This window comes from Nerophis lumbriciformis, linkage group LG13 (assembly GCF_033978685.3).
Source record: "Nerophis lumbriciformis linkage group LG13, RoL_Nlum_v2.1, whole genome shotgun sequence".
Lineage (NCBI taxonomy): Eukaryota > Metazoa > Chordata > Actinopteri > Syngnathiformes > Syngnathidae > Nerophis > Nerophis lumbriciformis.
Genome location: NC_084560.2, coordinates 44,459,124 through 44,747,481, shown reverse-complemented (window position 1 = coordinate 44,747,481; position 288,358 = coordinate 44,459,124). Strand labels below are relative to the sequence as shown.

Sequence of the window (288,358 nt, the reverse complement as noted above, 5' to 3'; positions counted from 1 at the left end):
GTTCTTTGAACGCAGATTTCTTGCCGGGACATATGGTACAATACAATCAGCAAGATAGGATGGAGCTAGACCGTGTAGTATTTTATACGTAAGTAGTAAAACCTTAAAGTCACATCTTAAGTGCACAGGAAGCCAGTGCAGGTGAGCCAGTATAGGCGTAATATGATCAAACTTTCTTATTCTTGTCATGAAAGAGTTTTAATTACTGCTCCGGTTTGGATTTTATGAGCCCTCAAAGTCGGTCCCGTCCATCGCTGCTTGCAGCTTCAATTTTAAATTGCCTTTCAAATGTCTATTCTTGGTGTTGGGTTTTATCAAATACATTTCCCCCAAAAATGCGACTTATACATGTTTTTTTCCTTCTTTATTATGCATTTTCGGCCGGTGCGACTTATACTCCAAAAAATACGGTAGTTCGAACTTAATCTGTCAGTATATCTGGAAGCGCTAAAAACTACAACAAAGATGACGGGGAGAAGACGCTGTCGAAGTGGAGCCACGTAAATAAGACCGCCCACTAAACGGCGCATCCTGAAGAGACGGCCGGAAATCATTTTCCAAACAGTCTGTAAAACATAATCTATTCAAAATTTTGACCAAAGAAGGAATATTACATGTCATGTAGACCACAAGAAAGTGTTTTAAATGTAAAATAGCACATAAGAGTCTTAATTCATGCCATCGTTCCTCCTACCCGTTGTTGATAACCGCCTTCTTGCCTCAGAGAAACAGTACAACTCTAAATAATCCACAAAATCACTTGGACACAAGCTACGTACAGTAAGTGCTATAAAATTAATAGGATGGTTTTTACATACGCATGTGTGATCTCCTTGTCATATTATTAATATAATCACTTTTATTAATATAATCACTTTTTCTTATTAACTGTTACCTTTCAGGTCAGTTCAGTTACAGTTTATTTGGAACATGCATACAATACAATGTAATTCATCACATATTTCCAGTTGTTTCATTTAGGGCTGCAGCTAACGATTATTTTTCTATCGATTAATCTATAGATTATTTTTTCGATTAATCGGTTAATCTATAGATTATTTTTTCGATTAATCTATAGATTATTTTTCCTTTTACCGATTATTTTTTTTATTTAAAATGAAGAGGAAAAAATAAATGTAGGCCAGTTTTTTCAAAAGGCATGGCTTTTATTTACAAAAAAAAAAGTATGGCCACTCAGTCAACATTGACAACAACATGACAAAATATTCTGTAACAATGTAAACATTTAAAACTTTTAACATTTAACAAAATTAAAAGTAGCTTATTTGCTTTTTAATGTGCAAATATAAAAGTAAACATCCAGTGCAAATCTTAATATTCTGGAATAGTATAAGCATTTCAAAAGTAAAAGTATTGCTTATTTTGCTTTAAAATGTGCAAAAATAAAGATAAACATCCAATACAAAAAAGTGCAAAACGGAAATATTCTGTAACAAGTGTAAACATTTCAACAAAAGTAAAAGTATTGCTTATTTGCTAAAATGTGCAAAAATAAAGCTAAACATCCAATACAAAAAAGTGTACAGTGTAAACATTTCAACAAAAGTAAAAGTATTGCTTATTTTGCTTAATAACACAACAATGATAGTATGATTAAAGTGAAAGTTAATTGTTGGTTTGTACATAGTATATGTAACTGTTAATGTTGTAAAAGGTATTTGCACAACTAATTAACGTTAGCGTTTGTGACACGTCTTGTGCCGTGGGGTTCTTTCAGGACCGACAGACTGAACGCCAGACGGCTTTGCCAGGTTTACAATCTTTTAATTTTACACAAAGTCTTTTCTCTTTCTTTCCTCGCTTTTCAGCTCCTCTTCCTCGCTCGCTCGTCGTCCCCTGTCTCTTGCGGCGTCGCTCCCGGCGCGCCCCGCCTCGCCGCTCGCTCGCCGCCGCCGCCTCTCCACAGCGTTAAAGAGGAGCGCGTCTTTGTAAACACTGAACAGGCACGCCAAACGCGCCTCTCAGAGCAAACGGTGCTTTAGTTTATGAATTTACAACGCAGATACAAATGACACATTCATGTTTTTGTGTAATAATGACAACGTATACGCACGCGGACGATTGACTTGTTGATGGTGATGGCAAGAACGCTGTCGGGGGTTTTCTTTTCAAATGTTCGTTCATAGCCGTTGTGCTGCTATGATAGGCCATTTCCGCTCGACACAGTGTGCATACAACAACATTATTAGGCCGTTTATTGAAATACTCCCACACTTTTGACGACTTTTGGCGTGCTTTTTTCCCCTCGCTCGCATCGTCTGCTTTGCGCTCCGCCATGACAGTAGTGTGACGTAAATATGCGACGCGCCGACGCACAAAAACGGCGTCGACGTATTTACGTAACCGATGACGTCGACTACGTCGACGCGTCGTTTCAGCCTTAGTTTCATTACAGCACGTCCGAAAAGGAGTAGGAATAAACTGAGTTTATTTAATCCTACCCATTTTCATACCATAGCAATTTTATCCAATTTCCTTGTCCTCTGTAACATAACAGTAAACTAATAAATAATATACCATAGGAAGTAAACAAGTATTAAATACATAAATAATCTTTGTCCCAATAATAATAATAATAATAATAAAAAACAAAAAAAAGGTTCAAGATCACAATTCTTGTTCTGTGCACTTTGTGAACACTTGAACACTTGAAAGAGTTTTAATTACTGCTCCGGTTTGGATTTTATGAGCCCTCAAAGTCAGTCCCGTCCATCGCTGCTTGCAGCTTTAATTTTAAATTGCCTTTCAAATGTCTATTCTTGATGTTGGGTTTTATCAAATACATTTTCCCCAAAAATGCGACTTATACATGTTTTTTTCCTTCTTTATTATGCATTTTTGGCCGGTGCGACTTATACTCCAAAAAATACGGTGAGCCCAGTCTCAAAGACAGTCTCTTAAACTGAATCATATTGCTGCTATGTTCCATTTCTTTGGTTAATCCATTCCATAATTTAATTCCTTGCTTTCTTGACAAACAGAAATTAATAGAAATGATCTTTATAAAGGTTCACAGTATTCTCACTAATGCATCGGCACGAGCTGCATATGTATCATATAATTAATGCAGGAGCTCCTCCCGCTATTACCAGCAGCTTGAAATTCTACAAAGTAATACATCAAGTATACAGTACGCTCGCTTACTCGTGGGCACAGGCTACGTATGCTTCATTTAGAATAATTGACGCAATCGCTCCATCCACCAGTTATTCTTGAAAACAGTCACCTTTTATTACAGAAATAAATACAAATTACTCAAAACAATCCACACACTGCAAAAAGTCAGTGTTCAAAAACAAGGGAAAAAAATACAAAAATTAGGGGTATTTTACTTGAACTAAGCAAAATCATCTGCCGATAGAACAAGAAAATTTGGCTTGTCAAGACTTTCCAAAACAAGCAAAATTAGCTAACCTAAATGAACCCAAAAATAGCTTAAAATAAGTATATTCTCACTAATAACAAGTGCACTTTTCTTGGTAGAAAAAAAGGGACCTTTTTGCTCAATATGTTGAAAAATATTCTTAAATGAAGTAAATGCTAGTGCCATTATCTTGACATAATGATATTACATTTCTTGAAACCAGCAAACTTATACTAAAAACTCATTTATTGTTCTTAATGGAAAGGCAACAAGGCAAGCGCTTGTTACTCTCGGGGTCTCCTAGCCGCTCAGGCAAATCATATTGTCTAAAAATGCATTTTTCCATGGATAACATGACATCATCGCGCCAAGTGCGTGCTCTTTCAGTCATTAGTGTGCAAGGAATATATATATATATATATATATGTATATATATATGTATATGTATATGTATCTTAGAGATGCGCGGATAGGCAATTATTTCATCCACAACCGCATCACAAAAGTCGTCAACCATCCGCCATCCACCCGAATTAACATTTAATCAAAACCGCACCCGCCCGCCATCCGCCACCCGCACGTTGTTATATATCTAATATAGACGATGCAAGGCATTAGTGAGGTTATAAAACTTTTGCCTGTTAAAGAAAGGAGACTGATCCAATGTAGCAGAGACATTCAATGCGTGCCACGCTGTCACGGCCCAGACGCACACCAGTGCGCAATCATCTGCAGGCAGCTGCGTTCTATCTTGTTTTAACATCCCGTGGCACTCTTCTGGGATCACGGCGGACGAAACTGCTCATGCTCAGGGTGTTTGTGGAGGTTCGGGGTTTTGCACAAATGTGATGCACCATGTTAGATGTCCCGGTTTTGTGACTGTCGTAGACATAAACAGCGTCGCAGCTCTTGCAAATCACGTAGCCAGCATTACTATCATCCTGATTTACAACCTCATAAAAACGAGTCCACGCTGAACTTTTCTGGCCTTTTTTTCCCCTGGTCTTTAGTATTCCCTTTTTTAGTTTGTACCACGTTTGCTGCCGGCGTTGCCATCTCTTTTTTTTTTCTTCTTCTGTTGTGGCATATGCTGCAGGTGCCTGCTCGTTTTTCGTATGTGGGTAACAACATTTAACTATGTATATCTATTTCCGAATTGGTTTAACTGCCACCCGCCTGAATCTATTTAAAATCTAATTTTTTTAAAATTTCAACCGCCCGACCCGACCCGCGGATAAAATCTAATTTTTTTTTATTTCAACCGCCCGACCCGCGGATAATCCGTGGACTCCGCGGTTGTGTCCGCAAACCGCGCATCTCTAATGTGTATATATATATACATATATAGATATATATTTACAGCCTGGCCCCCGGCCAAAAAATTTTTAATTGTAATTTTGAAGAATTTATCTGAATGTGCATGAACTATTTCTGTTCAAAATTGTTAGAAATGTCACCTGTTAAATGTTTAAATATTACAGTTTGCTGTACTGTGCCAACTGTACTACTATATGAGTACATATTTTCTATTGTTTCATTGAAAATAAAACAGCAAAGTCCATTTGGCTGTCACATTCGGTCTCCCCTAGAGGGGGGGGGGTTACCCACATATGCGGTCCTCTCCAAGGTTTCTCATAGTCATTCACATCGACGTCCCACTGGGGTGAGTTTTTCCTTGCCCTTATGTGGGCTCTGTACCGAGGATGTCGTTGTGGCTTGTGCAGCCCTTTGAGACACTTGTGATTTAGGGCTATATAAACAAACATTGATTGATTGATTGATTGATCTGTTTTAATTATGAGACACAATTGTGTCAAAATCATAATTTTTTTTTTCATGCTTGAAATAAGAAGTTATTACTTTAAAAAAGTAGTTTTATACTTGTGAGTGTTGATGACACAGCTTTGCAACACTTGATATTCTAGTTTCAAGCATGTTTTACTCAATATAGGTCATCAAATCTCAGCAAAAAGCTGTAATATCTTACTGAGATCATTTAGGACACTTAAAACAAGTAAAACACTCTGACATAAAATCTGCTTAGTGAGAAGAATTATCTTATCAGACAGAAAATAAGCAAATATCACCCTTATTTGACATATTTCATCTTACTTAGATTTCACTTTTTGCAGTGCAAAGACCACTGTACTCTGGCAAATGTGGGAACAATCTACATTTGTCATTTGATTGATGCAACCAATCCTCACGTCGGTTATTATTGAAAACCACCACCTTGCATAATAGAGATACATTTACCGTATTTTCCGCACCATAAGCCGCCCTGGGTTATAAGCCGCGCCTTCAATGAACGGCATATTTCAAAACTTTGTCCACCTATAAGCCGCCCCGTGTTATAAGCCGCATCTAACTGCGCTAAAGGAATGTCAAAAAAACAGTCAGATAGGTCAGTCAAACTTTAATAATATATTAAAAACCAGCGTGATGTGGGCGCGCATGGAGTCGTATATCAACATGGACGGAGCTGCGTGAAAAAAGCCACCCGGCCTCTTCGCGTAAACTTCCCTTAACCACTCGCTCATCTTTTCTTCATCCATCCATCCCTTCGAGTTAGCTTTTATGATGACGCCGGCTGGAAAGGTCTCTTTTGGCAAGGTCTTCCTTTTGAATATCACCATGGGTGGAAGTTTCTGGCCATTAGCATGGCAAGCTAGAACCACAGTGAAGGATGACTTCTCATTCCCTGTGGTGCGAATATTCACCGTACGTGCTCCCGTTGTATCCACAGTGCGGTTCACAGGAATATCAAAAGTCAGTGGAACCTCGTCCATGTTGATAATGTTCTCTGGCCGGATCTTTTTTTCAGCTATCTTGTTTTTACAATATGCACGGAAAGTAGCCAGCTTTTCTTGAAAGTCTTTAGGCAGTTGCTGTGAAATAGTAGTCCGTGTGCGGATGGAGAGATTGCGTCCTTTCATGAACCGGAAACCTGTCGCTTAGTAGGAGCCATTTTGTGGTCTTTACAGATGTAAACACACAAAGGAAATTAAACGTAATATCCGCGCGCTTCTTCTTCTTCTACGGGGGAGGGTGGTTGCTTACAGTAGAAGAAGAAGCGCTTCCTCTTCTATGGGGGCGGGTGCTTCCTCTTCTACGGGGAAAAAAGATGGCGGCTGTTTACCGTAGTTGCGAGACCGAAACTTTATGAAAATGAATCTTAATATTAATCCATATATAAAGCGCACCGGGTTATAAGCCGCACTGTCAGCTTTTGAGTAAATTTGTGGTTTTTAGGTGCGGCTAATAGTGCGGAAAATACGGTACATGACTCAAGATAATCCACAAAAGTCCACAGGACATGTGCTCGTGCAACGTAGTTGAGTCATATAATTAATGCGATCACTCCTCCCGCCAGTTGTTATTGATTGATAGCCTATCACATTGCACAATAGAAGCTGGAAAAGTTATATTTGACAATAAAAATGTTTTCAGCCGCCCGTTTTGTCACCACTCTGTTCCAACCTCCTCCCAGGGTCCTGAGTGCCCTCTGCCCCACTTATACACTCCATATTGATCCAAATGAAAACAAGTTGCCAATCCTAATAAACACCATGTCAAGGAGTCATCCGAGCACACCGGAATATCAGCTCAGCGGGATCTCCCGGGGCAGGAAACCGCTGGGGGTATTGGTGCTGACGCCGCCCGGCGGGGGGTTCCGCACAGGGTCCAGTGAGGTGTGTTCGCGTGCGCACGGACACATGAGTGCGTGCGCTGGTACGTGCATGGGCGCACATATGAGCGGCTAATCACGGTGTGCGGCTTCGCAACTCGATTCCAGACATTTATCTAGTCAATAACAGCTATCAGCGTTATTGCACAGGACGGCGCTGAAATAACAATTCACGTATTATATAGATTTGCTCACATAGGAGACAACACTGATCAACTTCTGCCTGGAGGAATATTGGATGGAAAGTGCACGGCGGTTGTCCTGTTGGTCAAAAATATCATATTTTTCTTTGTTTGTTTTATTGCCCCGAGGCTCCCTTTTACTGGTTATTAACAATTAAGATAATTTATATTCTATTGATAAGGGCTAAAGACATAGATAACAAGGTTAAAAAGCCATGCATTTGGTGCTAAATTACATTATCACATCCTGCTTTTGCCCTTCACAAAACTCCTAGAATAGTAATGTTAACTCAGGGGTCCCCAAATTTTTTTTGTGTGTGTGTGTACATGTATAAGTGTACATATGCTTGCATGTATGTGTATATATGCATGCATGCATGTATGTATGTATGTATTAGAGATGCGCGGATAGGCAATTATTTCATCCGCAACCGCATCAGAAAGTCGTCAACCATCCGCCATCCACCCGATGTAACATTTGATCAGAACCGCACCCGCCCGCCATCCGCCCGTTGTTATATATCTAATATAGACGATGCAAGGCATTAGTGAGGTTATAAAGCTTTTGCCTGTTAAAGAAAGGAGACTGATCCAATGCAGCACAGACATTTGCGTGCCACGCTGTCACGACCCAGACGCACACCAGTGCGCAATCATATGGGAGCCGCGCAGAGCGCACCTCCAAGCGCGTCTCGCTGCCGGCGACGGCCGGGTATATGGGCCCGACGCTCCAGCGCCATCCATTTTCAGGGCTAGTTGATTCGGCAGGTGGGTTGTTACACACTCCTTAGCGGGTTCCGACGTCCATGGCCACCGTCCTAGCTGCTGTCTATATCAACCAGGGTGAGCCCCACCCCTTTCGTGAGCGCACTGCGCGCGGAGTGACCCCTGTTACGCGCCCCCCGGCAACAGGGGTGGCGGGCAGGTAAGCTGCGCGGGCGGAGCGCGCGGCGTGACCCCTGTTACGAGCCCCCGGCCACGGGGGTGGCGGGCAGGTAAGCTGCTTACCTGCTGCGCGTGACGCCGGCCGCGGCGAAGGCGGACGAGGCGGGGTGTCGGTGCGGTGGGCGCGGTGGTGACCCTGGACGTGCGTCGGGCCCTTCTCGCGGATCGCCTCAGCTACGGCTCCCGGTGGGGCCCTCTCGGGGGAAGGGGCCTCGGTCCCGGACCCCGGCGAGGCGTCGGGGGCCTTCTCCGCTCCGTAAAAGTGTCCATCTCTTTTTTTTTTTCTTCTTCTGTTTTGGCATATGCTGCAGGTGCCTGCTCGTTTTTCGTATGTGGGTAACAACATTTAACTATGTATATATATTTCCCAATTGGTTTAACTGCCACCCGCCTGAATCTATTTAAAATCTAATTTTTTTTTATTTCAACCGCCCGACCCGACCCGCGGATAAAATCTAATTTTTTTAAATTTCATCCGCCCGATCCGCGGATAATCCGCGGACTCCGCGGTTGTGCCCGCAAACCGCGCATCTCTAGTATGTATGTATATATATATATATATATATATATATATATATATATATATATATATATGCATGCATACATGTATGTATGTGTATATACAAACCCCGTTTCCATATGAGTTGGGAAATTTTGTTAGATGTAAATATAAACGGAATACAATGATTTGCAAATCCTTTTCAACCCATATTCAGTTGAATGCACTACAAAGACAACATATTTGATGTTCAAACTCAAACTTTTTTTTTTTTTTTTGCAAATAATCATTAACTTAGAATTTCATGGCTGCAACACGTGCCAAAGTAGTTGGGAAAGGGCATGTTCACCACTGTGTTACATGGCCTTTCCTTTTAACAACACTCAGTAAACGTTTGGGAACTGAGGAGACACATTTTTGAAGCTTCTCAGGTGGAATTCTTTCCCATTCTTGCTTGATGTACAGCTTAAGTTGTTCAACAGTCCGGGGGTCTCCGCTGTCGTATTTTAGGCTTCACATTTTCAATGGGAGACAGGTCTGGACTACAGGCAGGCCAGTCTAGTACCCGCACTCTTTTACTATGAAGCCACGTTGATGTAACACGTGGCTTGGCATTGTCTTGCTGAAATAAGCAGGGGCGTCCATGCTTTGATGGCAACATATGTTGCTCCAAAACCTGTATGTACCTTTCAGCATTAATGGCGCCTTCACAGATGTGTAAGTTACCCATGTCTTGGGCACTAATACACCCCCATACCATCACACATGCTGCCTTTTACACTTTGCGCCTATAATAATCCGGATGGTTCTTTTCCTCTTTGGTCCGGAGGACACGACGTCCACAGTTTCCAAAAACAATTTGAAATGTGGACTCGTCAGACCACAGAACACTTTTCCACTTTGCATCAGTCCATCTTAGATGAGCTCAGGCCCAGCGAAGCCGACGGCGTTTCTGGGGTGTTGTTGATAAACGGTTTTCGCCTTGCATAGGAGAGTTTTAACTTGCACTTACAGATGTAGCGACCAACTGTAGTTACTGACAGTGGGTTTCTGAAGTGTTCCTGAGCCCATGTGGTGATATCCTTTACACACTGATGTCGCTTGTTGATGCAGTACAGCCTGAGGGATCGAAGGTGCTTACGTGCAGTGATTTCTCCAGATTCTCTGAACCCTTTGATGATATTACGGAGCGTAGATGGTGAAATCCCTAAATTCCTTGCAAAAGCTGGTTGAGAAAGGTTTTTCTTAAACTGTTCAACAATTTGCATTTGTTGACAAAGTGGTGACCCTCGCCCCATCCTTGTTTGTGAATGACTGAGCATTTCATGGAATCTACTTTTATACCCAATCATGGCACCCACCTGTTCCCAATTAGCCTGCACACCTGTGGGATGTTCCAAATAAGTGTTTGATGAGCATTCCTCAACTTTATCAGTATTTATTGCCACCTTTCCCAACTTCTTTGTCACGTGTTGCTGCCATCAAATTCTAAAGTTAATGATTATTTGCAAAAAAAAAAAAAAAGTTTATGAGTTTGAACATCAAATATGTTGTCTTTGTAGCATATTCAACTGAATATGGGTTGAAAATGATTTGCAAATCATAGTACCGTATTTTCCGCACTATTAGCCGCACCTAAAAACCACAAATTTACTCAAAAGCTGACAGTGCGGCTTATAACCCGGTGCGCTTTATATATGGATTAATATTAAGATTCGTTTTCATAAAGTTTCGGTCTCGCAACTACGGTAAACAGCCGCCATCTTTTTTCCCCGTAGAAGCGGAAGTGCTTCTTCTTCTACGCAAGCAACCGCCAAGGTAAGCACCCGCCCCCATAGAACAGGAAGCGCTTCTTCTTCTACTGTAAGCAACCACCCGCCCCCGTAGAAGAAGAAGAAGCGCGCGGATATTACGTTTCATTTCCTTTGTGTGTTTACATCTGTAAAGACCACAAAATGGCTCCTACTAAGCGACAGGTTTCCGGTTCATGAAAAGACGCAATCTCTCCATCCGCACACGGACTACTATTTCACAGCAACTGCCTAAAGACTTTCAAGAAAAGCTGGCTACTTTCCGTGCATATTGTAAAAACAAGATAGCTGAAAAAAAGATCCGGCCAGAGAACATTATCAACATGGACGAGGTTCCACTGACTTTTGATATTCCTGTGAACCGCACTGTGGATACAACGGGAGCACGTACGGTGAATATTCGCACCACAGGGAATGAGAAGTCATCCTTCACTGTGGTTCTAGCTTGCCATGCTAATGGCCAGAAACTTCCACCCATGGTGATATTCAAAAGGAAGACCTTGCCAAAAGAGACCTTTCCAGCCGGCGTCATCATAAAAGCTAACTCGAAGGGATGGATGGATGAAGAAAAGATGAGCGAGTGGTTAAGGGAAGTTTACGCGAAGAGGCCGGGTGGCTTTTTTCACGCAGCTCCGTCCATGTTGATATACGACTCCATGCGCGCCCACATCACGCTGGTTTTTAATATATTATTAAAGTTTGACTGACCTATCTGACTGTTTTTTTGACATTCCTTTAGCGCAGTTAGATGCGGCTTACAACACGGGGCGGCTTATAGGTGGACAAAGTTTTGAAATATGCCGTTCATTGAAGGCGCGGCTTATAACCCAGGGCGGCTTATGGTGCGGAAAATACGGTATTCCGTTTATATTTACATCTAACACAATTTCCCAACTCATATGGAAACGGGGTTTGTAAAAGGACTACAGAGTTCCTTTTGGAACAGTCGGATCTGAGCTGAGTTGAACCCACGAAAATGCTGTGATGATCAAGGTTCGGACATTAGGAGCCAACTTCGAGGAACCTCGGACACCCGCGACCTCTACTTATGTCCCGAAGTGGTCCCTCGGGTGCCCCGTGGAGTGATAATCATCATTTGGTCCCCACTGAGTGAGCGAAGGGGCGTGCATGGCCACCCGGAGGGGTCAGAGAGGAGGAGTAGAAGGAAGCGTCATGTCCACAGGGCAAAGGGGAGAGCGATGGCGTCTTTAAGGTCATACTAATTGTCACGGACATACGCCGTGTCTCGTTAGCTATAGTTAGACTTGGCTGTGCTGAAGAGAATAGGAGAGGTCCGGGGGGGGGGGCCGGGTGGTACAGGTGTGGACCTTTTTAATTAAATACCACTGCAAAGGTTAATGCACACAACCAGGAAACATCAGCTGCCGTTCAAACACGGCTCAGAACGCATTGCCAGGGTGAGCACACAATTAAAACTACCGCTAGGTTAAAAAAAAAAAAGAAGAAAATAATGGCTGACTACTGTCAAATTATCAGATTAGACAACCTTTTAGCACATCTTTTTGATTTATAAATATTATTTTGCATTTCTTATTATTTATCCATTTGTTAAATGTCTTAAAAGTAAGCATTTTATTTAGATTTTTACCCTCATACTTAAAAAAATAAAATGTATTACTCTGCTTTAATTTTTTTTTTTTCATGTATTTATTTATTTCAGGCATCCATCCATTTTCTACCGCTTATTCCCTTTGGGGTCGCGGGGGGGCGCTGCAGCCTATCTCAGCTACAATCGGGCGGAAGGCGGGGTACACCCTGGACAAGTCGCCACCTCATCGCAGGGCCAACACAGATAGACAGACAACATTCACACTAGGGACCATTTAGTGTTGCCAATCAACCTACAATTCCCATATATTCCCATTAATTTCCATTCATTCCCATATATTCCCATAAATTCCCATCAATTCCCATATATTCCCATTAATTCCCATATATTCCCATTAATTCCCATATATTCCCATTATTTCCCATATATTCCCATTAATTCCCATATATTCCCATTAATTCCCATATATTCCCATAAATTCCCATATATCTCCATTAATTCCCATATAATTCCATTAGTTCCCATATATTCCCATTAATTCCCATATATTCCCATATATCCCCATCAATTCCCATATATTCCCATTAATTTCCATTCATTCCCATATATTCCCATAAATTCCCATCAATTCCCATCAATTCCCATATATTCCCATTAATTCCCATATATTCCCATTATTTCCTATATATTCCCATTAATTCCCATATATTCCCATATATTCCCATTATTTCCTATATATTCCCATTAATTCCCATATATTCCCATTAATTCCCATATATTCCCATAAATTCCCATATATCTCCATTAATTCCCATATAATTCCATTAGTTCCCATATATTCCCATTAATTCCCATATATTCCCATATATCCCCATCAATTCCCATATATTCCCATTAATTTCCATTCATTCCCATATATTCCCATAAATTCCCATCAATTCCCATCAATTCCCATATATTTCTATTAATTCCCATTAATTCCCATATATTCCCATTAATTCCCATTATTTCCCATATATTCCCATTAATTCCCATATATTCCCATTAATTCCCATATATTCCCATAAATTCCCATATATCTCCATTAATTCCCATATAATTCCATTAGTTCCCATATATTCCCATTAATTCCCATATATTCCCATATATCCCCATCAATTCCCATATATTCCCATTAATTTCCATTCATTCCCATATATTCCCATAAATTCCCATCAATTCCCATATATTCCCATTAATTCCCATTAATTCCCATATATTCCCATATATTCCCATTATTTCCCATATATTCCCATTAATTCCCATATATTCCCATATATTCCCATTATTTCCCATATATTCCCATTAATTCCCATATATTCCCATATATTCCCATTATTTCCCATATGTGAATGAATGATGGGTTCTACATGTAAAGCGACTTTGGGTACTTAGAAAAGCGCTATATAAATCCCAGTTATTATTATTATATTCCCATTAATTCCCATATATTCCCATTAATTCCCATATATTCCCATAAATTCCCATATATCCCCATTAATTCCCATATAATTCCATTAGTTCCCATATATTCCCATTAATTTCTATTCATTCCCATATATTCCCATAAATTCCCATCAATTCCCATATCCATCCATCCATTTTCTACCGCTTATTCCCTTTGGGGGCGCGGGGGGCGCTGGAGCATATATTCCCATTAATTCCCATATATTCCCATTAATTCCCATATATTCCCATAAATTCCCATAAATTCCCATATATTCCCATTAATTCCCATTAATTCCCATATATTCCCATATATCCCCATATATTCCAATTAATTCCCATATATTCCCATTAATTCCCATTCATTTACATATATTCCCAATAATTCCCATATATTCCCATTAATTCCCATGGACGATGTGCAACTTTGAATAGTCTAAAAATGGTCAATATTTCCAAACTTCCCGAATGACATAAAAAATAATAACAAAAAAAAGTACAAAGTTGACAACACAAAAGAATATAAATTAATATACCGTATTTTTCGGACTATAAGTGGCAGTTTTTTTCATAGTTTGGCCGGGGGTGCGACTTATACTCAGGAGCAACTTATGTGTGAAATGATGAACACATTATAATATTATTGATCTCATTCACGTAAGAGACTAGACGTATAAGATTTCATGGGATTTAGCGATTAGGAGTGACAGATTGTTTGGTAAACGTATAGCATGTTCTATATGTTATAGTTATTTGAATGACTCTTACCATAATATGTTACGTTAACATACCAGTTGGTTATTTATGCCTCATATAACGTACACTTATTCAGCCTGTTGTTCACTATTCTTCATTTATTTTAAATTGCCTTTCAAATGTCTATTCTTGCTGTTGGCTTTTATCAAATACATTTCCCCCAAAATTGCGACTTATATGTTTTTTTTCCTTCTTTATTATGCATTTTTGGCCTGTGCGACTTATACTCCGGAAAATACGGTAGTGCAAAAGGTAATGTATAGTATGTAATGCATGATTGTCCAGTTTTGCCTGAAAGGGAGTGGGAAGAAGATAATTTATGTAATCCCACCCTCGGAGAATAGAACAAGGATGGACAATTCAACCCTTAACTCAACAATGAGTAGATGAGTGTTATGTGTGTGTGTATATGTGTAAATAAATGAACACTGAAATTCAAGTATTTCTTTTATTTATATATATATATATATATATGTATATATATGTATATATATGTATATATATATGTATATATATATATATATAGCTAGAATTCACTGAAAGTCAGGTATTTTTTATATATATATATATCTTAACCACGCCCCTAATCACGCGTGGTTAAGTGTTGTCACTTTGTGTTTATTATTATTATATCAACATCTCATCTCATCTTTTGCTTCGCAGACGTTAGGTAAGGTTTGGTCTTAATCGTCTTAGTCAACACAAGCTGGTCCCAGCTCTGTTTTGCTGCCATGTACCGCCCACAGAGGTTTTGTTGTCACACCCCCACAGCATCCCCGCTTTTTTTCTTCTTCTTCTTTTAAACATATATCAGCGTTAACAGCAATCATGCTATAGTCATCACCAACACATTTCACCGAATGTACCCACTTTTACACCTTCTGGCTTGCGGTGAAAACACTTCCGAATACCCACCGAATCGCCGTTCAACGCTTCTCCTTCTTCCCCGCCGCCATCTTCTTCGACCGTTTCCAAGGTTTCCAGTGCGGCGGTATGCCTAAGCCCGCCCCGGCTGTGAGCGCGGATTCGGGCCTCTCTTTCAGACGCACAGCTTGGGCTCGGCTCAAGCTTAGCGCACGGCTCCTTTCTCCAGACGTTTCCATGTTATGGACGCGTTGGAGCCAGGCCAAAGCGGGTAACCAATGCCACCATTTTCATCGTGGAAGTGGTCGTGATGTTTTAAAATGGTTGCACCAAATACGCCCCCCCACCCTTATTCCAAGCAGTCGGAAATCCTTAATACCTGAAAATTACACTGCAAAAAGTCAGTGTTCAAAAACAAGACAAAAAAATACAAAAATGAGGGGTATTTTATTTGAACTAATCAAAATTATCTGCCAATAGAAAAATAAAATTTGGCTTGTCAAGACTTTCCAAAACAAGTAAAATTAGCTAACCTCAATGAACCCAAAAATAGCTTAAAATAAATATATTCTCACTAATAACAAGTGCACTTTTCTTGGTAAAAATAAATAAAAATTCGACCTTTTTGCTCAATATATTGAAAAATATTCTTAAATGCTAGTGTCATTATCTTGACATAATGATATTACATTTCTTGAAAGCAGCAAACTTATACTAAAAACTAATTGATTGTTCTTAATGGAAAGGCAACAAGGCAAGCGCTTGTTACTCTCGGGGTCTCCTAGCCGCTCAGGCAAATCATATTGTCTAAAAAATGCATTTTTCCATGGATAACATGACATCATCGCGTCAAGTGCGTGCTCTTTCAGTCAATTAGTGCGCATATATACAGCCCGGCCCCCGGCCACATTTTTTTAAATTGTAATTTTGAAGAATTTACCTGAATGTGCATGAACTATTTCTGTACAAACGCATAAGGATAGTGGATATATTTCAAATTGTTTCAATTGCACTAACAACTGTACCCCGAAAAATTAATTGAGCTATCGAAATATTTAAATAAATAAAAAAACATTTATAACCACGTTTGAATTATTTATGCGTTTTAAAGTGCAGACATTTTTAAATAGTTTGAATAGGTTCCATCATCCGCTGGATCCCAAAAAGCTAACTCACAACTAGGAATGTCCGATAATGACTTTTTGCCGATATCCGATATTCCGATATTGTCCAACTTTTTAATTACCGTTTCCGATATCAACCGATATATACAGTTGTGGAATTAACACATTATTATGCCTAATTTGGACAACCAGGTATGGTGAAGATAAGGTAATTTAAAAAAAAATTAATAAAATAAAACAAGATAAATAAATTAAAAACATTTTCTTGAATAAAAAAGAAAGTAAAACAATATAAAAACAGTTACATAGAAACTAGTACTTGAATTTAAAAAATGTTCACAGGGGGTACATCACTGAAAAAGGTTAAGAACCACTGTTTTACTAAATATAGGTCAACAAATCTCAGCAACAAGCTGTAATATCTTACTGAGATCATTTAGGAGCAAAACACTTAAAACAAGTAAAACACTCTAACATAAAATCTGCTTAGTGAGAAGAATTATCTTAGACCAGGGGTGCTCATTACGTCGATCGCGAGCTACCGGTCGATCGCGGAGGATGTGTCAGTCGATCACCAGCCAGGCATTAAAAAAATAGTCCTAAAAATGAGCGATCATAAATCTTCACTATGACGTCACTTTCGTCACTTGATTGACATTCACGGCACCCGAGGGTCTTCTGAGATGACGCTGGCTGCTGCCGGCTCATTAAAATTACCGACTGGAAGGCGAGAAACACTTTATTTCAACAGACTCTGGCGCCGTACCTGTCGTCAAAACTCCAAAGACCGACTGCACAGTTGCACAGTTGCGCTAACAAAATAAGAGTCTCAGAAAGCTGGCGTGCACAAGCTAGCAAGCTACAGAGTTTGCCGACAATGTATTTCTTGTAAAGTGTATACAAAGGAGTATGGAAGTTGGACAAATAAGATGCCAAAAACCAACCAATTTCATGTGGTATTGGACAGAAAGGAGGATTTTTTTCTCCTCCATTCGAAAATGCGGACGTTTTTAGCACCACTGTCTGATTCCAATCAATGCAAGTCATCAGAATCAGGTAATACACCAACTTATATTCTTGTCTTCATGAAAGAAAGGAATCTATATGTGTTAAACATGCTTGTATTATCTTTAAACACCTTTAATTTATTGACAATATTAACTATATGTGGTAAACATGCTTGTATTATCTTTAAACACCTTTAACTTATTAATAATATTAACTATATGTATTAAACATGCTTGTATTATCATTAAACACCTTTAACTTGTTAACAATATTAACTATATATATTAAACATACTTGTATTATCATTAAACACCTTTAATTTATTAACAATATTAACTATATGTGTTAAACATGCTTGTATTATCATTAAACACCTTTAACTTGTTAACAATATTAACTATATGTGTTAAACATGCTTGCATTATCTTTAAACACCTTTAATTTATTAACAATATTAACTATATGTGGTAAACATGCTTGTATTATCTTTAAACACCTTTAACTTATTAATAATATTAACTATATGTATTAAAAATGCTTGTATTATCATTAAACACCTTTAATTTATTAACAATATTAACTATATGTGTTAAACATGCTTGCATTATCTTTAAACACCTTTAACTTATTAATAATATTAACATGCTTGTATTATCATTAAACACCTTTAAGTTGTTAACAATATTAACTATATGTATTAAACATGCTTGCATTATCTTTAAACACCTTAACTTGTTAACAATATTAACTATATGTGTTAAACATGCTTGCATTATCTTTAAACACCGTTAACTTATTAACAATATTAACTATATGTGTTAAACATGCTTGTATTATCATTAAACACCTTTAATTTTGTTAACAATATTAACTATATGTGTTAAACATGCTTGCATTATCTTTAAACACCTTTAACTTATTAATAATATTAACTATATGTATTAAACATGCTTGTATTATCTTTAAACACCTTTAACTTATTAATAATATTAACTATATGTGTTAAACATGCTTGTATTATCATTAAACACCTTTAACTTGTTAACAATATTAACTATATGTATTAAACATGCTTGCATTATCTTTAAACACCTTTAACTTGTTAACAATATTAACTATATGTATTAAACATACTTGTATTATCATTAAACACCTTTAATTTATTAACAATATTAACTATATGTGGTAAACATGCTTGTATTATCATTAAACACCTTTAACTTGTTAACAATATTAACTATATGTGTTAAACATGCTTGCATTATCTTTAAACACCTTTAACTTATTAATAATATTAACTATATGTATTAAACATACTTGTATTATCATTAAACACCTTTAATTTATTAACAATATTAACTATATGTGTTAAACATGCTTGCATTATCTTTAAACACCTTTAACTTATTAATAATAACTATTTGTATTAAACATGCTTGTATTATCTTTAAACACCTTTAACTTATTAATAATATTAACTATATGTATTAAACATGCTTGTATTATCATTAAACACCTTTAACTTGTTAACAATATTAACTATATGTATTAAACATGCTTGCATTATCTTTAAACACCTTTAACTTGTTAACAATATTAACTATATGTATTAAACATACTTGTATTATCATTAAACACCTTTAATTTATTAACAATATTAACTATATGTGTTAAACATGCTTGCATTATCATTAAACACCTTTAACTTATTAACAAAAAACATTTATTTCATAAATAAGTAAATATAAATGATATATATGAATGAGGTAGATCCCCACGACTTGATCAATTGAAAAGTAGCTCGCCTGCAGAAAAAGTGTGAGCACCTCTGTCTTAGACAGAAAATAAGCAAATATCACCCTTATTTGACATATTTCATCTTACTTAGATTTCACTTTTTGCAATGTAGTCTCTTACGTAAATGAGATAAATAATATTATAATGTGTTAATCATTTCACACATAAGTCGCTCCTGAGTATAAGTCGCACCCCCCGGCCAAACTATGAAAAAAAACTGCCACTTATAGTCCGAAAAATACGGTAAGCGGGTTCCACCTCGGTGCATTTTTACCTTATTAGATGTAAAAAATCAGTAGCTTTTTTTCTAACAAAGACTGTTGATTTAGTAATTTGGTGACAGCCCCACCTCCACCCCCCAGGCCTAACACACGCACACACACTTCTACTCCCTAGAGAGGCCCTTCACTTCCCAATTCGCACCTACTTCTCCCCTCTGTCATGTGTGTCTCATTTGTCATAACATTCACATGTGACACTTGCAATATGATGTGTGAGAGGCAGCCCCCCCCCCCCGCCTCACAAACACCCCAAAAAGAGCCCAAATCCTCACAAACATGCACCCTCGCCCGACGCATGTCACCTCCCCTTCAGCTCTCATCACACAAGTTTCCTACCGGCAGAGTAATGATCACCTTTATAGAATAAGACCCACTCTTTATTTGTGTGCCGTTTATCCCCCCCCCCCCCCTTTATTTTCCTTCCTAAAGGCCGTTCATCTCACAGGAGCGCGTTTCCTGCAGCTTTACAAAAGCGTGGAGGTGAGCATGCAGTGAGGAACAATAGCTCCTCCTCCGTGGTTTTTTCTGTCTCCCATGAAGGGGCCTTATCTTTAGGATTGTAATGTAATGAGTGGGCCCTTGAAACAAAGGCCCTGACAGCTCTCGCACCTCCGTGGCTCCCTGGGACCCCAGCATTGTTATTAGAATCCCCAGGAGTGTTGATGCAGGGGCATAATCTTCCTTTCCCCCGGCTCTTTAATATCAACAACAACGAGTCCCCTCCAAAAAAAAACGCATGCAGCTAATGGCCCCCCGTTGGTGAAATGGCCGAAATCTCTAAATAACCCTTAAGTTTGAAAAGCACGCGTAGGTATAATGCAACTATAGACCCTCTATTGACAAAGCTGCACACTGCAAAAAGTCAGTGTTCAAAAACAAGAAGAGAGGGGGTATTTTATTTGAACTAAGCAAAATGATCTGCCAATAGAACAAGAAAATTTGGCTTGTCAAGACTTTCCAAAACAAGTAAAATTAAAGCTGCAAGCAGCGTTGGTCGGGCCCGCGTATTTGGCAGGTGCTAGTCCTAAGTGTCCCAATACTTTTGTCCAGTTTTAGTAGTACGTGTCCCAATACTTTTGTCAAGTTGTAGTCCTAAGTGTCCCAATACATTTGTCCAGTGTAGGTGTCCCAATACTTTTTTCCAGTGGTAGTCCTAAGTGTCCCAATACTTTTGTCCAGTTTTAGTCCTAAGTGTCCCAATACTTTTGTTAAGTGGTAGTCCGAAGTGTCCCAATACTTTTGTCCAGTTTTAGTCCTAAGAGTCCCAATACTTTTGTCAAGTTTAGGCATAAGTGTCACAATACTTTTGTCCAGTGTAAGTGTCCAAAGTGTCCCAATACTTTTGTCAAGTTGTAGTCCTAAGTGTCCCAATACTTTTGTCCAGTGTAAGTGTCCCAAAACTTTTGTCCAGTGGTAGTCCTAAGTGTCCCAATACTTTTGCCTACTTTTAGTCCAAAGTGTCCCAATACTTTTGTTCAGTGGTAGTCTTAAGTGTCCCAATACTTTTGTCAAGTTGTAGTCCTAAGTGTCCCAATACATTTGTCCAGTGTAGGTGTCCCAATACTTTTTTCCAGTGGTAGTCCTAAGTGTCCCAATACTTTTGTCCAGTTTTAGTCCTAAGTGTCCCAATACTTTTGTTAAGTGGTAGTCCAAAGTGTCCCAATACTTTTGTCCAATTGTAGTCCTAAGAGTCCCAATACTTTTGTCAAGTTTAGGCGTAAGTGTCCCAATACTTTTGTCCAGTGTAAGTGTCCCAAGACTTTTGTCCAGTGGTAGTCCTAAGTGTCCCAATACATTTGTCCAGTGTAGGTGTCCCAATACTTTTTTCCAGTGGTAGTCCTAAGTGTCCCAATACTTTTGTCCAGTTTTAGTCCTAAGTGTCCCAATACTTTTGTTAAGTGGTAGTCCGAAGTGTCCCAATACTTTTGTCCAGTTTTAGTCCTAAGAGTCCCAATACTTTTGTCAAGTTTAGGCATAAGTGTCACAATACTTTTGTCCAGTGTAAGTGTCCAAAGTGTCCCAATACTTTTGTCAAGTTGTAGTCCTAAGTGTCCCAATACTTTTGTCCAGTGTAAGTGTCCCAAAACTTTTGTCCAGTGGTAGTCCTAAGTGTCCCAATACTTTTGCCTACTTTTAGTCCAAAGTGTCCCAATACTTTTGTTCAGTGGTAGTCTTAAGTGTCCCAATACTTTTGTCAAGTTGTAGTCCTAAGTGTCCCAATACATTTGTCCAGTGTAGGTGTCCCAATACTTTTTTCCAGTGGTAGTCCTAAGTGTCCCAATACTTTTGTCCAGTTTTAGTCCTAAGTGTCCCAATACTTTTGTTAAGTGGTAGTCCAAAGTGTCCCAATACTTTTGTACAATTGTAGTCCTAAGAGTCCCAATACTTTTGTCAAGTTTAGGCGTAAGTGTCCCAATACTTTTGTCCAGTGTAAGTGTCCCAAGACTTTTGTCCAGTGGTAGTCCTAAGTGTCCCAATACATTTGTCCAGTGTAGGTGTCCCAATACTTTTTTCCAGTGGTAGTCCTAAGTGTCCCAATACTTTTGTCCAGTTTTAGTCCTAAGTGTCCCAATACTTTTGTTAAGTGGTAGTCCGAAGTGTCCCAATACTTTTGTCCAGTTGTAGTCCTAAGAGTCCCAATACTTTTGTCAAGTTTAGGCGTAAGTGTCCCAATACTTTTGTCCAGTGTAAGTGTCCAAAGTGTCCCAATACTTTTGTCAAGTTGTAGTCCTAAGTGTCCCAATACTTTTGTCCAGTGTAAGTGTCCCAAAACTTTTGTCCAGTGGTAGTCCTAAGTGTCCCAATACTTTTGCCTACTTTTAGTCCTAAGTGTCCCAATACTTTTGTTCAGTGGTAGTCTTAAGTGTCCCAATACTTTTGTCAAGTTGTAGTCCTAAGTGTCCCAATACTTTAATCCAGTTTTCGTCCTAAGCGTCCCAATACTTTTGTCCAGTGGTAGTCCTAAGTTTCCCAATACTTTTGTGAAGTTGTAGTCCTAAGTGTCCCAATACTTTTGTCAAGTTGTAGTCCTAAGTGTCCCAATACTTTTGTCCAGTGTAAGTGTCCCAATACTTTAATCCAGTTTTCGTCCTAAGCGTCCCAATACTTTTGTCCAGTGGCAGTCCTAAGTTTCCCAATACTTTTGTGAAGTTGTAGTCCTAAGTGTCCCAATACTTTTGTCCAGTGGTAGTCCTAAGTGTCCCAATACTTTTGTCCAGTGTAAGTGTCCCAATACTTTAATCCAGTTTTTATCCTAAGCGTCCCAATACTTTTGTCCAGTGGTAGTCCTAAGTTTCCCAATACTTTTGTGAAGTTGTAGTCCTAAGTGTCCCAATACTTTTGTCAAGTTTTAGTCTCAAGTGGCCCAATACTTTTGTCAAGTTTTAGTCCCAAGTGGCCCAATACTTTTGTCAAGTTCTGTCCTAAGTGTCCCAATACTTTTGTGCAGTTATAGTCCAAAGTGTATCAAAACTTTTGCCCAGTTTTAGTCCTAAGTGTCCCAATACTTTTGTCAAGTTGTAGTCCTAAGTGTCCCAATACTTTTGTCAAGTTGTAGTCCTAAGTGTCCCAATACTTTTGTCCAGTGTAAGTGTCCCAATACTTTAATCCAGTTTTCGTCCTAAGCGTCCCAATACTTTTGTCCAGTGGTAGTCCCAAGTTTCCCAATACTTTTGTGAAGTTGTAGTCCTAAGTGTCCCAATACTTTTGTCAAGTTGTAGTCCTAAGTGTCCCAATACTTTTGTCCAGTGTAAGTGTCCCAATACTTTAATCCAGTTTTCGTCCTAAGCGTCCCAATACTTTTGTCCAGTGGTAGTCCCAAGTTTCCCAATACTTTTGTGAAGTTGTAGTCCTAAGTGTCCCAATACTTTTGTCCAGTGTAAGTGTCCCAATACTTTAATCCAGTTTTCGTCCTAAGCGTCCCAATACTTTTGTCCAGTGGTAGTCCCAAGTTTCCCAATACTTTTGTGAAGTTGTAGTCCTAAGTGTCCCAATACTTTTGTCAAGTTGTAGTCCTAAGTGTCCCAATACTTTTGTCCAGTGTAAGTGTCCCAATACTTTAATCCAGTTTTCGTCCTAAGCGTCCCAATACTTTTGTCCAGTGGTAGTCCTAAGTTTCCCAATACTTTTGTGAAGTTGTAGTCCTAAGTGTCCCAATACTTTTGTCAAGTTGTAGTCCTAAGTGTCCCAATACTTTTGTCCAGTGTAAGTGTCCCAATACTTTAATCCAGTTTTCGTCCTAAGCGTCCCAATACTTTTGTCCAGTGGTAGTCCTAAATTTCCCAATACTTTTGTGAAGTTGTAGTCCTAAGTGTCCCAATACTTTTGTCAAGTTGTAGTCCTAAGTGTCCCAATACTTTTGTCCAGTGTAAGTGTCCCAATACTTTAATCCAGTTTTCGTCCTAAGCGTCCCAATACTTTTGTCCAGTGGTAGTCCCAAGTTTCCCAATACTTTTGTGAAGTTGTAGTCCTAAGTGTCCCAATACTTTTGTCAAGTTGTAGTCCTAAGTGTCCCAATACTTTTGTCCAGTGTAAGTGTCCCAATACTTTAATCCAGTTTTCGTCCTAAGCGTCCCAATACTTTTGTCCAGTGGTAGTCCCAAGTTTCCCAATACTTTTGTGAAGTTGTAGTCCTAAGTGTCCCAATACTTTTGTCAAGTTGTAGTCCTAAGTGTCCCAATACTTTTGTCCAGTGTAAGTGTCCCAATACTTTAATCCAGTTTTCGTCCTAAGCGTCCCAATACTTTTGTCCAGTGGTAGTCCTAAGTTTCCCAATACTTTTGTGAAGTTGTAGTCCTAAGTGTCCCAATACTTTTGTCCAGACTACCAATACTTTTGTCAAGTTTTAAAAGTTAAAGTTAAAGTACCAATGATTGAAATTATTCTCTGCATTTGACCCATCACCCTTGATCACCCCCTGGGAGGTGAGGGGAGCAGTGAGCAGCAGCGGTGGCCGCGCCCGGGAATCATTTTTGGTGATTTAACCCCCAATTCCAACCCTTGATGCTGAGTGCCAAGCAGGGAGGTAATGGGTCCCATTTTTATAGTCTTTGATATGACCCGGCCGGGATTTGAACTCACAACCTACCGATCTCAGGGCGGACACTCTAACCACTAGGCCACTAGTCTCAAGTGGCCCAATACTTTTGTCAAGTTTTAGTCCCAAGTGGCCCAATACTTTTGTCAAGTTCTGTCCTAAGTGTCCCAATATTTTTGTGCAGTTATAGTCCAAAGTGTATCAAAACTTTTGTCCAGTTTTAGTCCTAAGTGTCCCAATACTTTTGTCAAGTTGTAGTCCTAAGTGTCCCAATACTTTTGTCCAGACTACCAATACATTTGTCAAGGTTTAGTCCCAAGTGGCTCAATACTTTTGTCAAGTTTTAATCCCAAGTGGCCCAATACTTGTGTCCAGTGTAGTGTCCCAATAATTTTGTCCAGTTGTAGTCCTAAGTGTCCCAATACTTTTGTCTAGTGTTAGTCCGAAGTGTCCCAAAACTTTTGTCCAATTTTAGTCCTAAGTGTCCCAATACTTTTGTCCAGTTTTCGTCCTAAGTGTCCCAATACTTTTGTCAAGTATTAGTCCCAAGTGTCCCAATACTTTTGTCCAGTTTTAGTCCTAAGTGTCCCAAAACTTTTGTCAAGTAGTTGCCATAAGTGTCCCAATACTTTTGTCCAGCGTAAGTGTCCCAATACTTTTGTCCAGTTTTCGTCCTAAGTGTGATTTTTGCCCGAGGATATACAATTATGAGAACTAGGTCTAAGTCAGACCTACATAGAGGTTTTTGTTTCATGTCTCTCCGACCTTCCTAGTGGGAGTTACAGGCAGTCTAGTTTTCTTTTTCCTAGGGGGCGCTAGAGCGCAATTTTGAGTTTTGGGGTTCGTTTTTTTTTTTATTAAAAGACAATTTTCGCAGGTCCTGATGTGTGGGTCAAATATGGTGAGTTTTGAAGCATGTTAAGTGGGTCAAATTAGTGCTCAAAGAGGTGGCGGAAGAAAAATAAAGAATAATAAAACCTTACAAATTCAATAGGTCCTTGTGTCCCATTGCATAAGGACTCCCTTTGGGAGTCCTTATGCAATGGCCCATGCGGGCCCTAATTAGCTAACCTCAATGAAACCAAAAATAGCTTAAAATAAGTATATTCTCACTAATAACAAGTGCACTTTTCTTGGTAGAAAAAAGAGACCTTTTTTGCTCAATATGTTGAAAAATATTCTTAAATGAAGTAAATGCTAGTGCCATTATCTTGACATAATGATATTACATTTCTTGAAACCAGCAAACTTACACTAAAAACTAATTTATTGTTCTTAATGGAAAGGCAACAAGGCAAGCGCTTGTTACTCTCGGGGTCTCCTAGCCACTCAGGCAAATCATATTGTCTAAAAATGCATTTTTCCATGGATAACATGACATCATCGCGTCAAGTGCGTGCTCTTTCAGTCAATTAGTGCGCATATATACAATATAAAAACATTTTTTATTGTAATTTTGAAATGTAAAATGTTTAAATATTAACTGTCAGTTTACTGTACTGTGCCAACTGTACTACTATATGAGTACCTATTTTCTATTGTTTCATTGAAAATAAAACAGCAAAGTCCATTTGGCTGTCATCTGTTTTAATTATGAGACACAATTGTGTCAAAATCATGTTTTTTTTCATGCTTAAAATAAGAAATGATTACTTTAAAAAAGTAGTTTTGTTGCATTTTTCCATGGATAACATGACATCATCGCGTCAAGTGTGTGCTCTTTCAGTCAATTAGTGCACATATATACAGCCTGGCCCCCGGACACATTTTTTTTAATTGTAATTTTGAAGAATTTATATGAATATGCATGAACTATTTCTGTACACACTTGTTTGAAATGTCACATGTTAAATGTTTTTTTTTTTCATGCTTGAAATAAGAAATGACTTTAAAAAAGTAGTTTTATACTTGTGAGTGTTGATGACACAGCTTTGCAACACTTGATATTCTAGTTTCAAGCATGTTTTACTCAATATAGGTCATCAAATCTCAGCAACAAGCTGTAATATCTTACTGAGATCGTTTAGGAGCAAAACACTTAAAACAAGTAAAACACTCTAACATAAAATCTGCTTAGTGAGAAGAATTATCTTATCAGAAAATAAGCAAATATCACCCTTATTTGACATATTCCATCTTACTTAGATTTCACTTTTTGCAGTGCAGAAATGTATAATATAAATAAGTTTTCTGCATATAAGAGCAAGTTTTAATGCATGACAAAGCGCTTATAAGAAATATGCAACCAAATCCTATTGACAAAAGGGGTATAATTTCAGTGACGTGAGGTTGATGGCTGGTGAGGCACTGACTTCATCACAGTCAGATTTACAAACATATGAACCCTAAAGAGTATCTTATTCACCATTTGATTGGCAGCAGTTAACGGGTTATGTTTAAAAGCTCATACCAGCATTCTTCCCTGCTTGGCACTCAGCATCAAGGCTTGGAAGTCACTGCTGTTGCCCACTGCTCCCCTCACATCCCAGGGGGTGAGCAAGGGATGGGTCAAATGCAGAGGACAAATTTCACCACACCTAGTGTGTGTGTGACAATCATTGGTACTTTAACTTAACTTTAACTTTACACATACAAACTGTAGCACACAAAAAAGCACATTTAATTAAAAAAAAGGTTATTATGGTCTTACCTTTATTTATAAGTCAAGAACAGTGGTGTTCGTGTTGGAGGAGTTGTGAATGAATGAAATATGAAATCCGTGCTGCAGTCTGCAGGTGTACCTAATGTTGTGTCCCTGCAGTCGTTCACGGCTCCTCCGGCGCGAGCATTGTTGTTTTTGCACTTTTTGGCTTCTTGTTAAGTGACTTTATTTGGGTGGATTTGGTCTTGCACGTGGAGGGTTTGGGTGTGGGCTTTGGTTGGTGTGGCGCTCTTGTTGGGGGGTACAGTCTGCGGCGGAGGTGCCTTAACCGGCACCAGGAGGCGAGGTTACGCGAGCCTCAGCCAGTGCGTCTTCGCAGCAGTTTTATGATCGCTCAGCACAAGAAATACTTTACACACATACAGTTGTTGACAAAATACACTGTACATTATATACCTCAGCTAACTAAACTATGGAAATGTATAATATAGTTCATATAGCAATACGGTCTCACTGCACAGCAGGCCAGCAGTTAGCCCAGTCATTGCGCAATCCATGTTGAGGCACTAAGTGACGTGCCTCAACTGGCTGCTGTTCACCGCACCGTCTCTTCTCAGTATTTGAACGGCAAATGTGAAAATTCAGCGATTTTGAATAAAAATAATCGAAAACTGGTGAAGTTAAATGGAAAATAACTTCATAGTATAATCACTGGATACATATAACAATTAAAATTGTTTTTTTCTTTTTACATTTTTTTTCTTTCCATGATGGCAGGTGAGGCTCTGCCTCACCTGCCTCTAGTGACCGCACGTCACTGCCGTACCGAAACGGTTCAATACAAATAAACGTACCGTTACACCCCTAGTAAATAATATTAAGTACAAAATGATGTAGGCGGTAACTCAAAATTGCGTAAAAATTCACTTTATATTGACACATTTTGAAGTGTGTTTTTCAAAATGTAGATGTTTTCTTCCATTTGGTAGTGAGTAATCTTTATGACAAAATTAGGCAGGTGGAAACTCAAAATTGGAATGTCTTGCAACTCTCCAAGTTTCAGCTTGTATGTGTGTGTGTGTGTGTGTGTGTGTGTGTGTGTGTGTGTGTGTGTGTGTGTGTGTGTGTGTGTGTGTGTTGTTTTTGCTGTATATGTGTGTTGGGGGGGGGCTGCTTTGTTTTGCTAGCTGACAGCTCCCCCCTTCCCATGTTGGGCCTGCCAGATGCAGAGGTGTCACCATGTTGATTAATTGTTTACGGTCACCTGTCTGTGTCGTTGCCTGTCTGCCATGTCGCCGCGTGCTTGGGGGATTTTAGGGTGGCGGGGTTGAAGTGAAAAAAGGATGATGATTTTGGGGGTTTGCGGGGTGTGACAGGAGGACAGCGTTGTGTACAGGAAGGCACTCGTTTAAATGATGCCGGCAGTGCGGTCATGTTGAACATGGAGCCCAGCTAGTAATGACGTACTGCAGTTTTTACCCAGCATCCCCACGTCCATCGTGATATCCCTTATCCTGAGGGAAAACGCAACCTCCAAACCCGTTAAAACTGTTCCGAAATTTGTCCTTAAAAGGCCTTCCCCCTTGATGTTTTAGTTCATGAGCAAATTTTCCACACTTAACACCTGCGTGACAGTTGGTGTCAGAAGTGGAATACTTGTTTGGCGCTCCCTTGTGACAAGTGGTCCCAGTCTGATAAGACACCAGAAATGTGTTTTCCAACCCAATAGACTTTGGCTCAAGGGTACATCAATGGTCGGAAGTCTTCAGGACCCTTGGGAAAGACATTGGAGATCAATCAAATCACAGATTATTTTTATAGCCCTCAATCACAAATGCATCAAAGGGCTTCTCAAAGCACGACATCCCCTGATCTGAACCCACATCCAGGAAAGGGAAAAGCCCTAAAGGGAAAACGAAGAAACCTTGGGAAAGGCCTGCAGATGTGGGGACCCCCCTCCTGGGTGACCGTCTGCAATGGATGCCGAGTGGGTACAGATATTAAATTGATACATTCATGATAATGTTAGAGTCCAGTCCATAGGGAAGCCGGCAGAGGTTCGGAGTTTATTTACAGAGAGCGATCTGGTATCCGGGCAGCACGGTGGAAGAGGGGTTAGTGCATCTGCCTCACAATACGAAGGTCCTGAGTAGTCGTGAGTTCAATCCCGGCCTCGGGATCTTTCTGTGTGGAGTTTGCATGTTCTCCCCGTGACTGCGTGGGTTCCCTACGGGTACTCCGGCTTCCTCCCACCTCCAAAGACATGCACCTGGGGATAGGTTGATTGGCAACACTACCGTATTTTCCGCACCATAAGGCGCCCTGGGTTATAAGCCGCGCCTTCAATGAACGGCATATTTCAAAACTTTGTCCACCTATAAGCCGCCCCGTGTTGTAAGCCGCATCTAACTGCGCTAAAGGAATGTCAAAAAAACAGTCAGATAGGTCAGTCAAACTTTAATAATATATTAAAAACCAGCGTGATGTGGGCGCGCATGGAGTCGTATATCAACATGGACGGAGCTGCGTGAAAAAAGCCACCCGGCCTCTTCGCGTAAACTTAAACTTACCTTAACCACTCGCTCATCTTTTCTTCATCCATCCCTTCGAGTTAGCTTTTATGATGACGCCGGCTGGAAAGGTCTCTTTTGGCAAGGTCTTCCTTTTGAATATCACCATGGGTGGAAGTTTCTGGCCATTAGCATGGCAAGCTAGAACCACAGTGAAGGATGACTTCTCATTCCCTGTGGTGCGAATATTCACCGTACGTGCTCCCGTTGTATCCACAGTGCGGTTCACAGGAATATCAGTTGCTGTGAAATAGTAATCCGTGTGCGGATGGAGAGATTGCGTCTTTTCATGAACCGGATCCCTGTCGCTTAGTAGGAGCCATTTTGTGGTCTTTACAGATGCAAACACACAAAGGAAATGAAACGTACGGTAATATCCGCGCGCTTTTTCTTCTTCTACGCGGGCGGGTGGTTGCTTACAGTAGAAGAAGAAGCGCTTCCTGTTCTATGGGGGCGGGTGCTTACCTTGGCGGTTGCTTGCGTAGAAGAAGAAGCGCTTCCTGTTCTACCGGGAAAAAAGATGGCGGCTGTTTACCGAAGTTGCGAGACCGAAACTTTATGAAAATGAATCTTAATATTTATCCATATATAAAGCGCACCGGGTTATAAGGCGCACTGTCAGCTTTTGAGAAAATTTGTGGTTTTTAGGTGCGCCTCATAGTGCGGAAAATACGGTAAATGGTCCCTAGTGTGTGAATGTGAGTGTGAATGTTGTCTGTCTATCTGTGTTGGCCCTGCGATGAGGTGGCGACTTGTCCAGGGTGTACCCCGCCTTCCGCCCGATTGTAGCTGAGATAGGCTCTAGCGCCCCCCGCGACCCCGAAGGGAATAAGCGGTAGAAAATGGATGGATGGATGGATCTGGTTTCCAATTGCATAATCCAGGTGTTAGTCCGATTTTTCAAAGACCGAACGCAATCGGATTAATGTGTTTCCATAGGTTGTAGGAGGCTTATTTAACTATTTGAGAAATCGGACTAATTTAGTGCATATAGGAGTGATCCAACGCCTTGGGATAGCTGGAGCCTCTTCCAGACCGGTCTTACTCCAGAAATTATTCAGGATGGTGAACTCTTTATTGTTGTGGTCTGTTAGTAGACTTTTGTTCAAATACAGGTTACGGCTACTACTCCGACGGCGTTTCTGGGTGTTGTTGATAAACGGTTTTTGCCTTGCATAGGAGAGTTTTAACTTGCACTTACAGATGTAGCGACCAACTGTAGTTACTGACAGTGGTTTTATGAAGTGTTCCTGAGCCCTTGTGGTGATATTCTTTACACACTGATGTCGCTTGTTGATGCAGTACAGCCTGAGGGATGGAAGGTGCTTACGTGCAGTGATTTCTCCAGATTCTCTGAACCCTTTGATGATATTACGGAGCGTAGATGGTGAAATCCCTAAATTCTTTGCAATAGCTGGTTGAGAAAGGTTTTTCTTAAACTGTTCAACAATTTGCTCACGCATTTGTTGACAAAGTGGTGACCCTCGCCCCATCCTTGTTTGTGAATGACTGAGCATTTCATGGAATCTACTTTTACACCCAATCATGGCACCCACCTGTTCCCAATTTGCCTGCACACCTGTGGGATGTTCCAAATAAGTGTTTGATGAGCATTCCTCATCTTTATCAGTATTTTTTGCCACCTTTCCCAACTTCTTTGTCACGTGTTGCTGGCATCAAATTCTAAAGTTAATGATTATTTGCAAAAATAAATTGTTTTTATCAGTTTGAACATCAAATATGTTGTCTTTGTAGTGCATTCAACTGAATATGGCTTGAAAAGGATTTGCAAATCATTATATTCCGTCCATCCATCCATCCATCCATCTTCTTCCGCTTATCCGAGGTCGGGTCGCGGGGGCAGCAGCCTAAGCAGGGAAGCCCAGACTTCCCTCTCCCCAGCCACTTCGTCCAGCTCCTCCCGGGGGATCCCGAGGCGTTCCCAGGCCAGCCGGGAGACATAGTCTTCCCAACGTGTCCTGGGTCTTCCTCGTGGCCTCCTACCGGTCGGACATGCCCTAAACACCTCCTTAGGGAGGCGCTCGGGTGGCATCCTGACCAGATGCCCGAACCACCTCATCTGGCTCCTCTCGATGCGGAGGAGCAGCGGCTTTACTTTGAGCTCCCCCCGGATGACAGAGCTTCTCACCCTATCTCTAAGGGAGAGCCCCGCCACCCATTATATTCCGTTTATATTTAAATCTAACACAACTCTTATGGAAACGGGGTTTGTATATAAGTCGCACTGGAGTATAAGTCGCATTTTTTGGGGGAAATGTATTTGATAAAAGCCAACACCAAGAATAGACATTTGAAAGGCAATTTAAAATAAATAAAGGCTGAATAAGTGTACGTTATATGAGGCATAAATAACCAACTGGTATGTTAACGTAACATATTATGGTAAGAGTCATTCAAATAACTATAACATATAGAACATGCTATACGTTTACCAAACAATATAATCGCTAAATCCCATGAAATCTTATACGTCTAGTCCATACTTGCCAACCCTCCCGGATTTTCCGGGAGACTCCCGAAATTCAGCACCTCTCCCGAAAACCTCCCGGGACAAATTTTCTCCCGAAAATCTCCCGAAATTCAGGCGGACTCAGGTCCTCCACAATATAAACAGCGTGCCTGCCCAATCACGTTATAACTATAGAATGACGGAGGGCGAGTTCTTGGTTTCTTATTTGGGTTTATTGTTAGGCAGTTTCATTAACGTCCTCCCAGCGTGGCGACAACACACAACAACAGCAGTCACGTTTTCGTCTACCGTAAAGCAGTTCGTCTGCCGTAAACAGCAATGTTGTGACACTCTTAAACAGGACAATACTGCCATCTACTGTACATGCATATGTGACAATAACATCTAGGGCTTTTAGAGAGTGCGGTGCACAACTGCGCGCACAACCAGGAGACGAAGCAGAATGCATCATCAGAGAGGGTGTTCGGCATGGTTCGAAAAATAGTGACAGAGGATAGAACAAGGATGGACAAGTCAACCCTTAACTCAACAATGAGTAGATGAGTGTTATGTGTTATGTGTGTATATTAGAGATGCGCGGTTTGCGGGCACAACCGCGGAGTCCGCGGATTATCCGCGGATCGGGCGGATGAAATAAAAAAAAATTAGATTTTATCCGCGGGTCGGGTCGGGCGGTTGAAATAAAAAAAAATTTGATTTTAAATAGATTCAGGCGGGTGGCAGTTAAACCAATTGGGAAATATATATACATAGTTAAATGTTGTTACCCACATACGAAAAACGAGCAGGCACCTGCAGCATATGCCACAACAGAAGAAAAAAAAAAAAAGAGATGGACACTTTTACGGAGCGGTGAAGGGACGCCTCGCCGGGGTCCGGGACCGAGGCCCCTTCCCCCGAGAGGGCCCCACCGGGAGCCGTAGCTGAGGCGATCCGCGAGAAGGGCCCGACGCACGTCCAGGGTCACCACCGCGCCCACCGCACCGACACCCCGCCTCGTCCGCCTTCGCCGCGGCCGGCGTCACGCGCAGCAGGTAAGCAGCTTACCTGCCCGCCACCCCCGTGGCCGGGGGCTCGTAACAGGGGTCACTCCGCTTGAGTGCGCTCACGAAAGGGGTGGGGCTCACCCTGGTTGATATAGACAGCAGGACGGTGGCCATGGAAGTCGGAACCCGCTAAGGAGTGTGTAACAACCCACCTGCCGAATCAACTAGCCCTGAAAATGGATGGCGCTGGAGCGTCGGGCCCATATACCCGGCCGTCGCCGGCAGCGAGACGCGCTTGGAGGTGCGCTCAGCGCGGCTCCCATATGATTGCGCACTGGTGTGCGTCTGGGTCGTGACAGCGTGGCACGCGAATGTCTGTGCTGCATTGGATCAGTCTCCTTTCTTTAACAGGCAAAAGCTTTATAACCTCACTAATGCCTTGCATCGTCTATATTAGATATATAACAACGGGCGGGTGCGGGCGGGTGCGGTTCTGATCAAATGTTACATCGGGTGGATGGCGGATGGTTGACGACTTTCTGATGCGGTTGCGGATTAAATAATTGACTATCCGCGCATCTCTAGTGTATATATATATATATATATATATATATATATATATATGAAATACTTGACTTGGTGAATTCTAGCTGTAAATATACTCCTCCCCTTTTAGCCACGCCCCCAACCACGCCCCGTCCCACAACCACCCCCCCACCTCCTGAAATCGGAGGTCTATAATGTGTTAATAATTTCACACATAAGTCGCTCCTGAGTATAAGTCGCACCCCCGGCCAAACTATGAAAAAAACTGCCACTTATAGTCCGAAAAATACGGTACTACTGTTCCTGCCTCGTGAAAAGAATGAAACACAACATGAGGTAAGAGACGGCAGTAATGTTGGACTAGTCTTACCACACAAATTGAAGAAAGTGTGTTGGTTCAAGTACACACATTGCATCCAGACAAATAAATAGGCCTACACCACATGGGCGTGCAAGAGGAACATGTTGGCGCATCCACGCCACTCAGCAACCACCCGCTCACCACGGATAAAACTGCCTCGTGAGCCTGGAAACACACACGAACAACTTATTGAGGTTTCTATCGCCATGGCAACACAGAATAGTTTTGATGATGCTCCTTTCCCAGTCGGCGGGGACCCGGTCGCCGAATCACAGCACAGATTGGCCGCGCCGTGGCTTGTTACTAAGGGCGGGATTCGAGCGATGACAGCGAGGGGGGGCCGCAGATGGTTGGACCAATTGGCACTTTGAAGAGCGCCCCTGCCCACACTCACAACTGGGCTCTGCAATATTGATTTGAATGGATGCAAGGGAGGGAGGGGGGGAAAAGCTAGTGGCCTAAGAATAAGTAAGTGATGGATATGGGATGAATCAAGAGCTACTCAAACTGAATCAGATATTGGCTGTCCAGTGACGCCCTAAAAAGGCCTGGCAGCACCTGGCAGGGGGTCCAGTAAAGCCACTTGGATTGGAAAAACCGTATAAGACAAGGTAGAAACATATTGACCCATCTTGACATGATTTCATAGAATATTAGGCACACCTGTTTGGCTTTTCAGTCACTGTTCAAGCAGTCATCCAACAGTCGCACACACCCATTAGTAGGGTGTCACCCATTGGCGTTGCTAGGATATAGTCTTTTTGGTTTCATAGTTTGTTCTCCGCCACAGAGCGCGCTTTTCGTTTGTACTTTTTTGATAGTAGTAAAGAATTATGTACTCACATTCCCGTCTCGCCCGAGCCAACTTTCCGTCGCCTTCCAGAAAAACAAAATCCAAGGATCAAGTCTTGACATTAAAAAAGTACCGTATTTTCCGCACCATAAGGCGCCCTGGGTTATAAGCCGCGCCTTCAATGAACGGCATATTTCAAAACTTTGTCCACCTATAAGCCGCCCCGTGTTGTAAGCCGCATCTAACTGCGCTAAAGGAATGTCAAAAAAACAGTCAGATAGGTCAGTCAAACTTTAATAATATATTAAAAACCAGCGTGATGTGGGCGCGCATGGAGTCGTATATCAACATGGACGGAGCTGCGTGAAAAAAGCCACCCGGCCTCTTCGCGTAAACTTACCTTAACCACTCGCTCATCTTTTCTTCATTCATCCATCCCTTCGAGTTAGCTTTTATGATGACGCCGGCTGGAAAGGTCTCTTTTGGCAAGGTCTTCCTTTTGAATATCACCATGGGTGGAAGTTTCTGGCCATTAGCATGGCAAGCTAGAACCACAGTGAAGGATGACTTCTCATTCCCTGTGGTGCGAATATTCACCGTACGTGCTCCCGTTGTATCCACAGTGCGGTTCACAGGAATATCAAAAGTCAGTGGAACCTTGTCCATGTTGATAATGTTCTCTGGCCGGATCTTTTTTTCAGCTATCTTGTTTTTACAATATGCACGGAAAGTAGCCAGCTTTTCTTGAAAGTCTTTAGGCAGTTGCTGTGAAATAGTAGTCCGTGTGCGGATGGAGAGATTGCGTCTTTTCATGAACCGGAAACCTGTCGCTTAGTAGGAGCCATTTTGTGGTCTTTACAGATGTAAACACACAAAGGAAATGAAACGTACGGTATATCCGCGCGCTTTTTCTTCTTCTACGCGGGCGGGTGGTTGCTTACAGTAGAAGAAGAAGCGCTTCCTGTTCTATGGGGGCGGGTGCTTACCTTGGCGGTTGCTTGCGTAGAAGAAGAAGCACTTCCTCTTCTACGGGGGAAAAAGATGGCGGCTGTTTACCGTAGTTGCGAGACCGAAACTTTATGAAAATGAATCTTAATATTAATCCATATATAAAGCGCACCGGGTTATAAGCCGCACTGTCAGCTTTTGAGTAAATTTGTGGTTTTTAGGTGCGGCTAATAGTGCGGAAAATACGGGTATTCCGTTTATATTTACATCTAACACAATTTCCCAACTCATATGGAAACGGGGTTTGTACAATAATAACAGTTATAGCGGCAATGGTACAAAAAGCAGTTGTAATATTATTCTACTAGCGGTTGCTGCGGCAGTATTAGCTGTAGTTTGGCAGTGTTTTAAATTCCTCCTCCTGATATGACCGTGTGTTGTGTGTCAGCACATGGAGGTGTGTTTGTAATGTATCGGAGAAGGTGTGTCACATGATGATGTACAGTGCTGCACAGCTTGATCAGATGGCTTTCCAAAAAAAAAAAAAAAAATCATTTTGAAGTTAATATTATTCACATGAACCCTCCCGCTCTTGAGGAAGACGAGGCGGCGGTGTGTGTGTGTAAATGTGTGTGTGATGCGAGCGATGTCTGAGTGTGGGGGGGCAGCAGAAGCAGTCTTTACTTGATGTAATTGGACCATTAATGCGATACTCTGTCATCTCTCGCTGCCTCCTGTGCCTGTGATGTCGTCTATGTCCTCTAGTTCTATGTGTCTGTGTCTTGCTTTTTGTGCCTTAATGTAAATCAGTAGAACATGAAACGTGCTAAGGTTCTGTTGGGGGGTTTACTGGTGCCTGCTTTGGAGAATACGGGCCACACCGCCAGCCAATTAGATCCCGCTAATAGTAAGATACAGCTTCAGGCTTCTGTTTTTTTTTGTATGAGAGCTTTCTTTAATCTGCCACCTTTGGACTTGTCGTTATGCCGCGCAGAGATTGTGTTCGGGATTGAGATAAAACGGAGCTAAAGCTGTGATTTCCTTTTGAAAAGAATCCCACTAAGGTGAGCTAAAACAGCAAATTTAATAGTTTTATCAGGTGTGACCACCTACCGCTACTAACAATTTTAGGTACACCTTCATGCATGTGTACCTGTAATTCTGCCTTTAAAACCACCACAATGTTCTATTTTTTAATCCATCCATCCATCCATCCATCCATCTTCTTCCGCTTATCCGAGGTCGGGTCGCGGGGGCAGCAGCCTAAGCAGGGAAGCCCAGACTTCCCTCTCCCCAGCCACTTCGTCCAGCTCTTCCTGTGGGACCCCGAGGCGTTCCCAGGCCAGCCGGGAGACATAGTCTTCCCAACGTGTCCTGGGTCTTCCCCGTGGCCTCCTACCGGTCGGACGTGCCCTAAACACCTCCCTAGGGAGGCGTTCGGGTGGCATCCTGACCAGATGCCCGAACCACCTCATCTGGCTCCTCTCCATGTGGAGGAGCAGCGGCTTTACTTTGAGCTCCCCCCGGATGACAGAGCTTCTCACCCTATCTCTAAGGGAGAGCCCCGCCACCCGGCGGAGGAAACTCATTTCGGCCGCTTGTACCCGTGATCTTGTCCTTTCGGTCATAACCCAAAGCTCATGACCATAGGTGAGGATGGGAACGTAGATCGACCGGTAAATTGAGAGCTTTGCCTTCCGGCTCAGCTCCTTCCTCACCACAACGGATCGATACAGCGGCCGCATTACTGAAGACGCCGCACCGATCCGCCTGTCGATCTCACGATCCACTCTTCCCTCACTCGTGAACAAGACTCCGAGGTACTTGAACTCCTCCACTTGGGGCAAGATCTCCTCCCCAACCCGGAGATGGCACTCCACCCTTTTCCGGGCGAGAACCATGGACTCGGACTTGGAGGTGCTGATTCTCATCCCAGTCGCTTCACACTCGGCTGCGAACCGATCCAGCGAGAGCTGAAGATCCTGGCCGGATGAAGCCATCAGGACCACATCATCTGCAAAAAGCAGAGACCTAATCCTGCAGCCACCAAACCAGATCCCCTCAACGCCTTGACTGCGCCTAGAAATTCTGTCCATAAAAGTTATGAACAGAATGGGTGACAAAGGGCAGCCTTGGCGGAGTCCAACCCTCACTGGAAACGTGTCCGACTTACTGCCGGCAATGCGGACCAAGCTCTGGCACTGATCATACAGGGAGCGGACTGCCACAATCAGACAGTCCGTTACCCCATACTCTCTGAGCACTCCCCACAGGACTTCCCGAGGGACACGGTCGAATGCCTTCTCCAAGTCCACAAAGCACATGTAGACTGGTTGGGCAAACTCCCATGCACCCTCAAGGACCCTGCCGAGAGTATAGAGCTGGTCCACAGTTCCACGACCAGGACGAAAACCACACTGTTCCTCCTGAATCCGAGGTTGGACTATCCGGCGTAGCCTCCTCTCCAGTACACCTGAATAGACCTTACCGGGAAGGCTGAGGAGTGTGATCCCACGATAGTTGGAACACACCCTCCGGTTCCCCTTCTTAAACAAAAACATAACAAAAGAAAAATATTTTTGGTGGAAGATTTTGCAAATTTGGTAAATATATAACCAAAAAATTTATATTTTGTTGTTTTCTTACTGTACCGAAAATGAACCAAACCGTCACCTCTAAACCGAGGTACGTACCGAACCGAAATGTTTGTGTACCGTTACACCCCTAGTTGTTAAGTGCTTTGATTGCCAGTGGGACACAGGAAAATCTATACCTGTTGAGTTTGTATGTTGCTGTTCTGTACCGTTTACCATTTGGCATCAACACAATTTCACTATGAAGTATGTGGTGTGGGTCACGGGCAGAGGTGGGTAGTAACGCACTACATTTACTCCGTTACATCTACTTGAGTAACTTTTGGGATAAATTGTACTTTTAAGAGTAGTTTTAATGCAACATACTTTTACTTTTACTTGAGTATGTTTATAGAGAACAAACGCTACTTTTACTCCGCTACTTTTATCTACATACAGCTCGCTACTTGCTACTAATTTTTATCGATCTGTTAATGCACGCTTTGTTTGTTTTGGTCTGTCAGACAGACCTTCATAGTGCCTGCGTTTCAACAAATACAGTCACTGGTGACGTTCACTCCGTTCCACCAATCAGATGCAGTCACTGGTGACATTGGACCAATCAAACAGAGCCAGGCGGTCACATGACCTGACTTAAACAAGTTGAAAAACTTATTGGGGTGTTACCATTTAGTGGTCAATTGTACGGAATATGTACTGTACTGTGCAATCTACTAATAAAAGTTTCAATCAATCAATCAAAAGTGTGAAGTTAAAAATACCCTTTTTTATTTCAATCGTACATCCCGTCAAAAGCCTAAAGACTGACTGCACAGTTCCTGTCTTCACAATAAAAGTGCCACTCCATCGCGCTTGCGCTTTCAAAACAAGAGTCTCCGAAAGCCAGCGCAAACAAGCTAGCAAGCTACGGAGTTTGCCGCCAATGTATTTCTTGTAAAGTGTATAAAAACGAATATGGAAGCTGGACAAATAAGATGCCAAAAACCAACCACTTTCATGTGGTATTAGACAGAAAGGAGGACATTTTCTTCTCCTCCATTTGAAAACGTGGACGTTATCATCACTACTGTCTGATTACAATCAATGCAAGTCATCAGAATCAGGTAATACACCAACTTATAGACCCTGCCCCAAGTGGAGGAGTTTAAGTACCTAGGAGTCTTGTTCACGAGTGGGGGAAGAGTGGATCGTGAGATCGACAGGCGGATCGGTGCGGCGTCTTCAGTAATGCGGACGCTGTATCGATCCGTTGTGGTGAAGAAGGAGCTGAGCCGGAAGGCAAAGCTCTCAATTTACCGGTCGATCTACGTTCCCATCCTCACCTATGGTCATGAGCTTTGGGTTATGGCCGAAAGGACAAGATCACGGGTACAAGCGGCCGAAATGAGTTTCCTCCGCCGGGTGGCGGGGCTCTCCCTTAGAGATAGGGTGAGAAGCTCTGCCATCCGGGGGGAGCTCAAAGTAAAGCCGCTGCTCCTCCGCATGGAGAGGAGCCAGATGAGGTGGTTCGGGCATCTGGTCAGGATGCCACCCGAACGCCTCCCTAGGGAGGTGTTTAGGGCACGGTAGGAGGCCACGGGGAAGACCCAGGACACGTTGGGAAGACTATGTCTCCCGGCTGGCCTGGGAACGCCTCGGGATCCCCCGGGAGGAGCTGGACGAAGTGGCTGGGGAGAGGGAAGTCTGGGCTTCCCTGCTTAGGCTGCTGCCCCCGCGACCCGACCTCGGATAAGCGGAAGAAGATGGATGGATGGAAAACAACATCAAGATATTGCTTACAAAGTGCAGGCGCTGGTTAATACGGGAGCAAACAGAGTCAACTTGGTTGGCCCAAGTTGACTGGGAATCAAAACAAAAACCCAAGTACTTATAGGAGGACACCTGCTAATGATTGGTGTAGCCTATATTGTGCCTGCTGTTGAGCGTATACACTGCGCTTGGTCCCCTCGTGCAAGAGCAGAATGGTGCCTATCTAAATTACAATCATGTTCCGCATCATTTTCATGGACTGGTTCCGCTAATGAGTGTGTGCATGTGTGTGTGTGTGTGTGTGTGTGTGAGTGTGTGTGGCCTTATCAGCTTGTCATCAGAGCTTCACTTCCATATCGGCGCTGACCTCACTTTAGATGTGCCTTGATAAGCATCTCTATGTGGGCCCAATTGTACTTGTGAGAGGAGGAGAGGGAGAGAGAAAGAGAGAGGAGGGAGAGTTTGCTCGAATCTCTGAAGACCCCCCCCTCCCCCTCCCTGAAATGGAGATGTTATGACATTAGCAGCTAAAAGGGTTTATTCACAGTTAGTGCAGTTTAGGCATGCAAATGGGGGGGATTTTCAGTGGTGCTGTGTAGCCTGGAGGTAGAGCATAGAAAAGAAGCACAGGAGATTTGCAAGGATTAGTTCCACAGGTTCCTTTTATTATGGAAAGAAGCCTCAGCCAATGAAAGGAGAGGAAAAAGGTGAGTTGAGGAGGTGGTGGAGGGCATTGAGGAGGGATGTTTTTATTGTTGTTTTTTTTACTCCCTCCTAAACCCCCAAGAGGGACTTTTAAGCAACTCACTGCATGGCCGTTTTTATCATTGTGTTATACATTTATAAATTTTTTATTTCTAGTATTACTTACATTTTTGTTTGATATATGACATCATCAATATTAAAATAGATGATTAAATACATATCTTATTGTTATATACATTTGTTTATGTAAGTGTGAGTCTGGCATGCATTATTAAACAAGTAAAATGCCCTGAAAGAGCTTTTTAATTAAAAAAAAGTACCCAAATGTAAAAATGATCGCCTTACTACAAACCCCGTTTCCATATGAGTTGGGAAATTGTGTTAGATGTAAATATAAACGGAATACAATGATTTGCAAATCCATTTCAACCCATATTCAATTAAATGCACTACAAAGACAACATATTTGATGTTCAAACTCATAAACTATATATATTTTTTCAAATAATAAACAACTTAGAATTTCATGGCTGCAACACGTGCCAAAGTAGTTGGGAAAAAGGGCATGTTCACCACCTTTTCTTTTAACAACACTCAATAAACGATTGGGAACTGAGGAAACTAATTGTTGAAGCTTTTGAAAGTGGAATTCTTTCCCATTCTTGTTTTATGTAGAGCTTCAGTCGTTCAACAGTCCGGGATCTCCGCTGTCGTATTTTACGCTTCGCACATTTTTGATGGGAGACAGGTCTGGACCGCAGGCGGTCCAGGAAAGTACCCGCACTCTTTTTTTTTTTTTTTACGAAGCCACGCTGTTGTAACACGTGCTGAATGCGGCTTGGCATTGTCTTGCTGAAATAAGCAGGGGCGTTCATGAAAAAGACGGCGCTTAGATGGCAGCATATGTTGTTCCAAAACCTGTATCTACCTTTCAGCATTAATGGTGCCTTCACAGATGTGTAAGTTACCCATGTCTTGGGCACTAATGCACCCCCATACCATCACACATGCTGTCTTTTGAACTTTGCGTCGATAACAGTCTGGATGGTTGGCTTCCCCTTTGGTCCGGATGACACGATGTCGAGTATTTCCAAAAACAATTTGAAATGTGGACTCGTCAGACCACAGAACACTTTTCCACTTTGCATGAGTCCATCTTAGATGATCTCGGGCCCAGAGAAGCCGGCGGCGTTTCTGGGTGTTGTTGATAAATGGCTTTGGCTTTGCATAGTAGAGCTTTAACTTGCACTTACAGATGTAGCGACCAACTGTATTTAGCGACAGTGGTTTTCTGAAGTGTTCCTGAGCCCATGTGGTGATATCCTTTAGAGATTGATGTCGGTTTTTGATACAGTGCCGTCTGAGGGATCGAAGGTGGACCGTAGATGTTGAAATCCCTAAATTTCTTGCAATTGCACTTTGAGAAACGTTGTTCTTAAACTGTTTGACTATTTGCTCACACAGTTGTGGACAAAGGGGTGTACCTCGCCCCATCCTTTCTTGTGAAGTGTATAAAAGTTGAAATAGCAGATAACTAAGGTAAGTGTATAAATGTTAAAATAGCAGATAATTAAAGTAAGTGTATAAAAGTTGAAATAGCAGATAACTAAAGTAAGTGTGTAATAGTTAAAATAGCAGATAACTAAAGTAAGTGTGTAATAGTTAAAATAGCAGATAACTAAAGTAAGTGTATAAAAGTTAAAATAGCAGATAACTAAAGTAAGTGTATAAAAGTTAAAATAGCAGATAATTAAAGTAAGTGTATAAAAGTTGAAATAACAGATAACTAAAGTAAGTGTATAAGTGTATCTGAATGAACTGTTTAAAAAAAAAAAATGCTTAAAATCAAATTCATATCGGCTGTAAACATAATTCCATTAGTTTTTCTTTATATTTAAAAACTATTAAAAAAAACCCAAACTAAACTATTTTTAATCAATTGAATCATATTTCATTATATATTTAGTTTCGTCAGGTTCAAAATTGACAGTTGACCTTTTAAACAAGTTGCAAGTAAGAGCTTTTATTTTGAAATGCGTATTAACATCCCCAAAATCACTTTTTGGGAAGAGGTTTTAATAAAAATGCGTGAAAACTCCCTTTGAAAAATAAGTAAAAAAATATTTGTTCTGCATTAGTTCATGTGTGAAAAAAATCTTTACTTTTTCTAAAAAAAAATCTTATTTGGGAAAAATTAAAAAAAATAAATAAATACATTTGAAAAAATTGATAAAATAACAGCTTTTATTTTGAAAATAAATCATAAAATAAATAAATTCCACTTAAAATCAGATACAGTATGTTTTCAGCTTGAACACACAAAAAAATGTTATACTTGGATTTAGTTGTTTTTTTAATTGCGTGAAAGATATTCACGTTTGAAATTAATGAAGTTTTTGTTTTGAAATATTATGTAAAACCCCCTCAAAAACAAAAAAGTTTTTAAGTATTTTTTTCATTTTTTAGAAATATTTAAAAAAATCTAATTTAAATTAAAAACAGCTTTTATTTGGAGAAACATGCTTGCAAAGTTTGACAAATGTGCATTATTCTGAAAGAAATGCTTAAATACAATCCAAATATAGCATTATAATTACAAATGATCACAACCATTAAAAAACAAAATCCAATCAACTTCGTACATTGATTTGTTTGGGCTTTTAGTGTATCTTAGACCTTGCTTCTTGCACAAAGGGTTTGACATTTTACTTTCAAAAAGGTAAGTCGCAAAACATTTTATATTTAGAAATTCTACAAATTGAAATAGGTATTTTATCATTTGTATCTTAAAAATGCATTTATATTTATTTAATATATATTTTTAAATTTGACTAAACATTAAAAAAAAATTACATTTATAGTTTGTTTTTTAGATATGTTTGTTTATGTATATATATTTTTATTTTTTATTTTTTATTGTTATTTTGTAATGCCCCTGTAGGCCATGACAGTTAACAGTTGGGCCTGGTCACCTTAATGTACACAAACAAGCACACTACAACCGCTTAGGCAGTGGTTATGATGATGATGATGATGATAATAAGGCCTATATATTTAGTTTTGTGAGGTTCAAAATCGACAGTTCACCTTTAAACAAGTTGCAAGTAAGAGCTTTTATTTTGAAATGCGTATTAACATCCCCAAAATCACTTTTTGGGAAGAGGTTTTAATAAAAATGTGTGAAAACTCCCTTTGAAAAAAGAGTAAAAAAATATTTTTTCTGCATTAGTTCATGTGTGATTGGTTAACATAATCTTTACTTTTTCTAAAAAAAAATCTTATTTGGGGAAAAAAATGTTAAAAAAATAAATACATTTGAAAAAATTTATAAAATAGCAGCTTTTATTTTGAAAATAAATCATAAAATAAATAAATTCCACTTAAAATCAGATACAGTATATTTTCAGCTTGAACACACAAAAAAAATGTATACTTAGATTTAGTTTTTTTTTTAATTGCGTGAAAGATATTCACGTTTGAAATTAATGAAGTTTTTGTTTTGAAATATTATGTAAAACCCCCTCAAAAACAAAAAAGTTTTTAAGTATTTTTTTCATTTTTTAGAAATATTTAAAAAAATCTAATTTAAATTAAAAACAGCTTTTATTTGGGGAAACATGCTTGCAAAGTTTGACAAATGTGCATTATTCTGAAAGAAATGCTTAAATACCATCCAAATATAGCATTATAATTACAAATGATCACAACCATTAAAAAAACAAATTCCAATCAACTTCCTACATTGATTTGTTTGGGCTTTAAGTGTATCTTAGACCTTGCTTCTTGCACAAAGGGTTTGACATTTTACTTTTAAAAAGGTAAGTCGCAAAACATTTTATATTTAGAAATTCTACAAATTGAAATAGGTATTTTATTTATCATTTGTATCTTAAAAATGCATTTATATTTATTTATATATTTTTAAATTTGACTAAACATTTTAAAAAAATATTACATTTATAGATTATGTGTTTTTTAGATATGTTTGTTTATGTATATATATTTTTATTTTTATTTTGTAATGCCCCTGTAGGCCATGACAGTTAACAGTTGGGCCTGGTCACCTTAATGTACACAAACAAGCACACTACAACCGCTTAGGCAGTGGTTATGATGATGATGATGATAATAAGGCCTATATATTTAGTTTTGTGAGGTTCAAAATCGACAGTTGACCTTTTAAACAAGTTGCAAGTAAGAGCTTTTATTTTGAAATGCGTATTAACATCCCCAAAATCACTTTTTGGGAAGAGGTTTTAATAAAAATGCGTGAAAACTCCCTTTGAAAAATAAATAAAAAAATGTTTTTTTTCTGTATTAGTTCATGTGTGATTGGTTAACATTCTGGGACAAAAATCTTTACTTTTTCAAAAAAAAAAATCTTATTTGGGGGAAAATAAAAAAAAAATAAAAAAATACATTTGAAAAAATTGATAAAATAACAGCTTTTATTTTGAAAATAAATCATAAAATAAATAAATTCCACTTAAAATCAGATAGTTTTCAGCTTGAACACAAAAAAAATGTTCACGTTTGAAATTAATGAAGTTTTTGTTTTGAAATATTATGCAAAAAAAACCCAAAAACAAACAAAAAAAAACCTTCCTGAAATGAAGTTTTTAAGTATTTTTTTTATTTTTTAGAAATATTTAAAAAAATCTAATTTAAATTAAAAACAGCTTTTATTCGGAGAAACATGCTTGCAAAGTTTGACAAATGTGCATTATTCTGAAAGAAATGCTTAAATACAAGCCAAATATAGCATTATAATTACAAATGATCACAACCATTAAAAAACAAATTCCAATCAACTTCGTACATTGATTTGTTTGGGCTTTAAGTGTATCTTAGACCTTGCTTATTGCACAAAGTTTGACATTTTACTTTTAAAAAGGTAAGTTGCAAAACATTTTATATTTAGAAATTCTACAAATTGAAATAGGTATTTTATCATTCGTATCTTAAAAATGCATTTATATTTATTTATATATTTTTAAATTTGACTAAACATTTAAAAAAAATTACATTTATAGTTTATATGTTTTTTAGATATGTTTGTTTATGTATATATATTTATTTTTATTTTTTATTGTTATTTTGTAATGCCCCTGTAGGCCATGACAGTTAACAGTTGGGCCTGGTCACCTTAATGTACACAAACAAGCACACTACAACCGCTTAGGCAGTGGGTATGATGATGATGATGATAATAAGGCCTATATATTTAGTTTTGTGAGGTTCAAAATCGACAGTTCACCTTTAAACAAGTTGCAAGTAAGAGCTTTTATTTTGAAATGCGTATTAACATCCCCAAAATCACTTTTTGGGAAGAGGTTTTAATAAAAATGTGTGAAAACTCCCTTTGAAAAAAGAGTAAAAAAATATTTTTTCTGCATTAGTTCATGTGTGATTGGTTAACATTCTGGGACAAAAATCTTTACTATTTCAAAAAAAAAAATCTTATTTGGGGGAAAAAATGTTAAAAAAATAAATACATTTGAAAAAATTTATAAAATAGCAGCTTTTATTTTGAAAATAAATCATAAAATAAATAAATGCCACTTAAAATCAGATAAAGTACGTTTTCAGCTTGAACACAAAAAATAATAATGTTATACTTAGATTTAGTTTTTTTTTTAAATTGTGTGAAAGATATTCACATTTGAAATTAATGAAGTTTTTGTTTTGAAATATTATGTAAAACCCCCTGAAAATTTTAATTTTTTTTTAGAAATATTTAAAAAAATCTAATTTAAATTGAAAACAGATTTTATGTGGGGAAACATGCTTGCAAAGTTTGACAAAAGTACATTATTCTGAAAGAAATGCTTAAATACAATCCAAATATAGCATTATAATTACAAATGATCACAACCATTAAAAAACAAATTCCAATCAACTTTGATAAAAAAAAATTAAAAAAAATAGTTTTCCTCTGTTCGTAAATTGATTTGTTTGGGCTTTAAGTGTATCTTAGACCTTGCTTCTTGCACAAAGGGTTTGACATTTTACTTTTAAAAAGGTAAGTCGCAAAACATTTTATATTTAGAAATTCTACAAATTGAAATAGGTATTTTATCATTTGTATCTTAAAAATGCATTTATATTTATTTAATATATATTATCAAATTTGACTAAACATTTAAAAAAATATTACATTTATAGTTTATTTGTTTTTTAGATTTATTTGTTTATGTATATATATTTTTATTTTTATTTTTTAATAACCCTGTAGGCCATGACAGTGAACAGTTGGGCCTGGTCACCTTAATGTACACAAACAAGCACACTACAACCGCTTAGGCAGTGGGTATGATGATGATGATGATGATAATTATGAGAATAAGGCCTTACGGGAACGTTCCACGCCGCTCGAGTGCGCGTAAAATGGAGGGTGGCGACCCGTTGAAGATGGCTCATGTCGCGGAAATCTGATATGGGCCCGCTTGTAAAAGTTAAAAAGCCTTCATTATCTCGGCACGAGACGTCAGGTGTCACCTCTACCAGACCTGGCACGTGCAAGCTGGCCTTGCCCAGCCGTGGGAGACCTTGTGCACGCACACACACACACACACACACACACACACACACACACACACACACACACACACACACACACACGTAAAGACTCAAGTGGAACCATGGGAGACAGGGTTTGAGAGATGGAGGCTTTGAGGAAAGAGATGGACAGACAGAGTTAGAATTAATGGTTTTATAGACGACAAGGTCATTGTGGCTGAAGGCAGACAAGGTAGCACGTCCTGTTGGAGGCCGCACACACGCACACACACACACACACACACACACACACACACACATGCACAGAAGGCCAATGGCAAATGACTCCGGTCTGTTGTTCAGCAGGGTGGAGAATGGTGACACAAATAAAGGAGGAGATTAATGGGAGTGTGTGTACGTGTGTTTGGGAGTGTGTGTGTGTGTTTGGGAGTGTGTGTGTGTGTGTGTGTGTGTGTGTGTGTGTGTGTGTGTGTGTGTGTGTGTGTGTGTTCAAGCGTCAACTCTTCCTGCAGCCTTTGACCTTCAATAAGTAAATTGCAAGACTAGGGCTTTTATTTTGAAAGCTTTTTTTTTCATGTAAATAATGAATGAACTTGTATGTCATTTAGTTGTGTGTACATTGATGTATGTTCGTGTGTACGTGTCTCGCTCATGCAACCGGAATAACACCATACCTGCCAACTACTCCGGTTTTCCCGTAATTACCGTATTTTCCGCACCATAAGGCGCCCTGGGTTATAAGCCGCGCCTTCAATGAACGGCATATTTCAAAACTTTGTCCACCTATAAGCCGCCCCGTGTTATAAGCCGCATCTAACTGCGCTAAAGGAATGTCAAAAAAACAGTCAGATAGGTCAGTCAAACTTTAATAATATATTAAAAACCAGCGTGATGTGGGCGCGCATGGAGTCGTATATCAACATGGACGGAGCTGCTGAAAAAAGCCACCCGGCCTCTTCGCGTAAACTTAAACTTACCTTAACCACTCGCTCATCTTTTCTTCATCCATCCCTTCGAGTTAGCTTTTATGATGACGCCGGCTGGAAAGGTCTCTTTTGGCAAGGTCTTCCTTTTGAATATCACCATGGGTGGAAGTTTCTGGCCATTAGCATGGCAAGCTAGAACCACAGTGAAGGATGACTTCTCATTCCCTGTGGTGCGAATATTCACCGTACGTGCTCCCGTTGTATCCACAGTGCGGTTCACAGGAATATCAGTTGCTGTGAAATAGTAATCCGTGTGCGGGTGGAGAGATTGCGTCTTTTCATGAACCGGATCCCTGTCACTTGGTAGGAGCCATTTTGTGGTCTTTACAGATGTAAACACACAAAGGAAATGAAACGTACGGTAATATCCGCGCGCTTTTTCTTCTTCTACGCGGGCGGGTGGTTGCTTACAGTGGAAGAAGAAGCGCTTCCTGTTCTATGGGGGCGGGTGCTTACCTTGGCGGTTGCTTGCGTAGAAGAAGAAGCGCTTCCTGTTCTACCGGGAAAAAAGATGGCGGCTGTTTACCGAAGTTGCGAGACCGAAACTTTATGAAAATGAATCTTAATATTTATCCATATATAAAGCGCACCGGGTTATAAGGCGCACTGTCAGCTTTTGAGAAAATTTGTGGTTTTTAGGTGCGCCTTATAGTGCGGAAAATACGGTAGTACGGTTTTCATCAACCTATTCCGGGTTACGGTTGCAGTGACAAAAAATACGGTTTTTCATTAATTAAAAAAAATATATTTTTTTTAAATGCGCGAGGCTATTTATAGCACCGCTGCCAAGCACGAGGCACCAGTTGCCATTGTTTCCAAACGAGCGAACGATCGTGGAATCAGCCGGAGAAAAATCGCAAACGAGTCTTAAACCGAAAAGAAAACCGCAGTCATTCCGTGAAGAATATTCAAAAGCCTATCCGGGAATAATTATCCGTTCCAAAAAGGGTGAAAACTACGCGAATTGCACCTTGTGCAGACAAGATTTTTCCATCGGACGCGGAGGAATTAGCGATGTAAAAGACCACGTTGGGACAAAAAAACACAAGTCTAATGCCGTTGCTAAATTTGGATTTTAGCCACAAAAAGGTAATGACACCAATGTTATCTATTGGAATTGTTTAGTACTGTTATACTGTTAAAAGTCTTTATACTATTTATGCTTTCAAGTCCAAGTTGAAGAAATCTTGTTAAATGTTGACAGCATAACTACCAAAATACAGAAGTATGTCCTTAATATTTTTGCAGTGCTATTTCTGTTGAAAAGTTCAAATGATTACATTAGAGATGTGATGTGCCACTTTTCAAGTGTCTGATGGCTTCAATTAATTTTCATTCATTTTTCATATTTTGAATTCTTTTGAAAGGCTTACAAAAAAAACTACATTTGAATTGTAATTCCATGCTATTGACAGGACTATTAATTTTAATGAAGTTAGCTTACCATGTTTACAGTATGATAATTGTGATAGAAATGTGAATTTTAGGCACATAATATTTTCTACAATTGAACAAGGCAGTAGATTATACAAGCTTGGACAGAAAGTTAATTTTTTTTTAAATGGAATTGTTTAGTACTGTTTTACCTTTTGTTTACTGTAAAAAGTGTTTATACTGTTTCTACTTTCAATTAACAAATTGAAGTCTTGTGAAAGGTTGACAGGATAACTGGCATTAACTGTCAAAATAATTTCAAACTATTGAAGTTAGTTTACAGAATAAACATGTCAATCAACCCATATGATTTTTGCTGTAATATTTTTGTTTTGAAAAGTCACTGTGACTGATAGAAAAGTGATGGTTTTAGCAACATTTTAACCTGTCTGAATGCAATCAATCATTTTGCGTCGGGGAACCCCCCACCAGGACTTTGTCCTGGACCCTGGCTACTAGGTTTTTCTGATTTCAAAAGTTGGCAGGTATGTAACACACATGTACAGGAACAAATAACTTATTTTTTTTAATGATTTGAAAATCAAATACGCATATTTTGGGGGGATGTTTTTGAATGATATTTATTTGAAAATATTTCAGTTGATTAAATACTGCCAATTAAAATAATTCCAAATAGTTGTGTGAAAGCAATACTGGGACGGAACATAAAATGCGTCCGTTTTTCGATTCATTGATTTTGTTCTGAAAAATGGCTTTAAAAATAATTAAACATGCTTGTATTATCTTTAAACACCTTTAACTTATTAACTATATGTGTTAAACATGCTTGTATTATCATTAAACACCTTTAATGTATTAACAATATTAACTATATGTGTTAAACATGCTTGCATTATCATTAAACACCTTTAACTTGTTAACAAAAACATATATTTCATAAATAGGTAAATATAAATTATATGTATGAGATAGGCTCCAGCGCCCCCCGCGACCCCAAAGGGAATAAGCGGTAGAAAATGGATGGATGGATATATGAATGAGGTAGATCCCCACGACTTGATCAATTGAAAAGTAGCTCGCCTGCAGAAAAAGTGTGAGCACCCCTGATCTACATTATATGCCACCCTATAACCCCCTACCCCCCAGACACACACACACACACACACACACACACACACACACACACACTCTGTCATGATGAAAGCGTTGAATAAAGAGTCAGGGTGGCCATAGGAAGCTGATAGGAGTAAACTAAGCTCAGCAGGCATGTTGTTTGTGTTTACTTTGTGTGTGTGCGCGCGCGCGCACAGATGCTGCGTCACGTGTTTCAGCAACTTTGCAGGGATTCCACAAAAACACCATCCATCATGGGTCATCAGGGTCAAAGTCCATCATTTTAGTACCGTATTTTCCGCACCATAAGGCGCCCTGGGTTATAAGCCGCGCCTTCAATGAACGGCATATTTCAAAACTTTGTCCACCTATAAGCCGCCCCGTGTTATAAGCCGCATCTAACTGCGCTAAAGGAATGTCAAAAAAACAGTCAGATAGGTCAGTCAAACTTTAATAATATATTAAAAACCAGCGTGATGTGGGCGCGCATGGAGTCGTATATCAACATGGACGGAGCTGCGTGAAAAAAGCCACCCGGCCTCTTCGCGTAAACTTCCCTTAACCACTCGCTCATCTTTTCTTCATCCATCCATCCCTTCGAGTTAGCTTTTATGATGACGCCGGCTGGAAAGGTCTCTTTTGGCAAGGTCTTCCTTTTGAATATCACCATGGGTGGAAGTTTCTGGCCATTAGCATGGCAAGCTAGAACCACAGTGAAGGATGACTTCTCATTCCCTGCGGTGCGAATATTCACCGTACGTGCTCCCGTTGTATCCACAGTGCGGTTCACAGGAATATCAAAAGTCAGTGGAACCTCGTCCATGTTGATAATGTTCTCTGGCCGGATCTTTTTTTCAGCTATCTTGTTTTTACAATATGCACGGAAAGTAGCCAGCTTTTCTTGAAAGTCTTTAGGCAGTTGCTGTGAAATAGTAGTCCGTGTGCGGATGGAGAGATTGCGTCTTTTCATGAACCGGATCCCTGTCGCTTAGTAGGAGCCATTTTGTGGATCTTTACAGATGTAAACACACAAAGGAAATGAAACGTAATATCCGCGCGCTTCTTCTTCTTCTACGGGGGCGGGTGGTTGCTTACAGTAGAAGAAGAAGCGCTTCCTGTTCTATGGGGGCGGGTGCTTACCTTGGCGGTTGCTTGCGTAGAAGAAGAAGCACTTCCTCTTCTACGGGGAAAAAAGATGGCGGCTGTTTACCGTAGTTGCGAGACCGAAACTTTATGAAAATGAATCTTAATATTAATCCATATATAAAGCGCACCGGGTTATAAGCCGCACTGTCAGCTTTTGAGTAAATTTGTGGTTTTTAGGTGCGGCTAATAGTGCGGAAAATACGGTATTCTAATATTTAGCTATTATTTGGAACATTTGGAAAAAGATGATTAGGAGGTCAAAGTCCATCATTCCTATTGTGTTACAATTGATTTGGTCTTAATTACATTTTGTAATACAGTAATTAAACAATATACATTTTAAAGGGGAACATTATCAGCAGACCTATGTAAGCGTCAATATATACCTTGATGTTGCAGAAAAAAGACAATATATTTTTTTAACCGATTTCCGAACTCTAAACGAGTGAATTTTGGCGAATTAAACGCCTTTCTAATATTCGCTCTCGGAATCCGCCATTTTCTCAAACACCGAGTCAAATCAGCTCTGTTATTTTCCGTTTTTTTCGACTGTTTTCCGTACCTTGGAGACATCATGCCTCGTCGGTGTGTTGTCGGAGGGTGTAACAACACCAACAGGGACGGGATTCAAGTTGCACCAGTGGCCCAAAGATGCCAAAGTGGCAAGAAATTGGACGAAATTTGTTCCGCACACTTTACCCACGAAAGCTATGCTACGACAGAGATGGCAAGAATGTGTGGATATCCTGCGACACTCAAAGCAGATGCATTTCCAACCATAAAGTCAAAGAAATCTGCCGCCAGACCCCCATTGAATCTGCCGGAGTGTGTGAGCAATTCATGGACAAAGGACCTCGGTAGCACGGCAAGCAATGGCGGCAGTTTGTTCCCGCAGACGAGCGAGCTAAACCCCCTATCGACCCTAGCTTCCCTGGCCTGCTGACATCAACTCCAAAACTGGACAGATCAGCTTTCAGGAAAAGAGCGCGGATGAGGGTATGTCTACAGAATCTATTAATTGATGAAAACTGGGCTGTCTGCACTCTCAAAGTGCATGTTGTTGCCAAATGTATTTCATATGCTGTAAACCTAGTTCATAGTTGTTAGTTTCCTTTAATGCCAAACAAACACATACCAATCGTTGGCTAGAAGGCGATCGCCGAATTCGTCCTCGCTTTCTCTCGTGTCGTTTTCGTCGGTTTCGCTCGCATACGGTTCAAACCGATATGGCTCAATAGCTTCAGTTTCTTCTTCAATTTGGTTTTCGCTACCTGCCTCCACACTACAACCATCCGTTTCAATACATGCGTAATCTGTTGAATCGCTTAAGCCGCTGAAATCCGAGTCTGAATCCGAGCTAATGTCGCTATAGCTTGCTGTTCTTTCCGCCATGTTTGTTTGTGTTGGCTTCACTATGTGACGTCACAGGAAAATGGACGGGTGTATATAACGATGGTTAAAATCAGGCACTTTGAAGCTTTTTTTAGGGATATTGCGTGATGGGTAACATTTTGAAAAAAACTTCGGAAAAATATAATAAGCCACTGGGAACTGATTTTTAATGATTTTAACCCTTCTGATATTGTGATAATGTTCCCCTTTAACTTCTTGTCGCATCGCGTCTTTAAAAGACATTGATTATTTTTGTTTTGATAAGGAGAAGTGTTTAGAAAATTAATTAGAGATGTACGATAATGGCTTTTTTTGCCGATATCTGATATTCCGATATTGTTCAACTCTTAATTACCGATTCCGATATCAGGCGATACCGATATAAACAGTGGTGGAATGAACACATTATTATGCCTAATTTTCCCAGAGCCCAAAAAAAGTCTGCGGGCTATAGAGCGTTTTCTATTGGGGCTCCGGTACTATGGAATGCCCTCCCGGTAACAATTAGAGATGCTACCTCAGTAGAAGCATTTAAGTCCCATCTTAAAACTCATTTGTATACTCTAGCCTTTAAATAGACACCCTGTTAGACCAGTTGATCTGCCGTTTCTTTTCTTTTCTCCTCTGCTCCCCTCTTCCTTGTGGAGGGGGAGGGGGGGGGGGGCACAGGTCTGGTGGCCATGGATGAAGTGCTGGCTGTCCAGAGTCGGGACCTGGGGTGGACCGCTCGCCTGTGCATCGGTTGGGAACATCTCTGCGCTGCTGACCCGTCTCCGCTCGGGATGGTGTCCTGCTGGCTCCACTATGGACTGGACTCTTACTATTATGTTAGATCCACTATGGACTGGACTCTTACTATTATGTTAGATCCACTATGGACTGGACTCTCACTATTATGTTAGATCCACTATGGACTGGACTCTCACTATTATGTTTGATCCACTATGGACTGGACTCTCACTATTATGTTAGATCCACTATGGACTGGACTCTCACTATTATGTTAGATCCACTATGGACTGGACTCTCACAATATTATGTCAGACCCACTCGACATCCATTGCTTTCGGTCTCCCCTAGGGGGGGGGGTTTACCCACATATGCGGTCCTCTCCAAGGTTTCTCATAGTCATTCACATCGACGTCCCACTGGGGTGAGTTTTTCCTTGCCCTTATGTGGGCTTTGTACCGAGGATGTCGTTGTGGCTTCTGCAGCCCTTTGAGACACTTGTGATTTAGGGCTATATAAATAAACATTGATTGATTGAATTTTGTTGTGATGCCCCGCTGGATGCATTAAACAATGTAACAAGGTTTTCCAAAATAAATCAACTCAAGTTATGGGAAAAATGCCTCAAAACAGGAGCTTGGAATTTGGGACATGCTCTCCCTGAGAGAGCATGAGGAGGTTGAGGTGGGCGGGGTTGGGTAGGGGGTTAGTGGGGTGGTGTATATTGTAGCATCCCGGAAGAGATAATGCTGCAAGGGATTCTGGGTATTTGTTCTGTCGTGTTTATGTTGTGTTACGGTGCGGATGTTCTCCCGGAATGTGTTTTGTCATTCTTGTTTGGTGTGGGTTCACAGTGTGGCGCATATTTGCAACAGTGTTAAAGTTGTTTATACGGCCACTGTCATGTCTGTGTAATCATGTTTTGTTTTAAGTCATGTTTTTGTTTAGTTAGAGGAATCTTTAGTTTCTGGCTTTTCACTCCCTTGTCTTGTTTGCATGGTTACCCATTAGTTTCACCTGTTCCACGTTTGGACTCATTGTGCACTCTTGTTTGTCACCATAGCAACCATTAGTTTTCACCTGTCACGTCACGCACCTGTTTCACGTTTTGAGTCACGCACCTGTTTTCGTTAATCATGTCTGTAGTATTTAAGCTTTTCATTTTCTGTTGTTCGTCCTGACGACATCCCCGCATTCTTACCCCTGTCACACTCTATGTACCTCTGCGCACTTCATGCCATGTCAAGTAAGTTTTGTTTTGATTCATGCCACAGTTAGTGTTTTGTTTAATTGTTCATAGTTTCTGCCAATGTGCAAGTTTTGTGTTTATAGTCTAGTTTTGTACCTCCGCCCCTGTGCGCGCCTTTTGTTTGATCATTTCTTTGTAGTTATAGTGTTAAATAAATCATGTATTTACCTTCACGCCATGACTGGTCCAAATGTTCATTTGCACCACAGGAGAACAAACCACGCCACAGTCCAAGTCTTGACAGCCACCCTCAGTGTGACCTGTATGGCTGTTGACCAAGTATGCTTTGCATTCACTTGTGTGTGTGAAAAGCCGTAGATATTATGTGACTGGGCCGGCACGCAAAGGCAGTGCCTTTAAGGTTTATTGGCGCTCTGTACTTCTCCCTACGTCCGTGTACACAGCGGCTTTTTAAAAAGTCATACATTTTACTTTTTCAAACCGATACCGATAATTTCCGATATTACAACTTAAAGCATTTATCATTATTATATTATTATATTATTATTTTTCTCCAAATAAAATTGTGTTCTTTTGTAGAAAAAACTAAATCTCCATGATCACACAGGGAAAAAATATTTACTTAAAATGTTTTATTTTTTTAATTATTTTTAGGGATGTCCGATATCGGACTGCCGATATTATCGGACATCCCTAAAAATAATAAAAAAATAAAAAATTTTAAGTAAATATTTTTTTATTATTTTTAGGGATGTCCGATAATATCGGACTGCCGATATTATCGGACATCCCTAAAAATAATAAAAAAATAAAAAAATTTTAAGTAAATATTTTTTTATTATTTTTAGGGATGTCCGATAATATCGGACATCCCTAAAAATAATAAAAAAATAAAACATTTTAAGTAAATATTTTTTTATTATTTTTAGGGATGTCCGATATCGGACTGCCGATATTATCGGACATCCCTAAAAATAATAAAAAAATAAAACATTTTAAGTAAATATTTTTTTATTATTTTTAGGGATGTCCGATAATATCGGACTGCCGATATTATCGGACATCCCTAAAAATAATAAAAAAATAAAAAAGTTTAAGTAAATATTTTTTTATTATTTTTAGGGATGTCCGATAATATCGGCAGTCCGATATTATCGGACATCCCTAAAAATAATTTAAAAAAAAAATTTTTTAAGTAAATATTTTTTTATTATTTTTAGGGATGTCCGATAATATCGGACTGCCGATATTATCGGACATCCCTAAAAATAATAAAAAAATAAAACATTTTAAGTAAATATTTTTTTATTATTTTTAGGGATGTCCGATAATATCGGACTGCCGATATTATCGGACATCCCTAAAAATAATAAAAAAATAAAAAAGTTTAAGTAAATATTTTTTAATTATTTTTAGGGATGTCCGATAATATCGGCAGTCCGATATTATCGGACATCCCTAAAAATAATAAAAAAATAAACAATTTTAAGTAAATATTTTTTTATTATTTTTAGGGATGTCCGATAATATCGGACTGCCGATATTATCGGACATCCCTAAAAATAATTAAAAAATAAACAATTTTAAGTAAATATTTTTTTATTATTTTTAGGGATGTCCGATAATATCGGACTGCCGATATTATCGGACATCCCTAAAAATAATTAAAAAATAAACAATTTTAAGTAAATATTTTTTTATTATTTTTAGGGATGTCCGATAATATCGGACTGCCGATATTATCGGACATCCCTAAAAATAATAAAAAAATAAAAAATTTTAAGTAAATATTTTTTTATTATTTTTAGGGATGTCCGATAATATCGGACTGCCGATATTATCGGACATCCCTAAAAATAATAAAAAAATAAAAAATTTTAAGTAAATATTTTTTTATTATTTTTAGGGATGTCCGATAATATCGGACTGCCGATATTATCGGACATCCCTAAAAATAATAAAAAAATAAAAAATTTTAAGTAAATATTTTTTATTATTTTTAGGGATGTCCAATAATATCGGACTGCCGATATTATCGGACATCCCTAAAAATAATTAAAAAATTAAAAATTTTAAGTAAATATTTTTTTATTATTTTTAGGGATGTCCGATAATATCGGACTGCCGATATTATCGGACATCCCTAAAAATAATAAAAAAATAAAAAATGTTAAGTAAATATTTTTTTATTATTTTTAGGGATGTCCGATAATATCGGACTGCCGATATTATCGGACATCCCTAAAAATAATACAAAAATAAAAAATTTTAAGTAAATATTTTTTTTATTATTTTTAGGGATGTCCGATAATATCGGCAGTCCGATATTATCGGACATCCCTAAAAATAATAAATGTTTTTATTTTTTTTATTATTTTTAGGGATGTCCGATAATTTCGGACTGCCGATATTATCGGACATCCCTAAAAATAATAAAAAAATAAAAAAATTTAAGTAAATATTTTTTTAATTATTTTTAGGGATGTCCGATAATATCGGCAGTCTGATATTATCGGACATCCCTAAAAATAATAAAAAAATAAAAAATAATAAAAAAATAAAAAAATTTAAGTAAATATTTTTTTTATTATTTTTAGGGATGTCCGATAATATCGGACTGCCGATATTATCGGACATCCCTAAAAATAATAAAAAAATTAAAATTTTTAAGTAAATATTTTTTTATTATTTTTAGGGATGTCCGATAATATCGGACTGCCGATATTATCAGACATCCCTAAAAATAATAAAAAAATAAAAATTTTTAAGTAAATATTTTTTTATTATTTTTAGGGATGTCCGATAATATCGGACTGCCGATATTATCGGACATCCCTAAAAATAATAGATGTTTTTATTTTTTTATTATTTTTAGGGATGTCCGATAATATCGGACTGCCGATATTATCGGACATCCCTAAAAATAATAAAAAAATAAAAAAATTTAAGTAAATATTTTTTTTATTATTTTTAGGGATGTCCGATAATATCGGCAGTCCGATATTATCGGACATCCCTAAAAATAATAAAAAAATAAAAAATAATAAAAAAATAAAAAATAATAAAAAAATTTAAGTAAATATTTTTTTTATTATTTTTAGGGATGTCCGATAATATCGGACTGCCGATATTATCGGACATCCCTAAAAATAATTAAAAAAAAAAATTTTTTAAGTAAATATTTTTTTTATTATTTTTAGGGATGTCCGATAATATCGGACTGCCGATATTATCGGACATCGCTAAAAATAATAAAAAAATAAAAAATTTTAAGTAAATATTTTTTTATTATTTTTAGGGATGTCCGATAATATCGGACTGCCGATATTATCGGACATCCCTAAAAATAATTTAAAAAAAATTTTTTTTAAGTAAATATTTTTTTATTATTTTTAGGGATGTCCGATAATATCGGACTGCCGATATTATCGGACATCCCTAAAAATAATAAAAAAATAAAAAATTTTAAGTAAATATTTTTTTATTATTTTTAGGGATGTCCGATAATATCGGACTGCCGATATTATCGGACATCCCTAAAAATAATAAAAAAAAAAAAAAATTTTAAGTAAATATTTTTTTATTATTTTTAGGGATGTCCGATAATATCGGACTGCCGATATTATCGGACATCCCTAAAAATAATAAAAAAATAAAACATTTTAAGTAAATATTTTTTTATTATTTTTAGGGATGTCCGATAATATCGAACTGCCGATATTATCGGACATCCCTAAAAATAATAAAAAAATAAAAAATTTTAAGTAAATATTTTTTCCCTGTGTGATCATGGAGATTTAGTTTTTTCTACAAAAGAACACAATTTTATTTGGGGAAAAATAGCTACAATGATCTAATAATTTATTTTATATGTTGTTGTTTTTTTTCCAACTTGTTAAAAATGTACTTGAATTAGAAAGTTGCCATGTGCCTACATACTGTAGCTCATCTCAATGTAGTCCAAAAAGTGTTTGCTCTCGCCATTTAATCGCTGAAATGTACTTTTTCAGGTCCTAATGTGCAGCCTCAAAGAAGCAAAAAAGAAGAAGAAGTGAGAAGCACTCTTAATGAGGTATCTCTGAAGCAAAAAGGAACAATCTTTTCTCACTGGGAATATTTTGAAATGAGCCTAATTGGATTTTGCTGTTTTGTTTTCATTTTCAAGGTTAAGTCAAGTTTGGGTGTTGCTGTTGTGGTGTGAATAAGGGAGGCCTGAGGAGGTCACGTTCAAGTCTCCTCTTCTCAGGAGAAGAGAAGCAGACAAGCGCTGCAGGGCGGCTTCAAGCAAGGCGGGACTGAGCCCCAGGCTGGAGGAAGTAGGTTTTGACACTTCAAATCACACAAACACTCATAAAGAACAGCATTTAATCATAAACTGCATGAACTCAATCAATTCAATGATTAATAATTAATACATTATCTTAAGTCTTCATTATATCACATGTTGGCAATAATACCAAATAATTAGAGATGTCCCATAATGGCTTTTTTGCCGATTTCCGATATTGTCCAACTCTTAATTACCGATTCCGATATCAACCGATATATACAGTGGTGGAATGAACTAGGGCTGCAGCTAACGATTATTTTTCTATCGATTCATCTATAGATTATTTTTTCGATTAATCGGTTAATCTATAGATTATTTTTTTCGATTAATCTATAGATTATTTTTCCTTTTACCGATTTTTTTTTTTTATTTAAAATGAAGAGGAAAAAATAAATGTAGGCCAGTTTTTTCAAAAGGCATGGCTTTTATTTACAAAAAAAAAAGTATGGCCACTAGTCAGTCAACATTGACAACAACATGACAAAATATTCTGTAACAATGTAAACATTTAAAACTTTTAACATTTAACAAAATTAAAAGTAGCTTATTTGCTTTTTAATGTGCAAATATAAAAGTAAACATCCAGTGCAAATCTTAATATTCTGGAATAGTATAAGCATTTCAAAAGTAAAAGTATTGCTTATTTTGCTTTAAAATGTGCAAAAATAAAGATAAACATCCAATACAAAAAAGTGCAAAACGGAAATATTCTGTAACAAGTGTAAACATTTCAACAAAAGTAAAAGTATTGCTTATTTGCTAAAATGTGCAAAAATAAAGCTAAACATCCAATACAAAAAAGTGTACAGTGTAAACATTTCAACAAAAGTAAAAGTATTGCTTATTTTGCTTAATAACACAACAATGATAGTATGATTAAAGTGAAAGTTAATTGTTGGTTTGTACATAGTATATGTAACTGTTAATGTTGTAAAAGGTATTTGCACAACTAATTAACGTTAGCGTTTGTGACACGTCTTGTGCCGTGGGGTTCTTTCAGGACCGACAGACTGAACGCCAGACGGCTTTGCCAGGTTTACAATCTTTTAATTTTACACAAAGTCTTTTCTCTTCCAACTGCGCGGATCGCGCACCTGGGCACGATTGCGGCGTCGCTCCCGGCGCGCCCCGCCTCGCCGCTCGCTCGCTCGCCGCCGCCTCTCCACAGCGTTAAAGAGGAGCGCGTCTTTGTAAACACTGAACAGGCACGCCAAACGCGCCTCTCAGAGCGAAACGGTGCTTTAGTTTATGAATTTACAACGCAGATACAAATGACACATTCATTTTTTTGTGTAATAATGACAACGTATACGCACGCGGACGATTGACTTGTTGATGGTGATGGCAAGAACGCTGTCGGGGGTTTTCTTTTCAAATGTTCGTTCATAGCCGTTGTGCTGCTATGATAGGCCATTTCCGCTCGACACAGTGTGCATACAACAACATTATTAGGCCGTTTATTGAAATACTCCCACACTTTTGACGACTTTTGGCGTGCTTTTTTCCCCTCGCTCGCATCGTCTGCTTTGCGCTCCGCCATGACAGTAAAGTAGTGTGACGTAAATATGCGACGCGCCGACGCACAAATACGGCGTCGACGTATTTACGTAACCGATGACGTCGACTACGTCGACGCGTCGTTTCAGCCTTAGAATGAACACATTATTATGCCTAATTTTGTTGTGATGCCCCGCTGGATGCATTAAACAATGTAAGAAGGTTTTCCAAAATAAATGCCAACATGGCACTGCCATATTTTTATTATTGAAGTCACAAAGTGCATTATTTTTTTTTAACATGCCTCAAAACAGCAGCTTGGAATTTGGGACATGCTCTCCCTGAGAGAGTATGTTGTGTATATTGTAGCGTCCCGGAAGAGTTAGTGCTGCAAGGGCATACTTGCCAACCCTCCCGAATTTTCCGGGAGACTCCCGAAATTCAGCACCTCTCCCGAAAACCTCCCGGGACAAATATTCTCCCGAAAATCTCCCGATTTTCAGCCGGAGCTGGAAGCCACGCCCCCTCCAGCTCCATGCGGACCTGAGTGAGGACAACAGGGTGACAAGAACTAAATCATCCAGACTAGAGATAAATTGTATTATTATGTTTATTTTACCTAAAAATAAATATATTTATTAATTACATTTTTTTTACTATATTTTGCTAAAAACATCAAAATTAATCGTATTTTTATTTGTATTTTTTCGTGACTCCTTATTACATCCAGCCATAGAATTATACATTAAAATAAACATATTTGAAATAATTGATTTTAAATGATCATAATAATTTATTTAAAATGACCATATTTAATTATTAAAATAATTGCTTGTTTATCAACAACTTTAGCATTTTATTCATTACATTTTGAAACCCTCAGAAGCCAAGTTATGTTATATTCCTTAATATTTATTTATGCAAGTTTGAAGTATCAATTATCTAAACACAGTTTTGTTTGCATATTGTCAGGATGTAGATATCTATCTCTCTCTCTATATATATATATATATATATATATAATATGTATGAAATACTTGACTTGGTGAATTCTAGCTGTCAATATACTCCTCCCCTCTTAACCACGCCCCCACCCCCCACCTCCCGAAATCGGAGGTCTCAAGGTTGGCAAGTATGTGCAAGGGCTTCTGGGTATTTGTTCTGTTGTGTTTATGTTGTGTTACGGTGCGGATGTTCTCCCGAAATGTGTTTGTCATTCTTGTTTGGTGTGGGTGCACAGTGTGGCGCATATTTGTAACAGTGTTAAACGTGTTTATACGGCCACCCTCAGTGTGACCTGTATGGCTGTTGACCAAGTATGATTGGCATTCACTTGTGTGTGTGATATTATGTGACTGGGCCGGCACGCAAAGGCAGCGCCTTTAAAGGTTTATTGGCGCTCTCCCTATGTCCGTGTACACAGCGGCCTTTTAAAAAGTCATACATTTTACATTTTGAAACCGATACCGATCATTTTTAAACCGATACCGATAATTTCCGATATTACATTTTAAAGCATTTATCGGCCGATCCCTACAAATATTGTAACCAAACTATAATTACCAATTAATAGATTTTAGTTTGTATTCAATTCATATTAAACAGAACAAAACTTAATTTTGAAAATTAGCTAGAATAAACAAAACAAACAATGGGCAGTGATTTTTGTCTATCGATGCAATTAAAAAAAAGTTTTATTTTTAATAAAATTAGATTTTTTTCATAACATGGCAACATGTAATTTTTTTGGAGAAAAAAAAGCATTATTTTATTCAAATATAAATCAAATTTATTTGTTTTTAAGTAAATTTTCTATCTTTAATATTAAACACTAAAATGTAGGGAGCTGACTTATTTTCTAACCATTTTGAATTTAAAAAAATAATTGTATTCAGGTCTGTGTCAATACATGTAACTTATTTTACAATATTGTATCTAAAAAGGTCTACTTTTATTTTAATTTATCTATCCATCCATCCATTTCCTACCGCTTGTCCCTCTCGTCCCCAGCTGCATTCGGGCGGAAGGCGGGGTACACCCTGGACAAGTCACCGCCTCATCGCAGATAGACAACATTCACACACTAGGGACCATTTAGTGTTGCCAATCAACCTATCCCCAGGTGCATGTCTTTGGAGGTGGGAGGGGCCTATCCCTAGGTCATACTTGCCAACCTTGAGACCTCCGATTTCGGGAGGTGGGGGGTGGGGTCGTGGTGGGGGGTGGGGCGGGGCGTGGTTGGGGGCGTGGTTTAGAGGGGAGGAGTATAATGACAGCTAGAATTCACCAAGTCAAGTATTTCATACATATATATATATATATATATATATATATATATATATATATATATATATATATATATATATATATATATATATATATATATGTCTTAATAAGGTTATCCAAAAAATAGTGCTCGATACCGTAGTAGAGCGCAATATATGTATGTGTGGGAAAAAAAATCACAAGACTACTTCATCTCTACAGGCCTGTTTCATGAGGGGTTCCCTCAATCATCAGGAGATTTTAATGGGAGCATTCACATACCATGGTTTATATAGGGCACAGAGTGGGTGGGTACAGGCTGGCATAGGGGCGTGGTGATTGGTTATCTCAAACCACAACAAAACAATTGCAAATGAGCCGTCAGCCCCCGGACAGAGCGACCCCAAAACCAGCAAAGGCTGCAACTGCCGCAAGAAACCTGATTGCCCTCTCAACGGTGGGTGCTTACAAACATCAGTTGTTTACCAATCTAAGGTAACACGCAAGGACATTAACACATCCGACACATATGTAGGATTAACCGAGGGAGAGTTTAAAACCAGATGGAACAATCACAAGGCTTCTTTCAGGAACCAAAACCTGCGGAATACCACAGAACTCAGCAAACACATTTGGGACCTCAAAGACAATAATGTTGAATATTCAATAACATGGCAAATTCTTGCACCCAGCACACCTTACAATAGTGGTAATAAAAGATGCAACCTATGCTTGAAAGAGAAACTGTTTATTATTTACCGTCCAGACCTGTCATCCCTCAACAAGCGCAGCGAAATTGTATCAGCATGCCGCCACAGACGGAGACACCTCCTAGGTAACACATGAGCCAATCACCACGCCCCTACGCCAGCCTGTACCCACCCACTCTGTGCCCTATATAAACCATGGTATGTGAATGCTCCCATTAAAATCTCCTGATGATTGAGGGAACCCCCTCATGAAACAGGCCTGTAGAGATGAAGTAGTCTTGTGATTTTTTTTCCCACACATACATATATATATATATATATATATATATATATATATATATATATATATATATATATATATATATATATATATATATATATATATATATATATCTCTACATCCTGAAAATATGCAAACAAAGCTGTGTTTAGATAATTAATATTTCAAACTTGCATAAATAAATATTAAGGAATATAACATAACTTGGCTTCTGAAAGTTTCAAAATGTAATGAATAAAATGCTAAAGTTGTTGATAAACAAGCAATTATTTTAATAATTAAATATGCTCATTTTAAATGAATTGTTATGATAATTTAAAATCAATTATTTGAAATATGTTTATTTTAATGTATAATTCTATGGCTGGATGTAATAAGGAGTCACGAAAAAATACAAATAAAAATACAATTAATTTTGATGTTTTTAGCAAAATATAGTAAAAATGTATTTAGTTTTTTTTTTTTTTTTAAATTAATAAATATATTTAATTAATACAATTTATCTCTAGTCTGGATGATTTAGTTCTTGTCACCCTGTTGTCCTCCAGTCATGAAAAAAGGCTGTCCTCACTCAGGTCAGCATGGAGCTGGAGGGGGCGTGGCTTCCAGCTCCGGCTGAAAATCGGGAGATTTTCGGGAGAATATTTGGCTTTTCGGGAGAGGCGCTGAATTTCGGGAGTCTCCCGGAAAATTCGGGAGGGTTGGCAAGTATGCCCTAGGTGCATGTCTTTGGAGATAAACATTGATCCTTAACACGAAAACAACTATTTTTGGAAAACCAGCAAATACCGTATTTTCCGCACCATAAGGCGCCCTGGGTTATAAGCCGCGCCTTCAATGAACGGCATATTTCAAAACTTTGTCCACCTATAAGCCGCCCCGTGTTATAAGCCGCATCTAACTGCGCTAAAGGAATGTCAAAAAAACAGTCAGATAGGTCAGTCAAACTTTAATAATATATTAAAAACCAGCGTGATGTGGGCGCGCATGGAGTCGTATATCAACATGGACGGAGCTGCGTGAAAAAAGCCACCCGGCCTCTTCGCGTAAACTTCCCTTAACCACTCGCTCATCTTTTCTTCATCCATCCATCCCTTCGAGTTAGCTTTTATGATGACGCCGGCTGGAAAGGTCTCTTTTGGCAAGGTCTTCCTTTTGAATATCACCATGGGTGGAAGTTTCTGGCCATTAGCATGGCAAGCTAGAACCACAGTGAAGGATGACTTCTCATTCCCTGTGGTGCGAATATTCACCGTACGTGCTCCCGTTGTATCCACAGTGCGGTTCACAGGAATATCAAAAGTCAGTGGAACCTCGTCCATGTTGATAATGTTCTCTGGCCGGATCTTTTTTTCAGCTATCTTGTTTTTACAATATGCACGGAAAGTAGCCAGCTTTTCTTGAAAGTCTTTAGGCAGTTGCTGTGAAATAGTAGTCCGTGTGCGGATGGAGAGATTGCGTCTTTTCATGAACCGGAAACCTGTCGCTTAGTAGGAGCCATTTTGTGGTCTTTACAGATGTAAACACACAAAGGAAATGAAACGTAATATCCGCGCGCTTTTTCTTCTTCTACGCGGGCGGGTGGTTGCTTACAGTAGAAGAAGAAGCGCTTCCTGTTCTATGGGGGCGGGTGCTTACCTTGGCGGTTGCTTGGCGTAGAAGAAGAAGCACTTCCTCTTCTACGGGGAAAAAAGATGGCGGCTGTTTACCGTAGTTGCGAGACCGAAACTTTATGAAAATGAATCTTAATATTAATCCATATATAAAGCGCACCGGGTTATAAGCCGCACTGTCAGCTTTTGAGTAAATTTGTGGTTTTTAGGTGCGGCTAATAGTGCGGAAAATACGGTACTTATATTTATTTGACTTATTTTATTACTTGTATATCTTATCTGAATGCAAAAATGCTAAAACAATAACTTTTAACTTTTCATTATTCCACCAGTATAAACATAATCATAAATAGTCTCTCCTGTAAAAATATGTCAAAAAAAAAAAAAGTTGCAAATTAACAAATGAAATCATGCAGAGTTCCAATTCAAATTTGCACTCTTTTTATAGACAAAAACGTCACAGGGACTATAACAACCTTCTCTTCTCCTGTGATGTTTGAATCTTATCAAATTAGCACTTTGGGAGAAAAAAAACGGGGGCTGAATTAAGAAATCCTACCTTCCCCGCCTTGGCTGAAGTGTGAGAATATTCCGGGGTGCTGTGGTGGTTCGTGCCAGAGCCGGAGGACGACGACGCTACTCTCGGGGAGAATGAATTAAGAAGCGCTAGATATCGCTCAAAGCTGCATTAACATTAATCATAGGTGAAATGTACATCGCTCACACTGCACCAGGTGCAATTTCCTGGGCAGAAAGATGTAATGATCCCACCATGATGACATGAGTGCACTCATATACTATACTTTAAGTGTTTTTAAAGCATCGTTGCATGTAAAACTCATGTGCAACGGTGATGTATGGACAAATTAATTAAGCATATTGATCGTGACAGCGGTGTGGATTTTTAATTAGCGTATGCTTGAGTGTGTTAACATGCCTCCGCTCCCTTTGAGTGGAACCAAGCGGAACCGAGCACGTCGGCACATGGTGGCTGCATGCAACGCGGCACCTTCCGCGCCCATTCCCGGGACGTGTTGTCACTTAATTATACAGCCATGTACGACTGCAACTTTACTTACTTTGTGGATTCTTTTAGCCGCGCTGTTTCTAACGTTGCAAGGGAGCAGGTATCGTTAATAACTGGTGGGAGGAGCCCAGGAATTGGACTCCAATGTGCATGGATTATCTAACTGTACTACTTAAAGGCATACATGCCAACCTTGAGACCTCCGATTTCGGGAGGTGGGGGGTGGGGGCGTGGTCGGGGGTGGGGCGGGGCGTGGTTAAGAGGGGAGGAGTATATTGACAGCTAGAAGTCACCAAGTCAAGTATTTCATATATATATATATATATATATATATATATATATATATATATATATATGAAATACTAGTCAAGTATTTCATATATATATATATATATATATATATATATATATATATGAAATACTTGACTTTCAGTAGCTGTATATATATTTATTTTATTTTTTATATATATATATATATACACAGCTAGAATTCACTGAAAGTCAAGTATTTCTTATATATATATATACATATATATATATATATTATAAGAAATACTTGACTTATATTTATATATATATATATATATATATATATATATATATATAAGAAATACTTGAATTCTAGCTGTATATATATTTATTTTATATATATATATATATATATATATATATATATATATATATATACATATATATATATATATATATATATATATATATATATAAATAAAAGAATTACTTGAATTTCAGTGTTCATTTATTTACACATATACACACACATAACACTCATCTACTCATTGTTGAGTTAAGGGTTGAATTGTCCATCCTTCTTCTATTCTCTGTCACTATTTTTCTAACCATGCTGAACACCCTTTCGCAGGTACCCAGAAAGGTTTCGAGTACCACCAAAAAAAACGGAATCTCTGAAGACAGTATAAAAATCTGTGTTAAAGGTGTACAAATACTATTTGTATAATAAGCATGTTATTTTTATTTTTTTACAAATGAGGGTTAAGAGTTCAGCACTAAAAAAAAAAAAAAAAAAAGAATGTGGCTTAAGTATAGTTTTTTAATTGAGCTGCTGCATTTTTTGGTTGGGTTGTTTATTTATTTTGAGTAACTTCTATACATTTCTAAAAGTGGTTAAGAGGGGAGGAGTATATTTACAGCTAGAATTCACCAAGTCAAGTATTTCATATATATATATATATATATAAGAAATACTGGTCTTTCAGTGAATTCTAGCTATATATATATATATATATCTTAATAAGGTTATCCAAAAAATAGTGCTCGATACCGTAGTAGAGCGCAATATATGTATGTGTGGGGAAAAAAAATCACAAGACTATTTCATCTCTACAGGCCTGTTTCATGGGGGGGGGGGGGGTACCCTCAATCGTCAGGAGATTTTAATGGGAGCATTCGCATACCATGGTTTATATAGGGCACAGAGTGGGTGGGTACAGGCTGGCCTAGGGGCGTGGTGATTGGCTCATGTGTTACCTAGGAGGTGTTTCCGTCTATGGCGGCATGCTGTTACAATTTCGCTGCGCTTGTTGAGGGATGACAGGTCTGGACGGTAAATAATAAACAGTTTCTCTTTCAAGCATAGGTTGCATCTTTTATTACCACTATTGTAAGGTGTGCTGGATGCAAGAATTTGCCATGTTATTGAATATTCAACATTATTGTCTTTGAGGTCCCAAATGTGTTTGCTGAGTTCTGTGGTATTTCGCAGGTTTTGGTTCCTGAAAGAAGCCTTGTGATTGTTCCATCTGGGTTTGAATTCTCCCTCGGTTAATCCTACATATGTGTCGGATGTGTTAATGTCCTTGCGTATTACCTTAGATTGGTAGACAATTGATGTTTGTAAGCACCCCCCGTTGAGAGGGCAATCAGGTTTCTTTCGACAATTACATCCTTTGTTGGTTTTGGAGTCGCTCTGTCTGAGGGCCGACGGCTCATTTGCAATTGTTTTTTCGATTGAGGGTACCCCCCCTCATGAAACAGGCCTGTAGAGATGAAATAGTCTTGTGATTTTTTTTTCCCCACACATGCATACATATACATATATATATATATATATATATATATATATATGTATATATATATATATATATATATATATATATATATATATAAAAATAAGAAAAATACTTGAATTTCAGTGTTCATTTATTTGCACATATACACACACATAACACTCATCTACTCATTGTTTAGTTGAGGGTTGAATTGTCCATCCTTTTTCTATTCTCTGTCACTATTTTTCTAACCATGCTGAACACCCTCTCTGATGATGCATTCTGCTTCGTCTCCTTGTTGTGTGCGCAGTTGTGCACTGCACTCTCTAAAAGCCCTAGATGTTATTGTCACATATGCATGTACAGTAGATGGCAGTATTGTCCCGTTTAAGAGTGTCACAACATTGCTGTTTACGGCAGACCAACTGCTTTACGGACGTGAAAACAGGCTGTCGACACGTCACTCAGGTCCGCATGAATTTCAGGAGATTTTCGGGAGAAAATTTGTCCCGGGAGGTTTTCGAGAGAGGCGCTGAATTTCGGGAGTCTCCCGGAAAATCAGGGAGGGTTGGCAAGTATGTAATAGTCCGAAAAATACGGTAGTACTTGTGTCTCTGACTACGGTAGCCATAATGGGCTGAAAATCCAAATTCGTACTAAAACATTTTTGACGGATTTTTGAGTGCCGTGTTTAATGTTCTTTATTTTCAATGGAACATTTAAACTTTTGGTGTCGTTTAGTTGAGTCATATTGCAGTCTACACGCATCTCTTATGTGTGACTGCCATCTACTGGTCACACTTATCATTGCGCCATGTGCCAAATAAAATTGCTTCGAGGTCGGTAAGCACAACCAGATATATTCCGTACATTAGGTGCACCGGGTTATAAGGCGCGCTGTCGATTTTTGAGAAAATTAAAGGATTTTAAGTGCGCCTTATAGTCCGAAAAATACGGTATTTCTATTTATTTCCCTTAATGTAGTAATAACTTCTTGTCAGTAATAACTGGCAGCAGAGGCCAATGACTAAAAGCCTACACAAGAAATGTTTTAAAATCCTCCAATGTGGGGCGGGGGGGGGGTGGAACCCAACAACTCTATGGAGTGACTGAGAGGTCCATTTGTGCACCTGCAGGCTGAAACAAACCGCTGGCCGTTATCCCTCTCGGATACAAGCCGGAGCTGTGAGTGCTTGAAGACAATAATGTCATTTGAAGAAAACAGCAGGAGTAATTGCCAAGCTGAGTGTCACTCATTCATCTCTGCGTAAGTGGACGTGGCCGCCGATGCTATTTTAAAACCCTTGCCTATGTTAGTATTGTCAGACCTTCAACCACACCTGGGTGACTATTGGCATTCATGTGGAGCAATCGCAACTTCTAATGCTGCTTGTGCCAATTGACTGCCCATGATATTATTTATCACACCCACAGGAGGTCCTCGGTCTACGGAAGAGTTCTGTTCCTACCACGTTGATGGAAGTTGAGTTTTAGTGCAAATTGGATTTCAATTCAATCAATTGATCAAGTCGTGGGAATCTACCTCATTCATATATATCGTTTATATTTACTTATTTATGAAATATATGTTTTTGTTAACAAGTTAAAGGTGTTTAATGATAATGTAAGCATGTTTAACACATATAGTTAATATTGTTAATAAATTAAAGGTGTTTAAAGATAATACAAGTATGTTTAATACATATAGTTACTATTGTTAACAAGTTAAAGGTGGTTAAAAATAATACAAGCATGTTTAACACAAATAGTTAATATTGTTAACAACTTAAAGGTGGTTAAAGATAGTACAAGCATGTTTAACACATATAGTTAATATTGTTAGCAACTTAAAGGTGGTTAAAGATAAAACAAGCATGTTTAACACATATAGTTAATATTGTTAACAAGTTAAAGGTGTTTAAAGATAAAACAAGCATGTTTAACACATATAGTTAATATTGTTAACAACTTAAAGGTGGTTAAAGATAATACAAGCATGTTTAACACATATAGTTAATATTGTTAACAAGTTAAAGGTGGTTAAAGATAAAACAAGCATGTTTAACACATATAGTTAATATTGTTAACAAGTTAAAGGTGGTTAAAGATAATACAAGCATGTTTAACACATATAGTTAATATTGTTAACAAGTTAAAGGTGGTTAAAGATAATACAAGCATGTTTAACACATATAGTTAATATTGTTAATACATTAAAGGTGTTTAATGATAATACACGTATGTTTAATACATATAGTTAATATTGTTAACAAGTTAAAGGTGTTTAAAGATAATGCAAGCATGTTTAACACATAGTTAATATTGTTAACAAGTTAAAGGTGGTTAAAAATAATACAAGCATGTTTAACTCAAATAGTTAATATTGTTAACAAGTTAAAGGTGGTTAAAGATAAAACAAGCATGTTTAACACATATAGTTAATATTGTTAACAAGTTAAAGGTGGTTAAAGATAATACAAGCATGTTTAACACATATAGTTAATATTGTTAACAAGTTAAAGGTGGTTAAAGATAATACAAGCATGTTTAACACATATAGTTAATATTGTTAATACATTAAAGGTGTTTAATGATAATACAAGTATGTTTAATACATATAGTTAATATTGTTAACAAGTTAAAGGTGTTTAAAGATAATACAAGCATGTTTAACACATAGTTAATATTGTTCACAACTTAAAGGTGTTTAAAGATAATACAAGCATGTTTAATACATATAATTAATATTGTTAACAAGTTAAAGGTGGTTAAAGATAATACAAGCATGTTTAACACATATAGATTCCTTTCTTTCATGAAGACAAGAATATAAGTTGGTGTATTACCTGATTCTGATGACTTGCATTGATTGGAATCAGACAGTAGTGATGATAACGTCCGCATTTTCGAATGGAGGAGAAAAAAAAGTCCTCCTTTCTGTCCAATACCACATGAAAGTGGTTGGTTTTTGGCATCTTATTTGTCCAGCTTCCGTACTCCTTTGTATACACTTTACAAGAAATACATTGTCGGCAAACTCCGTAGCTTGCTAGCTTGTGCACGCCAGCTTTCTGAGACTCTTATTTTGTTAGCGCAACTGTGCAACTGTGCGGTCGGTCTTTGGAGTTTTGACGACAGGTACGGCGCCAGAGTCTGTTGAAATAAAGTGTTTCTCGCCTTCCAGTCGGTAATTTTAATGAGCTGGCAGCAGCCAGCGTCATCTCAGAAGACCCTCGGGTGCCGTGAATGTCAATCAAGTGACGAAAGTGACGTCATAGTGAAGATTTATGATCGCTCATTTTTAGGACTATTTTTTTAATGCCTGGCTGGTGATCGACTGACACACCCTCCGAGATCGACCGGTAGATCGCAATCGACGTAATGAGCACCCCTGCTGTACACAGAACACAATAATTCCATCCATCCATCCATTTTCTACCGCTTATTCCCTTTGGGGTCTTGGGGGGAACCGTAAATTCCAGACTATAAACCGCTTCTTTTTTCCTACGGTGCCGCTAATTTATGGATTTTTCTTCGTTGACGGACATAAAATAATTAGTTTTCATTAACCACACGCAAAGACACTTGAAAGGTGTGTTATTGTTTGTGCTATGGCGCCGTCTTTTGGACGAGTTTGCTCGCTGCAGGTGCTGCTGCGTGTTTCTTGCTGTGTTGATGGTTGCCTCGTCATTTTGTTGGTGTGGCACCGAACGGAGATGTTGACATGCGGAGTTTCAAGCACCCTTCACTCTCTAGCGGGTTTTAGCTTAATTGAACGGATTTGTTACGGTGTCCGGCAAATAGCCGTTTATTCTAGACTTTCACACTATTATGTTAGATCCACTATGGACTGGACTCTCACTATTATGTTAAATCCACTATGGACTGGACTCTCACACTATTATGTTAGATCCACTATGGACTGGACTCTCACTATTATGTTAGATCCACTATGGATTGGACTCTCACTATTATGCTAGATCCACTATGGACTGGACTCTCACTATTATGTTAGATCCACTATGGACTGGACTCTCACTATTATGTTAGATCCACTATGGACTGGACTCTCACTATTATGTTAAATCCACTATGGACTGGACTCTCACACTATTATGTTAGATCCACTATGGACTGGACTCTCACTATTATGTTAGATCCACTATGGATTGGACTCTCACTATTATGCTAGATCCACTATGGACTGGACTCTCACTATTATGTTAGATCCACTATGGACTGGACTCTCACTATTATGTTAAATCCACTATGGACTGGACTCTCACACTATTATGCTAGATCCACTATGGACTGGACTCTCACTATTATGCTAGATCCACTATGGACTGGACTCTCACACTATTATGTTAGATCCACTATGGACTGGACTCTCACTATTATGTTAGATCCACTATGGACTGGACTCTCACTATTATGCTAGATCCACTATGGACTGGACTCTCACACTATTATGTTAGATCCACTATGGACTGGACTCTCACACTATTATGTTAGATCCACTATGGACTGGACTCTCACTATTATGTTACATCCACTATGGACTGGACTCTCACTATTATGTTAGATCCACTATGAACTGGACTCTCACATTATTATGTTAGATCCACTATGGACTGGCCTCTCACTATTATGTTAGATCCTCTATGGACTGGACTCTCACACTATTATGTTAGATCCACTATGGACTGGACTCTCACTATTATGTTAGATCCACTATGGACTGGACTCTTACTATTATGTTAGATCCACTATGGACTGGACTCTCACACTATTATGTTTTTATCATACGGTGTTGATGTGGAAATGTTTGCTACAACATTTTGTTGGTGTGGCACCGAACAGAGATGTTGACATGCGGAGTTTCAAGCACTCTTCATTTTCTTGCGGGTGACTTTTCAAATGATGCTACATATTAGCAGTGCTGCTACTTTTTGTAGCAACGCTTTTGCCCCACACTTGGTAAATGACAGTTGTCTGTTCGACATATTCCCACTTGAAGCCAAACCACCGCCAGACGGTGGACCCCCTGCTGTTTTTCTTGGGAATTAATTATTCTTCCTTCATTTGTTACCAGATTTGAACCTTCTTTCTCTTGTATTACCACTACAGCTAACGTTACCCATGCTGCTACCTCTCTGCTCCGCGAGGGCGTATACGTATGTGACGTATGTAAGAAGGTGCGCTTGTTTTATGTCTCTGTGAGAAGGAGAGACAAGAAAGAGTGAGAAGAGCCTGCAGCTAAAAGCAACAGCGTGAGAACGTATACTCCAATATCACCATATACCGTATTTTCCGCACTATTAGCCGCACCTAAAAACCACAAATTTACTCAAAAGCTGACAGTGCGGCTTATAACCCGGTGCGCTTTATATATGGATTAATATTAAGATTCATTTTCATAAAGTTTCGGTCTCGCAACTACGGTAAACAGCCGCCATCTTTTTTCCCCGTAGAAGAGGAAGTGCTTCTTCTTCTACGCAAGCAACCGCCAAGGTAAGCACCCGCCCCCATAGAACAGGAAGCGCTTCTTCTTCTACTGTAAGCAACCACCCGCCCGCGTAGAAGAAGAAGAAGAAGAAGAAGCGCGCGGATACTACGTTTCATTTCCTTTGTGTGTTTACATCTGTAAAGACCACAAAATGGCTCCTACTAAGCGACAGGTTTCCGGTTCATGAAAAGACGCAATCTCTCCATCCGCACACGGACTACTATTTCACAGCAACTGCCTAAAGACTTTCAAGAAAAGCTGGCTACTTTCCGTGCATATTGTAAAAACAAGATAGCTGAAAAAAAGATCCGGCCAGAGAACATTATCAACATGGACGAGGTTCCACTGACTTTTGATATTCCTGTGAACCGCACTGTGGATACAACGGGAGCACGTACGGTGAATATTCGCACCACAGGGAATGAGAAGTCATCCTTCACTGTGGTTCTAGCTTGCCATGCTAATGGCCAGAAACTTCCACCCATGGTGACATTCAAAAGGAAGACCTTGCCAAAAGAGACCTTTCCAGCCGGCGTCATCATAAAAGCTAACTCGAAGGGATGGATGGATGAAGAAAAGATGAGCGAGTGGTTAAGGGAAGTTTAAGTTTACGCGAAGAGGCCGGGTGGCTTTTTTCACGCAGCTCCGTCCATGTTGATATACGACTCCATGCGCGCCCACATCACGCTGGTTTTTAATATATTATTAAAGTTTGACTGACCTATCTGACTGTTTTTTTGACATTCCTTTAGCGCAGTTAGATGCGGCTTATAACACGGGGCGGCTTATAGGTGGACAAAGTTTTGAAATATGCCGTTCATTGAAGGCGCGGCTTATAACCCAGGGCGCCTTATGGTGCGGAAAATACGGTAGTCATTTTCTATATCGCACAGAGACAAACCTGCGATATATATCGAGTATATCGATATATCGCCCAGCCCTACAGGCAAGGAACGACGAATGTCACCGAGCAAGTGAGGGGTCAAAAGCTTGAACCCAATTGCCACAGTGCTCCTGATTTTTAGTAGGTGAATGTTCAATTGTAGTCAGAGAAAAGTTGCACATTTTCACTCGGTCAGGTGAAACTCATACAATGGTAAAAACGTCCATTCATGTCAGCAATTTAACCTCAAATGTGAAACTAAAATACATTTATTACATGCAAAGTGAGATTGGTCCAGACTTTGTTGTAATATTGATGATCATGGCTTACAGTTTTTGAAAACCCCACATTTTCTTCGGTTTTCTATTCAAGGTTTTCATAAGCTGTAAGCCATAATCATCACAATTATATCAAAAGAAGGCTTGAAATATCTTGTGTTGCTTTGGGGTTACCATGACAACAACAGAGCTGCATTTCAGCTTATTACTTATCTGACTTTTACCCTGACTGAGCCTGCTCTTGTTTATTGGGTACAATTTTACGTGCTTTCAAGTACAAATCAGGGAATAAATCTGCCAGGACTGCAAAATACCTCATGAGTACACATTTATAGATTCTCCTGGATATTATTGTATTATTCACAATTAATATTTGAATATGTTATTAAAAAAATGTAAAAATAAGAAATCAACCTAAAGGCAATTTAATAATTTATTTATAGTCCACATTTAACATTTATTTATTTGAATTATTTATGCTTTAATATTTTGTGGTAATAAAATGTGTTTAACTAGGGGACGGCGTGGCGCCATTGGGAGAGTGGCCGTTAGGGGTGTGGGAAAAAATCGATTCGAATTTGAATCACGATTCTCACGTTGTGCGATTCAGAATCGATTCTCATTTTTAAAAAATCGATTTTTATTTTTTTTATTTTTTTTATTTTTTCATTTTTTTTTTTTCATTTTTCTTTTTTTTTTCATTAATCAATCCAACAAAACAATACACAGCAATACCATAACAATGCAATCCAATTCCAAAACGAGCCTGCTCTTGTTTATTGGGTACAATTTTACGTGCTTTCAAGTACAAATCAGGGAATAAATCTGCCAGGACTGAAAAATACCTCATTTTAGTACACATTTATAGATTCTCCTGAATATTATTGTATTATTCACAATAAATATTTGAATGTTATTAAAAACATTTAAAAATAAGAAAACATCCTAAAGGCAATTTAATAATTTATTTATAGTCCACATTTAACATTTATTTATTTGAATTATTTATGCTTTGATATTTTGTGGTAAAAAAATGTGTTTAACTAGGGCAGGGGTCGGCAACCCGCGGCTCCGGAGCCGCATGCGGCTCTTTGATCACTCTGATGCGGCTCAGCAGCTTACTTTCTGAACCCCCCAATTTTCCCGTGAGACTTCCGGATTTCAGTGCCTCTCGCAGAAAACTCCCGGGATTAATATTCACCGATTTTCACCCTTACGGCTATAATAAGGGTGTGCCATGATGGTACGACATTTGGCGCTCTCTACAATCTGTATTAACAGCATGCCAGCCCAACACTTCTTATACAATATACATCTTCTGCTTGCACACGTACGTGACAGCAATGCATACTTGGTCAACAGCCACACAGGTTACACTGACGGTGACCATATAAAACAACTTTAACACTCTTACTAATAATGCGCCACACTTTGAACCAAAACCAAACAAGAATGACAAACACATTTCGGGAGAACATCTGCACCTTAACACAACATAAACACAACAGAACAAACACCCAGAATCCCATGCAGTTCGACTCTTCCGGGCTACATTATACACCCCTGCTACCACCAAACCCCGCCCCCACCCCAACCCTGCTCCCTCACACATCAACCCCCCCCTCTGTGCGTCGGTTGAGGTGGGCGGGGTTTGGTAGCGGGGGTGTATAATGTAGCCCGGAAGAGTCAGGGCTGCATGGGATTCTGGGTGTTTGTTCTGTTGTGTTCATGCTGGTTTATACATAGCACAAAGCAAAAAAAAAACTTTGTATGCAGTGTTATTTCATTTCAAATTTAAAAAAATGTATGCGGCTCCCATTGTTTTCTGTAATTTGCGAAACTGTTCAAAATGGCTCTTTGACTGGTAAAGGTTGCCGACCCCTGGACTAGGGGACCGCGTGGCGCCGTCGGGAGAGTGGCCGTTAGGGGTGTGGGAAAAAAAATCGTTTCGAATTCGAATCACGATTCTCACGTTGTGCGATTCAGAATCGATTCTCATTTTTTTAAAAATCGATTTTTTATTTTTATTAAATTTTTTATTTTTTTCATTTTTCATTTTTTTTTAATTAATCAATCCAACAAAACAATACACAGCAATACCATAACAATGCAATCCAATTCCAAAAGCAAAGCCGAGCCAGCAACACTCAGAACTGCAATAAACAGAGCAATTGAGAGGAGACACAAACAACACCCATACTTGCCAACCCTCCCGAATTTTCCGGGAGACTCCCGAAATTCAGCGCCTCTCCCGAAAACCTCCCGGGACAAATATTCTCCCGAAAATCTCCCGATTTTCAGCCGGAGCTGGAGGCCACGCCCCCTCCAGCTCCATGCGGACCTGAGTGAGGACAACCTTTTTTTTTTATGACGGGAGGACAACAGGGTGACAAGAACTAAATCATCCAGACTAGAGATAAATTGTATTATTATGTTTATCTTACCTAAAAATAAATATATTTATTAATTACAAAAAAAACCTAAATACATTTTTACTATATTTTGCTAAAAACATCAAAATTAATTGTATTTTTTCTGACTCCTTATTACATCCAGCCATAGAATTATACATTAAAATAAACATATTTGAAATAATTAATTTTAATTATCATCTTCCGCTTGATTGTAGCTGAGATAGGCTCCAGCGCCCCCCGCGACCCCAAAAGGGATAAGCGGTAGAAAAATGGACGGATGGATAATAATTCATTTAAAATTACTATATAATTCATTTAAAATGACCGTATTTAATTATTAAAATAATTGCTTGTTTATCAACAACTTTAGCATTTTATTCATCACATTTTGAAGCTCTCAGAAGCCAAGTTATGTTATATTCCTTAATATTTATTTATGCAAGTTTGAAGTATCAATTATCTAAACACAGTTTTGTTTGCATATTTTCAGGATGTATATATATATATATATGAAATACTTGACTTGGTGAATTCTAGCTGTCAATATACTCCTCCCCTCTTAACCACGCCCCCGCCCACAACCACGCCCCCGTCCCACCCCCACACCCGACCACACCCCCCACCCCCACCCCTCACCTCCCGAAATCGGAGGTCTCAAGTAGGGCTGCAGCTAACGATTATTTTTCTATCGATTAATCCATAGATTATTTTTTGATTAATCGGTTAATCTATAGATTATTTTTTTCGATTAATCTATAGATTATTTTTCCTTTTACCGATTTTTTTTTACATTTAAAATGAAGAGGAAAAAATAAATGTAGGCCAGTTTTTCAAAAGGCATGGCTTTTATTTACAAAAAAAAAAAGTATGGCCACTCAGTCAACATTGACAACAACATATTCTGTAACAATGTAAACATTTAAAACTTTTAACATTTAACAAAATTAAAAGTAGCTTATTTGCTTTTTAATGTGCAAATATAAAAGTAAACATCCAGTGCAAATCTTAATATTCTGGAATAGTATAAGCATTTAAAAAGTAAAAGTATTGCTTATTTTGCTTTAAAATGTGCAAAAATAAAGATAAACATCCAATACAAAAAAGTGCAAAACGGAAATATTCTGTAACAAGTGTAAACATTTCAACAAAAGTAAAAGTATTGCTTATTTGCTAAAATGTGCACAAATAAAGATAAACATCCAATACAAAAAAGTGCAAAACGAAATATTCTGTAACAACAGTGTAAACATTTCAACAAAAGTAAAAGTATTGCTTATTTTGCTTAATAACACAACAATGATAGTATGATTAAAGTGAAAGTTAATTGTTGGTTTGTACATAGTATATGTAACTGTTAATGTTGTAAAAGGTATTTGCACAACTAGTTAACGTTAGCGTTAAAGAGGAGCGCGTCTTTGTAAACACTGAACAGGCACGCCAAACGCGCCTCTCAGAGCGAAACAGTGTTTTAGTTTATGAATTTACAACGCAGATACAAATGACACATTCATGTTTTTGTGTAATAATGACAACGTATACGCACGCGGACGATTGACTTGTTGATGGTGATGGCAAGAACGCTGTCGGGGGTTTTCTTTTCAAATGTTCGTTCATAGCCGTTGTGCTGCTATGATAGGCCATTTCCGCTCGACACAGTGTGCATACAACAACATTATTAGGCCGTTTATTGAAATACTCCCACACTTTTGACGACTTTTGGCGTGCTTTTTTCCCCTCGCTCGTATCGTCTACTTTGCGCTCCGCCATGACAATAGTGTGACGTAAATATGCGACACGCCGACGCACAAAAACGGCGTCGACGTATTTACGTAACCGATGACGTCGACTACGTCGACGCGTCGTTTCAGCCTTAAGTGTGTGCCTTTCTTGCTTTACAGCTATGCTGTTTTTATGCTGTTTGTTACTTATGTATGTTATGTTGCAGCTATTTAAAATAGTTTTGTCAATTTGTTCTGGCCAGAAACAAATTGGCCTTTGTAACATATCTTTGTCTTTGTGTGTTGTATGTAGACCACATGGCTTAGCAGAGTTCAGTGATGCAAATGCATGTCAAGTTGATCAACACATTGTATTATTCTCCAGTGCAATAACAGTACTAAAATTAAGGCTAAAAGGGCATTACCGTATTTTCCGCACCATAAGGCGCCCTGGGTTATAAGCCGCGCCTTCAATGAACGGCATATTTCAAAACTTTGTCCACCTATAAGACGCCCCGTGTTATAAGCCGCATCTAACTGCGCTAAAGGAATGTCAAAAAAAACAGTCAGATAGGTCAGTCAAACTTTAATAATATATTAAAAACCAGCGTGATGTGGGCGTGCATGGAGTCGTATATCAACATGGACGGAGCTGCGTGAAAAAAGCCACCCGGCCTCTTCGCGTAAACTTACCTTAACCACTCGCTCACCTTTTCTTCATCCATCCATCCCTTCGAGTTAGCTTTTATGATGACGCCGGCTGGAAAGGTCTCTTTTGGCAAGGTCTTCCTTTTGAATATCACCATGGGTGGAAGTTTCTGGCCATTAGCATGGCAAGCTAGAACCACAGTGAAGGATGACTTCTCATTCCCTGTGGTGCGAATATTCACCGTACGTGCTCCCGTTGTATCCACAGTGCGGTTCACAGGAATATCAAAAGTCAGTGGAACCTCGTCCATGTTGATAATGTTCTCTGGCCGGATCTTTTTTTCCAGCTATCTTGTTTTTACAATATGCACGGAAAGTAGCCAGCTTTTCTTGAAAGTCTTTAGGCAGTTGCTGTGAAATAGTAGTCCGTGTGCGGATGGAGAGATTGCGTCTTTTCATGAACCGGAAACCTGTCGCTTAGTAGGAGCCATTTTGTGGTCTTTACAGATGTAAACACACAAAGGAAATGGAACGTAATATCCGCGCGCTTCTTCTTCTTCTACGCGGGCGGGTGGTTGCTTACAGTAGAAGAAGAAGCGCTTCCTGTTCTATGGGGGCGGGTGCCTTGGCGGTTGCTTTGCGTAGAAGAAGAAGCACTTCCTCTTCTACGGGGAAAAAAGATGGCGGCTGTTTACCGTAGTTGCGAGACCTAAACTTTATGAAAATGAATCGTAATATTAATCGATATATAAAGCGCACCGGGTTATAAGGCGCACTGTCAGCTTTTGAGTAAATTTGTGGTTTTTAGGTGCGGCTAATAGTGTGGAAAATACGGTATTTGCAAAAAAAAAAAAAAAAAGTTTATCAGTTTGAACATCAAATATGTTGTCTTTGTAGTGCATTCAACTGAATATGGGTTGAAAAGGATTTGCAAATCATTGTATTCCGTTTATATTTACATCTAACACAATTTCCCAACTCATATGGAAACGGGGTTTGTACTTGAAGGTATATGGTGTGAATATTTGTAACGTTGCCACGTTGACATCCATGTACTTATATTGTTGCTTTTAATGGATAAGATAAAAGGCTTAACTCCAGCCGCTCCCTCAGTTACAGAACCCAGCCGCTCCCTCAGTAACAGAAGCAAAGGAAAGAATGAAAGAGGCTGTGAAGGCCTTCGTTTATCCATCAATATCATACTCGGAACTCCCGCTTTCTTCCTCCCCCAGCGTCTTTTTTGATGTCGGCCTCACTTTATCAGTAAACACTTGTTCTCTCCTCCCATCTAGCCGGGTGACTAGAGGACTCCAAATAATGCAATTAAACACTGACCGCAGGGTTCAGTGCTGCTTATCAATACACCCGGCAGGGGGGCCCCGAGAAAGTCTCGAACCAGGGGCGTCGCCTGTCTACTGCGAAGAGACCAAGCCTTTTATTAGGACACTTCTCAAAAAAAAAAGACTTTTCTGGAAATTAAACTGAAGAGGCTGGTGCTTCTACAAACAGGGGAAACGAAAGAAAGACCAGCTAATTGTCACATTCTGCTTATCTTTTTGTCCTCAGGTGCTCCACAGGGGGGGGGGCGAGGACATGTGAGGACCACCTCTGACACGTAACGCAGCTGGCCTTGTTCACAAAGACAACTGGACCTCAAATCTTCCTCCAGAACTTGCAGTGAGTGCATATTCAATTATAGATTATAGCATTAAAGCAACACGTACTAACAGCTTCAAAACTGTAGAAAATTACATTCCAGTACTTTATCTTCAGGTGTGAGCATAAAAAAAGTACAATAACAAGCCAATATTATATAATAATCAATATATAACAAATCTGTTGGATATTTTAAAATGTGATAAGCATTTATAATCTCAGAACAACTATAGCACTGATGGACCACACTGCAAAAAAGTGCAATCTAAGTAAGATGAAATATGTCAAATAAGGGTGATATTTGCTTATTTTCTGTCTGATAAGATCATTCTTCTCACTAAGCAGATTTTATGTTAGAGTGTTTTACTTGTTTTAAGTGTCCTAAATGATCTCAGTAAGATATTACAGCTTGTTGCTGAGATTTGATGACCTATATTGAGTAAAACATGCTTGAAACTAGGTTAGGGTTAAGGTTAGGGTTAGGGTTAGGCATAAAGAAAAAGAGTTGGTTAGGGTTAGGGTTGGGTTTGGGATTGGGGTTGGGGTTGGGGTTAGGCATAAAGAAAAATAGTTGGTTAGGGTTAGGGCTAGGGTTAGGTTTTAGGGTTAGGGTTAGTTTTGGGGTTAGGCATAAAGAAAACGAGTTGGTTAGGGCTAGGGTTAGGGTTTAGGGTTAGGGTTAAGGTTAGGGTTAGGCATAAAGGAAAAGAGTTGGTTAGGGTTAGGGTTGGGTTTGGGGTTGGGGTTAGGGTTCGGGTTAGGGTTAGGGTTAGGCATAAAGAAAAAGAGTTGGTTAGGGTTAGGGTTGGGTTTGGGATTGGGGTTGGGGTTAGGGTTAGGCATAAAGAAAAAGAGTTGGTTAGGGTTGGGTTTGGGGTTAGAGCTAAGGTTAGGGTTAGGGTTAGGCATAAAGAAAAATAGTTGGTTGGGGTTAGGGTTAGGGTTAAGGTTAGGGTTAGGGTTAGGCATAAAGAAAAATAGTTGGTTAGGGTTGGGTTTGGAGTTGGGGTTAGGGTTAGGGTTAGGCATAAAGAAAAAGAGTTGGTTAGGGTTAGGGTTGGGTTTGGGGTTGGGCATAAAGAAAAAGAGTTGGTTAGGGTTGGGTTTGGGGTTAGGGTTAGGGTTAGGGTTAAGGTTAGGGTTAGGGTTAGGCATAAAGAAAAAGAGTTGGTTGGGGTTGGGTTTGGGGTTGGGGTTGGGGTTAGGGTTAGGCATAAAGAAAAATAGTTGGTTGGGTTTGGAGTTGGGGTTGGGGTTAGGTTTAGGGTTAGGGTTAGGCATAAAGAACAAGAGTTGGTTAGGGTTAGGGCTCGGGTTAGGCTTAGGGTTAGGGTTGGGGTTGGGGTTAGGGTTAGGCATAAAGAAAAATAGTTGGTTAGGGTTAGGGCTAGGGTTAGGGTTTAGGGTTAGGGTTAGTTTTGGGGTTAGGCATAAAGAAAACGAGTTGGTTAGGGTTAGGGCTAGGGTTAGGGTTAGGGTTTAGGGTTAAGGTTAGGGTTAGGCATAAAGAAAAAGAGTTGGTTAGGGTTAGGGTTGGGTTTGGGGTTGGGGTTAGGGTTCGGGTTAGGGTTAGGGTTAGGCATAAAGAAAAAGAGTTGTAGGGTTAGGGTTGGGTTTGGGATTGGGGTTGGGGTTAGGGTTAGGCATAAAGAAAAATAGTTGGTTAGGGTTAGGGCTAGGGTTAGGGTTAGTTTTGGGGTTAGGGTTAGTTTTGGGGTTAGGCATAAAGAAAACGAGTTGGTTAGGGTTAGGGCTAGGGTTAGGGTTAAGGTTAGGGTTAGGCATAAAGAAAAATAGTTGGTTAGGGTTGGGTTTGGAGTTGGGGTTAGGGTTAGGGTTAGGCATAAAGGAAAATAGTTGGTCAGGGTTAGGGTTGGGTTTGGGGTTAGGGTTAGGTTTAGGGTTAGGGTTAGGCATAAAGAACAAGGGTTGTTTAGGGTTAGGGCTCGGGTTGGGGTTAGGTTTAGGGTTAGGCTTAGGGTTAGGGTTGGGGTTGGGGTTAGGGTTAGTTTTGGGGTTAGGCATAAAGAAAACGAGTTGGTTAGGGTTAGGGCTAGGGTTAGGGTTAAGGTTTGGGTTAGGCATAAAGAAAAAGAGTTGGTTAGGGTTGGGTTTGGGGTTAGAGCTAAGGTTAGGGTTAGGGTTAGGCATAAAGAAAAATAGTTGGTTGGGGTTGGGTTTGGGGTTGGGGTTAGGGTTAGGGTTAAGGTTAGGGTTAGGGTTAGGCATAAAGAAAAATAGTTGGTTAGGGTTGGGTTTGGAGTTGGGGTTAGGGTTAGGGTTAGGCATAAAGAAAAAGAGTTGGTTAGGGTTAGGGTTAGGCATAAAGAAAAAGAGTTGGTTAGGGTTAGGGTTGGGTTTGGGGTTGGGCATAAAGAAAAAGAGTTGGTTAGGGTTGGGTTTGGGGTTAGGGTTAAGGTTAGGGTTAGGGTTAGGCATAAAGAAAAAGAGTTGGTTAGGGTTGGGTTTGGGGTTGGGGTTAGGGTTAGGCATAAAGAAAAATAGTTGGTTGGGTTTGGAGTTGGGGTTGGGGTTAGGTTTAGGGTTAGTGTTAGGCATAAAGAACAAGAGTTGGTTAGGGTTAGGGCTCGGGTTAGGCTTAGGGTTAGGCTTAGGGTTAGGGTTGGGGTTGGGGTTGGGGTTAGGGTTAGGCATAAAGAAAAAGAGTTGGTTAGGGTTGGGGTTAGGGTTAGGGCTAGGGTTAGGGTTAAGGTTAGGGTTAGGCATAAAGAAAAAGAGTTGTTTGGGGTTGGGGTTAGGGTTAAGGTTAGGGTTAGGCATAAAGAAAAATAGTTGGTTAGGGTTGGGTTTGGAGTTGGGGTTAGGGTTAGGCATAAAGAAAAAGAGTTGGTTAGGGTTGGGGTTGGGGTTAGGGTTAGGCATAAAGAAAAAGAGTTGGTTAGGGTTAGGGTTGGGGTTGGGGTTAGGGTTAGGTTTAGGGTTAGGGTTAGGCATAAAGAACAAGAGTTGGTTAGGGTTAGGGCTCGGGTTAGGGTTGGGTTAGGGTTAGGGTTAGGGTTAAAGAACAAGAGTTGGTTAGGGTTAGGGTTGGGGTTAGGGTTAAGGTTAGGGTTAGGCATAAAGAAAAAGAGTTGGTTAGGGTTGGGTTTGGGGCTAGGGTTAGGGCTAGGGTTAGGGTTAGGGTTAAGGTTAGGGTTAGGGTTAGGCATAAAGAAAAATTAGGGTTGGGTTTGGGGTTGGGGTTAGGGTTAGGGTTAAGGTTAGGGTTAGGCATAAAGAAAATAGTTGGTTAGGGTTAGGGTTAGGGTTAGGCATAAAGAAAAATAGTTGGTTAGGGTTGGGTTTGGAGTTGGGGTTAGGGTTAGGCATAAAGAAAAAGAGTTGGTTAGGGTTGGGTTTGGGGTTAGGGTTAGGCATAAAGAAAAAGAGTTGGTTAGGGTTAGGGTTGGGTTTGGGGTTAGGGTTCGGGTTAGGGTTAAGGTTAGGGTTAGGCATAAAGAAAAAGAGTTGGTTAGGGTTGGGTTTGGTGTTGGGGTTAGGGTTAGGGCTAGGGTTAGGGTTAGGGTTAAGGTTAGGCATGAAGAAAAAGAGTTGGTTAGGGTTGGGTTTGGGGTTAGGGTTAGGGTTAGGCATAAAGAAAAAAGTTGGTTAGGGTTAGGTTTAGGGTTAGGATTAGGCATAAAGCACAAGAATTGGTTAGGGTTAGGGCTTGGGTTGGGGTTAGGGTTAGGGTTTAGGGTTAGGGTTGGGGTTGGGGCTAGGGTTAAGGTTAGGGTTAGGGTTAGGCATAAAGGAAAATAGTTGGTTAGGGTTGGGTTTGGGGTTAGGGTTAGGGTTAGGGTTAGGCATAAAGAAAAAGAGTTGGTTAGGGTTGGGTTTGGAGTTGGGGTTAGGGTTAGGCATAAAGAAAAAGAGTTGGTTAGGGTTAGGGTTGGGGTTGGGGTTAGGGTTAGGTTTAGGGTTAGGGTTAGGCATAAAGAACAAGAGTTGGTTAGGGTTAGGGCTCGGGTTGGGGTTAGGGTTAGGGTTAGGGTTGGGTTAGGGTTAGGGTTAAAGAACAAGAGTTGGTTAGGGTTGGGGTTGGGGTTAGGGTTAAGGTTAGGGTTAGGCATAAAGAAAAGAGTTGGTTAGGGTTGGGTTTGGGGTTAGGGTTAGGGCTAGGGTTAGGGTTAAGGTTAGGGTTAGGGTTAGGCATAAAGAAAAATTAGGGTTGGGTTTGGGGTTGGGGTTAGGGTTAGGGTTAAGGTTAGGGTTAGGCATAAAGAAAAATAGTTGGTTAGGGTTAGGGTTAGGCATAAAGAAAAATAGTTGGTTAGGGTTGGGTTTGGAGTTGGGGTTAGGGTTAGGCATAAAGAAAAAGAGTTGGTTAGGGTTGGGTTTGGGGTTAGGGTTAGGCATTAAGAAAAAGAGTTGGTTAGGGTTAAGGTTAGGGTTGGGTTTGGGGTTGGGGTTAGGGTTCGGGTTAGGGTTAAGGTTAGGGTTAGGCATAAAGAAAAAGAGTTGGTTAGGGTTGGGTTTGGTGTTGGGGTTAGGGTTAGGGCTAGGGTTAGGGTTAGGGTTAAGGTTAGGCATGAAGAAAAAGAGTTGGTTAGGGTTGGGTTTGGGGTTAGGGTTAGGGTTAGGCATAAAGAAAAAAAGTTGGTTAGGGTTAGGGTTGGGTTTGGGGTTGGGGTTGGGGTTAGGGTTAGGTTTAGGGTTAGGATTAGGCATAAAGCACAAGAATTGGTTAGGGTTAGGGCTCGGGTTGGGGTTAGGGTTAGGGTTTAGGGTTAGGGTTGGGGTTGGGGCTAGGGTTAAGGTTAGGGTTAGGGTTAGGCATAAAGGAAAATAGTTGGTTAGGGTTGGGTTTGGGGTTAGGGTTAGGGTTAGGGTTAGGCATAAAGAAAAGAGTTGGTTAGGGTTGGGTTTGGAGTTGGGGTTAGGGTTAGGCATAAAGAAAAAGAGTTGGTTAGGGTTAGGGTTGGGGTTGGGGTTAGGGTTAGGTTTAGGGTTAGGGTTAGGCATAAAGAACAAGAGTTGGTTAGGGTTAGGGCTCGGGTTAGGGTTAGGGTTGGGTTAGGGTTAGGGTTAAAGAACAAGAGTTGGTTAGGGTTAGGGTTAGGGTTGGGGTTGGGGTTAGGGTTAAGGTTAGGCATAAAGAAAAAGAGTTGGTTAGGGTTGGGTTTGGGGTTAGGGTTAGGGCTAGGGTTAGGGTTAAGGTTAGGGTTAGGGTTAGGCATAAAGAAAAATTAGGGTTGGGTTTGGGGTTGGGGTTAGGGTTAGGGTTAAGGTTAGGGTTAGGCATAAAGAAAAATAGTTGGTTAGGGTTAGGGTTAGGCATAAAGAAAAATAGTTGGTTAGGGTTGGGTTTGGAGTTGGGGTTAGGGTTAGGCATAAAGAAAAAGAGTTGGTTGGGTTTGGGGTTAGGGTTAGGCATAAAGAAAAAGAGTTGGTTAGGGTTAGGGTTAGGGTTGGGTTTGGGGTTGGGGTTAGGGTTCGGGTTAGGGTTAAGGTTAGGGTTAGGCATAAAGAAAAAGAGTTGGTTAGGGTTGGGTTTGGTGTTGGGGTTAGGGTTAGGGCTAGGGTTAGGGTTAGGGTTAAGGTTAGGCATGAAGAAAAAGAGTTGGTTAGGGTTGGGTTTGGGGTTAGGGTTAGGGTTAGGCATAAAGAAAAAAAGTTGGTTAGGGTTAGGGTTGGGTTTGGGGTTGGGGTTAGGGTTAGGTTTAGGGTTAGGATTAGGCATAAAGCACAAGAATTGGTTAGGGTTAGGGCTCGGGTTGGGGTTAGGGTTAGGGTTTAGGGTTAGGGTTGGGGTTGGGGCTAGGGTTAAGGTTAGGGTTAGGGTTAGGCATAAAGGAAAATAGTTGGTTAGGGTTGGGTTTGGGGTTAGGGTTAGGGTTAGGGTTAGGCATAAAGAAAAAGAGTTGGTTAGGGTTGGGTTTGGAGTTGGGGTTAGGGTTAGGCATAAAGAAAAAGAGTTGGTTAGGGTTAGGGTTAGGTTTAGGGTTAGGCATAAAGAACAAGAGTTGGTTAGGGTTAGGGCTCGGGTTGGGGTTAGGGTTAGGGTTGGGTTAGGGTTAGGGTTAGGGTTAAAGAACAAGAGTTGGTTAGGGTTAGGGTTGGGGTTGGGGTTAGGGTTAAGGTTAGGGTTAGGCATAAAGAAAAAGAGTTGGTTAGGGTTGGGTTTGGGGTTAGGGTTAGGGCTAGGGTTAGGGTTAGGGTTAAGGTTAGGGTTAGGGTTAAGCATAAAGAAAAATTAGGGTTGGGTTTGGAGTTGGGGTTAGGGTTAGGGTTAAGGTTAGGGTTAGGCATAAAGTAAAATAGTTGGTTAGGGTTGGGTTTGGAGTTGGGGTTAGGGTTAGGCATAAAGAAAAAGAGTTGGTTAGGGTTGGGTTTGGGGTTAGGGTTAGGCATAAAGAAAAAGAGTTGGTTAGGGTTAGGGTTAGGGTTGGGTTTGGGGTTGGGTTTAGGGTTCGGGTTAGGGTTAAGGTTAGGGTTAGGCATAAAGAAAAAGAGTTGGTTAGGGTTGGGTTTGGTGTTGGGGTTAGGGTTAGGGCTAGGGTTAGGGTTAAGGTTAGGCATGAAGAAAAAGAGTTGGTTAGGGTTGGGTTTGGGGTTAGGGTTAGGGTTAGGCATAAAGAAAAAAAGTTGGTTAGGGTTAGGGTTGGGTTTGGGGTTGGGGTTAGGGTTAGGTTTAGGGTTAGGATTAGGCATAAAGCACAAGAATTGGTTAGGGTTAGGGCTCGGGTTAGGGTTAGGGTTTAGGGTTAGGGTTGGGGTTGGGGTTGGGGCTAGGTTTAAGGTTAGGGTTAGGGTTAGGCATAAAGGAAAATAGTTGGTTAGGGTTGGGTTTGGGGTTAGGGTTAGGGTTAGGGTTAGGCATAAAGAAAAAGGGTTGGTTAGGGTTGGGGTTGGGGTTAGGGTTAAGGTTAGGGTTAAGGTTAGGGTTAGGCATAAAGAAAAATAGTTGGTTAGGGTTGGGTTTGGAGTTGGGGTTAGGGTTAGGCATAAAGAAAAAGAGTTGGTTAGTGTTGGGGTTCGGGTTAGGGTTAAGGTTAGGGTTAGGCATAAAGAAAAAGAGTGGGTTAGGGTTGGGTTTGGGGTTGGGGTTAGGGTTAGGTTTAGGGTTAGGCATAAAGAAAAAGAGTTGGTTAGGGCTAGGGTTGGGGTTAGGGCTAGGGTGAGGGTTAGGGTTAAGGTTAGGGTTAGGGTTAGGCATAAAGAAAAATTAGGGTTGGGTTTGGGGTTGGGGTTAGGGTTAAGGTTAGGGTTAGGCATAAAGAAAAATAGTTGGTTAGGGTTAGGGTTAGGGTTAGGCATAAAGAAAAATAGTTGGTTAGGGTTGGGTTTGGAGTTGGGGTTAGGGTTAGGCATAAAGAAAAAGAGTTGGTTAGGGTTAGGGTTAGGGTTGGGTTTGGGGTTGGGGTTGGGGTTGGGGTTAGGGTTCGGGTTAGGGTTAAGGTTAGGGTTAGGCATAAAGAAAAAGAGTTGGTTAGGGTTGGGTTTGGTGTTGGGGTTAGGGTTAGGGCTAGGGTTAGGGTTAGGGTTAAGGTTAGGCATGAAGAAAAAGAGTTGGTTAGGGTTGGGTTTGGGGTTAGGGTTAGGGTTAGGCATAAAGAAAAAAGTTGGTTAGGGTTAGGGTTGGGTTTGGGGTTGGGGTTGGGGTTAGGGTTAGGTTTAGGGTTAGGATTAGGCATAAAGCACAAGAATTGGTTAGGGTTAGGGCTCGGGTTGGGGTTAGGGTTAGGGTTTAGGGTTAGGGTTGGGGCTAGGGTTAAGGTTAGGGTTAGGGTTAGGCATAAAGGAAAATAGTTGGTTAGGGTTGGGTTTGGGGTTAGGGTTAGGGTTAGGCATAAAGAAAAGAGTTGGTTAGGGTTGGGTTTGGAGTTGGGGTTAGGGTTAGGCATAAAGAAAAAGGGTTGGTTAGGGTTAGGGTTGGGGTTGGGGTTAGGTTTAGGGTTAGGGTTAGGCATAAAGAACAAGAGTTGGTTAGGGTTAGGGCTCGGGTTGGGGTTAGGGTTGGGTTAGGGTTAAAGAACAAGAGTTGGTTAGGGTTAGGGTTGGGGTTGGGGTTGGGTTAGGGTTAGGGTTAAAGAACAAGAGTTGGTTAGGGTTAGGGTTAGGGTTGGGTTAGGGTTAGGGTTAGGGTTAAAGAACAAGAGTTGGTTAGGGTTAGGGTTGGGGTTGGGGTTAGGGTTAAGGTTAGGGTTAGGCATAAAGAAAAGAGTTGGTTAGGGTTGGGTTTGGGGTTAGGGTTAGGGCTAGGGTTAAGGTTAGGGTTAGGGTTAGGCATAAAGAAAAATTAGGGTTGGGTTTGGGGTTGGGGTTAGGGTTAGGGTTAAGGTTAGGGTTAGGCATAAAGAAAAATAGTTGGTTAGGGTTAGGGTTAGGCATAAAGAAAAATAGTTGGTTAGGGTTGGGTTTGGAGTTGGGGTTAGGGTTAGGCATAAAGAAAAAGAGTTGGTTAGGGTTGGGTTTGGGGTTAGGGTTAGGCATAAAGAAAAAGAGTTGGTTAGGGTTAGGGTTAGGGTTGGGTTTGGGGTTGGGGTTAGGGTTCGGGTTAGGGTTAAGGTTAGGGTTAGGCATAAAGAAAAAGAGTTGGTTAGGGTTGGGTTTGGTGTTGGGGTTAGGGTTAGGGCTAGGGTTAGGGTTAAGGTTAGGCATGAAGAAAAAGAGTTGGTTAGGGTTGGGTTTGGGGTTAGGGTTAGGGTTAGGCATAAAGAAAAAAAGTTGGTTAGGGTTAGGGTTGGGTTTGGGGTTGGGGTTAGGGTTAGGTTTAGGGTTAGGATTAGGCATAAAGCACAAGAATTGGTTAGGGTTAGGGCTCGGGTTGGGGTTAGGGTTAGGGTTTAGGGTTAGGGTTGGGGTTGGGGTTGGGGCTAGGGTTAAGGTTAGGGTTAGGGTTAGGCATAAAGAAAAAGAGTTGGTTAGGGTTGGGTTTGGGGTTAGGGTTAGGCATAAAGAAAAAGAGTTGGTTAGGGTTAGGGTTAGGGTTGGGTTTGGGGTTGGGGTTCGGGTTAGGGTTAAGGTTAGGGTTAGGCATAAAGAAAAAGAGTTGGTTAGGGTTGGGTTTGGTGTTGGGGTTAGGGTTAGGGCTAGGGTTAGGGTTAGGGTTAAGGTTAGGCATGAAGAAAAAGAGTTGGTTAGGGTTGGGTTTGGGGTTAGGGTTAGGCATAAAGAAAAAAAGTTGGTTAGGGTTAGGGTTGGGTTTGGGGTTGGGGTTGGGGTTAGGGTTAGGTTTAGGGTTAGGATTAGGCATAAAGCACAAGAATTGGTTAGGGTTAGGGCTCGGGTTGAGGTTAGGGTTTAGGGTTAGGGTTGGGGTTGGGGCTAGGGTTAAGGTTAGTGTTAGGGTTAGGCATAAAGGAAAATAGTTGGTTAGGGTTGGGTTTGGGGTTAGGGTTAGGGTTAGGGTTAGGCATAAAGAAAAAGAGTTGGTTAGGGTTGGGTTTGGAGTTGGGGTTAGGCATAAAGAAAAAGAGTTAGTTAGGGTTAGGGTTGGGGTTGGGGTTAGGGTTAGGTTTAGGGTTAGGGTTAGGCATAAAGAACAAGAGTTGGTTAGGGTTAGGGCTCGGGTTGGGGTTAGGGTTAGGGTTAGGGTTGGGTTAGGGTTAGGGTTAAAGAACAAGAGTTGGTTGGGTTTGGGGTTAGGGTTAGGGCTAGGGTTAGGGTTAAGGTTAGGGTTAGGGTTAGGCATAAAGAAAAATAAGGGTTGGGTTTGGGCTTGGGGTTAGGGTTAAGGTTAGGGTTAGGCATAAAGAAAAATAGTTGGTTAGGGTTAGGGTTAGGGTTAGGCATAAAGAAAAATAGTTGGTTAGGGTTGGGTTTGGAGTTGGGGTTAGGGTTAGGCATAAAGAAAAAGAGTTGGTTAGGGTTGGGTTTGGGGTTAGGGTTAGGCATAAAGAAAAAGAGTTGGTTAGGGTTAGGGTTAGGGTTGGGTTTGGGGTTGGGGTTAGGGTTCGGGTTAAGGTTAGGGTTAGGCATAAAGAAAAAGAGTTGGTTAGGGTTGGGTTTGGTGTTGGGGTTAGGGTTAAGGTTAGGGTTAGGCATAAAGAAAAGAGTTGGTTAGGGTTGGGTTTGGGGTTAGGGTTAGGGCTAGGGTTAAGGTTAGGGTTAGGCATAAAGAAAAATTAGGGTTGGGTTTGGGGTTGGGGTTAGGGTTAGGGTTAAGGTTAGGGTTAGGCATAAAGAAAAATAGTTGGTTAGGGTTAGGGTTAGGGTTAGGCATAAAGAAAAATAGTTGGTTAGGGTTGGGTTTGGAGTTGGGGTTAGGGTTAGGCATAAAGAAAAAGAGTTGGTTAGGGTTGGGTTTGGGGTTAGGGTTAGGCATAAAGAAAAAGAGTTGGTTAGGGTTAGGGTTAGGGTTGGGTTTGGGGTTGGGGTTAGGGTTCGGGTTAGGGTTAAGGTTAGGGTTAGGCATAAAGAAAAAGAGTTGGTTAGGGTTGGGTTTGGTGTTGGGGTTAGGGTTAGGGCTAGGGTTAGGGTTAAGGTTAGGCATGAAGAAAAAGAGTTGGTTAGGGTTGGGTTTGGGGTTAGGGTTAGGGTTAGGCATAAAGAAAAAAAGTTGGTTAGGGTTAGGGTTGGGTTTGGGGTTGGGGTTAGGGTTAGGTTTAGGGTTAGGATTAGGCATAAAGCACAAGAATTGGTTAGGGTTAGGGCTCGGGTTGGGGTTAGGGTTAGGGTTTAGGGTTAGGGTTGGGGTTGGGGTTGGGGCTAGGGTTAAGGTTAGGGTTAGGGTTAGGCATAAAGAAAAAGAGTTGGTTAGGGTTGGGTTTGGGGTTAGGGTTAGGCATAAAGAAAAAGAGTTGGTTAGGGTTAGGGTTAGGGTTGGGTTTGGGGTTGGGGTTCGGGTTAGGGTTAAGGTTAGGGTTAGGCATAAAGAAAAAGAGTTGGTTAGGGTTGGGTTTGGTGTTGGGGTTAGGGTTAGGGCTAGGGTTAGGGTTAGGGTTAAGGTTAGGCATGAAGAAAAAGAGTTGGTTAGGGTTGGGTTTGGGGTTAGGGTTAGGGTTAGGCATAAAGAAAAAAAGTTGGTTAGGGTTAGGGTTGGGTTTGGGGTTGGGGTTGGGGTTAGGGTTAGGTTTAGGGTTAGGATTAGGCATAAAGCACAAGAATTGGTTAGGGTTAGGGCTCGGGTTGGGGTTAGGGTTTAGGGTTAGGGTTGGGGTTGGGGTTGGGGCTAGGGTTAAGGTTAGTGTTAGGGTTAGGCATAAAGGAAAATAGTTGGTTAGGGTTGGGTTTGGGGTTAGGGTTAGGGTTAGGGTTAGGCATAAAGAAAAAGAGTTGGTTAGGGTTGGGTTTGGAGTTGGGGTTAGGGTTAGGCATAAAGAAAAAGAGTTAGTTAGGGTTAGAATTGGGGTTGGGGTTAGGGTTAGGTTTAGGGTTAGGGTTAGGCATAAAGAACAAGAGTTGGTTAGGGTTAGGGCTCGGGTTGGGGTTAGGGTTAGGGTTAGGGTTGGGTTAGGGTTAGGGTTAAAGAACAAGAGTTGGTTAGGGTTGGGTTTGGGGTTAGGGCTAGGGTTAGGGTTAAGGTTAGGGTTAGGGTTAGGCATAAAGAAAAATAAGGGTTGGGTTTGGGCTTGGGGTTAGGGTTAAGGTTAGGGTTAGGCATAAAGAAAAATAGTTGGTTAGGGTTAGGGTTAGGCATAAAGAAAAATAGTTGGTTAGGGTTGGGTTTGGAGTTGGGGTTAGGGTTAGGCATAAAGAAAAAGAGTTGGTTAGGGTTGGGTTTGGGGTTAGGGTTAGGCATAAAGAAAAAGAGTTGGTTAGGGTTAGGGTTAGGGTTGGGTTTGGGGTTGGGGTTAGGGTTCGGGTTAAGGTTAGGGTTAGGCATAAAGAAAAAGAGTTGGTTAGGGTTGGGTTTGGTGTTGGGGTTAGGGTTAGGGTTAAGGTTAGGCATGAAGAAAAAGAGTTGGTTAGGGTTGGGTTTGGGGTTAGGGTTAGGGTTAGGCATAAAGAAAAAAGTTGGTTAGGGTTAGGGTTGGGTTTGGGGTTGGGGTTAGGGTTAGGTTTAGGGTTAGGATTAGGCATAAAGCACAAGAATTGGTTAGGGTTAGGGCTCGGGTTGGGGTTAGGGTTAGGGTTTAGGGTTAGGGTTGGGGTTGGGGCTAGGGTTAAGGTTAGGGTTAGGGTTAGGCATAAAGGAAAATAGTTGGTTAGGGTTGGGTTTGGGGTTAGGGTTAGGGTTAGGCATAAAGAAAAAGAGTTGGTTAGGGTTGGGTTTGGAGTTGGGGTTAGAGTTAGGCATAAAAAAAAAGTGTTGGTTAGGGTTAGGGTTGGGGTTGGGGTTAGGGTTAGGTTTAGGGTTAGGGCTCGTGTTGGGGTTAGGGTTAGGGTTGGGTTAGGGTTAGGGTTAGGGTTAAAGAACAAGAGTTGGTTAGGGTTAGGGTTAGGGTTGGGGTTGGGGTTAGGGTTAAGGTTAGGGTTAGGCATAAAGAAAAAGAGTTGGTTAGGGTTGGGTTTGGGGTTCGGGCTAGGGTTAGGGTTAGGGTTAAGGTTAGGGTTAGGGTTAAGCATAAAGAAAAATTAGGGTTGGGTTTGGAGTTGGGGTTAGGGTTAGGGTTAAGGTTAGGGTTAGGCATAAAGAAATATAGTTGGTTAGGGTTAGGGTTCGGCATAAAGAAAAATAGTTGGTTAGGGTTGGGTTTGGAGTTGGGGTTAGGGTTAGGCATAAAGAAAAAAAGTTGGTTAGGGTTGGGTTTGGGGTTAGGGTTAGGCATAAAGAAAAAGAGTTGGTTAGGGTTAGGGTTAGGGTTGGGTTTGGGGTTGGGGTTAGGGTTCGGGTTAGGGTTAAGGTTAGGGATAAAGAAAAAGAGTTGGTTAGGGTTGGGTTTGGTGTTGGGGTTAGGGTTAGGGCTAGGGTTAGGGTTAGGGTTAAGGTTAGGCATGAAGAAAAAGAGTTGGTTAGGGTTGGGTTTGGGGTTAGGGTAAGGGTTAGGCATAAAGAAAAAAAGTTGGTTTGGGTTGGGTTTGGGGTTGGGGTTAGGGTTAGGTTTAGGGTTAGGATTAGGCATAAAGCACAAGAATTGGTTAGGGTTAGGGCTCGGTTTGGGGTTAGGGTTAGGGTTAGGGTTGGGGTTGGGGTTGGGGCTAGGGTTAAGGTTAGGGTTAGGGTTAGGCATAAAGGAAAATAGTTGGTTAGGGTTGGGTTTGGGGTTAGGGTTAGGGTTAGACATAAAGAAAAAGGGTTGGTTAGGGTTGGGGTTAGGGTTAAGGTTAGGGTTAAGGTTAGGGTTAGGCATAAAGAAAAATAGTTGGTTAGGGTTGGGTTTGGAGTTGGGGTTAGGGTTAGGCATAAAGAAAAAGGGTTGGTTAGGGTTGGGGTTCGGGTTAGGGTTAAGGTTAGGGATAAAGAAAAAGAGTTGGTTAGGGTTGGGTTTGGTGTTGGGGTTAGGGTTAGGGCTAGGGTTAGGGTTAGGGTTAAGGTTAGGCATGAAGAAAAAGAGTTGGTTAGGGTTGGGTTTGGGGTTAGGGTTAGGGTTAGGCATAAAGAAAAAAGTTGGTTAGGGTTGGGTTTGGGGTTGGGGTTAGGGTTAGGTTTAGGGTTAGGATTAGGCATAAAGCACAAGAATTGGTTAGGGTTAGGGCTCGGGTTGGGGTTAGGGTTAGGGTTAGGGTTGGGTTAGGGTTAGGGTTAAAGAACAAGAGTTGGTTGGGTTTGGGGTTAGGGTTAGGGCTAGGGTTAGGGTTAAGGTTAGGGTTAGGGTTAGGCATAAAGAAAAATAAGGGTTGGGTTTGGGCTTGGGGTTAGGGTTAAGGTTAGGGTTAGGCATAAAGAAAAATAGTTGGTTAGGGTTAGGGTTAGGCATAAAGAAAAATAGTTGGTTAGGGTTGGGTTTGGAGTTGGGGTTAGGGTTAGGCATAAAGAAAAAGAGTTGGTTAGGGTTGGGTTTGGGGTTAGGGTTAGGCATAAAGAAAAAGAGTTGGTTAGGGTTAGGGTTAGGGTTAGGGTTGGGTTTGGGGTTGGGGTTAGGGTTCGGGTTAAGGTTAGGGTTAGGCATAAAGAAAAAGAGTTGGTTAGGGTTGGGTTTGGTGTTGGGGTTAGGGTTAAGGTTAGGGTTAGGCATAAAGAAAAGAGTTGGTTAGGGTTGGGTTTGGGGTTAGGGTTAGGGCTAGGGTTAAGGTTAGGGTTAGGCATAAAGAAAAATTAGGGTTGGGTTTGGGGTTGGGGTTAGGGTTAGGGTTAAGGTTAGGGTTAGGCATAAAGAAAAATAGTTGGTTAGGGTTAGGGTTAGGGTTAGGCATAAAGAAAAATAGTTGGTTAGGGTTGGGTTTGGAGTTGGGGTTAGGGTTAGGCATAAAGAAAAAGAGTTGGTTAGGGTTGGGTTTGGGGTTAGGGTTAGGCATAAAGAAAAAGAGTTGGTTAGGGTTAGGGTTAGGGTTGGGTTTGGGGTTGGGGTTAGGGTTCGGGTTAGGGTTAAGGTTAGGGTTAGGCATAAAGAAAAAGAGTTGGTTAGGGTTGGGTTTGGTGTTGGGGTTAGGGTTAGGGCTAGGGTTAGGGTTAAGGTTAGGCATGAAGAAAAAGAGTTGGTTAGGGTTGGGTTTGGGGTTAGGGTTAGGGTTAGGCATAAAGAAAAAAAGTTGGTTAGGGTTAGGGTTGGGTTTGGGGTTGGGGTTAGGGTTAGGTTTAGGGTTAGGATTAGGCATAAAGCACAAGAATTGGTTAGGGTTAGGGCTCGGGTTGGGGTTAGGGTTAGGGTTTAGGGTTAGGGTTGGGGTTGGGGCTAGGGTTAAGGTTAGGGTTAGGGTTAGGCATAAAGAAAAAGAGTTGGTTAGGGTTGGGTTTGGGGTTAGGGTTAGGCATAAAGAAAAAGAGTTGGTTAGGGTTAGGGTTAGGGTTGGGTTTGGGGTTGGGGTTCGGGTTAGGGTTAAGGTTAGGGTTAGGCATAAAGAAAAAGAGTTGGTTAGGGTTGGGTTTGGTGTTGGGGTTAGGGTTAGGGCTAGGGTTAGGGTTAGGGTTAAGGTTAGGCATGAAGAAAAAGAGTTGGTTAGGGTTGGGTTTGGGGTTAGGGTTAGGGTTAGGCATAAAGAAAAAAAGTTGGTTAGGGTTAGGGTTGGGTTTGGGGTTGGGGCTGGGGTTAGGGTTAGGTTTAGGGTTAGGATTAGGCATAAAGCACAAGAATTGGTTAGGGTTAGGGCTCGGGTTGGGGTTAGGGTTAGGCATAAAGAAAAAGAGTTGGTTAGGGTTGGGTTTGGGGTTAGGGTTAGGCATAAAGAAAAAGAGTTGGTTAGGGTTAGGGTTAGGGTTAGGGTTAGGGTTTGGGGTTGGGGTTAGGGTTCGGGTTAAGGTTAGGGTTAGGCATAAAGAAAAAGAGTTGGTTAGGGTTGGGTTTGGTGTTGGGGTTAGGGTTAAGGTTAGGGTTAGGCATAAAGAAAAGAGTTGGTTAGGGTTGGGTTTGGGGTTAGGGTTAGGGCTAGGGTTAAGGTTAGGGTTAGGCATAAAGAAAAATTAGGGTTGGGTTTGGGGTTGGGGTTAGGGTTAGGGTTAAGGTTAGGGTTAGGCATAAAGAAAAATAGTTGGTTAGGGTTAGGGTTAGGGTTAGGCATAAAGAAAAATAGTTGGTTAGGGTTGGGTTTGGAGTTGGGGTTAGGGTTAGGCATAAAGAAAAAGAGTTGGTTAGGGTTGGGTTTGGGGTTAGGGTTAGGCATAAAGAAAAAGAGTTGGTTAGGGTTAGGGTTAGGGTTGGGTTTGGGGTTGGGGTTAGGGTTCGGGTTAGGGTTAAGGTTAGGGTTAGGCATAAAGAAAAAGAGTTGGTTAGGGTTGGGTTTGGTGTTGGGGTTAGGGTTAGGGCTAGGGTTAGGGTTAAGGTTAGGCATGAAGAAAAAGAGTTGGTTAGGGTTGGGTTTGGGGTTAGGGTAAGGGTTAGGCATAAAGAAAAAAAGTTGGTTAGGGTTAGGGTTGGGTTTGGGGTTGGGGTTAGGGTTAGGTTTAGGGTTAGGATTAGGCATAAAGCACAAGAATTGGTTAGGGTTAGGGCTCGGGTTGGGGTTAGGGTTAGGGTTTAGGGTTAGGGTTGGGGTTGGGGCTAGGGTTAAGGTTAGGGTTAGGGTTAGGCATAAAGAAAAAGAGTTGGTTAGGGTTGGGTTTGGGGTTAGGGTTAGGCATAAAGAAAAAGAGTTGGTTAGGGTTAGGGTTAGGGTTGGGTTTGGGGTTGGGGTTCGGGTTAGGGTTAAGGTTAGGGTTAGGCATAAAGAAAAAGAGTTGGTTAGGGTTGGGTTTGGTGTTGGGGTTAGGGTTAGGGCTAGGGTTAGGGTTAGGGTTAAGGTTAGGCATGAAGAAAAAGAGTTGGTTAGGGTTGGGTTTGGGGTTAGGGTTAGGGTTAGGCATAAAGAAAAAAAGTTGGTTAGGGTTAGGGTTGGGTTTGGGGTTGGGGTTGGGGTTAGGGTTAGGTTTAGGGTTAGGATTAGGCATAAAGCACAAGAATTGGTTAGGGTTAGGGCTCGGGTTGGGGTTAGGGTTTAGGGTTAGGGTTGGGGTTGGGGTTGGGGCTAGGGTTAAGGTTAGTGTTAGGGTTAGGCATAAAGGAAAATAGTTGGTTAGGGTTGGGTTTGGGGTTAGGGTTAGGGTTAGGGTTAGGCATAAAGAAAAAGAGTTGGTTAGGGTTGGGTTTGGAGTTGGGGTTAGGGTTAGGCATAAAGAAAAAGAGTTAGTTAGGGTTAGAATTGGGGTTGGGGTTAGGGTTAGGTTTAGGGTTAGGGTTAGGCATAAAGAACAAGAGTTGGTTAGGGTTAGGGCTCGGGTTGGGGTTAGGGTTAGGGTTAGGGTTGGGTTAGGGTTAGGGTTAAAGAACAAGAGTTGGTTAGGGTTGGGTTTGGGGTTAGGGCTAGGGTTAGGGTTAAGGTTAGGGTTAGGGTTAGGCATAAAGAAAAATAAGGGTTGGGTTTGGGCTTGGGGTTAGGGTTAAGGTTAGGGTTAGGCATAAAGAAAAATAGTTGGTTAGGGTTAGGGTTAGGCATAAAGAAAAATAGTTGGTTAGGGTTGGGTTTGGAGTTGGGGTTAGGGTTAGGCATAAAGAAAAAGAGTTGGTTAGGGTTGGGTTTGGGGTTAGGGTTAGGCATAAAGAAAAAGAGTTGGTTAGGGTTAGGGTTAGGGTTGGGTTTGGGGTTGGGGTTAGGGTTCGGGTTAAGGTTAGGGTTAGGCATAAAGAAAAAGAGTTGGTTAGGGTTGGGTTTGGTGTTGGGGTTAGGGTTAGGGTTAAGGTTAGGCATGAAGAAAAAGAGTTGGTTAGGGTTGGGTTTGGGGTTAGGGTTAGGCATAAAGAAAAAAGTTGGTTAGGGTTAGGGTTGGGTTTGGGGTTGGGGTTAGGGTTAGGTTTAGGGTTAGGATTAGGCATAAAGCACAAGAATTGGTTAGGGTTAGGGCTCGGGTTGGGGTTAGGGTTAGGGTTTAGGGTTAGGGTTGGGGTTGGGGCTAGGGTTAAGGTTAGGGTTAGGGTTAGGCATAAAGGAAAATAGTTGGTTAGGGTTGGGTTTGGGGTTAGGGTTAGGGTTAGGCATAAAGAAAAAGAGTTGGTTAGGGTTGGGTTTGGAGTTGGGGTTAGAGTTAGGCATAAAAAAAAAGTGTTGGTTAGGGTTAGGGTTGGGGTTGGGGTTAGGGTTAGGTTTAGGGTTAGGGCTCGTGTTGGGGTTAGGGTTAGGGTTGGGTTAGGGTTAGGGTTAGGGTTAAAGAACAAGAGTTGGTTAGGGTTAGGGTTAGGGTTGGGGTTAGGGTTAAGGTTAGGGTTAGGCATAAAGAAAAAGAGTTGGTTAGGGTTGGGTTTGGGGTTCGGGCTAGGGTTAGGGTTAGGGTTAAGGTTAGGGTTAGGGTTAAGCATAAAGAAAAATTAGGGTTGGGTTTGGAGTTGGGGTTAGGGTTAGGGTTAAGGTTAGGGTTAGGCATAAAGAAATATAGTTGGTTAGGGTTAGGGTTAGGCATAAAGAAAAATAGTTGGTTAGGGTTGGGTTTGGAGTTGGGGTTAGGGTTAGGCATAAAGAAAAAAAGTTGGTTAGGGTTGGGTTTGGGGTTAGGGTTAGGCATAAAGAAAAAGAGTTGGTTAGGGTTAGGGTTAGGGTTGGGTTTGGGGTTGGGGTTAGGGTTCGGGTTAGGGTTAAGGTTAGGGATAAAGAAAAAGAGTTGGTTAGGGTTGGGTTTGGTGTTGGGGTTAGGGTTAGGGCTAGGGTTAGGGTTAGGGTTAAGGTTAGGCATGAAGAAAAAGAGTTGGTTAGGGTTGGGTTTGGGGTTAGGGTTAGGGTTAGGCATAAAGAAAAAAAGTTGGTTTGGGTTGGGTTTGGGGTTGGGGTTAGGGTTAGGTTTAGGGTTAGGATTAGGCATAAAGCACAAGAATTGGTTAGGGTTAGGGCTCGGTTTGGGGTTAGGGTTAGGGTTAGGGTTGGGGTTGGGGTTGGGGCTAGGGTTAAGGTTAGGGTTAGGGTTAGGCATAAAGGAAAATAGTTGGTTAGGGTTGGGTTTGGGGTTAGGGTTAGGGTTAGACATAAAGAAAAAGGGTTGGTTAGGGTTGGGGTTGGGGTTAGGGTTAAGGTTAGGGTTAAGGTTAGGGTTAGGCATAAAGAAAAATAGTTGGTTAGGGTTGGGTTTGGAGTTGGGGTTAGGGTTAGGCATAAAGAAAAAGGGTTGGTTAGGGTTGGGGTTCGGGTTAGGGTTAAGGTTAGGGATAAAGAAAAAGAGTTGGTTAGGGTTGGGTTTGGTGTTGGGGTTAGGGTTAGGGCTAGGGTTAGGGTTAGGGTTAAGGTTAGGCATGAAGAAAAAGAGTTGGTTAGGGTTGGGTTTGGGGTTAGGGTTAGGGTTAGGCATAAAGAAAAAAGTTGGTTAGGGTTGGGTTTGGGGTTGGGGTTAGGGTTAGGTTTAGGGTTAGGATTAGGCATAAAGCACAAGAATTGGTTAGGGTTAGGGCTCGGGTTGGGGTTAGGGTTAGGGTTAGGGTTGGGGTTGGGGTTGGGGCTAGGGTTAAGGTTAGGGTTAGGGTTAGGCATAAAGGAAAATAGTTGGTTAGGGTTGGGTTTGGGGTTAGGGTTAGGGTTAGACATAAAGAAAAAGGGTTGGTTAGGGTTGGGGTTGGGGTTAGGGTTAAGGTTAGGGTTAAGGTTAGGGTTAGGCATAAAGAAAAATAGTTGGTTAGGGTTGGGTTTGGAGTTGGGGTTAGGGTTAGGCATAAAGAAAAAGGGTTGGTTAGGGTTGGGGTTCGGGTTAGGGTTAAGGTTAGGGTTAGGCATAAAGAAAAGAGTGGGTTAGGGTTGGGTTTGGGGTTGGCGTTGGGGTTAGGTTTAGGGTTAGGCATAAAGAAAAAGAGTTGGTTAGGGCTAGGGTTGGGGTTAGGGTTAGGGTAATATCAAGTGTTGCAAAGCTGTGTCATCAACACTCACAAGTATAAAACTACTTTTTTAAAGTCATCATTTCTTATTTCAAGCATGAAATAAAAAATCATGACTTTGACACAATTGTGTCTCATAATTAAAACAGATGACAGCCAAATTGCTGTTTTATTTTCAATGAAACAATAGAAAATAGGTACTCATATAGTAGTACAGTTGGCACAGTACAGTAAACTGACAGTTAATATTTAAACATTTAACATTTCTAACAGTTTTGAACAGAAATAGTTCATGCACATTCAGATAAATTCTTCAAAATTACAATACATTTTTTATTATATATGTGCACTAATTGACTGAAAGAGCACGCACTTGGCGCGATGATGTCATGTTATCCATGGAAAAATGCATTTTTAGACAATATGATTTGCCTGAGCGGCTAGGAGACCCCGAGAGTAACAAGCGCTTGCCTTGTTGCCTTTCCATTAAGAACAATAAATTAGTTTTTAGTATAAGTTTGCTGGTTTCAAGAAATGTAATATCATTATGTCAAGATAATGGCACTAGCATTTACTTCATTTAAGAATATTTTTCAACATATTGAGCAAAAAGGTCCCTTTTTTTTTCTACCAAGAAAAGTGCACTTGTAATTAATGAGAATATACTTATTTTAAGCTATTTTTGGGTTCATTGAAGTTAGCTAATTTTACTTGTTTTGGAAAGTCTTGACAAGCCAAATAACACACAGGTAACGTAAACATGTCTGTCCATTCACATACCCATGACTAACTAGGTTAGGGTTAAGGTTAGGGTTAGGCATAAAGAAAAGAGTTGGTTAGGGTTGGGGTTGGGGTTAGGGTTAGGGTTAGGGTTAAAGAACAAGGGTTGGTTAGGGTTGGGGTTGGGGTTAGGGTTAGGCATAAAGAAAAAGAGTTGGTTAGGGTTAGGGCTAGGGTTAGGGTTAAGGTTAGGGTTAGGGTTAAGCATAAAGAAAAATTAGGGTTGGGTTTGGAGTTGGGGTTGGGGTTAGGGTTAAGGTTAGGGTTAGGCATAAAGAAAAATAGTTGGTTAGGGTTAGGGTTAGGGTTAGGCATAAAGAAAAATAGTTGGTTAGGGTTGGGTTTGGAGTTGGGGTTAGGGTTAGGCATAAAGAAAAAGAGTTGGTTAGGGTTGGGTTTGGGGTTAGGGTTAGGCATAAAGAAAAAGAGTTGGTTAGGGTTAGGGTTGGGTTTGGGGTTGGGGTTAGGGTTCGGGTTAAGGTTAGGGTTAGGCATAAAGAAAAAGAGTTGGTTAGGGTTGGGTTTGGTGTTGGGGTTAGGGTTAGGGCTAGGGTTAGGGTTAGGGTTAAGGTTAGGCATGAAGAAAAAGAGTTGGTTAGGGTTGGGTTTGGAGTTGGGGTTAGGGTTAGGCATAAAGAAAAAGAGTTGGTTAGGGTTAGGGTTGGGTTTGGGGTTGGGCATAAAGAAAAAGAGTTGGTTAGGGTTGGGTTTGGGGTTAGGGTTAGGGTTAAGGTTAGGGTTAGGGTTAGGCATAAAGAAAAAGGGTTGGTTAGGGTTGGGTTTGGGGTTGGGGTTAGGGTTAGGCATAAAGAAAAATAGTTGGTTGGGTTTGGAGTTGGGGTTGGGGTTAGGGTTAGGGTTAGGCATAAAGAACAAGAGTTGGTTAGGGTTAGGGCTCGGGTTAGGCTTAGGGTTAGGCTTAGGGTTAGGGTTGGGGTTGGGGTTAGGGTTAGGCATAAAGAAAAAGAGTTGGTTAGGGTTGGGTTTGGGGTTAGGGTTAGGGCTAGGGTTAGGGTTAAGGTTAGGGTTAGGCATAAAGAAAAAGAGTTGTTTGGGGTTGGGGTTGGGGTTAGGGGTAGGGTTAAGGTTAGGGTTAGGCATAAAGAAAAATAGTTGGTTAGGGTTGGGTTTGGAGTTGGGGTTAGGGTTAGGCATAAAGAAAAAGAGTTGGTTAGGGTTAGGGTTGGGGTTGGGGTTAGGGTTAGGCATAAAGAAAAAGAGTTGGTTAGGGTTAGGGTTAGGTTTAGGGTTAGGGTTAGGCATAAAGAACAAGAGTTGGTTAGGGTTAGGGCTCGGGTTGGGGTTAGGGTTAGGGTTGGGTTAGGGTTAGGGTTAAAGAACAAGAGTTGGTTAGGGTTAGGGTTGGGGTTGGGGTTAGGGTTAAGGTTAGGGTTAGGCATAAAGAAAAAGAGTTGGTTGGGTTTGGGGCTAGGGTTAGGGCTAGGGTTAGGGTTAGGGTTAAGGTTAGGGTTAGGGTTAGGCATAAAGAAAAATTAGGGTTGGGTTTGGGGTTGGGGTTAGGGTTAGGGTTAAGGTTAGGGTTAGGCATAAAGAAAAATAGTTGGTTAGGGTTAGGGTTAGGGTTAGGGTTAGGCATAAAGAAAAATAGTTGGTTAGGGTTGGGTTTTGAGTTGGGGTTAGGGTTAGGCATAAAGAAAAAGAGTTGGTTAGGGTTGGGTTTGGGGTTAGGGTTAGGCATAAAGAAAAAGAGTTGGTTAGGGTTAGGGTTAGGGTTGGGTTTGGGGTTGGGGTTAGGGTTCGGGTTAGGGTTAAGGTTAGGGTTAGGCATAAAGAAAAAGAGTTGGTTAGGGTTGGGTTTGGTGTTGGGGTTAGGGTTAGGGCTAGGGTTAGGGTTAGGGTTAAGGTTAGGCATGAAGAAAAAGAGTTGGTTAGGGTTGGGTTTGGGGTTAGGGTTAGGGTTAGGCATAAAGGAAAAAAGTTGGTTAGGGTTAGGGTTGGGTTTGGGGTTGGGGTTAGGTTTAGGGTTAGGATTAGGCATAAAGCACAAGAATTGGTTAGGGTTAGGGCTTGGTTTGGGGTTAGGGTTGGGGTTGGGGTTGGGGCTAGGGTTAGGGTTAGGCATAAAGGAAAATAGTTGGTTGGGTTTGGGGTTAGGGTTAGGGTTAGGGTTAGGCATAAAGAAAAAGAGTTGGTTAGGGTTGGGTTTGGAGTTGGGGTTAGGGTTAGGCATAAAGAAAAAGAGTTGGTTAGGGTTGGGGTTGGGGTTAGGGTTAGGTTTAGGGTTAGGGTTAGGCATAAAGAACAAGAGTTGGTTAGGGTTAGGGCTCGGGTTGGGGTTAGGGTTAGGGTTGGGTTAGGGTTAGGGTTAGGGTTAAAGAACAAGAGTTGGTTAGGGTTAGGGTTGGGGTTGGGGTTAGGGTTAAGGTTAGGGTTAGGCATAAAGAAAAAGAGTTGGTTAGGGTTGGGTTTGGGGCTAGGGTTAGGGCTAGGGTTAGGGTTAGGGTTAAGGTTAGGGTTAGGGTTAGGCATAAAGAAAAATTAGGGTTGGGTTTGGGGTTGGGGTTAGGGTTAGGGTTAAGGTTAGGGTTAGGCATAAAGAAAAATAGTTGGTTAGGGTTAGGGTTAGGGTTAGGCATAAAGAAAAATAGTTGGTTAGGGTTGGGTTTGGAGTTGGGGTTAGGGTTAGGCATAAAGAAAAAGAGTTGGTTAGGGTTGGGTTTGGGGTTAGGGTTAGGCATAAAGAAAAAGAGTTGGTTAGGGTTAGGGTTAGGGTTGGGTTTGGGGTTGGGGTTAGGGTTCGGGTTAGGGTTAAGGTTATGGTTAGGCATAAAGAAAAAGAGTTGGTTAGGGTTGGGTTTGGTGTTGGGGTTAGGGTTAGGGTTAGGGTTAGGGTTAAGGTTAGGCATGAAGAAAAAGAGTTGGTTAGGGTTGGGTTTGGGGTTAGGGTTAGGGTTTGGCATAAAGAAAAAAGTTGGTTAGGGTTAGGGTTGGGTTTGGGGTTGGGGTTAGGTTTAGGGTTAGGATTAGGCATAAAGCACAAGAATTGGTTAGGGTTAGGGCTTGGGTTGCGGTTAGGGTTAGGGGTTAGGGTTGGGGTTGGGGCTAGGGTTAAGGTTAGGCATAAAGGAAAATAGTTGGTTAGGGTTGGGTTTGGGGTTAGGGTTAGGGTTAGGGTTAGGCATAAAGAAAAAGAGTTGGTTAGGGTTGGGTTTGGAGTTGGGGTTAGGGTTAGGCATAAAGAAAAAGAGTTGTTTAGGGTTAGGGTTGGGGTTAGGGTTAGGGTTAGGTTTAGGGTTAGGGTTAGGCATAAAGAACAAGAGTTGGTTAGGGTTAGGGCTCGGGTTGGGGTTAGGGTTAGGGGTTAGGGTTGGGTTAGGGTTAGGGTTAGGGTTAAAGAACAAGAGTTGGTTAGGGTTAGGGTTAAGGTTAGGGTTAGGCATAAAGAAAAGAGTTGGTTAGGGTTGGGTTAGGGTTAGGGCTAGGGTTAGGGTTAAGGTTAGGGTTAGGCATAAAGAAAAATTAGGGTTGGGTTTGGGGTTGGGGTTAGGGTTAGGGTTAAGGTTAGGGTTAGGCATAAAGAAAAATAGTTGGTTAGGGTTAGGGTTAGGGTTAGGGTTAGGCATAAAGAAAAATAGTTGGCTAGGGTTGGGTTTGGAGTTGGGGTTAGGGTTAGGCATAAAGAAAAAGAGTTGGTTAGGGTTGGGTTTGGGGTTAGGGTTAGGCATAAAGAAAAAGAGTTGGTTAGGGTTAGGGTTAGGGTTAGGGTTGGGGTTGGGGTTGGGGTTAGGGTTCGGGTTAGGGTTAAGGTTAGGGTTAGGCATAAAGAAAAAGAGTTGGTTAGGGTTGGGTTTGGTGTTGGGGTTAGGGTTAGGGCTAGGGTTAGGGTTAGGGTTAAGGTTAGGCATGAAGAAAAAGAGTTGGTTAGGGTTGGGTTTGGGGTTAGGGTTAGGGTTAGGCATAAAGAAAAAAAGTTGGTTAGGGTTAGGGTTGGGTTTGGGGTTGGGGTTAGGGTTAGGTTTAGGGTTAGGATTAGGCATAAAGCACAAGAATTGGTTAGGGTTAGGGCTCGGGTTGGGGTTAGGGTTAGGGTTTAGGGTTAGGGTTGGGGTTGGGGTTGGGGCTAGGGTTAAGGTTAGGGTTAGGGTTAGGCATAAAGGAAAATAGTTGGTTAGGGTTGGGTTTGGGGTTAGGGTTAGGGTTAGGGTTAGGCATAAAGAAACAGGGTTGGTTAGGGTTGGGGTTGGGGTTAGGGTTAAGGTTAGGGTTAAGGTTAGGGTTAGGCATAAAGAAAAATAGTTGGTTAGGGTTGGGTTTGGAGTTGGGGTTAGGGTTAGGCATAAAGAAAAAGAGTTGGTTAGGGTTGGGTTTGGGGTTAGGGTTAGGCATAAAGAAAAAGAGTTGGTTAGGGTTAGGGTTAGGGTTGGGTTTGGGGTTGGGGTTAGGGTTCGGGTTAGGGTTAAGGTTAGGGTTAGGCATAAAGAAAAAGAGTTGGTTAGGGTTGGGTTTGGTGTTGGGGTTAGGGTTAGGGCTAGGGTTAGGGTTAGGGTTAAGGTTAGGCATGAAGAAAAAGAGTTGGTTAGGGTTGGGTTTGGGGTTAGGGTTAGGGTTAGGCATAAAGAAAAAAGTTGGTTAGGGTTAGGGTTGGGTTTGGGGTTGGGGTTAGGGTTAGGTTTAGGGTTAGGATTAGGCATAAAGCACAAGAATTGGTTAGGGTTAGGGCTCGGGTTGGGGTTAGGGTTAGGGTTGGGGTTGGGGTTGGGGCTAGGGTTAAGGTTAGGGTTAGGGTTAGGCATAAAGGAAAATAGTTGGTTAGGGTTGGGTTTGGGGTTAGGGTTGGGGTTAGGGTTAGGCATAAAGAAAAAGGGTTGGTTAGGGTTGGGTTTGGAGTTGGGGTTAGGGTTAGGCATAAAGAAAAAGAGTTGGTTAGGGTTAGGGTTGGGGTTGGGGTTAGGGTTAGGTTTAGGGTTAGGCATAAAGAACAAGAGTTGGTTAGGGTTAGGGCTCGGGTTGGGGTTAGGGTTAGGGTTGGGTTAGGGTTAGGGTTAGGGTTAAAGAACAAGAGTTGGTTAGGGTTAGGGTTAGGGTTGGGGTTAGGGTTAAGGTTAGGGTTAGGCATAAAGAAAAAGAGTTGGTTAGGGTTGGGTTTGGGGTTAGGGTTAGGGCTAGGGTTAGGGTTAGGGTTAGGGTTAAGCATAAAGAAAAATTAGGGTTGGGTTTGGAGTTGGGGTTAGGGTTCAGGTTAGGGTTAGGCATAAAGAAAAATAGTTGGTTAGGGTTAGGGTTAGGCATAAAGAAAAATAGTTGGTTAGGGTTGGGTTTGGAGTTGGGGTTAGGGTTAGGCATAAAGAAAAAGAGTTGGTTAGGGTTGGGTTTGGGGTTAGGGTTAGGCATAAAGAAAAAGAGTTGGTTAGGGTTAGGGTTGGGTTTGGGGTTGGGGTTAGGGTTCGGGTTAGGGTTAAGGTTAGGGTTAGGCATAAAGAAAAAGAGTTGGTTGGGTTTGGTGTTGGGGTTAGGGTTAGGGCTAGGGTTAGGGTTAGGGTTAAGGTTAGGCATGAAGAAAAAGAGTTGGTTAGGGTTGGGTTTGGGGTTAGGGTTAGGGTTAGGCATAAAGAAAAAAAGTTGGTTAGGGTTAGGGTTGGGTTTGGGGTTGGGGTTAGGGTTAGGTTTAGGGTTAGGATTAGGCATAAAGCACAAGAATTGGTTAGGGTTAGGGCTCGGGTTGGGGTTAGGGTTAGGGTTTAGGGTTAGGGTTGGGGTTGGGGTTGGGGCTAGGGTTAAGGTTAGGGTTAGGGTTAGGCATAAAGGAAAATAGTTGGTTAGGGTTGGGTTTGGGGTTAGGGTTAGGGTTAGGGTTAGGCATAAAGAAACAGGGTTGGTTAGGGTTGGGGTTGGGGTTAGGGTTAAGGTTAGGGTTAGGCATAAAGAAAAATAGTTGGTTAGGGTTAGGGTTGGGGTTAGGGTTAGGGTAATATCAAGTGTTGCAAAGCTGTGTCATCAACACTCACAAGTATAAAACTACTTTTTTAAAGTCATCATTTCTTATTTCAAGCATGAAAAAAAAAGTCATGACTTTGACACAATTGTGTCTCATAATTAAAACAGATGACAGCCAAATGGACTTTGCTGTTTTATTTCCAATGAAACAATAGAAAATAGGTACTCATATAGTAGTACAGTTGGCACAGTACAGTAAACTGACAGTTAATATTTAAACATTTAACATTTCTAACTATTTTGAACAGAAATAGTTCATGCACATTCAGGTAAATTCTTCAAAATTACAATACATTTTTTATTATATATGTGCACTAATTGACTGAAAGAGCACGCACTTGGCGCGATGATGTCATGTTATCCATGGAAAAATGCATTTTTAGACAATATGATTTGCCTGAGCGGCTAGGAGACCCCGAGAGTAACAAGCGCTTGCCTTGTTGCCTTTCCATTAAGAACAATAAATTAGTTTTTAGTATAAGTTTGCTGGTTTCAAGAAATGTAATATCATTATGTCAAGATAATGGCACTAGCATTTACTTCATTTAAGAATATTTTTCAACATATTGAGCAAAAAGGTCCCTTTTTTTTTCTACCAAGAAAAGTGCACTTGTAATTAATGAGAATATACTTATTTTAAGCTATTTTTGGGTTCATTGAAGTTAGCTAATTTTACTTGTTTTGGAAAGTCTTGACAAGCCAAATAACACACAGGTAACGTAAACATGTCTGTCCATTCACATACCCATGACTAACTAGGTTAGGGTTAAGGTTAGGGTTAGGCATAAAGAAAAGAGTTGGTTAGGGTTGGGGTTGGGGTTAGGGTTAGGCATAAAGAAAAAGAGTTGGTTAGGGTTGTGTTTGGGGATGGGGTTAGGCATAAAGAAAAATAGTTGGTTAGGGTTAGTTTTGGGGTTAGGGTTAGGGTTAGGCATAAAGAAAACGAGTTGGTTAGGGCTAGGGTTGGGGTTAGGGTTAGGGTTTAGGGTTAGGGTTAGTTTTGAGCTTAGGGTTAGGGTTAAGGTTAGGGTTAGGGTTAGGCATAAAGAAAAAGAGTTGGTTAGGGTTAGTTTTGTGGTTAGAGTTAGGGTTAGGCATAAAGAAAACGAGTTGTTTAGGGCTAGGGTTGGGGTTAGGGTTAGGGTTTAGGGTTAGGGTTAGTTTTGAGTTTAGGGTTAGGGTTAAGGTTAGGGTTAGGGTTAGGCATAAAGAAAAAGAGTTGGTTAGGGTTAGTTTTGTGGTTAGGGTTAGGGTTAGGCATAAAGAAAACGAGTTGGTTAGGGTTAGGGTTGGGGTTAGGGTTAGGGTTTAGGGTTAGGGTTAGTTTTGAGCTTAGGGTTAGGGTTAAGGTTAGGGTTAGGGTTAGGCATAAAGAAAAAGAGTTGGTTAGGGTTAGTTTTGTGGTTAGGGTTAGGGTTAGGCATAAAGAAAACGAGTTGTTTAGGGCTAGGGTTGGGGTTAGGGTTAGGGTTTAGGGTTAGGGTTAGTTTTGAGGTTAGGGTTAGGGTTAAGGTTAGGGTTAGGGTTACGCATAAAGAAAAAGAGTTGGTTAGGGTTGGGTTTGGTGTTGGGGTTAGGGTTAGGGTTAGGCATAAAGAAAAAGAGTTGGTAAGGGTTGGGTTTGGGGTTAGGGTTAGGGCTAGGGTTAGGGTTAGGGTTAAGGTTAGGGTTAGGCATAAAGAAAAAGAGTTGTTTCGGGTTGGGTTTGGGGTTGGGGTTAGGGTTAGGGTTAAGGTTAGGGTTAGGCATAAAGAAAAATAGTTGGTTAGGGTTGGGTTTAGAGTTGGGGTTAGGGTTAGGGTTAGGCATAAAGAAAAAGAGTTGGTTAGGGTTAGGGTTCGGGTTCGGGTTAAGGTTAGGGTTAGGCATAAAGAAAAAGAGTGGGTTAGGGTTGGGTTTGGGGTTGGGGTTGGGGTTAGGGTTAGGTTTAGGGTTAGGCATAAAGAAAAAGAGTTGGTTAGGGCTAGGGTTGGGGTTAGGGTTAGGGTAATATCAAGTGTTGCAAAGCTGTGTCATCAACACTCACAAGTATAAAACTACTTTTTTAAAGTCATCATTTCTTATTTCAAGCATGAAAAAAAAAAAAATCATTTTGACACAATTGTGTCTCATAATTAAAACAGATGACAGCCAAATGGACTTTTTTTTTATATATGTGCACAAATTGACTGAAAGAGCACGCACTTGGCGCGATGATGTCATGTTATCCATGGAAAAATGCATTTTTAGACAATATGATTTGCCTGAGCGGCTAGGAGACCCCGAGAGTAACAAGCGCTTGCCTTGTTGCCTTTCCATTAAGAACAATAAATTAGTTTTTAGTATAAGTTTGCTGCTTTCAAGAAATGTAATATCATTATGTCAAGATAATGGCACTAGCATTTACTTCATTGAAGAATATTTTCAACATTTTTTTTTTTTCTACCAAGAAAAGTGCACTTGTTATTAGTGAGAATATACTTATTTTAAGCTATTTTGGGGTTCATTGAGGTTAGCTAATTTTACTTGTTTTGGAAAGTCTTGACAAGCCAAATTTTCTTGTTCTGTTGGCAGATAATTTTGCTTAGTTCAAATAAAATACCCCTCATTTTTGTATTTTTATTTCTGACTTTTTGCAGTGCAGCCTGGCCAATTCGTGTGTTCTGTTAGCCAAAGCGTTGGTGCTTATGTTAGTGTTGAGAATTAGGTAACATACTTGTAAAGGTGTTGCGTTTAATCGAAGCTATAAGTCTTATGTGTGGGATCTGAGCCAAGGATGTCGTCGTGGCTTGTGCAGCCCTTTGAGACATTTGTGACATAGATAATAAATAATGATATACCGAATTTTTCGGACTACAAGTCACAGTTTTTTTCATAGTTTGGCCGGGGGTGCGACTTATACTCAGGAGCGACTTATGTGTGAAATGATTAACACATTATAATATTATTGATCTCATTCACGTAAGAGACTAGACCAGGGGTGCTCATTACGTCGATCGCGATCTACCGGTCGATCTCGGAGGGTGTGTCAGTCGATCACCAGCCAGGCATTAAAAAAATAGTCCTAAAAATGAGCGATCATAAATCTTCACTATGACGTCACTTTCGTCACTTGATTGACATTCACGGCACCCGAGGGTCTTCTGAGATGACGCTGCCAGCTCATGAAAATTACAGACTGGAAGGCGAGAAACACTTTATTTCAACAGACTCTGGCGCCGTACCTGTCGTCAAAACTCCAAAGACCGACTGCAAAGTTGCATAGTTGCGCTACCAAAACAAGAGTCTCAGAAAGCTGGCGTGCACAAGCTAGCAAGCTACGGAGTTTGCCGACAATGTATTTCTTGTAAAATGTATACAAAGGAGTACGGAAGCTGGACAAATAAGATGCCAAAAACCAACCACTTTCATGTGGTATTGGACAGAAAGGAGGACTTTTTTTCTCCTCCATTCGAAAATGCGGACGTTATCATCACCACTGTCTGATTCCAATCAATGCAAGTCATCACAATCAGGTAATACACCAACTTATATTCTTGTCTTCATGAAAGAAAGGAATCTATATGTGTTAAACATGCTTGTATTATCTTTAACCACCTTTAACTTATTAACAATATTAACTATATGTGTTAAACATGCTTGTTTTATCTTTAACCACCTTTAACTTATTAACAATATTAACTATATGTGTTAAACATGCTTGTATTATCTTTAAACACCTTTAACTTGTTAACAATATTAACTATGTGTTTTAAACATGCTTGTATTATCTTTAAACACCTTTAAGTTGTTAACAATATTAACTATATGTGTTAAACATGCTTGTATTATCTTTAAACACCTTTAACTTATTAACAATATTAACTATATGTGTTAAACATGCTTGTTTTATCTTTAACCACTTTTAAGTTGTTAACAATATTATCCATTTGTGTTAAACATGCTTGTATTATTTTTAACCACCTTTAATTTATTAACAATATTAACTATATGTGTTAAACATGCTTGCATTATCTTTAAACACCTTTAACTTGTTAACAATATTAACTATATGTATTAAACATTCTTGTATTATCATTAAACACCTTTAATGTATTAACAATGTTAACTATATGTGTTAAACATGATTGCATTATCATTAAACACCTTTAACTTGTTAACAAAAACATATATTTCATAAATAAGTAAACATAAATTATATATATGAACGAGGTAGATCCCCACGACTTGATCAATTGAAAAGTAGCTCGCCTGCAGAAAAAGTGTGAGCACCCCTGGACTAAACGTATAAGATTTCATGGGATTTAGCGATTAGGAGTGACAGATTGTTTGGTAAACGTATAGCATGTTCTATATGTTATAGTTATTTGAATGACTCTTACCATAATATGTTACGTTAACATACCAGTTGCTTATTTATGCCTCATATAACGTACACTTATTCAGCCTGTTATTTATTTTAAATTGCCTTTCAAATGTCTATTCTTGCTGTTGGATTTAATAAAATAAATTTCCCCAAAAAGTGCGACTTATATATGATTATTTCTTTCTTTATTATGCATTTTCGGCCGGTGCGACTTATACTCCGGAGCGCCTTATACTCTGAAAAATACAGTACTTTCTAATTGTTAATATACTTTTGTGGAATATTGTTGTCTTATTTTTTGTAGCCCACCCTTTTGGTACCGTGTCCCAGCTGTTGGCATCAAAAACTGTTTGTAGAATGCGTCTATTTCATTGTTTTTACACAAATTGGAAGCTTTAGTCAATGGAAGCAGATCGTGCGTGTTGCGCAATCACGCCAAGCGGTGGTGTAGTGGTGTGCAGCAGACGGGCTTCCTGCTTCTTTTGTGGTGAATTGATCTCTGTGAGAGGCTGTTTGAACGTGGAGCTTTCACTCTTGTTTGCCAGAGAGATTGTTGAGGGTGAGGCGGGGTCACCACCAAGTTCAGTGTGCCAGAGGTCTTGGAGCTCCGGCTCTTTGATTCGGCTCCCTCGCGGCTCCGAGAATTTCCTCTCCGGTTTCCCAACGCGGGACCCACGCTGGGCGAGGAGAAGCCGCGCCAGGAAAATTTATGTTGATGTCAGCAAAGAAAACAGCAGCAAGCCTTCTTTGCACGTCTCACAATATTTGTCAAACAGCGGTCTGTCCGTTCTTTGCACTACCATCTCTTCGCTCTTCTACCTTCTACACCCAATGTTTCCACTCGCACGCTTTCTGGAATCTTACGTGGATGATGGCGGGCGGTTTCACACTACCCGTGACTTGTTGACTCTGTTGACGGGGCGCTGGTAACCACAGCTCTGATTGGGGGTGAGGGGGGCATCCTGGCAGCACCACAGACTCTTATGATGACTGCATCACAGATCCTCTAATACTGGTTGTATCAAGAAGGCTTTCAACTACTTACCGGTTAGTCCATTCACATACCCACGTAACATAGACATCTGTCTCTCCATTCAAACACACAGGTAACGTAAACATGTCTGTCCATTCACATACCCACGTAACAAACATCTGTCTCTTCATTTAAACACGTGTAACGTAAACATGTCTGTCCATTCACATACCGACGTATAATAGACAGACATCTGCCTCTCCATTCAAACACACAGGTAATGTAAACATGTCTGTCCATTCACATACCCACGTAACAAACACCTGTCTCTTCATTTAAACACACGTGTAACGTAAACATGTCTGTCAGACATCCATTCAAACACACGTGTAATGTAAACATGTCTGTCCATTCACATACCCATGTAACAAACATCTGTCTCTTCATTCAAACACACATGTAATGTAAACATGTATGTCCATTCACATACCCACGTAACAAACCTCTGTCTCTTCATTCAAACACACATGTAACGTAAACATGTATGTCCATTCACATACCCACGTAACAAACATCTGTCTCTTCATTTAAACACGTGTAACGTAAACATGTCTGTCCATTCACATACCGACGTAACATAGACAGACATCTGCCTCTCCATTCAAACACACAGGTAATGTAAACATGTCTGTCCATTCACATACCCACGTAACAAACACCTGTCTCTTCATTTAAACACACGTGTAACGTAAACATGTCTGTCAGACATCCATTCAAACACACGTGTAATGTAAACATGTCTGTCCATTCACATACCCATGTAACAAACATCTGTCTCTTCATTCAAACACACATGTAATGTAAACATGTATGTCCATTCACATACCCACGTAACAAACCTCTGTCTCTTCATTCAAACACACATGTAACGTAAACATGTATGTCCATTCACATACCCACGTAACAAACCTCTGTCTCTTCATTTAAACACATGTGTAATATAAACATGTCTGTCCATTCACATACCCACGTAACAAACATCTGTCTCTTCATTTAAACACACGTGTAACGTAAACATGTCTGTCCATTCACATACCCACGTAACAAACATCTGTCTCTTCATTTAAACACGTGTAACGTAAACATGTCTGTCCATTCACATACCGACGTAACATAGACAGACATCTGCCTCTCCATTCAAACACACAGGTAATGTAAACATGTCTGTCCATTCACATACCCACGTAACAAACACCTGTCTCTTCATTTAAACACACGAGTATCGTAAACATGTCTGTCCATTCACATACCCACGTAGCAAACATCTGCCTCTTCATTTAAACACACATGTAACATAAACATGTCTGTCAGACATCCATTCAAACACACATGTAACGTAAACTTGTCTGTCCATTCACATACCGACGTAACATAGACAGACATCTGCCTCTCCATTCAAACACACAGGTAACGTAAACATGTCTGTACTTTCACATACCCACGTAACAAACCTCTGCCTCTTATCCATTCAAACACACGTGTAACGTAGACATGTCCGTCCATTCACATACCGACGTAACACAGACAGACATCTGCCTCTCCATTCAAACACACAGGTAACGTAAACATGTCTGTCCATTCACATACCCACGTAACATAAACATCTGCCTCTTCATTCAAACACATGTAACATAAATATGTCTGTCCATTCACATACCGATGTAGCATAAACCAACATCTGACTCTCCATTCAAACACAAAGGTAACGTAAACATGTCTGTACTTTCACATACCCACGTAACATAAACATCTGCCTCTTTATTCAAACACACATGTAATGTAAACATGTCTGTCCATTCACATACCCACGTAACAAACATCTGTCTCTTCATTTAAACACACGTGTAACGTAAACATGTCTGTCCATTCACATACCCACGTATCATAGACATCTGTCTCTTCATTCAAACCCACATGTATTGTAAACATGTCTGTCCATTCACATACCCACGTAACAAACCTGTCTCTTCATTCAAACACACATGTAATGTAAACATGTCTGTCCATTCACATACCCACGTAACAAACATCTGCCTCTTCATTTAAACACGTGTAACGTAAACATGTCTGTCAGACATCCATTCAAAAACACATGTAACGTAAACATGTCTGTCCATTCACATACCCACGTAACAAACATCTGCCTCTTCACGTAAACATGTCTGTCAGACATCCATTCAAACACACGTGTAACGTAAACATGTCTGTCCATTCACATGCCGACATAACATGGACAGACATCTGCCTCTCCATTCAAACACACAGGTAACGTAAACATGTCTGTACTTTCACATACCCATGTAACATAAACATCTGCCTCTTCATTCAAACACATGTAACATAAACATGTTTGTCCATTCACATACCGATGTAGCATAAACAGACATCTGACTCTCCATTCAAACACAAAGGTAACGTAAACATGTCTGTACTTTCACATACCCACGTAACAAACCTCTGTCTCTTCATTCAAACACACATGTGATGTAAACATGTCTGCCCATTCACATACCCATGTAACAAACCTGTCTCTTCATTTAAACACACGTGTGATGTAAACATGTCTGCCCATTCACATACCCATGTAACAAACCTGTCTCTTCATTCAAACACACGTGTGATGTAAACATGTCTGCCCATTCACATACCCATGTAACAAACCTGTCTCTTCATTCAAACACACATGTAACGTAAACATGTTTGTCCATTCACATACCCACGTAACAAACATCTGTCTCTTCATTTAAACACACATGTAACGTAAACATGTTTGTCCATTCACATACCCACGTAACAAACATCTGTCTCTTCATTTAAACACACGTGTAACGTAAACATGTCTGTCCATTCACATACCCACGTAACAAACATCTGTCTCTTCATTTAAACACACGTGTAAAGTAAACATGTCTGTCCATTCACATACCCACGTAACAAACATCTGTCTCTTCATTTAAACACACGTGTAACGTGAACATGTCTGTCAGACATCCATTCAAACACACGTGTAATGTAAACATGTCTGTCCATTCACAGACACATGTAACAAACATCTGTCTCTTCATTTAAACACACGTGTAACGTAAACATGTCTGTCTATTCACATACCCACATAACAAACATCTGTCTCTTCATTTAAACACACGTGTAACGTAAACTTGTCTGTCAGACATCCATTCAAACACACGTGTAATGTAAACATGTCTGTCCATTCACATACCCACGTAACAAACCTCTGTCTCTTCATTCAAACACACATGTGATGTAAACATGTCTGTCCATTCACATACCCATGTAACAAACATCTGTCTCTTCATTTAAACACATGTGTAACGTAAACATGTCTGTCCATTCACATACCCACGTAACAAACATCTGTCTCTTCATTTAAACACACGTGTAACGTGAACATGTCTGTCAGACATCCATTCAAACACACGTGTAATGTAAACATGTCTGTCCATTCACAGACACATGTAACAAACATCTGTCTCTTCATTTAAACACACGTGTAACGTAAACATGTCTGTCTATTCACATACCCACATAACAAACATCTGTCTCTTCATTTAAACACACGTGTAACGTAAACTTGTCTGTCAGACATCCATTCAAACACACGTGTAATGTAAACATGTCTGTCCATTCACATACCCACGTAACAAACCTCTGTCTCTTCATTCAAACACACATGTGATGTAAACATGTCTGTCCATTCACATACCCATGTAACAAACATCTGTCTCTTCATTTAAACACATGTGTAACGTAAACATGTCTGTCCATTCACATACCCACGTAACAAACATCTGTCTCTTCATTTAAACACACGTGTAACGTGAACATGTCTGTCAGACATCCATTCAAACACACGTGTAATGTAAACATGTCTGTCCATTCACAGACACATGTAACAAACATCTGTCTCTTCATTTAAACACACGTGTAACGTAAACATGTCTGTCTATTCACATACCCACATAACAAACATCTGTCTCTTCATTTAAACACATGTGTAACGTAAACTTGTCTGTCAGACATCCATTCAAACACACGTGTAATGTAAACATGTCTGTCCATTCACATACCCACGTAACAAACCTCTGTCTCTTCATTCAAACACACATGTGATGTAAACATGTCTGTCCATTCACATACCCATGTAACAAACATCTGTCTCTTCATTTAAACACATGTGTAACGTAAACATGTCTGTCCATTCACATACCCATGTAACAAACACCTGTCTCTTCATTCAAACACACATGTAACGTAAACATGTCTGTACTTTCACATACCCACGTAACAAACATCTGTCTCTTCATTTAAACACATGTGTAACGTAAACATGTCTGTCAGACATCCATTCAAACACACGTGTAATGTAAACATGTCTGTCCATTCACATACCCATGTAACAAACATCCGTCTCTTCATTCAAACACATATGTAATGTAAACATGTCTGTCCATTCACATACTGACGTAACAGACAGACAACTGCCTCTCCATTCAAACACACAGGTAACGTACACATGTCTGTCCATTCACATACCCACGTAACAAACCTCTGTCTCTCCATTCAAACACACATGTAATGTAAACAGGTCTGTCCATTCACATACCCACGTAACAAACATCTGTCTCTTCATTTAAACACACATGTAATGTAAACATGTCTGTCCATTCACATTCCCATGTCACAAACATCTGTCTCTTCATTCAAACACACAGGTAACGTAAACATGTCTATACTTTCACATACCCACGTAACAAACATCTGTCTCTTCATTTAAACACACGTGTAAAGTAAACATGTCTGTCCATTCACATACCTACATAACAAACATCTCTCTTCATTTAAACATGTGTAATGTAAACATGTCTGTCCATTCACATACCTACATAACAAACATCTCTCTTCATTTAAACATGTGTAATGTAAACATGTCTGTCCATTCACATACCTACATAACAAACATCTCTCTTCATTTAAACATGTGTAATGTAAACATGTCTATCAGACATCCACTCAAACACACGTGTAACGTAAACATGTCTGTCCATTCACATACCCACGTAATATAGACAGACATCTGCCTCTCCATTCAAACACACAGGTAACGTAAACATGTCTGTCCATTCACATACTCACGTAACAAGCACATCTGCCTCTTCATTCAAACATATGTAACATAAACATGTCTGTCCATTCACATACCGATGTAGCATAAGCAGACATCTGACTCTCCATTCAAACACACAGGTAACGTAAACATGTCTGTCTTTTCTCCCGTAGAAGAAGCGCGTTTCTTCTTCTACGGGAGAAACAGAAGTCGGCGGCTGCTTACCGTAGAAGGCGCGCCTTATAATCCGCTGCGCCTTATAGTGCGGAAAATACGGTACATTACCCGAGACGTTAGGCTGACAGGATAGAGTTGTCAAATGGGAAGCATTTTTTGTTTTTTCATGAGTGTTTTGTCATTTTACATCACATTTTGAATGTATAATATTGACTAAAAAAACCAAAACATGTAAGTCTCAAAACAACTGCCAAAAGAGTTTGTCAGATGAGAATACACCTAAAGGTGAAATATAATGTACACATGCTCCCATTTGCAGGTAATTGCTTAGCAGCACTTTGTGCAGAGAGCTTTCCTCGTTTTTCCTCCTCAAAAGGTGCTCACATCCCTGAAGAAGATGGACGAGGATGAAATGCAATCACATGCTGTCATGTGATTACTAATGGGAACAATAGATTGTACTTTGTATTATATTAGGGCTGCAATCAATGTTCCCTCTTATTGTTCATGTGTGAGCAAAGGCAAAAAGTCCCTGAGCATTGAGTGTAGCCATCCAACCATCCATTTTCTACCGCTTGTCCCTTTCGGGGTCGCTGGAGCCTATCTCAGCTGCATTCGGGCGGCAGGCGGGGTACACCCTGGACAAGTCCCCACCTCATCGCAGTGCCAACACAGATAGACAGACAACATCCTCTTATTATTAGAATCAAATGACAGCAGTCATTTCCATTTCTAATATAAGTGTTTAGGCCCACTTATAATGACAATAACAACAAATATTGTTTTTCATGAACTGTGTACCGTATTTTCCGCACTATAAGGCGCACCTAAAAACCACAAATTTTCTCAAAAGCTGACAGTGCGCCTTATAACCCGGTGCGCTTTATATATGGATAAATATTAAGATTCATTTTCATAAAGTTTCGGTCTCGCAACTTCGGTAAACAGCCGCCATCTTTTTTCCCGGTAGAACAGGAAGCGCTTCTTCTTCTACGCAAGCAACCGCCAAGGTAAGCACCCGCCCCCATAGAACAGGAAGCGCTTCTTCTTCTACTGTAAGCAACCACCCGCCCGCGTAGAAGAAGAAAAAGCGCGCGGATATCACCGCACGTTTCATTTCCTTTGTGTGTTTACATCTGTAAAGACCACAAAATGGCTCCTACTAAGCGACCGGGATCCGGTTCATGAAAAGACGCAATCTCTCCATCCGCACACGGATTACTATTTCACAGCAACTGATATTCCTGTGAACCGCACTGTGGATACAACGGGAGCACGTACGGTGAATATTCGCACCACAGGGAATGAGAAGTCATCCTTCACTGTGGTTCTAGCTTGCCATGCTAATGGCCAGAAACTTCCACCCATGGTGATATTCAAAAGGAAGACCTTGCCAAAAGAGACCTTTCCAGCCGGCGTCATCATAAAAGCTAACTCGAAGGGATGGATGAAGAAAAGATGAGCGAGTGGTTAAGGTAAGTTTAAGTTTACGCGAAGAGGCCGGGTGGCTTTTTTCACGCAGCTCTGTCCATGTTGATATACGTATGTTTGTGATTGCACATTTGCGTACATTTTGGGAGTGAACAGAGTTGTTAGAACGCTGGTTTTTAATATATTATTAAAGTTTGACTGACCTATCTGACTGTTTTTTTGACATTCCTTTAGCGCAGTTAGATGCGGCTTATAACACGGGGCGGCTTATAGGTGGACAAAGTTTTGAAATATGCCATTCATTGAAGGCGCGGCTTATAACCCAGGGCGCCTTATGGTGCGGAAAATACGGTACTTGTATTGTTTGTCCGGGTGGAGGTCCTGCTTTGGAGATAATTTGTACCCCTTTCAGACATTGCATTTAATTCCCATATTACAACATTCACATGTTGCACAATGAGATGTAAGCAGGGGATCATCTGTACATTGTAAAAAATATATTTTTATTAGTATTTATTTAATATACTAGCAGCATTTCATGATTAATATTTATAAATTAAGAGTCACTAGAATAAGCACACATTTGATTGGTAAATCATAGTGTAACGACCTGGAATGTCAATTTATGTGTGGTGTTGGAGTTGTCCCGACTTTTTGTGTGTCTGTAAACGCATCACTGGCTAAGTGCCATATGCGCATGTGTTGGCGCAAGTGAGAAAGAGCGAGCGGCTGCTGTTGATATAACAAAGTTGCTTTTGGTCTGGTTTGGACTGCAGAAAATGACCACTTTTGCTAGATATCATTTTTTTTTACTAATGTTTTGGTGATGTGTTTATGGCCGACAAAGAGTTTTGCTCAGTAAAGTGATGGATGGAATTCATGTCCTCAAAGCGTCTTGACAGACGTTACAATATTTGAACAATGATGACGAAAACTGTTTTCTCTGTCGTGTCAAATTGTCATGCGCTTATTTTTTTTGGATTTTGTGCGTGGCATAGATTTGCCGTGCGCAGAGGACGCTTTAGCAGTGCGCAATTGCACAGGCGCGCACCTTAGAGGGAGTTTATGAGTTTGAACATCAAATATGTTCTCTTTGTAGCATATTCAACTGAATATATATATTTAGAAGGCGATGGAAAAATTGGAGACATTAAATGTGTACACTTTATTATCCGATCAGTCCACTAATCGTTAAGATAATCGTCAACTAATTGACTATTTTGCCCTACTTTGTACGATGAAAGCAAAGCAAACAGAGAGTCCAGCAACAAGATCTCAAAAGAGAAACTAAGAAATAAAACGTTTAGGGTCTGGAAAACATCCATAATCCAAGGTAACATGAATTATCTAAAGAAAATTGTGCAAAAAGAACACACATTTACATGAAATAGTAGGAAAAAAACTGTTAAAATCATCAGGAAACTGCACACAAGATGATTTAAAGATCATCTTGACCATGACTGTACTTGCAAATGAGGCTATTTTAGGCCAAACAATATGGGTTGACAAGCTGTTGTCATGGTAACAAGCCGAATGAGGTCATGTCTGTTTGGACAGCGAGAAGTGTCTAATACACTGCAAAAAGTCAGTGTTTAAAAACAAGAAAAAAAAATGCAAAAATGAGGGGTATTTTATTTGAACTAAGCAAAATGATCTGCCAATAGAACAAGAAAATTCGGCTTGTCAAGACTTTCCAAAACAAGTCAAATTAAAGCTGCAAGCAGCATTGGTCGGGCCCGCGTATTTGGCAGGTGCTAGTCCTAACTGTCCCAATACTTTTGTCCAGTGGTAGTCCTAAGTGTCCCAATACTTTTGTCTACTTTTAGTCTGAAGTGTCCCAAGACTTTTGTCTAGTGTACCTACCTTGTCTGCATTGTGTGGGCACGTTGGTGCTTCCTGCTTTTAAGCAGCGCAGCAGCATCAGCGCAGCGGGTCTTTGAAGGGTCATAAAATCAAAACCGGAGCAGTTATAAAAAAAAGCTTTCTGTCCTTGTAATCACAAGGGTTCAATCTCTCTCCTGTGTTAGTTTGAAGGCGAAACGACAAACGCGCTCAGAGGAGTTCGTTTTTGAAGGAAGGTGACCGGTTTTTACAAAAAATTTGTTTTGAAGGGGGAATAGCAAACTTCCTGTTGATTTTTGCTGGGGGTTGTCAATTAATGAAATGTAGGTCTAAGTGAGACCTACATAGAGGTTTTTGTTTCATGTCTCTCCGACCTTCCCAGTGGGAGTCACAGGCAGTTTTGTCATTTTTTTCTTCCGAGGAGCAGTTTTTTCTCCGTTTTATTCAAAAATTGCTCTAGAGCGCAATTTTTAAATTTGGGGTTAGGTTTTTTTATTAGATCGCAATTCTTGCCAGTCCTGATGTGTGCGTTCAGTTTGGTGAGTTTTGAAGCGTGTTAAGGGGGTCAAATTACAGCTCAAAGAGGCAAAAGTGACTGTTTTTAGTACTTTTTTGTCTTGAAGGGGGAATAGCCAACTTCCTGTTAATTTTTGCCCGAGAATATACTATTATGAAATCTAGGTCTAAGTCAGACCTACATAAAGGTTTTTGTTTCATGTCTCTCCGATGTTCCTAGTGGGAGTTACAGGCAGTCTAGTTTTGGAATGGGCCATGCGGGCCCTAATTAGGTAACCTCAATGAACCCAAAAAATAGCTTAAAATAAGTATATTCTCACTAATAACAAGTGCACTTTTCTTGGTAGAAAAATAAAAGTTAAAGTACCAATGATAGTCACACACACACACGAGGTGTGGTGCAATTTGTAAAATCTGCATTTGACCCATCCCCTTGTTCACCCCCTGGGAGGTGAGGGGAGCAGTGGGTAGCACCGGGGGACGCGCCCGGGAATCATATTTGGTGATTTAACCCCCAATTCCAACCCTTGTTGCTGAGTGCCAAGCAGGGAGGTAAAGGGTCCCATTTTTATAGTCTTTGGTATGACTCGGCCGGGGTTTAAACTCACAACCTACCCATCTCAGGGCGGACACTAAGCATAATAATAATAATAATACATTTTATGTGTAAAAAAGCACTTTACATAGAGTAAACAACCCCAAAGTGCTACGGTGTATTAAAAAAATAAAATAAAAAGATAATACAAAATACATACAAATAAAAACTAGAACAGCCAAAAAGCTAGAACTAGTATGCATACATCTAAAAAAAAAAAAAAAGGCTTTTTTTAAAATAAGGGTTTTTAAGCCTTTTTTAAAAGCATCCACAGTCTGTCAGGACTTGATCTTGGGAGTTTGCTTTTCCGGGATGCAACGGAAAGTTGGCACGGGCGAGACGGGAATGAAGGTACATGATTTATTTAAAGACTATAAATACAAAAAAAAAGATCAAACAAAAAGCGCGCACAGTGGCGGAGAATAAACTATGAACAATTAAACAAAACTTGCAAACTATGGCTTGAATAAAGAAAACTTACTTGGCATGGACAAAAAAGGAGCAGCGTGAACATGGACATGAAAAAATGGACAGAGCATACATGTGGTGTGAGGTCGTCAGGACGAACAACAGAAAATGAATGAACTTAAATACTATGGACATGATTAACGAAAACAGGTGCGTGACTCAAGACGTGACGTGACAGGTGAAAACTAATGGGTTGCTATGGTGACAATCAAGAGTGCACGATGAGTCCAAACGTGGAACAGGTGAAAACTAATGGGTAATCATGCAAACAAGACAAGGGAGTGAAAAGCCAGAAACTAAACAAAACATGACTTAAAACAAAACATGATTACACAGACATGACACAGTCTGCGGTGCCCTCAGGTGGTCAGGGAGAGCGTTCCACAGACTGGGAGCGGCGGAGCACAAATATGTTGAAAAATATTCTTAAATGCTCGTGCCATTTTCTTGACATAGCGATATGCGCTCGACATCATGATTTTTTTTTTCATGCTTGAAGTAAGAAATGATTACTTAAAAAAGTAGTTTTATACTTGTGAGTAGGGATGTCCGATAATGGCTTTTTGCCGATATTCCGATATTGTCCAACTCTTTAATTACCGATACCGATATCAACCGATATATACAGTTGTGGAATTAACACATTATTATGCCTAATTTGGACAACCAGGTATGGTGAAGATAAGGTACTTTAAAAAAAAAAAAAAAAAAAAAAAAAAAAGATAAATTAAAATACATAAAAAAGAAAGTAAAACAATATAAAAACAGTTACATAGAAACTAGTAATGAATGAAAATGAGTAAAATGAAGTGTTAAAGGTTAGTACTATTAGTGGAGCAGCAGTGTGTGCTTACGGACTGTATCCCTTGCAGACTGTATTGATATATATTGATATATAATGTAGGAACCACAATATTAATAACAGAAAGAAACAACCCTTTTGTGTGAATGAGTGTAAATGGGCGAAGGAGGTTTTTTGGGTTGGTGCACTAATTGTAAGTGTATCTTGTGTTTTTTATGTTGATTTAAAAATAAAAATAAAATTAAAAAAACGATACCGATAATAAAAAAATAAACGATACAGATAATTTCCGATATTAAATTTTAAAGCATTTATCGGCCGATATTATCGGACATCTCTAGTTGAAAGTATTTCTCATAATTCTTCTTCTTTGTACTTTGTAAGCACTATTAATTTGAAACAGATGAAAAATGTGGGCATTGTGGAACTTTGAAGAATGTCCCATTGATTTCAATGGGAAGTTCCTCCAAAAAATCGGGAATTTCGGGTAAAGCGGGAATTTTTTGGAAAATAGTAAAAAAAAAAAAAAAAGAGTTGAAATGGTTGGTGTTGAAATTTTTCAAATCGGTCGAAAATTAGTGCAATTGAGAAATGGTATTAGGGAATTCCTGGAATTTCGGAAAAAATGTGAATTTTTCCGGTTCAAAAATCAACTTTGTTTGTTGTCCTGATTAAGAGGAATGTTTTGACGGTGGAACGGTTGAAAAATGTGGGAGGAGTAGTCGTGGAATTTTTCCAGGTTGGTGGAATGTGTTGAAGGTGGAATGATTAGGTTGAAAAATGTGGAAATGGTGAAAGTTTGAAAAATGGCCAATTCGTTTTAAATGGGAAAAATGATCCCGAAAACCGGGAAATCTGGGAATTTTTGGAATTTGTCAAGGGAAAGCCTGCGATACCCGAATAGACTGAACAGTTTGAAGTTGGAACAGTTTGAATCGGGTGATAAAATGTGGAAGGTAAAGAGCGGCAAAATCTGGAGAAGAAGAAGTAGACAAATAATAATAAATACATTAATTTTGGTGTAGAACATTTTTCAACATATTGAGCAAAAAGGTCTCTATTTTTATACCAAGAAAAGTGCACTTGTTATTAGTGAAAATATACTTATTTTAAGCTATTTTTGGATTCATTGAGGTTAGCTAATTTGACTTGTTTTGGAAAGTCTGGACAAGCCGAATTTTCTTGTTCTATTGGCAGATAATTTTGCTTAGTTCAAATAAAATACCCCAAATTTTTGTATTTTTTTTTCTTGTTTTTGAGCACTGACTTTTTGCAGTGCAGTTGCCATACCACAATTTTTGTTTAGTTCCATCCTACAGTTACATAGAAACTAGTAATGAATGAAAATGAGTAAAATGAAGTGTTAAAGGTTAGTACTATTAGTGGAGCAGCAGTGTGTGCTTACGGACTGTATCCCTTGCAGACTGTATTGATATATATTGATATATAATGTAGGAACCACAATATTAATAACAGAAAGAAACAACCCTTTTGTGCGAATGAGGGAGTTTTTTTGGGTTGGTGCACTCACCTACTCAGTGGCCTAGTGGTTAGAGTGTCCGCCCTGAGATGGGTAGGCTGTGAGTTCAAACCCCGGCCGAGTCATACCAAAGACTATAAAAATGGGAGCCATTACCTCCCTGCTTGGCACTCAGCATCAAGGGTTGGAATTGGGGGTTAAATCACCAAAAATGATTCCCGGGCGCGGCCACCGCTGCTGCTCACTGCTCCCCTCACCTCCCAGGGGGTGATCAAGGGTGATGGGTCAAATGCAGAGAATAATTTCGCCACACCTAGTGTGTGTGTGTGACTATCATTGGTACTTTAACTTTAATTCAATCAATCAATCAATGTTTATTTATATAGCCCTAAATCACAAGTGTCTCAAAGGGCTGCACAAGCCACAACGACATCCTCGGTACAGAGCCCACATAAGGGCAAGGAAAAACTTACCCCAGTGGGACGTCGATGTATAATGTAAGTGTATCTTCTGTTTTTTATGTTAATTTAATAAAAAAATAAATAAAAAAACTATACCGATAATAAAAAAAATGATACCAATAATTTCCGATATTACATTTTAACGCATTTATCTCTTCTTGTGAGTGTTGATGACACAGCTTTGCAACACTTGTATTTTTCTTTATGCCTAACCCTAACCTTAACCCTAACCCAACCCCAAACCCAACCCTAACCAACTCTTTTTCTTTATGCCTAACCCTAACCCTAACCCTAGCCCTAACCCTAACCCCAAACCCAACCCTAACCAACTCTTTTTCTTTATGCCTAACCCTAACCCTAACCTTAACCCTAACCCTAACCCCAAACCCAACCCTAACCAACTCTTTTTCTTTATGCCTAACCCTAACCCAACCCCAAACCCAACCCTAACCCTAACCAACTCTTTTTCTTTATGCCTAACCCTAACCTTAACCCTAACCCTAGCCCTAACCCTAACCCCAAACCCAACCCCAACCCTAACCCTAACCCCAAAACTATCCCTAAACCCTAACCCTAACCCCAAACCCAACCCTAACCAACACTTTTTCTTTATGCCTAACCCCAACCCTAACCTTAACCCTAACCCCAACCCCAACCCCAACCCCAACCCTAACCCTAACCCCAAAACTAACCCTAACCCCAACCCAAGCCCTAACCAACTCTTTTTCTTTATGCCTAACCCTAACCTTAACCCCAACCCCAACCCCAACCCTAACCCTAACCCCAAAACTATCCCTAAACCCTAACCCTAACCCCAAACCCAACCCTAACCAACACTTTTTCTTTATGCCTAACCCCAACCCTAACCTTAACCCTAACCCCAACCCCAACCCCAACCCTAACCCTAACCCCAAAACTAACCCTAAACCTAACCCCAACCCAAGCCCTAACGAACTCTTGTTCTTTATGCCTAACCCTAACCCCAACCCCAAACCTAACCCTAACCAACTATTTTTCTTTATGCCTAACCCTAACCCTAGCCCCAACCCCAAACCCAACCCTAACCCTAACCAACTCTTTTTCTTTATGCCTAACCCTAACCCCAAACCCAACCCTAACCAACTCTTTTTCTTTATGCCTAACCCTAACCTTAACCCTAGCCCTAACCCTAGCCCCAACCCCAAACCCAACCCTAACCAACTCTTTTTCTTTATGCCTAACCCTAACCCCCTTACCCTAACCCTAACCTCAAAACTAACCCTAACCCTAAACCTAAACCCTAACCCCAACCCTAGCCCTAGCCCTAACCAACTCATTTTCTTTATGCCTAACCCTAACCCTAACCAACTATTTTTCTTTATGCCTAACCCTAACCCTAAACCTAACCCTAACCCCAACCCCATCCCCAAACACAACCCTAACCCTAACCAACGCTTTTTCTTTATGCCTAACCCTAACCCTAACCTTAACCCTAACCCTAAACCTAACCCTAACCCCAACCCCATCCCCAAACCCAACCCTAACCAACTCTTTTTCTTTATGCCTAACCCTAACCCTAACCCTAGCCCTAACCCTAGCCCCAACCCCAAACCCAACCCTAACCAACTCTTTTTCTTTATGCCTAACCCTAACCCTAACCCCCTTACCCTAACCTCAAACCTAACCCTAACCCTAAACCTAAACCCTAACCCTAACCCTAGCCCTAGCCCTAACCAACTCGATTTCTTTATGCCTAACCCTAACCCCAAAACTAACCCTAACCCTAACCAACTATTTTTCTTTATGCCTAACCCTAACCCTAAACCTAACCCTAACCCAAACAAAACCCTAACCCTAACCAACTCTTTTTCTTTATGCCTAACCCTAACCCTAACCTTAACCCTAACCCGAACCCTAACCCCAACCCCAACCCCAAACCCAACCCTAACCAACTCTTTCTCTTTATGCCTAACCTTAACCCTAACCCTAACCCCCTTACCCTAACCCTAACCTCAAAACTAACCCTAACCCTAAACCTAAACCCTAACCCCAACCCTAGCCCTAGCCCTAACCAACTCGTTTTCTTTATGCCTAACCCTAACCCCAAAACTAACCCTAACCCTAACCAACTATTTTTCTTTATGCCTAACCCTAACCCTAAACCTAACCCTAACCCAAACACAACCCTAACCCTAACCAACTCTTTTTCTTTATGCCTAACCCTAACCCTAACCCTAACCTTAACCCTAACCCTAACCCCAACCCCAACCCCAAACCCAACCCTAACCAACTCTTTTTCTTTATGCCTAACCTTAACCCTAACCCTAACCCCCTTACCCTAACCCTAACCCTAACCTCAAAACTAACCCTAACCCTAAACCTAAACCCTAACCCCAACCCTAGCCCTAACCAACTCGTTTTCTTTATGCCTAACCCTAACCCCAAAACTAACCCTAACCCTAACCAACTATTTTTCTTTATGCCTAACCCTAACCCCATCCCCAAACACAACCCTAACCCTAACCAACTTTTTTCTTTATGCCTAACCCTAACCCTAACCTTAACCCTAACCCTAACCCTAGCCCTAAACCTAACCCCAAACCCAACCCTAACCAACTCTTTTTTCTTTATGCCTAACCCTAACCCCAAACCCAACCCCAACCCTAACCCCAAAACTAACCCTAAACCCTAACCCTAACCCCAAACCCAACCCTAACCAACTCTTTTTCTTTATGCCTAACCCTAACCTTAACCCTAACCCCAACCCCAACCCCAACCCTAACCCCAAAACTAACCCTAAACCCTAACCCTGACCCGAACCCTAACCCCAACCGCAAACCTAACCCTAACCAACTATTTTGCTTTATGCCTAACCATAACCCTAACCCAAAACCCAACCCTATCCAACTCTTTTTCTTTATGCCTAACCTTAACCCTAACCCTAGCCCTAACCCTAGCCCCAACCCCAAACCCAACCCTAACCAACTCTTTTTCTTTATGCCTAACCTTAACCCTAACCCCCTTACCCTAACCTCAAAACTAACCCTAACCCTAAACCCTAACCCCAACCCTAGCCCTAGCCAACTCGTTTTCTTTATGCCTAACCCTAACCCCAAAACTAACCCTAACCCTAACCAACTATTTTTCTTTATGCCTAACCCTAACCCTAAACCTAACCCCATCCCCAAACACAACCCTAACCCTAACCAACTCTTTTTCTTTATGCCTAACCCTAACCCTAACCTTAACCCTAACCCTAACCCTAGCCCTAACCCTAACCCCAAACCCAACCCTAACCAACTCTTTTTCTTTATGCCTAACCCTAACCTTAACCCTAACCCCAACCCCAACCCTAACCCCAAAACTAACCCTAAACCCTAACCCTAACCCCAAACCCAACCCTAACCAACTCTTTTTCTTTATGCCTAACCCTAACCCTAACCTTAACCCTAACCCCAACCCCAAACCCAACCCTAAGCAACTCTTTTTCTTTATGCCTAACCTTAACCCTAACCCTAACCCCCTTACCCTAACCCTAACCTCAAAACTAACCCAAACCCTAAACCTAAACCCTAACCCCAACCCTAGCCCTAGCCCTAACCAACTCGTTTTCTTTATGCCTAACCCTAACCCCAAAACTAACCCTAACCCTAACCAACTATTTTTCTTTATGCCTAACCCTAACCCTAAACCTAACTCTAACCCCATCCCCAAACACAACCCTAACCCTAACCAACTATTTTCTTTATGCCTAACCCTAACCCTAACCCTAACCTTAACCCTAACCCTAGCCCTAACCCTAACCCCAAACCCAACCCTAACCAACTCTTTTTCTTTATGCCTAACCCTAACCTTAACCCTAACCCTAACCCCAAAACTAACCCTAAACCCTAACCCTAACCCCAAACCCAACCCTAACCAACTCTTTTTCTTTATGCCTAACCCTAACCTTAACCCTAACCCCAACCCCAACCCTAACCCTAACCCCAAAACTAACCCTAAACCCTAACCCTAACCCCAACCCGAGCCCTAACCAACTCTTGTTCTTTATGCCTAAACCTAACCCCAACCCCAAACCCAACCCTAACCCTAACCAACTGTTTTCCTTTATGCCTAACCCTAACCCTAGCCCCAACCCCAAACCCAACCCTAACCAACTCTTTTTCTTTATGCCTAACCCTAACCCCAAACCCAACCCTAACCAACTCTTTTTCTTTATGCCTAACCCTAACCCCAAACCCAAACCCAACCCTAACCAACTCTTTTTCTTTATGCCTAACCCTAACCTTAACCCTAACCCTAACCCCCTTACCCTAACCTCAAAACTAACCCTAACCCTAAACCTAAACCTAAACCCTAACCCTAACCCCAACCCTAGCCCTAGCCCTAACCAACTCGTTTTCTTTATGCCTAACCCTAACCCCAAAACTAACCCTAACCCTAACCAACTATTTTTCTTTATGCCTAACCCTAATCCTAAACCTAACCCTAGCCCCAACCCCATCCCCAAACACAACCCTAACCCTAACCAACTCTTTTTCTTTATGCCTAACCCTAACCCTAACCTTAACCCTAACCCGAACCCTAACCCCAACCCCAACCCCAAACCCAACCCTAACCAACTCTTTTTCTTTATGCCTAACCCTAACCCTAACCTTAACCCTAACCCGAACCCTAACCCTAACCCCAACCCCAAACCCAACCCTAACCAACTCTTTTTCTTTATGCCTAACCCTAACCCTAACCTTAACCCTTACCTAGTTTCAAGCATGTTTTACTCAATATAGGTCATCAAATCTCAGCAACAAGCTGTAATATCTTACTGAGATCATTTAGGAGCAAAACACTTAAAACAAGTAAAACACTCCAACATAAAATCTGCTTAGTGAGAAGAATGATCTTATCAGACAGAAAATAAGCAAATATCACCCTTATTTGACATATTTCATCTTAGATTTCAGTTCTTGCAGTGTAATGCGGCAAAACAAGCCATCCCAAACAGACGCATTGTTTTTGTCTGCAGCCTGCAGCCTTTTTGGTCTTCAAAGTGTCAAAAATAAGTCTCCTCCTTGCGGCGGGAAGATACGTTTCATCAAAAGCGGCCCTAAGGCTAAGAAGACACGGCCATTCCGGTCACGTCCCGAGCGTGGCGTCTATCCACCATCTTATTGGTTGGCATGGCCGACTCGTGCCATCGTCGCCATGGCGATGCGAGCGTCCTCCCGTCTGCTATTACCATGGCGATGGGAGTGTCCCCCAGCAACCATCAGCATGGGCCTAAGCCTCTTAACCAGGATCACCATGGCAATGAGCGCCCGCTGGATGGCAAAAGAGGGAAAAAAAAGATGCTGGTGATATAATGATGGAATTTTTTTTTCATCGTTTTTTTTTGTTGTTGTTGCTGCATGCGTGGTGGGTGGGTGGGTGGGTGGGTGGTTGCCGCCACCGCCTCTAAGTGGGGCCCCGCAGGAAGCCTTGATGCCACCGATTGAGCCAGGCCCGGCCCTAACCAATCTGGCGCCCTAGGCAAGATTTTAGGTGGCGCCCCCCCCCCACATCGGCAGTGAAGTGTATATACTCACAAGAAACCGAATAGCTTTGTCTTTGACCTTTTTTTTACTTAAAGAAAGCAAATTAACAATCAGAATAGTTAACAAGATAAAAAAAATATGAATAAATAAATGAATGCAAAAAATAAAAAATGAATATATGAAATACAATATTTTTTACATACATATTGCTTAATTTACATTAATGATGTGCACTTTAACAACTAGGCTTACAACTATACCTAATATATAAAGGGGTGGAAAAGTGACTATTACCTGCAGGGCAAACATTAGCTAACCAGAAGGCAATAACAATGTCAACAAAAAACACCTGCTTAAAAGATCTAATACAAATGTCCCTGAGGAATGTAAGGTGGGAGTACTGTAATTACCTAACGTTACATTATTATTTTCCGTAACAATTTAGCCCCCTCCACAATATTAACCCGACGTTAAAACAGAACTAGCTATTTATTGATTAGCAATTTCCGAATCATGTAGCATTAGCTTAATGCTAAAAAGCCAGGTTACTATCACATTCTGTAACAGACAAATAATTTCATGTAGGCTAACGTTACCTACCTGCTACCTCTTGTCTTTTTCTCGTTTCTCCTCCTCTTCTTTTCTCTTTTTTCTTCCCTGGGCACCTGACAAGTTTTGGCCGTTTTGACATCTTGTGTTGATTTTTTTGATGTGGTGACGTCCAAAAAGAGTCATGATACGGGAAGGGAGGGGGCGGGGGGGCGTAATGTTGTAACAAATAATATTTCTATTATATAGGCTTTACTTTGTATTTTAATTAACGTGGGATTATTTTTTGTATTTAGAAATAATAGTACCAACTTTTTTTTTTTTTTTTCTCCGACATTTGTGGCACTGGCGTGGCGCCCCCTGATGGACGGCGCCCTTAGCATTTGCCTATACGGCCTATGCCACGGGCCGGCCCTGGATTGAGCTGCAGTCCGACCCATCTTGGTGTTGAACAGTCAGCAGATAGCATGAACACACACACACACACGCACACACACACACACACACACACACACACACACACACACACACTAGAGATGCGCGGTTTGCGGACACAACCGCGGAGTCCGCGGATTATCCGCGGATCGGCGGATGAAATTAAAAAAAATAAGATTTTATCCGCTCGCGGGTCGGGTCGGGCGGATTAATTAGATTTTTTTTTTTTGTTTTGTTTTTTGCGGGTGGCAGTTAAACCAATTCGGAAATATATATACATAGTTAAATGTTGTTACCCACATACGAAAAACGAGCAGGCACCTGCTGCATATGCCACAACAGAAGAAAAAAAAAGAAAAGAGATGGACACTTTTACGGAGCAGAGAAGGGACGCCTCGCCGGGGTCCGGGACCGAGGCCCCTTCCCCCGAGAGGGCCCCACCGGGAGCCGTAGCTGAGGCGATCCGCGAGAAGGGCCCGACGCACGTCCAGGGTCACTACCGCGCCCACCGCACCGACACCCCGCCTCGTCCGCTTTCGCCGCGGCCGGCGTCACGCGCAGCAGGTAAGCAGCTTACCTGCCCGCCACCCCCGTGGCCGGGGGCTCGTAACATGGGTCACTTCGCGCGCTCCGCCCGCGCAGCTTACCTGCCCGCCACCCCTGTTGCCGGGGGCGCGTAACAGGGGTCACTCCGCGCGCAGTGAGCTCACGAAAGGGGTGGGGCTCACCCTGGTTGATATAGAGAGCAGGACGGTGGCCATGGAATTTCATTTAAGGTTTGTGATAAACCATCAAACTCATTCGTTAAAAGGACTCTATAGTAATATAAAGCGAATTTTTCTGGACATTATCATGCAAGAAAAGTTTATTTTTGGGATCGCGATCACCGCGTAATGATTTTTAAAGGTTGCATTACATTATTAACTGATTGGAAGTCCATGCTCAATTATTGCCTCCGTAAATAAAACTTCGGCATTTATCACATCCAAAGAATCTGTTTGGGCGACGAAAAACGTTGAAAGTTTTCCACTTGTATCGCTAGCAACGGCATTAGACTTGTGTTTTTTTGTCCCAACGTGGTCTTTTACATCGCTAATTCCTCCGTGTCCGATCGAAAAATCTTGTCTGCACAAGGTGCAATTCGCGTAGTTTTCACCCTTTTTTTTTTTTAAAATTAATATTAGATATATAACAACGGGCGGATGGCGGGCGGGTGCAGTTCTGATCAAACGTTACATCGGGTGGGTGGCGGATGGTTGACGACTTTCTGACGCGGTTGCGGATGAAATAAATTGCCTATCCGCGCATCTCTAACACACACACACACACGCTGAGCTAATTGTGCATATTAACATACACACTGGGTGTTTGCTTTTCGCAAGGCTGACTTTTATCGCGCCCCTCGTTGCACGCACGTGTTTATATAAACGAGCATGCCTTTTAGCTAAAGAGCGAAGACGAATAAGAAGAAGCGTCACTCCAAGGTATGACGTGTTAATAAAAGGTGTCAAGATGTCTGGAAGGCGCTCCCTCTTCGTCGAGCGGCGCCGCTAATTAGCCGGCCCATCTGCTCGCTCGGGCAAAAGTTGTCGAGATTTAGCGGAGGAACTGTAAAAAGACGCGCTCGCCTCCTCTCGCCGCAGCAGATGACAAGTGTGACAAAACGGCGGATTCCATCCCCGCGGCCTCGCAGCCTTTTTTTGGTGATTTCTTCCATTGATGCTTCATTGACTGTATTGTATTACCTACGATTTCATACCATTGAACTTCTCTCGGATACGTCTGTCCAGTGACGTGCGGTGAGGTTGATGGCTGGTGAGGCACTGACTTCATCACAGTCAGATTTACAAACATATGAACCCTAAAGAGTATCTTATTCACCATTTGATTGGCAGCAGTTAACGGGTTATGTTTAAAAGCTCATACCAGCATTCTTCCCTGCTTGGCACTCAGCATCAAGGCTTGGAATTGGGGGTTAAATCACCAAAAATGATTCTCGGGCGCGGCGCCGCTGCTGCCTACTGCTCCCCTCACCTCCCAGGGGGTGATCAAGGGGATGGGTCAAATGCAGAGGACACATTTCATTACACCTAGTGTGTGTGTGACAATCATTGCTACTTTAACTTAACTTTAACTTTACACATACAAACTGTAGCACACAAAAAAGCACATTTAATAAAAAAAACGTTATTATGGTCTTACCTTTACTTATAAATTAAGTCCATGCGCCGCAACTAAAGCCCTCACTTAAACTTTCCACGTGCAAGATTGAATCTATTTAAAAAAGTGTAACCGAGGGTTAATAAATGTCGCCTATACTGTATGAAACTACAAAATAACAAACACGGAGGCTCCAGTTTACACGAGGACCACTTTATTTACCTTCTTTCAAAAACTTCCGCTCCACCCCATGTCATCACTTCCGCTCTTAGCGCCTTCAAAATAAGAGCTCGAGGCATTTACTGTATAACAGCGCATAACAGGAACTTAACATCACAAAGAGGAAAGCCCATGAAAATAGGTTACAAAAGTTATTTAATAAGAAGCCAAAAAGTGCAAAAACAATAATGTTCGTGTTGGAGGAGTTGTGAATTAGATACACCTGCAGTCTGCAGGTGTACCTAATGTTGTGGCCCTGCAGTCATTCACAACTCCTCCAACAGGAACATTATTGTTTTTGCACTTTTTGGCTTCTTATGAAATAACTTTTTTAAATATTCAATCTTGCACGTGGAAAGTTTAAGTGTGGGCTTTAGTTGATATAACAATTCTACGGCGGGGGTGCAGGAGGCGGGGATACTGGAGCCTCAGCCAGTGCGTCTTTTGCAGCTGTTTTATGATCGCTCAGCACAAGAAATACGTTACACACATACAGTTGTTGACAAAATACACTGTACATTATATACCTCAGCTAACTAAACTATGGAAATGTATAATATAATTCATATAGCAATACAGTCTCACTGCACAGCAGGCCAGCAGTTAGCCGAGTCCGCAATCCATGTTGAGGCACTGAGTGACGTGCCTCAACTGGCTGCTGATCACCGCACCATCTCTTTTCAGTATTTGAACGGCAAATGTGAAAATTCAGCGATTTTGAATAAAAATAATCTAAAACTGGTGAAGTTGAATGGAAAATAACTTTATAGTATAATCACTGGATACATATAACAATTTAATTTTTTTTATTTTTTTTTATTATTATTTTTCTTTCCATGATGGCAGGTGAGGCCCCTGCGTCTGTCCATTCACATGTATAATCAGAACGCACCCGTTTCATTGACTTGATATAACCATCTGTCTGTCCTTTCACACACACACCGTTACACTGCAAAAAGGCAGTGTTCAAAAACAAGGAAAAAAAACAAAAAAATGAGGGGTATTTTATTTGAACTAAGCAAAATGATCTGCCAATAGAACAAGAAAATTCGGCTTGTCAAAACTTTCCAAAACAAGTCAAATTAGCTAACCTCAATGAACCCCAAAATAGCTTAAAATAAGTATATTCTCACTAATAACAAGTGCACTTTTCTTGGTAGAAAAAAAAAAGACCTTTTTGCTCAATATGTTGAAAAATATTCTTACCCCTGCTATGGTTCCCTACCCCTACCCATCGGTTCCCTACCCCTGCTATGGTTCCCTACCCCTACCCATAGGTTCCCTACCCCTGCTATGGTTCCCTACCCCTACCCATCGGTTCCCTACCCCTGCTATGGTTCCCTACCCCTACCCATAGATTCCCTACCTCTGCTATGGTTCCCTACCCCTACCCATCGGTTCCCTACCCCTGCTATGGTTCCCTACCCCTACCCATAGGTTCCCTACCCCTGCTATGGTTCCCTACCCCTACCCATCAGTTCCCTACCCCTGCTATGGTTCCCTACCCTACCCATAGGTTCCCTACCCCTGCTATGGTTCCCTACCCCTGCTATAGGTTCCCTACCCCTGCTATGGTTCCCTACCCCTACCCATAGGTTCCCTACCCCTGCTATGGTTCCCTACCCCTACCCATAGGTTCCCTACCCCTGCTATGGTTCCCTACCCCTACCCATAGGTTCCCTACCCCTGCTATGGTTCCCTACCCCTACCCATAGGTTCCCTACTCCTGCTATGGTTCCCTACCCCTACCCATAGATTCCCTACCCCTGCTATGGTTCCCTACCCCTACCCATCGGTTCTCTACCCCTGCTATGGTTCCCTACCCCTACCCATCAGTTCCCTACCCCTGCTATGGTTCCCTACCCCTACCCATCAGTTCCCTACCCCTGCTATGGTTCCCTACCCCTACCCATCGGTTCCCTACCCCTGCTATGGTTCCCTACCCCTATCCATAGATTCCCTACCCCTGCTATGGTTCCCTACCCCTACCCATAGGTTCCCTACCCCTGCTATGGTTCCCTACCCCTACCCATAGGTTCCCTACTCCTGCTATGGTTCCCTACCCCTACCCATAGATTCCCTACCCCTGCTATGGTTCCCTACCCCTACCCATCGGTTCCCTACCCCTGCTATGGTTCCCTACCCCTACCCATCAGTTCCCTACCCCTGCTATGGTTCCCTACCCCTGCTATGGTTCCCTACCCCTACCCATAGGTTCCCTACCCATCGGTTCCCTACCCCTGCTATGGTTCCCTACCCCTACCCATCGGTTCCCTACCCCTGCTATGGTTCCTTACCCCTATCCATAGATTCCCTACCCCTGCTATGGTTCCCTACCCCTACCCATAGGTTCCCTACCCCTGCTATGGTTCCCTACCCCTACCCATCAGTTCCCTACCCCTGCTATGGTTCCCTACCCCTACCCATGGGTTCCCTACCCCTGCTATGGTTCCCTACCCCTACCCATCAGTTCCCTACCCCTGCTATGGTTCCCTACCCCTACCCATCAGTTCCCTACCCCTGCTATGGTTCCCTACCCCTACCCATAAGTTCCCTACCCCTGCTATGGTTCCCTACCCCTACCCATAGGTTCCCTACCCCTGCTATGGTTCCCTACCCCTACCCATAGGTTCCCTACACCTGCTATGGTTCCCTACCCCTGCTATAGGTTCCCGACCCCTGCTATGGTTCCCTACTCCTACCCATAGGTTCCCGACCCCTGCTATAACCCATCACATGCACGTATGCACGTACACCACTTAAGACCTTCAGTATATCAGTATGTGGAATTAAATGATGGAATGGATTAAGCAAAGCAATCAAACAATGTACTAATATGATCCACTTCAAGAAACTCTTCAAACTTAAAGTGTTTACAAAGTACAAAGAACAAGAACCATGACAAACATTCTCAATTTATTTCATCCATCCATTCATTCATTCATTCTCAAAATAAACTTACTTATCTCATCATATGAAATATGACTTACTTCACCCATTATCATTATTAAATTATCATTATTTATTTCATTTTATTGTGATTACTTATGGAGTATTTTTGTGAATAAATTGTGAACAGGAAGTGAACAAAAAGTTTTAGCAACTGTTATGCAAAAGAAAAGGGGTAGGATTAAATAAGCTCTGCTTCTTCCTACTCCTTTTCCAACACGTTGAAAAGAGAAACTGGAAATGGTGATGTATCATGTTGTATGCTTGCATGTTCCAAATAAACTCAAACTCAACATACTAAAGCCAAAAAAAGCTAGCAAAAATGAGTAAACCACAAATCTATGGAGAGCGTTTTTATACAAGGGAAAAGGCCAGGGGCTCCCACTAATTCAACGTTATGGTGTGTTTTTTATGTATTAATTCTTCCTGCACTTATTTGTTCTATTTATCCGCCACACGTGAAAGGCCGGTCCGCGAAAATAATGCCTACATTAAAAGGTTGGAGACCCCTGCACTAGAGTACTTCTTTTAAAGGGGAACATTATCAGCAGACCTATGTAAGCGTCAATATATACCTTGATGTTGCAGAAAAAAGACCATATATTTTTTTAACCGATTTCTGAACTCTAAATGGGTGAATTTTGGCGAATTAAACGCCTTTCTATTATTCGCTCTCTGAAACACCGAGTCAAATCAGCTCTGTTATTTTCCGTTTTTTCGACTGTTTTCCGTACCTTGGAGACATCATGCCTCGTCGGTGTGTTGTCGGAGGGTGTAACAACACCAACAGGGACGGATTCAAGTTGCACCAGTGGCCCAAAGATGCCAAAGTGGCAAGAAATTGGACGAAATTTGTTCAAAATACGAGGGTGTGGGGAAAGCCGACGAAATGGTCAGTCGTTTGTTCCGCACACTTTACCGACGAAAGCTATGCTACGACAGAGATGGCAAGAATGTGTGGATATCCTGCGACACTCAAAGCAGATGCATTTCCAACCATAAAGTCAAAGAAATCTGCCGCCAGACCCCCGTTGAATCTGCCGGAGTGTGTGAGCAATTCAGGGACAAAGGACCTCGCTAGCACGGCAAGCAATGTCGGCAGTTTGTTCCCGCAGACGAGCGAGCTAAACCCCCTGGATGTCTTGGCTCACACCGAAGATGATCAAGAGAAGAATATTGACCCTAGCTTCCCTGGCCTGCTGACATGAGGGTATGTCTACAGAATATATTAATTGATGAAAATTGGGCTGTCTGCACTCTCAAAGTGCATGTTGTTGCCAAATGTATTTCATATGCTGTAAACCTAGTTCATAGTTGTTAGATTCCTTTAATGCCAAACAAACACATACCAATCGTTGGATAGAAGGCGATCCCCGAATTCGTCCTCGCTTTCTACCGTGTCGTTTTCGTCGGTTTCGCTTGCATACGGTTCAAACCGATATGGCTCAATAGCTTCAGTTTCTTCTTCAATTTCGTTTTCGCTACCTGCCTCCACACTACATACCTGCCAACTACTCCGGTTTTCCCGTAATTAGTACGGTTTTCATCAACCTATTCCGGGTTACGGTTGCAGTGATAAAAAATATGGTTTTTCATTAATTAAAAAAAATTTTTTTTTTAAGTTTTATTCACGAAATCGCGTAACAACAATGACAATCGACACTGCTTCCCGTAACTTCCTATCGAGCCATTCCGAATGCCATGCGCAAGGCTATTTATAGCACCGCTGCCAAGCACGAGGCACCGGTTGCCATTGTTTCCAAACGAGCGAACGATCATGGAATCAGCCGGAGAAAAATCGCAAACGAGTCTTAAACCGAAAAGAAAACTGCAGTCATTCCGTGAAGAATATTCAAAAGCCTATCCGGGAATAATTATCCGTTCCAAAAAGGGTGAAAACTACGCGAATTGCACCTTGTGTTCGATATTTCGATGACGACATTGGAAAAGTATTGTCAGTACTTCTGTCTTTGAGGGAATGCAATACGGCTTCCACAGGTGAAAACATTTACAAAATACTCGCGGAAGAAATAGACTCAAACGAAATTCCTTGGCAGAATTTGGTTTGCTTTGCTGCCGATAATGCTGCAGTGATGATGGGATGTAAAAAGGGTGTTGCAGCTTTCATTACGGAAATGTCTCCTTCGGTTTACATCGCCGGTAAGTACAGTTCGTAGCATAAAAAAACTCACAAAACATAAAATTTTAAGTAAATCTTTTATCACATAAACAATAAATCAAATCAAAAATAATTTCTGTGTACAGTATATCTTTTTTATTTGTGATAACGATAACATGTTCAAAACAAGTAACATATAACTATCATACTATTCTATTACTTCTTAATTCTATGATGCTATTGAGTTACATTTTAATGAAGTAAACTTATCATAAAGTTACCATATCATTTTTGCAGTATGATCAATCTGATAGAATACATTTGGATTTTAGCCACAAAAAGGTAATGACACCAATGTTATCTATTGGAATTGTTTAGTACTGTTATACTGTTAAAAGTGTTTATACTATTTATGCTTTCAAGTCCAAGTTGAAGAAATCTTGTTAAATGTTGACAGCATAACTACCAAAATACAGAAGTATGTCCTTAATATTTTTGCAGTGCTATTTCTGTTGAAAAGTTCAAATGATTACATTAGAGATGTGATGTGCCACTTTTCAAGTGTCTGATGGCTTCAATTAATTTTCATTCATTTTTCGTATTTTGAATTCTTTTGAAAGGCTTACAAAAAAAACTACATTTGAATTGTAATTCCATGCTATTGACAGGACTATTAATTTTAATGAAGTTAGCTTACCATGTTTACAGTATGATAATTGTGATAGAAATGTGAATTTTAGGCACAGAATATTTTTTACAATTGAACAAGGCAGTAGATTATACAAGCTTGGACAGAAAGTTAATTTTTTTTTAAATGGAATTGTTTAGTACTGTTTTACCATTTGTTTACTGTAAAAAGTGTTTATACTGTTTATACTTTCAATTAACAAATTGAAGTCTTGAGAAAGGTTGACAGGATAACTGGCATTAACTGTCAAAATAATTTCAAACTATTGAAGTTAGCTTACAGAATAAACATGTCAATCAACCCATATGATTTTTGCTGTAATATTTTTGTTTTGAAAAGTCACTGTGACTGATAGAAAAGTGATGGTTTTAGCAACATTTTAACCTGTCTGAATGCTAATAATCATTTTGCGTCGGGGGGCGAACCTGAACCCCCCACCAGGACTTTGTCCTGGACCTACCGGGGGCCTGCAACCCCTGGACGCTGGCTACTAGGTTTTTCTGATTTCAAAAGTTGGCAGGTATGACACTACAACCATCCGTTTCAATACATGCGTAATCTGTTGAATCGCTTAAGCCGCTGAAATCCGAGTCTGAATCCGAGCTAATGTCGCTATAGCTTGCTGTTCTTTCCGCCATGTTTGTTTGTGTTGGCTTCACTATGTGACGTCACAGGAAAATGGACGGGTGTATATAACGATGGTTAAAATCAGGCACTTTGAAGCTTTTTTTTAGGGATATTGCGTGATGGGTAAAATTTTGAAAAAAACTTTGAAAAATAAAATAAGCCACTGGGAGCTGATTTTTAATGGTTTTAACCCTTCTGAAATTGTGATAATGTTCCCCTTTAATGACATTTGGCGCTCTTTGTGCTTATCGATTTCTGCGCTTTGGCCGACAGGACATCACCTCTGTTGTCTCCCCTCTCGTCCCCCGCCTCTCCCACTTCCCCCAAACATTTTTATTCCATTCAAACAGCCCTCCTAAATCCCAGCCTGCGTCCTGTGTGCCGGGGATGCTGTTTTCTCTGGAGGCACTTTAGTGATTCCCTAACTTGTTATGCTAATCGCAGTGTTTTCTCTCAGTCTGCGCAGGATTTATGACCCGTTTGTTCCGAGCGGGTAAGGAATAGAAAGAGAATTCAGAGTAATTAATCCCGTTAAGCAATGATAATTGGGCCCTCCCCCCCCCAAAAAGAGGAGAGAGAGCCACTGGGAGGAGTTGCAGTTAAGCTCGCTTCCTGTGTTTTATTTGAATGTTTCCTCTTGTTTAAACTTCCTGCTAATCTGCTCGCTCACTCGTCAACGGTGGGTTGAGGTGGCATGGCGGACTGAATGAAATGAAACGTGTGTAAATAAAAGAAAAAGGATACCTGCCAACTTTTGAAATCAGAAAAACCTAGTAGCCAGGGTCCAGGTAGGTCCAGGACAAAGTCCTGGTGGGGGGTTCAGGCTTCGCCCCCCCGACGCAAAATGATTATTAGCATTCAGACAGGTTAAAATGTTGCTAAAACCATCACTTTTCTATCAGTCACAGTGACTTTTCAAAACAAAAATATTACAGCAAAAATCATATGGGTTTGATTGACATGTTTATTCTGTAAGCTAACTTCAATAGTTTGACATTATTTTGACAGTTAATGCCAGTTATCCTGTCAACAGAGGTGGGTAGAGTAGCCAGAAATTGTACTCAAGTAAGAGTACTGTTACTTTAGAGATTTATTACTCAAGTAAAAGTAAGGAGTAGTCACCCAAATATTTACTTGAGTAAAAGTAAAAAGTATGTTGTGAAAAAACTACTCAAGTACTGAGTAACTGATGAGTAACATACACATACATATCATATATATATATATATATATATATATATATATATATATATATACACACACATATATACATATGTATATACACATATATATATATAAATACATTGATATATACAGTATATAATTTATTTTTATTTATTTTGCCGTTTTTGTTTACATGTTAAAGGTGTTTTAATGAATATACATGCATGTTTAACACATATAGATTCCTTTCTTTCATGAAGACAAGAATATAAGTTGGTGTATTACCTGATTCTGATGACTTGCATTGATTGTAATCAGACAGTAGTGATGACAAACGGCCACGTTTTCAAATGGAGGAGAAAAAAAGTTCCTCATTTCTGTCTAATACCACGTGAAAGTGTTTGGTTTTTGGCATCTAATTTGTCCAGCTTCCATATTCGTTTTTATACACTTTACAAGAAATACATTGGCGGCAAACTCCGTAGCTTGCTAGCTTGTTTGCGCTGGCTTTCGGAGACTCTTGTTTTGAAAGCGCAGGCGCGATGGAGCGGCACTTTTATTGTGAAGACAGGAACTGTGTAGTCAGTCTTTAGGCTTTTGACGGGATGTACGGTTGAAATAAAAAAGGGTCTTTTTTCCTTCACAATTTTGATTGATTGATTGGAACTTTTATTAGTAGATTGCACAGTACAGTACATATTCCGTACAATTGACCACTAAATGGTAACACCCCAATAAGTTTTTCAACTTGTTTAAGTCAGGTCATGTGACCGCCTGGCTCTGTTTGATTGGTCCAACGTCACCAGTGACTGCATCTGATTGGTGGAACGGAGTGAACGTCACCAGTGACTGTATTTGTTGAAACGCAGGCACTATGAAGGTCTGTCTGACAGACCAAAACAAACAAAGCGTGCATTAACAGATCGATAAAAATTAGTAGCGAGTAGCGAGCTGAATGTAGATAAAAGTAGCGGAGTAAAAGTAGCGTTTCTTCTCTATAAATATACTCAAGGAAAAGTAAAAGTATGTTGCATTAAAACTACTCTTAGAAGTACAATTCATCCCAAAAGTTACTCAAGTAGATGTAACGGTGTAATTGTAGCGCGTTACTACCCACCTCTGATTGTCAACCTTTCACAAGACTTCAATTTGTTAATTGAAAGTATAAACAGTATAAACACTTTTTACAGTAAACAAATTGTAAAACAGTACTAAACAATTCCATTAAAAAAAAAAAAATTGGTGTCATTATTAACTTTCTGTCCAAGCTTGTATAATCTACTGCCTTGTTCAATTGTAAAAAAAAAATTCTGTGCCTAAAATTCACATTTCTATCACAATTATCATACTGTAAACATGGTAAGCTAACTTCATTAAAATTAATAGTCCTGTCAATAGCATGGAATTACAATTCAAATGTAGTTTTTTTGTAAGCCTTTCAAAAGAATTCAAAATATGAAAAATGAATGAAAATTAATTGAAGCCATCAGACACTTGAAAAGTGGCACATCACATCTCTAATGTAATCATTTGAACTTTTCAACAGAAATAGCACTGCAAAAATATTAAGGACATACTTCTGTATTTTGGTAGTTATGCTGTCAACATTTAACAAGATTTCTTCAACTTGGACTTGAAAGCATAAATAGTATAAAGACTTTTAACAGTATAACAGTACTAAACAATTCCAATAGATAACATTGGTGTCATTACCTTTTTGTTTGCTCAATTATTGCCTCCGTAAATAAAACTTCGGCATTCATCACATCCAAAGAATCTTGTTTGGGCGACGAAAAACGTTGAAAGTTTTCCACTTGTATCGCTAGCAACGGCATTAGACTTGTGTTTTTTTTGTCCCAACGTGGTCTTTTACATCGCTAATTCCTCCGTGTCCGATCGAAAAATCTTGTCTGCGCAAGGTGCAATTCGCGTAGTTTTCACCCTTTTTGGAACGGATAATTATTCCCGGATAGGCTTTTGAATATTCTTCACGGAATGACTGCAGTTTTCTTTTCGGTTTAAGACTCGTTTGCGATTTTTCTCCGGCTGATTCCATGATCGTTCGCTCGTTTGGAAACAATGGCAACTGGTGCCTCTATAAATAGCCTAGCACATGGCATTCGGAATGGCTCGATAGGAAGTTACGGGAAGCAGTGTCGATTGTCATTGTTGTTACGCGATTTTGTGAATAAAACTTAAAAAAAAATTTTTTTTTTTTAATTAATGAAAAACCGTATTTTTTATCACTGCAACCGTAACCCGGAATAGGTTGATGAAAACCGTACTAATTACGGGAAAACCGGAGTAGTTGGCAGGTATGCTTTTGCATTGGCAAAAACAAGTACTAGCGGTTACCACTAGATCAGGCCTGGGCAATTATTTTGACTTGGGGGCCACATTTAGAGAAAACAATGTGTCTGGGGGCCGGTACATCTATTTTTACACTGCAAAAACTGAAATCTAAGTAAGATTGAATATGTCAAATAAGGGTGATATTTGCTTATTTTCTGTCTGATAAGATAATTCTTCTCACTAAGCAGATTTTATGTTAGAGTGTTTTACTTGTTTTAAGTGTCCTAAATGATCTCAGTAAGATATTACAGCTTGTTGCTGAGATTTGATGACCTATATTGAGTAAAACATGCTTGAAACTAGAATATCAAGTGTTGCAAAGCTGTGTCATCAACACTCACAAGTATAAAACTACTTTTTTAAAGTCATCATTTCTTATTTCAAGCATGAAAAAAAAAAAAATCATGACTTTGACACAATTGTGTCTCATAATTAAAACAGATGACAGCCAAATGGACTTTGCTGTTTTATTTTCAATGAAACAATAGAAAATAGGTACTCGTATAGTAGTACAGTTGTTATTAGTGAGAAAATGCTTATTTTAAGGTATTTTTGGGTGCATTGAGGTTAGCTAATTAGGGCCCGCTAATTGGGAGTCCTTATGCAATGGGCCATAAGGACCTATTGAATTTGTAAGGTTTTTTATTATTATTCTTTTTTCTTCCGCCGCCACATTAAACTGTAATTTGACCCACTTAACATGCTTCAAAACTCACCATATTTGACCCACACATCAGGACCTGCGAAAATTACCTTTTTTTAAAAAAAAAAAACGAACCCCAAAACTCAAAATTGCGCTCTAGCGCCCCTTAGGAAGAAAAAAAAAACTAGACTGCCTATATCTCCCACTAGGAAGATCGAAGAGACATGAAACATGTATGTAGGTCTGACTTAGACCTAGTTTTCATAATTGTATATCATCGGGCAGAAATCAACAGGAAGTTGGCAATTCCCCCTTCAAGACAAAAAAGTACTAAAAACAGTCACTTTTGCCTCTTTGAGCTGTAATTTGACCCCCTTAACATGCTTCAAAACTCACCAAACTGAACACACACATCAGGACTGGCAAACATTGCGATCTAAAAAAAAACCTAACCCCAAATCTCAAAATTGCGCTCTACTGCAATTTTTTAATAAAACGCAAAAAAAACTGCCCCTCGGAAGAAAAAAATGACAAAACTGCCTGTAACTCCCACTGGGAAGGTCGGTCGAGACATGAAACAAAAACCTCTATGTAGGCCTCACTTAGGCCTACATTTCATAAATTGACAACCCCCAGCAAAAATCAACAGGAAGTTTGCTATTCCCCCTTCAAAACAAATTTTTTGTAAAAACCGGTCACCTTCCTTCAAAAACGATCTCCTCTGAGCGCGTTTGTCGTTTCGCCTTCAAACTAACACAGGAGAGAGATTGAACCCTTGTGATTACAATGACAGAAGCGCTTTTTTTTTCTAACTGCTCCGGTTTTGATTTTATGACCCTTCAAAGACCCGCTGCGCTGATGCTGCTGCGCTGCTGTTTTTTTAAGATGGCTGCTTAAAAGCAGGAAGCACCAACGTGCCCACACAATGCAGACAAGGTAGGTACACTAGACAAAAGTCTTGGGACACTTCAGACTAAAAGTAGACAAAAGTATTGGGACACTTATGACTATCACTGGACAAAAGTATTGGGACAGTTAGGACTAGCACTTGCCAAATACGCGGGCCCGACCAATGCTGCTTGCAGCTTTAATTTTTTTCTTGTTTTTGAACACTGACTTTTTGAAGTGTAGGAACACTAATACAAAACCTCACAATAATGTCTGATTGAATGCTAAAAACGTTATGATAGACCGCCTTAAAAAACGCAATGGAATTTTACATTTTTCTATGAAGGATAAAACACTGAATATTGACAAAATATGAACGTCACACCCCCTTTCGATCGACATATTTTACAATCAAGTCAAACGCAGGTACTCATATAGTAGTACAGTTGGCACAGTACAGTAAACTGACAGTTAATATTTAAACATTTAACATTTCTAACAATTTTGAACAGAAATAGTTCATGCACATTCAGATAAATTCTTCAAAATTATAAAAAAAATTTTTTGGCAAACAGACATAACAAACAATGGTAATAATATTGTTTGATAATTCAATCATAATTAAAATAAAATGTAATTAGACATGAAGAAATAATTTTAAAAAATTACTTTAAAAGTCTGAAAGTAAAATGTATTCAAATCTACTATAAATGATAAAATAGATTACCAATAGAAAAATAATTCAAACACTTTTAAATAACATGTCAGAAAATTAACATTCAAAATCTATTGGTATTTTATCATTTATTTATTTGATAATGTTTTTGTTATGCCATATTTAATCCCTCCAATAAAATAAATAAGGCAAACAGACATAACAAACAACGGTAATAATATTGTTTGATAATTCAATCATAATTAAAATAAAATGTAATTAGACATGAAGAAATAATTAAAAAAAAATTACTTTAAAAGTCTGAAAGTAAAATGTATTCAAATCTACTATAAATAATAAAATAGATTACCAATAGAAAAATAATTCAAACACTTTTAAATAACATGTCCGAAAATTAATATTCAAAATGTATTGGTATTTTATTATTTATTTATATGATAATGTTTTTGTTATGCCATATTTAATCCCTCCAATAAAATAAATAAGGCAAACAGACATAACAAACAATGGTAATAATATTGTTTGATAATTCAATCATAATTAAAATAAAATGTAATTAGACATGAAGAAATAATTTTTAAAAAATACTTTAAAAGTCTGAAAGTAAAATGTATTCATAAATACTATAAATAATAAAATAGATTACCAATAGAAAAATAATTCAAACACTTATAAATAACATGTCTTAAAATTAATATTCAAAATGTATTGGTATTTTATTATTTATTTATTTGATAATGTTTTTGTTATGCCATATTTAATCCCTCCAATAAAATAAATAAGGCAAACAGACATAACAAACAATGGTAATAATATTGTTTGATAATTCAATCATAATTAAAATAAAATGTAATTAGACATGAAGAAATAATTTTTAAAAATTACTTTAAATGTCTGAAAGTAAAATGTATTCAAATCTACTATAAATAATAAAATAGATTACCAATAGAAAAATAATTCAAACACTTTTAAATAACATGTCAGAAAATTAATATTCAAAATGTATTGGTATTTTATTATTTATTTATTTGATAATGTTTTTGTTATGCCATATTTAATCCCTCCAATAAAATAAATAAGGCAAACAGACATAACAAACAATGGTAATAATATTGTTTGATAATTCAATCATAATTAAAATAAAATGTAATTAGACATGAAGAAATAATTTTTAAAAATTACTTTAAATGTCTGAAAGTAAAATGTATTCAAATCTACTATAAATAATAAAATAGATTACCAATAGAAAAATAATTCAAACACTTTTAAATAACATGTCAGAAAATTAATATTCAAAATGTATTGGTATTTTATTATTTATTTATTTGATAATGTTTTTGTTATGCCATATTTAATCCCTCCAATAAAATAAATAAGGCAAACAGACATAACAAACAATGGTAATAATATTGTTTGATATTTCAATCATAATTAAAATAAAATGTAATTAGACATGAAGAAATAATTAAAAAAAATACTTTAAAAGTCTGAAAGTAAAATGTATTCAAATCTACTATAAATAATAAAATAGATTACCAATAGAAAAATAATTCAAAAACTTTTAAATAACATGTCAGAAAATTAATATTCAAAATGTATTGGTATTTTATTATTTATTTATATGATAATGTTTTTGTTATGCCATATTTAATCCCTCCAATAAAATAAATAAGGCAAACAGACATAACAATGGTAATAATATTGTTTGATAATTCAATCATAATTAAAAAAAATAATTAGACATGAATAAATAATTTTAAAAAATGACTTTAAAAGTCTGAAAGTAAAATGTATTCAAATCTACTATAAATAATAAAATAGATTACCAATAAAAAAATAATTCAAACACTTATAAATAACATGTCCGAAAATTAATATTCAAAATCTATTGGTATTTTATTATTTATTTATTTGATAATGTTTTTGTTATGCCATATTTAATCCCTCCAATAAAATAAATAAGGCAAACAGACATAACAAACAATGGTAATATTATTAATGGGAAAGCATAATAACATTGATTACAACACATATAATTCAAAAAAATACATTTTAATGAAACACGAGTAAAATGTATTTAAAAAGAAATCATACCTCTTATAATTTTTATACTTTTATAATTTTTATAATTTTTAATTCCACAAGGGGATATTCCAGTCACACGGCTGCATATATTGTGTTGCAGTCTGCTTATGTCTTTAAGTCTACACTGCAAAAAGTCAGTGTTCTAAAATAAGAAAAAAAATTACAAAAATGAGGGGTATTTTATTTGAACTAAGCAAAATTATCTGCCAATAGAACAAGAACATTCGGCTTGTCAAGACTTTCCAAAACAAGTAAAATTAGCTAATTTCAATGAACCCAAAAATAGCTTAAAATAAGTATATTCTCACTAATAACAAGTGCACTTTTCTTGGTAGAAAAAAAAAGAGACCTTTTTGCTCAATATGTTGAAAAATATTCTTAAATGAAGTAAATGCTAGTGCCATTATCTTGACATAATGATATTACATTTCTTGAAACCAGCAAACTTATACTAAAAACTCATTTATTGTTCTTAAAGGGGAACATTATCAGCAGACCTATGTAAGCGTCAATATATACCTTGATGTTGCAGAAAAAAGACCATATATTTTTTTAACCAATTTCCGAACTCTAAATGGGTGAATTTTGGCGAATTAAACGCCTTGGGAAGCAATCTGCCATTTTCCCAAACACCGAGTCAAATCAGCTCTGTTATTTTCCGTTTTTTTCGACTGTTTTCCGTACCTTGGAGACATCATGCCTCGTCGGTGTGTTGTCGGAGGGTGTAACAACACCAACAGGGACGGATTCAAGTTGCACCAGTGGCCCAAAGATGCCAAAGTGGCAAGAAATTGGACGTTTGTTCCGCACACTTTACCCACGAAAGCTATGCTACGACAGAGATGGCAAGAATGTGTGGATATCCTGCGACACTCAAAGCAGATGCATTTCCAACCATAAAGTCAAAGAAATCTGCCGCCAGACCCCCATTGAATCTGCCGGAGTGTGTGAGCAATTCAGGGACAAAGGACCTCGCTAGCACGGCAAGCAATGGCGGCAGTTTGTTCCTGCAGACGAGCGAGCTAAACCCCCTGGATGTCTTGGCTCACACCGTCCCGAAGATGATAAAGAGAAGAATATCGACCCTAGCTTCCCTGGCCTGCTGACATGAGGGTATGTCTACAGAATATATTAATTGATGAAAATTGGGCTGTCTGCACTCTCAAAGTGCATGTTGTTGCCAAATGTATTTCATATGCTGTAAACCTAGTTCATAGTTGTTAGTTTCCTTTAATGCCAAACAAACACATACCAATCGTTGGTTAGAAGGCGATCGCCGAATTGGTCCTCGCTTTCTCCCGTGTCGTTTTCGTCGGTTTCGCTTGCATACGGTTCAAACCGATATGGCTCAATAGCTTCAGTTTCTTCTTCAATTTGGTTTTCGCTACCTGCCTCCACACTACAACCATCCGTTTCAATACATGCGTAATCTGTTGAATCGCTTAAGCCGCTGAAATCCGAGTCTGAATCCGAGCTAATGTCGCTATAGCTTGCTGTTCTATGCGCCATGTTTTTTTGTGTTGGCTTCACTATGTGACGTCACAGGAAAATGGACGGGTGTATATAACGACGGTTAAAATCAGGCACTTTGAAGCTTTTTTTAGGGATATTGCGTGATGGGTAAAATTTTGAAAAAAACTTCGAAAAATAAAATAAGCCACTGGGAACTGATTTTTAATGGTTTTAACCCTTCTGAAATTGTGATAATGTTCCCCTTTAATGAAAAGGCAAACAAGTAAAATTAGCTAACCTCAATGAACGCAAAAATAGCTTAAAATAAGTATCTTCTCACTAATAACAAGTGCACTTTTCTTGGTAGAAAAAGAAAGAGACCTTTTTGCTCAATATGTTGAAAAATATTCTTAAATGAAGTAAATGCTAGTGCCATTATCTTGACATAATGATATTACATTTCTTGAAACCAGCAAATTTACCGTATTTTCCGCACTATTAGCCGCACCTAAAAACCACAAATTTACTCAAAAGCTGACAGTGCGGCTTATAACCCGGTGCGCTTTATATATGGATTAATATTAAGATTCATTTTCATAAAGTTTCGGTCTAGCAACTACGGTAAACAGCCGCCATCTTTTTTCCCCGTAGAAGAGGAAGTGCTTCTTCTTCTACGCAAGCAACCGCCAAGGTAAGCACCCGCCCCCATAGAACAGGAAGCGCTTCTTCTTCTACTGTAAGCAACCACCCGCCCGCGTAGAAGAAGAAGAAGCGCGCGGATATTACGTTTCATTTCCTTTGTGTGTTTACATCTGTAAAGACCACAAAATGGCTCCTACTAAGCGACAGGTTTCCGGTTCATGAAAAGACGCAATCTCTCCATCCGCACACGGACTACTATTTCACAGCAACTGCCTAAAGACTTTCAAGAAAAGCTGGCTACTTTCCGTGCATATTGTAAAAACAAGATAGCTGAAAAAAAGATCCGGCCAGAGAACATTATCAACATGGACGAGGTTCCACTGACTTTTGATATTCCTGTGAACCGCACTGTGGATACAACGGGAGCACGTACGGTGAATATTCGCACCACAGGGAATGAGAAGTCATCCTTCACTGTGGTTCTAGCTTGCCATGCTAATGGCCAGAAACTTCCACCCATGGTGATATTCAAAAGGAAGACCTTGCCAAAAGAGACCTTTCCAGCCGGCGTCATCATAAAAGCTAACTCGAAGGGATGGATGGATGAAGAAAAGATGAGCGAGTGGTTAAGGGAAGTTTACGCGAAGAGGCCGGGTGGCTTTTTTCACGCAGCTCCGTCCATGTTGATATACGACTCCATGCGCGCCCACATCACGCTGGTTTTTAATATATTATTAAAGTTTGACTGACCTATCTGACTGTTTTTTTGACATTCCTTTAGCGCAGTTAGATGCGGCTTACAACACGGGGCGGCTTATAGGTGGACAAAGTTTTGAAATATGCCGTTCATTGAAGGCGCGGCTTATAACCCAGGGCGCCTTATGGTGCGGAAAATACGGTATACTAAAAACTAATGTATTGTTCTTAATGGAAAGGCAACAAGGCAAGCGCTTGTTACTCTCGGGGTCTCCTAGCCGCTCAGGCAAATCATATTGTCTAAAAATGCATTTTTCCATGGATAACATGACATCATCACGCCAAGTGCGTGCTCTTTCAGTCAATTAGTGTGCATATATACAGCCCGGCCCCCGGCCAAAATTTTTTTTTTATAATTTTGAAGAATTTATCTGAATGTGCATGAACTATTTCTGTTCAAAATCGTTACAAATGTTAAATGTTTAAATATTAACTGTCAGTTTACTGTACTGTGCCAACTGTACTACTATATGAGTACCTGCGTTTGACTTGATTGTAAAATATGTCGATCGAAAGGGGGTGTGACGTTCATATTTTGTCAATATTCAGTGTTTTATCCTTCATAGAAAAATGTAAAATTCCATTGCGTTTTTTAAGGCGGTCTATCATAATGTTTTTAGCATTCAATCAGACATTATTGTGAGGTTTTGTATTAGTGTTCCTACACTTCAAAAAGTCAGTGTTCAAAAACAAGAAAAAAATTAGCTATGGTTCCCTACACATACCCATAGGTTCCCTACCCCTGCTATGGTTCCCTACCCCTACCCATAGGTTCCCGACCCCTGCTATGGTTCCCTACCCATAGGTTCCCGACCCCTGCTATGGTTCCCTACCCTACCCATAGATTCCCTACCCCTGCTATGGTTCCCTACCCCTACCCATAGGTTCCCTACCCCTACCCATAGGTTCCCTACCCCTGCTATGGTTCCCTACCCCTACTATGGTTCCCTACCCCTACCCATAGGTTCCCTACCCCTGCTATGGTTCCCTACACATACCCATAGGTTCCCTACCCCTGCTATGGTTCCCTACCCCTACCCATTGGTTCCCTACCCCTACTATGGTTCCCTACCCCTACCCATAGGTTCCCTACCCCTGCTATGGTTCCCTACCCCTACCCATAGGTTCCCTACCCCTGCTATGGTTCCCTACCCCTACCCATTGGTTCCCTACCCCTACTATGGTTCCCTACCCCTACCCATAGGTTCCCTACCCCTACCCATTGGTTCCCTACCCCTACTATGGTTCCCTACCCCTACCCATAGGTTCCCTACCCCTGCTATGGTTCCCTACACATACCCATAGGTTCCCGACCCCTGCTATGGTTCCCTACCCCTACCCATAGGTTCCCGACCCCTGCTATGGTTCCCTACCCCTACCCATAGGTTCCCTACCCCTGCTATGGTTCCCTACCCCTACCCATAGGTTCCCTACCCCTGCTATGGTTCCCTACCCCTACCCATAGGTTCCCTACCCCTGCTATGGTTCCCTACCCTTACCCATTGGAATTTTTTTAATTATAATTTTGAAGAATTTACCTGAATGTGCATGAACTATTTCTGTTCAAAATAGTTAGAAATGTCACATGTTAAATGTTTAAATATTAACTGTCAGTTTACTGTACTGTGCCAACTGTACTACTATATGAGTACCTATTTTCTATTGTTTCATTGAAAATAAAACAGCAAAGTCCATTTGGCTGTCATCTGTTTTAATTATGAGACACAATTGTGTCAAAGTCATGATTTTTTTTTTCATGCTTGAAATAAGAAATGATGACTTTAAAAAAGTAGTTTTATACTTGTGAGTGTTGATGACACAGCTTTGCAACACTTGATATTCTAGTTTCAAGCATGTTTTACTCAATATAGGTCATCAAATCTCAGCAACAAGCTGTAATATCTTACTGAGATCATTTAGGACACTTAAAACAAGTAAAACACTCTAACATAAAATCTGCTTAGTGACCAGAATTATGTTATTTGACATATTTCATCTTAGAATTCAGTTTTTGCAGTGTAATAGCAATGTTTAACTTCTCAGTCAGACGTCACATTAACACACGATTCACCAGTCCTTTATGGCGTCGTTAACTCTGCTCCGCCGCGCGCTTCCACCTTGCTGCTTTGTATGAACGTGTTTTCATAGCGACAAAACATTTTCCAGTTCTTACGGAGAGCGTTCCCATGCACGTTGCCTTTTTATGATCAGCTGCGAAAACAGCCAACAGCGCTAACTGGTTGCATACCTCGCCACTCGCTCCCCCGGGAGAAACACTCATCTGTTTTTGTCGGTACCATGCGGCGACTGTAACCGGGATAAGGCGGATCTTAATTTCAAACGCTTTCAGGGAATTTACAGTCTCAAACAAGACCTCCTGGAAGACATATTTGGCTTAGAACAAAAGATGATTTTTGCTCTTTGTTGGCTGGCTGGGAAAAGAATAGAGCGATACTTTTCATCATATCATTTTCCTCACCAGTGATGCTTTTGCATTGGCAAAAACAAGTACTAGCGGGTACCACTAGATCGGGCCTGGGCAATTATTTTGACTTGGGGGCCACATTTAGAGGAAAAAAATGTGTCTGGGGGCCGGTATATCTATTTTTACACTGCAAAAAGTGAAATCTAAGTAAGATTGAATATCTTATTGGCTTTTATCAAATACATTTCCCCAAAAAATGCAACTTATATTCCAGTGCGACTTATATATGTTTTTTTCCTTCTTTATTATGCATTTTCAGCCGGTGCGACTTATACTCCGGAGGGACTTATACTCCGAAAAATACTGTAAGTAAGATGAAATATGTCAAATAAGGGTGATGTTTGCTTATTTTCTGTCTGATAAGATCATTCTTCTCACTAAGCAGATTTTATGTTAGAGTGTTTTACTTGTTTTAAGTGTCCTAAATGATCTCAGTAAGATATTACAGCTTGTTGCTGAGATTTGATGACCTATATTGAGTAAAACATGCTTGAAACTAGAATATCAAGTGTTGCAAAGCTGTGTCATCAACACTCACAAGTATAAAACTACTTTTTTAAAGTCATCATTTCAAGGACCTATTGAATTTCTAAGGTTTTATTATTAGGGCCCGCATGGCATAAGGACCTATTGAATTATTATTATTATTCTTCCGCAACTTTGCGCTGTAATTTGACCCCCTTAACATACTTCAAAACTCACCAAATTTTACACACACATCAGTAATATAGGGCAAAACTTTTTATCAAAAAACCAAACCTCAAAACTCAAAATTGCGCTCTAGCGCCCCCTACGAAAAAAAAATTGACTGCCTGTAACTCCCACTAGGAAGGTCGGAGAGACATGAAACAAAAACCTTTATGTAGGTGTGACTTAGACCTAGATTTCATAATAGTATGTTCTCGGGCAAAAATCAACAGGAAGTTGGCAATTCCCCCTTCAAGACAAAAAAGTACTAAAAACAGTCAATTTTGTCTCTTTGAGCTGTATTTTCACCCTCTTAACATGCTCAAAAACTCACCAAACTGAACACACACATCAGGACTGGCTAAAATTGCAATCTAATGAAAAAACCTAACCCCAAATCTAAAAATTGTGCTCTACCGCAATTTTTTAATAAAACGCAGAAAAAACTGCTCCTCGGAAGAAAAAATGACAAAACTGCCTGTAACTCCCACTGGGAAGGTCGGAGAGACATGAAACAAAAACCTCTATGTAGGTCTTAGACCTACATTTCATATATTGACAACCCCCAGCAAAAATCAACAGGAAGTTTGCAATTTCCCCTTCAAAACACATTTTTTTTATAAACCGGTCACTTCTCTTCAAACATTATCTCCTCTGAGCGCGTTTGTCGTTTCAGCTTCAAACTAACACAGGAGAGAGATTGAACCCTTCCAAATAAAAGTTATCGAAATAATTTTTCTAACTGCTCCGGTTTTGATTTTATGAGCCTTCAAAGAACCGCTGTGCTGATGCTGCTGCGCTGCTGTTTTTTTAAGATGGCTGCTTAAAAGCAGGAAGCACCAACGTGCCCACACAATGCAGACAAGGTAGGTACACTAGACAAAAGTCTTGGGACACTTCAGACTAAAAGTAGACAAAAGTATTGGGACACTTATAACTACCACTGGACAAAAGTATTGGGACACTTACACTGGACAAAAGTATTGGGACACTTAGGACTAGCACCTGCCAAATACGCGGGCCCGACCAACGCTGCTTGCAGCTTTAATTTTACTTGTTTTGGAAAATCTTGACAAGCCAAATTTTCTTCTTCTATTGGCAGATAATTTTGCTTAGTTCAAATAAAATACTCCTCATTTTTGTATATTTTTTTTCTTGTTTTTGAACACTGACTTTTTGCAGTGTAGGAACACTAATACAAAACCTCACACTAAAGTCTGATTGAATGCTAAAAACGTTATGACAGACCGCCTTAAAAAACGTAATGGAATTTTACATTTTTCTATGAAGGATAAAACACTGAATATTGACAAAATATGAACGTCACACCCCCTTTCGATCGACATATTTTACAATCAAGTGAAACGCAACAAAAATGCAACAGAGTGAAATATGAACGCGAAGGGTAGAAAATAAACCCACCTACAATCTGATATATCTGATATATCACTAAGCTTTAGAACTTTGTTGTGAAAATCTCCTTCCGCGTCTGTGGAAACGCTTCCCGCCCACACTGCTTGGTGCCTCGTCTGAGCTGCTGTGACGTAGATTACCATAGTAACTAATTAGATGAGCATAGTAACTAATTAGATGACCATAGTAACTAATTAGATGACCATAGTAACTGGTATATCAAGCCATACTTGCCAACCCTCAACGAATTTTCCGGGAGACTCCCGAAATTCAGCGCCTCCCCCGAAAACCTCCCGGGACAAATATTCTCCCGAATATCTCCCGATTTTCAGCCGGAGCTGGAGGCCACGCCCCCTCCAGCTCCATGCGGACCTGAGTGAGGACAGCCTTTTTTCACGACGGGAGGACAACAGGGTGACAAGAACTAAATCATCCAGACTAGAGATAAATTGTATTATTATGTTTATCTTACCTAAAAAATAAATATATTTATTAATTTAAAAAATAAATAGATGTTTACTATATTTTGCTAAAAACATCAAAATTAATTGTATTTTTATTTGTATTTTTTCCTGACTCCTTATTACACCCAGCCATAGAATTATACATTAAAATAAACATATTTGAAATAATTAATTTTAAATGATCATAATAATTCATTTAAAATGACCATATTTAATTATTAAAATCATTGCTTGTTTATCAACAACTTTAGCATTTTATTCATTACATTTTGAAGCTCTCAGAAGCCAAGTTATGTTATATTCCTTAATATTTATTTATGCAAGTTTGAAGTATCAATTATCTAAACACAGTTTTGTTTGCATATTTTCAGGATGTAGACATATATATATATATATATATATATATATATATCTATATTAGAGATGCGCGGTTTGCGGGCACAACCGCGGAGTCCGCAGATTATCAGCGGATCAGGCGGATGAAATTTAAAAAAAATTAGATTTTATCCGCGGGTCGGGTCGGGCGGTTGAAAAAAAAAAAAAAAGATTTTAAATAGATTCAGGCAGGTGGCAGTTAAACTAATTCGGAAATATATATACATAGTTAAATGTTGTTACCCACATACGAAAAACGAGCAGGCACCTGCAGCATATGCCACAACAGAAGAAAAAAAGAAGAAGAGATGGACACTTTTACGGAGCGGAGAAGGGACGCCTCGCCGGGGTCCGGGACCGAGGCCCCTTCCCCCGAGAGGGCCCCACCGGGAGCCGTAGCTGGGCCCGACGCACATCCAGGGTCACCACCGCGCCCACCGCACCGACACCCCGCCTCGTCCGCCACCCCCGTGGCCGGGGGCTCGTAACAGGCGTCACTCCGCGCGCTCCGCCCGCGCAGCTTACCTGCCCGCCAACCCTGTTGCCGGGGGCGCGTAACAGGGGTCACTCCGCGCGCAGTGCGCTCACGAAAGGGGGGTGGGGCTCACCCTGGTTGATATAGACAGCAGGACGGTGGCCATGGAAGTCGGAACCCGCTAAGGAGTGTGTAACAACCCACCTGCCAAATCAACTAGCCCTGAAAATGGATGGCGCTGGAGCGTCGGGCCCATACCCGGCCGTCGCCGGCAGCAAGACGCGCTTGGAGGTGCGCTCAGCGCGGCTCCCATATGATTGCGCACTGGTGTGCGTCTGGGTCGTGACAGCGTGGCACGCGAATGTCTGTGCTGCATTGGATCAGTCTCCTTTCTTTAACAGGCAAAAGCTTTATGACCTCAATAAGGCCTTGCACCGTCTATATTAGATATATAACAACGGGCGGGTGCGGGCGGATGCGGTTCTGATTAAATGTTAGATCGGATGGCGGATGGTTGACGACTTTCTGATGCGGTTGCGGATGAAATAATTGCCTATCCGCGCATCTCTAATATATATATATATATATATATATATATATATATATATATATAGCTAGAATTCACTGAAAGTCAAGTCTATATATATATATATATATATATATATATATATATATATATATATATATATATATATATATATATATATATAAATAAATAAATAAAAATAAAGACTTGACTTGGTGAATTCTAGCTGTCAATATACTCCTCCCCTCTTAACCACGCCCCACCCCACCCCCGGCCACGCCCCCCACCTCCCGAAATCGGAGGTCTCAAGGTTGGCAAGTATGTATCAAGCATAAGCGCAGATTTCAACCATTGAAAGACTTAGTATAGTTGAAGACTTACGGTCATTAGAAAAGATGAGTGCACATCATAATGGCAGCTACACTTTACATCTTAAAGATATAAAAAACTATTTGGGAATGTCCGGCGGGCCAGATTGAAAAGCTCAACGGGCCGCATGTGGCCCCCGGGCCTTAATTTGCCCAGGTCTGCACTCGATACTATTTCTAATACCGGCTGATCCAGGGTTACATTGTGACATTTGAGGATACTCGAATAGAAATGGCAATGTTTGCTGTGTCTTAGCTTTGGTGTGTGCACTGTTACACTCCATAGTCTCCACTTTGCTGCAACACTTTATATTATTGCTGCCCTCAGTATCCTTTAAATTAAAAGGACACATGTTGGCCCTGTGATGAGGTGGCGACTTATCCAGGGTGTATCCCGCCTTCAGCCCGAATGCACACTGCAAAAAGTCAGTGTTCAAAAACAAGAAAAAAAAATGCAAAAATGAGGGGTGTTTTACTTGAACTAAGCAAAATTATCTGCCAATAGAACAAGAAAATTCGGCTTGTCAAGACTTTCCAAAACAAGTAAAATTAAAGCTGCAAGCAGCGTTGGTCGGGCCCGCATATTTGGCAGGTGCTAGTCCTAAATGTCCCAATACTTTTGTCCAGTGATAGTCATAAGTGTCCCAATACTTTTGTCTACTTTTAGTCCGAAGTGTCCCAAGACTTTTGTCTAGTGTACCTAGCCTTGTCTGCATCGTGTGGGCACGTTGGTGCTTCATGCTTTTAAGCAGCCATCTTAAAAAAACAGCAGCGCAGCAGCATCAGCGCAGCGGCTCTTTGAAGGCTCATAAAATCAAAACCGGAGCACTTAGAAAAATTATTTCGATAACTTTTATTTGGAAGGGTTCAATCTCTCTCCTGTGTTAGTTTGAAGGCGAAACGACAAAACGCGCTCAGAGGAGATAGTTTTTGAAGGAAGGTGACCGTTTTTTCCAAAAAATTTGTATTGAAGGGGGAATAGCAAATTTCCTGTTGATTTTTGCTGGGGGTTGTCAATTTATGAAATGTAGGTCTAAGTGAGACCTACATAGAGGTTTTTGTTTCATGTCTCTCCGACTTTCCCAGTGGGAGTTACAGGCAGTTTTGTCATTTTTTTCTTCCGAGGAGCAGGTTTTTTTGCGTTTTATTAAAAAATTGCAGTAGAGCGCAATTCTGAGATTTGGGGTTAGGTTTTTTTTTTAGATCGCAATGTTTGCCAGTCCTGATGTGTGCGTTCAGTTTGGTGAGTTTTGAAGCATGTTAAGGGGGTCAAAATACAGCTCAAAGAGGCAAAAGTTACTGTTTTTAGTACTTTTTTGTCTTGAAGGGGGAATTGCCAACTTCCTGTTGATTTTTGCCCGAAGATGTACAATTATAAAATGTAGGTCTAAGTCAGACCTACATAGAAGTTTTTGTTTCGTGTCTCTCCGACCTTCCTAGTGGGAGTTACAGGCAGTCTAGTTTTTTTTGTCTTCCTAGGGTGCGCTAGAGCGCAATTTTGAGTTTTGTGGTTCGGGTTTTTTTTAAAAAGGCAATTTTCGCAGGTCCTGATGTGTGGGTCAAATATGGTGAGTTTTGAAGCATGTTAAGTGGGTCAAATTACAGTTTTTTGTGGGTGCGGAAGAAAAAAGAATAATAAAAAAACCTTACAAATTCAATAGGTCCTTATGTCCCATTGCATAAAAGGAGTCCTTATACAATGGGCCATGCGGGCCCTAATTAGCTAACCTCAATGAACCCAAAAATAGCTTAAAATAAGTATATTCTCACTAATAACAAGTGCACTTTTCTTGGTAGAATTTTTTTTTTTGACCTTTTTGCTCAATATGTTGAAAAATATTCTTAAATGAAGTAAATGCTCGTGCCATTATCTTGACATAATGATATGCATTCGGCATCATGATTTTTTTTTTTCATGCTTGAAATAAGAAATGATTACTTTAAAAAAGTAGTTTTAACACGTGCAACACTTGATATTCTAGTTTCAAGCATGTTTTACTCAATATAGGTCATCAAATCTCAGCAACAAGCTGTAATATCTTACTGAGATCATTTAGGACACTTAAAACAAGTAAAACACTCTAACATAAAATCTGCTTAGTGAGAAGAATTATCTTATCAGACAGAAAATAAGCAAATATCACCCTTATTTAAGATATTTCATCTTACTTACAGTATTTTTCGGAGTATAAGTCGCTCCGGCCGAAAATGCATAATAAAGAAGGAAAAAAAACATATATAAGTCGCACTGGAGTATAAGTTGCATTTTTTGGGGGAAATGTATTTGATAAAAGCCAACAGCAAGAATAGACATTTGAAAGGCAATTTAAAATAAATCAAGAATAGTGAACAACAGGCTGAATAAGTGTACGTTATATGAGGCATAAATAAGGCGGTGCCTCATCTGCCATCATGGAAAGAAAAAAAATGTAAAAAGAAAAAAAAAAGTATTAAATTGTTATATGTATCCAGTGATTATACTATAAAGTTATTTTCCATTTAACTTCACCAGTTTTAGATTATTTTTATTCAAAATCGCTGAATTTTCACATTTGCCGTTCAAATACTGAGAAGAGACGGTGCGGTGAACAGCAGCCAGTTGAGGCACGTCACTCAGTGCCTCAACATGGATTGCGGACTGGGCTAACTGCTGGCCTGCTATGCAGTGAGACTGTATTGCTATATGAACTATATTATACATTTCCATAGTTTAGTTAGCTGAGGTATATAATGTACAGTGTATTTTGTCAACAACTGTATGTGTGTAACGTATTTCTTGTGCTGAGCAATCATAAAACTGCATGCTCGCCGGAGTGCCACACCAACCAAAGCTCACACCCAAACCCTCCACGTGCAAGACCGAATCCACCCCAAAAAAGTCACTTAACAAGAAGCCAAAAAGTGCAAAAACAACAATGCTCGCACCGGAGGAGCCGTGAACGACTGCAGGGACACAACATTAGGTACACCTGCAGACTGCAGCACGGATTTCATATTTCATTCATTCACAACTCCTCCAACACGAACACCACTGTTCCCGCACTTATAAGTAAAGGTAAGACCATAATAAAGTTTTTTTTTTAATTAAATGTGCTTTTTTGTGTGCTACAGTTTGTATGTGTAAAGTTAAAGTTAAGTTAAAAGTAGCAATGATTGTCACACACACACTAGGTGTAATGAAATGTGTCCTCTGCATTTGACCGGAAATAATTTTTGGTGATTTAACCCCCAATTCCAAGCCTTGATGCTGAGTGCCAAGCAGGGAAGAATGCTGGTATGAGCTTTTAAACATAACCCGTTAACTGCTGCCAATCAAATGGTGAATAAGATACTCTTTAGGGTTCATATGTTTGTAAATCTGACTGTGATGAAGTCAGTGCCTCACCAGCCATCAACCTCACCGCACGTCACTGCGTGCCTGGTATGTTAACGTAACATATTATGGTAAGAGTCATTCAAATAACTATAACATATAGAACATGCTATACGTTTACCAAACAATCTGTCACTCCTAATCGCTAAATCCCATGAAATGTTATACGTCTAGTCCAGGGGTGCTCACACTTTTTCTGCAGGCGAGCTACTTTTCAATTGATCAAGTCGTGGGGATCTACCTCATTCATATATATCATTTATATTTACTTATTTATGAAATATGTTTTTGTTAACAAGTTAAAGGTGTTTAATGATAATACAAGCATGTTTAACACATATAGTTAATATTGTTAACAAGTTAAAGGTGTTTAAAGATAATACAAGCATGTTTAACACATATAGTTAATATTGTTAACAAGTTAAAGGTGTTTAAAGATAATACAAGCATGTTTAACACATAGTTAATATTGTTAATAAATTAAAGGTGTTTAAAGATAATACAAGCATGTTTAACACGTATAGTTAATATTGTTAATAAATTAAAGGTGTTTAATGATAATACAAGCATGTTTAACACATATAGTTAATATTGTTAACAACTTAAAGGTGTTTAAAGATAATACAAGCATGTTTAACACATATAGTTAATATTGTTAACAACTTAAAGGTGTTTAAAGATAATACAAGCATGTTTAACACATAGTTAATATTGTTAATAAATTAAAGGTGTTTAATGATAATACAAGAATGTTTAATACATATAGTTAATATTGTTAACAAGTTAAAGGTGTTTAAAGATAATACAAGCATGTTTAACACATATAGATTCCTTTCTTTCATGAAGACAAGAATATAAGTTGGTGTATTACCTGATTCTGATGACTTGCATTGATAGGAATCAGACAGTGGTGATGATAATGTCCGCATTTTCGAATGGAGGAGAAAAAAAGTCCTCCTTTCTGTCCAATACCACATGAAATTGGTTGGTTTTTGGCATCTTATTTGTCCAGCTTCCGTACTCCTTTGTATACACTTTACAAGAAATACATTGTCGGCAAACTCCGTAGCTTGCTAGCTTGTGCACGCCAGCTTTCTGAGACTCTTATTTTGGTAGCGCAACTGTGCAACTGTGCAGTCGGTCTTTGGAGTTTTGACGACAGGTACGGCGCCAGAGTCTGTTGAAATAAAGTGTTTCTCGCCTTCCAGTCGGTCATTTTAATGAGCTGGCAGCAGCCAGCGTCATCTCAGAAGACCCTCGGGTGCCGTGAATGTCAATCAAGTGACGGAAGTGACGTCATAGTGAAGATTTATGATCGCTCATTTTTAGGACTATTTTTTTAATGCCTGGCTGGTGATCGACTGACACACCCTCCGAGATCGACCGGTAGCTCGCGATCGACGTAATGAGCACCCCTGGTCTAGTCTCTTACGTGAATGAGATAAATAATATTATAATGTGTTCATCATTTCACATATAAGTCGCTCCTGAGTATAAGTCGCACCCCCGGCCAAACTATGAAAAAAAACTGCCACTTATAGTCCGAAAAATACGGTAGATTTCAGTTTTTGCAGTGTGGTTCTGGGGTTTGTACTTTCTTGCTGCCCTCAATCCAGTGACGTGCGGTGAGGTTGATGGCTGGTGAGGCACTGACTTCATCACAGTCAGATTTACAAACATATGAACCCTAAAGAGTATCTTATTCACCATTTGATTGGCAGCAGTTAACGGGTTATGTTTAAAAGCTCATACCAGCATTCTTCCCTGCTTGGCACTCAGCATCAAGGCTTGGAATTGGGGGTTAAATCACCAAAAATGATTCCCAGGCGCGGCGCCGCTGCTGCCCACTGCTCCCCTCACCTCCCAGGGGGTGATCAAGGGGATGGGTCAAATACAGAGGACAAATTTCATTACACCTAGTGTGTGTGTGACAATCATTGCTACTTTAACTTAACTTTAACTTTACACATACAAACTGTAGCACACAAAAAAGCACATTTAATAAAAAAACCGTTATTATGGTCTTACCTTTACTTATAAATTAAGTCCATGCGCCGCAACTAAAGCCCTCACTTAAACTTTCCACGTGCAAGATTGAATCTATTTAAAAAAGTGTAACCGAGGGTTTATAAATGTCGCCTATACTGTATGAAACTACAAAATAACAAACACGGAGGCTCCAGTTTACACGAGGACCACTTTATTTACCTTCTTTCAAAAACCTCCGCAACGTGACATCACCTCCGCTCTTAGCGCCTTCAAAATAAGAGCTCAAGGCATATACTGTATAACAGCGCATAACAGGAACTTAACATCACAAAGAGGAAAGCCCATGAAAATAGGTTACAAAAGTTATTTAATAAGAAGCCAAAAAGTGCAAAAACAATAATGTTCGTGTTGGAGGAGTTGTCAATTAGGTACACCTGCAGACTAATGTTGTGGCCCTGCAGTCATTCACAACTCCTCCAACACCAACATTATTGTTTTTTGCACTTTTTGGCTTCTTATGAAATAACTTTTTTAAATAGATTCAATCTTGCACGTGGAAAGTTTAAGTGTGGGCTTTAGTTGATATAACAATTCTACTGCGGGGGTGCAGGAGGCGAGCCTCACACAGTGCGTCTTTTGTAGCCGTTTTATGATCGCTCAGCACAAGAAATACTTTACACACATACAGTTGTTGACAAAATACACTGTACATTATATACCTCAGCTAACTAAACTATGGAAATGTATAATATAATTCATATAGCAATACGGTCTCACTGCGCAGCAGGCCAGCAGTTAGCCGAGTCATTGCGCAATCCATGTTGAGGCACTGAGTGACGTGCCTCGACTGGCTGCTGTTCACCGCACCGTCTCTTCTCAGTATTTGAACGGCAAATGTGAAAATTCAGCGATTTTGAATAAAAATAATCTAAAACTGGTGAAGTTAAATGGAAAATAACTTTATAGTATAATCACTGGATATATATAACAATTTAATTTTTTTTTTTTCTTTTTACATTTTTTTTCTTTCCATGATGGCAGGTGAGGCCCTGCACGTCACTGCCTCAATCTCCTCTTGGATAAAAAATGTATTGTTTTTACATTGGAGAAGTAAATAGAGGAGACTCTGGTTGTTGTTCCTATCTGCTGTGGCATGTTTTTTTGTAGTTTTTCCGCAATAAATCCAATCACCCAAACCAAGTGGGAATCGGGGGCAAAATGGATTAAGGAGATTACTAACTTGTCAAAAATCCAGCAGGATTCGGGCAAAAGTGCACGAAAAAGCCGTGACCGGAAGTCACAATTTGTGTTCTGTTCTTGCTAATTGTTGTTTTGATTGCTCCCAAGTCCGCTTAATAGCCACATTAGGTCAGACTAAGGACGTGGCGTGACCAGGCCAAGTAATTAAAGAGACTTGATGAGTGCGGCTAACGTACATCAAGTGTCAGGAAGGCCTTGTTTGTCTCAATGTGAACTTGTAGTCCCGGACGTCACAGTGGGCTGTTTAGCATCCACAGTGTGGTTGTTGTCAGCGTCACGGGAGGCAAGGGCACGGCCGGGAGGGTAAGCCACCGGGCTGACATATCTCTTTGCAGGCTCATTAAATACGCCAAATAATCATCATTTTCTTGATTTGTTTTCCCGCACTGGCCACATTTTCATGTCGCATTGTGCATTTGTTTACCTCATACGCCGCCGCCCCCTCGCGCCGCCTCCTCTCCGCCTGCGCCATATGGTTGCAGATCAAAAAAATGTCAAACATTTTGCCCTTGCAAGTTTTGGCAATTTGCAGTTTTCCAAACGTGAGACTTGTTGAAAGCAGGAGTGATAATGGACGCCGCCCGCCTCCCCCCCCGTTGTTTCTGTCCCACCGTAACTCCCTCCAATTAATGCTGCAGCGGGAGCTTTGTCGTAATAACACTTGCTGTCGTGCTATTATGGGGCGGGCGAGACGAGACAGGAGATAAACCGTGGGAGGAAGCCACCGAGGGGCGATTAAAAGTGGACGAGGGATGCCATCATGGGGCCTGTGTTGGCAATTGATGGGAACCAGGAGGGGACCCGCGTGATTGGCAGTTGGGGGGGGCAAGTCGGAGTGGGCGGACATGCTAAGCTTGTCCGTCAATGTCGGCGGACGCAATCAAAGTGGCGCCAGCAGGACAGAGGACGCCACCGCGGCCGTAATTACCCATCGCCATGGTAATCGGCTTGCCGTGGAAGAGATGAACCGCCGGATGCTTCCTTTTTTAATCAGATTTGGGGGGGCCGGCAGTTGTCAGGTAGACACGGGCGGGCTGGACACGTCTCGAGGTCCCCCTGGGTTTCAAATAAGGCTAACCACAAGAACATAAAAGTACATACCATTTTGCGTTAAAGTAATTGTTTTCTTTGTTATACAAACCCCGTTTCCATATGAGTTGGGAAATTGTGTTAGATGTAAATATAAACGGAATACAATGATTTGCAAATCCTTTTCAACCCATATTCAGTTGAATATGCTATATGAATATGAATATGGATTTGCAAATCATTGCAGTGTTTCCCACAGGACAGGCATCTATTTGTGGTGGTGTGGTCGGGGCGCGGGGGGTGACGGCGGCAGCGGCGATGACCAAGAAGAACGCGGAGTTGGAACATAAGTACAACACTTTATGTACATATTTAGCTCATTAAAATTACCGACAGGAAGGCGAGAAACACTTTATTTCAACAGACTCTGGCGCCGTACCTGTCGTCAAAACTCCAAAGACCGACTGCACAGTTGCACAGTTGCGCTAACAAAATAAGAGTCTCAGAAAGCTGGCGTGCACAAGCTAGCAAGCTACGGCGTTTGCCGACAATGTATTTCTTGTAAAGTGTATACAAAGGAGTACGGAAGCTGGACAAATAAGATGCCAAAAAGACGCCACCACGGCCGTAATTACCCATCGCCATGGTAATCGGCTTGCCGTGGAAGAGATGAACCACCGGATGCCCACCCCTTCCTTTTTTAATCAGATTTGGGGGGGCCGGCAGTTGTCAGGTAGACACGGGCGGGCTGGACACGTCTTGAGGTCCCCCTGGGTTTCAAATAAGGCTAACCACAAGAACATAAAAGTACATAGCATTTTGCGTTAAAGTAATTGTTTTCTTTGTTATACAAACCCCGTTTCCATATGAGTTGGGAAATTGTGTTAGATGTAAATATAAACGGAATACAATGATTTGCAAATCCTTTTCAACCCATATTCAGTTGAATATGCTATATGAATATGAATATGGATTTGCAAATCATTGCAGTGTTTCCCACAGGACAGGCATCTATTTGTGGTGGTGTGGTCGGGGGGCGGGGGGTGACGGCGGCTGCGGCGATGACCAAGAAGAACGCGGAGTTGGAATATAAGTACAACACTTTATGTACATATTTAGCTCATTAAAATTACCGACAGGAAGGCGAGAAACACTTTATTTCAACAGACTCTGGTGCTGTACCTGTCGTCAAAACTCCAAAGACCGACTGCACAGTTGCGCTAACAAAATAAGAGTCTCAGAAAGCTGGCGTGCACAAGCTAGCAAGCTACGGAGTTTGCCGACAATGTATTTCTTGTAAAGTGTATACAAAGGAGTACGGAAGCTGGACAAATAAGATGCCAAAAAGACGCCACCACGGCCGTAATTACCCATCGCCATGGTAATCGGCTTGCCGTGGAAGAGATGAACCGCCGGATGCCCACCCCTTCCTTTTTTAATCAGATTTGGGGGGCCGGCAGTTGTCAGGTAGACACGGGCGGGCTGGACACGTCTTAAGGTCCCCCTGTGTTTCAAATAAGGTTAACCACAAGAACATGAAAGTACATAACATTTTGCGTTAAAGGGGAACATTATCACAATTTCAGAGTGGTTTAAACCATTAAAAATCAGCTCCCAGTGGCTTATTATATTTTTCGAAGTATTTTTCAAAATTTTACCCATTTTATCCCTAAAAAAAGCTTCAAAGTGCCTGATTTTAACCATCGTTATATTCACCCGTCCATTTTCCTGTGACGTCACATAGTGATGCCAACACAAACAAACATGGCGGAAAGAACAGCAAGCTATAGCGACATTAGCTCGGATTCAGACTCAGATTTCAGCGGCTTAAGCGATTCAACAGATTACGCATGTATTGAAACGGATGGTTGTAGTGTGGAGGCAGGTAGCGAAAACGAAATTGAAGAAGAAACTGAAGCTATTGAGCCATATCGGTTTGAACCGTATGCAAGCGAAACCGACGAAAACGACACGGGAGAAAGCGAGGACGAATTCGGCGATCGCCTTCTAACCAACGATTGGTATGTGTTTGTTTGGCATTAAAGGAAACTAACAACTAAGGTTGAAACGACGCGTCGACGTAGTCGACGTCATCGGTTACGTAAATACGTCGACGCCGTTTTTGTGCGTCGGCGCGTCGCATATTTACGTCACACTACTGTCATGGCGGAGCGCAAAGCAGACGATGCGAGCGAGGGGAAAAAAGCACGCCAAAAGTCGTCAAAAGTGTGGGAGTATTTCAATAAACGGCCTAATAATGTTGTTGTATGCACACTGTGTCGAGCGGAAATGGCCTATCATAGCAGCACAACGGCTATGAACGAACATTTGAAAAGAAAACCCCCGACAGCGTTCTTGCCATCACCATCAACAAGTCATTCGTCCGCGTGCGTATACGTTGTCATTATTACACAAAAACATGAATGTGTCATTTGTATCTGCGTTGTAAATTCATAAACTAAAGCACCGTTTCGCTCTGAGAGGCGCGTTTGGCGTGCCTGTTCAGTGTTTACAAAGACGCGCTCCTCTTTAACGCTGTGGAGAGGCGGCAGCGGCGAGGCGGGGCGCGCCGGGAGCGACGCCGCAAGAGACAGGGGACGACGAGCGAGCGAGGAAGAGGAGCTGAAAAGCGAGGAAAGAAAGAGAAAAGAGTTGGAAGAGAAAAGACTTTGTGTAAAATGAAAAGATTGTAAACCTGGCAAAGCCGTCTGGCGTTCAGTCTGTCGGTCCTGAAAGAACCCCACGGCACAAGACGTGTCACAAACGCTAACGTTAATTAGTTGTGCAAATACCTTTTACAACATTAACAGTTACATATACTATGTACAAACCAACAATTCACTTTCACTTTAATCATACTATCATTGTTGTGTTATTAAGCAAAATAAGCAATACTTTTACTTTTGTTGAAATGTTTACACTGTACACTTTTTTGTATTGGATGTTTAGCTTTATTTTTGCACATTTTAGCAAATAAGCAATACTTTTACTTTTGTTGAAATGTTTACACTTGTTACAGAATATTTCCGTTTTGCACTTTTTTGTATTGGATGTTTATCTTTGTTTTTGCACATTTTAAAGCAAAATAAGCAATACTTTTACTTTTTAAATGCTTATACTATTCCAGAATATTAAGATTTGCACTGGATGTTTACTTTTATATTTGCACATTAAAAAGCAAATAAGCTACTTTTAATTTTGTTAAATGTTAAAAGTTTTAAATGTTTACATTGTTACAGAATATTTTGTCATGTTGTTGTCAATGTTGACTGAGTGGCCATACTTTTTTTTTTGTAAATAAAAGCCATGCCTTTTGAAAAAACTGGCCTACATTTTTTTTTTCCTCTTCATTTTAAATAAAAAAAATAATCGGTAAAAGGAAAAATAATCTATAGATTAATCGGAAAAATAATCTATAGATTAACCGATTAATCGAAAAAAATAATCTATAGATTAATCGATAGAAAAATAATCGTTAGCTGCAGCCCTACTAACAACTATGAACTAGGTTTACAGCATATGAAATACATTTGGCAACAACATGCACTTTGAGAGTGCAGACAGCCCAATTTTCATCAATTAATATATTCTGTAGACATACCCTCATCCGCGCTCTTTTCCTGAAAGCTGATCTGTCCAGTTTTGGAGTTGATGTCAGCAGGCCAGGGAAGCTAGGGTCCATATTCTTCTCTTGATCATCTTGGGACGGTGTGAGCCAAGACATCCAGGGGGTTTAGCTCGCTCGTCTGCGGGAACAAACTGCCGCCATTGCTTGCCGTGCTACCGAGGGTCCTTTGTCCCTGAATTGCTCACACACTCCGGCAGATTCAATGGGGGTCTGGCGGCAGATTTCTTTGACTTTATGGTTGGAAATGCATCTGCTTTGAGTGTCGCAGGATATCCACACATTCTTGCCATCTCTGTCGTAGCATAGATTTCGTGGGTAAAGTGTGCGGAACAAACGTCCAATTTCTTGCCACTTTGGCATCTTTGGGCCACTGGTGCAACTTGAATCCGTCCCTGTTGGTGTTGTTACACCCTCCGACAACACACCGACGAGGCATGATGTCTCCAAGGTACGGAAAACAGTCGAAAAAAACGGAAAATAACACAGCTGATTTGACTCGGTGTTTGAGAAAATGGCGGATTGCTTCCCGATGCTCCGAAAGCAAATATTAGAAAGGCGTTTAATTCGCCAAAATTCACCCATTTAGAGTTCGGAAATCGGTTAAAAAAATATATGGTCTTTTTTCTGCAACATCAAGGTATATATTGACGCTTACATAGGTCTGCTGATAATGTTCCCCTTTAAAGTAATTGTTTTCTTTGTTATACAAACCCCGTTTCCATATGAGTTGGGAAATTGTGTTAGATGTAAATATAAACGGAATACAATGATTTGCAGATCCTTTTCAACCCATATTCAGTTGAATATGCTACATGAATATAGTAAGTAAAGTTTTATTCTTCGGTCAATGGTCAACAAAATAAACAAACAGTTGTACATTCATAGATTGAAAATGAAAATGTTGCAGACCGAAAGGGTTTAGGCTGAAGTTGAACACTTATAGCGCCTAACCCTATAAACAATGTCAAGTACAAGATGAACTTCCGAAAATTATGAAATGTCCTTTGTACAACATATTATAAATACACATTATACACAACATGAACACTGTTCAATTATATACACAGTAAAGGCATGTGAAATAACCTTTGTACCAATTTATATACTATATACTTCCATTATTGTTTATAACCCATATTTAGTATTTTAATTAACATTGATCATAGTATTAACTACTGTGTTGATTCAAGAGTGATATATTTTTCCAAGACATTGGTCTTAAAGTGTTTTTTAAATGTGTGAATGGACCTGGAACATTTGAAGGAATCATCCAAGCTGTTCCACAGTTGAACCCCCCTGACACAAACACATCTACTTTTTAAGCTTGTTCTTATCTTAGCTTTCTGGAAGACAGCTGAACCTCTGAGGTCATAGGGATTCTCTCTGGGTATGAACCTCTCCTGGCAGCATGTGGTTATGAGCTTTGTACGTCACAATAGCAGTGTTGAGGTCAACAAGATCGTGCAGTTTTAATGTTTTTGATTGAATAAACAGAGCATTGGTATGGTCATGATAATCTGCATCATTTACAATTCTAATGGCTTTCTTTTGAAGTAAGAATATAGAGTTGATGTTTGTTTTGTGATTGTTACCCCAGATTTCAAAACAATAATTAAGATAAGGGAGTACGAAAGAATTATATAACATATTAAGAGCCTTTTGATTTACGGAGTTTCTGATTTTATGTAACATAGCAATATTTTTTGCCATCTTTGTCTTAAGTATATTTATGTACAGTTTCCAATTTAATTCATCATCTATATAGATTCCCAAAATTTTTGTTGAATACACCCTTTCTATCTCCATATCATCAATTCTTATATGACACTGTATGTTATTTTTCCTATTTCCAAAAATTATATATTTTGTGTTATTTAGGTTGATTGATAGTTTATTGGCATCAAACCATTGCTTTAGTGTGTGGAGTTCACTCTCTACAGTCTCTAAGAGTTGTTCCAAGGTCTTGCCCAGAACAGTACAGACTTGTATCGTCAGCAAAGAGAATACAATTGAGTTTTTTAAAGATTTTGCAGATATCATTAATATACAATAAAAACAATTTTGGTCCCAGTACAGAACCTTGGGGCACTCCATGTGTTATAATCTTTTTATCTGAATCTACATTGTTCATATGCACATACTGTTCTCTACCACCAAGACAACTTTTCAACCAATCATGAGCAAGACCTCTAAAACCATACCTCTGCATTTTGTTTAAAAGTAATGTGTGATCGATGGTGTCAAAGGCCTTGCTCAGGTCAACAACAAACTCCCTCTTATCAATTGCAGTGGTTACCTCCTCAACTAGTATAATATACTATATGAATATGAATATGGATTTGCAAATCATTGTATTCCGTTTATATTTACATCTAACACAATTCCTCAACTCATATGGAAACGGGGTTTGTAATTACACAATTGTGTGGCAAAAGACATACGGCGAATCATTTATTTCTTTAATTTTGTATTGGGTCGTCTATATCAGTGTTTTTCAACCACTGTGCTGCGGCACACTAGTGTGCCGTGGGAAATTATCTAATTTCACATATTTGGGTTGAAAAATTTTTTTGCAAACCAATAATTATAGTCTCCAAATGATGTGTTGTTGTGGTTGCCCGCCACGTCATTTTATTTGGCCCTCGAAATCCTGGAAATAATTTGTATCAACAAAGTACCATAACTTGTCCTACTAAATGTATTATTTCTTTCTATTTTGGCAGAAAAAACATACATGTACTTATTGTCTAATTATGCAAAAATATATTATCAAACATTCAAACGATTTTTTAAAATAGAAATACATAAATAATAATCATGATTTCTAAGCAAGTTATCCATCAAATTGTGCAATTGAAAAATAACGATAGATTTTATGATAAAATTGTGAAATTTACTGTGGTTTTTACAGCATTTTTCTCTCAATGTAAAAAAAACGGTACTTTTTTTTTTCTACTGTAATCAGTTTACTGTTGGCATTAAAAGTAATACACCGAAAAATATACAGTTGTTGATTTGCGGTAAAAAAAAACAAAAACAACTAACAAACTGGCAGCGCAGGTGCCAAAATGTTGCTGTAAAAATGCTTTTTTTTTTTACAGTAAAAAAAATAAAAATGTAAATTTTAAAGTAAAATTCTGGCAACTGAGCTGCTTTTTTTTTTTTTTTTTTTACCATAAAAACAAAATTACTTTTTTCCCATGTACAGTAATAAACACAACATTTTAAGGTGAAATTATTGCAACTTACCATATTTTTTTTTACATTTTAGTTAAAAAAAAATCTAATAATAAAATGCATTAAAAATTGTGTATAAATAGTGTTCACTGTTAAAAGCGGCCCTCTGGGGCCAAACATAACTGCGATGTGGCCCTCAGTGAAAAAATATATTATCAAATATTCAAACGATTTTTTTTTAAATAGAAATACATAAATAATAATCATGATTTCTAAGCAAGTTATCCATCAAATTGTGCAATTGAAAAATAACGATAGATTTTATGATAAAATTGTGAAATTTACTGTGGTTTTTTACAGCATTTTTCTCTCAATGTAAAAAAAACGGTACTTTTTTTTTTTCTACTGTAATCTGTTTACTGTTGGCATTAAAAGTAATGCACCGAAAAATATACAGTTGTTGATTTGCGGCAAAAAAAAACCTAACAAACTGGCAGCGCAGGTGCCAAAATGTTACTGTAAAAATGCAATTTTTTTTATTTACAGTAAAAAAAACAAATGTAAATTTTAAAGTAAAATTATGGCAACTAAGCTGCTTTTTTTTTTTTTTTTTACCATAAAAACAGCAGTACTTTTTTTTCCATGTACAGTAATATACACAACATTTTAAGGTGAAATTATTGCAACTTACCATATTTTTTTTTACATTTTAGTTAAAAAAAATCTAATAATAAAACGAATTAAAAATTGTGTAATAATAGTGTTCACTGATAAAAGCGGCCCTCTGGGGCCAAACATAACTGCGATGTGGCCCTCAGTGAAAAAATATATTATCAAACATTCAAACGATTTTTTAAATAGAAATACATAAATAATAATCAAGCAAGTTATCCATCAAATTGTGCAATTGAAAAATAACGATAGATTTTATGATAAAATTGTGAAATTTACTGTGGTTTTTTACAGCATTTTTCTCTCAATGTAAAAAAAACGGTACTTTTTTTTTTTCTACTGTAATCTGTTTACTGTTGGCATTAAAAGTAATGCACCGAAAAATATACAGTTGTTGATTTGCAGTAAAAAAATAAAAATAACTAACAAACTGGCAGCGCAGGTGCCAAAATGTTGCTGTAAAAATGCAGTTTTTTTTTTTTACAGTAAAAAAAAACAAAAGTAAATTTTACAGTAAAATTCTGGCAACTGAGCTGCTTTTTTTTTTTTTTTTACCATAAAAACAAAAGTACTTTTTTTCCATGTACAGTAATATACACAACATTTTAAGGTGAAATTATTGCAACTTACCATATTTTTTTTTACATTTTAGTTAAAAAAAATCTAATAATAAAATGCATTAAAAATTGTGTAATAATAGTGTTCACTGTTAAAAGCGGCCCTCTGGGGCCAAACATAACTGCGATGTGGCCCTCAGTGGAAAAAATATATTATCAAACATTCAAACGATTTTTTTTAAATAGAAATACATAAATAATAATCATGATTTCTAAGCAAGTTATCCATCAAATTGTGCAATTGAAAAATAACGATAGATTTTATGATAAAATTGTGAAATTTACTGTGATTTTTACAGCATTTTTCTCTCAATGTAAAAAAACTGTACTTTTTTTTTTCTACTGTAATCTGTTTACTGTTGGCATTAAAAGTAATGCACCGAAAAATATACAGTTGTTGATTTGCAGTAAAAAAACAAAAAACTAACAAACTGGCAGCGCAGGTGCCAAAATGTTGCTGTAAAAATGCAGTTTTTTTTTTTACAGTAAAAAAAACCAAAAGTAAATTTTACAGTAAAATTCTGGCAACTGAGCTGCTTTTTTTTTTTTTTTTACCATAAAAACAAAAGTACTGTTTTTCCATGTACAGTAATATACACAACATTTTAAAGTGAAATTATTGCAACTTACCATATTTTTTTTTACATTTTAGTTAAAAAAAAATCTAATAATAAAATGCATTAAAAATTGTGTATAAATAGTGTTCACTGTTAAAATCGGCCCTCTGGGGCCAAACATAACTGCGATGTGGCCCTCAGTGAAAAAATATATTATCAAACATTCAAACGATTTTTTAAATAGAAATACATAAATAATAATCATGATTTCTAAGCAAGTTATCCATCAAATTGTGCAATTGAAAAGTAACGATAGATTTTATGATAAAATTGTGAAATTTACTGTGGTTTTTTACAACATTTTTCTCTCAATGTAAAAAAAACGGTACTTTTTTTTTTTCTACTGTAATCTGTTTACTGTTGGCATTAAAAGTAATGCACCGAAAAATATACAGTTGTTGATTTGCAGTAAAAAAAATAAAAATAAATAACAAACTGGCAGCGCAGGTGCCAAAATGTTGCTGTAAAAATGCAGTTTTCTTTTTAACAGTAAAAAAAAAAAACAAATGTAAATTTTACAGTAAAATGATGGCAAATGAGCTGCTTTTTTTTTTTTTTTTTTTTTTTTTTTTTTTTTTTAACCATAAAAACAAAAGTACTGTTATTCAATGTACAGTAATATACACAACATTTTAAAGTGAAATTATTGCAACTTACCATATTTTTTTTTACATTTTAGTTAAAAAAAAATCTAATAATAAAATGCATTAAAAATTGTGTATAAATAGTGTTCACTGTTAAAATCGGCCCTCTGGGGCCAAACATAACTGCGATGTGGCCCTCAGTGAAAAAATATATTATCAAACATTCAAACGATTTTTTTAAATAGAAATACATAAATAATAATCATGATTTCTAAGCAAGTTATCCATCAAATTGTGCAATTGAAAAATAACGATAGATTTTATGATAAAATTGTGGAATTTACTGTGGTTTTTACAGCATTTTTCTCTCAATGGAAAAAAACGGTACTTTTTTTTTCTACTGTAATCTGTTTACTGTTGGCATTAAAAGTAATGCACCGAAAAATATACAGTTGTTGATTTGCAGTAAAAAAAAAAAAAATAAATAACAAACTGGCAGCGCAGGTGCCAAAATGTTGCTGTAAAAATGCAGGTTTTTTTTTTACAGTAAAAAAAACCAAAAGTAAATTTTACAGTAAAATTCTGGCAACTGAGCTGCTTTTTTTTTTTTTTTTTTTACCATAAAAACAAAAGTACTTTTTTTCCATGTACAGTAATATACACAACATTTTAAGGTGAAATTATTGCAACTTACCATATTTTTTTTTACATTTTAGTTAAAAAAAATCTAATAATAAAATGCATTAAAAATTGTGTAATAATAGTGTTCACTGTTAAAAGCAGCCCTCTGGGGCCAAACATAACTGCGATGTGGCCCTCAGTGAAAAAATATATTATCAAACATTCAAACGATTTTTTAAATAGAAATACATAAATAATAATCAAGCAAGTTATCCATCAAATTGTGCAATTGAAAAATAGCGATAGATTTTATGATAAAATTGTGAAATTTACTGTGGTTTTTACAGCATTTTTCTCTCAATGTAAAAAAAAACCGTACTTTTTTTTTTCTACTGTAATCAGTTTACTGTTGGCATTAAAAGTAATGCACCGAAAAATATACAGTTGTTGATTTGCAGTAAAAAAACAAAAAACTAACAAACTGGCAGCACAGGTGCCAAAATGTTGCTGTAAAAATGCAGTTGTTTTTTTTTACAGTAAAAAAAAAAAAACAAATGTAAATTTTACAGTAAAATTATGGCAAATGAGCTGCTTTTTTTTTTTTTTTTTTTTTTTTTTAACCATAAAAACAAAAGTACTGTTATTCAATGTACAGTAATATACACAACATTTTAAAGTGAAATTATTGCAACTTACCATATTTTTTTTTACATTTTAGTTAAAAAAAAATCTAATAATAAAATGCATTAAAAATTGTGTATAAATAGTGTTCACTGTTAAAAGCGGCCCTCTGGGGCCAAACATAACTGCGATGTGGCCCTCAGTGAAAAAATATATTATCAAACATTCAAACGATTTTTTAAAAATAGAAATACATAAATAATAATCATGATTTCTAAGCAAGTTATCCATCAAATTGTGCAATTGAAAAATAACGATAGATTTTATGATAAAATTGTGAAATTTACTGTGGTTTTTTTACAGCATTTTTCTCTCAATGTAAAAAAAACCGGTACTTTTTTTTTTCTACTGTAATCTGTTTACTGTTGGCATTAAAAGTAATGCACCGAAAAATATACAGTTGTTGATTTGCGGTAAAAAAAACAAAAACAACTAACAAACTGGCAGCACAGGTGCCAAAATGTTACTGTAAAAATGCAATTTTTTTTAATTTACAGTAAAAAAAACAAATGTAAATTTTACAGTAAAATTCTGGCAACTGAGCTGCTTTTTTTTTTTTTTTTTTTTTTTTTTTTACCATAAAAACAAAAGTACTGTTTTTCCATGTACAGTAATATACACAACATTTTAAGGTAAAATTATTGCAACTTACCATATTTTTTTTTACATTTTAGTTAAAAAAAATCTAATAATAAAATGCATTAAAAATTGTGTATAAATAGTGTACACTGTTAAAAGCGGCCCTCTGGGGCCAAACATAACTGCGATGTGGCCCTCAGTGAAAAAATATATTATCAAACATTCAAACGATTTTTTTAAATAGAAATACATAAATAATAATCATGATTTCTAAGCAAGTTATCCATCAAATTGTGCAATTGAAAAATAACGATAGATTTTATGATAAAATTGTGAAATTTACTGTGGTTTTTTACAGCATTTTTCTCTCAATGTAAAAAAAACGGTACTTTTTTTTTTTCTACTGTAATCTGTTTACTGTTGGCATTAAAAGTAATGCACCGAAAAATATACAGTTGTTGATTTGCAGTAAAAAAATAAAAATAAATAACAAACTGGCAGCGCAGGTGCCAAAATGTTGCTGTAAAAATGCAGTTTTCTTTTTAACAGTAAAAAAAAAAAAAAAAGTAAATTTTACAGTAAAATTCTGGCAACTGAGCTGCTTTTTTTTTTTTTTTTTACCATAAAAACAAAAGTACTTTTTTCCCATGTACAGTAATATACACAACATTTTAAGGTGAAATTATTGCAACTTACCATATTTTTTTTTACATTTTAGTTAAAAAAAATCTAATAATAAAACGAATTAAAAATTGTGTAATAATAGTGTTCACTGATAAAAGCGGCCCTCTGGGGCCAAACATAACTGCGATGTGGCCCTCAGTGAAAAAATATATTATCAAACATTCAAACGATTTTTTAAAATAGAAATACATAAATAATAATCATGATTTCTAAGCAAGTTATCCATCAAATTGTGCAATTGAAAAATAACGATAGTTTTTATGATAAAATTGTGAAATTTACTGTGGTTTTTTACAGCATTTTTCTCTCAATGTAAAAAAAACGGTACTTTTTTTTTTCTACTGTAATCTGTTTACTGTTGGCATTAAAAGTAATGCACCGAAAAATATACAGTTGTTGATTTGCGGTAAAAAAAACAAAAACAACTAACAAACTGGCAGCACAGGTGCCAAAATGTTACTGTAAAAATGCAATTTTTTTTAATTTACAGTAAAAAAAACAAATGTAAATTTTACAGTAAAATTCTGGCAACTGAGCTGCTTTTTTTTTTTTTTTTTTTTTTTTTTTTTACCATAAAAACAAAAGTACTTTTTTTCCATGTACAGTAATATACACAACATTTTAAGGTGAAATTATTGCAACTTACCATATTTTTTTTTACATTTTAGTTAAAAAAAATCTAATAATAAAATGCATTAAAAATTGTGTATAAATAGTGTTCACTGTTAAAAGCGGCCCTCTGGGGCCAAACATAACTGCGATGTGGCCCTCAGTGAAAAAATATATTATCAAACATTCAAACGATTTTTTTTAAATAGAAATACATAAATAATAATCATGATTTCTAAGCAAGTTATCCATCAAATTGTGCAATTGAAAAATAACGATAGATTTTATGATAAAATTGTGAAATTTACTGTGGTTTTTTACAGCATTTTTCTCTCAATGTAAAAAAAACGGTACTTTTTTTTTTTCTACTGTAATCTGTTTACTGTTGGCATTAAAAGTAATGCACCGAAAAATATACAGTTGTTGATTTGCAGTAAAAAAAACAAAAAACTAACAAACTGGCAGCGCAGGTGCCAAAATGTTGCTGTAAAAATGCAGTTTTTTTTTTTACAGTAAAAAAAACCAAAAGTAAATTTTACAGTAAAATTCTGGCAACTGAGCTGCTTTTTTTTTTTTTTTTTTTAACCATAAAAACAAAAGTACTGTTTTTCCATGTACAGTAATATACACAACATTTTAAGGTAAAATTATTGCAACTTACCATATTTTTTTTTACATTTTAGTTAAAAAAAATCTAATAATAAAACGAATTAAAAATTGTGTAATAATAGTGTTCACTGATAAAAATATACAGTTGTTGATTTGCGGTAAAAAAAACAACAACAAAAAAACTGGCAGCGCATGTGCCAAAATGTTGCTGTAAAAATGCAGTTTTTTTTTACAGTAAAAAAAAAAAAAAAAAAGTAAATTTTACAGTAAAATGATGGCAACTGAGCTGCTTTTTTTTTTTTTTTTACCATAAAAACAAAAGTACTTTTTTCCCATGTACAGTAATATACACAACATTTTAAGGTGAAATTATTGCAACTTACCATATTTTTTTTTACATTTTAGTTAAAAAAAAATCTAATAATAAAATGCATTAAAAATTGTGTATAAATAGTGTTCACTGTTAAAAGCGGCCCTCTGGGGCCAAACAACTTTGACACCTCTGTTGTTGAGTGTCGGTGCTGTCTAGAGCTCGGCAGAGTAACCGTGTAATACTCCTCCATATCACTAGGTGGCAGGTAAAAAGGTGTCTTATGCTTAAACCAATAATGAGCTAAATTGAACTCTGTCTCTGATTGATTCCTTGCTTCTTGTCTGATTAATAGATGTCAACAGTGTTTGCACCTGACAGTTGGCCGCGTGTGTTTACAGAACATGGACATTTGTGTGGTCTCTCCTACAGCAGCACACAGGATACATCTTTGTTGTTATCCACGGCACCGCTTTGTATCGCCATAAAACAGCAAACATCCTCATCGTCTCACTCCTGCCTCTCTCTCTGCCGTGGTCCTGCAGACATTTGTTTACTTTTGCACGTGAGCCGATATAGACATTTTGCTCATAACTCGGCGCAATGCGATGCAAGCGCTGGCATCTCGTAACGTCGCTCAAAGTAGGCGAGAGAAGCCTCGGCCCAGGCTGATAATGTCACTGTGATAATTAGCGCAGAGGGGCTTAAAAAGCGGCGGTGTGCGGGGAGACGTCCCCCCCCCGGTGTGGCGAGATGGCACGCAGCTGGATTGTGCTTAATTAACTAATTGAATCTCATTTCGCCAGTTAGCCTGGAAATTAGCCGGGAATTAAAACATAAACCTACACCATGACATTTATTAAATTCAAGGGAGTTTTTCTTCCGTTTATTAGGCAGCTTAATAGCTGCTGATTTGACTGTAAACAATTGATTCACAGCAATTATGTCAACTTAAAGTCACTCCTTGTAGTCCAACTAAACAGCTGCTCTTTACCAGCGGTGGGTAGTAACACGCTACCTTTACTCCGTTACATCTACTTGAGTAACTTTTGGGATAAATTGTACTTCTAAGAGTAGTTTTAATGGTGACGTTTGACTCCGTTTCACCAATCAAACGCAGTCACTGGTGACGCTTGACTCCGTTTCACCAATCAAATGCAGTCACTGGTGACGTTTGACTCCGTTTCACCAATCAAATGCAGTCACTGGTGACGTTTGACTCCGTTTCACCAATCAAATGCAGTCACTGGTGACGTTTGACTCCGTTTCACCAATCAAATACAGTCACTGGTGACGTTTGACTCCGTTTCACCAATCAAATGCAGTCACTGGTGACGTTTGACTCTGTTTCACCAATCAAATACAGTCACTGGTGACGTTTGACTCCGTTTCACCAATCAAATGCAGTCACTGGTGACGTTTGACTTCGTTTCACCAATCAAATGCAGTCACTGGTGACGTTTGACTCCGTTTCACCAATCAAATGCAGTCACTGGTGACGTTTGACTCCGTTTCACCAATCAAATGCAGTCACTGGTGACGTTTGACTCCGTTTCGCCAATCAAATGCAGTCACTGGTGACGTTTGACTCTGTTTCACCAATCAAATACAGTCACTGGTGACGTTTGACTCCGTTTCACCAATCAAATGCAGTCACTGGTGACGTTTGACTTCGTTTCACCAATCAAATGCAGTCACTGGTGACGTTTGACTCCGTTTCACCAATCAAATGCAGTCACTGGTGACGTTTGACTCCGTTTCACCAATCAAATGCAGTCACTGGTGACGTTTGACTCCGTTTCACCAATCAAATGCAGTCACTGGTGACGTCTGACTCCGTTTCACCGATCAAATGCAGTCACTGGTGACGTTTGACTCCGTTTCACCGATCAAACGCAGTCACTGGTGACGTCTGACTCCGTTTCACCAATCAAATACAGTCACTGGTGATGTTTGACTCCGTTTCACCAATCAAATACAGTCACTGGTGACGTTTGACTCCGTTTCACCAATCAAATGCAGTCACTGGTGACGTTTGACTCCGTTTCACCAATCAAATACAGTCACTGGTGATGTTTGACTCCGTTTCACCAATCAAATACAGTCACTGGTGACGTTTGACTCCGTTTCACCAATCAAATGCAGTCACTGGTGACGTTTGACTCCGTTTCACCAATCAAATACAGTCACTGGTGACGTTTGACTCCGTTTCACCAATCAAATGCAGTCACTGGTGACGTCTGACTCCGTTTCACCGATCAAATGCAGTCACTGGTGACGTTTGACTCCGTTTCACCAATCAAATACAGTCACTGGTGACGTTTGACTCCGTTTCACCAATCAAATACAGTCACTGGTGACGTTTGACTCCGTTTCACCAATCAAATGCAGTCACTGGTGACGCTTGACTCCGTTTCACCAATCAAATGCAGTCACTGGTGACGTTTGACTCAGTTTCACCAATCAAATGCAGTCACTGGTGTCGCTTGACTCCGTTTCACCAATCAAATACAGTCACTGGTGACGTTTGACTCCGTTTCACCAATCAAATGCAGTCACTGGTGACGTTTGACTCCGTTTCGCCAATCAAATGCAGTCACTGGTGACGTTTGACTCCGTTTCGCCAATCAAATGCAGTCACTGGTGACGCTTGACTCCGTTTCGCCAATCAAATGCAGTCACTGGTGACGTTTGACTCCGTTTCACCAATCAAATGCAGTCACTGGTGACGTTTGACTCCGTTTCACCAATCAAATGCAGTCACTGGTGACGTTTGACTCCGTTTCACCAATCAAATGCAGTCACTGGTGACGTTTGACTCCGTTTCACCAATCAAATGCAGTCACTGGTGACGTTTGACTCCATTTCACCAATCAAATGCAGTCACTGGTGACGTTTGACTCCGTTTCACCAATCAAATGCAGTCACTGGTGACGTTTGACTCCGTTTCACCAATCAAATACAGTCACTGGTGACATTTGACTTCGTTTCACCAATCAAATACAGTCACTGGTGACGTTTGACTCCGTTTCACCAATCAAATGCAGTCACTGGTGACGTTTGACTCCGTTTCACCAATCAAATGCAGTCACTGGTGACGTTTGACTCCGTTTCACCAATCAAATGCAGTCACTGGTGACGTTTGACTCCGTTTCGCCAATCAAATGCAGTCACTGGTGACGTTTGACTCCGTTTCACCAATCAAATACAGTCACTGGTGACGTCTGACTCCGTTTCCCCAATCAAATACAGTCACTGGTGACGTTTGACTCCGTTTCCCCAATCAAATGCAGTCACTGGTGACGTTTGACTCCGTTTCGCCAATCAAATGCAGTCACTGGTGACGTTTGACTCCGTTTCACCAATCAAATACAGTCACTGGTGACGTCTGACTCCGTTTCCCCAATCAAATACAGTCACTGGTGACGTTTGACTCCGTTTCCCCAATCAAATGCAGTCACTGGTGACGTTTGACTCCGTTTCGCCAATCAAATGCAGTCACTGGTGACGTTTGACTCCGTTTCGCCAATCAAATGCAGTCACTGGTGACGTTTGACTCCGTTTCACCGATCAAATGCAGTCACTGGTGACGTTTGACTCCGTTTCGCCAATCAAATGCAGTCACTGGTGACGTTTGACTCCGTTTCCCCAATCAAATACAGTCACTGGTGACGTTTGACTCCGTTTCCCCAATCAAATGCAGTCACTGGTGACGTTTGACTCCGTTTCGCCAATCAAATGCAGTCACTGGTGACGTTTGACTCCGTTTCACCAATCAAATACAGTCACTGGTGACGTCTGACTCCGTTTCCCCAATCAAATACAGTCACTGGTGACGTTTGACTCCGTTTCACCAATCAAATGCAGTCACTGGTGACGTTTGACTCCGTTTCACCAATCAAATGCAGTCACTGGTGACGTTTGACTCCGTTTCACCAATCAAATGCAGTCACTGGTGACGTCTGACTTCGTTTCACCAATCAAATGCAGTCACTGGTGACGTTTGACTCCGTTTCACCAATCAAATGCAGTCACTGGTGACGTCTGACTTCGTTTCACCAATCAAATGCAGTCACTGGTGACGTTTGACTCCGTTTCACCAATCAAATGCAGTCACTGGTGACGTCTGACTTCGTTTCACCAATCAAATACAGTCACTGGTGACGTTTGACTCCGTTTCACCAATCAAATGCAGTCACTGGTGACGTTTGACTCCGTTTCACCAATCAAATGCAGTCACTGGTGACGTTTGACTCCGTTTCGCCAATCAAATGCAGTCACTGGTGACGTTTGACTCCGTTTCACCAATCAAATGCAGTCACTGGTGACGTTTGACTCCGTTTCACCAATCAAATGCAGTCACTGGTGACGTCTGACTCCGTTTCACCAATCAAATACAGTCACTGGTGACGTCTGACTCCGTTTCACCAATCAAATGCAGTCACTGGTGACGTTTGACTCCGTTTCACCAATCAAATACAGTCACTGGTGACGTTTGACTCCGTTTCACCAATCAAATGCAGTCACTGGTGACGTTTGACTCCGTTTCACCAATCAAATACAGTCACTGGTGACGTTTGACTCCGTTTCACCAATCAAATGCAGTCACTGGTGACGTTTGACTCCGTTTCACCAATCAAATGCAGTCACTGGTGACGTTTGACTCGATTTCACCAATCAAATACAGTCACTGGTGACGTTTGACTCCGTTTCACCAATCAAATGCAGTCACTGGTGACGTTTGACTCCGTTTCACCGATCAAATGCAGTCACTGGTGACGTTTGACTCCGTTTCACCAATCAAATGCAGTCACTGGTAACGTTTGACTCCGTTTCACCAATCAAATGCAGTCACTGGTGACGTCTGACTCCGTTTCACCAATCAAATGCAGTCACTGGTGACGTCTGACTCCGTTTCACCAATCAAATACAGTCACTGGTGACGTCTGACTCCGTTTCACCAATCAAATACAGTCACTGGTGACGTCTGACTCCGTTTCACCAATCAAATACAGTCACTGGTGACGTCTGACTCCGTTTCACCAATCAAATACAGTCACTGGTGACGTCTGACTCCGTTTCACCAATCAAATGCAGTCACTGGTGACGTTTGACTCCGTTTCACCAATCAAATACAGTCACTGGTGACGTTTGACTCCGTTTCACCAATCAAATGCAGTCACTGGTGACGTTTGACTCCGTTTCACCAATCAAATACAGTCACTGGTGACGTTTGACTCCGTTTCACCAATCAAATGCAGTCACTGGTGACGTTTGACTCCGTTTCACCAATCAAATGCAGTCACTGGTGACGTTTGACTCGATTTCACCAATCAAATACAGTCACTGGTGACGTTTGACTCCGTTTCACCAATCAAATGCAGTCACTGGTGACGTTTGACTCCGTTTCACCAATCAAATGCAGTCACTGGTGACGTTTGACTCCGTTTCACCAATCAAATGCAGTCACTGGTGACGTTTGACTCCGTTTCGCCAATCAAATGCAGTCACTGGTGACGTTTGACTCCGTTTCACCAATCAAATACAGTCACTGGTGACGTCTGACTCCGTTTCCCCAATCAAATACAGTCACTGGTGACGTTTGACTCCGTTTCCCCAATCAAATGCAGTCACTGGTGACGTTTGACTCCGTTTCGCCAATCAAATGCAGTCACTGGTGACGTTTGACTCCGTTTCACCAATCGAATGCAGTCACTGGTGACGTTTGACTCAGTTTCACCAATCGAATGCAGTCACTGGTGACGTTTGACTCCGTTTCACCAATCAAATGCAGTCACTGGTGACGTTTGACTCCGTTTCACCAATCAAATGCAGTCACTGGTGTCGCTTGACTCCGTTTCACCAATCAAATGCAGTCACTGGTGACGTTTGACTCCGTTTCACCAATCAAATGCAGTCAATGGTGACGCTTGACTCCGTTTCACCAATCAAATGCAGTCACTGGTGACGTTTGACTCCGTTTCACCGATCAAATGCAGTCACTGGTGACGTTTGACTCCGTTTCACCGATCAAATGCAGTCACTGGTGACGTTTGACTCCGTTTCACCAATCAAATGCAGTCACTGGTGACGTTTGACTCCTTTTCACCAATCAAATACAGTCACTGGTGACGCTTGACTCCGTTTCACCGATCAAATGCAGTCACTGGTGACGTTTGACTCCGTTTCACCAATCAAATACAGTCACTGGTGACGTTTGACTCGATTTCACCAATCAAATGCAGTCACTGGTGACGTTTGACTCCGTTTCACCAATCAAATGCAGTCACTGGTGACGTTTCACCAATCAACATGCCCTTTCCCAACTACTTTGGCACGTGTTGCAGCCATGAAATTCTAAGTTAATTAAAGCTGCAAGCAGCATTGGTCGGGCCCGCATATTTGGCAGGTGCTAGTCCTAAGTGTCCCAATACTTTTGTCTACTTTTAGTCTGAAGTGTCCCAAGACTTTTGTCTAGTGTACCTACCTTGTCTGCATTGTGTGGGCACGTTGGTGCTTCCTGCTTTTAAGCAGCCATCTTAAAAAAACAGCAGCGCAGCAGCATCAGCGCAGCGGGTCTTTGAAGGGTCATAAAATCAAAACCGGAGCAAGTATTAAAACGCTGTTCTGTTATTTTATACACAAGGGTTTAATCTCTCTCCTGTGTTAGTTTGAAGGCGAAACGACAAACGCGCTCAGAGGAGTTCGTTTTTGAAGGAAGGTGACCGGTTTTTACAAACAAATTGTTTTGAAGGGGGAATAGCAAACTTCCTGTTGATTTTTGCTGGGGGTTGTCAATTTATGAAATGTAGGTCTAAGTGAGACCTACATAGAGGTTTTTGTTCCATGTCTCTCCGACCTTCCCAGTGGGAGTTACAGGCAGGTTTGTCATTTTTTTCTTCCGAGGAGCAGTTTTTTTTTGCGTTTTATTAAAAAATTGCAGTAGAGTGCAATTTTGAGATTTGGGGTTAGGTTTTTTTTTTTAGATCGCAATGTTTGCCAGTCCTGATGTGTGCGTTCAGTTTGGTGAGGGGGTCAAATTACAGCTCAAAGAGGCAAAAGTGACTGTTTTTAGTACTTTTTTGTCTTGAAGGGGGAATTGCCAACTTCCTGTTGATTTTTGCCCGAGAATATACTAGTATGAAATCTAGGTCTAAGTCACACCTACATAAAGGTTTCATGTCTCTCCGACCTTCCTAGTGGGTGTTACAGGCAGTCTAGTTTTTTTTCCCCTGGGGGGCGCTAGAGCGCAATTTTGAGTTTTGAGGTTTGGTTTTTTGATAAAAAGTTTTGCCGTATATTACTGATGTGTGTGTAAAATTTGGTGAGTTTTGAAGTATGTTAAGGGGGTCAAATTACAGCGCAAAGTTGCGGAATAATAATAATAATAATTAAAGCTGCAAGCAGCGTTGGTCGGGCCCGCGTATTTGGCAGGTGCTAGTCCTAAGTGTCCCAATACTTTTGTCCAGTTTTAGTCCCAAGTGTCCCAATATTTTTGGCAAGTTGTAGTCCTAAGTGTCCCAATACTTTTGTCAAGTTGTAGTCCCAAGTGTCCCAATACTTTTGTCCAGTTTTCGGCCTAAGTGTCCCAATACTTTTGTCCGGTGGTAGTCATAAGTGTCCCAAGACTTTTGTCTAGTGTACCTACCTTGTCTGCATTGTGTGGGCACGTTGGTGCTTCCTGCTTTTAAGCAGCCATCTTAAAAAAAACAGCAGCGCAGCAGCATCAGCGCAGCGGGTCTTTGAAGGGTCATAAAATCAAAACCGGAGCAGGTATTAAAACGCTGTTCTGTTATTTTATACACAAGGGTTTAATCTCTCTCCTGTGTTAGTTTGAAGCCGAAACGACAAACGTGGTCAGAGGAGTTCGTTTTTGAAGGAAGGTGACCGGTTTTTACAAAAAAATTGTTTTGAAGGGGGAATAGCAAACTTCCTGTAGATTTTTGCTGGGGGTTGTCAATTTATGAAATGTAGGTGTAAGTGAGACCTACAGAGAGTATTTTGTTTCATGTCTCTCCGACCTTCCCAGTGGGAGTTACAGGCAGTTTTGTCATTTTTTTTCTTCCGAGGAGCAGTTTTTTTTTGCGTTTTATTAAAAAATTGCAGTAGAGCGCAATTTTGAGATTTGGGGTTAGGTTTTTTTTTTTTTTAGATCGCAATGTTTGCCAGTCCTGATGTGTGCGTTCAGTTTGGTGAGGGGATAAAATTACAGCTCAAAGAGGCAAAAGTGACTGTTTTTAGTACTTTTTTGTCTTGAAGGGGGAATTGCCAACTTCCTGTTGATTTTTGCCCGAGGATATACAATTATGAGAACTAGGTCTAAGTCAAACCTACATAGAGGATTTTGTTTCATGTCTCTCCGACCTTCCTAGTGGGAGTTACAGGCAGTCTAGTTTTTTTTTCCTAGGGGGCGCTAGAGCGCAGTTTTGATTTTTGCGGTTCGTTTTTTTTATTAAAAGACAATTTTCGCAGGTCCTGATGTGTGGGTCAAATATGGTGAGTTTTGAAGCATGTTAAGTGGGTCAAATTAGTGCTCAAAGAGGCGGCGGAAGAAAAAGAATAAATAATAAAACCTTACAAATTCAATAGGTCCTTATGTCCCATTGCATAAGGACTCCCTTTGGGAGTCCTTATGCAATGGGCCATGCGGGCCCTAATTATTATGTTGTCTTTGTAGCATATTCAACTGAATATGGGTTGAAAAGGATTTGCAAATCATTGTATTCCGTTTATCCATCCATCCATCCATCTTCTTCCGCTTATCCGAGGTCGGGTCGCGGGGGCAGCAGCCTAAGCAGGGAAGCCCAGACTTCCCTCGCCCCAGCCACTTCGTCCAGCTCTTCCTGTGGGACCCCGAGGCGTTCCCAGGCCAGCCGGGAGACATAGTCTTCCCAACGTGTCCTGGGTCTTCCCCGCGGCCTCCTACCGGTCGGACGTGCCCTAAACACCTCCCGAGGGAGGCGATCGGGTGGCATCCTGACCAGATGCCCGAACCACCTCATCTGGCTCCTCTCCATGTGGAGGAGCAGCGGCTTTACTTTGAGCTCCCCCGGATGACAGAGCTTCTCACCCTATCTCTAAGGGAGAGCCCCGCCACCCGGCGGAGGAAACTCATTTGGGCCGCTTGTACCCGTGATCTTGTCCTTTCGGTCATAACCCAAAGCTCATGACCATAGGTGAGGATGGGAACGTAGATCGACCGGTAAATTGAGAGCTTTGCCTTCCGGCTCAGCTCCTTCTTCACCACAACGGATCGATACAGCGTCCGCATTACTGAAAACGCCGCCTGTCGATCTCACCATCCACTCTTCCCTCACTCGTGAACAAGACTCCGAGGTACTTGAACTCCTCCACTTGGGGCAGGGTCTCCTCCCCAACCCGGAGATGGCACTCCACCCTTTTCCGGGCGAGAACCATGGACTCGGACTTGGAGGTGCTGATTCTCATCCCAGTCGCTTCACACTCGGCTGCCGAACCGATCCAGTGAGAGCTGAAGATCCTGGCCGGATGAAGCCATCAGGACCACATCATCTGCAAAAAGCAGAGACCTAATCCTGCAGCCACCAAACCAGATCCCCCTCAACGCCTTGACTGCGCCTAGAAATTCTGTCCATAAAAGTTATGAACAGAATCGGTGACAAAGGGCAGCCTTGGCGGAGTCCAACCGTCACTGGAAACGTGTCCGACTTACTGCCGGCAATGCGGACCAAGATCTGGCACTGATCATACAGGGAGCGGACTGCCACAATCAGACAGTCCGATACTCTCTGAGCACTCCCCACAGGACTTCCCGAGGGACACGGTCGAATGCCTTCTCCAAGTCCACAAAGCACATGTAGACTGGTTGGGCAAACTCCCATGCACCCTCAAGGACCCTGCCGAGAGTATAGAGCTGGTCCACAGTTCCACGACCAGGACGGAAACCACACTGTTCCTCCTGAATCCGAGGTTCGACTATAAATGGGTTGTACTTGTATAGCGCTTTTCTACCTTCAAGGTACTCAAAGCGCTTTGACACTACTTCCACATTTACCCATTCACACACACATTCACACACTGATGGAGGGAGCTGCCATGCAAGGCGCTAACCAGCAGCCATCAGGAGCAAGGGTGAAGTGTCTTGCTCAGGACACAACGGACATGACGAGGTTGGTACTAGGTGGGGATTGAACCAGGGACCCTCGGGTCGCGCACGGCCATTCTTCCACTGCGCCACGCCGTCCCCCAACACTAGTACTCATATTCTGTACAAAAAATTGCCCTCGCCATCAAAGAAATCCTTCCCGACTTGCAACGCAGGTGCAGGCTTCTTCATTTCCCAAATCTGCGCAATCTGTTCCTCCTCTCCAGTACACCCGAATAGACCTTACCGGTTACATCTAACACAATTTCCCAACTCATATGGAAACGGGGGTTTGTAAGTCAGGGACATTTTTCCCCTTCTTTTTCTTATCATATTCATCGGCGACTTATATTCACAGTACAAGAAGTTTAAGTAAAATGTCAGCGCCTCACCCGCTGCGACCCTCGCCGCAGGTCACTGATCACCACGTCCTGAGAAGCCGTGATGAAGACACGAGTAGGACTACCACATGAGAGGGAACCAGAGTCGGGCTTCTCGCTGTGAGCAGAGGGCAGGAATGTGGCTTTAAGAAGGTACAAAAATATCATAGGAGGGGGGAAAAAAAGGGGGTCAAGCTCATCTTGGGTGACAGTAGGACGTTCCACTCCACATAAAGAGATATTTCATTTTAGTGGCAGAATGCTTCTCTCTCTCTCTCTGCGTCCGTGTTCAGCATCGTCGCTCTCCGCCACCAGCTGTCTGGCAACGTTCACACACGGATCAGCGTGAGGCATCGGGAACTCACAGGAGGAGGCCGCTCGCTTACCATACCGTCTTGTTTGCTGGAACGCCGCTCACCCACCTGAGCCCCCCCAACACACTCGTAAACAAACCAAAGTGGGGAGACATTAATCCCACTTTCTAGCAGTTTGCGAGCACGTGATGTCACCCTTGCGTCGGCGTGGAGGAGATCTTATAAGCGGCACGCTGAGAGGAGGACGATGTGTTCGAGCAGGGCCGGCCCGTGGCATAGGCCGTATAGGCAAATGCTAAGGGCGCCGTCCATCAGGGGGCGCCACGCCAGTGCCACAAATGTTGGAGAAAAAAAAAAAAAAAAAAAAAAGTTGGTACTATTATTTCTAAATACAAAAAAATAATCCCACGTTAATTAAAATGCAAAGTAAAGCCTATTTAATAGAAATATTATTTGTTACAACATTACGCCCCGCCCCCTTCCCGTATCATGACTCTTTTTGGACGTTACCACATCAAAAAAATCAACACAAGATGTCAAAACGGCCAAAACTGTCAGGTGCCCAGGGAAGAAAAAAAGAGAAAAGAAGAGGAGGAGAAACGAGAAAAAGACAAGAGGTAGCAGGTAGGTAACGTTAGCCTACATGAAATTATTTGTCTGTTACAGAATGTGATAGTAACCTGGCTTTTTAGCATTAAGCTAATGTTACATGATTCGGCAATTGCTAATCAATAAATAGCTAGTTCTGTTTTAACGTCGGGTTAATATTGTTGGAGGGGGCTAAATTGTTATGGAAAATAATAATGTAACGTTAGGTAATTACAGTACTCCCACCTTACATTCCTCAGGGACATTTGTATTAGATCTTTTAAGCAGGTGTTTTTTGTTTACATTGTTATTGCCTTCTGGTTAGCTAATGTTTGCCCTGCAGGTAATAGTCACTTTTCCACCCCTTTATATATTAGGTATAGTTGTAAGTAAAAAAAAAAAGGTCAAAGACAAAGCTATTCAGTTTCTTAATAATAATAATAATAACTGGGATTTATATAGTGCTTTTCTAAGTACCCAAAGTCGCTTTACATGTAGAACCCATCAGTCATTCACACCTGGTGGTGGTAAGCTACTTTCATAGCCACAGCTGCCCTGGGGTAGACTGACGGGAGCGTGGCTGCAATTTGCGCCAACGGCGCCTCCGACCACCACCTATCATTTATCATTCAGTTTACCAGTGTGAGTGGCACCGGGGGCAAAGGGTGAAGTGTCCCGCCCAAGGACACAACAGCAGCGATTTTTGGATGGTAAGAGGCGGGGAGCGAACCTGCAACCCTCAGGTTTCTGGCACGGTTGCTCTACCCACTACATATATATACGCCATGCCGCCCCGGCATGGCGTATATACTCACAAGTTTCTTGTGAGTATATACACTTCACTGCCGATGTGGGGGGGCGCCATCTTGCCTAGGGCGCCAGATTGGTGTTCGAGTACCTCGGACGTGGAATTGAAATGTGGTCCTTAACATCATTTCAATCAAAATGGCGGGGGACTAAAACACAAATCTGACCTCAGGGTTGGTTCCAAAGCGAACCCCAACCATAAGCAAGGGTTGTACAGTAGATAGGGGTGTAACGGTACTAGAGATGCGCGGTTTGCGGGCACAACCGCGGAGTCCGTGGATTATCCGCGGATCGGGCGGATGAAATTTTAAAAAAAAGATTTTAAATAGATTCAGGCGGGTGGCAGTTAAACCAATTGGGAAATATATACAGGTAAAAGCCAGTAAATTAGAATATTTTGAAAAACTTGATTTATTTCAGTAATTGCATTCAAAAGGTGTAACTTGTACATTATATTTATTCATTGCACACAGACTGATGCATTCAAATGTTTATTTCATTTAATTTTGATGATTTGAAGTGGCAACAAATGAAAATCCAAAATTCCGTGTGTCACAAAATTAGAATATTACTTAAGGCTAATACAAAAAAGGGATTTTTAGAAATGTTGGCCAACTGAAAAGTATGAAAATGAAAAATATGAGCATGTACAATACTCAATACTTGGTTGGAGCTCCTTTTGCCTCAATTACTGCGTTAATGCGGCGTGGCATGGAGTCGATGAGTTTCTGGCACTGCTCAGGTGTTATGAGAGCCCAGGTTGCTCTGATAGTGGCCTTCAACTCTTCTGCGTTTTTGGGTCTGGCATTCTGCATCTTCCTTTTCACAATACCCCACAGATTTTCTATGGGGCTAAGGTCAGGGGAGTTGGCGGGCCAATTTAGAACAGAAATACCATGGTCCGTAAACCAGGCACGGGTAGATTTTGCGCTGTGTGCAGGCGCCAAGTCCTGTTGGAACTTGAAATCTCCATCTCCATAGAGCAGGTCAGCAGCAGGAAGCATGAAGTGCTCTAAAACTTGCTGGTAGACGGCTGCGTTGACCCTGGATCTCAGGAAACAGAGTGGACCGACACCAGCAGATGACATGGCACCCCAAACCATCACTGATGGTGGAAACTTTACACTAGACTTCAGGCAACGTGGATCCTGTGCCTCTCCTGTCTTCCTCCAGACTCTTGGGACCTCGATTTCCAAAGGAAATGCAAAATTTGCATGGTTGGGCGATGGTTTGGGGTGCCATGTCATCTGCCGGGGGCTCCTAACAGGGGTCACTCCGCGCACTCCGCCCGCGCAGCTTACCTGCCCGCCACCCCTGTTGCCGGGGGCGCGTAACAGGGGTCACTCCGCGCGCAGTGCGCTCACGAAAGGGGTGGGGCTCACCCTGGTTGATATAGACAGCAGCTAGGACGGTGGCCATGGACGTCGGAACCCGCTAAGGAGTGTGTAACAACCCACCTGCCGAATCAACTAGCCCTGAAAATGGATGGCGCTGGAGCGTCGGGCCCATATACCCGGCCGTCGCCGGCAGCGAGACGCGCTTGGAGGTGCGCTCAGCGCGGCTCCCATACGATTGCGCACTGGTGTGCGTCTGGGTCGTGACAGCGTGGCACGCGAATGTCTCTGCTGCATTGGATCAGTCTCCTTTCTTTAACAGGCAAAAGCTTTATAACCTCACTAATGCCTTGCATCGTCTATATTAGATATATAACAACGGGCGGGTGCGGTTCTGATCAAATGTTACATCGGGTGGATGGCGGATGGTTGACGACTTTCTGATGCGGTTGCGGATGAAATAATTGCCTATCCGCGCATCTCTAATATATATATATATATATATATATATATATATGAAATACTTGACTTGGTGAATTCTAGCTGTAAATATACTCCTCCCCTTTTAGCCACGCCCCCAACCAACCACCTCGACCACGCCCACCCCCCTCCCCCCACCTCCCGAAATCGGAGGTCTCAAGGTTGGCAAGTATGCCCAAATGTGTGGTATCATCCAAAACTAATGCAAAGTATGAAACAACAGAAGAATAAGTGATTATTACATTTTAACAGAAGTGTAGATAGAACATGTTAAAAGAGAAAGTAAGCAGATATTAACAGTAAATGAACAAGTAGATTAATAATTCATTTTCTACCACCAGTCCTTAATGATGTGTACAAAATAATAGGTGTATAAATGACACAATATGTTACTGCATAGACTAATTAGGAGTCTTTGTTTGTTTACTTACTACTAAAAGACAAGTTGTCTTGTATGTTCACTATTTTATTTAAGGACTAAAATGCAATAAGGAACATATGTTTAATGTACCCAAAGATTTTTTTGCTAAAATAAAGCCAGTAATGCAATTTTTTTTGTGGCCCCCTTTATTTAGAAAAGTACCGATAAGTATCAGAATAATTTTGGTATCGGGACAACACTACTCTAAGCCCATGCGCACCTTACATGTTGGTATGTGTCGGCAGGTCTCGGATGTAGCGCTTGGCATCTGTCTCGTACGGCGAGGTAAAAGCCGCCGCGGCGTTCCCAGACAAGTCCGTAAGTGAAGCACAATGAGCTGGAAGGCGGCCAAGACGCCTCCGCTGCAAACATCACACATTTCCCACGGCACTTTCAACTCAGGGAAGCGGAATTTGTGTGTAAAGGAAGACAAAGGAGGAGATGATTAAATGTCTCGTAAGCGCGACAAAAGCTAAAGAAGTAAGGGACAATTGGATGCTTTTGCTCCTTGGCTCCCCCTGCGGGTTCCAAGTACATTTTTTTAGTGAAGTTCATGAATTGTGGCTTAAAATGAACAACGTTGGATGTGAGGTCCAACCAGGCCAATTAAGCAGGTGATACATGGTTACCACGGTAACAAGAGTGATGCTATTTTAATGCTTCAGTCATTGAAAGATGTTCTTCCGATTCACTTTATCTAAAGGATTCATTTTTTATGATTATAAAATAAAAATATTTACAAATACAAAATATTTTTTCATGTAATTACCCCTTTTTTTTAAATTTGTATTAATTTTAAGAAATTGATGTGGAATATTCAACACAGTTTTACTAATTTAATCATACATAAGATACAAGTAAATTCATATTTTTTTTAAAACATGTGTATCTTATGTATGATTAAATTAGTAAAACGGTGTTGAATATTCCACATCAATTTCTTAAAATTAATACAAATTTTTATAAAAGGGGTAATTACATGAAAAAATATTTTGTATTTGTAAATATTTTTATTTTATTTATTTTTTTAAATAAAATACATTTCTTGATACAAGTAAATTCTTTTTTTTTTTTTAAACATGTGTATCAAGAAATTTATTTTATTTTTTAATATTTTGATAAATGATGATATAATAAAACAAAACTATAACTTTATTTTTAACCCGCCTAAAAACATGCCAATTTTAACCCTAGGAATAGATATTTGGAGTTGGTCATTTCAGTTTTACTAATTTAATCATACATAAGATACAAGTAAATTCATATTTTTTTTTTAAACATGTGTATCTTATGTATGATTAAATTAGTAAAACTGTGTTGAATATTCCACATCAATTTCTTAAAATTAATACAAATTTTAAAAAAGGGGTAATTACATGAAAAAATATTTTGTATTTATTTGTAAATATTTTTATTTTATTTATTTTTTTAAATAAAATACATTTCTTGATACAAGTAAATTCTTTTTTTTTTTTTTAAACATGTGTATCAAGAAATGTATTTTATTTTTTAATATTTTTTAATATTTTGATAAATGATGATATAATAAAACAAAACTATAACATTATTTTTAACCCGCCTAAAAACATGCCAATTTTAACCCTAGGAATAGATATTTGGAGTTGGTCATTTCAGTTTTACTAATTTAATCATACATAAGATACAAGTAAATTCATATTTTTTTTAAACATGTGTATCTTATGTATGATTAAATTAGTAAAACTGTGTTGAATATTTCACATCAATTTCTTAAAATTAATACAAATTTTAAAAAAGGGGTAATTACATGAAAAAATATTTTGTATTTGTAAATATTTTTATTTTATTTATTTTTTTAAATAAAATACATTTCTTGATACAAGTAAATTCATTTTTTTTTTTAAACATGTGAATCAAGAAATGTATTTTATTTTTTAATATTTTTTAATATTTTGATAAATGATGATATAATAAAACAAAACTATAACTTTATTTTTAACCCGCCTAAAAACATGCCAATTTTAACCCTAGGAATAGATATTTGGAGTTGGTCATTTCAGTTTTACTAATTTAATCATACATAAGATACAAGTAAATTCTTTTTTTTTTTTTTAAACATGTGTATCTTATGTATGATTAAATTAGTAAAACTGTGTTGAATATTCCACATCAATTTCTTAAAATTAATAACAATTTAAAAAAAGGGGTAATTACATGAAAAAATATTTTGTATTTGTAAATATTTTTATTTTATTTTATTTTTTAAATAAAATACATTTCTTGATACAAGTAAATTCATATATTTTTTTTTAAACATGTGTATCAAGAAATGTATTTTATTTTTTAATATTTTTTAATATTTTGATAAATGATGATATAATAAAACAAAACTATTTAAAAATATTTACAAATACAAAATATTTTTTCATGTAATTACCCCTTTTTTTAAATTTGTATTAATTTTAAGAAATTGATGTGGAATATTCAACACAGTTTTACTAATTTAATCATACATAAGATACAAGTAAATTCATATTTTTTTTTAAACATGTGTATCTTATGTATGAGTAAATTAGTAAAACTGTGTTGAATATTCCACATCAATTTCTTAAAATTAATACAAATTTTAAAAAAGGGGTAATTACATGAAAAAATATGTTGTATTTGTAAATATTTTTATTTTATTTTATTTTTAAAATAAAATACATTTCTTGATACAAGTAAATTCATATTTTTTTTTAAACATGTGTATCAAGAAATGTATTTTATTTTTTAATATTTTTTAATATTTTGATAAATGATGATATAATAAAACAAAACTATAACTTTATTTTTAACCCGCCTAAAAACATGCCAATTTTAACCCTAGGAATAGATATTTGGAGTTGGTCATTTCAGTTTTACTAATTTAATCATACATAAGATACAAGTAAATTCTTTTTTTTTTTTAAACATGTGTATCTTATGTATGATTAAATTTTTTCATGTAATTACCCCTTTTTTAAAATTTGTATTAATTTTAAGAAATTGATGTGGAATATTCAACACAGTTTTACTAATTTACTCATACATAAGATACACATGTTTAAAAAAAAAAATTAATTTACTTGTATCTTATGTATGATTAAATTAGTAAAACTGTGTTGAATATTCCACATCAATTTCTTAAAATTAATACAAATTTAAAAAAAAGGGGTAATTACATGAAAAAATATTTTGTATTTGTAAATATTTTTATTTTATTTTATTTTTTAAATAAAATACATTTCTTGATACAAGTAAATTCTTTTTTTTTTTTAAACATGTGTATCAAGAAATGTATTTTATTTTTTAATATTTTTTAATACTTTGATAAATGATGATATAATAAAACAAAACTATTTAAAAATATTTACAAATACAAAATATTTTTTCATGTAATTACCCCTTTTTTAAAATTTGTATTAATTTTAAGAAATTGATGTGGAATATTCAACACAGTTTTACTAATTTAATCATACATAAGATACAAGTAAATACATATTTTTTTTTTAAACATGTGTATCTTATGTATGATTAAATTAGTAAAACTGTTGAATATTCCACATCAATTCCTTAAAATTAATACAAATTTTAAATTTTTTTACATGAAGATATTTTGTATTTGTAAATATTTTTATTTTATTTTATTTTTTAAATAAAATACATTTCTTGATACAAGTAAATTCATATTTTTTTTTAAACATGTGTATCAAGAAATGTATTTTATTTTTTAATATTTTTTTAAATATTTTGATAAATGATGATATAATAAAACAAAACTATAACTTTATTTTTAACCCGCCTAAAAACATGCCAATTTTAACCCTAGGAATAGATATTTGGAGTTGGTCATTAATATTTAATATAAAATATTTGCAGTTGATGGCACGTGCCCCACGCTTAATTTGACCCAAAATTATGAATCTGGAAAAAAAGATTTGAATGTGAAAAAGAAAGAGCTGAAACTGAAAAAAACAAAAAAACTGTAAAAAAAAATAGGATTTAGTCTGAAAAAACAAAGTATCCAAATATATGAAAGTGATTTTTTTTAAATAAATTGTTCAAAAATAATACCGGAGTCAATCATAATTATATTTAACCTGAAAGAAAACATGTGCACTTTTATTTTGTAAACACCGTGAAAATGTAACATCGAAAGTTTTTTTTTCAAATGCTAAACTTTTGGCCCTAATTCCATAATTCCAATACATCATTTTTGTTTTTGAGGAAACAATAATATAAATACATACTTTTAAAAAGTTTATTTACTGAAGATTTTACCCTGCAATGGAACAAAATGACTAATATTGAAGAATAGACGGACTACAGACAGAATGTTTCTATTTTGAAATGTTTGGTTTATTATTAGCTTAACTCCAACATGTTGGAAATTATTACAATTTCGATGAGTCTCAGGAATTTATCATTAGTGGACATGGGTGTTGAAGATGCGTCTAATTGGACATCTGTTATGTCATCGCCTAATGAGGGACTAACCTAACCATATCAAAACCCAACTCTAACCCTAAACCCCAACCCTAATTCAATCCTATCCAAAACCATTAACTCTAACATATACAGTTGTGCTCATAAGTTTACATACCCTTGGAGAATTTATGATTTCTTGGCCATTCTTCAGAGAATATGAATGATAACACAAAAACCTTTCTTCCACTCATGCTTAATGGTTGTGTGAAGCTATTTATCGGCAAACAATTGTGTTTACTCTTTTTTAAACCAAAATGACAAAAGAAAGTACCCAAATGGCCCTGATCAAAAGTTTTGGTGTGACTGTTTCAAGATGCACAATAAGGAGGCATTTGAAGAAAAATGGGCTGCATGGTCGAGTCGCCAGAAGAAAGCCATCACTCCAAATTACATAGTTTCAGAAGTTTTGAGGCTAGTCTCTGTGCTGTTTGGCGTAATGTAAGCGGGATACTTTGTGACATTTGCGCAGAAATGGCTTTCTTCTGGCGACTCGACCATGCAGCCCATTTGTCTTAACAGACTCCTTATTGTGCATCTTGAAACAGCCAAACCACAATTTTTCAGATAGTCCTGTATTTCAGCTGAAGTTATTTCTGGATTTTTCTTTGCATCTCGAACAATTTTCCTGGCAGTTGTGGCTGAAATCTTTGCTGGTCTACCTGAATCCCTCATTTTCCACTTTTTAATCAGCGTTTTAACACTGCTGATAGGCATTCTCAATTCCTTGGATATCTTTTTATACCCCTTTCCTGTTTCATGCAGTTCAATTACCTTTTCTCGCAGATCCATACCTGCCAACTACTCCGGTTTTCCCGTAATTCGTACGGTTTTCATCAACCTATTCCGGGTTACGGTTGCAGTGATAAAAAATACGGTTTTTCATTAATTAAAAAAAAAAAAAGGGTGAAAACTACGCGAATTGCACCTTGTGCAGACAAGATTTTTCGATCGGACACGGAGGAATTAGCGATGTAAAAGACCACGTTGGGACAAAAAAACACAAGTCTAATACCGTTGCTAGCGATACAAGTGGAAAACTTTCAACGTTTTTCGTCGCCCAAACAGATTCTTTGGATGTGATAAATGCCGAAGTTTTATTTACGGAGGCAATAATTGAGCATGGACTTCCAATCGCACTGGCTGATCACATGGGACAGTTAAATGTTTGTAATGCAACCTTTAAAAATCATTACGCGGTGATCGCGGTCCCAAAAATAAACTTTTCTTGCATGATAATGTCCAGAAAAATTCGCTTTATATTACTATAGAGTCCTTTTAACGAATGAGTTTGATGGTTTATCACAAACCTTAAATGAAAGAAGTCATTTGTTCTCCTGCACCATGCATGCGCTTTGGCCTTGCTTCGTGTTTGGTGCGCAATCCTGTCGGCTGTATTTCACAGCACGACATACTGTTAAAAGTGTTTATACTATTTATGCTTTCAAGTCCAGGTTGAAGAAATCTTGTTAAATGTTGACAGCATAACTACCAAAATACAGAAGTATGTCCTTAATATTTTTGCAGTGCTATTTCTGTTGAAAAGTTCAAATGATTACATTTAGAGATGTGATGTGCCACTTTTCAAGTGTCTGATGGCTTAAATTAATTTTCATTAATTTTTCATATTTTGAATTCTTTTGAAAGGCTTACAAAAAAACTACATTTGAATTGTAATTCCATGCTATTGACAGGACTATTAATTTTAATGAAGTTAGCTTACCATGTTTACAGTATGATAATTGTGATAGAAATGTGAATTTTAGGCACAGAATATTTTTTACAATTGAACAAGGCAGTAGATTATACAAGCTTGGACAGAAAGTTAATAATGACACCAATTTTTTTTTTAATGGAATTGTTTAGTACTGTTTTACCATTTGTTTACTGTAAAAAGTGTTTATACTTTCAATTAACAAATTTAAGTCTTGTGAAAGGTTGACAGGATAACTGGCATTAACTGTCAAAATAATTTCAAACTATTGAAGTTAGCTTACAGAATAAACATGTCAATCAACCCATATGATTTTTGCTGTAATATTTTTGTTTTGAAAAGTCACTGTGACTGATAGAAAAGTTTTAGCAACATTTTAACCTGTCTGAATGCTAATAATCATTTTGCGTCAGGGGGCGAAGGAACCCCCCACCAGGACTTTGTCCTGGACCTACCGGGGCCTGCGGCCCCTGGACCCTGGCTACTAGGTTTTTCTGATTTCAAAAGTTGGCAGGTATGTGATTGGCATTCTCAATTCCTTGGATATCTTTTTATACCCCTTTCCTGTTTTATGCAGTTCAATTACCTTTTCTCGCAGATCCTTTGACAATTCGTTTGCCTTCCCCATGACTCAGAATCCAGAAACATGTGTGCAGCACTGGATGAAAGATGCAATGGTCTGTCAGAAGCCCAGAAACTCACTGACCTTTTATACACACACATTAATTACAAACAAACATGTCACAGGTGAGGATTGGAACCTTGATTAGCCCTTCAAACCTGTTTGTGTTAACTTTTGTGCATGTTATCAGATCAAAGTCACTGGGGTATGTAAACTTTTGATCAGGGTCATTTGGGTACTTTCTTTTGTCATTTTGATTTAAAAAGAGTAAACACAGTTGTTTGCCGATAAATAGCTTCACAGAACCACTAAGCATGAGTGGAAGAAAAGTTTTTGTGTTATCATTCTCTGAAGAATGGCCAAGAAATCATAAATTCTCCCAGGGTATGTAAACGTATGAGCACGACTGTAAAGACCATACTCATTTAACGGTAAAAGCTGGTCCGACTTCCCCATACTTGCCAACCCTCCCGGATTTTCCGGGGAGACTCCCGAATTTCAGTGCCTCTCCCGAAAACCTCCCGGGACAAATTTCCTCCCGAAAATCTCCCGAAATTCAGGCGGAGCTGGAAGCCACGCCCCCTCCAGCTCCATGCGGACCTGACTGACGTCAGGTGCGCAACACCACGTAAATCGTTGGCCAACCAAAAAGTAACCCCAGTACGCTATAGCCAACATTCACCAGGAGATGGCAACAGACAAACATAGATCACTCTATTACATTCCTACCCTTTTAGAAATGTAGAAGTTACTCAAAATAAATAAACAACCCAACCAAAAAAATGCAGCAGCTCAATTAAAAAACTGTACTTAAGCCACATTCTTTTCTTCTTTTTTTTTGGTACTGAACTCTTAACCCTCATTTGTAAAAAAAAAAATAACATGCTTATTATACAAACAGTATTTGTACACCTTTAACACAGATTTTTATACTGTCTTCAGAGATTCAGTTTTTTTGGTGGTACTCGAAACCTTTCTGGGTGTTCAGCATGGTTAGAAAAATAGTGACAGAGAATAATAATAATAATAATAATAACTGGGATTTATATAGCGCTTTTCTAAGTACCCAAAGTCGCTTTACATGTAGACCCCATCAATCATTCACACCTGGTGGTGGTAAGCTACTTTCATAGCCACAGCTGCCCTGGGGTAGACTGACGGAAGCGTGGCTGCAATTTGCGCCAACGGCCCCTCCGACCACCACCTATCGTTTATCATTCAATTCACCGGTGTGAGTGGCACCGGGGGCGAAGGGTGAAGTGTCCCGCCCAAGGACACAACGGCAGCGATTTTTTTGGATGGTAAGAGGCGGGGAGCGAACCTGCAACCCTCAGGTTTCTGGCACGGTTGCTCCTACCCACTACGCCATACCGCCCCAGAATAGAACAAGGATGGACAATTCAACCCTTAACTCAACAATGAGTAGATGAGTGTTATGTGTGTGTATATGTGTAAATAAATGAACACTGAAATTCAAGTATTTCTTTTATATATATATATATATATATATATATATATATATAATAAAATAAATATATATATAGCTAGAATTCACTGAAAGTCAAGTATTTCTTATATATATATATATATATATATATTAGAGATGCATGGTTTGTGGGCACAACCGCGGAGTCCGCGGATTATCCGCGGATCGGGCGGATGAAATTTAAAAAAATTAGATTTTATCCGCGGGTCGGGTCGGACGGTTGAAATAAAAAAAAAATTAGATTTTAAATAGATTCAGGCGGGTGGCAGTTAAACCAATTGGTAAATATATATACATAGTTAAATGTTGTTACCCACATACGAAAAACAAGCAGGCACCTGCAGCATATGCCACAACAGAAGAAAAAAAAGAAAAAGAGATGGACACTTTTACGGAGCGGAGAAGGGACGCCTCGCCGGGGTCCGGGACCGAGGCCCCTTCCCCCGAGAGGGCCCCACCGGGAGCCGTAGCTGAGGCGATCCGCGAGAAGGGCCCGACGCACGTCCAGGGTCACCACCGCGCCCACCGCACCGACACCCCGCCTCGTCCGCCTTCGCCGCGGCCGGTGAGAGGTGGCGGGCTTACCTGCCCGCCACCCCCGTGGCCGGGGGCTCGTAACAGGGGTCACTCCGTGCGCTCCGCCAGCGCAGCTTACCTGCCCGCCACCCCTGTCGCCGGGGGCGCGTAACAGGGGTCACTCCGCGCGCAGTGCGCTCACGAAAGGGGTGGGGCTCACCCTGGTTGATATAGACAGCAGCTAGGACGGTGGCCATGGACGTCGGAACCCGCTAAAGAGTGTGTAACAACCCACCTGCCGAATCAACTAGCCCTGAAAATGGATGGCGCTGGAGCGTCGGGCCCATATACCCGGCCGTCGCCGGCAGCGAGACGCGCTTGGAGGTGCGCTCAGCGCGGCTCCCATATGATTGCGCACTGGTGTGTGCGTCTGGGTTGTGACAGCGTGGCACGCGAATGTCTGTGCTGCATTGGATCAGTCTCCTTTCTTTAACAGGCAAAAGCTTTATAACCTCACTAATGCCTTGCATCGTCTATATTAGATATATAACAACGGGCGGGTGCGGGCGGATGCGGTTCTGATCAAATGTTAGATCGGGTGGATTGCGGATGGTTGACGACTTTCTGATGCGGTTGCGGATGAAATAATTGCCTATCCGCGCATCTCTAATATATATATATATATATATATATATATATATATATGAAATACTTGACTTGGTGAATTCTAGCTGTAAATATTCTCCTCCCCTCTTAGCCACGCCCCCCCAACTCCCGAAATCGGAGGTCTCAAGGTTGGCAAGTATGGACTTCCCTAAAAAGACCCTGAAGTAAAAGATGACAAACCATTGCTGGGGTTGTTAATCAAAGCGACAGCTAATATAAGATGATGGAACGTCATCATTATATTTAATCTTCCTCTCCTAAGTCCGTAGTAGTGAATTCAGAAAAGCGTAATTTAGCGCCGACCTTTTTGTCAAAGCTCGCCGGGTCTCCATCTGTGCAAGAGGAGCCGAGAGGAGCGGCGAGGGATGGGGGGGGGGGGGGGTGGAGAATGATGACCCTGGCTAACCGCTTTAGCCTTGCGACTACCTGCTGGTGCAAAAACATTGGGCAGACGTGAAGCCCCCGCATGGTCGAAAGGATCAAACGGGCCCAGAAAACACTACTGCTTGTTTCAAACTGAAACATGGCTGAATGGGGGGAGTGTTGGGGGGGTTCTAGTGCAACATTGCAGGCTAGCAGTAAAATGACAAAAAAAAAAATAGAAAGCAAGAGAATGCTAATAAGCTTGCCAACGCTGCATTCAGAGGTATTTTGGAACACAACTGGGGGGGGGGAGGGAAGGGACTACAAAAAAAAGTGTTCTGTTTGAAGGCTAATCCTTTTTTTGACATTCTTAATTAGAAATCAGCAAAGCTAAACAACGCTACATGCTTATTTGACTTAGACAAACTTTATTGATCCACAAGGGAAATTGTTCCACACAGTAGTTAAGTTACAAAGGATGGAAAGGATAATGCAGGTATTAAGTAGACTAAACATGTACCACAGTAGCAATATAAAATATAACATATGCATTTTTAGTAGGGGTGTAACGGTACGTGTATTTGTATTGAACCGTTTCGGTACGGGGGTTCGGTTCGGAGGTGTACCGAACGAGTTTCCACACGGACATATTAAGTAGCGTAACGCACGTTGTGTAAACAATGCACACCGAGGCACAACACACGGCATGCTAGCAGCATACGTCCTCTTTTCCAAGGACATGTCCTCTTTTGCGGAGCTGTCAGGGCGGAGTTTCTTAAATGCCTCAAATGTCCGGCATTTTGAGTTAGGGTTGCGTGTATTTTCAATGTACGTTCAGGGTTAAGAAGGGGTTGAAAACAAAACAAATTGTGTGAGGGAGGGGCAGAGACAGAGAGAGAGAGAGAGAGAGAGTTATGATAAACGCGCATGAGTTGCCAGACTCTGCTTTTTATCCATAGATTTATCACATTTAATTTTTTATTATCTATAGCAGGGGTGTCAAAAGTGTGCCCCGGAGGCCATTTGCTGCCCACAGCTAATGTTTTAAAGGCCCACGGCACATTCTAAAAATACTATTCAAATAAACAAAAACATAAGAAAAGCTTAAAGGTTAAATGTAATTTATAAAAAGTTGCAATGTTGACTAATAAAACAAAGCTGGGTTTTTTTTCTTCTTTCAAACTGTCATTGCTCAAAACATAAAATTGAATCAAAATCAATGTTATTATGAATTATTGACCTATCCAAGGTTCCCATTACTTCACATCAAATATTCCACTAAGAAAAATATTTTTGGTGGAAGATTTTGCAAATTTGGTAAATAAATAACCCAAAAATTTATATTTTGTTGTTTTCTTACTGTACTGAAAATGAACCGAACCGTGACCTCTAAACCGAGGTACGTACCGAACCGAAATGTTTGTGTATCGTTACACCCCTAATGAGTGCAAATGGTATTCTGACATCCATCCATCCATCCATTTTCTACCGCTTATTCCCTTTTGGGGTCGCGGGGGGCGCTGGAGCCTATCTCAGCTACAATCGGGCGGAAGGCGGGGTACACCCTGGTAAGAGAAATTGCATCGTACATATTGGTTTGCGTCTTATAGCTCTAAAACCCGAATATAAAATAATCTGTTTTTTTACACAGTGTTCCCTATACCCTATAACACTGGCCCTCACCTAAACATTGTTTATCTGGCAATAAAAGTGCACTCCTCCATTTTAAAGTGAATACCACTGCTCCATGATAATACAAAAACTACACTTCTGTTTGTACAAATAATATGCTGGATTTGTCCATCCGTAATTCAGGGCTAATTCAGGAAATAGAAATAACAGTATTACACTAATTTATGAGTTGGTTCTGCTGGTAACTGCGTCTTCCATTGAAATTAATTCAAGTCCATTTAATTAGTGTTTGGCTCCTCCCAAAAAAAAGTCTCATAAAATGTTTGTTTTAAATTACGACTTAGTTAAATTACGAAATTGTTTCAATAAAATCATACCTTTTTCTCGAAATGTTAAAACATTCTTGAAATGTTTTCTTAAAATCGTCACTTTATTCTTGTAAAATTGTTACTTTTGTGTTATAGAATTACGAAATTTTTCTCCTCATTTTCATTATAAATTTTGACAAAAAGAAAAACGTACTTTTAGATCATTAAATATTGTATGAAAAACAATATAATTTACCACTAACAACTACAGTAGTTTTATAAAGTAATGTAGTAATAATTTACCTTGGAGAGCGGACTTCTACGGTATCTCCTACCAGCTGCTTCTCCATCAAACACACCATCTGCAGCTTTTTCATATTTTCATGGATAAATGTTCGCTGCTTCAAACTAAACTTCTTCGCTCTAATGGTTGGGGAAACAAAGTTACGTCGATCTTTAGGGGTAGGATCTTACGGGGTTCATTCTGACATTCGCTACACCAACTAGCGATAGGGAGGCGCGTAACTGATATTTCTGCTCGCAACTTAGAGCATAACAAAAAGATGAGAGACAGCTTATATCTAAAAATACTCATTCTGCAAGGTACTACAATGTAAATCAAAACAACAATGTGTTGGTGTTCACACACACACAATAACACAACACTCCTTCAGCTTCGTTCCCACAGTGTTCCATTCAAGAACTCCTTCAATCTGTTTAATCACTGGCCATACAACAATAGATGATATCTGTCTATTACCTGACACCTGACATGTTAACTACCTCTCTTTGTTTAGAATGTATATTTTCTGCTGGATCTACTCTCTATTTTATGCTGCAGCTTTTACATATACTGTAATATTCTACATGGTAATTGTTATATATTGTATATATTATATAATAATATAATATGATGTATCAGTATATATTTTATACTGAATATATAATATGTAAATATTAGGGGTGTAATGGTAAACAAAAATTTCGGTTCGGTACGTACCTCGGTTTAGAGGTCACGGTTCGGTTCATTTTCGGTACAGTAAGAAAACAACAAAATATACATTTTTGGGTTATTTATTTACCAAATTTGCAAAATCTTCCACCAAAAATATTTTTCTTAGTGGAATATTTGATGTGTGAAGTAATGGGAACCTTGGATAGGTCAATAATTCATAATAACATTGATTTTGATTCAATATTATGTTTTGAGCAATGACAGTTTGAAAGAAAAAAAAAAACAGCTTTATTTTATTAGTCAACATTGCAACTTTTTATAAATTACATTTAACCTTTAAGCTTTTTTTTATGTTTTTGTTTATTTGAATAGTATTTTTAGAATGTGCCGTGTGTCATGACTTGGTCTTGGGTGTTTGCTTTTCCGGGATGCAGCGGAAAGTTGGCACGGGCGAGACGGGAATGAAGGTACATGATTTATTTAAACTATCAAAAAAGGAATAAACGAAAAGCGCGCACAGGGGCGGAGGTTAAACTATGAAACCAAAAGACTATAGCAAAAAAAGTACAAATGAAAAGCACGCACAGTGGCGGAGAACAAACTATGAAAAAACAAAAAGACTATGAACATGGAACAAAAACTTACTTGGCTTAGACAAAAAATAGTTGCATGAAGAATGGACATGGGAAGAAGTGCCAGGCATGGACAGAGCATAAATGTGGTGAGGTCGTCAGAAAGACAAACTGAAAAACACTGAACTTAAATACTACAGACATGATTAACGAAAACAGGTGCGTGACTCAAGACGTGAAACAGGAGCGTGACGTGACAGGTGAAAACTAATGGGTTGCTATGGTGACAATCAAGAGTGCACAATGAGTCCAAACGTGGAACAGGTGAAACTAATGGGGTAATCATGGAAACAAGACAAGGGAGTGAAAAGACAGAAACTAAAGAGTCCTATAACTAAACAAAACATGACTTAAAACAAAACATGATTACACAGACATGACACCGTGGGCCTTTAAAACATTAGCTGTGGGCCGCAAATGGCCTCCGGGGCACACTTTTGACACCCCTGCTATAGATAATAAAAAATTAAAATGTGATAAATCTATGGATAAAAAGCAGATAACTCTCTCTCTCTCTCTGTCTCTGCCCCTCCCTCACCAATGCTGCTGTTTGTTTTGTTTTTAACCCCTTCTTAACCCTGAACGTACATTGAAAATAAACGCAACCCTAACTCAAAATGCCGGACATTTGAGGCATTTAAGAAACTCCGCCCTGACAGCTCCGCAAAAGAGGACATGTCCTTGGAAAAGAGGACGTATGGTCAGTCTATCCTAGCCCGTTAGCTGCTAGCATGCCGTGTGTTGTGCCTCGGTGTGCATTGTTTACACAACGTGCGTTACGCTACTTCATATGTCCGTGTGGAAACTCGTTCGGTACACCGGAACCGGAACCCCCGTACCGAAACGGTTCAATACAAATACACGTACCGTTACACCCCTAACACTCATAGTATATTTTCTCAGACTAACTTCTGGTTCTTGTGAGTTTTTAAGCAGTTCTTATTGCCATTTTTCAAGACATTTAATATTAGCCTATTTTTGGTGTAATTCTATGTGCTTTAAAAGAAAATGTTTCTTATGTGTTGACTGTTTTCATGTCACCGTCACACATACTTGCCAACCTTGAGACCTCCGATTTCGGGAGGTGGGGGGTCGGGGGTGGGGCGGGGCGTGGTTAAGAGGGGAGGAGTATATTGACAGCTAGAATTCAAAAAGTCAAGTATTTCATACACACACATATACATATATATATATATATATATATATATATATATATATATATATATGTCTTAATAAGGTTATCCAAAAAATAGTGCTCGATACCGTAGTAGAGCGCAATATATGTATGTGTGGGAAAAAAAATCACAAGACTACTTCATCTCTACAGGCCTGTTTCATGAGGGGTTCCCTCAATCATCAGGAGATTTTCTCCTGATGATTTAGGGAACCTGATCTCCTGATGATTGAGGGAACCCCTCATGAAACAGGCCTGTAGAGATGAAGTAGTCTTGTGATTTTTTTCCCCACACATACATATATAGATATATATATATATATATATATATATATATATATATATATATATCTACATTCTGAAAATATGCAAACAAAACTGTGTTTAGATAATTGATACTTCAAACTTGCATAAATATAACATGAATATAACATAACTTGGCTTCTGAGAGCTTTAAAATGTAATGAATAAAATGCTAAAGTTGTTGATAAACAAGCAATTATTTTAATAAATAATAATGGTCATTTCAAATGAATTATTAAGATAATTTAAAATTAATTATTTCAAATATGTTTATTTTTATGTACCGGTATAATTCTATGGCTGGATGTAATAAGGAGTCAGAAAAAATACAAATAAAAATACAATTAATTTTGATGTTTTTAACAAAATATAGTAAAAATTTATTTAGTTGTTTTTTTTAAAATTAATAAATATATTTATTTTTAGGTAAGATAAACATCCATCCATTTTCTACCGCTTATAATAATACAATTTATCTCTAGTCTGGATGATTTAGTTCTTGTCACCCTGTTGTCCTCCTGTAGTGAAAAAAGGCTGTCCTCACTCAGGTCCGCATGGAGCTGGAGGGGGCGTGGCCTCCAGCTCCGGCTGAAAACCGGGAGATTTTCGGGAGAATATTTGTCCCGGGAGGTTTTCGGGAGAGGCGCTGAATTTCGGGAGTCTCGGTTGGCAAGTATGATTTAACCTTTAAGCTTTTTTTTATGTTTTTGTTTATTTTAATAGTATTTTTAGAATGTGCCGTGGGCCTTTAAAACATTAGCTGTGGGCCGCAAATGGCCTCCGGGGCACACTTTTGACACCCCTGCTATAGATAATAAAAAATGAAATGTGATAAATCTATGGATAAAAAGCAGATAACTCTCTCTCTCTCTCTCTGTCTCTGCCCCTCCCTCACCAATGCTGCTGTTTGTTTTGTTTTTAACCCCTTCTTAACCCTGAACGTACATTGAAAATACACGCAACCCTAACTCAAAATGCCGGACATTTGAGGCATTTAAGAAACTCCGCCCTGACAGCTCCGCAAAAGAGGACATGTCCTTGGACAAGAGGACGTATGGTCAGTCTATCCTAGCCCGTTAGCTGCTAGCATGCCGTGTGTTGTGCCTCGGTGTGCATTGTTTACACAACGTGCGTTACGCTACTTAATATGTCCGTGTGGAAACTCGTTCGGTACACCGGAACCGGAACCCCCGTACCGAAACGGTTCAATACAAATACACGCACCGTTACACCCCTAACACTCATAGTATATTTTCTCAGACTAACTTCTGGTTCTTTTGAGTTTTTAAGCAGTTCTTATTGCCATTTTTCCTTAGTGCATTTTTCTAGACGTTTAATATTAGCCTATTTTTTGGTGTAATTTGATGTGCTTTAAAAAAAAAAAGTTTCTTATGTGTTGACTGTTTTCATGTCACCGTCACATGATCTACTTGGGCTATTGGTCTTTAATTATGCCCTTATTACGAAACCTTTGAAAATTGTATATTTGATACTGCCAACTACTCCGGTTTTCCCGTAATTCGTACGGTTTTCATCAACCTATTCCGGGTTACGGTTGCAGTGATTAAAAAATACGGTTTTTCATTAATTAAAAAAAAAAAAAGGGTGAAAACTACGCGAATTGCACCTTGTGCAGACAAGATTTTTCGATCGGACACGGAGGAATTAGCGATGTAAAAGACCACGTTGGGACAAAAAAACACAAGTCTAATGCCGTTGCTAGCGATACAAGTGGAAAACTTTCAACGTTTTTCGTCGCCCAAACAGATTCTTTGGATGTGATAAATGCCGAAGTTTTATTTACGGAGGCAATAATTGAGCATGGACTTCCAATCGCACTGGCTGATCACATGGGACAGTTAAATGTTTGTAATGCCACCTTTAAAAATCATTACGCGGTGATCGCGGTCCCAAAAATAAACTTTTCTTGCATGATAATGTCCAGAAAAATTCGCTTTATTTTACTATAGAGTCCTTTTAACGAATGAGTTTGATGGTTTATCACAAAACCTTAAATGAAACTTCTTTCATTTAAGGTTTTGTGATAAACCATCAGTCCTTTGTTCTCCTGCAGCATGCATGCGCTTTGGCCTTGCTTCGTGTTTGGTGCGCAATCCTGCCGGCTGTATTTCACAGCACGACATACTGTTAAAAGTGTTTATACTATTTATGCTTTCAAGTCCAAGTTGAAGAAATCTTGTTAAATGTTGACAGCATAACTACCAAAATACAGAAGTATGTCCTTAATATTTTTGCAGTGCTATTTCTGTTGAAAAGTTCAAATGATGACATTAGAGATGTGATGTGCCACTTTTCAAGTGTCTGATGGCTTCAATTAATTTTCATGAATTTTTCATATTTTGAATTCTTTTGAAAGGCTTACAAAAAAAACGACATTTGAATTGTAATTCCATGCTATTGACAGGACTATTAATTTTAATGAAGTTAGCTTACCATGTTTACAGTATGATAATTGTGATAGAAATGTGAATTTTAGGCACAGAATATTTTTTTACAATTGAACAAGGCAGTAGATTATACAAGCTTGGACAGAAAGTTAATAATGACACCAATTTTTTTTTGAATGGAATTGTTTAGTACTGTTTTACCATTTGTTTACTGTAAAAAGTGTTTATACTTTCAATGAACAAATTGAAGTCTTGTGAAAGGTTGACAGGATAACTGGCATTAACTGTCAAAATAATGTCAAACTATTGAAGTTAGCTTACAGAATAAACATGTCAATCAACCCATATGATTTTTGCTGTAATATTTTTGTTTTGAAAAGTCACTGTGACTGATAGAAAAGTGATGGTTTTAGCAACATTTTAACCTGTCTGAATGCTAATAATCATTTTCCGTCGGGGGGCGAAGCCCTGAACCCTCCACCAGGACTTTGTCCTGGACCTACCGGGGCCTGCGGCCCTTGGACCCTGGCTACTAGGTTTTTCTGATTTCAAAAGTTGGCAGGTATGTGATATGCATAAAAAACTCCAAAAATACTCACTTCATGATAAACATTAGCCGAGTGACTCAGTTCCCATCGGACTGCGGCATCTGCCACGGGATGTCTTCTCACCAGGTGATTTGCTGCAGACACATGGAGACACATGCTTATCTCCTCACTCGGCTGAACATGACATTGGCACACAAGTAAACAAGAGAAGAAAAAACAGGGGTGCACAAACGTGAGCGCTCACTTCACAGAGTGTGACCGCCGGAGTGCCCGAGGGCTGTTGTGTCTGTGATGTTAGCATTGTTTACCCGCGCACGGAGGGGGATTGCTGCACACTTATGGCCTCCATCCTTGCTCTGCATTATTTAGCAGGTGGCTGAGCAGGGGAGCTGCGGAAAGTGCGCCGAAGAGATCGAAGGAGACAGGATCAGATATGACCCATTTTTACTCTCTTTTCATTGATAGGTTTTGATGCATTTTTATTCATTGTCAAAGTGGCTTTAGGGGCCATCAGCCTCTCTTCTTGTCCTCACTTTAATTTGTTTTGGTGGGGGGGGGACGTAGGAATCTGTAAGAATAAGTGGTAAGAGAAAACATTTAGGTATTTTATAACAAAAGTCACAATTTCTGGAAAAAATGTGGATAATGTTTTAATATTGAGAGAAAAACTTAAAATTTCATGGAAGAAATTTCTTACCATGAGAAACTAATTATTATTAGAATAAAGTTTTAAGAGTGTGTGAAAAAGTCAACCTTTTATTTTAAAAAAATGTTGCAAATTTAAGAAGAAATTAATCAAAGCCATAATATTAGGCAAATAAATAGAGGTAAAATCTCATATTTTAGGGTAAAGTTGTCATTATATGACAAAAAAAAAGAAAAAAAGTTATCAGTTTTATGAAAAAAGTAAAAAAAAATATTGGAAATAAATCATAATAATAAAAATAATAAAAAGTCTGAATTTTACAAGAATAAAGATTGTAAAAGAAAAGAAAAATTTCATGAAAAAATGTGGATAATGTTTTAATATTGAGAGAAAAACTTAAAATTTCATGGAAGCAATTTCTTACCATGAGAAACTAATTATTATTAGAATAAAGTTTTAAGAGTGTGTGAAAAAGTCATCCTTTTATTTAAAAAAATGTTGCAAATTTAAGAAGAAATAAATCAAAGCCATAATATTAGGCAAATAGAGGTAAAATCTCATGAAAAAAGTGATATTTTTAGGGTAAAGTTATCATTATGTGACAAAAAAAAAAAGAAAAAAGTTATCACTTTTACGAAAAAAGTAAAATAAAATTATTGGAAATAAATCATAATAATAAAAATAATAAAAAGTCTAAATTTTACAAGAATAAAGATTGTAAAAGAAAAGAAACATGTTTTAATTTTACAATTAAAAAATGGTTTTATTAGAACAACTACCGCATTTTTCGGAGTATAAGTCGCACAGGCAGAAAATGCATAATAAAGAAGGAAAAAAACATATATGTTTACATTTATTTAAAGTTAAAGTTAAAGTACCAATGATTGTCACACACACACTAGGTGTGGCGAAATTATTCTCTGCATTTGACCCATCACCCTTGATCACCCCCTGGGAGGTGAGGGGAGCAGTGAGCAGCAGCGGTGGCCGCGCCCGGGAATAATTTTTGGTGATTCAACCCCCAATTCCAACCCTTGATACTGAGTGCCAAGCAGGGAGGTAATGGGTCCCATTTTTATAGTCTTTGGTATGACTCGGCCGGGGTTTGAACCCACAACCTACCGATCTCAGGGCGGACACTCTAACCACTAGGCCACTGAGTAGGTTATCATTTATTATAAGTCGCACTGGAGTATAAGTCGCATTTTTTGGGGAAATAACTATAACATATAGAACATGCTATACGTTTACCAAACAATCTGTCACTCCTAATCGCTAAATCCCATGAAATCTTATACGTCTAGTCTCTTACGTCAATGAGATCAATAATATTATAATGTGTTCATCATTTCACACATAAGTCGCTCCTGAGTATAAGTCGCACCCCCGGCCAAACTATGAAAAAAACTGCCACTTATAGTCCGAAAAATGCGGTATTCATTATTATTCTAATTTACTTAAAATAAAATCAACATTTGGTTAGAAAACTGTTAAATAAGTGCAGTAAAAATGGTTGTATTTAATGAGTTGGGGCGGTATAGCTCAGTTTATAGAGTGGCCGTGCCAGCAACTTGAGGGTTCCAGGTTCGATCCCCGCTTACGCCATCCTAGTCACTGCCGTTGTGTCCTTGGGCAAGGCACTTGACCCACCTGCTCCCAGTGCCACCCACACTGCTTTAAATGTAACTTAGATATTGGCTTTCACTATGTAAAAGTGCTTTGAGTCACTAGAGAAAAGCGCTATATAAATATAATTCACTTCACTTATAGAATGAGAAAAAAAATAATAATTTCATGAAATTTAAATAATTGTTTTAGCCAAATACTGCATGAAAAAAGTGATTGAGAGAAAAGCCGTAATTTAAGAGAATAACACTGAGTAAGAGTTATGATTCGATGAGGAAAATGAAGTGAATTTTTACGAGAACAAAATCTTCATTCTATGACTATAAAGTAGAAAAGTCCAAACAGTCAAACATTTGGGGGAATAAAGTTCAAAATTCATGGAAGCAATTTCTTACCATGAGAAACTAATTATTATTAGAATAAAGTTTTAAGAGTGTGTGAAAAAGTCATCCTTTTATTTTAAAAAAAGTTGCAAGTTTAAGAAATAAATCAAAGCCATAATATTAGGCAAATAAATAGAGGTCAAATCTCATGAAACAAGTGATATTTTAGGGTAAAGTTGTCATTATATGACAAAAAAAAGAAAGAAAAAAAGTTATCACTTTTACGAAAAAAGTAAAAAAAAAAATATTGGAAATAAATCATAATAATACAAATAATAAAAAGTCTGAATTTTACAAGAATAAAGATTGTAAAAGAAAAGAAAAATGTTTTAATTTTACAATAAAAAAATGGTTTTATTTGAACAACTATTCAATTATTATTTTAATTTACTTAAAAGAAAATCCACATTTGGTTAGAAAACTGTTAAATAAGTGCAGTAAAAATGGTTGTATTTAATGAGTATAGAATGATTTTAAAATGAGAAAAAAAGTAATCATTTTATGAAATCTAAATAATTGCACGAAAAAAGTGATCGAGAGAAAAGCCGTAATTTAAGAGAATAACACTGAGTAAGAGTTATGATTCGATAAGGAAAATGAAGTGAATTTTACGAGAACAAAGTCTTCATTCTATGACAATAAAGTAGAAAAGTCCAAACAGTCAAACATTTGGGGGAATAAAGTTCAAAATTGTATGCAAAATAAAATCAATGTTTGCAGAAAAAATCTATTATTTAACAACAAAGAAATATGTACTTTGAAGAAAATGAAAGTTATAATATGACAATTATGAATTTTTTTCCTGAAACTGTGTCTTTTGTTATAAAAGACACAGTTTCAGGAAAAAATGTGGATAATGTTTTAATATTGAGAGAAAAACTTAAAATTTCATGGAAGCAATTTCTTACCATAAGAAACTAATTATTATTAGAATAAAGTTTTAAGAGTGTGTGAAAAAGTCAACCTTTTATTTAAAAAAGAATTGCAAATTTAAGAAGAAATAAATCAAAGCCATAATATTAGGCAAATAAATAGAGGTCAAATCTCATATTTTAGGGTAAAGTTGTCATTATATGACAAAAAAAAAAAGAAAAAAAGTTATCAGTTTTACGAAAAAAGTAAAACAAAATATTGGAAATAAATCATAATAATAAAAATAATAAAAAGTCTGAATTTTACAAGAATAAAGATTGTAAAAGAAAAGAAAAATGTTTTAATTTTACAATAAAAAATGGTTTTATTAGGACAACTATTCATTATTATTTTAATTTACTTAAAAGAAAATCCACATTTGGTTAGAAAACTGTTAAATAAGTGCAGTAAAAATGGTTGTATTTAATGAGTATAGAATGATTTTAAAATGAGAAAAAAAGTAATCATTTTATGAAATTTAAATAATTGTTTTAGCCAAATACTGCACGAAAAAAGTGATCGAGAGAAAAGCCATAATTTAAGAGTTTTAATATTGAGAGAAAAACTTAAAATTTCATGGAAGCAATTTCTTACCATAAGAAACTAATTATTATTAGAATAAAGTTTTAAGAGTGTGTGAAAAAGTCGTCCTTTTATTAAAAAAAAAAGTTGCAAATTTAAGAAGAAATAAATCAAAGCCATAATATTAGGCAAATAAATAGAGGTCAAATCTCATGAAAAAAGTGATATTTTAGGGTAAAGTTGTCATTATATGACAAAAAAGAAAAGAAAAAAGTTATCACTTTTACGAAAAAAGTAAAAAAAAATATTGGAAATAAATCATAACAATAAAAATAATAAAAAGTCTGAATTTTACAAGAATAAAGATTGTAAAAGAAAATATTTTTTTTTTAATTTTACAATAAAAAATGGTTTTATTAGAACAATTATTCAATTATTATTTTAATTTACTTAAAAGAAAATCAACATTTGGTTAGAAAACTGTTAAATAAGTGCAGTAAAAATGGTTGTATTTAATGAGTATAGAATGATTTTAAAATGAGAAAAAAAGTAATTATTTCATGAAATTTAAATAATTGTTTCAGCCAAATACTGCACGAAAAAAGTGATCGAGAGAAAAGCCATAATTTAAGAGTTTTAATATTGAGAGAAAAACTTAAAATTTCATGGAAGCAATTTCTTACCATGATAAACTAATTATTATTAGAATAAAGTTTTAAGAGTGTGTGAAAAAGTCATCCTTTTATTTAAAAAAAAGTTGCAAATTTAAGAAGAAATAAATCAAAGCCATAATATTAGGCAAATAAATAGAGGTCAAATCTCTTGAAAAAAGTGATATTTTAGGGTAAAGTTGTCATTATATGACAAAAAAGAAAAGAAAAAAAGTTATCACTTTTACGAAAAAAGTAAAAAAAATTATTGGAAATAAATCATAATAATAAAAATAATAAAAAGTCTAAATTTTACAAGAATAAAGATTGTAAAAGAAAAGAAAAATTTCATGAAAAAATGTGGATAATGTTTTAATATTGAGAGAAAAACTTAAAATTTCATGGAAGCAATTTCTTACCAAAAGAAACTAATTATTATCAGAATAAAGTTTTAAGAGTGTGTGAAAAAGTCATCCTTTTATTTAAAAAAAAGTTGCAAATTTAAGAAGGAATAAATCAAAGCCATAATATTAGGCAAATAAATAGAGGTCAAATCTCATGAAAAAAGTGATATTTTAGGGTAAAGTTGTCATTATATGACAAAAAAAAAGAAAAAAAGTTATCAGTTTTACGAAAAAAGTAAAAAAAAATATTGGAAATAAATCATAATAATAAAAATAATAAAAAGTCTGAATTTTACAAGAATAAAGATTGTAGAAGAAAAGAAAAATGTTTTAATTTTACAATAAAAAATGGTTTTATTAGAACAACTATTCATTATTATTTTAATTAATTTAATTAATTTTAAAATTTCATGGAAGCAATTTCTTACCATAAGAAACTAATTATTATTAGAATAAAGTTTTAAGAGTGTGTGAAAAAGTCATCCTTTTATTTTAAAAAAAGTTGCAAATTTAAGAAGAAATAAATCAAAGCCATAATATTAGGCAAATAAATAGAGGTCAAATCTCATATTTTAGGGTAAATTTGTCATTATATGACAAAAAATAAAATAAAAAAAGTTATCAGTTTTACGGAAAAAGTAAAAAAAAATATTGGAAATAAATCATAATAATAAAAATAATAAAACGTCTGAATTTTACAAGAATAAAGATTGTAAAAGAAAAGAAAAATGTTTTAATTTTAATTTACTTAAAAGAAAATCAACATTTGGTTAGAAAACTGTTAAATAAGTGCAGTAAAAATGGTTGTATTTAATGAGTATAGAATGATTTTAAAATGAGAAAAAAAGTAATTATTTCATGAAATTTAAATAGTTGTTTCAGCCAAATACTGCACGAAAAAAGTGATCGAGAGAAAAGCCATAATTTAAGAGTTTTAATATTGAGAGAAAAACTTAAAATTTCACGGAAGCAATTTCTTACCAAAAGAAACTAATTATTATTAGAATAAAGTTTCAAGAGTGTGTGAAAAAGTCATCCTTTTATTTAAAAAAAAGTTGCAAATTTAAGAAGAAATAAATCAAAGCATAATATTAGGCAAATAAATAGAGGTAAAATCTCATATTTTAGGGTAAAGTTGTCATTATATGACAAAAAAAAAAGAAAAAAAGTTATCAGTTTTACGAAAAAAGTAAAAAAAAATATTGGAAATAAATCATAATAATAAAAATAAAAAGTCTGAATTTTACAAGAATAAAGATTGTAAAAGAAAAGAAAAATGTCATGAAAAAATGTGGATAATGTTTTAATATTGAGAGAAAAACTTAAAATTTCATGGAAGCAATTTCTTACCAAAAGAAACTAATTATTATTAGAATAAAGTTTTAAGAGTGTGTGAAAAAGTCATCCTTTTATTTAAAAAAAAGTTGCAAATTTAAGAAGAAATAAATCAAAGCCATAATATTAGGCAAATAGAGGTAAAATCTCATGAAAAAAGTGATATTTTAGGGTAAAGTTGTCATTATGTGACAAAAAAAAAAGAAAAAAAGTTATCAGTTTTACGAAAAAAGTAAAAAAAAATATTGGAAATAAATCATAATAATAAAAATAATAAAAAGTCTGAATTTTACAAGAATAAAGATTGTAAAAGAAAAGAAAAATGTTTTAATTTTAATTTACTTAAAAGAAAATCAACATTTGGTTAGAAAACTGTTAAATAAGTGCAGTAAAAATGGTTGTATTTAATGAGTATAGAATGATTTTAAAATGAGAAAAAAAGTAATCATTTTATGAAATCTAAATAATTGTTTCCGCCAAATACTGCACGAAAAAAGTGATCGAGAAATATGTACTTTGAAGAAAATGAAAGTTATAATATGACAATTATGAGATTTGATCTAATAGGTTGTATTCCTTCTTGTAGGTCAGACAACCAGCCTCTCTTCTTATCCTTACTCTTCATTTTCTGCCGCACAGATGTTGATCCCCTTCCCCCTTTGACTCCCGCCTTAAGTGTCAAAAAGTAGGAGTGAAGGTCTTTTGATTAAGTTTTTTTTAATCGACCGGGCGAGGGGGCGCTCAGGCAGGTGAGCCGCACCTCCACCAATCCAGTTATCTGTGTCTATTACAGAAGGGCAGCTGAAAGCTGGGATAAGTCCTTCCCTCCTTGCAGACGTTGAGGGGGGCACTATCAGCTGCGGACAGGACTTTGAGCCCTGATGAGAAAACGGGTGCAGGGAAATTGAATTAGCTCTTGTGTCTGGCTCTTCATTGATTGCTATTAGAGTCAGCCTGGAGGGGACCGCAAGAAGAAAGTTCAAGTGACCTCATGGTTCCACTTTTGCACCGTGTTGACATTCTGCTCGCTAAGTTGTTGTTCAGAACCGCATGGGGGGCTCGGGTTAGAACTCCAAGATGCAGTAAGCCACATCGGGAAATTAGTTCCACAAAATATTGACCTTAAATTCACTGCAAAAAGTGACATCTAAGTAAGATGAAATATGTCAAATAAAGGTGATATTTGCTTATTTTCTGTCTGATAAGATCATTCTTCTCACTAAGCAGATTTTATGTTAGAGTGTTTTACTTGTTTTAAGTGTCCTGAATGATCTCAGTAAGATATTACAGCTTGTTGCTGAGATTTGATGACCTATATTGAGTAAAACAGGTTTCTTTCGACAGTTACAGCCTTTGTTGGTTTTGGAGTCGCTCTGTCTGGGGGCCGACGGCTCATTTGCAATTGTTTTGTTGTGGTTTGAGATGATTTGTCGTATATTGTTCATGCAGCTGTAGCTCAATTTAATGTTGTTCTTGTTGAATACTTTTCTTAGGGTGTTGTCTTTGGGAAAGTGTTTGTCAATCAGATTGAGGAATTTGTGTCCAATGTTAGTTGAGACGTTTTTGCTGTATGGGGGGTTGTACCAGATGATGTCGTTTCGTTTTCTGTTCTTTTTTGGCTGGTTTCCTGGCGTGGGTTCATAGGTGAGGGTGAAATTGTATCCGCTTTCATCAAGGGCTTTTTGGTACGGGGGGGTCATCTCAAACCACAACAAAACAATTGCAAATGAGCCGTCGGCCCCCAGACAGAGCGACTCCAAAACCAACAAAGGCTGTAACTGTCGAAAGAAACCTGATTGCCCTCTCAACGGGGGGTGCTTACAAACATCAGTTGTCTACCAATCTAAGGTAATACGCAAGGACATTAACACATCCGACACATATGTAGGATTAACCGAGGGAGAATTCAAAACCAGATGGAACAATCACAAGGCTTCTTTCAGGAACAAAAACCTGCGAAATACCACAGAACTCAGCAAACACATTTGGGACCTCAAAGACAATAATGTTGAATATTCAATAACATGGCAAATTCTTGCATCCAGCACACCTTACAATAGTGGTAATAAAAGATGCAACCGATGCTTGAAAGAGAAACTGTTTATTATTTACCGTCCAGACCTGTCATCCCTCAACAAGCGCAGCGAAATTGTATCAGCATGCCGCCACAGACGGAAACACCTCCTAGGTAACACATGAGCCAATCACCACGCCCCTACGCCAGCCTGTACCCACCCACTCTGTGCCCTATACAAACCATGGTATGTGAATGCTCCCATTAAAATCTCCTGATGATTGAGGGAACCCCCTCATGAAACAGGCCTGTAGAGATGAAATAGTCTTGTGATTTTTTTCCCCACACATACATATATTGTATCGAGCACAATTTTTTGGATAACCTTATTAAGACATACATATATATATATATATATATATATATATATATATATATATATATATATATATATATATATATATATATATATATATATATATATATAATTTGATTCCTTAATTTAAGAATATTTTTCAACATATTGAGCAAAAAGGTCTCTTTTTTATACCGAGAAAAATGCACTTGTTATTAGTGAGAATATACTTATTTTAAGGTATTTTGGATTCATTGAGGTTAGCTAATTTTGACAAGCCAAATGTTCTTGTTCTATTGGCAGATAATTTTCCATAGTTCAAATAAAATACCCGTAATTTTTGTATTTTGTTTGTTTTGTTTTTGAACACTGACTTTTTGCAGTGTTGGAACCAGAACTTGAAAACCAATGGTACATTTAAAACCCAAGCTTCAAAGTAAAAAAAAAAAGTACATTTAAACCCCTTGCTCAGGAGTCCTCAATATGCAAACATAGTTTTAATAATTAATCATTTTATTTAAAAAAAATGCACATACGCTCCGTTTAACCCCGTTTACTCTGCATTTTTTTTGCCCCCAAGTGACACAGATTGGATGTTTTTATGCCAGTCTATATGCTCCAAAATGCATAAAATCGGATCTTTTCGCATCAGATTTGGGCCACATCAAGAGGTAGTCGGATTCAGTTTGGAATCTGATTTTTTCCAAATGTGACTGGAGTCTGAACAAAAATTCGACTTGTTTGCAACTGTTCCGTCATCTTTGGTCGAGCTACGTCGTTCGCGTGTGCAGGAAAGACACGGAAATGGGTACGTCAACACAATATCCGGTTTCAGCAGTTTCATTCATCAGTCTTTTTTCGGCAGCTGAATTTTCGGTGCATTATTAGTCAAAAATACTAGGATATATATATATATATATATATATATATATATATATATATATATATATATATATATATATATAATTTGATTCCTTAATTTAAGAATATTTTTCAACATATTGAGCAAAAAGGTCTCTTTTTTATACCGAGAAAAATGCACTTGTTATTAGTGAGAATATACTTATTTTAAGCTATTTTTGGGTTCATTAAGGTTAGCTAATTTTGCTTGTTTTGGAAAGTCTTGACAAGCCAAATTTTCTTGTTCTATTGGCAGATAAGTTTGCAATAAAATAGCTGATTTGACTCGGTGTTTGAGAAAATGGCGGATTGCTTCCCGATGTGACGTCATCGCTCCGAGAGCGAATATTAGAAAGGCGTTTAATTCGCCAAAATTCACCCATTTAGAGTTTGGAAATCGGTTAAAAAAACATATGGTCTTTTTTCTGCAACATCAAGGTATATATTGACGCTTACATAGGTCTGCTGATAATGTTCCCCTTTAACATACCAGGCACGTTCTCAGTTGGTTATTTATGCCTCATATAAACATACTATTCTATATGTTATAGTTATTTGAATGACTCTTACCATAATATGTTACGTTAACATACCAGTTGGTTATTTATGCCTCATATAACATACACTTGTTCAGCCTGTTGTTCACTATTCTTGATTTATTTTAAATTGCCTTTCAAATGTCTATTCTTGCTGTTGGCTTTTATCAAATACATTTCCCCCAAAAAATGCGACTTATATATGTTTGTTTCCTTCTTTATTATGCATTTTCGGCCGGAGCGACTTATACTCCGAAAAATACGGTAGTTGTTCTAATAAAACCATTTTTTATTGTAAAGTTAAAACATTTTTCTTTTCTTTTACAATCTTTATTCTTGTGAAATTTAGACTTTTTACTATTTTTAATATTATGATTTATTTCCAATATTTTTTTTTACTTTTTTCGTAAAAGTGATAACTTTTTTCTTCTTTTTTTTTGTCATATAATGACAACTTTACCCTAAAATATGAGATTTTACCTCTATTTATTTGCCTAATATTATGGCTTTGATTTATTTCTTCTTAAATTTGCAACTTTTTAAAAAAATAAAAGGATGACTTTTTCACACACTCTTAAAACTTTTATTCTAATAATAATTAGTTTCTTATGGTAAGAAATTGCTTCCATGAAATTTTAAGTTTTTCTCTCAATATTAAAACATTATCCACATTTTTTCCTGAAACTGTGTCTTTTGTTATGCTAATGGCCAGAAACTTCCACCCATGGTGATATTCAAAAGGAAGACCTTGCCAAAAGAGACCTTTCCAGCCGGCGTCATCATAAAAGCTAACTCGAAGGGATGGATGAAGAAAAGATGAGCGAGTGGTTAAGGTAAGTTTAAGTTTACGCGAAGAGGCCGGGTGGCTTTTTTCACGCAGCTCCGTCCATGTTGATATACGACTCCATGCGCGCCCACATCACGCTGGTTTTTAATATATTATTAAAGTTTGACTGACCTATCTGACTGTTTTTTTGACATTCCTTTAGCGCAGTTAGATGCGGCTTATAACACGGGGCGGCTTATAGGTGGACAAAGTTTTGAAATATGCCGTTCATTGAAGGCGCGGCTTATAACCCAGGGCGGCTTATGGTGCGGAAAATACGGTACATTGCACTTGAAAAAAATGACAACCAAAATCGTTTAAAATCTCCAATGAAAAATTATTTTTTTTAATAAAAATAAAATATATTTTGTCTGTTAGCCAAGTTTTGCACTTGAAAAAAATTACAACCAAAAATGTTTGAAATCTTCAATGAAATACATTTTTTTTTTAAATAAAAAATAAAAATATTTTGTCTGTTAGCAAACTTTTGCACTTGAAGAAAAATGACAACCAAAAAGGTTTAAAATCTCCAATGAAATAATTTTTTTTTTAATAAAAATTAAATATATTTGGTCTGTTAGCAAAATTTTGCACTTGAAAAAAAATTACAACCAAAAATGTTTAAAATCTTCAAGTTAAATTAAAAAAAAAAAAATTCTCTGTCTATCTGTGTTGACCCTGCGATGAGGTGGCGACTTGTCCAGGGCAGAGGTGGGTAGAGTAGCCAGAAATTGTACTCAAGTAAGAGTACTGTTACTTTAGAGATTCATTACTCAAGTAAAAGTAAGGAGTAGTCACCCAAATATTTACTTGAGTAAAAGTAAAAAGTATGTTGTGAAAAAACTACTCAAGTACTGAGTAACTGATGAGTAACATACACACTCATATCATAAATATATATATATATATATATTGTATATATATATATATATATATATATATATTGTATATATATATATATGTATATATATATATATACACATACATACATATACATAGATATATACAGTTTATTATTTATATGTATTTATTTTTGCTGTTTTTGTTTACATGTTAAAGGTGTTTTAATGAATATACATGCATGTTTAACATAGATTCCTTTCTTTCATGAAGACAAGAATATAAGTTGGTGTATTACCTGATTCTGATGACTTGCGTTGATTGTAATCAGACAGTAGTGATGATAACGTCCACGTTTTCAAATGGAGGAGAAGAAAAGTTCCTCCTTTCTGTCTAATACCACATGAAAGTGGTTGGTTTTTGGCATCTTATTTGTCCAGCTTCCATATTCGTTTTTATACACTTTACAAGAAATATATTGGCGTCAAACTCCGTAGCTTGCTAGCTTGTTTGCGCTGGCTTTCGGAGACTCTTGTTTTGAAAGCGCAAGCGCGATGGAGCGCCACTTTTATTGTGAAGACAGGAACGTCCTCATGTGCGGTCAGTGTTTAGGCTTTGGACGGGATGTACGGTGGAAATAAAAAAGTATATTTTTTCCTGCACACTTTTGATTGATTGATTGGAACTTTTATTAGTAGATTGCACAGTACAGTACATATTCCGTACAATTGACCACTAAATGGTAACACCCGAATACGTTTTTCAACTTGTTTAAGTCAGGTCATGTGACCACCTGGCTCTGTTTGATTGGTCCAACGTCACCAGAGACTGCATCTGATTGGTGGAACGTAGTGAAACGTCACCAGTAAGGCAGGCACTTTGAAGGTCTGTCCGACAGACCAAAACAAACAAAGCGTGCATTAACAGATCGATAAAAATTAGTAGCGAGTAGCGAGCTGAATGTAGATAAAAGTAGCAGAGTAAAAGTAGCGTTCCTTCTCTATAAATATACTCAAGTAAAAGTATGTTGCATTAAAACTACTCTTAGAAGTACAATTTATCCCAAAAGTTACTCAAGTAGATGTAACGGAGTAAATGTAGCGCGTTACTACCCACCTCTGGTCCAGGGTGAACCCCGCCTTCCGCCCGATTGGAGCTGAGATAGGCTCCAGCGACCCCCGCGACCCCAAAGGGAATAAGCGGTAGAAAATGGATGGATGGATGGATGGATTATTCATAAGATCAAAATGACCCCATACTTGTTTTCTAAGTTCCATATGGATGGATAATAAAACAATGGCAAGAACCCTTTGATAACATTTCACTTCAATCCTAACGCTAACAAAATACACACATTTAACCAACCCTAAATACAAATAAAATAAAAAAACGAAAACTTTTCTTAACCTTAGCCTAAAACCCCAAACTGCCCTATTTTAGGTGTGGACTTAAGAAAGTAAAGATGATGTGGTCAAAACCAGACAAGAGAAATTGTAAGAAATTGGATAACAATGCGAGTGAGATGTCTTCTAAATGTGACAACTTCGCTGCCAGATGATGGATGAGGTCTGAACGCACAAACTTCCTGTTTCTCTTGAACGCGGTTTTCAAAGCGGTTTTCAAAGCGGAGGGGAAGAACAATAGGTCACATGAAGAAAGACGCTGCGCTGACCTGAGCGCCTCCACCCCACACACACACACACACACACACACACACACACACACACACACACACACACACACACACACACCACCCTTCCCTGATAGCTATAACCCTACTGATCCATAGAACCATGTGATTTCTCACAGCCAATCACATTAAATCATTAAATACTAAGAAATATATCATGATAATTAGAGGTTTCCGATAATGGCTTTTTTTTTGCAGATATTCTGATATTGTCCAACTCTTAATTACCGATTCCGATATCAAGCGATACCGATATATACAGTGGTGGAATGAACACATTATTAGGGCCCGCATGGCCCATTGCAAAAGGACTCCCACAGGGAGTCCTTATGCAATGGGACATAAGGACCTATTGAATTTCTAAGGTTTTATTATTATTAGGGCCCGCAATGGCCCATTGCAAAAGGACTCCCACAGGGAGTCCTAATGCAATGGGACATAAGGACCTATTGAATTTCTAAGGTTTTATTATTATTAGGGCCCGCAATGGCCCATTGCAAAAGGACTCCCACAGGGAGTCCTTATGCAATGATAAATGATAAATGATAAATGGGTTGTACTTGTATAGCGCTTTTCTACCTTCAAGGTACTCAAAGCGCTTTGACACTACTTCCACATTTACCCATTCACACACACATTCACACACTGATGGAGGGAGCTGCCATGCAAGGCGCTAACCAGCACCCATCAGGAGCAAGGGTGAAGTGTCTTGCTCAGGACACAACGGACATGACGAGGTTGGTACTAGGTGGGGATTGAACCAGGGACCCTCGGGTCGCGCACGGCCACTCTTCCACTGCGCCACGCCGTCCCTAATGGGACATAAGGACCTATTGAATTTCTAAGGTTTTATTATTATTATTAGGGCCCGCAATGGCCCATTGCAAAAGGACTTATGCAATGGGACATAAGGACCTATTGAATTTCTAAGGTTTTATTTATTATTATTATTATTATTATTATTATTCCGCAGCTTTGCGCACTAATTTGACCCCCTTAACATGCTTCAAAACTCACCAAATTTTACACACACATCAGTAATATACGGCAAAACTTTTTATCAAACAACCACACCTCAAAACTCACAATTGCGCTCTAGCGCCCCCTAGGAAAAAAAACAACTAGACTGCCTATATCTCCCACTAGGAATATCGGAGAGACATGAAACAAAAACCTGTATGTAGGTTTGACTTAGACCTAGTTTTCATAATTGTATATCCTCGGGCTAAAATCAACAGGAAGTTGGCAATTCCCCCTTCAAGACAAAAAAGTACTAAAAACAGTCACTTTTGCCTCTTTGAGCTGTAATTTGACCCCCTTAACACGCTTCAAAACTCACCAAACTGAACGCACACATCAGGACTGGCAAAAATTGCGATCTAATAAAAAAACCTAACCCCAAATTTAAAAATTGCGCTCTAGAGCAATTTTTGAATAAAACGGAGAAAAAACTGCTCCTCGGAAGAAAAAAATGACAAAACTGCCTGTAACTCCCACTGGGAAGGTCGGAGAGACATGAAACAAAATCCTCTCCGTAGGTCTCACATAGACCTACATTTCATAAATTGACAACCCCCAGCAAGAATCAACAGGAAGTTTGCTATTACCCCTTCAAAACACATTTTTTGTAAAAACCGGTCACCTTCCTTCAAAAACGAACTCCTGAGCGCGTTTCTCGTTTCGCCTTCAAACTAACACAGGAGAGAGATTGAACCCTTGTGATTACAATGACAGAAGCGCTTTTTTTCTAACTGCTCCGGTTTGGATTTTATGACCCTTCAAAGACCCGCTGCGCTGATGCTGCTGCGCTGCTGTTTTTTTAAGATGGCTGCTTAAAAGCAGGAAGCACCAACGTGCCCACACAATGCAGACAAGGTAGGTACACGAGACAAAAGTATTGGGACACTTCAGACTAAAAGTAGACAAAAGTATTGGGACACTTAGGACTAGCACCTGCCAAATACGCGGGCCCGACCAATGCTGCTTGCAGCTTTAATTATGCCTAATTTTGTTGTGATGCCCCGCTGGATGCATTAAACAATGTAACAAGGTTTTCCAAAATAAATCAACTCAAGTTATGGAAAAAAAATGCCAACATGGCACTGCCATATTTTTATTATTGAAGTCACAAAGTGCATTCTTTTTTTTAACATGCCTCAAAACAGCAGCTTGGAATTTGGGACATGCTCTCCCTGAGAGAGCATGAGGAGGTTGAGGTGGGCGGAGTGGTTTGGGGGTAGCGGGGGGGTGTATATTGTAGCGTCCCGGAAGAGTTAGTGCTGCAAGGGGTTCTGGGTATTTGTTCTGTTGTGTTTATGTTGTGTTACGGTGCGCTTATCCGAGGTCGGGTCGCGGGGGCAGCAGCCTAAGCAGGGAAGCCCAGACTTCCCTCTCCCCAGCCACTTCGTCCAGCTCCTCCCGGGGGATCCCGAGGCGTTCCCAGGCCAGCCGGGAGACATAGTCTTCCCAACGTGTCCTGGGTCTTCCCCGTGGCCTCCTACCGGTCGGACGTGCCCTAAACACCTCCCGAGGGAGGCGATCCTGACCAGATGCCCGAACCACCTCATCTGGCTCCTCTCCATGTGGAGGAGCAGCGGCTTTACTTTGAGCTCCCCCCGGATGGCAGAGCTTCTCACTTCTCACCCTATCTCTAAGGGAGAGCCCCGCCACCCGGCGGAGGAAACTCATTTGGGCCGCTTGTACCCGTGATCTTGTCCTTTCGGTCATAACCCAAAACTCATGAGGATGGGAACGTAGACCGACCGCTAAATTGAGAGCTTTGCCTTCCGGCTCAGCTCCTTCTTCACCACAACGGATCGATACAGCGTCCGCATTACTGAAGACGCCGCACCGATCCGCCTGTCGATCTCACCATCCACTCTTCCCTCACTCGTGAACAAGAAATTTAGGGATTTCAACATCTACGCTCCATAATATCATCAAAAGGTTCAGAGAATCTGGAGAAATCACTGCACGTAAGCGGCATGGCCAAAAACCAACATTGAATGACCGTGACCTTCCATCCCTCAGACGGCACTGTAGCAAAAACCGACATCAATCTCTAAAGGATATCACCACATGGGCTCAGGAACACTTCAGAAAACCACTGTCACTAAATACAGTTGGTCGCTACATCTGTAAGTGCAAGTTAAAGCTCTACTATGCAAAGCCAAAGCCATTTATCAACAACACCCAGAAACGCCGCCGGCTTCTCTGGGCCCGAGATCATCTAAGATGGACTCATGCAAAGTGGAAAAGTGTTCTGTGGTCTGACGAGTCCACATTTCAAAATTGTTTTTGGAAATATTCCGCATCGTGTCATCCGGACCAAAGGGGAAGCGAACCATCCAGACTGTTATCGACGCAAAGTGTAAAAGCCAGCATGTGTGATGGTATGGGGGTGCATTAGTGCCCAAGGCATGGGTAACTTACACATCTGTGAAGGCACCATTAATGCTGAAAGGCACATACAGGTTTTGGAACAACACATGCTGCCATCTAAGCGCCGTCTTTTTCATGGACGCCCCTGCTTATTTCAGCAAGACAATGCCAAGCCACATTCAGCACGTGTTACAACAGTGTGGCTTCGTAAAAAAAAAAGAGTGCGGGTACTAGAGATGCGCGGATAGGCAATTATTTCATCCGCAACCGCATCAGAAAGTCGTCAACCATCCGCCATCCACCCGACCTAACATTTGATCAGAACCGCACCCGCCCGTTGTTATATATCTAATATAGACGATGCAAGGCATTAGTGAGGTTATAAAGCTTTTGCCTGTTAAAGAAAGGAGACTGATCCAATGCAGCACAGACATTCGCGTGCCACGCTGTCACGACCCAGACGCACACCAGTGCGCAATCATATGGGAGCCGCGCTGAGCGCACCTCCAAGCGCGTCTCGCTGCCGGCGACGGCCGGGTATGGGCCCGACGCTCCAGCGCCATCCATTTTCAGGGCTAGTTGAATCGGCAGGTGGGTTGTTACACACTCCTTAGCGGGTTCCGACTTCCATGGCCACCGTCCTGCTGTCTATATCAACCAGGGTGAGCCCCACCCCTTTCGTGAGCGCACCGCGCGCGGAGTGACCCCTGTTACGCGCCCCCCGGCAACAGGGGTGGCGGGCAGGTAAGCTGCGCGGGCGGAGCCCCCGGCCACGGAGGTGGCGGGCAGGTAAGCTGCTTACCTGCTGCGCGTGACGCCGGCCGCGGCGGGGTGTCGGTGCGGTGGGCGCGGTGGTGACCCTGGACGTGCGTCGGGCCCTTCTCGCGGATCGCCTCAGCTACGGCTCCCGGTGGGGCCCTCTCGGGGGAAGGGGCCTCGGTCCCGGACCCCGGCGAGGCGTCCCTTCTCCGCTCCGTAAAAGTGTCCATCTCTTTTCTTTTTTTTTTCTTCTGTTGTGCCTGCTCGTTTTTCGTATGTGGGTAACAACATTTAACTATGTATATATATTTCCGAATTGGTTTAACTGCCACCCGCCTGAATCTATTTAAAATCTAATTTTTTTTTTATTTCAACCGCCCGACCCGACCCGACCCGCGGATAAAATCTAATTTTTTTTCAATTTCATCCGCCCGATCCGCGGATAATCCGCGGACTCCGCGGTTGTGCCCGCAAACCGCGCATCTCTAGCGGGTACTTTCCTGGGCCCGCCTGCAGTCCAGACCTGTCTCCCATCGAAAATGTGTGGCGCATTATGAAGCGTAAAATACGACAGCGGAGACCCCCCCGGACTGTTGAACGACTGAATTCCACTTTCAAAAGCTTCAACAATTAGTTTCCTCAGTTCCCAACCGTTTATTGAGTGTTGTTAAAAGAAAAGGCCATGTAACACAGTGGTGAACATGCCCTTTCCCAACTACTTTGGCACGTGTTGCAGCCATGAAATTCTAAACTAATTATTATTTGCAAAAAAAAATAAATAAAGTTTATTAGTTGAACATCAAATATGTTGTCTTTGTAGTGCATTCAATTGAATACGGATTTGCAAATCATTGTATTCCGTTTATATTTTTCAATCTGGTTTCAGGGCAAATCACTCTACGGAGACAGCCCTCGCAAAAATGACTAATGATCTACTGCTAACGATGGATTCTGATGCGTCATCTATGTTGCTGCTTCTTGATCTTAGCGCTGCGTTCGATACCGTCGATCATAATATTTTATTAGAGCGTATCAAAACACGTATTGGTATGTCAGACTTAGCTTTGTCGTGGTTTAACTCTTATCTTACTGACAGGATGCAATGCGTCTCCCATAATAATGTGACCTCGGACTATGTTAAGGTAACGTGCGGAGTTCCTCAGGGTTCGGTTCTTGGCCCTGCACTCTGTAGTATTTACATGCTGCCGCTAGGCGACATCATACGCAAATACGGTGTTAGCTTTCATTGTTATGCTGATGACAGCCAACTCTACATGCCCCTAAAGCTGACCAACACGCCGGATTGTAGTCAGCTGGAGGCGTGTCTTAATGAAATTAAACAATGGATGTCCGCTAACTTCTTGCAACTCAACGCCAAGAAAAACGGAAATGCTGATTATCGGTCCTGCTAAACACCGACATTTATTTAATAATACCACCTTAACATTTGACAACCAAACAATTACACAAGGCGACTCAGTAAAGAATCTGGGTATTATCTTCCACCCAACTCTCTCCTTTGAGTCACACATTAAGAGTGTTACTAAAACGGCCTTCTTTCATCTCCGTAATATCGCTAAAATCCGTTCTATTTTATCCACTAGCGACGCTGAGATCATTATTCATGCGTTCGTTACGTCTCGTCTCGACTACTGTAACGTATTATTTTCAGGTCTCCCTATGTCTAGCATTAAAAGATTACAATTGGTACAAAATGCGGCTGCTAGACTTTTGACAAGAACAAGAAAGTTTGATCATATTACGCCCATACTGTATATACACCTTTATATACATATATATATACCTATACTGGCTCACCTGCACTGGCTTCCTGTGCACTTAAGATGTGACTTTAAGGTTTTACTACTTACGTATAAAATACTACACGGTCTAGCTCCGTCCTATCTTGTCGATTGCATTGCACAATATGTCCCGGCAAGAAATCTGCGTTCAAAGAACTCCGGCTTATTAGTGATTCCCAGAGCCCAAACAAAGTCTGCGGGCTATAGAGCGTTTTCTATTGGGGCTCCAGTACTATGGAATGGTAACGATTAGAGATGCTACCTCAGTAGAAGCATTTAAGTCCCATCTTAAAACTCATTTGTATACTCTAGCCTTTAAATAGCCCCCCTGTTAGACCAGTTGATCTGCCGTTTCTTTTCTTTTCTCCTCTGCTCCCCTTTTCCTTGAGGGGGGGGGGGGGGGGGGGGGGGGCACAGGTCCGGTGGCCATGGATGAAGTGCTGGCTGTCCAGAGTCGGGACCCGGGGTGGACCGCTCGCCTGTGCATCGGCTGGGAACATCTCTGCGCTGCTGACCCGTCCGTCTCCGCTCGGGATGGTGTCCTGCTGGCCCCACTATGGACTGGACTCTTACTATTATGTTGGATCCACTATGGACTGGACTCTTACTATTATGTTGGATCCACTATGGACTGGACTCTTACTATTATGTTGGATCCACTATGGACTGTACTCTCACTATTATGTTAGATCCACTATGGACTGGACTCTTACTATTATGTTGGATCCACTATGGACTGGACTCTTACTATTATGTTGGATCCACTATGGACTGGACTCTTACTATTATGTTGGATCCACTATGGACTGGACTCTTACTATTATGTTGGATCCACTATGGACTGGACTCTTACTATTATGTTGGATCCACTATGGACTGGACTCTTACTATTATGTTGGATCCACTATGGACTGGACTCTTACTATTATGTTGGATCCACTATGGACTGGACTCTTACTATTATGTTGGATCCACTATGGACTGGACTCTTACTATTATGTTGGATCCACTATGGACTGGACTCTTACTATTATGTTGGATCCACTATGGACTGGACTCTTACTATTATGTTGGATCCACTATGGACTGGACTCTTACTATTATGTTGGATCCACTATGGACTGGACTCTTACTATTATGTTGGATCCACTATGGACTGGACTCTTACTATTATGTTGGATCCACTATGGACTGGACTCTTACTATTATGTTGGATCCACTATGGACTGGACTCTTACTATTATGTTGGATCCACTATGGACTGTACTCTCACAATATTATGTTAGATCCACTATGGACTGGACTCTTACTATTATGTTGGATCCACTATGGACTGGACTCTTACTATTATGTTGGATCCACTATGGACTGGACTCTTACTATTATGTTGGATCCACTATGGACTGGACTCTTACTATTATGTTGGATCCACTATGGACTGGACTCTTACTATTATGTTGGATCCACTATGGACTGGACTCTTACTATTATGTTGGATCCACTATGGACTGGACTCTTACTATTATGTTGGATCCACTATGGACTGTACTCTCACAATATTATGTTAGATCCACTATGGACTGGACTCTTACTATTATGTTGGATCCACTATGGACTGGACTCTTACTATTATGTTGGATCCACTATGGACTGGACTCTTACTATTATGTTGGATCCACTATGGACTGGACTCTTACTATTATGTTGGATCCACTATGGACTGTACTCTCACAATATTATGTTAGATCCACTATGGACTGGACTCTTACTATTATGTTGGATCCACTATGGACTGGACTCTTACTATTATGTTGGATCCACTATGGACTGGACTCTTACTATTATGTTGGATCCACTATGGACTGGACTCTTACTATTATGTTGGATCCACTATGGACTGGACTCTTACTATTATGTTGGATCCACTATGGACTGGACTCTTACTATTATGTTGGATCCACTATGGACTGGACTCTTACTATTATGTTGGATCCACTATGGACTGGACTCTTACTATTATGTTGGATCCACTATGGACTGTACTCTCACAATATTATGTTAGATCCACTATGGACTGGACTCTTACTATTATGTTGGATCCACTATGGACTGGACTCTTACTATTATGTTGGATCCACTATGGACTGGACTCTTACTATTATGTTGGATCCACTATGGACTGGACTCTTACTATTATGTTGGATCCACTATGGACTGGACTCTTACTATTATGTTGGATCCACTATGGACTGGACTCTTACTATTATGTTGGATCCACTATGGACTGTACTCTCACAATATTATGTTAGATCCACTATGGACTGGACTCTTACTATTATGTTGGATCCACTATGGACTGGACTCTTACTATTATGTTGGATCCACTATGGACTGGACTCTTACTATTATGTTGGATCCACTATGGACTGGACTCTTACTATTATGTTGGATCCACTATGGACTGGACTCTTACTATTATGTTGGATCCACTATGGACTGGACTCTTACTATTATGTTGGATCCACTATGGACTGGACTCTTACTATTATGTTGGATCCACTATGGACTGGACTCTTACTATTATGTTGAATCCACTATGGACTGGACTCTTACTATTATGTTGGATCCACTATGGACTGGACTCTTACTATTATGTTGGATCCACTATGGACTGGACTCTCACTATTATGTTGGATCCACTATGGACTGGACTCTTACTATTATGTTGGATCCACTATGGACTGGACTCTTACTATTATGTTGGATCCACTATGGACTGGACTCTTACTATTATGTTGGATCCACTATGGACTGGACTCTTACTATTATGTTGGATCCACTATGGACTGGACTCTTACTATTATGTTGGATCCACTATGGACTGGACTCTTACTATTATGTTGGATCCACTATGGACTGGACTCTTACTATTATGTTGGATCCACTATGGACTGTACTCTCACAATATTATGTTAGATCCACTATGGACTGGACTCTTACTATTATGTTGGATCCACTATGGACTGGACTCTTACTATTATGTTGGATCCACTATGGACTGGACTCTTACTATTATGTTGGATCCACTATGGACTGGACTCTTACTATTATGTTGGATCCACTATGGACTGGACTCTTACTATTATGTTGGATCCACTATGGACTGGACTCTTACTATTATGTTGGATCCACTATGGACTGGACTCTTACTATTATGTTGGATCCACTATGGACTGGACTCTTACTATTATGTTGGATCCACTATGGACTGGACTCTTACTATTATGTTGGATCCACTATGGACTGGACTCTTACTATTATGTTGGATCCACTATGGACTGGACTCTTACTATTATGTTGGATCCACTATGGACTGTACTCTCACAATATTATGTTAGATCCACTATGGACTGGACTCTTACTATTATGTTGGATCCACTATGGACTGGACTCTTACTATTATGTTGGATCCACTATGGACTGGACTCTTACTATTATGTTGGATCCACTATGGACTGGACTCTTACTATTATGTTGGATCCACTATGGACTGGACTCTTACTATTATGTTGGATCCACTATGGACTGGACTCTTACTATTATGTTGGATCCACTATGGACTGGACTCTTACTATTATGTTGGATCCACTATGGACTGTACTCTCACAATATTATGTTAGATCCACTATGGACTGGACTCTTACTATTATGTTGGATCCACTATGGACTGGACTCTTACTATTATGTTGGATCCACTATGGACTGGACTCTTACTATTATGTTGGATCCACTATGGACTGGACTCTTACTATTATGTTGGATCCACTATGGACTGTACTCTCACAATATTATGTTAGATCCACTATGGACTGGACTCTTACTATTATGTTGGATCCACTATGGACTGGACTCTTACTATTATGTTGGATCCACTATGGACTGGACTCTTACTATTATGTTGGATCCACTATGGACTGGACTCTTACTATTATGTTGGATCCACTATGGACTGGACTCTTACTATTATGTTGGATCCACTATGGACTGGACTCTTACTATTATGTTGGATCCACTATGGACTGGACTCTTACTATTATGTTGGATCCACTATGGACTGGACTCTTACTATTATGTTGGATCCACTATGGACTGTACTCTCACAATATTATGTTAGATCCACTATGGACTGGACTCTTACTATTATGTTGGATCCACTATGGACTGGACTCTTACTATTATGTTGGATCCACTATGGACTGGACTCTTACTATTATGTTGGATCCACTATGGACTGGACTCTTACTATTATGTTGGATCCACTATGGACTGGACTCTTACTATTATGTTGGATCCACTATGGACTGGACTCTTACTATTATGTTGGATCCACTATGGACTGTACTCTCACAATATTATGTTAGATCCACTATGGACTGGACTCTTACTATTATGTTGGATCCACTATGGACTGGACTCTTACTATTATGTTGGATCCACTATGGACTGGACTCTTACTATTATGTTGGATCCACTATGGACTGGACTCTTACTATTATGTTGGATCCACTATGGACTGGACTCTTACTATTATGTTGGATCCACTATGGACTGGACTCTTACTATTATGTTGGATCCACTATGGACTGGACTCTTACTATTATGTTGGATCCACTATGGACTGGACTCTTACTATTATGTTGAATCCACTATGGACTGGACTCTTACTATTATGTTGGATCCACTATGGACTGGACTCTTACTATTATGTTGGATCCACTATGGACTGGACTCTCACTATTATGTTGGATCCACTATGGACTGGACTCTTACTATTATGTTGGATCCACTATGGACTGGACTCTTACTATTATGTTGGATCCACTATGGACTGGACTCTTACTATTATGTTGGATCCACTATGGACTGGACTCTTACTATTATGTTGGATCCACTATGGACTGGACTCTTACTATTATGTTGGATCCACTATGGACTGGACTCTTACTATTATGTTGGATCCACTATGGACTGGACTCTTACTATTATGTTGGATCCACTATGGACTGTACTCTCACAATATTATGTTAGATCCACTATGGACTGGACTCTTACTATTATGTTGGATCCACTATGGACTGGACTCTTACTATTATGTTGGATCCACTATGGACTGGACTCTTACTATTATGTTGGATCCACTATGGACTGGACTCTTACTATTATGTTGGATCCACTATGGACTGGACTCTTACTATTATGTTGGATCCACTATGGACTGGACTCTTACTATTATGTTGGATCCACTATGGACTGGACTCTTACTATTATGTTGGATCCACTATGGACTGGACTCTTACTATTATGTTGGATCCACTATGGACTGGACTCTTACTATTATGTTGGATCCACTATGGACTGTACTCTCACTATTATGTTAGATCCACTATGGACTGGACTCTTACTATTATGTTGGATCCACTATGGACTGGACTCTTACTATTATGTTGGATCCACTATGGACTGGACTCTTACTATTATGTTGGATCCACTATGGACTGGACTCTTACTATTATGTTGGATCCACTATGGACTGGACTCTTACTATTATGTTGGATCCACTATGGACTGGACTCTCACTATTATGTTGGATCCACTATGGACTGGACTCTTACTATTATGTTGGATCCACTATGGACTGGACTCTTACTATTATGTTGGATCCACTATGGACTGGACTCTTACTATTATGTTGGATCCACTATGGACTGGACTCTTACTATTATGTTGGATCCACTATGGACTGGACTCTTACTATTATGTTGGATCCACTATGGACTGGACTCTTACTATTATGTTGGATCCACTATGGACTGGACTCTTACTATTATGTTGGATCCACTATGGACTGGACTCTTACTATTATGTTGGATCCACTATGGACTGGACTCTTACTATTATGTTGGATCCACTATGGACTGGACTCTTACTATTATGTTGGATCCACTATGGACTGGACTCTTACTATTATGTTGGATCCACTATGGACTGGACTCTTACTATTATGTTGGATCCACTATGGACTGGACTCTTACTATTATGTTGGATCCACTATGGACTGTACTCTTACTATTATGTTGGATCCACTATGGACTGTACTCTCACTATTATGTTAGATCCACTATGGACTGGACTCTTACTATTATGTTGGATCCACTATGGACTGGACTCTTACTATTATGTTGGATCCACTATGGACTGGACTCTTACTATTATGTTGGATCCACTATGGACTGGACTCTTACTATTATGTTGGATCCACTATGGACTGTACTCTCACAATATTATGTTAGATCCACTATGGACTGGACTCTTACTATTATGTTGGATCCACTATGGACTGGACTCTTACTATTATGTTGGATCCACTATGGACTGGACTCTTACTATTATGTTGGATCCACTATGGACTGGACTCTTACTATTATGTTGGATCCACTATGGACTGGACTCTTACTATTATGTTGGATCCACTATGGACTGTACTCTCACAATATTATGTTAGATCCACTATGGACTGGACTCTTACTATTATGTTGGATCCACTATGGACTGGACTCTTACTATTATGTTGGATCCACTATGGACTGGACTCTTACTATTATGTTGGATCCACTATGGACTGGACTCTTACTATTATGTTGGATCCACTATGGACTGTACTCTCACAATATTATGTTAGATCCACTATGGACTGGACTCTTACTATTATGTTGGATCCACTATGGACTGGACTCTTACCATTATGTTGGATCCACTATGGACTGGACTCTTACTATTATGTTGGATCCACTATGGACTGGACTCTCACAATATTGTGTCAGACCCACTCGACATCCATTGCTTTCGGTCTCCCCTAGAGGGGGGGGGGGGGTTACCCACATATGCGGTCCTCTCCAAGGTTTCTCATAGTCATTCACATCGACGTCCCACTGGGGTGAGTTTTTCCTTGCCCTTATGTGGGCTTTGTACCGAGGATGTCGTTGTGGCTTGTGCAGCCCTTTGAGACACTTGTGATTTAGGGCTATATAAATAAAGATTGATTGATTGATTGATTGATTAGCGGTTTGTTTTGCTAAAAAAAGGCCAAAAATGTGTAAAATATGCTTTAAAGCGTGAAGCCTCAAACTTGAAAGCGTGATTCCTGCATTTAAAACAGTCAGATTTTTTTCCAAGTCATACTGAATTGTTGAGAAGACAAGAATGTGTTGTCGGTGTTGAGTGGAAACAATGCAAGGGTCAAAGAGCAACAGGTCAAACGTGACGGAGATCAGCTGGTATGTTTCTGACAGCCACCTGCCTCGTCGGCTACATGCGGCTTCCCTCGGGGAAGCGGCAGAGATGATCGATGACCGCTTCTTTTGCTTGCCTCGCTCCGCCTGATACTACGGCACTTAAATAAATATCAATAGTCGGCTGACATTCTTGTGGAGCACACCGCTCTTTCCACACTAAAACCAGGAACCTTGCCAAAAAAAGTGAAATAGCGCGACAATAAAAATCATACCATTACGTTAATAAAGTCAGAATTAGCACATATAGCACATTATATATCCCGAGAGGGGGATTAGGGTCGTATATTGTCTTAACATTGCGAGGAACACGTCATGCATTTAGAGAAAATGGTTGGCAAGTATGCTGTTAGGACAACCGTGTGGTCTCTCCCATACAATCCAGCCTTAAATGTTTTCTCGGGTCTTGAACAGGGTTGGTGAATGGAAAAGTTGGTATAGTGAAGCAAATTTCTCCATAAGGAACAATGTAAATATCAATAATGGGTTCCTGCCTCGACAAACGTTAATATTATCCCTTTGGTGCCCTCACAAATGATCAGAAATCCCCACCGAATCCTTAACTTTAACAACCATATTGCTACAATAATAAGCATTTTAAAACGTACAATCTGGCCCTGCGATGAGGTGGCGACTTGTCCAGGGTGAAAAGGCCTTCCGCCCGATTGTAGCTGAGATAAGCTCCAGCCCCCCCGCTACCCCCAAAAAGGGAATAAGCGGTAGAAAATGGATGGATGGATGGGTTTTAATTTTACAAGGATTCAATTCTAGGAGACAAAAAATTCAGATTTTTACAAAAAAATGTGGTTGTTTTATGAGGAAAAAAAGTTGTAAACATTGCAAGAATAAAGTCTTCATTTTAAAAGGAAAACATTTTTAATATTGCAAAATAAACTTCTTGATTTTCCCAGATTAAAGTTTAGTTTTTTTGTGAGGAATCATTGACCAAAAAGTCATAATTTTAGCTGATTACAGTTTTTTTTGTATTGAAAAAAAAGTAGTTTTATGAGAATTAGGTCATCATTTGACATACTTGCCAACCCTCCCGGATTTTCCGGGAGACTCCCGAAATTCAGCGCCTCTCCCGAAAACCTCCCGGAACAAATTTTCTCCCGAAAATCTCCCGAAATTCAGGCGGACTCAGGTCCTCATGGGTTTATTGTTAGGCAGTTTCATTAACGTCCTCCCAGCGCGGCAACAACACACAACAACAGCAGTCACGTTTTTGTATACCGTAAAGCAGTTTGTCTGCCGTAAACAGCAATGTTGTGACACTCTTAAACAGGACAATACTGCCATCTAGTGCATTTGATGAAAGCACTTTTGTGCGTGCCACACAGCAATGCATCATCAGAGAGGGTGTTCAGCATGGTTAGCAAAATAGTGACAGAGAATAGAACAAGGATGGACAATTCAACCCTTAACTCAACAATGAGTAGATGAGTGTTATGTGTGTGTATATGTGTAAATAAATGAACACTGAAATTCAAGTATTTATTTTATATATATATATATATATATATATATATAGCTAGAATTCACTGAACGTCAAGTATTTCTTATATATATATATATATATATATATATATACATATACATATATATATATATATATATATATATATATATATATATATATATTTGAAATACTTGACTTGGTGAATTCTAGCTGTAAATATACGCCTCCCCTTTTAGCCACACCCCCAACCACGCCCCCAGCCACGCCCCCGTCCCACCCCGACCCCGCCCACCCCCTCCCGAAATCAGAGGTCTCAAGGTTGGCAAGTATGTCATTTGATGAGTGAAAAAAGTTGTTTATGAGAAAATAGTCCAGATTTTACAGGGATAAATTGTAATTTGATGACAAAAAAAATTGCAATTTAGGATTAAATCTTGAGAGAAAATTAATGAAAAAATGTCACAATGTTCAAAGATTAAAAAAAAAAAAAGAAGAAATTTGGAGAAAAACATTTCAATTTCAATTTTATTTTATTAAGCAATACAAAATATGTAGAAGTTGTATGGTAAAATTGTATATTTTTAAAAGAAAAAAGTAATTATGACGTACAAAGTCACAATTTTACCATAACATTATTACAGATATTGAGAGGGAAAAAAAGAAAGTTATTGAAATCTTGAGGGAAATTTCAGTATTTTCTTTTTTTAAGGCAGAGGAAAAAGTTATGAGAAACTACGACAAAAAATGCACAAGAAAAAAAGTTAAGTCAAGATAAAAGCGTTTTTAGTTTTTAGTTTAGGAGTGAAAATAATCTTAATTTTACTGTAAATACACTAATTTTATTTTAAAAAAATTACAAATTTCACAAGCATAAGGTCGGCATGTCACGAAAAAAAATCAGCATTTTACAAAAAAAGAGAACAATTACATTACTAAACTACTAGATATGATTTAATAAAACAAATGATGAGAATTAGGTCATCATTTGATGAGTGAAAAAAGTTGTTTATGAGAAAATAGTCCAGATTTTACAGGGATAAATTGTAATTTGATGACAAAAAAAATTGCAATTTAGGATTAAATCTTGAGAGAAAATTAATGAAAAAATGTCCCAATGTTCAAAGATTAAAAAAAAAAAAAAAGAAATTTTATTAAGCAATACAAAATATGTAGAAGTTGTATGGAAAAATTGTATATTTTTAAAAGAAGAAAGTAATTATGGCGTACAAAGTCACAATTTTACCATAACATTATAACAATGACTATATACCCTTTTGAGAGGAAAAAAAGAAAGTTATTGACATCTTGAGGGAAAAAGTTATGAGAAACTATGACAAAAAATGCACAAGAAAAAAAGTTAAGTCAAGATAAAGGCGTTTTTAGTTAAAATCTGGAGTGAAAATAATGTTAATTTTACTGTAAATACACTAATTTTATTTTTTTTAAATTACAAATTTCACAAGCATAAGGTCGGCATGTCACGAAAAAAATCAGCATCTTACAAAAAAAGAGAAAAATTGCATTACTAAACTACTAGATATGATTTAATAAAACAAATCATAAATTACATTTGTGAAAAACATGATTGGACTAAAAATATGACAGCATTTTATCATTAAAAGTCTAAATTTACAAGTTTAAAATCCTATATTTAAAAGAAGAAATAAATCAATTTATTTTGAAAGCCAATGAAACATTTAGTTCATTCCCCAGCATCATGTATGAAGAGTTTATTGTAATCGTAAACAAAACAAATGAGGATTCCAAGGTGCACTGTTCTCGCTCATTAATGAAAACATTGCAAGAATAAAGTCTTCATTTTAAAAGGAAAAAAATGTAATATTGCAAAATAAACTTATTGATTTTACCAGATTAAAGTTCAGTTTTTTGTGAGAAATCATTGACCAAAAAGTCGTAATTGACGCTGATAAAAAAAAATATTTGTATGAGAAAAAAATAGTTTTATGAGAATTAGGTCATCATTTGATGAGTGAAAAAAGTTGTTTATGAGAAAATAGTCCAGATTTTACAGGGATACATTGTAATTTGATGACAAAAAAGTTGCAATTTAGGATTAAATCTTGAGAAAAAATATTTAAAAAAATGTCACAATGTTTAAATTTGGAGAAAAACATTTCAATTTTATTTTATTAAGCAATACAAAATATGTAGAAGTTGTATGGTAAAATGGTATATTTTTAAAAGAAGAAAGTAATTATGACGTACAAAGACACAATTTTACCATAACATTATTACAATGGCTATAATACCCTTTTGAGAGGAAAAAAAAGAAAGTTACTGAAATCTTGAGGGAAATTTCAGTAATTCTTTTTTAATAACAGAGGAAAAAGTTATGAGAAACTATGAGAAAAATTTTACAAGAAAAAAAAACTTGATAAAAAAGTCAAGTCAAGATAAAGGCATTTTTAGTTGAAATCTGGAGTGAAAAAAAATCATAATTTTACTGTAAATACACTATAATTTTATGAAAAAATTACAAATTTCACAATGTGTGAAGAAAATGTATGAACAAATGTCACATTATTTAAAGATTAAAAAGAAGAAGAAATTTGGAGATAAACATTTAAATTTAAATTTTATTTTATTAAGCAAGTTGTATGGTAAAATTGTATATTTTTAAAAGAAGAAAGTAATTATGACGTACAAAGTCACAATTTTACCATAACATTATTACATTGACTATAATACCCTTTTGAGAGGAAAAAAAAAGAAAGTTATTGAAATCTTGAGGGAAATTTCAGTATTTTCTTTTTTTAAAGCAGAGGAAAAAGTTATGAGAAACTATGAGAAAAATTTTACAAGAAAAAAAAAACTTTGATAAAAAAGTCAAAAAAAAAGTGAAAAAAATCATAATTTTACTGAAATTACACTATAATTTTATTTAAAAAATTACAAATTTCACAAGCATAAGGTCACAACAAAAAATCAGCATCTTACAAAAAAAGATTACTAAACTATTAGATATAATTTAATAAAACAAAGCATAAATTACATTTGTGAAAAACATGATTGGACTAAAAATACGACAGAATTTTATCATTAAAAGTCTAAATTTATAAAGTATAAAATCCTATATTTAAAAGAGAAAATAAATCAATTTATTTTGAAAGCCAATGAAACATTTAGTTCATTCCCCAGCATCATGTATGAAGAGTTTATTGTAATCGTAAACAAAACAAATGAGGATTCCAAGGTGCACTGTTCTCTCTCATTAATGAAAACATTGCAAGAATAAAGTCTTCATTTTAAAAGGAAAATAATGTAATATTGCAAAATAAACTTATTGATTTTACCAGATTAAAGTTCAGTTTTTTGTGAGGAATCATTGACCAAAAAGTCGTAATTGAAGCTGATTAAATTTTTTTTGTATGAGAATGAGGTCATCATTTGATGAGTGAAAAAAGTTGTTTATGAGAAAATAGTCCAGATTTTACAGGGATAAATTGTAATTTGATGACAAAAAAGTTGCAATTTAGGATTAAATCTTGAGAAAAAATATATGAAAAAATGTCACAATGTTTAAAGATTTAAAAAAAAAAGAAGAAATTTGGAGAAAAACATTTCAATTTCAATTTTATTTTATTAAGCAATACAAAATATGTAGAAGTTGTATGGAAAAATTGTATATTTTTAAAAGAAAAAAGTAATTATGACGTACAAAGTCACAATTTTACCATAACATTATTACAGATATTGAGAGGAAAAAAAAGAAAATTATTGAAATCTTGAGGGAAATTTCAGTATTTTCTTTTTTTAAAGCAGAGGAAAAAGTTATGAGAAACTATGACAAAAAATGCACAAGAAAAAAAGTTAAGTCAAGATAAAAGCGTTTTTAGTTAAAATCTGGAGTGAAAATAATCTTAATTTTACTGTAAATACACTAATTTTATAAAAATTGTAATTTGATGACAAAAAAGTTGCAATTTAGAATTAAATCTTGAGAAAAAAATTAAAGGAAAAAATGTCACAATGTTTAAAGATTTTTTAAAAAAAAGAAGAAATTTGGAGAAAAACATTTCAATTTTATTTTATCAAGCAATACAAAATATGTAGAAGTTGTATGGTAAAATTGTATATTTAAAAAAAAAAAAAGGAATTATGACGTACAAAGTCAAAATTTTACCATAACATTATTACAATGACTATAATACCCTTTTGAGAGGAAAAAAAAGAAAGTTACTGAAATCTTGAGGGAAATTTCAGTAATTCTTTTTTAATAACAGAGGAAAAAGTTATGAGAAACTATGAGAAAAATTTTACAAGAAAAAAAAACTTGATAAAAAAGTCAAGTCAAGATAAAGGCATTTTTAGTTGAAATCTGGAGTGAAAAAAATCATAATTTTACTGTAATTACACTATAATTTTATGAAAAAATTACAAATTTCACAATGTGTGAAGAAAATGTATGAACAAATGTCACATTATTTAAAGATTAAAAAGAAGAAGAAATTTGGAGATAAACATTTAAATTTAAATTTTATTTTATTAAGCAAGTTGTATGGTAAAATTGTATATTTTTAAAAGAAAAAAGTAATTATGACGTACAAAGTCACAATTTTACCATAACATTATTACAATGACTATAATACCCTTTTGAGAGGAAAAAAAATAAAGTTATTGAAGTCTTGAGGGAAATTTCAGTATTTTTTTTTTTAAAGCAGAGGAAAAAGTTATGAGAAACTATGACAAAAAATGCACAAGAAAAAAAGTTAAGTCAAGATAAAGGCGTTTTTAGTTAAAATCTGGAGTGAAAATAATGTTAATTTTACTGTAAATACACAAATTTTATAAAAATTGTAATTTGATGACAACAAAGTTGCATTTTAGGATTAAATCTTAAGAGAAAATGGATGAAAAAATGTCACATTGTTTAAAGATTAAAAAAAAGAAGAAATTTGGAGAAAAACATTCCAATTTCAATTTTATTTTATCAATTAATCCAAAATATGTAGAAGTTGTATTTTGAAATTGTATATTTTTAAAAGAAGAAAGTAATTATGACGTACAAAGTCACAATTTTACCATAACATTATTACAATGACTATAATACCCTTTTGAGAGGGAAAAAAAAGAAAGTTATTGAAATCTTGAGGGAAATTTCAGTATTTTCTTTTTTTAAAGCAGAGGAAAAAGTTATGAGAAACTATGAGAAAAATTTTACAAGAAAAAAAAACTTGATAAAAAAGTCAAGTCAAGATAAAGGCATTTTTAGTTGCAATCTGGAGTGAAAAAAATCATAATTTTACTGTAATTACACTATAATTTTATTTAAAAAATTACAAATTTCACAACAAAAAATCAGCATCTTACAAAAAAAGATTACTAAACTATTAGATATAATTTAATAAAACAAATCATAAATTACATTTGTGAAAAACATGATTGGACTAAAAATATGACAGAATTTTATCATTTAAAGTCTAAATTTACAAGTATAAAATCCTATATTTAAAAGAGAAAATAAATCAATTTATTTTGAAAGCCAATGAAACATTTAGTTCATTCCCCAGCATCATGTATGAAGAGTTTATTGTAATCGTAAACAAAACAAATGAGGATTCCAAGGTGCACTGTTCTCTCTCATTAATGAAAACATTGCAAAAATAAAGTCTTCATTTTAAAAGGAAAAGAATGTAATATTGCAAAATAAACTTATTGATTTTACCAGATTAAAGTTCATTGATTTGTGAGGAATCATTGACCAAAAGTCGTAATTGAAGCTGATTAAAAAAAAAAATTGTATGAGAAAAAAGTAGTTTTATGAGAATGAGGTCATCATTTGATGAGAGAAAAAAGTTGTTTATGAGAAAATAGTCCAGATTTTACAGGGATAAATTGTAATTTGATGACAAAAAAGTTGCAATTTAGGATTAAATCTTGAGAGAAAATTAATGAAAAAATGTCACAATGTTCAAAGATTAAAAAAAAAAAAAAAAAAAAAATTTGGAGAAAAACATTTCAATTTCAATTTTATTTTATTAAGCAATACAAAATATGTAGAAGTTGTATGGAAAATTTGTATATTTTTAAAAGAAAAAAGTAATTATGACGTACAAAGTCACAATTTTACCATAACATTATTACAGATATTGAGAGGAAAAAAAAGAAAATTATTGAAATCTTGAGGGAAATTTCAGTATTTTCTTTTTTTTAAAGCAGAGGAAAAAGTTATGAGAAACTGACAAAAAATGCACAAGAAAAAAAGTTAAGTCAAGATAAAGGCGTTTTTAGTTAAAATCTGGAGTGAAAAGAATCTTAATTTTACTGTAAATACACTAATTTTATAAAAAGAAATTACAAATTTCACAAGCATAAGGTCGGCATGTCACGAAAAAAAATCAGCATCTTACAAAAAAAGGGAAAAATTACATTACTAAACTACTAGATATAATTTAATAAAATTTTAAAAGGAAAAAAAATTTAATATTGCAAAATAAACTTATTGATTTTACCAGATTAAAGTTCAGTTTTTTGTGAGGAATCATTGACCAAAAAGTCGTAATTGAAGCTGATAAAAAAAAAAAAAAAAAAATTGTATGAGAAAAAAGTAGTTTTATGAGAATTAGGTCATCATTTGATGAGTGAAAAAAGTTGTTTATGAGAAAATAGTCCAGATTTTACAGGGATAAATTGTAATTTGATGACAAAAAAGTTGCAATTTAGGATTAAATCTTGAGAAAAAATATATGAAAAAATGTCACAATGTTTAAAGATTTAAAAAAAAAGAAGACATTTGGAGAAAAACATTTCAATTTCAATTTTATTTTATTATGCAAGTTGTATGGTAAAATTGTATATTTTTAAAAGAAGAAAGTAATTATGACGTACAAAGTCACAATTTTACCATAACATTATTACAATGACTATAATACCCTTTTGAGAGGAAAAAAAAAGAAAGTTATTGAAATCTTGAGGGAAATTTCAGTATTTTCTTTTTTTAAAGCAGAGGAAAAAGTTATGAGAAACTATGACAAAAAATGCACAAGAAAAAAAGTTAAGTCAAGATAAAGGCGTTTTTAGTTAAAATCTGGAGTGAAAAGAATCTTAATTTTACTGTAAATACACTAATTTTATTAAAAAAAATACAAATTTCACAAGCATAAGGTCGGCATGTCACACAAAAAAATCAGCATCTTACAAAAAAAGAGAAAAATTGCATTACTAAACTACTAGATATGATTTAATAAAACAAATCCAAAATTAAAGAGCATACATTTGTGGGATTATAATAGGGAGAAAAATCATGATAGGACTAAAAATAGAACAGAATTTTATCATTAAAAGTCTAAATTTACAAGTATAAAATCCTATATTTAAAAGAGAAAATAAATCCATTTATTTTGAAAGCCAATGAAACATTTAGTTCATTCCCCAGCATCATGTATGAAGAGTTTATTGTAATCGTAAACAAAACAAATGAGGATTCCAAGGTGCACTGTTCTCTCTCATTAATGAAAACATTGCAAGAATAAAGTCTTCATTTTAAAAGGAAAATAATGTAATATTGCAAAATAAACTTATTGATTTTACCAGATTAAAGTTCAGTTTTTTGTGAGGAATCATTGACCAAAAAGTCGTAATTTTAGTTGATTACAGTTTTTTTTTGTATGAGAAAAAGGGCATCATTTGATGAGTGAAAAAAGTTGTTTATGAGAAATTAGTCCAGATTTTACAGGGATGAATTGTAATTCGATGACAAAAAAAATTTGCAATTTAGGATTAAATCTTGAGAGAAAATTAATGAAAAAATGTCACAATGTTCAAAGATTAAAAAAAAAAAAAAAAAAAAAAAATTGGAGAAAAACATTTCAATTTCAATTTTATTTTATTAAGCAATGCAAAATATGTAGAAGTTGTCTGAAAAAATTGTATATTTTTAAAAGAAAAAAGTAATTATGACGTACAAAGTCACAATTTTACCATAACATTATTACAATGACTATAGTCAACATTTTACCATAACATTATTACAGATATTGAGAGGAAAAAAAAGAAAATTATTGAAATCTTGAGGGAAATTTCAGTATTTTCTTTTTTTTAAAGCAGAGGAAAAAGTTATGAGAAACTATGACAAAAAATGCACAAGAAAAAAAGTTAAGTCAAGATAAAAGCGTTTTTAGTTAAAATCTGGAGTGAAAATAATCTTAATTTTACTGTAAATACACTAATTTTATAAAAATTGTAATTTGATGACAAAAAAGTTGCAATTTAGGATTAAATCTTGAGAAAAAAATTAAAGGAAAAAATGTCACAATGTTTAAAGATTTAAAAAAAAAGAAGAAATTTGGAGAAAAACATTTCAATTTTATTTTATCAAGCAATGCAAAATATGTAGAAGTTGTATGGTAAAATTGTATATTTAAAAAAAAAGAAGTAATTATGACGTACAAAGTCACAATTTTACCATAACATTATTACAATGACTATAATACCCTTTTGAGAGGAAAAAAAAAAAAAGAACGTTTCTGGAATCTTGAGGGAAATTTCAGTATTATTTTTTTTAATAACAGAGGAAAAAGTTATGATAAACTATGAGAAAAATTTTACAAGAAAAAAATCTTGAGAAAAAATATATGAAAAAATGTCAGAATGTTTAAATTTGGAGAAAAACATTTCAATTTCAATTTTATTTTATTAAGCAATACAAAATATGTAGAAGTTGTATGGTAAAATGGTATATTTTTAAAAGAAGAAAGTAATTCTGACGTACAAAGACACAATTTTACCATAACATTATTACAATGACTATAATACCCTTTTGAGAGGAAAATAAAAAGAAAGTTACTGAAATCTTGAGGGAAATTTCAGTAATTTTTTTTAATAACAGAGGAAAAAGTTATGAGAAACTATGAGAAAAATTTTACAAGAAAAAAAAACTTGATAAAAAAGTCAAGTCAAGATAAAGGCATTTTTAGTTGAAATCTGGAGTAAAAAAAAATCATAATTTTACTGTAAATACACTAATTTTATAAAAATTGTAATTTGATGACAAAAAAGTTACAATTTAGGATTAAATCTTGAGAGAAAATGTATGAAAAAATGTCACAATGTTCAAAGATTTAAAAAAAAAAGAAGAAATTTGGAGAAAAACATTTCAATTTCATTTTATTAAGCAATACAAAATATGTAGAAGTTGTATGGAAAAAATTTATATTTTTAAAAGAAAAACGTAATTATGACGTACAAAGTCACAATTTTACCATAACATTATTACAATGACTATAATACCCTTTTGAGAGGAAAAAAAAAAAAAAAAAGAAAGTTACTGGAATCTTGAGGGAAATTTCAGTATTTTTTTTTTTTTAAAGCAGAGGAAAAAGTTATGATAAACTATAAAATTTTACAAGAAAAAAATCTTGAGAGAAAAAAGTTAAGTCAAGATAAAGGCATTTTTAGTTGAAATCTGGAGTGAAAAAAAAATCATAATTTTACTGTAAATACACTAATTTTATAAAAATTGTAATTTGATGACAAAAAAGTTACAATTTAGGATTAAATCTTGAGAGAAAATGTATGAAAAAATGTCACAATGTTCAAAGATTTAAAAAAAAAGAAGAAATTTGGAGAAAAACATTTCAATTTCATTTTATTAAGCAATACAAAATATGTAGAAGTTGTATGGAAAAATTTTATATTTTTAAAAGAAAAACGTAATTATGACGTACAAAGTCACAATTTTACCATAACATTATTACATTGACTATAATACCCTTTTGAGAGGAAAAAAAAAAAAAAAAAAGAAAGTTACTGGAATCTTGAGGGAAATTTCAGTATTTTTTTTTTTTTAAAGCAGAGGAAAAAGTTATGATAAACTATAAAATTTTACAAGAAAAAAATCTTGAGAGAAAAAAGTTAAGTCAAGATAAAGGCATTTTTAGTTGAAATCTGGAGTGAAAAAAAATCATAATTTTACTGTAAATACACAATAATTTTATGAAAAAATTACAAATTTCACAAGCATAAGGTCGGCATGTCACACAAAAAAAATCAGCATCTTACAAAAAAAAAGAAAAATGACTACTAAACTACTAGATATGATTTAATAAAACAAATCCAAAATTAACGAGCATACATTTGTGGGATTATAATAGGGGGGAAAATCACGATTGGACTAAAAATACGACAGAATTTTATCATTTAAAGTCTAAATGTACAAGTATAAAATCCTATATTTAAAAGAGAAAATAAATCCATTTATTTTGAAAGCCAATGAAACATTTAGTTCATTCCCCAGCATCATGTATGAAGAGTTTATTGTAATCGTAAACAAAACAAAAGAGGATTCCAAGGTGCACTGTTCTCGCTCATTAATGAAAACATTGCAAGAATAAAGTCTTCATTTTAAAAGGAAAAAAATGTAATATTGCAAAATAAACTTATTGATTTTACCAGATTAAAGTTCAGTTTTTTGTGACCAAAAAGTCATAATTTTAGCTGACTAAAGTTTTTTCTGTATGAGAAAAAAGTAGTTTGATGAGAATTAGGTCATCATTTGATGAGTGAAAAAAGTTGTTTATGAGAAAATAGTCCAGATTTTACAGGGATAAATTGTAATTTGATGACAAAAAAGTTGCAATTTAGGATTAAATCTTGAGAGAAAATTAATGAAAAAATGTCACAATGTTCAAAGATTTAAAAAAAAAGAAGAAGAAATTAATTTGGAGAAAAACATTTCAATTTCAATTTTATTTTATTAAGCAATACAAAATATGTAGAAGTTGTATGGAAAAATTGTATATTTTTAAAAGAAAAACGTAATTATGACGTACAAAGTCACAATTTTACCATGACATTATTACAATGACTATATAATACCCTTTTGAGAAGAAAAAAAAAAAGAAAGTTTCTGGAATCTTGAGGGAAATTTCAGTATTATTTTGTTTAATAACAGAGGAAAAAGTTAAGATAAACTATGACAAAAAATTTACAAGAAAAAAATCTTGAGAGAAAAAAGATAAGTCAAGATAAAGGCATTTTTAGTTGAAATCTGGAGTGAAAAAAAATCATAATTTTACTGTAAATACACTAATTTTATAAAAATTGTAATTTGATGACAAAAAAGTTGCAATTTAGGATTAAATCTTGAGAGAAAATGTATGAAAAAATGTCACAATGTTCAAAGATTTTAAAAAAAAAGAAGAAATTTGGAGAAAAACATTTCAATTTCATTTTATTAAGCAATACAAAATATGTAGAAGTTGTATTGTGAAATTGTATATTTTTAAAAGAAAAACGTAATTATGACGTACAAAGTCACAATTTTACCATAACATTATTACAATCACTATAATACCCTTTTGAGAGGGAAAAAAAGAAAGTTATTGAAATCTTGAGGGAAATTTCAGTATTTTCTTTTTTTAAAGAAGAGGAAAAAGTTATGAGAAGCTATGACAAAAAATGCACAAGAAAAAAAGTTAAGTCAAGATAAAAGCGTTTTTAGTTAAAATCTGGAGTGAAAATAATCTTAATTTTACTGTAAATACACTAACTTTATAAAAAAAAAATTACAAATTTCACAAGCATAAGGTCGGCGTGTCACACAAAAAATCAGGATCTTACAAAAAAAGAGAAAAATTACATTACTAAACTACTAGATATGATTTAATAAAACAAATCATAAATTACATTTGTGAAAAACATGATTGGACTAAAAATACGACAATTTTATCATAAAAAGTCTAAATTTACAATTAAAAAAATCTTATATTTAAAAGAGAAAATAAATCAATTTATTTTGAAAGCCAATGAAACATTTAGTTCATTCCCCAGCATCATGTATGACGAGTTTATTGTAATCGTAAACAAAACAAATGAGGATTCCAAGGTGCACTGTTCTCGCTCATTAATGAAAACATTGCAAGGATAAAGTCTTCATTTTAAAAGGAAAACAATGTAATATTGCAAAATAAATTTATTGATTTTACCAGATTAAACTTCAGTTTTTTGTGAGGAATCATTGACCAAAAAGTCGTAATTGACGCTGATAAAAAAAAATATTTGTATGAGAAAAAAGTAGTTTTATGAGAATTAGGTCATCATTTGATGAGTGAAAAAAGTTGTTTATGAGAAAATAGTCCAGATTTTACAGGGATAAATTGTAATTTGATGACCAAAAAGTTGCAATTTAGGATTCAATCTTGAGAGAAAATGTATGAAAAAATGTCACAATGTTTAAATTTGGAGAAAAACATTTCAATTTCATTTTATTAAGCAATACAAAATATGTAGAAGTTGTATGGTAAAATTGTATATTTTTAAAAGAAGAAAGTAATTATGACGTACAAAGTCACAATTTTACCATAACATTATTACAATGACTATAATACCCTATTGAGAGGAAAAAAAAGAAAGTTACTGAAATCTTGAGGGAAATTTCAGTATATATATTTAATAACAGAGGAAAAAGTTATGAGAAACTATGAGAAAAATTTTACAAGAAAAAAAAAACTTGATAAAAAAGTCAAGTCAAGATAAAGGCATTTTTAGTTGAAATCTGGAGTGAAAAAAAAATCATAATTTTACTGTAATTACACTATAATTTTATTTAAAAAATTACAAATTTCACAAGCATAAGGTCACAACAAAAAATCAGCATCTTACAAAAAAGATTACTAAAATATTAGATATAATTTAATAAAACAAATCATAAATTACATTTGTGAAAAACATGATTGGACTAAAAATATGACAACATTTTTATCATTAAAAGTCTAAATTTACAAGTATAAAATCCTATATTTAAAAGAGAAAATAAATCCATTTATTTTGAAAGCCAATGAAACATTTAGTTCATTCCTCAGCATCATGTATGAAGAGTTTATTGTAATCATAAACAAAACAAATGAGGATTCCAAGGTGCACTGTTCTCGCTCATTAATGAAAACATTGCAAGAATAAAGTCTTCATTTTAAAAGGAAAACAATGTAATATTGCAAAATAAATTTATTGATTTTACCAGATTAAAGTTCAGTTTTTTGTGAGGAATCATTGACCAAAAAGTCGTAATTGAAGCTGATTAAATTTTTTTTTTGTATGAGAAAAAAGTAGTTTTATGAGAATTAGGTCATCATTTGATGAGAGAAAAAAGTTGTTTATGAGAAAATAGTCCAGATTTTACAGGGATAAATTGTAATTTGATGACAAAAAAAATTGCAATTTAGGATTAAATCTTGAGAAAAAATATATGAAAAAATGTCACAATGTTTAAATTTGGAGAAAAACATTTCAATTTCAATTTTATTTTATCAATTAATCCAAAATATGTAGAAGTTGTATTGTGAAATTGTATATTTTTAAAAGAAAAAAGTAATTATGACATACAAAGTCACAATTTTACTATAACATTATTACATTGACTATAATACCCTTTTGAGAGGAAAAAAAAAAAAAAAAGAAAGTTACTGGAATCTTAAGGGAAATTTCAGTATATATATTTTTTAATAACAGAGGAAAAAGTTATGAGAAACTATGACAAAAAATTTACAAGAAAAAAATCTTGAGAGAAAAAAGATAAGTCAAGATAAAGGCATTTTTACTTGAAATCTGGAGTGAAAAAAAATCATAATTTTACTGTAAATACACTAATTTTATAAAAATTGTAATTTGATGACAAAAAAGTTACAATTTAGGATTAAATCTTGAGAGAAAATTAATGAAAAAATGTCACATTCTTTAAAGATTAAAAAAAGAAGAAATTTGGAAAAAAACATTTAAATTTCAATTTTATTTTATCAAGCAATCCAAAATATGTAGAAGTTGTATTGTGAAATTGTATATTTTTAAAAGAAAAAAGTAATTATGACGTACAAAGTCACAATTTTACCATAACATTATTACATTTACTATAATACCCTTTTGAGAGGAAAAAAAAAAAAGAACGTTTCTGGAATCTTGAGGGAAATTTCAGTATTTTTTTTCTTAATAACAGAGGAAAAAGTTATGATAAACTATGAGAAAAATTTTACAAGAAAAAAATCTTGAGAGAAAAAGGTTAAGTCAAGATAAAGGCATTTTTAGTTGAAATCTGGAGTGGAAAAAAAAATCATCATTTTACCGTAAATACACTATAATTTTATGAAAAAATTACAAATTTCACAAGCATAAGGTCGGCATGTCACACTACAAAAAAATCAGCATCTTACAAAAAAAGTACTAGATATGATTTAATAAAACAAATCCAAAATTAACGAGCATACAGTTGTGGGATTATAATAGGGAGAAAAATCATGATTGGACTAAAAATAAGACAGAATTTTATCATTAAAAGTCTAAATTTACAAGTATAAAATCCTATATTTAAAAGAAGAAATAAATCAATTTATTTTGAAAGCCAATGAAACATTTAGTTCATTCCCCAGCATCATGTATGAAGAGTTTATTGTAATCGTAAACAAAACAAATGAGGATTCCAAGGTGCACTGTTCTCGCTCATTAATGAAAATATGCAGTCTGGAGGCCGAAAACAGCTTTTGTGTTGACGGCGACACCTGCAGCGCGTGCAGCAAACAGATGACATGCAAATTTGGGGAAAGATTCTCCCGCTTAGCGTTAGTTTGCCTGCGATGAATAGAAATTATTTGTTTGGGTCGTCTGGGTTGGAGTGGACAACTTGTGTACTCATTAGTATCCACGATGGCCTGTTATTTTTTATTTTTTTCTTAGCTGTATTGTGAAGATAAATGAAAAAGTTCCCGTGGTCACGCCGACTAACCTCACTTTACCCTATAAACATCTCCATAGGTGACGCCCCTCCCCCGTGCAAGCCCCCACTGCGATAGCCTTCAGCCATGTGGTCCGCCAGAGCGTTTCTACGTGGATGCTGGTAGATCCCTTTTTTTTTTAACAAGGGTTGACTCTTTCATCCTCTTTCAGGGGCTGCAGGGTCCTTGCCCTCTGAGCTGTTTAAGTGCACATCCCCCACTTCTACTCTGTATACATTTTACATTCTCATTGTGGACACATGTTAGTACAGTAGTGATACAATACCCCACAGATTTTCTATGGGGCTAAGGTCAGGGGAGTTGGCGGGCCAATTTAGAACAGAAATACCATGGTCCGTAAACCAGGCACGGGTAGATTTTGCGCTGTGTGCAGGCGCCAAGTCCTGTTGGAACTTGAAATCTCCATCTCCATAGAGCAGGTCAGCAGCAGGAAGCATGAAGTGCTCTAAAACTTGCTGGTAGACGGCTGCAGAGTGGACCGACACCAGCTGGACTGCTGCTGAGTGGTCCAAAGTCATGTTTTCTGACGAAAGCAAATTTTGCATTTCCTTTGGAAATCGAGGTCCCAGAGTCTGGAGGAAGACAGGAGAGGCACAGGATCCACGTTGCCTGAAGTCTAGTGTAAAGTTTCCACCATCAGTGATGGTTTGGGGTGCCATGTCATCTGCTGGTGTCGGTCCACTCTGTTTCCTGAGATCCAGGGTCAACGCAGCCGTCTACCAGCAAGTTTTAGAGCACTTCATGCTTCCTGCTGCTGACCTGCTCTATGGAGATGGAGATTTCAAGTTCCAACAGGACTTGGCGCCTGCACACAGCGCAAAATCTACCCGTGCCTGGTTTACGGACCATGGTATTTCTGTGCTAAATTGGCCCGCCAACTCCCCTGACCTTAGCCCCATAGAAAATCTGTGGGGTATTGTGAAAAGGAAGATGCAGAATGCCAGACCCAAAAACGCAGAAGAGTTGAAGGCCACTATCAGAGCAACCTGGGCTCTCATAACACCTGAGCAGTGCCAGAAACTCATGGACTCCATGCCACGCCGCATTAACGCAGTTATTGAGGCAAAAGGAGCTCCAACCAAGTATTGAGTATTGTACATGCTCATATTTTTCATTTTCATACTTTTCAGTTGGCCAACATTTCTAAAAATCCCTTTTTTGTATTAGCCTTAAGTAATATTCTAATTTTGTGACACACGGAATTTTGGATTTTCATTTGTTGCCACTTCAAATCATCAAAATTAAATGAAATAAACATTTGAATGCATCAGTCTGTGTGCAATGAATAAATATAATGTACAAGTTACACCTTTTGAATGCAATTACTGAAATAAATCAAGTTTTTCAAAATATTCTAATTTACTGGCTTTTACCTGTATACAAACCCTGTTTCCATATGAGTTGGGAAATTGTGTTAGATGTAAATATAAACGGAATACAATGATTTGCAAATCATTTAACCCATATTCAATTGAATGCACTACAAAGACAACATATTTGATGTTCAAACTCAAACTTTATTTATTTTTTGCAAATAATAATTAACTTAGAATTTCATGGCTGCAACACGTGCCAAAGTAGTTGGGAAAGGGCATGTTCACCACTGTGTTACATCGCCTTTTCTTTTAACAACACTCAATAAACGATTGGGAACTGAGGAAACTAATTGTTGAAGCTTTGAAAGTGGAAATCTTTCCCATTCTTGTTTTATGTAGAGCTTCAGTCGTTCAACAGTCCGGGGGTCTCCGCTGTCGTATTTTACGCTTCATAATGCGCCACACATTTTCAATGAGAGACAGGTCTGGACTGCAGGCGGGGCCAGGAAAGTACCCGCACTCTTTTTTTTACGAAGCTGAATGTGGCTTGGCATTGTCTTGCTGAAATAAGCAGGGCGCTTAGATGGCAGCATATGTTGTTCCAAAACCTGTATGTACCTTTCAGCATTAATGGTGCCTTCACAGATGTGTAAGTTACCCATGCCTTGGGCACTAATACACCCCCATACCATCACACATGCTGGCTTTTCAACTTTGCGTCGATAACAGTCTGGATGGTTCACTTCCCCTTTGGTCCGGATGACACAATGTCGAATATTTCCAAAAACAATTTGAAATGTGGACTCGTCAGACCACAGAACACTTTTCCACTTTGCACGAGTCCATCTTAGATGATCTCGGGCCCATTGGATGTTGTTGATAAACGGCTTTGGCTTTGCATAGTAGAGCTTTAACTTGCACTTACAGATGTAGCGACCAACTGTATTTAGTGACAGTGGTTTTCTGAAGTGTTCCCGAGCCCATGTGGTGATATCCTTTAGAGATTGATGTGGGTTTTTGATACAGTGCCGTCTGAGGGATGGAAGGTCACGGTCATTCAATGTTGGTTTCCGGCCATGCCGCTTACGTGGAGTGATTTCTCCAGATTCTCTGAACCTTTTGATGATATTATGGAGCGTAGATGTTGAAATCCCTAAATTTCTTGCAATTGCACTTTGAGAAACGTTGTTCTTAAACTGTTTGACTATTTGCTCACGCAGTTGTGGACAAAGGGGTGTACCTCGCCCCCATCCTTTCTTGTGAAAGACTGAGCATTTTCTGGGAAGCTGTTTTTATACCCAATCATGGCACCCACCTGTTCCCAATTAGCCTGCACACCTGTGGGATGTTCCAAATAAGTGTTTGATGAGCATTCCTCAACTTTATCAGTATTTATTGCCACCTTTCCCAACTTCTTTGTCACGTGTTGCTGGCATCAAATTCTAAAGTTAATGATTATTTGCAACAAAAAAAATAAAGTTTATGAGTTTGAACATCAAATATGTTGTCTTTGTAGCATATTCAACTGAATATGGGTTGAAAATGATTTGCAAATCATTGTATTCCGTTTATTTTTACATCTAACACAATTTCCCAACTCATATGGAAATGGGGTTTGTAAACAAATAATTTTATTATTCGCATCAATGAACAGTTGATTTTGTTATGGGCAACCATGTAGAAAACCGGCCAATGACAGTACAGTCAGACAAATTGCTCAAGGATAGAAAAAAATCTAAATTTTTGCAAAAAAAAAAAAGGGTCCTTTTCTTAGTATATATGTCATAATGTTGAGAAAACAAAACTTTGAACAAGAAAAAACATCGCGATTTTATGATGAAAATTGTAAAAAAAAAAAATTCAAGTACGAAAATTTTGCGAGTAAAAAAAGTAGCAATTTTAAGAGAAAAGATGTCGTTAAGTTGCAAAAGAAACTTTGAAAGTTAGAATCTTCTAGTTTGACAATAAAAACGTAGTAATCTAAACATTTCATGAAGCTCAAGTTGAAAACACAAATTTTACAGAAAAAAGTACATTTTAAGTTCTATGAGTAAAATTTTAGATTTTTTTGGAGGATGTCAATTTTTAGAGGATACATTCTTAACTTTAGTAGAATTCGTAAATTTGTGGGGGGAAAAAAATAACTGTTTTTTTTACCTCAATGTGAATAAGAAAACAAAATCATGGTCAGAAAATGTGAGAATTAAATTTTTTTTTTTTTTTTTTTTTAAATGTCGTCACTTGCAAAAAATTTTTTTTTTTTTTTTTTTTTTCATTTTTATTGACATCCAGCATCAGACATTCCTATCCATTACATCATATATCTGTTGTCTGCCCTAAATGTCAAAATCTTTTTGTTTGTATGCCAACCATACCACCCACCCACCCACCCCAAAAAAAAGAAAGAAACAGCAAAAAAAACAAAGTAATATCTACAAATACATCAATTAAATAAACAAAAAAGAAATAATAATACATTAATAATATGAGAAGTCTAACTTCAATAAGAAAAAATAATTTAACTGAATAAAGTTGTGATATCAGAAAAGTATGATTTATATGAGTAAAACGTTACAAGTCGTAATTTTATGGGATGGATTAAAGTACAAGTACATCAAAATGCAAGATAGTAATGTTGAGACAACAAAACATTGAACAAGAAAAAACATCGCGATTTTATGATGAAAATTGTAAAAAAAAAAATTCAAGTGCGAAAATTTTGCGAGTAAAAAAGTAGCAATTTTAAGAGAAAATATAATACAAGTTGCAAAAAAAACCTTAGAAAGTTAGAATCTTCTAGTTATACAATAAAAAAGTGGTAATTTAAATAGAATATATGTAAACATTTCATGAAGCTAAAGTTGAAAACCGTAATTTTACAGAAAAAAGTACATTTTAAGTTCTGTAAGTAAAATTTTAGATTTTTTTGGAGGATGTCAATTTTTAGAGAATACATTCTTAACTTTAGTAGAATTCGTAAATTTGTGGGGGGGAAAAAATAACCATGTTTTTTTTACCTCAACGTGAATAAGAAAAAAAAATCATGGTCAGAAAATGTGAGAATTTAAAAAAAATTTAATTTTTTTTTATAAATGTCGTCACTTAGCAAGTCATACAAAAAATTCTTACAAATGAGAAGTGTAACTTCTTTTTTTTTTTTTTTCATTTTATTTTTATTGACATCCAGCATCAGACATTCCTATCCATTACATCATATTCACATGCATCATATATCTGTTGTCTGCCCTAAATGTCAAAATATTTTTGTTTGTATCCCAACCATACCACCCACCCACCCCAAAAAAAGAAAGAAACAGCAAACAAAAACAAAGTAATATCTACAAATACATCAATTAAATAAACAAAAAAGATATAATAATACATTAATAATATGAGAAGTGTAACTTCAATAAGAAAAAATAATTTAACTGAATAAAGTTGTGATATCAGAAAAGTATGATTTTTATGAGTACGATGTGGTTACACAAGTCGTAATTTTATGGGATGGATTAAAGTACAACTACATCAAAATGCAAGATAGTAATGTTGAGACAACAAAACATTGAACAAGAAAAAACATCGCGATTTTATGATGAAAATTGTAAAAAAAAAAATTCAAGTACGAAAATTTTGCGAGTAAAAAAGTAGCAATTTTAAGAGAAAAGATGTCGTTAAGTTGCAAAAAAAACCTTAGAAAGTTAGAATCTTCTAGTTTTACAATAAAAAAGTGGTAATTTAAATAGAATATATGTAAACATTTCATGAAGCTAAAGTTGAAAACACTAATTTTACAGAAAAAAGTACATTTTAAGTTCTGCAAGTAAAATTTTTGATTTTTTTGGAGGATGTCAATTTTTAGAGGATACATTCTTAACTTTAGTAGAATTCGTAAATTTGTGGGGGGGAAAAATAACCATGTTTTTTTTTTACCTCAACGTGAATAAGAAAAAAAATCATGGTCAGAAAATGTGAGAATTTAATTTTTTTTTATAAATGTTGTCACTTAGCAAGTCATACAAAAAATTATTTTTTTCCTTTTTTTTTTTTATTGACATCTAGCATCAGACATTCCTATCCATTACATCATATTCACATACATCATATATCTGTTGTCTGCCCTAAATGTCAAAATATTTTTGTTTGTATCCCAACCATACCCCCCACCCACCCCAAAAAAAGAAAGAAACAGCAAAAAAAACAAAGTAATATCTACAAATACATCAATTAAATAAACAAAAAAGAAATAATAATACATTAATAATATGAGAAGTGTAACTTCAATAAGAAAAAAATAATTTAACTGAATAAAGTTGTGATATCAGAAAAGTATGATTTTTATGAGTGAGACGTTACAAGTCGTAATTTTATGGGATGGATTAAAGTACAACTACATCAAAATGCAAGATAGTAATGTTGAAACAACAAAACATTGAACAAGAAAAAACATTGCGATTTTATGATGAAAATTATAAAAAATAATAATTTAAGTACGAACATTTTGCGAGTAAAAAAGTAGCAATTTTAAGAGAAAACATGTCGTTAAGTTGCAAAAAAACCTTTGAAATTTAGAATCTTCTAGTGTTACAATAAAAAAGTAGTAATTTAAATAGAATATATGTAAACATTTCATGAAGCTAAAGTTGAAAACACAAATTTTACAGAAAAAAGTACATTTTAAATTCTGCAAGTAAAATTTTTGATTTTTTTGGAGGATGTCAATTTTTAGAGGATACATTCTTAACTTTAGTATAATTCGTAAATTTGTGGGGAAAAAAATAACCATGTTTTTTTTTACCTCAACGTGAATAAGAAAAAAAAATCATGGTCAGAAAATGTGAGAATTAAATTTTTTTTTTTTTTTTTTTTTTTAAATGTCACTTGCAAATTTTTTTTTTTTTTTTTTTTTTTTTTTTTTTTTCATTTTTATTGACATCCAGCATCAGACATTCCTATCCATTACATCATATTCACATACATCATATATCTGTTGTCTGCCCTAAATGTCATAATATTTTTGTTTGTATCCCATCCATACCACCCACCCACCCACCCCAAAAAAAGAAAGAAACAGCAAAAAATAAAGTAATATCTACAAATACATCAATTAAATAAACAAAAAAGAAATAATAATACATTAATAATATGAAAAGTGTAACTTCAATAAGACAAAATAATTTAACTGAATAAAGTTGTGATATCAGAAAAGTATGATTTTTATGAGTAAGACGTTACAAGTCGTAATTTTATGGGATGGATTAGTACAAGTACATCAAAATGCAAGATAGTAATGTTGAGACAACAAAACATTGAACAAGAAAAAACATCGCGATTTTATGATGAAAATTGTAAAAAAAAAAAATTTAAGTACGAATATTTTGCGAGTAAAAAAGTAGCAATTTTAAGAGAAAATATGTCGTTAAGTTGCAAAAAAAACCTTAGAAAGTTAGAATCTTCTAGTTTTACAATAAAAAAGTGGTAATTTAAATAGAATATATGTAAACATTTCATGAAGCTAAAGTTGAAAACACTAATTTTACAGAAAAAAGTACATTTTAAGTTCTGTAAGTAAAATTTTTGATTTTTTTGGAGGATGTCAATTTTTAGAGAATACATTCTTAACTTTAGTGGAATTCGTAAATTTGTGGGGGAAAAAATAACCATGTTTTTTTTTACCTCAACGTGAATAAGAAAAAAAAATCATGGTCAGAAAATGTGAGAATTTAAATTTTTTTTTTTTTTTTTATAAATGTCGTCACTTAGCAAGTCATACAAAAAATTCTTACAAATGAGAAGTGTAACTTCTTTTTTTTTTTTTTCATTTTTTCATTTTTATTGACATCCAGCATCAGACATTCCAAGTGGTAATTTAAACAGAATATATGTAAACATTTCATGAAGCTAAAGTTGAAAACCGTAATTTTACAGAAAAAAGTACATTTTAAGTTCTGCAAGTAAAATTTTTGATTTTTTTGGAGGATGTCAATTTTTAGAGAATACATTCCTAACTTTAGTAGAATTCGTAAATTTGTGGGGGGAAAAATAACCATGTTTTTTTTACCTCAACGTAAATAATAAAAAAAAAAAAAAAAGGTCAGAAAATATCGGCACAATGTGAGAATTAAATGTTTTTTTTTTTATAAATGTCGTCACTTTGCAAGTCATACAAATAATTATTACAAATGAGAAGTGTAACTTCAATAAGAAAAAATAATTTAACTGAATAAAGTTGTGATATCAGAAAAGTATGATTTTTATGAGTACGACGTTGTTATACAAGTCGTAATTTTATGGGATGGATTAAAGTACAACTACATAAAAATGCAAGATAGTAATGTTGAGACAACAAAACATTGAACAAGAAAAAACATCGCGATTTTATGATGAAAATTGTATAAAAAAAAAATTTAGTACGAAAATTTTCGAGTAAAACAGTAGCAATTTTAAGAGAAAACATGTCGTTAAGTTGCAAAAAAAACCTTAGAAAGTTAGAATCTTCTAGTTATACAATAAAAAAGTGGTAATTTAAATAGAATATATGTAAACATTTCATGAAGCTAAAGTTGAAAACCGTAATTTTACCGAAAAAAGTACATTTTAAGTTCTATAAGTAAAATGTTTGATTTTTTTAGATGTCAATTTTTAGAAGATACATTCTTAACTTTAGTAGAATTCGTAAATTTGTGAAAAAAATAAAAACATGTTTTTTTTACCTCAACGTGAATAAGAAAAAAAAAATCATGGTCAGAAAATGTGAGAATTTAAATTTTTTAATTTTTTTTTATAAATGTCGTCACTTAGCAAGTCATACAAAAAATTCTTACAAATGAGAAGTGTAACTTCTTTTTTTTTTTTTTTTTTTTTCATTTTATTTTTATTGACATCCAGCATCAGACATTCCTATCCATTACATCATATTCACATACATCATATATCTGTTGTCTGCCCTAAATGTCAAAATATTTTTGTTTGTATCCCAACCATACCACCCACCCACCCCAAAAAAAGAAAGAAACAGCAAAAAAAAACAAAGTAATATCTACAAATACATCAATTAAATAAACAAAAAAGAAATAATAATACATTAATAATATGAGAAGTGTAACTTCAATAAGAAAAAATAATTTAACTGAATAAAGTTGTGATATCAGAAAAGTATGATTTTTATGAGTACGACGTTACAAGTCGTAATTTTATGGGATGGATTAAAGTACAACTACATCAAAATGCAAGATAGTAATGTTGAGACAACAAAACATTGAACAAGAAAAAACATCGCAATTTTATGATGAAAATTGTAAAAAAAAAAAATTTAAGTACGAAAATTTTGCGAGTAAAAAAGTAGCAATTTTAAGAGAAAATATGTCGTTAAGTTGCAAAAAAAAACCTTAGAAAGTTAGAATCTTCTAGTTTTACAATAAAAAAAGTAGTAATTTAAATAGAATATATGTAAACATTTCATGAAGCTCAAGTTGAAAACACAAATTTTACAGAAAAAAATAAATTTTAAGTTCTGTATGTAAAATTTTAAAATTTTTTGGAGGATGTCAATTTTTAGAGGATACATTCTTAACTTTAGTAGAATTCGTAAATTTGTGGGGGAAAAAATAACCATGTTTTTTTACCTCAACGTGAATAAGAAAAAAAATCATGGTCAGAAAATGTGAGAATTTAATTTTTTTATAAATGTTGTCACTTAGCAAGTCATGCAAAAAATTATTTTTTTCCTTTTTTTTTTTATTGACATCTAGCATCAGACATTCCTATCCATTACATCATATTCACATACATCATATATCTGTTGTCTGCCCTAAATGTCAAAATATTTTTGTTTGTATCCCAACCATACCCCCCACCCACCCCAAAAAAAGAAAGAAACAGCAAAAAAACCAAAGTAATATCTACAAATACATCAATTAAATAAACAAAAAAGAAATAATAATACATTAATAATATGAGAAGTGTAACTTCAATAAGAAAAAATAATTTAACTGAATAAAGTTGTGATATCAGAAAAGTATGATTTTTATGAGTAAGACGTTACAAGTCGTTTTTTTATGGGATGGATTAAAGTACAACTACATCAAAATGTTGAGACAACAAAACATTGAACAAGAAAAAACATTGTGATTTTATGATGAAAATTGTAAAAAAAAAAAATTTAAGTACGAATATTTTGCGAGTAAAAAAGTAGCAATTTTAAGAGAAAATATGTCGTTAAGTTGCAAAAAAAAACCTTAGAAAGTTAGAATCTTCTAGTTATACAATAAAAAAGTGGTAATTTAAATAGAATATATGTAAACATTTCATAAAGCTAAAGTTGAAAACACTAATTTTACAGAAACAAGTACATTTTAAGTTCTGTAAGTAAAATTTTAGATTTTTTTGGAGGATGTCAATTTTTAGAGGATACATTCTTAACTTTAGTAGAATTTGTAAATTTGTGGGGGAAAAAATAACCATGTTTTTTTTACCTCAACGTGAATAAAAAAAAAAAAATCATGGTCAGAAAATATCGGCACAATGTGAGAATTAAATTTTTATTTTTTTTATAAATGTCGTCACTTTGCAAGACATACAAATAATTATTACAAATGAGAAGTGTAACTTCAATAAGAAAAAATAATTTAACTGAATAAAGTTGTGATATCAGAAAAGTATGATTTTTATGAGTACGACGTGGTTATACAAGTCGTAATTTTATGGGATGGATTAAAGTACAACTACATCAAAATGCAAGATAGTAATGTTGAGACAACAAAACATTGAACAAGAAAAAACATCGCGATTTTATGATGAAAATTGTAAAAAAAATAATTCAAGTACGAAAATTTTGCGAGTAAAAAAGTAGCAATTTTAAGAGAAAAGATGTCGTTAAGTTGCAAAAAAAACCATAGAAAGTTATACAAGTTATACAATAAAAAAGTGGTAATTTAAATAGAATATATGTAAACATTTCATGACGCTAAAGTTGAAAACCGTAATTTTACAGAAAAAAGTACATTTTAAGTTCTGCAAGTAAAATTTTTGATTTTTTTGGAGGATGTCAATTTTTAGAGGATACATTCTTAACTTTAGTAGAATTCGTAAATTTGTGGGGAAAAAAAAAAAACATGTTTTTTTTACCTCAACGTGAATAAGAACAACGACATCAAAATGCACGTTTTGTGCCTTTTTGTGCATTAAAAACTAACAAGCTGTATATAAAATGTTGACAACGCAAACAAAAAATACTGTTTTACTCTCACACACACACATGCATATGCACACACACACACACACACACACACACACACACACACACACACTGTACTGTAGCGTAGAGAGCAGTAGGTCAGACTGGTTGCGGCGCTGACCTCAAAGTGAGTGTAGATTTATTCTAATCAGTACGCCACCTGTGACAGTTCAACTGCTGAACTTTGACCCCAGCTGCATCTCTGGGTGTCACCGTCCCCGGTGTTCCCTGTCTCCCCTTTATGGGCGGCTAAATAGATCAAAAATGTAAATTAAATGCAGCATAGAAAGAGATGATGGACGCTTGTTCTCTAGCTCATCTTCCTCTAACGCAGTGGTTCTTAAACTGGGTTCCATGGAACCCTAGGGGTTCGGTGAGTCGGGCTCAGGGGTTCGGCGGACGTCGAGACACACCCGACTCATCGTGTAAATAAAAACTTCTCCCTATCGGCGTATTACGGATACGGCAACAGCTGACTGATTTGCAGGTGTGTAATTTGTTGTGAGTTTATGCACTGTGTTGGTTTTGTTGTTTGAACAAGGTGATGTTCATGCACGCTTCATTTTGTGCACCAGTAATAAAACATGGTAACACTTTAGTATGGGGAACATATTCACCATTAATTAGTTGCTTATTAACATGCAAATTAGTAACATATTGGCTCTTAACTAGTCATTATTAAGTACTTATTATTAATGCTTTATTCGGCACGGCCTTATTATAACCCTAACCCTCTAACCCTAACCAAATAACTCTAAATTAAGTCTTTGTTACTTAGAATATGTTCCCCATACTAAAGTGCAGTGAGTGCAGTCACTAGAGGCAGGTGAGGCGGGGCCTCACCTGCCATCATGGAAAGAAAAAAAATGTAAAAAGAAAAAAAAATAATTAAATTGTTATATGTATCCAGTGATTATACTATAAAGTTATTTTCCATTTAACTTCACCAGTTTTAGATTATTTTTATTCAAAATCGCTGAATTTTCACATTTGCCGTTCAAATACTGAGAAGAGACGGTGCGGTGATCAGCAGCCAGTTGAGGCACGTCACTCAGTGCCTCAACATGGATTGCGGACTCGGCTAACTGCTGGTCTGCTGTGCAGTGAGACTGTATTGCTATATGAATTATATTATACATTTCCATAGTTTAGTTAGCTGAGGTATATAATGTACAGTGTATTTTGTCAACAACTGTATGTGTGTAACGTATTTCTTGTGCTGAGCGATCATAAAACGGCTGAAAAAGACGCACTGGCTGAGGCTCCAGTAACCCCGCCTCCTGCACCCCCGCCGTAGAATTGTTATATCAACTAAAGCCCACACTTAAACTTTCCACGTGCAAGATTGAATCTATTTAAAAAAGTTATTTCATAAGAAGCCAAAAAGTGCAAAAACAATAATGTTGGTGTTGGAGGAGTTGTGAATGACTGCAGGGCCACAACATTAGGTACACCTGCAGACTGCAGGTGTATCTAATTCACAACTCCTCCAACACGAACATTATTGTTTTTGCACTTTTTGGCTTCTTATTAAATAACTTTTGTAACCTATTTTCATGGGCTTTCCTCTTTGTGATGTTAAGTTCCTGTTATGCGCTGTATATGCCTTGAGCTCTTATTTTGAAGGCGCTAAGAGCGTAAGTGATGACACAGTGGAGCGGAAGTTTTTAAAAGAAGGTAAATAAAGTGGTCCTCGTGTAAACTGGAGCCTCCGTGTTTGTTATTTTGTAGTTTCATACAGTATAGGCGACATTTATAAACCCTAGGTTACACTTTTTTAAATAGATTCAATCTTGCACGTGGAAAGTTTAAGTGAGGGCTTTAATTGCGGCGCGTGGACTTAATTTCTAAGTAAAGGTAAGACCATAATGACGTTTTTTTTATTAAATGTGCTTTTTTTGTGTGCTACAGTTTGTATGTGTAAAGTTAAAGTTAAGTTAAAGTAGCAATGATTGTCACACACACACTAGGTGTAATGAAATGTGTCCTCTGCATTTGACCCATCCCCTTGATCACCCCCTGGGAGGTGAGGGGAGCAGTGGGCAGCAGCGGCGCCGCGCCCGGGAATCATTTTTGGTGATTTAACCCCCAATTCCAAGCCTTGATGCTGAGTGCCAAGCAGGGAAGAATGCTGGTATGAGCTTTTAAACATAACCCGTTAACTGCTGCCAATCAAATGGTGAATAAGATACTCTTTAGGGTTCATATGTTTGTAAATCTGACTGTGATGAAGTCAGTGCCTCACCAGCCATCAACCTCACCGCACGTCACTGCTAAAGTGTTACCAAAAACATATAACTTTGTCTTGAATTTGAAAAAAAAAACTACATTTTATTTTTCACTAAAGAAGGGTTGGGTGAATGCGCATATGAAACTGGTGGGGTTCGGTACCTCCAACAAGGTTAAGAACCACTGCTAAAGGAAGCCCCCCGACTTGCCCCAATCTCACAACACAAAAACACAGCGTTGTAGACAATGGTCTTATTCCTTATTAAAATAAACTTTCCAGTCTTTAGTTAAAACCAAGCGTCCACAGGGGTGGGTGTCCCCCAGTTTTGTCTGCATTGCAACAAAATTCTTCATACACTTCATCAGTGACGTCTAGGGGTGTGGGTAAAAAAAAAAAATCGCCATTCTCACGTTGTACGATTCAGTATCGATTTTTTCAAAAATAGATTAAAAAAAATTTTTTTTTTTTAATTAATCAATCCAACAAAACAATACCATAACAATGCAATCCAATTCCAAAAGCAAAGCCGACCCAGCAACACTCAGAAGTGCAATAAACAGAGCAATTGAGAGGACCAAAAGTAGTGAAACAAAAATGAATATTATCAACAACAGTATCAATATTAGTTACAATTTCAACATAGCAGTGATTAAAAATTATCATTGGACATTTATAAAAAAAAAAAAGAAGAACATAAGCTTAAGATTAAAATCGATTATAAAAATAGTTGCCGATTAATTTAGTCATCGATTCGTTGGATCTATGCTATGTGCAGAGGCTACTTTTTTTTTTTTTTTTTTTTTTTTTTATAAACCTTTATTTATAAACAAACAGCTGAGAAACAATAATCAAAATAAGTATGCTATTTTTTCCCCCAATAAAATACTGGAAAGGATAGAAATGTTATTTGTCTCTTTTATCCGATTATTAATCGATTAATCGAAGTAATAATCGACAGATTAATCGATTATCAAATTAGTTGTTAGTTGCAGCCCTACACTTCTGCGTTGGTGTTCTTGTGGAAAATCTTACCTTCCTCCAACCACCCCCACTATCGCCCACCCTTATTTGCCCCACAACACACAAACACAGCATCGTTAATAATGCTCTCTTCTCCCTAATTGCAATACACTTCTGCAGGGCTGCAACAACTAATCGATTAAATCGATTATAAAAATAGTTGGCGATTAATTTAGTCGTCGATTCGTTGGATCTATGCTACTTTTTATTTTATTTTATTTTTTTTATAAACTTTTATTTATAAACTGCAACATTTACAAACAGCTGAGAAACAATAATCAAAATAAGTATGCTGTTTTTTCCCCCAATAAAATACTGGAAAGGATAGAAATGTAGTTTCTCTTTTATCCGATTATTAATCGATTAATCAAACACAGCATCGTTAATAATGCTCTCTTCTCCCTAATTGCGATACACTTCTGTAGGGCTGCAACAACTAATCGATTAAAATCGATTATAAAAATAGTTGGCGATTAATTTAGTCGTCGATTCGTTGGATCTATGCTATGTGGAGAGGCTACTTTTTTATTTTTTTATAAACCTTTATTTATAAACTGCAACATTTACAAACAGCTGAGAAACAATCAAAATAAGTATGCTGTTTTTCCCCCCAATAAAATACTGGAAAGGATAGAAATGTTATTTGTCTCCTTTATCCGATTATTAATCGATTAATCGAAGTAATAATCGACAGATTAATCCATTATCAAATTAGTTGTTAGTTGCAGCCCTACACTTCTGCGTTGGTGTTCTTGTGGAAAATCTTACCTTCCTCCAACCACCCCCACTATCGCCCACCCTTATTTGCCCCACAACACACAAACACAGCATCGTTAATAATGCTCTCTTCTCCCTAATTGCGATACACTTCTGTAGGGCTGCAACAACTAATCGATTAAAATCGATTATAAAAATAGTTGGCGATTAATTTAGTCGTCGATTCGTTGGATCTATGCTATGTGCAGAGGCTACTTTTTATTTTTTTATTTTTTTATAAACCTTTATTTATAAACTGCAACATTTACAAACAGCTGAGAAAAAATAATCAAAATAAGTATGCTGTTTTTTCCCCCAATAAAATACTGGAAAGGATAGAAATGTAGTTTCTCTTTTATCCGATTATTAATCGATTAATCAAAGTAATAATCGACAGATTAATCGATTATCAAATTAGTTAGTTGCAGCCCTACACTTCTGCGTTGGTGTTCTTGTGGAAAATCTTACCTTCCCCCAACCACCCCCACTATCGCCCACCCTTATTTGCCCCACAACACACAAACACAACATCGTTAATAATGCTCTCTTCTCCCTAATTGCGATACACTTCTGTAGGGCTGCAACAACTAATCGATTAAATCGATTAAAATCGATTATAAAAATAGTTGGCGATTAATTTAGTCGTCGATTCGTTGGATCTATGCTATGTGCAGAGGCTACTTTTTTATTTTTTTTATAAACCTTTATTTATAAACAAACAGCTGAGAAACAATAATCAAAATAAGTATGCTGTTTTTCCCCCCCAATAAAATACTGGAAAGGATAGAAATGTAGTTTCTCTTTTATCCGATTATTAATCGATTAATCGAGGTAATAATCGACAGATTAATCGATTATTAAATTAGTTGTTAGTTGCAGCCCTACACTTCTGCGTTGGTGTTCTTGTGGAAAATCTTACCTTCCTCCAACCACCCCCACTATCGCCCACACTTATTTGCCCCACAACACACAAACACAGCATCATTAATAATGCTCTCTTCTCCCTAATTGCGATACACTTCTGTAAGGCTGCAACAACTAATCGATTAAATCGATTAAAATCGATTATAAAAATAGTTGGCGATTAATTTAGTCGTCGATTCGTTGGATCTATGCTATGTGGAGAGGCTACTTTTTTATTTTTTTATAAACCTTTATTTATAAACTGCAACATTTACAAACAGCTGAGAAACAATAATCAAAATAAGTATGCTGTTTTCCCCCCCAATAAAATACTGGAAAGGATAGAAATGTAGTTTGTCTCTTTTATCCGATTATCAATCGATTAATCGAAGTAATAATCGACAGATTAATCGATTATCAAATTAGTTGTTAGTTGCAGCCCTACACTTCTGCGTTGGTGTTCTTGTGGAAAATCTTACCTTCCTCCAACCACCCCCACTATCGCCCACCCTTATTTGCCCCACAACACACAAACACAGCATCATTAATAATGCTCTCTTCTCCCTAATTGCAATACACTTCTGTAGGGCTGCAACAACTAATCGATTAAAATCGATTATAAAAATAGTTGGCGATTAATTTAGCCGTCGATTCGTTGGATCTATGCTATGTGGAGAGGCTACTTTTTTATTATTATTTTTTTTTAATAAACCTTTATTTATAAACTGCAACATTTATAAACAGCTGAGAAACAATAATCAAAATAAGTATGCTGTTTTTCCCCCCAATAAAATACTGGAAAGGATAGAAATGTTATTTGTCTCTTTTATCCGATTATTAATCGATTAATCGAAGTAATAATCGACAGATTAATCGATTATCAAATTAGTTGTTAGTTGCAGCCCTACACTTCTGTGTTGGTGTTCTTGTGGAAAATCTTACCTTCCTCCAACCACCCCCACTAGCGCCCACCCTTATTTGCCCTACAACACACAAACACAGCATCGTTAAAAATGCTCTCTTCTCCCTAATTGCAATGCACTTCTGTAGGGCTGCAACAACTAATCGATTAAAATCGATTATAAAAATAGTTGGCGATTAATTTAGTCATCGATTCGTTGGATCTATGCTATGTGCAGAGGCTACTTTTTTATTTTATTTTATTTTTTTATAAACCTTTATTTATAAACTGCAACATTTATAAACAGCTGAGAAACAATAATCAAAATAAGTATGCTGTTTTTCCCCCCCAATAAAATACTGGAAAGTATAGAAATGTAGTTTGTCTCTTTTATCCGATTATTAATCGATTAATCGAAGTAATAATCGACAGATTAATCGATTATCAAATTAGTTGTTAGTTGCAGCCCTACACTTCTGCGTTGGTGTTCTTGTGGAAAATCTTACCTTCCTACAACCACCCCAACTATCGCCCACCCTTATTTGCCCCACAACACACAAACACAGCATCGTTAATAATGCTCTCTTCTCCCTAATTGCGATACACTTCTGTAGGGCTGCAACAACTAATCGATTAAAATCGATTATAAAAATAGTTGGCGATTAATTTAGTCATCGATTCGTTGGATCTATGCTATGTGCAGAGGCTACTTTATTTATTCATTTTTTTAATAAACTGCAACATTTACAAACAATAATCAAAATAAGTATGCTGTTTTTCCCCCCAATAAAATACTGGAAAGGATAGAAATGTTATTTGTCTCCTTTATCCGATTATTAATCGAAGTAATAATCGACAGATTAAACGATTATCAAATTAGTTGTTAGTTGCAGCCCTACACTTCTGCGTTGGTGTTCTTGTGGAAAATCTTACCTTCCTCCAACCACCCCCACTATCGCCCACCCTTATTTGCCCCACAACACACAAACACACCACCGTTAATAATGCTCTCTTCTCCCTAATTGCGATACACTTCTGTAGGGCTGCAACAACTAATCGATTAAATCGATTAAAATCGATTATAAAAATAGTTGGCGATTAATTTAGTCGTCGATTTGTTGGATCTATGCTATGTGGAGAGGCTACTTTTTTATTTTTTTTATAAACCTTTATTTATAAACTGCAACATTTACAAACAGCTGAGAAACAATAATCAAAATAAGTATGCTGTTTTTTTCCTCAATAAAATACTGGAAAGGATAGAAATGTAGTTTCTCTTGTATCCGATTATTAATCGATTAATTGAAGTAATAATCGACAGATTAATCGATTATCAAATTAGTTGTTGGTTGCAGCCCTACACTTCTGCGTTGGTGTTCTTGTGGAAAATCTTACCTTCCTCCAACCACCCCCACTATCGCCCACCCTTATTTGCCCCACAACACACAAACACAGCATCGTTAATAATGCTCTCTTCTCCCTAATTGCAATACTCTTCTGCAGGGCTGCAACAACTAATCGATTAAATCGATTAAAATCGATTATAAAAATAGTTGGCGATTAATTTAGTCGTCGATTCGTTGGATCTATGCTATGTGCAGAGGCTACTTTTTTTTTTTTTATAAACCTTTATTTATAAACTGCAACATTTACAAACAGCTGAAAAACAATAATCAAAATAAGTATGCTATTTTTTCCCCCCAATAAAATACTGGAAATGATAGAAATGTAGTTTCTGTTTTATCCGATTATTAATCGATTAATCGAAGTAATAATCGACAGATTAATCGATTACCAAATTAGTTGTTAGTTGCAGCCCTACACTTCTGCGTTGGTGTTCTTGTGGAAAATCTTACCTTCCTCCAACCACCCCCACTATCGCCCACCCTTATTTGCCCCACAACACACAAACACAGCATCGTTAATAATGCTCTCTTCTCCCTAATTGCAATACATTTCTGTAGGGCTGCAACAACTAATCGATTAAAATCGATTATAAAAATAGTTGGCGATTAATTTAGTCGTCGATTCGTTGGATCTATGCTATGTGCAGAGGCTACTTTTTTATTTTTTATTTTTTTTTATAAACCTTTATTTATCAAATGCAACATTTACAAACAGCTGAGAAAAAATAATCAAAATAAGTATGCTGTTTTCCCCCCCAATAAAATACTGGAAAGGATAGAAATGTTATTTGTCTCTTTTATCCGATTATTAATCGATTAATCGAAGTAATAATCGACAGATTAAACGATTATCATATTAGTTGTTAGTTGCAGCCCTACACTTCTGCGTTGGTGTTCTTGTGGAAAATCTTACTTTCCTCCAACCACCCCCACTATCGCCCACCCTTATTTGCCCCACAACACACAAACACAGCATCGTTAATAATGCTCTCTTCTCCCTAATTGCAATACACTTCTGTAGGGCTGCAACAACTAATCGATTAAATCGATTAAAATCGATTATAAAAAATAGTTTATTTTAGTCGTCGATTCGTTGGATCTATGCTATGTGCAGAGGCTACTTTTTTTTTAATTTTTTATAAACCTTTATTTATAAACTGCAACATTTACAAACAGCTGAAAAACAATAATCAAAATAAGTATGCTGTTTTTTCCCCCAATAAAATACTGGAAAGGATAGAAATGTAGTTTCTCTTTTATCCGATTATTAATCGATTAATCGAAGTAATAATCGACAGATTAATCGATTATCAAATTAGTTGTTAGTTGCAGCCCTACACTTCTGCGTTGGTGTTCTTGTGGAAAATCTTACCTTCCCCCAACCACCCCCACTATCGCCCACCCTTATTTGCCCCACAACACACAAACACAGCATCGTTAATAATGCTCTCTTCTCCCTAATTGCAATACACTTCTGTAGGGCTGCAACAACTAATCGATTAAATCGATTAAAATCGATTGTAAAAATAGTTGGCGATTAATTCAGTCGTCGATTTGTTGGATCTATGCTATGTGCAGAGGCTACCTTTTTATTTTTTTTATTTTTTTATAAACCTTTATTTATAAACTGCAACATTTACAAACAGCTGAGAAACAACAATCAAAATAAGTATGCTGTTTTTTCCCCCAATAAAATACTGGAAAGGATAGAAATGTAGTTTGTCTCTTTTATCCGATTATTAATCGATTAATCGAAGCAATAATCGACAGATTAATCGATTATCAAATTAGTTGTTAGTTGCAGCCCTACACTTCTGCGTTGGTGTTCTTGTGGAAAATCTTACCTTCCTCCAACCACCCCCACTATCGCCCACACTTATTTGCCCCACAACACACAAACACAGCATCGTTAATAATGCTCTCTTCTCCCTAATTGCAATGCACTTCTGTAGGGCTGCAACAACTAATCGATTAAAATCGATTATAAAAATAGTTGGCGATTAATTTAGTCGTCGATTCGTTGGATCTATGCTATGTGGAGAGGCTACCTTTTTATTTTTTTTTATAAACCTTTATTTATAAACTGCAACATTTACAAACAGCTGAGGAACAACAATCAAAATAAGTATGCTGTTTTTTCCCCCAATAAAATACTGGAAAGGATAGAAATGTTATTTGTCTCTTTTATCCGATTATTAATCGATTAATCGAAGTAATAATCGATAGATTAATCGATTATCAAATTAGTTGTTAGTTGCAGCCCTACACTTCTGCGTTGGTGTTCTTGTGGAAAATCTTACCTTCCTCCAACCACCCCCACTATCGCCCACCCTTATTTGCCCCACAACACACAAACACAGCATCGTTAATAATGCTCTCTTCTCCCTAATTGCGATACACTTCTGTAGGGCTGCAACAACTAATCGATTAAATCGATTAAAATCGATTATAAAAATAGTTGGCGATTAATTTAGTCGTCGATTCGTTGGATCTATGCTATGTGCAGAGGCTACTTTTTTATTTTTTTTATAAACCTTTATTTATAAACTGCAACATTTACAAACAGCTGAGAAACAATAATCAAAATAAGTATGCTGTTTTTTCCCCCAATAAAATACTGGAAAGGATAGAAATGTAGTTTGTCTCTTTTATCCAATTATTAATCGATTAATCGAAGTAATAATCGACAGATTAATCGATTATCAAATTAGTTGTTAGTTGTAGCCCTACACTTCTGCGTTGGTGTTCTTGTGGAAAATCTTACCTTCCTCCAACCACCCCCACTATCGCCCACCCTTATTTGCCCCACAACACACAAACACAGCATCGTAGACAATACTCTTTTCCTTTAATTGAAATAAACTAGCAAATCTCATTTTACTCTGATGGACGCCCCCAGCCACCCCCACTGTTGCCCACCCCACCCAACTGCTACCCTCCCCTCCCCACAACACACAAACACTGGATTGTAGAAATGTGTGTCTTTACCCAATTGTAACCAACTTTGCTTGAAAAGAGACATTGGATTGCCCCCCCACACCCCCCACCCCTCGGGGGGGAGGCTGGGCGGCCCGTTTAGTGTCGTTATGCCCGCATCTCGACAATTTTCCAGCAAAAGCCTCGGCACACTTCATCAGCGTTATCATAATTCTTTAGCTCCATCTTATTTGACGGCCACCGCTGGCCCCCACTTGGCAAATCGCATTGGTGATGGCCTCCCCCCTGCCCCCTCTTTTTTTTTCCCACCATTGATTTTTTTCCCCCTCTCTTGCTTTTCCCAATTCATTTCAGATTGCTCCATGTGAAATATTAATTTCTCCTCACTGGACAAAAGTGTGAGGCTAAGCTGTTTTCTTCCTCCGGTTTTTGCGGTTCTCCGACACGGGAAACGCCCTTTCATCACGTCTTGGCCGCCATGCTAATTCAAATCCGGGCTTAAGATGTACGCGCTTACGTGCAGGTGTGTAATCAGCGCCCATCCCCGCTATGATTGGGCCTGGATGTGCCATTATAGAAGCTCTGTGCAGTCTGATGGAACCTATTGATGTCTGAGTACACAGGCCCTGCTCAATTAGTCCATGACACCCACTGCTTTGGTCTCTATAGGATCCACCCCCACGGTCCCCCCTTTCTTTTGCATATGTGATTTCATAAGGAACACTTTGTCTTTTTTCTCCCCCCCCATTTCAGCAATGGCAAGACAAACAAGGGATGGGAGTGAGGTTCCTTGGGACACTTTGGACTGTGTCATTGATTTGCAGTCCAGCTCCACGCACTTCTTGTCCTTCACTCGGCGCTACAATCAATCAGGTCTGCTTGTGGCCACGCAGGGCAAAAAAAACAAAAAATCATCAATGTGTGTGTCCTTTTTTTATCTTCTGTTTGTGTCATTCGGGTAAAATTGACATGACAAGTATGAGATATGATACACTTGGCTTTCTTTCACTTATATGGATTTTCTACAAGAATCTCACAGTCACTACGTTTCCATGCATGAAATTAGTCCATCCATCCATCTTCTTCCGCTTATCCGAGGTCTGGTCGCGGGGGCAGCAGCCTAAGCAGGGAAGCCCAGACTTCCCTCTCCCCAGCCACTTCGTCCAGCTCCTCCCGGGGGATCCCGAGGCGTTCCCAGGCCAGCCGGGAGACATAGTCTTCCCAACGTGTCCTGGGTCTTCCCCGTGGCCTCCTACCGGTCGGACGTGCCCTAAACACCTCCCGAGGGAGGCGGTCGGGTGGCATCCTGACCAGATGCCCGAGCCACCTCATCTGGCTCCTCTCCATGTGGAGGAGCAGCGGCTTTACTTTGAGCCCCCCCCCGGATGACAGAGATTCTCACCCTATCTCTAAGGGAGAGCCCCGCCACCCGGCGGAGGAAACTCATTTCGGCCACTTGTACCCGTGATCTTGTCCTTTCGGTCATAACCCAAAGCTCATGACCATAGGTGAGGATGGGAACGTAGATCGACCGGTAAATTGAGAGCTTTGCCTTCCGGCTCAGCTCCTTCTTCACCACAACGGATCGATACAGCGTCCGCATTACTGAAGACGCCGCCTGTCGAGCTCACCATCCACTCTTCCCTCACTCGTGAACAAGACTCCGAGGTACTTGAACTCCTCCACTTGGGGCAGGGTCTCCTCCCCAACCCGAAGATGGCATTCCACCCTTTTCCGGGCGAGAACCATGGACTCGGACTTGGAGGTGCTGATTCTCATCCCAGTCGCTTCACACTCGGCTGCGAACCGATCCAGCGAGAGCCGAAGATCCTGGCCGGATGAAGCCATCAGGACCACATCATCTGCAAAAAGCAGAGACCTAATCCTGCAGCCACCAAACCAGATCCCCTCAACGCCTTGACTGCGCCTAGAAATTCTGTCCATAAAAGTTATGAACAGAATGGGTGACAAAGGGCAGCCTTGGCGGAGTCCAACCCTCACTGGAAACGTGTCCGACTTACTGCCGGCAATGCGGACCAAGCTCTGACACTGATCATACAGGGAGCGGACTGCCACAATCAGACAGTCCGATACCCCATACTCTCTGAGCACTCCCCACAGGACTTCCCAAAATTAGTCTGATTTCTCAAATATTTGTTTTTATTTTGTATTTTCACATCTATGTGTCCAAGTGTCCATGCATTTTCCCTAATGCGACTGTTGCCTAACGTACACTTGGGGCGGGCGGTTAAATTCATTACTTCTCCGGTTGACCTATGACGTCAAACTAGCCATCTGCGGATCCTTACAACTTGTTTGAAGTGATGTCCGCTGTAATATTGGCACAGATTACACATATTACCTCTCTAAAAGGCTGGGTTGGTGTTAAAGGCATACTTGCCAACCCTCCCGAATTTTCCGGGAGACTCCCGAAATTCAGCGCCTCTCCCGAAAACCTCCCGGGACAAATATTCTCCCGAAAATCTCCCAATTTTCAGCCGGAGCTGGAGGCCACGCCCCCTCCGGCTCCATGCGGACCTGAGTGAGGACAGCCTTTTTTCCACTACGGGAGGACAAGAACTAAATCATACAGACTAGAGATGCATTGTATTATTATGTTTATCTTACCTAAAAATAAATAGATATTTATTAGTAAAAATTAAAAAAAAAAAAAAATACATTTTTACTATATTTTGCTAAAAACATCAAAATTAATTGTATTTTTATTTTTATTTTTTCTGTCTCCTTATTACATCCAGCCATAGAATTTTACATTAAAATAAACATATTTGAAATAATTAATTTTAAATTATCATAATAATTCATTTAAAATGACCATATTTAATTATTAAAATAATTGCTTGTTTATCAACAACTTTAGCATTTTATTCATTACATTTTGAAGCTCTCAGAAGCCAAGTTATGTTATATTCATGTTATATTTATGCAAGTTTGAAGTATCAACTATCTAAACACAGTTTTGTTTGCATATTTTCAGGATATAAATATATATATATATATATATATATATATATATATATATATATATATATATATATATATAAACGACATCATCTGGTACAACCCCCCATACATACAGCAAAAACGTCTCAACTAACATTGGACACAAATTCCTCAATCTGATTGACAAACACTTTCCCAAAAACAACACCCTAAGAAAAGTATTCAACAAGAACAACATTAAATTGAGCTACAGCTGTATGAACAATATACGACAAATCATCTCAAACCACAACAAAACAATTGCAAATGAGCCGTCGGCCCCCGGACAGAGCGACTCCAAAACCAACAAAGGCTGTAACTGTCGAAAGAAACCTGATTGCCCTCTCAACGGGGGGTGCTTACAAACATCAGTTGTCTACCAATCTAAGGTAACACGCAAGGACATTAACACATCCGACACATATGTAGGATTAACCGAGGGAGAATTCAAAACCAGATGGAACAATCACAAGGCTTCTTTCAGGAACCAAAACCTGCGGAATACCACAGAACTCAGCAAACACATTTGGGACCTCAAAGACAATAATGTTGAATATTCAATAACATGGCAAATTCTTGCATCCAGCACACCTTACAATAGTGGTAATAAAAGATGCAACCTATGCTTGAAAGAGAAACTGTTTATTATTTACCGTCCAGACCTGTCATCCCTCAACAAGCGCAGCGAAATTGTAACAGCATGCCGCCACAGACGGAAACACCTCCTAGGTAACACATGAGCCAATCACCACGCCCCTAGGCCAGCCTGTACCCACCCACTCTGTGCCCTATATAAACCATGGTATGTGAATGCTCCCATTAAAATCTCCTGATGATTGAGGGAACCCCCCCTCATGAAACAGGCCTGTAGAGATGAAATAGTCTTGTGATTTTTTTCCCACACATACATATATATATATATATATATATATATATATATATATATATATATATATATATATATATATATATATATATATGTATATATATATATATGTATGAAATACTTGACTTGGTGAATTCTAGCTGTCAATATACTCCTCCCCTCTTAACCACGCCCCCAACCACGCCCCGCCCCACCCCCGACCACGCCCCCACGCCCCCACCTCCCGAAATCGGAGGTCTCAAGGTTGGCAAGTATGGTTAAAGGGGAACATTATCACAATTTCAGAAGGGTTAAAACCATTAAAAATCAGTTCCCAGTGGCTTATTATAATTTTCGAAGTTTTTTTCAAAATTTTACCCATCACGCAATATCCCTAAAAAAAAGCTTCAAAGTGCCTGATTTTAACCCGTCCATTTTCCTGTGACGTCACACAGTGAAGCCAACACAAACAAACATGGCGGAAAGAACAGCAAGCTATAGCGACATTAGCTCGGATTCAGACTCGGATTTCAGCGGCTTAAGCGATTCAACAGATTACGCATGTATTGAAACGGATGGTTGTAGCGTGGAGGCAGGTAGCTATAACGAAATTGAAGAAGAAACTGAAGCTATTGAGCCATATCGGTTTGAAGCGTATGCAAGCGAAACCGACGAAAACGACACGACAGCCAGCGACACGGGAGAAAGCGAGGACGAATTCGGCGATCGCCTTCTAACCAACGATTGGTATGTGTTTGTTTGGCATTAAAGGAAACTAACAACTATGAACTAGGTTTACAGCATATGAATTACATTTGGCAACAACATGCACTTTGAGAGTGCAGACAGCCCAATTTTCATCAATTAATATATTCTGTAGACATACCCTCATCCGCGCTCTTTTCCTGAAAGCTGATCTGTCCAGTTTTGGAGTTGATGTCAGCAGGCCAGGGAAGCTAGGGTCGATATGGGGGTTTAGCTCGCTCGTCTGCGGGAACAAACTGCCGCCATTGCTTGCCGTGCTACCGAGGTCCTTTGTCCCTGAATTGCTCACACACTCCGGGAGATTCAATGGGGGTCTGGCGGCAGATTTCTTTGACTTAATCGTTGGAAATGCTTCTGCTTTGAGTGTCGCAGGATATCCACACATTCTTGCCATCTCTGTCGTAGCATAGCTTTGGTCGGTAAAGTGTGCGGAACAAACGTCCAATTTCTTGCCACTTTCGCAATCTTTGGGCCACTGGTGCAACTTGAATCCGTCCCTGTTGGTGTTGTTACACCCTCCGACAACACACCGACGAGGCATGATGTCTCCAAGGTACGGAAAACAGTCGAAAAAACGGAAAATAACAGAGCTGATTTGACTCGGTGCCCTAACCCTAAAAAAAAATGTTAATTGTTAAAATTGTTTAAAAAAATCAAAAAAAATTTAAATTGTTTAAAATTGTTTTAAAAAAATTTAAAAAAGTTAAAAGAAAATTTAAACAGTTAAAAGAAAAATAAATAAAAATAAAAACATTTAAAAACATTTTTAAAAAGTTAAAAAAATTTGAAAATAATTTTTTACCTTGAAAATCATTTTTACCCTTGAAAAAAATTTTTTACCTTGAAAAAAATGTTACTTTGAAAAAAAAAATTTACCTTGGAATTTTTTTTTTACCTTGAAAATCATTTGTTTACCTTGAAAATCATTTGCCTTGAAAAATTTTTTTTACCTTGAAAATCATTTTTTACCTTGAAAATCATGTTTAAACCGACACCAGCAGATGACATGGCACCCCAAACCTTCACTGATGGTGGAAACTTTACACTAGACTTCAGGCAACGTGGATCCTGTGCCTCTCCTGTCTTCCTCCAGACTCTGGGACCTCGATTTCCAAAGGAAATGCAAAATTTGCATGGTTGGGTGATGGTTTGGGGTGCCATGTCATCTGCTGGTGTCGGTCCACTCTGTTTCCTGAGATCCAGGGTCAACGCAGCCGTCTACCAGCAAGTTTTAGAGCACTTCATGCTTCCTGCTGCTGACCTGCTCTATGGAGATGGAGATTTCAAGTTCCAACAGGACTTGGCGCCTGCACACAGCGCAAAATCTACCCGTGCCTGGTTTACGGACCATGGTATTTCTGTTCTAAATTGGCCCGCCAACTCCCCTGACCTTAGCCCCATAGAAAATCTGTGGGGTATTGTGAAAAGGAAGATGCAGAATGCCAGACCCAAAAACGCAGAAGAGTTGAAGGCCACTATCAGAGCAACCTGGGCTCTCATAACACCTGAGCAGTGCCAGAAACTCATCGACTCCATGCCACGCCGCATTAACGCAGTAATTGAGGCAAAAGGAGCTCCAACCAAGTATTGAGTATTGTACATGCTCATATTTTTCATTTTCATACTTTTCAGTTGGCCAACATTTCTAAAAATCCCTTTTTTGTATTAGCCTTAAGTAATATTCTAATTTTGTGACACACGGAATTTTGGATTTTCATTTGTTGCCACTTCAAATCATCAAAATTAAATGAAATAAACATTTGAATGCATCAGTCTGTGTGCAATGAATAAATATAATGTACAAGTTACACCTTTTGAATGCAATTACTGAAATAAATCAAGTTATTCAAAATATTCTAATTTACTGGCTTTTACCTGTATACCTGCTTCATTATCAACAAACAAAATATAAATAAGATATTATTCATATTTTGTTCGGAAGTCCTTTGTGAATAAGTCTCAGTTTCTTTTGTTCTACCATCGATGCACTTCAAAATGTTCTGTTCTTTTAATTTGTGAAGCAAATAAAAGGTATCCTCTTCATTACAATTGTTGCTAGGTTTTTATTGAATGGTATCTGCTTCCAGGTTGTATCTCATGCGTTGAGACGGGTCCTCTCCGGCGCACACACCCCCTCAAGAGATCTGGTTTCCAATTGCATAATCCAGGTGTGTTAGTCCGACTTTTCAAGAACACGATCAGATTAAGGTGTTTCCAAGGGCTGTAGAGCTTCTTTAGAGCCGAACTATTTGAGAAATCGGACTAATTTAGTGCATGGACACGTACTAAGTTTCCCTGGAAACTCACCCATCTCTGGACGTGGTACGGCTCAGATGCCAGAATCCGAAGGGCGCTGGACCACATTCTTAATTGTCAATGATGGAAATCGTTTATCACAAACTGCCATGTTTATAGAGGACCGAGTTTAGCAACACAGACCATCTGGTAGCCCAGCTTAAGCTAAAGCTACGAGCCAAGACTCAGCCACGCTTAAACTCTTCTCTACTCAGTGACTCTAACGTCTCCACAGATTTTAGATTTTCTATCCACTGTAAATTTTGTGGGCTAGCTGTTGACAATGTGACCAACTGGCAGACCTTTAAAAAGTTATCCTGTCAGTCAGGCCCGGCCCTAATCAATCTGGCGCCCTAGGCAAGATTTTAGGTGGCGCCCCCCCCCCCCCCCCCCCCCCCCCGCACATCGGCAGTGAAGTGTATATACTCACAAGAACCCGAATAGCTTTGTCTTTGACCTTTTTTTTTTTTTACTTACAACTATACCTAATATATAAAGGGGTGGAAAAGTGACTATTACCTGCAGGGCAAACATTAGCTAACCAGAAGGCAATAATGTAAACAAAAAACACCTGCTTAAAAGATCTAATACAAATGTCCCTGAGGAATGTAAGGTGGGAGTACTGTAATTACCTAACGTTACATTATTATTTTCCATAACAATTTAGCCCCCTCCACAATATTAACCCGACGTTAAAACAGAATTAGCTATTTATTGATTAGCAATTGCCGAGTCATGTAACATTAGCTTAATGCTAAAAAGCCAGGTTACTATCACATTCTGTAACAGACAAATAATTTCATGTAGGCTAACGTTACCTACCTGCTACCTCTGTCTTTTCTCGTTTCTCCTCTTCTTTTCTCTTTTTTCTTCCCTGGGCACCTGACAGTTTTGGCCGTTTTGACATCTTGTGTTGATTTTTTGATGTGGTGACGTCCAAAAAGAGTCATGATACGGGAAGGGAGGGGGCGCACCGTGCGGGGGGAGGAGGGGGGGCGTAATGTTGTAACAAATAATATTTCTATTAAATAGGCTTTACTTTGCATTTTAATTAACGTGAGATTATTTTTTGTATTTAGAAATAGTAGTAACAACTTTTTTTTTTTTTTCTCTCCAACATTTGTGGCACTGGCATGGCGCCCCCTGATGGACGGCGCCCTTAGCATTTGCCTATACGGCCTATGCCACGGGCCGGCCCTGCTGTCAGTACATAATGTCTTGGGTCATTTACGATACTTCCCAAAAAAACAATGTATTACAGAGTAGACCATCAAGATCATCGATCGCTGCCTTGAGGCTCGCCTCTGATAAAGTATCGCCGACTGAACCACGCAATTGCTGAGAATAGGAACAGATACTGGCTAGAAGAAGTGGCGTCCTAGAGGCGGCGGCCAACAACAACAACATGAGCCATGTCTTCACTATGCTGCGCCAAGCTTGCAATGGTCTACACATCAAGACAGCCTTGGCATCACCACCGTCGACGCTTAAAAGAGCACTTCAGCTTCATCCTGCAGCATGGTTACCGCACCTGCTGACTCCACCCTCCTAGATACTGCAAATGTTGCATTTCCTAGCAACGACTGCAGAACAGATCGTGTCGAAGCCGCTCTAAGAAAGCTTAACGACAGTAAAGTCAGTGGCTCACCCACATCTTTAATTTTAACAAGGTGTGAGTGATGGAAAAGCTCTGCGGCAACTGGACCCACGCAAGGGTTACAGCCTAAGGCATTACTCTTCTTTCCATTCCTGGTTAGCTCTTCACCAGGATCTTGCCTACTCATGCTCTTCCAGCCAATGCAAGCAGCCGTCGTCCCCAGCAGGCTGGCTTCATGGCCAATCGCGTCACTAAAGAACACATCGCCGGCCAATAGAGAAGCTGTATGACCTCTGCAAAGATCGCCATCTCTCCATTGCATTCGCAGATCTGAAAGCATCCTTTGACAGTCTACCATACTTGAATTTAGAGTATCCTACAGACCCATGGAGCACCACCCAAAATCGTTGCCCCTGTTCAAAATGCTTGACAGCAACGCAGAGAAATGTGTCAACGGCACAGATTCCGACTGGTTTCCCATCTCCAGTGGCGTTCGCCAAGGTTGCATGGCTGCTCCAATCTCTTCAGTTGCACCATTGACCAGGGTCTGTGAGCGGATCCACAGTGTGTCCTTTGGAATTTTCCATCTGACTGAGCCGGAGTATGCTGACGATGGCATCCTGCTCAGCGCCCGCTGAGAGACACATTGACCATACATAGAAGAGGCAGGGAAACTTGGCCTTCAAGTGAGCTGGACAAAGACCAAGTTAATGCATGTCGGTGACAGACTGTTTTCAGTTTGAAAACAGTATTGTGGAGCTTGGTAGAAAGTTTTGTGTATCTGGGCTCCACAGTGACAGACAATGGTGATCTAAAACCAGAGATTATCCGCAGAAGAACCCTGACATTGCAGTCACTTCGGAAACCCCTCTGACGGTATCGCACCATCTAAAACCCGAAGCTCTATATCTACAACTCTGCAGTACTCTCTATCCTGGGTGCAAGAATTGATGGCTTTGATAAAAGGTCACTCAGGCCCATCCAGAACATCAGGTGGCACCAGCGGGTCTCAAATGAAGTGCTAAGAGCCCGCACATGCCAACCCAGAGCATCCAGTCTGGCAGTGCAGCGTAGCACCTGCTGGTTTGGCCATGTCCTTCGCCTAGACCCGGGGATCGGCAACCTGCGGCTCTAGAGCCACATGGGGCTCTTTAACGCTGCCCTAGTGGCTCCCCTGGAGCTTTTTCAAAAATGTATGAAAATGGAAATAATAAAAAAACATTTTTTTGGTTTTAATATGGTTTCTGTAGGAGAACAAACATGACACAAACATTCCTAATTGTTACAAATCCCACTGTTTGTATTAAACATGCTTCACTGATAACAGTATATGGCGAGCGACGTTTTCTCCTACTAATTTTGGCGGACCTTGAACTAACCGTAGTTTGTTTACATGTACAACTTTCTCCGAAGCTGCCACAGAAAGACATTCTTTTATGCCACTCTTTTTGTCTCATTTTATCCACCAAAGGTGAGCTTTGTTGATGTTATTGACTTGTTGGAGTGCTAATCAGGCATATTTGGTCATTGTATGACTAAGTTAATCAATGCTAACATGTTATTTAGGCTAGCTGTTGCATCATTATGCCTCATTCCCAGGTATATTTGAGCTTATTTAATTTCCTTTACTTATGTCCTCTTTGTATTTAATTTATATTTGTTTGTCTCATGAAACATTATCTGTATCCAATATTGGCTGCATTTCTGATTGTGTTGTTCCAGACCACAGCAAACGTTACCCAGCTTGCCAAAGATTGTAATAAATCCATTAGAAGCTTTGACCCAGACATCTATTCTAAGCCAGTAATTCCCAGGAGTTATCTCACCCTCTGAGAAGCCTCCGTTTTACTGTTTTCCAATGTTGTAAAAATGTGGAGAATAAATATTACATTTAAGTATTTCTGTCAATGAAGAATTGCATCAGCCTAGTCATTTTGATTGTAGGCTAATATAACGAATATAGACACTTACATCATGTGTTTCCCTAATTATAACACTTACATAAAGCTTTTAATTTTTTTGCGGCTCCAGACAGGTTTTTTTGTTCCAATATGGCTCTTTCAACAATTCGGGTTGCCGACCCCTGGCCTAGACCATCCAACGGAAGCCATCCTCCAGTTTAATCCCATGAGGGCTGCAGGATGGAGACGGCAACTTGGCAAGCCCCACACTGTGACGTCGTCGCGGGTGATCTGAGACAACGTGGAGGATGCTGAGCTGTTGGCACAAGACCGCCATTGTTGGAGGAAACTGGTTCACCTGGTTGGCTCATCATATAGGGACAGGGCACTGCCACCCACTCAGGAGCTCAAAGTCAAGTTAAGTAATTCTTGTAGAATTACAACTCAAGAGTATTCTATTATTTTTTTTCATAAATAAAAAAATGACAGAATAACAGAATGACTATGTTCATAAAGTAATACATTTTTAAAAAACTTTTTAATTATACCATTTTTCAATATTTCAATAGTAATAAATATATCCGAATGTTAATATATATGTGTGTGTTGTGTATATATGTATGTATATATATATATATATATATATATACATATATATATATATATATATATGTATGTGTGGGAAAAAAATCACAAGACTATTTCATCTCTACAGGCCTGTTTCATGAGGGGTTCCCTCAATCATCAGGAGATTTTAATGGGAGCATTCACATACCATGGTTTATATAGGGCACAGAGTGGGTGGGTACAGGCTGGCGTAGGGGCGTGGTGATTGGCTCATGTGTTACCTAGGAGGTGTTTCCGTCTGTGGCGGCATGCTGATATAATTTCGCTGCGTTTGTTGAGGGATGACAGGTCTGGACGGTAAATAATAAACAGTTTCTCTTTCAAGCATAGGTTGCATCTTTTATTACCACTATTGTAAGGTGTGCTGGATGCAAGAATTTGCCATGTTATTGAATATTCAACATTATTGTCTTTGAGGTCCCAAATGTGTTTGCTGAGTTCTGTGGTATTCCGCAGGTTTTGGTTCCTGAAAGAAGCCTTGTGATTGTTCCATCTGGTTTTAAACTCTCCTTCGGTTAATCCTACATATGTGTCGGATGTGTTAATGTCCTTGCGTGTTACCTTAGATTGGTAAACAACTGATGTTTGTAAGCACCCACCGTTGAGAGGGCAATCAGGTTTCTTGCGGCAGTTGCAGCCTTTGTTGGTTTTGGGGTCGCTCTGTCCGGGGGCCGACGGCTCATTTGCAATTGTTTTGTTGTGGTTTGAGATAATTTGTCGTATATTGTTCATACAGCTGTAGCTCAATTTAATGTTGTTCTTGTTGAATACTTTTCTTAGGGTGTGGCCTTTGGGGAAGTGTTTGTCAATCAGATTGAGGAATTTGTGGCCAATGTTAGTTGAGACGTTTTTGCTATATGGGGGGTTGTACCAGATGATGTTGTTTCGTTTTCTGTTCTTTTTTGGTTGGTTTCCTGGCGTGGGTTCATAGGTGAGGGTGAAATTGTATCCGCTTTCATCAAGGGCTTTTTGGTACGGGGGTGCTCTACTACGGTATCGAGCACTATTTTTTGGATAACCTTATTAAGACATATATATATATATATATATATATATATATATATATACATATATATACATATATACACACATACA

General features: G+C 38.3%; 1 long non-coding RNA gene across 3 annotated transcripts; it reads left to right on the top strand.

Moving 5' to 3' along the window:
* The first annotated feature begins 59,235 nt into the window (after positions 1 to 59,235).
* LOC133613301 (uncharacterized) lies at positions 59,236 to 195,292 on the top strand. Of its 3 annotated transcripts, XR_009816433.1 has the most exons (5): positions 59,236 to 59,337; positions 59,431 to 59,581; positions 70,151 to 70,281; positions 82,031 to 82,141; positions 194,813 to 195,292. It is a non-coding gene; the product is annotated as an uncharacterized lncRNA (long non-coding RNA). The 3 variants fall into 3 exon arrangements; XR_009816432.1 differs by lacking the exon at positions 70,151 to 70,281; XR_012050789.1 differs by lacking the exons at positions 70,151 to 70,281; positions 194,813 to 195,292 and adding an exon at positions 190,657 to 192,129.
* Positions 195,293 to 288,358: the final 93,066 nt, after the last annotated feature.